Genomic DNA, 288,358 nt, shown 5'->3' with positions numbered 1-288,358 from the left:
TCCCAGGCAGTCACTAATCTGCCCTTTCTGGACATTTCACATAAATTAAATCCTACTGTATGTAGTCATTCAGTTTGACTTCTTTCACTTAGAGTAATGTTTTCAAGATGCATCCATCTGGAGCCTATATCAGTATTTCATTTTTTATTGCCCAGTAATATTCCCTTATATGGATGGACCACACTATTGTTCAACCATTCACCATTTAATGGACATTTGGATCATTTCCAATGTTTGTCTATTATGAATAATGCAGCTTAAACATTTGCATACATACCTTTGTGCAGATACATGTTTTCACTTCTCTTGAGTAGACACTTAGCGGTAGAATCACTGGGCCATATGGTAAATTTATGTTTAACTTCTTAAGAAACTGCCAAACTGCTTTCCATATTCTTACTGGCAATAGATGAGGCTTCTAGCACTCTAATATCCCTGTCAGGACTTGTTACTGTCAGTCTTTTTCGTTATAGCCAACCAACCACAGTTTCAATATGTGTTTCTGCAATGATTGATGATGGTAAGACTCTTTCCTTGTGCTTCTTTGCCATTCCCACATCTTCTCTGGTGAAGTTTGTTCAAATATTTTGTCCATTTTTATTGGATTGTTTGTTCTCTTAGAAATGAGTTGTAAGAGTTCCTTATATGTACTGGATATAAAATCCTTCATAAGATATATGATTTGCCAAAAAGACAGTCTGGTCTTGTCTTTTCATTTCCCTAATGGTGTCTTTTGAAGGAAAATAGTTTTTAATTTGCAGAAGTCCAATTCATCAAACTTCTATTTCTGGATCACTCTTTTCACATCACAGGTAAAAACTTTTTGCCAAACAAAATGTCATGAAGATTTTCTCCTCTGTTTTCTTCTAAAAGTTTTATACTTTTAACTCTTACATTTTGTCTATGACTCCTTTTGAATTGTTTTATTAATCCATATTGTGATGTAATGATCTAAACTCATTTTTTAACATGTGGATTTTTAATTTTCCCAAAACAATTTGTTAAGAAGACTATTCTTTCCCCATTGTCAAAAATCAGTAGACCGTGAATGTAGCGCTTTAGTTTTGAACTCTCGAATCTGTTCCATTGATCTATACATCTATCCTCATATCAGTTTCACACTGTCTAGATTATCTTACCTTTATAAAAAGTTTTGAAATGGAGAACTTTAAGTCCTCCAATTTTATTTATCTTCTAAAAATTGTTTTGGCTGTGTTGGGTCCTCTGCATTTCTTTATACATTTTAGGATCATCTTGTCAATTTCTGCAAAAACCTGCTGGGATTTTTAAAGCAATTATATTGAATCTTGAATTGCTCAATTAGATAAAAATTGTCATCTTAACAATATGGAGTCATCCCATGCACAAACATGGAATGTATCTCGATTTATTTAGAGATTTTTAATTTTTTCTTAATAATATTTTATAGTTTCCTATACAAATCCTGTACTTTTTTGTTAAATATATTTCTACCTATTTTATTACTTTGTTGCAATTGTGAATAGAGTTGTTTACATAATTTCATTTTGGATTGTTCATGGCTAGTATACAGAAACACAATTGAATTGTGTATATTTATCTTGTATCCTGAAAACTTGCTAAACTCATTTATTGGTTCTAGTCCGGTTTTTTAATGTGTGTGGATTCCTTAGAATTTTCTCTATGCATGTGATCATCTTAGCTGCAGATAAAGACAGTTTCACCTCTTTTCATTCTGTATCCCCTTTGTTTCTTTTTCTATTTTTTGTTTATCTTGCTTTTTTCTTCCCTGGTTGCACTGTCTTGGACCTCCAATATAATGTTGAGAAACGTGCTGAGAGTGGATATCTTTGTCTTGTCCCTGATCATAAGAGGAAAGTTAACAAGATTAAGTATCATGTTAATTGCAGGGTTTTTATAGATGTCCTCTATTCAATTGAGAAAATTCCCTTCTGTGTTTTCCTTGTTCATTTTAATCATAAAATTATTGTTTGCTTTTTTATCTTTTTATAACAAAATTTATATAAAGTGTACCAAAAATTGCAGTGTCTATTTTTTTTTTCTTGTTTCTTTTTCTTGTTTTGAGACAGAGTCTTGCTCTGTTGCCTGGGCGATCTCGGCTCACTACAACCTTCCCCTCCCCAGTTCAAATGATTCTCGTGTCTCAGCCATCTGAGTAGCTGGGATTACAGGTGCGCACCACCACATCTGGTTAATATTTTTGTATTTTTAGTAGAGATGGCATTTCACTATATTGGCCAGGGTGGTCCCAAACTCCTGGCCTCAAGTGATCAGCCTGCCTCAGGCTCCCAAAGTGCTGGGATAACAGGCGTGAGCCACTGCTCCAGGTCATGTCTATGTATTTATTCTTGTTCCTATGTCCCTTTTTAAGTATTGAGTTTGATTTTTCTCTTTCTAGAGGTCTTTTAGTGATTTTTAAAAATTTTTTTTCTTTTAAAGAGGCCTTTTAAAGCAGTCTTTCAAAGGGGTGATATATTTTCTGAGTTTTTTATTTTTAAAAAAATATATGTATTTAACCCTTAGAAAAAAGGCCTTATCTGGCTACAGAATTTCAGGTTAACAGTCTTCTCTTTTTTTCTACAACAGACAACATTTGAATATATGTTTCCATCATTTCCTTGTCAATGAGAAGGATCCTGCTGTCAGCTGGATTCTCATTCATTCGTCTCCTTACCAGCAGCCCACCTGGAAACTCTTAGGATGTCACTCCCTTCTTAGTTTTCTAAAGTCCTTTCCACTGGATCTTATTTCATGTCCCACCACAGCAGCCAGTGGGCGTTTCTGATCTAATGAGTCATACTTCGCTTAGCTCTGCAAGTGTGTATTTACTTTTGAACATCCACCTTCCTCTCTTTGTCCTCTCCCTGTGGTCTCCTATGTGATTATTTAATGTGCCTTTGCAGCACGGTGACAGCATGAAGAACCTTTCAGAACCCTCGGCCACAAGAATCGACAAGAAGACTCTAAGTCTCCATCAATTCAATCCAATAGGCATCAACTCTATTTTCACAGAAGAAAGTCACACGATAATTACATTTTCCATTATAAATTGGCATGAAGATGATTAAACCTTGAGGAGCAACATGAAATTAATAAATAATCGTCCATGAGAAACATGAGATTTTTCTTCCTGATTTTTATCAACCCCACCATGCCTCCCTGGGTTGCTGTGCAGAGGAGCCAGCAACAGGGTGTGTGTGAGGTGCCTCCCAAGTCTTGCAAATGTCTGACACTAGTGCCTCTTTCTATTTGTGGTGAGTTTGCTTTCTTTTCCTTTGTATGATATGTCCACTGATGTGTGGAAATATATTATGAATGTAATTCAATAACCAAGCTTTGGTGGCAAAAACCATTCATTCATTTTATGGGACATTTGAAGTTTCACACAAGAGGCAGCTAGAGGTTTATTAAGCACATAAATTATTAATTCATCACAGTTATGAGCCTGATTTGCTTATTTTCCATATTATCTCTGTCTAGTAGTTGAACTGAGTTGCTTTTTATTGCATTGGTTTTCATTGTGATAATAAAATGTAATAACAGTGAGAGTTTTCATTTCCCTCTCATCACTTCTCCCTGCAGATCAGCTGAGGACTGAAGCTTGGGTGGGGAAAGAGATTGACAGAGAGAAACAGAGACAGGAAGTGAGAGAGAAAAAGAGAGCAAGAGGCTGAGATCTTTGAACTCCTTGGAGGTGAGTCACGAGTATGCGTGATGGGGTGAAAGCAGGGGACACTGTACCCCTGGATGGAACCACATCCCTGCCACTCCACAGGACAGGTCTCGCCCCAAGCGGAGACCACCTTGAGGTCTGCAGAACACATGATCTCCCTCGGATGTCTGCCTGCCAGTCCTGTCCAGCCCAGTCTCTCTACTCATCTGGATCTGACTCCTCTTCTAAAGAACCTCAGGTCCCTGTTGGTCAAGAACTCTTCCCTGGAGCTTATTTCTCTGACATTTCTCTTATCTGAACTTGTATTACAGGCTGTAAACAATTTTTAAAGAAGATTTTACAATACACTATATCCTTCCTGTTCACAGATCTCTATCTAGAGATCCTTGCAAAGAAGTAAACAATCTATTGTGTGCCCTCTACGCAAAACATGTTGGACAGCTTCCCCATCCAGCATGTTTATGTTGGAGGGCACACAAAACAAGCTGTCCAACAGCTGACTTTTTGCTTGTTTTTAATGGAAAGAAGTTTAAATCTTTGCTTGTACAGCATGAGTCCCCGTCCTCTTCCACCCCTTACTAGCTGGGGCTTTTCTGAACGTCAGTTTTCTCATCAGTTTAATGAGAAAATAATCACAACAACCTCACAGACCAAAGAAGGCAATGCCTCTAAGCTTCATGAGTTACATTGTGTAACATAAATATGATAGCCATGAAATATTCTAATTACATTGCAAAGAAAGGGTCAAATCTGGTGGCCTTACATAACATCTGTAGAACATCTCCTAATCTCATTTGTAGCAGGTTCGCTGAGTGATGAATTTATGTCTTTCTCCACACAGCAATGGAGAGCTGAGAGGAGGGGAAAAGGAGGGAGTGTGGAAGGTAAATGTGTCATGATAACCACTCAGGGCTGGGGTCACACAGAACATGGTTCATATCCTAAATCTGCCACTTCTCTTTGTTTGATCATGCACAAATCATTTGACTTATCTGACCCTCAGTTTATTCATCTATGAAACAGATGTGGCAGTGGTAGTACCACAATTCAGAGCCCAGTTCCACCTTCCTCATAGGCTCGTGATAAAGTTCCGTTTCCTACCCTTCCTCGCAGTTGTGTTGGAGCCACAGCAGGTGATATAGGACACTTCCAGCCCTGACCATAGGATACTTCTGGGAGGTGATATAGGGTACTTCCAGCCCTGGCCATCTCCTCTCCTTTAAGATATCTACACTTGTTCTTTCCCACCCACAACTGTATCAATCAGCTTTTATGGAATAACAAAGCACCCTTAACCTCAGTGCTGCAAAGCAGCACACATTCATGTTTGCTTATGTGTCCATGGGTCCACTGGCGTTTTTACTGATGTGGGCCAAGTTTCTGGAGTCAGCTAGCGACCAGCTAAGGGCTGGCTGGTCTAGGATGGTGTCATTTTCATGACTGGTGGCTGTCTTGCTGCCAGCTGAGGTGACAGAGGTGATCGGCCAGGTGTCACTGACCATTCAGCAGGTGAGCCTGTGCCCTTTCACACAGCAGTGACAGGGCTTGCAGAGTGATAGCAGAAATTTCCAAGGTCCTCTAAGGCTCCATCTCAGAATTCCCTAAAGCTCCATGTCACAATTCCAGGAGCATTCCTTCCACACCATGTGCTGGCCAAAGCAAGTACCAAGCCCAGCCCACATTCCAGAGGTGGAGAAATCATTTCTATCTGCCAGTGGAACAGGTTGCAAAGAATTGTGTCTGTTTTTGCATTCTAGCACAACTTTGTGAACCATAGATTGAGAGAGACAGTGTTGCAAGACAGCAGTGTCACAAGCCTCCCTACTAATGCCATTGCATTCAAACGTGACCTGTGTGGCAGCAAACACCCCTCGAGCTCTGTCCCTGAGGGGGACTGTCTGTCACAGCAGTCTGCATGTCATGGCTAATAAAATGCGGGTAAGAACTCTGCTCAGGGAGCTCTTATGAGGATTGATAAGGCGAGGTACGGAAAGTTGTTAGCACAGTATCTCACATGTGCTCAATGCACATTTGCCATTATAGTACTTTGTGTATTATGATTATCATTCTGCTTATTATTAGTATTTGCTTTACTGTTAAAGATTTATGATGAACAGGATCCTAACAGCACTGTGATGGTCACGTGATTCTGGAGTCCTGCAGCCAGCAGTTCACACAAGAAGTACTTGGTAAATGCTCACTGAGGACCTGCTGGCCCTAACATCCCAGCAAGAAACATAGAGTCTGTGAAGCAACCCCCCAAACCTGCATCAGGCATCCCTCCTTTCCTGCCAATAGAAATAGCCAGTCCAGACCTCCACAGGGAGCTTCCTTGATGCTGCCCACCTAAAGAGGAAGGCCCAGTTTACCCTCCTTCACCCTGTGATTCCAGGGTGTGGAGAAGAGGGCCCCACCCAACTTGTTAAGAATGAGTAGGATTTGGGGGCAGTAAATGCCTTTTCTAAACCAGAAAATACTGAACACTCAGTAAAATAAGCTGAATAAAAATGAGTACACATTGTAAGATTGTCGAGTACATACTGTATGATTCCATTTATATAAAAATGAATTTGCGCTAAGTCAGGAGACTGGCTGGGAGCAGGGAAGAGTCTGGGAGAAGAGACAAAGGGGGCTCCTGGGTCCTGTTTCTCGATTGGAGTGCTCACCACACAGCTGTGTTCTCTTCGTGAAAATTCATCAGGCCATCCATGCATGATCTGTTCATTCTCTGCATATATTTGAATGTATATATAACATATAGCACATCAATAAAAAGTTTTAAAAGAACATGTGTTTGGGTCAAATTAGTAGAGATATTAGTAAATATGTGGATATTATATTAGTGATGTATGAAATGCATGCATTAGTAAAACAATTGTGAAGTTATATCAGTTAAATCACATTTAATCATGATTTTAATAATCAATTTTGTAACTGAGAGATCTGCGACCTGTCCCAGAAAATCCAGACAGAGTGTGTTCTGCACAGGACACAATGCGCGGTCTTCTACTTTGCCAGAAGTGGGCTCCTGGAGTCCTCACTCTGTTCTTGCCCAGGATGAACCATTGGTGCACACAGACGGACACCTCCTTTTTGGCATAGACAGACACCATGCTTAATTCTCCTGAGCTTTACAAATTACAGTGAGTTTTAAGGTCACAAATGCTCCCAAATTGGCCAGGCGCGGTGGCTCATGCCTGTAATCCCAGCACTTTGGGAGGCCAAGGCAGGCGAATCACGAGGTCAAGAGATCAAGACCATCTTGGTCAACATGATGAAACCCCGTCTCTACTAAAAATACAAAAATTAGCTGGGTGTGGTGGTGTGTGCCGGTAGTCCCAGCTACTCAGGAGGCTGAGGCAGGAGAATCTGTGGCAGGGGAATTGCTTGAACCCAGGAGTTGGAGGTTGCAGTGAGCCGAGATCGAGCCACTGCACTCCAGCCTGGCAACAAAGAGAGACTCCGTCTCAAAAAATAAAAAAAGAAAAAGAAAAAAAAAAGCTCCCAAATCCCAGCTCCTGCTCTTTGCCTGGACTTCACTGACTTTTCCTAAGGAGCATCTCTCTTTCTTTCCTTGGTCCATTTCATAATATTAGCATTGCCGTCAAAGATCTATAACAAACAGGATCCTAACAGCACCGTGATGGTCACATGGTTCTGGAGTCCTGCAGCCAGCAGTTTACACAGGAAGCACTTGATAAATGCATCTAAGGAGCAGCTCTCTCCCTTTCCTCAGTCCATTTCATAATGTGAGAAAAGTCATCCAAAAGGCCAGCAAGTGTCTGAGATGTGACAGCATCAATGTTCTGTACCCAGTGACTGCAGGAGAAGATCAGGTGCACTCCTCGGAGGGAGCTTCCTGAAGAATTACAGGCATTAAATACATCCAATACCTTGGAACCAGTCCTCTAGAACACATGTGCAGGTTTCAGAATACATCATGAACTGATGTTAAACCTGAAAACTTTTCTTTTTAGCAACAAGTGGGGGTCCTGCAGCCCACTCCCCAGCGCCGCCTGTGAGAGAGGCAGTGCGTGAGAAGCACTTTGCAGCACTAGCCGTTTCCAGACCACATCATGCATTGCTTTTTGCCTGTGAGGCCCAGCTCCATTGAGTCTTTCACAAAAACCGAGAATCCCTGATTCATCTTTTAATCAACCACAAGGAGAGAGCAGCTCTTACTTCTTCACTGTTGGTTCTTTACTAGAGATGAGGGGGATTTAACCAATTTTCTCCACTTTCAACAATAAGGCAGTTGGATCACAAATTCCATTCTGAGCGTGGCCTTCAAATACCCACCTTTCCAATTGGCCCTCACATAACAGTTATCCAGTTTTCTCGTTTTTTCCTCAGTTCCAGGTCAAGCTCATTCTTAGTTGAAGGCTCCCTTCAAAAACAGATGCTGCATAGTTTATTTGGGAAGGGATCCCAGACAGTCCGACAAGGGGGGAGGCAAAGTGAGGGAGAGGGAAGGTTTGAAAGCTGATGAAGGGGCTAATAACGAGTTACAGTGCAGGCAACTGAGGCTCCGTCCTGCCAGGGGCCCTGGATAAAATCCTCAGAATTGCCTTTCTGGGGGAAGGGGTACCTGGGGTATTTATGAAATGCCTCTGTCCTTCATTAGTTAGGAGGGCCCCCGGGTTATTAAATCCTTGGCATTTCTAGGATGTCCTACCAGTGGCTGAGCAATCTGCCACGATGCTACAGAAATCCCTCATGCGGAGAGTGCAGACGACGGAATATGAAGTTAGCTACTCAGCCATACCTGTGTACATCAGACCATTTAAATATGGTTTTGTTTGTTTTCTCAGAAAGATATTATATTCATGAAACTTGGAAACATAATTCCAAGTGAAAGAAGCCAGTCAGAGAGGATCACATATAGTACAATCCTATTTATATGAAATATCCAGTACTGGCAAATCCACAGAGACAGAAAATAGATTAGAGGTTTTCTGGGTCTGAGGGAAGGGGCAATGGAGGTGACTCCTTAGTAGGCACAGGGTTTCCTTTGGTGGGATGACGAAAATGTTCTAGAATTAGATGGTGGTGGTGATTGCAAAGCATTGTGAATGTACTTAAAGCTGCTTAATGGTGTACCTTAAAAAGCCTAAAATGATATATCATTTTAATACATTTTAATAAATAAAATGATGTATCATTTGTATATATATCTACAAAATATATTATGCTCCCCCCCCCAACAAAAAAGAAATTCCTCAGGCGGGATGCAGGCAAAGGTGAGGTGCTGTCCACCCCTGCAGCTACAGGTAGACTCAGAGATGAGACAATGGACGTGGGACGGGCTCGCTGCGTCTACCACCAGCCTCTCACCTGAATACCGCCAGTGCTAACAGGCACACACATTCCCACCCAAAGCACGCACACAGCTTGGACTGGAAACGCCCATTGATGCTGCTGAAGCCATACGGTGAAGAAAATGCACCCACGCTCGCGCATCCCACCGCATGGACCAAATCACTCCGGAACAAATAAAGCAAGCTGGCACCGTGCTTCCTGAGCCTTTACTCAGCGTGTATATATTTGTTCAGAAAGCATCTGTAGCCCCAGACAGCACCCAAGTCTACTCCTCACTTTAGTTACCACACCAGAAAAAATACCAGCTTGCAACTCTGTGCCAGGAAGCGAGAGCCTTCCTCACGTTTACATGTGACAGGTGACAGAAGAGTTCTGCCCTGAGCTATACTCTCCAAGCTGAAAAATAATTTTCATGCCAAAAAATTAAATTTGAGTCCCTTTGCTGTGCATGCAGTAAGGGATTTTCCTGCTAGTCTTCAAACCAGAATATTCATTATTTTTGGCAACTCTACTTAGCTGTTCTAATTTTTAAAACTGAAACGTTAACTATCTATTTTGGGGAATAGGCTCATGTACAAGGAACTCAAGCTCTTTCTGTTGAAATATACTTCTTCAGATATGGTTGACCAAAACTGACCTTTGAGTCAAAAGTGACAGGCAAAACTAAAATTGTATGCAGCAATGGAAGAATAAACAGCACTCGGGGACTCCAAGACCCCTGGCCGGGTTCCCAGCTACCAGGATACCTGTGGTGGTTTTGTCTTGGGTCAACAGAGCAGGGAGACCACGGCGGGCCTGGGTGCGAGGCGAGCTCAACCCCAGAACTCCCTGCAAAGTTAAAGGCTCCATCAGATGAGATGTCTCAAGGCGGGCAGGCAGGACAGCTGGGAGCTACACCCAACAGTGCAGCTCGGTTTCTCCTGCTCATGTCAAGGAACTGCCCTCGACACATCTGGGCTTCAGAATCTGGCCCTAAACCACTGCACGAGTTCCCTGGGCCCTGCTCTGAATGCACTGACCTGGACCTGCATTGGCCTGTGTGTGTTCCTCTCGCACAACGGTCTCACTTTGGCCAAAAATGTCACCCTGCCATACTGCTTGTCTTTTTGCCTGAACCCTACCCTCCAGTCTAGCTTGGCTGACATTCTCGTGCCCTGCCAATGCCTAGACAGGATAAAAAGGCCACCCAGAGTCTGCAGTATAGCACCAAAGTGGACATCCATCTCCCGTCACACTGACATCACATCGAGATGGAATGGAAAGGCGAATCCTGCAAGGGCTGGTGATTTCAGCCCTGGTGGCTGATTGGAACCACCTGGAGAGCTTTAAAAACTCCCGATGCCTGGACCTCACTGCCAGAGATCCTCAGGTCATGGTCCTGGGGAGTGGTCTGGGTTTGGGAGTTTAAAAACTCCCCAGCAGATTTTAATATGGTGTCAAGGTTGAGAATCATGGCCCAAGGGAAACGTAAGAGTCAAGATGTGGGGACATCTCCCTCTTTTTCCTCTATTTTCTCATTTTGAAGCACATCAAGTTCACATTCCAGGATGCAGTGTGATGACCTCATGTGCTTCCAAGGGCACTTCTTACTAACACCAGTAGCACCACAGCCTAGGGCTGAGTCCATGGGGTCGTCTTTTAGGGACTATTTGATGCCCTGGGAGGCTCATGGGGTTAGGAGTCAGAAGACCTGAGTTCAAGTCCAGCTCTGCCACTGGAAAGCTTGGGTCTTAGGTGTGTTCTCATCACTGTGCCCTCTCTACACTCACCTCCAAAAAGCAAGGATTAGTACAAACCCTTCTGCCTCTGCCTCTGCCACTGGCTCCCACCCAAGGATAAGCTGCTTGTGACTCCTGTGGAGCAGAGACATATGAACCTATCTCCAGCTGGAGCAAGGGCTCCTGAGGGACCTCAAAGCTCAGGCTGAGCTCTGCACCAACATTGCTGCTTGTGGTGAACAGTTCTTAAAATTCTGTCTTTTACCTAATCACAAGTTCTTTGGGGATTTTGGAAGGTTCTCCACAGCCTGACTCAGGCTGGTTGCCAAACCCGTCCTGTGGTCATTACTGGTCCAGGTCCACCCACACCCTGCCCAGAGGACATCATCTCTTCTCACCATTGAGTTCCCTCCTGGGGATAGTGATGGAGCTTGATTCTGAGGTTCCTTCATCATCTGCCTCAAACCAATGCAAGTCTCTGGAATTTCTCCAACTCAGAATCTATTCATAGCACACGAACAGAGTACCCCTGCAACACTCCTGCCCCATAAATGCCTATTTCACATTCTAGGTATTTAAGCTGAGCATAGTGATTCACATCAGTAGTCCCAGCCACTTGGGAGGCTGAGGCAAGAGGACCATTTGAACCTAGGAGTTGGAGGCTACAGTGAACTCTGATCACTCCACTGTACTCCAATCTGGGCAGCAGAGCGAGACTCCATGTATAAAAAAGTATAACAATTTAAAGCTTTTTTAATTTAAAAAAATAAGATTTAGGTCTTTGAACGTGTCTAGGTCTAAATCATCCAGAAGCTGGTTTTGAGCCTGGGCTCTGAAGTCAGACTTAAGTTTGAAGTTTCCTCTGGCTTGCATGGGCTGTACAACCCTGGGCAGGTGACCTACCCTCTCCAAGCAGCGGTGTCTTCATTGGTAAATGGAGAGCATGACAGAGTTTATCTGCAGTGGTTGTGATGATTAAATCAGAAGCATCCCGTAATGCCCATGACAGAGTGTCAGGCACCTCTGAAATGTAATTCTGTGATTCACAGAGCACCCGTCACACTCAGGATCAGCTTCTCGTCTTCACCACAGTGAAGAGCTCCCCGCTGGGACGCTGCACACCAACTAACCAATGGGGAAGAGCTGGGCTTGCTTCCTTATGTCTTTTAGCTGAAGTCCAGCTCCATTCTAGGTAAGGCTGACCTCAGGAGGACAAAGCCAAGTTCAGTAGTTTTCTTGGTAGCTCCAAAGACCAATTCTGATGAAAATGGTCTCCATGAAGTCTGGCTTTATGTCCAGTCTGCTAGCACTGCTATCAACACTGAGGACTGAATAGCAGTCATAGGGTGCTCTGACAATTCCAGAGAAATAAAACCAAACCTACTGGAATTCAGTGTCCCACTGAGATTCTGCAGGGGCCTCTCCATGTCCCTGTGAAACAAGAGGGGATGCACTCCTACCAAGGCATCTCTACTTTCATCTACCCTACATATTCACCTTGCACTCTGAGGTTCTATTTCAAGAAAATGCTGTGTGGCCAAATATATTCATCAGTAAAGAAAACGGAAAACCTGACACAGGGCAGAGTTTCTAAAGGTGGATGAGCATGTGACTCTCCTAGGCGTCTGGCTCAAGGGCAGGTTGAGATGCAGGTCTGGGTGGAGCTGAGATTCTGTGTTCTTGGAGAGCTTCTGGGTGTTGCTGATGTTACAAGGCTTAACAGGGAGGCTCCAGGGGCCCCAGAATCCAATGCTGGTGAGCCCTTATCATGGATGCAGACCTATTCGGGAGCTTTACGGAAGAAAGGTCCTCAAATGACCATACAAATGGAAGAGCAATTAGGGTATCTTAAAAATCTTAACTGAATTTGGGCATTGACTAATAAAGATTGGTTGGAACTGCATCCAGCCCTTGGCAACACCTGTGTTCCTCAGGATTTACTGCACTTCTGCCAACTCGGATGTCAGGGTCATGCTGGGTCCTGGGCACTGGGACTCTCATGGCAAAGATTGTGGGACCAGGCTTGGGAGGGAAGATTTCATTCCTTGAATTTCTCTACCATATCTCTGGATGGCATCAGTCTGCTCGGCTGAGGATGCAGAGTCAACAAAGACCTGCCACTTTGCACCTGCAGTTTATTTTTAAAAGCTGGGCAAGACAGAGAGTTCATGGCCAAATAGAGCGGACCACTCCAGGCTACAGCTGTGCACAGAGACTCGGGTGAGATGGCTAAACTCAGCTGGGGCCACTGGAAAGACCTTATAAGTGAGGTGACAAAAGTCAGGCCTTGAAGGATGGGGAGAGTCTGGCCAAGGAGCCAGAAAAGAGACTCAGGGAATCATAACCCCTTCATCTTTCCAGTTTGAGTTCCTTCCCTTCAGCCTTCCTCAGGTTCACATTTCTCAGAAAAAAAAATTGTATGATGCGCTATGCTTTGCTGTCCTAATAAATGAGCTTTAAAAAGTACTTCATCAACTTTGAAGCATGACACAAATGCAAGAGGACTATTTTTATTCACCTGCAGGTAACTTAAGCTGTTTGTATTCATCAGCAGGTAACTCAAATTGAAATGCATTTGGAAAAATTTGCTAATACCGTTCTCGCTAATATGCTAACTTAGGACCTGCGACCATCTCAGCCTCCTGGCTCAACCATTCTTTGGTGGTGTTGTTCCCATTTTTAATCTCATGGTTATTAAACCTTGCCTTTATACCACTGACTGTTTTAGCAGATGTCACTGGGGAATTTTACTGGGCTCAAGCACCCCTGTCGAGCTGTTGCAGGGTAGGCAAACTTCCCTGCAGGGCTGCCCTTGCTAACCTGAACCCCTTCTCCTAGAGATGCAGGAAAGTTATCCTCCCCAGGAGGGAGCCATAGCCAACAACAGACTGACACAGGGGTTGATAACTCAGCCCCCTTTGCTTCTGGATGGACAACTACTGTGGGATCATTCACAGCCCGGAGCACCCATGGACATGGGATGAAACTGACATTCCACATCTTCACTCCGCTGCTCCCCTTCCCTGACATGTGTCCCTCACTCCCCTGTGGCTCTCTCCTGAGAGCTCTGCCTCCATAAATCATGACTTAGGCTCTACTTCCAGGGAACCTAACCTAGGACGATTGTTAAACACTTCACTGAAATGCCTCATTTTATCATCGCAATAAGATGGATGCATAGACATATGGTGCTAATTATTATCATTATGACAGATTAGGCAATTTGCCCAAATTCTTACAGTGAAGACTTGAATTCAGCTCACCACACGATGCCTTGTCTCCCAGTTTGAACTGTTAGGTCTTTGGAAGGAAGCTGGTTATGCATCAGAGTGGATCGTGTTTTAAAGTCTCCGTTGCTCACAACTCCTTTTGATATTAACAGAAGTACAAAAATCATACTTCTGCATATTAAATATTAGAGTAACAAGCTCTCACTAAAATAATTCAAGTGTCCCAGGGGCAGAGAGAGAAACATTGAGACTTCTATAACGCCCTGGGAGTCAGATGAACAGAGAAGGTAGTCATTCAGCAAGCAAGACTGCAAATGTGGACTCCGAAGACACAGGTGCAGGGCGTGAATTTTTTTCTATGTGTGAAACACTGATGTGTAGCATGCTCTGAGAACTATCAGGAACCAAGCTCTGAGGGCTTCCATCCTTTATTGTCTGTCCCAGGCATCAGAACCCAAGCACATTTATCTCCAGAGCCAGGGACATTCGCGTCCAATGTTTCTGGAGTGGCACTCCACGCTGATTTATGTGTTCGGGCGACAGAGGAGCAGCGCACCATCAGCTTCTAATGGAAACTCACTCAGTTCATCATAAATATCTCATCTGCATGCAGGCCCACCACCAACCAGTTTCTGAGATGAGGCCTAGGAAGCTGCATTGCTATCCAGCTCTTTGGGGCCCCTTGTCCACCCTAAATTAGAGCATCACTTTTCTAGAGGAGAGTTCATTGATACCTAAAATAGGGTAGAATTTTTTAAGACCATTGAAAAAAATATTTTAAGAGCAAGAGAATGAGTGAGAAGAAGAGTAGAATTCATTCCACAAAACTATGTAAAGAATAATTTTTGCTGTCTATTTTTGAAAAGTATTTAAGGGTATTGGAAAATGCTTGCTCTAAACCAAATATTGACAAACTTTATTTAAAGGGCCCAGTAGTCAATATTTGAGGCTTTAGAGTGCTACAGTCTCTGCCACAGCTACTCAGTTCTACCACTCTGGCACAAAACCAGCCGTAGACAATACGTAAGGGAATGCATATGACTGTGTTCCAACAAAACTTTATTTACAAACAGTGATTTGAATCTTATGTAATTTTCACATGTCATGAAACGTTATCTTTTTGATTTTTCAACCATTTAAAAATGTAAAACCATTCTTAGCTTGCAGGCAATACAGGCGCACAGGATGTGACCTGGATTTGCCCTACAAGCCGTATTTTGCCAACCTCTACTCAATACTATCTGAAAACCCCTACCTTATTACAAATATGATGGCAAAGTATAGATTTAACTTCCTTCCACCAAGTACTGGGAGGAGTTAAACCAAACTGTGAATAATGGTTATCTATTATATGAATAATGAGTGGGGTTATAGGTGATTTTTATTTTCTTCATTATATTTTTTTGGCATTTATCAAAAATTTTACAATAAGCATATTTTCTGGTTAATAAATAAATTTTTAAAAATGATAGAAATGGTGCCTGATAGAGATTAAAATCTTGCAATTTAGACTTAAAAAATACCATCTCCTCTCCTTCATGTGCAACATGGGGTATTGCCTGAAAATTGTCTGACAGACATAAGCAATGTGCACAGAGACAGGGGCCTGGGCCTTCACGACCTCCTCCTTTGACTGTGTTATTTTAGGAAACTCCTTAACCTTCTCAGCCTCCATTGGGCTGTTAGTCACATGAATATCATGATGCCTGACTGGGGGAGAATCAAATCAGATAAAGCACATTCTTTCAAAGTTCTGAAACCCTTTGTTTTAGGCTTTGCAAGAGTGAAAAATATTGTTCTATCTGTCAGGGAATTAGAATTCTGTAATCTCCATTTAAGTGAATTTTTTTATGGAGTCACCATTTGCTTTTTTGGGGGTTCCTGAACTAAGACCCAATCTGGGATTCAGTTAACAGTTTTCTTCCTCTTTTTCCTGAATTCCTGGGCCAGAGCATCAAGCTTTGCCCTCAATTTTCCTGTCCTCACTCATCAGAGTGTCCCTAGATACTCCGAAAGTGATTCCAGGGATTGGATGGAGCTGCACTTTGTCAATGGGACGGGGGCAGCAGGAGCTGGGCCAGGCTGACATCAAGGCTACTGCCCCAGGACCCCAGCAACCTCCCCTGTTCCCTCCCACCTGGAGAAACCAGAGCCCCACATGCTGGGGCCTCAATCCAAGTGTGGTTCTCTTGTGAGTTTAAGGCTGTCCTCCAGGCACAGATCCTAACCTGGCTCGGAAGTTGGTCTGTGGCTGTTATAATGCCATGGAGAGTGGCCGCAAGTGACCATCACAGTGCTCTGGTGAGGACTCTGCCCTAAAAGAAGGAACCTGGGAACTAGGGTACCCAGTTTACATTCAGTCCTCAGAATCGACAGCTGTGTGGATCTTTCATTTGCTATGGATTAATTAAGCCTCTTCAGCGGGTTGTGACTCTGTCAGGTACTGGGATGCAGGGTGAAGACAAACACGGCCCTGGCCTCATGGAGTTTATAATCCAGTGGGGAAGCTAGACACTAATCAAGAAGCCAGAGAAATTTTATGATGACTGCCAAGCAAAAACACATGTGAAGGGTAAGACATATGAGCCAGACCTAGTTGAAGGAGGCAGGGATAGAGACAGAGGAACCTTCCTATGGTGTCCTGTCTGTGACATGGAACTCAGCAAAAGGTTCCAAGTGAGGTGGGGGAGAGGAACAGCAGGGATGATGATGCATGCAAAGGCCCTGAGTCAGGACAGAGAGAGGGACCACCCAGAGTGTGGGCAAAGGCGTGTCCTGTGACAGCAGGGGATAGGCAGGGCAGGCAGGTCTAGGTCTAGGCCCCATTGGCCATTTGGCCCATAACTGATCAACTTCAGGGAGCCCCTGAGCGATTGCAGATAAGGAAAGGTAGCAGGACCTGCATGTAAGCCAGGACTCCTGTGACATTGCCAGCTGTGCTCCAGGGACTCGCAGATGAAGGCCAGGGAAGCATGTGACGGGATCTGCGTTCAACAGCGGCTGAACTGTGCTGCCAGTGACAGGATCCTCTGGACTTTTTGGGGTCAGGAGTGGCAGAGAGGGCCAGGCAGTTGTCTGGGCCACATCTCAGGTATGTTATTGGCCCAGTAATGCCCAGCAGGCTAGGGGCAGGATGTCCCCAAGGGTAACTTGGGGAAGACACTTTCTGGTAGTGTCACAGGGCCACATTCCCTCCCCTCACACCCAGTGGTGGACAGAAGCTTTGGCAGAAGAGGTCATGCCTGGGCCGGGCGCGGTGGCTCAAGCCTGTAATCCCAGCACTTTGGGAGGCCGAGACGGGCGGATCACGAGGTCAGGAGATCGAGACCATCCTGGCTAACACGGTGAAGCCCCGTCTCTACTAAAAAAATACAAAAAAACTAGCCAGGCAAGGTGGCGGCGCCTGTAGTCCCAGCTACTCGGGAGGCTGAGGCAGGAGAATGGCCGGAACCCGGGAGGCGGAGCTTGCAGTGAGCTGAGATCCGGCCACTGCACTCCAGCCTGGGCGACAGAGCGAGACTCTGTCTCAAAAAAAAAAAAAAAAAAAGAGGTCATGCCTGCAGGCAAACCTCCCGCCCGTCCAGAGTCACTGAGCCCCGGAGTCTCACACTTTGACTTCTCTTCTCAGGTGGGCTCCCAGTACCTAGCAGACCCATGGAGTCCTGGCTTCCAGCAGCATTCAATCCCATTGTGCAGGGTGCTGACAATGGCTTCACAAACTTCATGAAGGGAAGGCCCCCCCAGCAGCAGTACTATCCTGAGAGAGCAGAAGCGTTGCTAGACAAGCCCCAGCCCATGCACCTGGGCCACAATGGAGATGCCAACTGCAGAAACGCAGCACAGGCCCAGGCCAGGACTGGCCACGAATTCAAACTGGCCTGTGCCCGGATGTTGGCTCCATGCCCAATCATCCCAGCTCTCCAACTCAATTAGGATGGAACTGAGCAGGGAAGAGCTATGGGGAAGTTGGGCCATCATCCATCAAAAAACCATCCAGCAAAAGGAAAGAGATCTGGTGGACTGGGTTTGGGGGACATGTCTAAGACCCCTTCTATGCATGCGGGGTCTCCATTGATTTTCCTGGAAATTACTTTAAACAAGGGGAAAGCCTGCTTCCTATTGATGACAGCCTATCTGGGGATTCTGCGTGTGTTTACTGGCGTCACCCACGTCTGGTGGGCAGCTCTGCCTGGCTTCCATCGCCAGAGGACAGTCAACACATCTTCCATAACCAGGGAACCTCAGTCTCTGCTGAGACCAGACCAAGGAGGCAGTCAAGCTGGTAAATGATCCTGCTTAGGAGAGACGCTGTGTCCTCATCTAGTATTGCACCTGACCCCACAGAGTGGCAGATTCTTCGTTGTTTGTCACTGTGACACATGTGAGGCTGGCTTGCAAGGAGCACTCTCCTTCACCACAGGACACTGCCCCGAGCCTGCGCCGTGAAGTGGGGAGCCTCCCCCAGCGCTGGCCAGGCGGGGCAGGAACCGGGCTCTGCTGCCCAAGGCGGGATGCAGTTTCTGCCCTACTGGACCTTTACTTTTCTGCCTCAAAATATAAATTAATAAATAAAAATTATATTTCTGACATAAAGTTTGAAAGTAGATGGGGCCGTAAGTGTGACTAAAGTGCGGAATGCAGGCATCACATAAATTGAAGATATATTTTCCTCCTTGGGAACTTTAGCTAGCCTGCCTGCCTTCCTTCCTTCCTTCCTTCCTTTCTTCCTTCCTTCCTTCCTTTTCTTCCTTTTTTTCTTTATTTCATCCCTTTTTCCTCCATTTTGTCTTTCCTTCCTCATTCCTTTTCCTCCTTTTTTCTTAATTTTTTTTCTTTTTGCAAAATAAAAAAATTAAGAATTTTGGCTTCCACCTGCAGAGGATGACACAAGCATTTCATCAGCGTACCTGCTGTGGGCTCTCATCGTGTAGGGCTCTGGAGATGCAGCATTAAAACAAAACTCAGAAGTTCGTCTTCTGTTGTGCTTAGGGACTCCCAGACACAGTAGGAAGAATGGAATCAGGATTAGAAACTGGGGCTCAAGATGGGATGGTCATTGGTGATTCTTCAGGGATCCCCTCAGTTTTTTGGCTTGAATTAATTTTTATTGTTATTTTTCATAAACATCACATTTACAGACAGGCTGGGATGGTGGATGAGGGACTGGGGAGAGGCTACAGGAAGGAAGAGATGGAGAGGAGGGATGTTTATATACTTAGCATTTGCTGTGTGTCTTAAATATACTCTCGGATTTGGAGCAAAAGTTCTGACAGAAAGACAGTGCAGTGAATTCTTACAGTTGTGCGTTGCCTCAGCATCCATTTTGAATCTAATTTGGACCTTCTCCTACCAGAAGCAGGGCTTAGTCACGCTTGACATGGTGTCCAGGGCTCCACCCACTCCCAGTTCCTCACTGTGGCTGACCCAGATATCTGCCTTGTACACTCACCTCCTGTGACCACCTCCCTGTGGGACAGGCAGATACAGCCCACTCGATGGCCTCAGTGACTCCACATCCCACAGGGACTTCCCAGACATGCCGCCATGCCCACCTCTCAGCCACAGGGACCACACGGAGCCCGTGTCTGGTTGCTCTAAACCCACCAGTGAGAAGTCCCCGTGGGAAACCTATTTGGGAAACGCCCTGGACCCCAAAAAGGGCTTAGGCCTCAGGTCCCTCTCTTTCCCTTCACCCCCTCCAGGTGAGCATTCATGATCCAGATGGCTCCCCACTTTCTGCTGGCACCATGGGGCGTGCTGCCCTCTCCCTGGGATCTGTAAGTGACACAGTGCTTCTGTTGCTTCCTGTGTCTTCTTGTGCTGCCTCCTGTGTCTCCCCCAACCCACACCCCAACCCAACTCTCCTCCTGTTTGGGCCCTCCTAGGGAGTGGCTGTCTGGGTAGGAATAAACTGGACATGTGTCAGACAAGAGCCACAAGGGTGTCTGCCAGTTTAAACACATTTCCTTGTGAGAAGGACACTTGGTGACAGGTCCTTCATTTGGGCATTAGGCAGTTTACCAGGATAACAAGTATCCCACGCAAGGCAAATGCTGCAAATGTCCACACTCAAATCCCTTGGGTTCCCATCAGGGCAGGGTTAGAATTTATAGACATTCTCCAGAAAAACACCTCAAGATCAAATCAAAGGAAAAGCACAACAGTCAGGAATCAAAATAAATCAATCTAATTGATGAAGATTATTTTCCACAATATGACATGCATGGGTGGCTGGGCATGGTGGCTTTGGGAGGCCGAGGTGGGAGGATCGCTTGAGGCTAGAAGTCCCAGACCAGCCTGGAAAACATAGGAAGACCCTGTCCCTACAAAACGTTTTTTATAAAATTTCCTAGAGAATTGTGGCATGCATCTGTAGTCCCAGCTGCTTTGGAGGCTAAGGTAGGAGAATCACTTGAGCTCAAGGGCTGGAGGCTGCAGTGAGCTATGATCACACCACTGTACTTCAGCCTGGGCAAGAAAAAAGACATACATGATGACTGCAGAATCTCAAAAGCAACCCCTTACCAATGTCATTCTGCAGTTGGAGCCTGAGCTGAGAGGTTGGTGAAGGGACAGAGGAAACCACAGGCTTGAGCGCTAGTGAGCACTTGGCACTGGGCATTTCTCTCTGATGTTCGGATTTTAAACACTCTTGCAATGCCTCCACCTCACGAACGCTGTGACTGCTCTTGAGGAAATGCGTCCTGATGTGCCTAGAGAAAGAAGCTGTCATGCTGAGGCCCTCCCAGAGGCCCTGCAGACACCGTTCATTATTTAGGCTTTGTCAGCAAGGGAGAAAAGCTGTGCGTATATGAAGCCCTTAGACCAGACTGCACTTTCCTTTGCTTTGCTTTGCAATGCTTTCTCCCACTTCCTCATGTTCACATCCTCACAGCACTGTGCGTTTTTGCTATGCAAATTTAAATCATGCAACCCTGAAATAATATGGAAATCACTCATGTTTTTGTGCAAAATGTAGAAGAATGTAAATGATGGAAATTAACATTTCATTCAGGATCACCAGATTTCAATGCTGGCCAATTGCAAGCTGTATTTTGATTGGGGATCCCCTAAAAAGTCCCATTAGCTTTAAATCAAAGCCCTGCTGTTCATGTCAGGAATGGTCTTAGGTCAGGTGAGGGCAGAGGCTGCAAGACTCCTCCCAAGACAGCCCTAGCATGGAATTTGCATGCAACATGCTCCTTCAGTCTGACCCGAATCTCAGGGTAAGTGGGCAGAGTTGCAAAGGTCTCTTGACTGAGTGTCTTACTCCCATAGTTAAAATTCAAACTCAGATTCACTGGGTGTGGTGGCGTATGCCTGTAGTTCCAGCTACTCAGGATGCTGAGGTGGTGAGGTGGGAGAATAGTATGAGCCAGGAAAGTCAAGGCTGTAGTGAACTGTGATTGTGCCAATGCACTTCAATCTGGGCAACAGAGCAAGACCCTGTCTCAAAAATCACAACCAAAAACAAAGACAAAAACAAACTCACCTTAGGGAATGAATGGAACCATCCTCTGTAAGAGTCTTTGTTATTATTTTGAATTTTTAAATTGACAAATAACAATTGTAGGTATTTATCATGTATCCCATGATGTTCTGAAGAGCTTATTGACAGGACATTTTGGACTTGCTAAATTGAGCTAATTAACATACGTATTACCTCACATACTTAGCATGTTTTGTAGTGAGAACACTTCAGATCTCCTGCAGCAATTTTCAAGAACACAATACCTTGCTATTAACTATAGTCATTGTGCTGTACAATAGATCTCTTGAACTTATTCTATCTAACTGAAACGTTGGAAGATTCCTGAAGGAAGGTTAATAGGTAAATGGCACATGCCCTCCTTCCCCACAACAAATGTGTTTTCCAGGCAAGGTCAGGCAAAGCCTATGAAAACTGTCAATACTCCAGGGAGTTATAAAGAGTTATAATCAAAATCACAATGCTTTATGATGAATTTTTGGTTGTGCTTTGAAATATTTATAGATATTCATGACACTGAGTATCTAGGTAGCAACAACCAATTGTGCTTTCAATGAAAAGTTCCCATGGGACATCTTTTACCTATGCTGTGCTAAGCTGGATTTTCCAAATCAAAGGGAATGCCCTCCATGGGAATATAAATTAACGTAAATATATTGATTTTATCACTTTATTTTTTAACAGTGCTGGACAGTTTCCAAATGGCTTTCAAATGCATTGTTTCTTTTAATTCTCAGAATAACTTATAAGATCATTACATTAAGGCAGGGTAGGATAGGCTTTACTGTGGGAACCAGTAAACACCGGTCTTTCAATGGTTTAGCCATATTGCAGTCTGGTGCGGTCTGTGTTGTCAAGTCCATCTGGTAGCTACACAATCCAGAGACTGTGACCCCAAGGACAGCACAGCAAGGGAGAAGCTGGAGGATCACAGTGGAGATGGCTTTAGGGGCCAGTTCTAGAAGGTTTTCTTTGCTGTTGCTCACACCCTCTGGGTCAGAAGTCAGTCACGTGTCCTCTACCCAAACAACCTGATGATAAAAAGGCACCAAAGCTTAGCATATACCTCACCAAAGAAGATATATAGATGGCACAAAGCATATGAAAAGATGGTCCACATCATATATCTTCAGGGAAATGTGAAGTAAAACAGAACTGAGATACCGCAACACAATGAATAACCAAAATATAGCACACTAACAAACTAAGTTCTGACCAAGAGGAGGCAACAAGGCAAAGCCCTCCTCTGTACCCAGAAAGAGAAAATGTGTGCAGGTAAAATAGCATTGCTATGGTTTATATACAGTTTGTTTGTCCCCACCAAATCTCACGCTGAAATTGGATCCCCTATGGGTCAGTGTTGTGGGGGTGGGGCCTGGTGGGGTGTTTGGGTCATTGGTGGATCCCTCATGAATAGATGAATGCCCTCCCTTGGGGTGAGTGAGTGCTTGCTCTGTTAGTTCCCTGGATACCTGGTTGTTAGAAAGAGCCTGGCTCTCTGTCTTGCTTCCTCTCTCTTTCCTCTCTCTCACCATGTGGTCTCTATAAACTAACTCTCCTTCACTCTCTGCCATGAGTGGAAATAGCCTGAAACCCTAAACAAATGCAGATGCAGATGGAAATCGGGAACTTTTCCAGAGATAAGAATCATGAGCCGGATAAATCCGTTTTCTTTATGAATTACCCAGCCTCAGGCATTTCTTTAAAATAGACTAAGGCAAGCATTGAGTGTGTCTTAATCAATATTTACTTCAGCAAACTTTTATTGAGCACCTGCTATATTCCAGGCCACATGCTGGGTCTTAAGGGTATTATTCTTGTTCTTTTTAAACATTTAGAAAAGTGAGGCTCAAAATTGTTAAATGACTCTCCTAAAGCTGCACTATTAATACATTCGAGATTTGTACCTCAAATTAAGTTTTTGTTTTTGTTCTCCAATTAACCATCCTCTTTTAGTTTCACTTGGTATCTTGACATAAGTAAATAGATTTTCTGAAAAGTTATTCTGATCAAAGAGTTTTTAATCCTGTGATGAAAAGTATTCATGATAAATAGTTCCCTTTGTTTTCATGCCAACTACTGCTGACAGCAAAGGGACTTCTAAATGTGGTTTTGGCCTCTCTAGAAATCAGGTGACAGAGAGAGTATTAATTTGATTTCTTCATTTGTGATGTGACTCTAATATATAGAATAAATGCCATGCCATTGAATAATTCCATGGGATTCCTTCTTGTAAAGTGATGCCTTTTCAGTCCATGATCTTTCTAGCCATCAAGATTCCTCCTTAACATGAGCTAGAAGATTCAATTTGATTTGTAGATATTGCTCCTTCTAGTATATTGGTAGCATTTGCAGGTTCAATTTTCTGCATTTCTGTTGCTTTCATCTGCAGACTTTAAGGCAAGTATATTGACTTTTCATTTGAAAATATTATTTAATTTCTTACTGGTTGTCTGGCATTGAGTTCCTTGGGATACTTTTTAAGCTAAAACCAAATATTTTAATTTATTGAAAAGAAAATCATTTTCATTTGAAAACCATCAGGAATTTATGATATTGCATGTAGCATACTTAGTAAAAGAATATAACACATTAAATAGTGTAATTATTACATAGAATTAACTATACAATTTTCGTGTGTTTTTAGATTATATTCACATGGTTAAAACATACCCAAAAAGTAATAAATTAAAAATAATCTCTCAAGCTAGCACCCACAGCCAGTCCAAATATTTGCCTTTGGTAAAAATTAATTTAGGTCAAAATCTAGAAAAGACATTCCTTATTAATAGAACCATGTCCCAGATAAAGGTTCATGCTCTAAGTCTGAGGAAAATACTGAACAGGGAGGACAAAAAACACTAAAACCAAGGTCATCAGATTCCATAGGCTATGTCAATAATTTAACTCCTTGTCAGAACAAAGCCCAGCATCTTTCAAAGTAAGAGCTATAACCCAGATTCCCTGTAATATATAATCCACAATATCTACAATGTGATTAAAAATTACTAGACATATAAAAAACCAGAAAGTTATTACATATAATCTAGGGAAAAGAACATAGGCAAGAAAAAAACTAAAAAACACTTGTAAAGTTCACAGTCCAGGGGCACAGGCTCCCAGAAAGGATGATACCTGATTATGTGGCTACAGAGTACTTTCCCTCCCAGATGCCCTACCACTATGGTACCAAAGGCCTAGTTACAGCAGTTCCTTTTACCCAGCACATCATATCCATCTTTTTGAAATAACAACAAAAAATTTACAAGGCATACTGAAAGGCAAAAAAGTACAGTTTGAAGTGACAGAACAAGAATCAGACATAGCAGGGATATTGAGATTATCTGACAGGGAATTAAAACAACTATGATCAATATGCTAAGAGCTCTAATGGATAAAATAGATAGAAGAGAAATGTAAACAGAGAGATGGAAAATCTGCACAGATCATTAAAGCAACTTTATTCAAAATTGCCAAAACTCAGAAGCAATCAAGATGTTCTTTAGTAGATAAGCAGATAAATAAGCTGTGATACATCCTGCCAATATTATTCAGCACTAAAAAGAAATAAGCTACCAAGCCATTAAAAGACATGAAGGAAACTTAAGTACATACTACTAAGTGAAAGAAGCCAATCTGAAAAAGACTACATTCTGTATGTAGCTTTTATTCCAAATATATGACATTCTGGAAAAGGTTAGGGGTTAAGAAGGTACCATGGGCTAGGGGTCAGGGAGGGATGAATACTCAGAGCACAGAGGATTTTTAGGGTAGTAAAAATACTCTGTATGATACTATAATGGTAGATATATATCCACATATGTTTGTCCAAACTCAGAATATACAGTGTCAAGACTGAACCCTAACATAAACTATGGGCTTTAGGTGGTAATGATATGTCAATGTAAGCTCATTGATTGTAAAAATCCACCACTGTGGTGTGGGGTATTAACAATGGGGGAAGCTGGGCATGTGTGGGTCATGGATTATATGGGTATTCCTGTACTTTTCTCTCAACTTTGCCATGAACCTAAAACTGCCCTAAAACAATACAGTATTTCTTTGTTTGTTTGTTTGTTTTTTAAGTAGTCAATAGAAACATACTCAAAGCTGATTCAGATATAGAAATTAGCGTTTACTTGGCACGTATAATTGTGTTCAAAGACTTAAAGGAAAAGTTGAATGTAATGAATGAATAGATGGAGAATCTCGGGAGGAAAAAAAATGAAAATTATGAAAGAACCAAATGAGAAATCTAGAACTGAAAATTACAGTACATAAAAAGTCCCTCTCAATCACAGACCAATAGAAATTATGCAGCCTGGAGGTTAGAGAAAAAAAAAAAGTTTGGAAAATGTAAAAAGAGCATAAATCACCCATGGCATAATGTCATCTGGGTAACTGGAATTTCAGTAGACAAGGATAATGAGAATTGGGTAACAAAATATGTGAAGAAATAATGTCTGAATTTTTTTCATAAATGGAGAAAAACATCAACTTACAGATAAAGGAATATTAACAAATCTCAATCAGAATAAACACAATGAAATCACCAAACTCAGACACATTGTGAAAGTATCTAGAGGAAAAAAGACGCGTGCTCTCTGGGGAGCAACCATACAAATAACAGTGTACTTCTCATAATCAATGGATCAAAAGACAGGCAGATGGCAGCTTCTAGGTGTTAGAAGGAAAAAGGTGTTATTCCATAGCCTATGTATTGCAAAAAATCCTTATAATATGAGGATAAAATAAAAACATTTACAGATCAATTAAAGTTGAGAAAAGTTGTCACCCACAGACCTCCATAACAATAAATGCTAAAAGAATTCCTTCAGGCTGAAGGGAACTGATAGCCAGATGGATAAATGAATCTACAGGAAGGAAAAGAAGCACAGGAAATGTCAAGTGAGTGGGTAAAGATAAAAGATTATATTTATTTTTCTTATAGCATCCTTAAAAGATAGCTTAATGTTTAAAAAAATATATAATAGCATGATGTTGAGGTTATATCATATTTACAAGAATATATATTGTAAAAGCATGAATTATGTGAGATAAGAGAAATTCTCCTATAATGTTTGAACATTTTATATGAAGTGATACAGTGTTCATTATTCATAAACTATAGGAAATTAAAATGCATATTGAAATTCCTAGAACAACCACATAAAAATAAAATGATAGTAGACAACACTAATTGCTTCAAAAGAAGCTGACTAGGAAAAAAGAAAGAGAAATTAAAAATATAGAAGCCAATAATAAAATGAACAAATTAGTATAATTGGTTATGATAGATAAGTATAATATAGTAATATATTTAAAGCCATATATACTTATATATTTATATTTATAAATATGTTATAAATTCCTATAAACATAATAGTACATATCATATAGTTATATATGCATATATACGTATATATAATTATAATCTGTATTATACATAAAAGAATGTATGAAACATAAGACCTAGTTTCTCAAAGAGAGGAATCAACCTGAAGCAAACAGACCCGCTGAAATTACATTAAATGTAGGGACAGGTCAGCTTAATTCATCTGTTCTGGAGGTTGCACATTTTTTCTGTGAAAAATCAGACCTTGGCGATGACCTTGAGCAGTAGGATATAAATAACTCCCATAAGCTTACTGTTCCAATAAGGGAACACCAGGCATAAATGGGTTAAAACACATCTCATTGGTAATTAGCAGTGAGAATAATAAAGACATTGCATCCGTGAAACAAGAACAGGCTGATAAGGAAAGAAAGCATCCAGAGAACAAGAAAGAGGATGGGAGAACCTAAAACATCATTGCTGAGGTTATACACATGCATGTGCAGGCACATGCATGCCTGGAAGAGCAGAATGCATAGAGATTGAGCCACGCAGACACAAACAGGAAGCTCTTCTGGAAAGAAGAGCTAAATGAGAGATGTGTTTCCATGGTCAATAGATGAGTGTGTCTGATTCAGACCACAGATCTTGCCCCGTATGTATATCCAGGTAACTCCTGAGAAAGTATGTCTTACTCCTTCCTCTCAAGGCCATTTGGCTGACTTTTCTTCTCTACAGGTTTGCTGAGTGCAAACATCACAATGCTGACCACTTGACCCTAAGACACCTAACAGCACCATGGTTTACATGATGGATACAGGGAGGCCACCACATGGGGACATACAGATGAACTTGGAATACATGGGTTCTTGGTATGATGTTACAATACACAGTACAATAATGGTCTCCATATTTTTCATAGTTATCCAGGAAGAGGGAGGAGAGCACAAAGATGTGGAAAGACAATGAGAGGAGAACCGCACCCTGTGAGGGTGGATATTCTCCAAGCACCCCAAGCTGGGACAAATGTTCTAGGCTCCTAAGAAGAGGACGAGGACACCTGGGGAGACAACAACTGTGGACAAATCGCCCCACAGAAGGGCTCTTTCCTGGAATGTCCCCTTAGAAGTCCCTGAGTAACAGGAGCATCCAATGCCTAGTAGCACCAGCACTTGCTCAAACTCATTGTGGGCTTCCAGCCCAAACTCTCCCACAGCCTTCCAGCCCAAACTCCCAGACAGCCTTCCAGACAAACCCCCAGACAGCCTTCCAGACAAACTCCCCCTACAACCTTCCAGCCCAAACTCCCCCGACAGCCTCCCAGACAAACTCCCCCCAGAACCTTCTAGTCCAAACTCCCCCCGCAACCTCCCAGACAAACTCCCCCCACAGCCTCGCAGACAAATTCCCTCCACAGCCTTCCAGCTAAATTTCCCCCACAACTTTCTAATCCAAACCGCCCCCACAATGTCCCAGATAAATTTCCTCCACAGCTGCCAGACAAACTCCCCCCACAGCCTCCCAGATAAATTTCCTCCACAGCCTTCCAAACTCCCCCCACAGCCACCCAGATAAAACTCCCCCCACAGCCTCCCAGACAAACTCCCCCCACAGCCAGCCAGACAAAATCCCCCAACAACCTTCCAGCCCAAACTCCCCCCACAACCTCCCAGACTAAACTCCCCCCACAACTTTCCAGTCCAAACTCCCCCAACAGCCTTCCAGACAAAATCCCCCAACAGCCTTCCAGTCCAAATTCCCCCAACAGCCTTCCAGACAAACTCCCCCTACAACCTTCCAGAGGAACTCCTCCACAGCCTTCCAGACAAACTCCAGCCCACAGTCTTCCAGACAAACTCCCCCTACAGCCTTCCAGATGAACTACCCCACAGCCTTCCAGACAAACTCCTCCCCAGCCCACAGCCTCCCAGACAAACTCCCCCAACAGCCTTCCAGACAAACTCCCCCCACAGCCTCCCAAACTCCCTCCACAGCCTTCCAGACAAACTCCCCAACAGCCTCCCAAACTCCCTCCACAGCCTTCCAGACAAACTCCCCCACAACCTCCCAAACTCCCCCCACAGCCTCCCAGACAAAATTTCCCCACAACCTTCCAGACCAAACTGCCCCCACGGCTTCCCAGGTAAAACTTCCCCACAACCTTCCAGACCAAACTCCCCCAACAGCTTCCCAGACAAAACTCCCCCACAACCTTCCAGACAAACTCCCCCGACAGCCTCCCAGACAAACTCCCCCAACAGCTTTCCAAACTTCCCCCACAACCTTCCAAACTCCCCCCACAGACTCCCAGACAAAACTGCCCCACAACCTCCCAAACTCCCCCCACAGTCTCCCAGACAAAACTTCCCCACAACCTTCCAGACCAAACTCACCCCACAGCTTCCCAGACAAAACTCCCCCACAACCTTCCAGACCAAATTCCCCCCACAGCCTCCCAGACAGAACTCCCCCCACAACCTTCCAGACCATACTCCCCCACAAACTTCCAGACAAACTTCCCCCAACAGCCTCCCAAACATAATTGCTCCCACAGCCTTCCAGCCAAAACTCCCCCAACAGCCTTCCAGCCAAAACTATCCCACAACTTTCCAAACCAAACTACCCCCTCAGCCTCCCACACCAAACTCCCCACAGCCTCCCAAACTCCTCCCAACAACCTTCCAGACCAAACTCCTCCCACAGGCTCCCAGGCAAACTCCCCCGACAGCCTTCTAGCCCAAACTCCCGCACAGCCTTCCAGTCCAAAGTCCCTTCCCAACCTGCCAGCTAAAACTCCCCAACAGCCTTCCAGTCAAAACTCCCCCTACAACCTTCCAGACCAAACTCCCTCCACAGCCTTCCAAACAAACTACAGCCTCCCAGTCCAAAGTCCCCTTCCCAGCCGCCTGCCAGCCAAACTCTGCACCCTTTCTTGTTTCATTTTTTTGATAAATTGGCAACAGGATAAATACACATTCCTTCAAAAAAATTATTTAACTTTGCTTCTCCAACTCACTGTGAAAGAGCCTTAGGAAAAAACTGTTTAATGGAAAGGAAATGATTAACAACCTTAACTTGTGTTTCTGAAATTCTAACTCCAAATATTTATCTACTTAAAAACTCCAGTAGAATCTACCAACCAAGTACTAGAACTAATAAGGGAATGGAGCAGGGCGCTTGATAACAACTCAGTCTGTAAGAATTGGTTGTTCTTCTATTCACCAGCAATGATCAGGAAAAAGGAAATCTCAGTCAAAAGAGTAACAACGTGATGAAATGAACACCCAGGAACAAATAAATTAGGAAACGCACAGCCTGAAGGTTTAGACGTCCATACCCACACAGAGCTATTACACAAACGCCTTTACAGAATGCCCTAGAACAAACGAAGAGATACGGAATGTGTCTTGTTCCCAAAAGGGAGGTCCTGGTACCAGAAAAATGTAAATGCTCATGAATTAATTCATACATGCAAATAATCTATAACATAATCCTGTGATAATTTGTGATAAACTTCAGCAAGGTATCTATAAAGTTGATATGGGAGATAAAATGTAAAATAATAGTAAGGAGTTTTTAAAAAAATAGTAGTACTAATGAGATACTTGCCCTACCAGATATGAAAGCAAACTATGAAAATATAGTAATTAAATCTGTATGGTATCAATATAAAGTGAGGCAGACTCCTGGGAGAGAACAGACAGTTCAGGAACAGATTCACATGTAATGACACGTGATATTTGGAAACAGTGAGGGAAAGATGCATTATTCAACAAGTTTATTCAGAAAATCCCACTCTATTTTGTGGTATGCACCTTAGTAGACTCCAAAGATGTGCACACTCAATCCCTATAATATATTCCTTCAAATGGCAAAAGGTACTTTGCAGATGCGATTAAGGTTATGGATCTTCATATAGTGAGATTATTCCAGAAGACCAGGGGGGCCCAAACTAATCACAGGAGTTCTTAAAAGCAGAGAGGCTTTCCTGGCCATAGTCAGTGATAGGGACTTTGAGGAAGGGTCAGTGGAAGATGTGTTGCTGGTATTGAGGGTGGACAGCGAGATAGGGAACACAGGAGGCCTCCAGAAATCAGGAAACACAACAATACAGACCCTTGCCTAATAGCCTCCGACACCTCAAGCTTAGTCCGGTGAGACCTTGTTGGACTTGTGATGCACAGAACTGTGATAGAATAACTGCGTTGATTTAAGCTACAAAGTTGTTGGTAATTGGTGACAGCAGCAATAGGAAAGTGATACAACTCTGAAGAAGAAAAAGTAGGATTTTACCTTAAAAATACCTTTAAAATACCTTTAAAAATATATTTTTAAATTTCAGATTATTCAGCCAAATACAATGAAACACTGGGTTAGACAGCAACACACACACACACACACACACACACACATACACACACACCATTTGTAAGAGGGGTAGGGGAGACAGAAGAAGCTTGAGTAGAATGGATATATACATTTAAAGTGCAGAAAGCCCTGTAGGCAACACATACAATCCAGAAACAAAGAAAAAAAAAGATGGATAAATGTGACCTCCAAAATATTAACATTTTCTGAAAGACAATAAAAGCATAAACAAAATAAAAAATAAAAACAGACTGAGGAAGAATATTTTGAACTTATGTAATTGACACAATGATACTATTGTTACCATATAAAACAGGTACTAAAGCAAGAAAAATAACAATAACTGGAGAGAAAAAAGGTATACGGCATAAGGGCAGGAAATTTTCAGAATAAGCAATTTGAATGGCTGGGAAACATGTGAAAAAAAAAGAAATCTGGGCAGTGGCAGTGAAGCTAATATGAGGCTTCCCTCATCAGATAGGCAAACCTTTCAAACATTGACAACAGTCATTGACTGAACATAACATACAAACTTTTCTCTTTTCATACATGGTATGCAAATTTATGAAAATCAAATCAAATAAAGCAAAACCTTCCTGTATGTAACTTACACCACGATTGACTCCACACTAACATTTTTTTTTTCTTTTTCTTTTATTACACAAGATAAACATGTACGCACACACGCGTATGTATCAGAACAACTGAGCTGACGGCCGGAGAAACTCAAACCCAGAGACAGGAAGTCAGGTGTCCCTTGCTTCATTCTGCTATTTCTGGAAATCAGTGCCAACCTGCCCACCTTTACAGACTCAAGCCCATCTGAGAGGCGAGATCTTCGCATTCTCGCCAAAGCCTTCCTGCCTTGGCCTCCATCACTGGCGAATCCTCCCTGCTGCTGGTGGTAACACTCTGCTTTTGCCCTTTTTCTTTCCTTGGGGAGATCTGAAGGGACTTTAAGGGTGGGAGAAAATCACGCCTAAATTTTATTAATTTGAGGCATTGCTTATGATATTCTTTTTCCAGGAGTGCAGAGTCTTAGTGCTATAAAAGAACTCAAGTAAACATTGGAGCTGAGCCTGTCTTCTATCATCTACACCCTCAATAAAGAGAAACATTCTCCCAAGCAGTATAAATGGGGCTGACATTTTGGAGGGTGCTTGGGCCCTAGGCACTCCACAAGGAAAGAAAGATATATGCACAAGAATGTTACTGCAGCTTGGTTTATAACAAAAACTCAGAAATTGGAAATGATTAAATGATCACTGGCACGGTGCTGGCTGAATACATTATAACTCAGTCCATCTCATTAGATGTGAATGGTGTGTGTGTGTGTGTGTGCTTCCTGTGGGCACCATGCATTATTATTCAGCCTATCCCATCAGATACTATGGTGTGTGTGTGGGGGGGGTTGTTGGTGTGTATACGTGTGTGTGTGGGTGTGCATGCTTCCTGTGGGCACCATGCATTATTACTCAGCCCACCCCATTAGACACTATGGGGGGTGTGTGTGTGTGCGTGTGCATGCTTCCTGTGGGCAGGATGCATTATTACTTTCAACCCATCCCATTAGATACTATGGGGTGTATGTATGTGTGTGTGTGCATGCTTCCTGTGGGCACCATGAATTATTACCTAACCCATCCCATTAGATACTGTGGCATGTATGTGTGTGTGCACATGTGCTTGTGCATGCTTTCTTTGGGCACCATGCAGGGGCTGATGGAGAATGCCTCCACTATGCCTTGAACCACACTCAGGTGCAAAATTGCAGGTGCTTATAGCAGATGCTAGGTGTGCAGTTCCCTACACCCACTAACAAGTATTCCTTCCTGCGTAGCACAAAAGAACTCCCTTCAAACCAAGCAATTGTTTTAGCAGGTATGTGGGAGGAAGACAAACATCAAAGTCCATCTTAAAATAAATTATGAAGCATAATAGTTTTTAGGTTTCTGCCCTAAATATTTTATTGGTCGTATTTTATCACTTCTGGAGTTGAGGAGGGAGTACATGGATTCTCCAAAATGAGCACAAAATGTGCTGTATATATAGCTTTGGGTTTGAATTGCAGCTCTGCAGTTGCTAAGCAAGTAGCCTTGGACAGTTTGTTTAATTCCTTGAACCTTGGTTATCTATTTCTTGGAGTTGCTGGGATGACTAAGAGAAATATATGTAAAACTTTATATGATGCCTAACCCTTGACAAAGGTCTGTTGTCTTCTCTTTCCTAGAATCTATCTCTGGAATTAGCAAACTACAGCCTGAGGGTTAAATTCAGCACACCACCTGTTTTTGTAAATAAAATGTCATTGGAACACAGCCAGACTAACTTGTTTATGTATTGTCTGTGGCTGTTTTTCTCCTCAATGGCAGCAGAGCTGAATATTTGTAACAAAGACCGTCCAGCCCACAAAAGCCTGAAATCTTTTCTCTCTGGTCCTTTACGGAAAAAATTCCTGGACTATGTAGTGGGTTACCATCTCTACCACCTGCTCTCCTGTGAGCGTTGCAAAATGATTAGACATGTAAAGAAGGAATATTGTTACTAATTACACATGTTCATTTGTGAAGAAGGGCCTTCTTTATACTTCTGTTACTAATTATACTTTTAACTTCATTTAAATCTTTTTCCATAAGAGCTTATCCATATGTGATAATAAGCTGAATTTCCATATGTTTTATATTTCATGCATCTTTTATTAGAAGACCCAGATTCTTTTAACATAATCTTAAAAGGGAAGCTTTAGTTAAGGCATATCCTATCAAATGGAATTTGTTGGTTGCAAGGAATAGAATTCATAACTAAACGTGGTTCAAATGGCACCTTCATGATTCACCTCACTTTATAAGGCATCAGGTGGCTCGGTTGTCTGATGGTTATATGGTGTCACCAATGATCCTAGTTCTTTTCATCCTTCTGCTAAGCCATCCTTGGGTCTGGGATGTCATTCCAATACCTTTGTGTCTCCTGGTCAGCTCCAGACAGCCATGTCTGGGGACAGGACTTGTATTAGAGGTGTTGGGAGGGGAGTGGCGGCAAGAAAAATAAATGCTCCTCATCCTGAATTCTCTCCATTTACTGGGGAGGATTATTTTTTCCCCAGAAATTCTGCAGCTGACTTTCACATTACTTTTTCTTGGCCCAGATTGACTCATGGCGATGCCTCTGAGCTGCCATAGATGCTGGGAAATGAGTCTAGGTTGTTTGCTGGCTTGCTTGCTTGTTTTCAGTCTCATGGCAGATAAGAAAGCTGAGAAGGGGTTTGGGAGGCCAACCAGTGCTCTCCACCAGATTAACCGACCTGGGTCTAGACATCACCATCCAGGTGGAAACAGGGCCCCGGATAAGGAACCTGGGAATCCTCCTTCTAAGTTGGGTCTTTGATGTCTGCCTTTGTGGTGTCATTGACATAGAAACTCTGTTCAGAGTGTTTTCAAGGTGGTTTTCTAGTTGCTGGGGTGCAGACAAATGCAGTGATCATAGGAAGTGGCCAATCACATCCTTGCAGGTGGAGCCCATGGAGCCTCTTCAGTGTGTTTTGTGTCATCTCTGTCCATTTCCCTGAAAGGACAGGGCTCCTTGCCAGATGATGGGGTCCCAAGTCCAGGCTCCCACCCAGCATGGATGCACGGATGCTCTGTCCCACCCTAGCCCAAGCCTCACTTATTCCTTTTCATCCAACTTCTTCTAATGATTGTAGTAAAAATAAGGATCCTCTTCCCTCTGAATGTTGGTTACTTTTTTATGTGAGACTTTTATTGCTTTTGGCCAAAGTCCTGCTGCAAGATTTACAAATCAACTGCTGATTATGTGGGTTACGTATAATCTCCAGAGCTAGAGGGAATTTCAGAGCCTGGAAGTGGCTCTTGTTGCAGAGGTGAGCTCATTTCATAAGAAGAGACCATGAGGTCACAAGACAAGCACTTCACCATGGAAGCCTCGTGGAGTCATCTCTCACCCCTCCAGTCCTGCCGTTTGAAGCAGTCACTGTTAGGTTGAGAGTAACATGTTCTCTAGCAATGAAGAAATGTCTGTGACATATCCAGACATCAAGAGCTAAGGCAAAACCAGCACAGGCGATTGTGGGATGTAGCCATTCCCCAGTATAAGTTTAAGAGTGTGAGCAGCCTGATGTAACATGAGAGAAATCTGACTTCTGCTCAGATAAGGAAAGCAACAACAAACATGACAACACACAAACAAAGTAAGAAAATAGATTTAGCCGCCAGTGTCTCACGATCCAAAACAACCAGTTACGTACTGATCCACTTTCAATCTTCCTGTTACCTTCCTGGCCATTTGTTTTTTTCCAGGCATCATTTGCATATATATTGCATATGTCTTTTGTACTCCTTTTCACTCAACATTTGAACCAAAGGACTTTTCCATCATATATAAGAGGAGTTTTGACTCAAATTGCTGCAGAGGTCATTTGGTGTTGCACATCGTAAGTTGCCAATTCCCAAATCTCTTCTCTATTTGGAATTGAGGCCACTGATTTGGCATACTCTCAGAAGAGAGTCAATCCTTGGCATGAATGCACAAGTCTTAGTCCATCAGCTGAGGCTTTCAATATTCTGAGACAGGATGTACTCACCATCACCACACCTTGAAAACCAACCATCCAAGATTATTGAGTTGGCCATTTTTCCTGTTTGTTTTTATTTTCAAAACAACTCTTTACTTTGAATACATAATAATGATATTTGATAAAGCGATGCCAGCAGAATATATCAACAAGAGACTCTTTAGCAACCCCAAGTTAGACAGGAGCGAGCAGGTCAGAACTTATAAATAAGTATTGCCCACACGCAGGAAGAAAATGCTGTTTGGGAGCCAATTAGTGGACAGAAAGATTCTGAGCCACACACATTTGGGATGAAATCACCATAAGAACAGAGAGCACTGGTTTACCCCCATGATCCAACAGAAACAATTTCTGTCAGACAGCAGAAAGCCTCTGGTGCTTCTTGGGCAATGGTATCACAAGAGAACTGCTGAGGTGAAAATGCTGTCTCTATCTGTCCTTATTATCATCAAGAATGTGAGCTACAGTCAGTTCTCACTGAAAACACCTATACTACAAAAAATAGTCTCTACCATTTGCTGAGAATTTATCTTAAGCCAGAGCTATGCTCAAACCTTCACCCACATCCCTCTGTGTTATATAGAGAAGGAGGCTAGAAGGACAGAGGTGAAGCAGCTGACCACCAGCTTTCACTCCCTCTCTAGTTATTCCCAAAACCCACATTTTTTTTCTGCAAACCTACAAAGTGTGTCTTTAAAAAGCAGCACAGTAATGTCTTCTAAGGTGTCACAGTTTTTAGGTTAGATAACAATGTGTTTAGTAATAGTCCATCATTATTCTTTGCCCTGTAAGCCAACTTACTTGGAATAGCTACTCCCTGTTCTCTCTGAACCACAGCCATTGCTACAAGCTGGGGGAAGTCTGGGAGACAGGATGTAATAAGTATGTGTGTGCCTGTGGCTAGGATGGGCAGCTGCCATGCATAAGTTTATTTGTCCATTCATTCAACAAATAGTAAGTGGGCATCTTCTGCATACCTAGTGTGTCCTCCGAAGATCAGTGAAGGCTGATGTCTGTGTGGTTCATAATTGGCAGTACCTTATCAAGGGCAGGTGTCCCAGCCATGTTGCTGAAGAACACACCTCCTCAAAACTTAGCAGAGGTTAACACATTCATGTTGTTCATCAATCTGCAACTTGCACAGGGTGTGATGAGTCTGTTTGCCTCCACACTATATCAGCCGAGACAGCTCGAAGGTTGGGGATGAAATCACCTGACAGCTGGGCCCCTCACCCGATGGCTGGCCCCCTCACCCATCTGGTGGTTGAAGCAAGCTGGACACTGGCTGAGACTGTGGCTGGAGCACCTGCACGTGACCTCTCCATGTGGCTGCTCGGCCTCCTCAATGCACAGTGGCTGCTCCATGATTGAGTATGCAAGTGTCCAGGCAGATGCTGCACCACCTCTTAGGATTTTGCCTTCGGTTCCACAGTCTCACCTCCTGGGATTCATGGTCCCACCCAGATTCAAAGGGAGGAGTGTGAGCATCATGCTGTGCACAGAGCAGGGCGTGGGATAAAAGCTGGTGCAGCCAGCTTAGGAGAATCCAATCTGCCACAGCAGCTCAGAGGCTTTCCTGCAGGCCCCATGGTACAGAGTTGGCTTCTCCTCAGCTGTGCTGTTGAAAGATGTCAGAGTAGTTTAATAAGAGGAGAGCTGACATGTGGTTCTGGTCTTAGCTGGGGAGACAAGGAATGCTGGTGTCACATAACAGTTAGGGCAACTTGTCCTTTATGCCTGGGGTATGTGTGGCTGTTGGGGACCAAGAGGCTTCACACCCCTTTCTCTCAAGCCTTTAAGCACCTCAGGCGGGAGGCTAGGACCTCAGACTCTGGAGAAAGACCAGGTCATTTGCTAGTTAGTGGGTGTGGGTCCCTGACCTTAGCCCCAAAAAACATCTGCAGAGGCTGAACCTCTTCACTGATGCTTTGGACACAATGTCATTAATTAAAACTGATTCATAGTGATTTTTCTTTCTCTATTCAACCAAAAAGAGTGTAGTGTGACCATAAAGTCTGAAAACAGAGATACTATTATTACATCACCTACTATAATATAGTATCAATAAACCATGCGTTGTGTGGTTCCAGGCTTGGTGGCTACCCTGATTATTCTCATAACAACCTTTAAATTAGTGCCCCTGCTTTGTGGATGTAGGAACTAAGAAAGGAAAAGATTAGCCATTTCCCAGGGTCATGTACAGACCACCAGGATTCAACCTCACTTCCGTTAAGTGTTAAACTTGTAGTCTGTTCAATGAGCTAGCTGACAAGAGAAAGAACATTACAAAAAAAGAAAATGCATTGTCTCTCCCCATCAGGAAAGGCTCCCATGCCCCCAGTGCGGGAACCATTTGGCCGGTGCGGTGCTCACTACTGAGTAATTGTTTAAATCGCTCAAAGTTTCCACACTTCACTGAGGAGGGACTCGGTGACAGCTTTGATATCACTTATGCTGTTTGGGGTCCCCAGAGATGAATTTAACTGTGAATCCCAGAAGATATCTCACCAATCTCTTCCTATTGCACCCGCTATTGGCATTCTTCTCCCCAGACTGCATAGTATCCCTCACTGGAAACACTCAGGGCTCCTCATCTAATAGAAGACCCACTATTGCCACCCACCTATTTCCAAACTGGGACCAAAGTGTTACCCTGAAAATTCACAGGTGCTAGTAACGTGGTCATTGAAAGCTGTTTTCTATGAAAGTTTAGAGACATGGTAAACAGCATTCATTTTGAAGGCAAGGACTCAATAGTTGAAAATTCCCATCTGGGTAGCAAAAGCTCTGCTTTTAAGATACCCAATCACGAGTATTCTGAAGCTCATTACCATCCTTGAAGGAAGAGGGTATGGAAAATAACTAAGTTCTAAATGTCTATTCTTCCTGTTGTCACTCTAGCATTGCAAACACCCTCTCATTGGCTGCCTATCTCCTCCACCCACGCCCATGTTTTAGGTCAAAGAGTCCCTTCTGTGAATCAAAGCAGTATCTTTCTCATATTTTCTCTTTTTCTTGCCAATCTTGAGCAAGTCACAGAGCTGACTTTGTGAGACCAGGTGGCAATTGTTTGCCACGAAAACCAATCATACACTAATGCTGAGTGCCTCAATTGCAGTGAACGTGGCAGGGCGCACCCGTAATCAGGCCCTGCATCAGTGCGCCTGGTGCCTGTGGGCAGCTCTTGCTCTGTGTGGGAAGGTGGGGGCCTCTTCCATCTGCTAGGAGCTAAAGCAATGACTGTGTGCACTGACACAGCCTCGGCTGCCTCTGTGTCCATATGCTGTGTATTCATGGCACATTAATGAAGAAATCTTCTGTCTTGGCTGGACTAATGGGGGCTGGTGAGAGCGTGGAACACCAAGGGAGCTGGGGAAGGTATTCTATCCCAAAGAAGGTACCAAGGTATCTTCTTTGGTACTGGCTGACCAAAGAAGAGAGCATTAGGGGGTGATGCCAGGGTCACTACACTTGAACCCATTTCTCTACCAGAGCAGCTGTGCAATCTTGGGTGAGTGAATTGAGCTGATCCTCCAGTCCACAACTACAAATGCAGTTTTCAATAGTCACTTCCTCTCAAGGAATTTATAAACACGAAAGGGACCACATGTATGTGGGATGGTTTGGGAAAGCAGTTGTAATTAGAAGTGTGATGCAAACATAACGTCAATAACGACTGGCTTACCGTTTTGCCAACCAGGTACATTTGGGAGCCATTTTTACTGCTGTATGGCAGGTGAACTGCTTCTTTACTTGGAGGAGCAAAGCTATACTTGCTCAACATAGAGCAATCTTTCTAGAGCATGAGTCCCGGTTGTGATAGAACTTCCTAGAAAGTTCCATCTGTTTCCTTTGTCACATACTGAAGTCTATGCTTGTAAGAAGAGCAAGTGCATGAACCTAAATTCCACACTGCAGTATGGGTGCTACACTGGGCAGCTAAGTGCTGTATTAAGCTGCCAAAATGTTCATCAGTGGCCTTGGCTGTTTCCTTTTGATTCCGTTTTCTAAGCACCTAATTCACTCCTCAATCCCATTGCTCTGTCTCTGTTACAGCAATTTCCACAAAACCTTGAAATCATTTTTTGCTGGTCTCTCTTTTCCCCTAGACTTTCCAGGCCTTTCAGGTAGAATAAACTGTTGATTGCCAGCGGGTCAGAACCCTGTGAGTGACACTTGCAACCGTTTACCTTTGCTGCGTAACAAACTACCACAAATCAAGTAACTCAAAACAGCATGCATTTTATGGTTCCTATTTCTGTTGATCAGAGGTTGGGCAGGTGGCTGGATTTTTCTGCTTGGGGTCTTGCAAGGCTGAAAACAAAGTGTCAGTCAGCCTCCAGGGTCATTGGGTTCTTGGCTGAATTCAGTCTTGTAGCTCCAGGACTGAAGTCCTGTTTTCCAGCTGATCCCAGTGACCACTCTTGGCCTCTAGAGGCCACACCCCAGCTTCCTGCCATGTGGCCCATCCATCTCCAGTGGAGAACCCCACCCCTGCTGAATTCACTTCAAGCTATGACCTGACCTTCCTGGCTATGACTTGCAGACAGATTGAAAGGGCTCCTGTGGCTGAGTCAGGCCTGCTGGATAATCTCCCCATCTTACAACCAACTCACCTGAGAACTTCATTACTTCTGCAGGATTCCTTGATGGCCCAACTTCAATTCATGTTTCATTGAGTGACTGAGGGAAGATGAGCAGGCCTCTTGGTGCCAACTTAGAATTCCATCAGTCACAGCACACAAAGTCACTTCAAGAAGTATTTGTAAAGTGAAGGAAAGGCATCAAGTCACATTTTTCCCTATGAGAAACTTAGATTGTAAAGTATGTCTTTGCAGTAGCCCAGGATTTCCAAATGCACCCCAGCCTAAGCCTGCCTCCAATGAAACCACAGGTCCCCTTTCAAATGCAGATATCTAGACCCAGGGGATTCTAGTGGCAAGCAGGCTATCTGCCTTCTAGCAGGCTACTCCTTGGGGGCGTGTTTCCCTCTACACCTCATCTGGAAATGACTGGAAGCAGCCTTTGCACCTGGAGACCTTGCTAGATGGGCAATGAAAAGCAGCACTCAGCAAGGAGGCTCTCAGGAGGGATCTTTGAGCCCCCATCAGGCAGCCTGGGCCTGGGGCTACCACGGATTAAGGATGCCACCCAAGGAAACAAAGGATCCAGGGAGAGAAATGTAGAAATTAGTACTCATCCAGAAGATGAGTAACAACAGCTGATACTTACATAATACCTTGCTAATAAGCATGAGCAACTACTCGTGGAAATGGCAGCACGTTCCATCTGTATCATAGCATTGAGAGTTAACAGAAGGGGGTCCTAGAGTTACCAGTGGACACAGCATTTAGCCAGTCAGCAAACATTGCTGAGCCAGGTTCGGAGAGATGCCCCTGTCCTCAATAGTCCATGACTCCCCACAGAGACAGGCAGATACACAAATGACAGGGGCTAAGAGTCCATACATCCTGTCACCAAACCGAACTTGGGTCCTCCTGCCCTGTGCAGCAAAACCAAACACTGACATCAAGACTGCAGCAACAGAAAGCCAGGCATTTATGGCAGAACACTATGCAAGGAGAATCAGGCAGCTCAGGCTTGATACCAAAGCTGCCCTTGCAGGTAAGGGTTTTTAAAGACGGGGAGGCAGACGTCACAGGCCAAGTCATCAATCACTGACCCAAAAAGGGCAGAACATCTCCAAGTGGGGATCCACAGGTCATAGGTGGAGTCAAAGATATTCTGATTTGCAATAGGTTAAGGAAGGAAAGTTTGTCTAGACTGGGGGTCAGCAGAAAAGAGTGTTAGCTCTGGCCTGTGGGCATGACCTCCAGGCTTCTCAAGAGGAAACTGAGAGCAAGGAAAGGCAGGCAGAGCTCACTCCTCAGTCCCCCTTATCTGGGGTCCATGTGCCAGCAGGTCCATTTGTTGGGGGGTGTGGGTTCCTGAAAAACAACTCAGGGTCATATGTTAGCGTGGTATCTTTAGTTTCTATACGGAAGCAAACACCCTGTGACTTTAACTTCCTTGGCTACTGTTTTAAGTTACTATTACCTTCTTGCTTATCAAGTTGCTCATTTACTTCTCAGAGCTAGCTGGGTGTTTGGAATTTTCCTTGAAGGCACTCAAGATTTTCCTTTATTTCCACACTTAGGAGCTGGGGGATGGCCCCCCACTAAGAGCGGTCCCTGCTGTGTCTCCGCACTAATGGCAATACATACAAAGCAACAAGTAGTTCTGCTGCATCCAAAGGAAACCTAGAAAAGTGTAAAGGCCAGGTTACATTTGAGCCCAGGTTTTCCATTTCTTTAGCCACGTTGGCCACATCTTCACTGGGTGGCCAGAGTTTCAACAGCCAAAGTGGACACCACCGCCCACATCTGAGACCACTGCCCCCAGAGGGGCTGGTCCGTACTCAGCTACCTAACAGGACTGGAGACTGGGCTTCCTGGGGCCGAGTGACACAAGGTTATTATTAACAATTCTACCCACTCAAAGGACTTGATATACACCTAGGGAGCTGAAATGTTACTGACACAAACTCATATCTTACTCTGATTGCTAGTAGCCCCCTTCCCTCTTCCTACCCGCTCCCAAGAAGGTAGCCGGACTGGGTGTTCCTCATCTGGGCTGGGTGTGAAAGGGGGAGGATTTCTGCTACTGAGCTGAAACAGCAGTTTCTAGGCACCCAAAAGACAACCACCCCTTCTTTTTGTTTTCTAGAAGGCCACTGCAGTGTAGACCAGACAGGAGGGAAGTTTAGAGCTCCCCAAGACTGGAAAGGTGACTGTGGCATGTGGGGCTCAGATTGGGCACCTGCTACCCAGGGCTGCTTCCAGTACTGACAAAGTGGATAGTAGAGCTATCAAGGACCCCGGCATTGACTTTAACTACATGGTCTGCATGCTCTAGTGCAGTCCTACCAAGGCAAGTTCAAGAGCTCCTTCAAACAGAGGGCAGGAAGCCTGTGATCAAGGACCTGTCTCCGTCCTCTGTGAGCAGCCCCACTCCCAATGCTCCTCCCCTGCCTGCAGCATGCAACGGTGATGAGAAGCGGAGACCACCAGAGCTGTCAGTGCCTTAGAGAAGCTGGGCTCCCTTAAATGGTGGAGCCCCAAGGTCTGTGTGTTTGCCACTTCTTTGAAGTCTGTGTTTGTCATTGGAGTTAGGAATGAGAGCAGAGCTGCCCCCAGACTCAGCAACACCTCCTGCACCATGAGTCACTTGTCCCCCCTGCCCTCAAGCAACTTTAGCAATGTTGGCATCACGGAGAGACTTGGGACCACAGTCTACACCATCGTGCCCTCCAGAAGACTCTGTGGCTAACTGTGGCAAGGTGGACATGGAGCTGCTCAAATGCCAAGGCAGCAGGCAAGGCCATCCCTGAACTGAATGGGATGCTCACTGGCACAGCCTTCTGTGCCTCCATACCCACTGTGCCTGCCACTGAGCTGATCCACTTGTCTGGAGAAATGTAGCAAACACAATGGCACCCACAGTGACCCAGTGGGTGTCAGAGACCCCTACTGAGACTCTTGCTTCCCTAAGAACAGGTTGTCTTCTGGGACTTGAACAGTAGCACACACCCACTCCCCCAGCCTTGGTCTTGGGCTGGCACTGCTCTCAGTGATCCCTTTATGTAGCCCATTCCCTGGCATGATAATGCATTTGGCCACAGCAGCCTCTTTGTGGACCTCACAGTCCTCATGGCCTCCAGGACACAAGAGCCCTGGACCACCAGCTCCAGTAGTGACATGAGAGGAAGAGAGAGGCCCTCAGCCAATGAGAGTCCTGGCCTCTAGCGACTCCACCTCCCAACAACTGATGGTCTCCTATTCTGCAGTAGGCTCTCGCATCAGGCCCTTGAGGCGGTAGGGCTTCCAGAGCCCTGTTGTGCCCTGCACTGTTGGTGCTGTCTGTGCTGACCTCTCTATCCTGCGCAGTGGGAAGCAGTGCAGCAGCATGCTCTGATGGCGAGGAGGGAGTGGGCACATACCTGAGAGTAACTGCGAGCTGCCCCTGGCGTCACATCACATTGTCAAGTTCATGTTTTCAGCTGCAGTGAAAAAGAAGGAACTTCTTGTAGGGAACTCAACTAAATTGTCTTTAAATGACTAAACCCTAGGGATGACAAATGCTATTTGGTCATGCATTTTCCATGTGGATTCCCATACACTGCTACTCCCAAGAGGGGATTTTCTGCCACATGTATTGATGGTCTTTTTATTTGGGATTTTGCTCTATCTGGAAGGATTAACAAGAACGACATTAAATCCCACATGAATCCCTTTGCCCTTGTAGTGAGAATGACCTTGAGAAGGCCAGCCCTTCCTAGCTCAGAGAGCAGCTTTGTGGGAGATGAGTCTCAATTGCCAGGACCCCCAAGGCCAGGCGTCCTCCACTTAGGCGGGCTGCTTCCCCTTCTTGTCCCAGCAGCCCTCACATTCACTTCCTGTCTTTCTGTCCAAGCTGCTGCCCTTGACTTCAGCCCTCCTCTCATCTGTTACCCCAAACCTCTCAGCTCCACTCTTCTCATTCAAGTCAAATATTACCTAATTAACATCACTCTCTTCAGAAACTTGGCTCCTTCTTGCCTGGAAGGTAGTTTAGGGTACGACCCACCTTGGGCTATGTGAACACACTCCTTCCCCACTGAACTCAACCTGTGTTTGACACAGCAAAGGTTACACCACTGCCCTACCCACAGCGCTCCTTCCTTTCCTGCCAGGTGAACTCAACAGGAACTTCAGAGCTGGAAGTTGCTCCCTAAATAGTGGGCCACCTCCACCTGCCATGAGGTGGGAGACTCCGGGCTGGCTTCTGTGATGAGGCTGGAAGGTGTCATGCACTCTTCACCCAGCAGCAGAGCCCCTTGGGCTGCCTGTTTGCCCTGAGCCCCCTGCCTTCACAGGCACACACTCCGATGCGGATCACTGTTGTAATGGGGAAAATGAGTTGTTTTCCACCTGGGTGGGTCTGAAGGGAGGAGAGGAGTCGTCCTTGTCTCCAAGTTCTCCTGTCACTCATGCTGCTTCAGAAGCCTATTAGGGTCGCCATACCTAGAGCAGTGGATTGCGAGGGGCTTGGAATGAATGCAGGGCCTGCTGCTCACTGCTTGTATCCAATTAACAAGAGTGAGGTCAGATAGAGAGAAGGTGACCATTCTAGAGCTTGGCTAAGGGGAAGAAGATACAGGCTTCTGCCTTAAGGGAACAGCTTCACCTGTATAAGCAGAAAGCAGGAGCTTTAAAGGGGAACTTGGCATGAAAGGCATGCAGGGGACTGGGGAGGAGATGGTGGGGGTCGCATGACTTATTTCAACATCTTATCCATTGGGTGGTCTGGCTGGTGCTATCATGGGCAGAGCTAGGTCGTAAGTTGACCATTGTCTCGAGGCAATCTCCTGGTGGGGCTGAAACCCACAGGGTGCCTGGTTTGGTTCAACATTTGGTCCCCTGAATTTCCAAACAAGCATACAGTGAGATAAGCTTGCAGTGCAGGGAGTGCCTGGTGGAGAGAAAGGAATGGTTATAGTTGCATTCCTAAAGAGCTAAGTAAAAAGTGAAGACACAGGGCAAAAGAGAAAAGGTAAAGATGATTCTTAGGAAAATGGGGTACTTGGTTACAGTCTGAGGCCTTAGGCTGTGGCATCAGGTCTGATGAGCCGTAAGCTTTAATAAACATGGAAGCAGTGGGCACAGAGCAAAGTCAAAGCCTGGAGAGAGGGTGACAGCTGGAACTGCCCCACCTCAAGATGGGGATAGAGATAAGACAGTGGGCTGGAGGCTGCACCTGAGCTCATAGGGTGGGTATCGGGGTGTGCAGAGGGTAACAAAACAAGGGTAAAAGCCAGAGGTGTCTCCAGAGCAAGAGGTCACTCCTGGGGCCGAGAGGCTTCCAGCTGGCACCCAGAACATGCCTCCAACCTCTGGCCTCTGACAGTCCTGTGGGGCTGAGGGGCAGTTCCTGTTGGTGACCACTCATAGTCAGCAAGGGAGTCTTCCCCCAGCTTGTTCATTTTCATTTTTCTTTGTGCTAATTTAAAACATAACTGCCCCAGGGAAGGACTGCACATGGAGTCAGTCATGATTCAGTGTGGACTGGCAGCTGGGACCCCGAGCACCCAGGAAAGCGGGGTGGCGTGGGGACTTGTTCATCTCCCAGCTGTGACTGCAACTACAAAAGGGAAAACACATCACATTCACAAGGAAAAGAACCTCCTCTACATCACATTTTTTCACACATTTGAAGTTCTGCAGCTTCTATGCTGTTTTTTATTGTGGTGAAATACACATAACATAAACTTTACCATTCTAATCACTTTTAAGTGCACAGCTGAGTGACATTAAGTACATTTACATTATTGTGCAGCCATCACCAATGTCCATCTCAAGAACCTTTTCAGTTTCCCAAACTGAAGCTTCATACCAATTAAACAGTCACTCCCTATCTCCATGCTCCCCCGAGCTCCTGCACTCACCCTTCTGCTTTCTCTCTCCGTGAATTTGAAAACTCCAGGGACCTCACATAAGTGGAACCACACAGTATTTGACCTTTTTTGTCTCGCTTATTTCACTTAGCATAATGTCTTCCCAGTTCACCATGCGTCCTAGCACGTCAGTACTTTACCCGTTTGTAAGGCGGAATATATTCTATTTGATGTATTCACCACATTTTGCATATCTGTTCAGCTGCTGATGAGCAGTTGGTTTGCTCCTACCTTTTGCTACTGTGAATAATGCTGCTGATTACGGGTGTGCAAATATCTGTTAAAGTCTCAGATTTCAGTTATTTTGGGGGAGATACCCAGGAGTGGAATTGCTGGATCATATGGTGATTCTATTTTTAATTCTTTGAGGGATGGCCATACCATTTACCACAGCGGTTTGACATACCCTCCAGCACTGCACAAGGGTTCCAGTTTCAACTTCACATCCTCAGTCACACGTGTGATTTTCTGTTTTGTTTTGTTTGTAATAGCCATCCTAGTGACCGTATTGTGGTTTTGTTTGCATTTTCCTGATTATTAATGATGTTAAGCACACAAGCTTATTGGTCATTTGGTTATCATCAATGACAAAATGTCTATATTTGCCATTTTTAAATCAGGTTATTCGTTGTCTTGTTGTTGAGTCATAAGAGCCCTTTATATATTTTAAATGTGTGTGTGTGTGTATATATATGTGTGTGTGTCTTGCTCTGTTGCCCAGGCTGGAGAGCAATGGCGCAATCTCAGCTCACTGCAAACTCCACCTCCAGGGTTCAAGCAATTCTCCTGCCTCAGCCTCCTGAGTAGCTGGGATTACAGGCACACACCACCATGCCTGGCTAATTTTTGTATTTTTAGTAGAGACAGGATTTCACCATGTTGGTCAGGCTGGTCTCAAGTGCTTGACCTCAGGTGATCCACCTGCCTCGGCCTCCCAAAGTGCTGGGATTACAGGCATGAGCCACTGCGCCCGGCCTATTTTAAATATTAACCCTTTATCAGATATATAATTTGCAAATATTGTTTCCCATTTCATGGCTTGGCTGCCTTGTCACTTTGTCAATAGTGTCCTTTGATGCACAAAAGTATTTAATTCTGGTGAAGTTTTATTTCCCTGGTTTTTCTCTTGTTGCCTACACTTTTCGGTGTCCTGTTATTCTCTATGCTTTTGAGACCTTTGAAATCTAGTACATTCCCATACCCGCTACCGGGCTTAGGAAAGCCCTGCCCGTTCGCTGTTTCTGCAGCACACACACTTGGGCCTTTGGAATTCCATAACCACCTTGTTTAGTGACATGTTAGCATTTCTTAGTCATTTGGTATTCCTCTTATTACCCATCTTACTTGCCCTTTCAACACTGGGGTGTGTCGGATAGGAAGTAGTAAGCTTTCATCTTTCTATGACGTTTCCTGGGAGATTCCCCAGATCTCAGTATGTTTTTAATTGGACAAATCAGACTTTTTATTTATTTTCATTGTGGTTTGTGATGCTTTTAATGGGAATTAACTAGACAGAAATGACAGTTGCACTGTTATGAGGCTGATATTCCTCAGAGGAAGATGGGCAACAGTCCAACTCGTCAGCTGCTGAAAATGTCCCCCTTGAGCTCCCGGTGGTGCTCTAAGGCCATGTAGCTTCTGCTGCAGCAAAAGTAATGAGATCCTTGGCAGAATGCACTTGAACATGCTGTAGAGAGCTTTCTGTATGCATTAGGCACTGCCAACGACATGCATGTCCAACCCAAAGGGGCACAGTGGATGTAGAGCATGGCAGGTCTCAGTCTCTGAGCGGAAAGGGCCCAAGTGCAGATGGTAACCCAGCACCAGGGCAGCTGTTCTGGCTGCTGAGGACTGGTCCCGCAGCCTTTCTGGGCACTCGTGGGGCTTCCCCGGGAGCTCTGGGCTCTTCCCCACAGACACCAGCAGTTCCATTTCCGCCAGGGGCTCCTGGGACTTATCTGCACCCCGAATGCTCGCATGTGTGAATGCCTAGTCCTGCTCTCCTTACTGCCTCCCTATTTGGGGCTGAACCTCCAGGTTGTGCTCCACTCCCCACAGTACACAGCCAGGCATCCTTCCTGTGTCCGCTGTCCTCTTCACAGGCGCTCTCCTTTTCATGTCCCTTTCAAAAGAGCAGCCAGGCTTCTGCTGGTCAATTTCTTCTTCTCAATTTGGTGCTGACTCCTGGCTTCTCAATAGCATTTTTATTTTTGCAAGTTTATAGTAAAAATCAGCAATGCATTCTGGTTCCTCCATGCCAAGAATTTGTGCTCGTGCCTAAATATGAGAATCTTGACTCATGTCAGTAAAAATGATGGCCTCAGTAGATCCATGGCAGAGCCTGCAGCCTGGTGCCAAAGAGCACCTTCCTGCCGGCTCAGCCATTCACCACTGCCACTGCCGGCACACACAGACACACACACATACATGTACACACTCCTACATGCACTGACAGGCACTCACATGCTTGCAAGCACTTACATGCATACACTCACACATACACACTCTCACACACACTAGCACACACACGCTTGCATGCACTCACATACACTCTCTCACACACTCACATACTTATATGCACTCACATGCATACACTCACACATACACACTCACTCTGTTACTCATACACACTCCCACCCCTCCTGACGGGCAACAGGCACTGCTCGACAGGCACTCCCTTGGGCCCCTCACTCATGTTCTCATTCTCAACTTTCTCTGCTACCTGCCCTTTATCCGGTGATGCAAATCCTCTCTGCCAAGCCTCACTCCTGACTTACCTTGAAAAGAGTCCAATGCCTAACCCACTTTCCAAGGGCAGTCAAGGTGGGAATCATTGCTTTTATATAGGGCATGGCTCTGGCTACACTTGAGAGATGCCCTCATTTCATTTCAGAGAGAGGCTGTTCTCGGCTCACTCACTCCACTTGTCCTCCAGCCATACCCCTGCACAGAACCCGCTGTAGCCCAGGCCCCCAGGGACTTCTTTGAAGCCCTCAGGGTAGCTCTGTCACTAGGGAGATATGACCTTGAGGTGTGATGGCAGCTGGTGGGACTGGGCGAGGCCGGAACTGGCTATATCCCTGTAGTGCAGGGCCTCCTGTCTGCCTTAGGGTGTTCAGGTGTCCCACATGTCTGGCCCCTGGTTGTGAGGATGGCACCCCCTCCATATCTGCTCCATGGCCACTGGCTTTGCAGATCTCTACTTCACTGTCTCCCAAGGGACATGTGGCTGTGTTCCAGCACCTGGCCAGGCCCTTTTCTATTCTCTCATTGCTCCTAACCCAAGCAATGTCATCACGCTGTACATCTGTCAGTGGGTCCAAATGTCAAAGACTTCCAGACCGCCCAGATCCCAATCTCTGGCTCCAACTCCTGCCTCATTCTCCTGCCATGGAACAGCCACTGGAACTCCTGCTCCACCTCCAGTGATCTCCACCCACCATACCACAGTTCCCTCTGCCCCAGGACTGATGGCCATGGCCACAGGTGGAAACAGGCAGCTTCTGCCACACACCAAGGAGCCACTCTTGGTGGCCCCCTTTCCCTCCAGCCCTTCTTCACCTACCAGAAAGTTCTCCTGACTCTGCCTCTGACCCATGTCAGATGTGTCCTGTTCCCCCTGCCCTCAGTCTGTTACCATCACCTCACTCTTGGACTGTGCAGTCTTCTCTGGACTGCTTGCCCAGGTCCTGCCCTGCTCCCTGCGGGACATTCTCTCAGCAGCAGCCCAGCCCAAGGTGGTATTGTTGGATAGGTAAGATCAGCCTGCCTTCCCTGTTGAGGGCCCTCCCTGAGCCCGCACCCCAGCCAAGGCTCCCTGTGTGCTCGCAGGAGCACCCAAATGCTAATCATGTCCTGCAAAGCTCAACACCAGCCACCAGCACGCACTCTCCAGCTGCATTTGAGGCCACTCTCCTCTGGTCCCAGTGCAGTCTGGCTGCACTGACCTGCTTTCTGTTCTTCAAATAATCCCAGGCCACTCGGACTTAGGGCCTGAGCCCCTGCCCTTCCCTCTACCTGGTGTGTTGTCTCCAGTACGCTCCCACGGCTACTCCTCCCCATCCTCGGGTCTCAGGTGGCGGGTCCCCCATGCAGTGGGACACTGCCCCACACTCCTTCCCATCCTGGGGTCTCAGATGGCGGGTCCCCCATGCAGTGGGACACTCCCCCACACTCCCAGGAACTGCACCTGCCCATCACCCTGTCTCTATTGTCTCACAACACTTGGCATCATCTCAGGATTCCTTTCTTTCTTCCCCCAATGGAACATGAGTTCCCCGAGTACAGGGACCAAGCCAATCTTGTACATATCTTACTTCCAGTGCCAAGAAGTGCCTGCCATGGATAAGGCAGTCAAAAAACATTTGTTAAAAGTGAGTGATTACATAACTGAGTGACAAATGCCCACCTTCTCCATCTGTGGTTCTCAACCTTGGAGGCACATAAGATTCACAAATGAGCTTTAAAAATACAAATGCCAAGGTCCCCCTCAAACCTTGAATTTCTGACTAAATGGTTCTGGGGAAGAGCCTGGTTAAAACTACTAATGTGAATCAGATGTGGATCCAAGGCTGGGAATCAACTGGAATGTAGGTTTCAACCTGCAGAAAAGTTGTCATGATCCAGATACTGTCCACTCCACTCCTTGAAAGGACCCCAGAAAAAGACCTACTGCAAAAAGAAAAACCTCCATCTTGATGGTATTAGTTCTCAAAAGGGCAAAGTCAGGGGACCCGATGCATTGGTTTCAGGGCCTGAGCTCAGTGATTGTTAAGGCAAATCCTGAAAAGTGAGGAATTGGTTGGAACTGGCAGAGTCTGACAACACAGTTTGGGATTAAAGGGCACAGCAAAGGGAAGGTCTTAAATGAGGTGTTGGTGAACAGACTCTTGAGTTGAGCTTTATGTTCCAAGAAGATGGATTCTGTGGAGCAGTCTCCCAACTTCTTGCTATGTTTGCTTCTTTGGAGGTTTGTTTTTGCTTCGTCCCAATACTGTTTAACACATGAACAGGAATTCCTGTTGGTTTCTGCTCTCAATATTAATCAGAAGGAAAGCTTAGAAGCAAGTTTGAATCCACACAAACAGAAGTATATTCAGAAAGAGTAAATGAAAATCCATATGGTCAAGAGGAAAGAAAAAAATCAAGCACTATGCCGTTGCCTCCACAGTCAATGGGGAAGCAGAGTCTGAACGTTTTCTGAATTAACTACTAATTTTTATTTTAACATGAAACTATTGCATGATTAATAATATAACCCAATCTATTAAGCACAGTTTAATAAATCAACCTAATGTTTTTGCAAGGAGTGAAAGATTAAGAATATGAATGTATTAGTGAAACAAATGATTTATTCTTAAAAAATGCAACATAACGATGCTGCATCCAATTTGAAATTAAAATCAGGAACCTAATTAGAGACCATCACAAAAAATATATTGATTTTGTTAAACATGTAGAAGATGGTTGGCTAGGAAAGCACATAGCAAGTTGTTTAGATGACTGCTTCACCAAGATACAAAGAGAGGTGCACTTGAGGAGGGACCATCAGCAACCACCTGTGCTCCATCCACAAAGATCTGGCTGTGACGGCATGGCTCAGGAGCTGATCAGAAAATTTCTGGTAGACACTGTCTCCACTGCAAGCCACAAAGACAACTAACTAACCACTTCATTGGATCTAGATGCCAAAGCAAGCCATCTTGATTTAGATCCTTAATTTCCCTATTCACGAGGTAATAAAATAGAATTTTCTTTCTGGGAAGATGTTTTAAATCATGAAAATATTTAAACTGATCACAAAGCTAAGTGAAATACAATAAAACACAATGTCTGCAAGTATATATCATTTTAACGTTTTTTTAGACCAAATTCTTCATGACAAGATTCTTGTTGGGAGACCAGTGGGATGACCCCAGGACCCCACCCCAGCTGGCTGGGCTGGCGGCTCAGTCCCACGGAGTGGAGGCTGTGCCTGGCCCTCACCCTGGGCTCCAGACACAATTTCCCTTCTTTGACCCCCAGTCCCTCATTTTACATTCCTTCACAGCAGTTCCTCCCTTTGCTTTGGATATTCTTGGCTTCATCTTTTCCCCACTCCTAGACCACAAGCCCTTGTCAGGCAGAAGCTGTGTTTGAATCATCTTCTACCGTAACATCTAAGACGACACCCTGAAGTTACTGAGTGTTTGCTGAGTGAACTGTGTCTCTTGACTGCCTGCTTATCTGAGGGTGAGCTGTTCCCCGTAAACTCAGATCTCCCTTTTCCAGGACCTCTCAGGAGTGTCTGCTCATGAACAGCCAAGCTCAGCCAGCCCTGGAAAAGTATGGTCTGCATGCAGGCAAAGAAAGAAGAATATAGTAGAAAAAACAGCAGTTGTCCTCGGTCCATTGAAATTCAAAGGATTCCCTGGGGATTTATTTTCTAAATGGCTTCTTATTTCCCTAAGTGTTTTGTCCTTTTTCCTCTGATGTGTGGGCATCCAATAAGCAGGCACTGGCGCCATCAACTCCTTACATTCCCTCCCTGGAAAAATCCTCTAATTATAAAGCATCACTTGCTTCATGAGCCAAAGGGAAGAGTAAATTATTCCACTTTTGTTTGTACCATTGACTCCAGAGACGAATGTCTTCTTGTCCCCTGGGGAGCCAAAGCCATCCACGTTGACCTTTTGCAGAGGCGGGTGTGGATTCTTGTGCTCACCACTCTGTGAACCCCACAGCCCGTGAATTCGGGTGCCTGCCTCCCTTCTCCTCAGCAGCAGTCTGTGTGTATTCCAGCTTCCACTGTCCTCTTTTCAGAATGTCAAGGACACTATCTCCTACTGTTTGAGTCCCTCTGCCTGTTCCCATCTCCCAAGCAACAGGAGAAGGGCCTCTTAAATCCCTGATTGGGATACAATTCTCCTAACAACATTCCCAATTGCCTTTAGGGCTACATTGTACACAGAAAAAGCGTAGACAGCAGAGAGTATTTAATGCATGGTGACAATTAGTGTATACCGAATGCAAATGTCGCCTCCATACCAAGACATTATATGCATGGTGTCATGGAACCCCCTGCAGCTGATCCATGATGAAGAGATGATGACTCTATTTCAGTTTCAGACTAAGTGACCTGCCCAGGGTTCCTCTCTCTCTCTCTCTCTCTCTCTCTCTCTCTCTCTCTCTCTCGCACACACACACACACAGTCACACACATGCACACTCTTGTAAGTGTCAGAGCAACATTTTGGCCCCAAGCACTCTGACCCCTCAGCAGGATGTCCTGCTGTCTCCCTAGAGCATCTTCCCTTTATGTGTCTTAGCTGTAGTCTCAGGAAGTTAGAACTGGCAGAGGCACTAGCTTAAGTGAGAAACCCAAGCACAAGGGTGGGTGAACAACAAGCTTGGGCCACAGGGAGATTATCCAGATAGCCTCTGAGACCTTGAGCAAGTCACGAGATCCAAGTGTCCTAGGTAGGTTCTTCCAGAATCAGACTTCCGATGAGAATCCACAGGCAAGTGACTGATGACAGGAGAGGCGCCAAGGGAGGTCAGGGAGGGAGCAAGAAAGGAGGGTGGGGAGGGGGAAAGTCAAGCCAGACACAATCTCAAGAACAGTCTTGTAGGGGAATCTTCAGCCTGATCTTGAAGAGGCCTCTGGAGGGCAAGCAAGGCCTCTGAATTTGTCCTGCCTTGAAGCAGGGAAGCTGGACTTTCCCACTCCTGCCTGTCAGTCATGAGTTACTGACCACTAGGAAAGACATGCAGCCACAGGCCCTTGCAGTTCTCTGAACAGCGAAGCTAAGCAGCTCCCATGGCCCAAGTCCCCAAAGAAAGAGCATGGGCTGCAGTTAGAAGAAAAGCATGCAGAAACTGCAGAGTTGGCATACAGATCAGACACGGGCATCGCAGGGCATCTGAGTGGAGACCACCAGGATCCAGGATACTCGGCCCCAGTCACTAGTACAATGCCCCACGTGGGGCCAGAGCTGTGTCTGTGACTGGGGCCCCCATGACCTCATTAGAAGGTCTGGGGATTTGGGAGGTGAAATCGATTAAGGGGATTAGAAAGTAGGTTTTGAAGGAAAATTGACACAATTAGAGTATTTCACCTCCAGAGAAGACTAAATAGTAAGCCAGTAACTACACAAGTACATAAAGACTTCTTACCAAAAAATGATGGCTGATTCAAGGACTGCAGAAGTAGAATAATTGACATACTGCACATACAGAAAGGCTCCTACTGCACAAAGGAAACCCCAGCCTGACAAGGAAGGGAAGCCCCAGAAGACTGTAAGGAAGGGTACATGGTCCACGTGCCCAGCATCTGTTTTGCAGGATTACACAGGGTCCCTCTGAAGTAATTTGCTCTGAACAGATAAAGCACGATAGCCAGGAACATTTCCTGCGTGTCTCTTATGTGGGAGGGTTTGGAAGCAGAAGTTAATAAAGTACATGAAAATGAGGATGAGAAGACCAGGATGAGCAGATCTTCAACACTGCCCTTGACCCTATGTTGGGAGAGTTGAGGCAGGTCAACCCTTAGAAGCCTGAACCTAGCATCAGAATGCTGCAGGGAGGGCCCTCTCCAGCCCAGAAGCTCCATACTGACTCCTAGGAAGTATGGAACCTCTTAAAGAATCCATCCCTCATGTGAACAACGGCAGTGATACTGTCTCTGCCTCACTAGGCTGTGATCAATGGGTGCAGACACACTCAGAGCTCTTGCTACAGAGCTGGGAACAAAATAATGAAGTGTTAACTAGAATGGGTCTCCACATGTGAAATGTATGCCCAAGCCTGGTGGAAAGGTGGCATTCACTGCTGCTTCAAAGGATTCAAAACACTCCTCTGCTCAAGCAGAATGTGAGTCAACATAGAACCATCAAGGGACACCCAATGTGTCCCACATATCCAGCTCATATTATTTCTGTTTCTTCCAGTTATTGACACAGAACCTTCTAGCACACGTACTCTGCAGAAACACAAGCTCATTCATTCTCCCCATGTCCTTCCATGTTAGGTAAAATCTAGAAATTAGAATCTCCATTTTGCAAATACAAAATAACTGAGAAACAGATCAAGCTGTGACTCACTGAATCTGGAGCAAAAGCAGTTTCTATCTCCTGTCTCCTTCCTTGCAAGCTCAAGTTCCTGCTCCACTAGCCTAGATGTCAAGGTGCTTTATCCTTCTCCCTGCTCTGATATTTCTTTCTTTCCTTTTTGTAAAAAATGAATGAATCTTTCTTTGATAGGAGTGACAAAGGAGCGTACAGAAGAGGTATGGAAATTTCAGAAGGGATGGGGTTCCTTCCCGCAGAATCTGACAATGGATCCCTGATTTACACAACCCGGGCACTGCCCCAGGAGCAGAGAAGGAAAAGCGCAAAGCAGGCTGTGCACATCCCCATCCATCTGATCAGCTCACTGGATCCAAGCCTGCGAGATGCCTGCCGGGGAATTGTCATCTGTTCACTCTTATGCACCGCCCACAGATGGAGCCCTCCAAGGTCAGTGGATGAGGGACAGGCTGTGGACAGGAAGAAAACAGGGAATCAGGGGGCCTAGATGCAGGAAGTATTTCTTCCAGTTTCCAAATGTGACTTTGGGTGCCTGGCTCTGGGTTCCAAAGGTCGTGGTGAGCCCTGAGTGCTGCTCCTCCTCCTGCTTATACTAAACAAGGTCCTATTCTCAACTGAGAGGGGAGGCTGTCCAAAGCAGGACAGTGAGGATCATGCTCCAGACTGTTGTTGGGAGACGCTGTGTCTGACACAGGAGAATGATGTGAAGTCCAAAGACCAAGGAAGGGGAAGCAGAGGGCTAGATAGCAGCTGGGGAAGTCAATGCCAAAGGAATTAGGGGCAACATCAAGTTTCACACTGTGCTCCAGAGTGAGCCCCCATCTGTGAGTGTGAGCTAGTGCCTCTCTGGAACACCAGCACCACTCCAGGAGCCTTGCGGCCTCATCTGCAAAAGGGGTCATCGTACCTGTGGAAGAGGCATCTCCTTAGGAGTAGAAGAGAATTTATGTGAAGGAGCCTCTGGTCAGTGCTGAGTCCAGATCACAGGTGGCTCCGTGATGACCTCAGGTGGATCCCAAATGTCAGACACTCCCCTATTCATTCCACAGTTAGCCGAGGGCCTCTTCCTCACCATCAACAGCAAATGGGCACACACTGAAAACCTTGGCTGTGCCACAATTCTTACCTATGTTGATTCTTTTAATCTTTGCAATGATGCCATGCCTGGGGCCCAAGAGGGAAGGGATCCACCCAGGGTCGCTCCACCGCAGACCTTGCAGCCAAAGGGAGCCGCAGCCTGGCCACACCCTCACTCCTGGTCCCCATGCTGCCGTCTTGCCACCATCCCGGTCCTGTCCTGATCTAGGAGGAAAGTGAAGGCTGCCAAGGGATCTCCAGCAGAACCTTCTTTTACAATTACAGTAGAAATTGGATCCTTCTTATTTCACTGCTCTGGTTTTAACAGGCTATTTCTGTGTCAGTAACTGCCCATGGGTGTCAACTCCCCAGTGGGCTAGAATAAAGGGAAGATGTGACGTCCTTTCTTCTTCAGCAAAAAAGGATTGCCGGTATTGCTCCTTTAAACTTCCAGACCACTCATCTGGGAGGTTCAGCCTGCCCTGTCACCTCAGAGCGCTCAAGCTGCTGGGCATGTCCTGACTTTTCCCTTTTCACATTTCCTTTGACTCTGCAGGAGGGAAGTGGGTCCAGTTGATCTGGAGAGGCTGAAAGGAGAAAGAACTGAGGCAGAAGTAATCAGTGGAAATTCCAGAGGGAAACAGATCAGAACCCACTGTCTAAGCACAAAGGGCTGCCGGCTTAGTAAAGTGAGGCTAAGGTGGGGAGGTCAGTGAGCCAGGGAGCCTGCCCACCTGCAGAGTGGCTCTGCAGCTTTGTCCCTGCAGGATGAGGCCCTGAACTCTGCACCCACCCTTGTGGGCTGCACATTATGTGCTGGGAGACCACTGCAGGTGCAGGCTCAAAGCCCTGTCCCTGCAACTCTCTCCACCAATGTGCCTCCCGAGAGGCAGGTAAGGCAGAGGTAGGCCTCAAGGAGCCACCCCCACGAAGTTGCGGGCGCCTTGTTTACTTCTCTGGACTCTGCCTTTGCCTTGATAACTAGGGGACAGTTAGGTGGTTTGCAGGAAAAAAGACATGTTGCTGTTGAAAATTCTGTTTTCAGGCTGGGCACGGTGGCTCATAACTATAATTCCAGCATTTTGAGAGACTGAAGTAAGAGGATTGCTTGAGGCCAGGATTTTGAGACCAGTCTGGGCAGCATAGCAAGACTTCTCTACAAAAATAAATAAAATTTTCAGTGCAGCAATTGGGGGTTTTTTTTGTTTGTTTTTTTTGGTGTTTTTTTTTTTTTTTTTTTTTTTTTTTTTTTTTTTTTTTTTTTTGGAGATGAGATCTTGCTATGTAGTCCAGGCTGGACTTGAACTCTTGGGCTCAAGAGATTCTCCCACTTCAGCGTCCTGAGTAGCTGGGACTACAAGTGTGTGCCACGGCGCATGGCTAGCAGTTGTTATTTGTTTACGTTATGTTATGAACAGAATGTCTGTGTCTCCCCTCAAAATGTATACGCTGTAGCCCTAAACCCCAAAGTGATGGTATTAGGAGTTGGGGCCTGTGGGAGGTCCTTAGGGCTAGAGGAGGTCATAAGGATGGGCGTCCATGATGACGTTAGTGTGCTTGTAAGATGAGGAAGAGATTGACCTCTTCTGGCTCCGAGTGAGTGCAGTGACACGGCAGCCGCCCTCCACCAGGAGGAGGGTCCTTGTCTATCAGCATGCTGAGCATGGACTTCCCAGCCTCCAGAATTATGAGAAATAAATGTGTACTGTTTTTTAGGAGTGTATTTTTCTATTTGTTTGCTTTTAGGGAGCCTAAACAGAGTTTCTTGACGGGACAAAGTATATTATTATTAGAGGTAATGCAAATTATTAATTACCAAATATATTTGTATAGAAAGGGAAAAAGCCACAAAATATATATGAATTGTAAGAAATAAGCACTGTTGCAGTGCAAATATCCTGAAACATTTATGTGGTGCCATGTTCAGCTCTCCGAAGCTCTTTAGCTCTTACCCGGAGCAGCCGTGCTCAGGGTGATGCTGCTGGGAGTCTGGAGACAGATGAAGATACTCCCCCCACACCCGCCTTCATACTTATACATGCACCTGTACACTGGGACACACACTTGTGCAACACATACCCTGGAAAGGCCTCCAGTCCAGTAAGTGAAGCACAAAAGGTAAAAAAATAACAAAGCTCCAGACAGGAGAGGGTGCGGTCCACAGAGACGGGGGCAGGCCCGCTGCCATGTTCCCAGGAAGTAGGATGTAGTCAATGGACCTTCCTTCCAGGGTGGTTTGGCCGTGCAGCCAGGAGAGGTGGATAGGAAATGGGAATTCAAAGGGCCACCCTAACAGGGAGTCATGGCACATGCCTTCAGATGTTTGTCTAAGGAAAACGCATTGCAAAGAGTGTGAGAAACATCAGTGTGACTATTTCAAAGTGACGTGAAGAATCAAGGTTCATCAGCATTCTCTGCTGTCTGGGGAAGATCACTCACAGCTTACCTACACCAATCCAATCCGATTCTATCACTCTATTCACAGGTTGCTCACAGCCCAGGATGAGGCCCAATCCCCTAAAACCTGGTATGAGGCCTTTAGTGATGAGACCACTACCCACCTTTCCGGTCTTATCTTACGCATCCTACACTCGTGCTCCATGCTTCTTCAAACTCAAAAACCAGAAAGAGCAAAACTGCCCCAGGAGCACTGCCTTCCCCCACCCCCAGGGTTACAAGCACCCACACACAGGCAGCCCCTGCTCCTCGTCCAGGTCTCAGCTCTCTTGATTACTCCCTGTCTTCATGGGCCCCCCTCCCACTCTGCTCCCCCAGGACCCCTTCCTCGCCCCTTTGGAGCAGTCATCGCTCTGCACAGTCACTGCTGTTTACTTGTCCTTTTGGGCAGGGCCATACCTGCCAGGCTCACCTGCTCCTGTGCCCCCAACAGCTGCTTTGTACCTGTCCAGTAGCAGACACCAACCAACACTCACTGAGCCAATTGACAAACACACAGGCAAGGAAAGAATACACCTGGGGACTGGGCCTCCCCAAGCAGTGTGACTCTACTACTGTGGATACAACAGCTTCTTTGTTCTTGGTTAAATCACTTTGTTTTGCTATTTTTTCACCATGGCTGAGGGTGAGAAAAGCTTTATGTATATTCGGCAAGGTCTATCTTAGCTGGTGAGTCCTCTTTCAATCAATTCTGTATTTTCAGGTGGCTCTTGAACAGAAGGAGCTCTTCTTTCTGCTGCTGGCCAGGGCAAATGTATCCTGTACCCCCAAATTGGATAGATTCTGTGAGGACATGCTTAATACGTGCTATGGCAGGAGACCCTTGTGGGACCCGGGTGCCTAATAGCAAGCAAACTGCATCAAAGGAATGCCCCTAAGGACCAGCTGCCCGGCCAGTTGTGCAGAAGCAGAGTAAGGGCTCTTTGTGGGCTGGTGCTGATCTGCATGACAACTGCCCAGGGAACACAAGCCAGGGTGCAGCAGAGAGCTGCCTTTGGTTCAGGCACTTGCCTGAGTGAGTTTCTTTGTTTAAAAGGCATTCTTTTCTTAAAATATGAGTGATAAACCGAGAATCACAAAAATGAAATTGCTTACCTTTGTGTTTCCTCCCTTCGGTTCTACACGCTGCAGAATTACAGAAGTGGTTATTTTTGCAAAAGAACTTTTTTTCGCTCACAGAAAAAAAGCAAACGCAGCAAGAAATATGTTTTCTTGAGCCAAAAACGAGTTCTTAGGCCTTTTAGAAAGTGCCAGCAACCATGCTAATAATTAATGACATGTTTAAATGCTTAGTGCTGCACCAGCAATGTTTTCAAGAATCCCAACCTCTTAGTTTTTCTTGACGTTAGAGTTACACTTGTACAGCAAGAAAAATACAGTCTTCCTTTATCTTAGCGAGGAGGTGCATTGCACTGTTCACTTGGTGCCTGGATTGAAGTCAATGTCTGTGTCCATTTTTGGAAGCTCGAGTTTTTGAGCATATGCTACAAATTCTGGCCTCACAGGTCATCCTGTAGCAAAGCTTTGTAAAGCTTTTTCTTCTTCTTTTTTCTTTGTTTAATCTCTAATGGTCCTGAGAACAATCATGTTTTCCAGCTTTCAGCTGAACTACAATTTTCTTAAAAATACTGAAGCTTCTGATACCACATTCAGTCATAATAATAGGTATGTATTATGGAACAATTAATTGGATCATAGAAATTATTAACTAGATAAAATTCAAAGAGAAACCATCTGCTCAGGCAGGACAGGGGTGAGGCAGGTTTCTGGGGGACATGAGGACAGCCAAGTTGGTGACACAATGAGGATGCAGGCTCTGGTGTGCACAGGCTGGGTCATTACCCATGGTAGCCGGAAATGCACAGGAGAATGTAAGGCCAAGTGTGTGTTCAGGTCAAGTGACAATCTAAGAACAAGAAGTGGAAGACAGAGGTCAGGAGACAGCAGAACAACTGCAGGCCAGCCATACAGGACAACAAAAGAAAGAGCCACCATGTCCTTATGGGTACATGGGGGGCTTGAACTTTGTTCTGTCTTACCTGATTTCTGGCTGTCTGGTGTGTGAATGGGCTGCTCGCTGGTGATGGTTTACGATCTCTCCCAACTGGACAGGATAAACAAAACCTACCTGTGCGACTATCTGCTATAAGCAGCCTTATGGCCCAGGCTTCACACAGGCTCATATTTAGAAAAAAGATCAACTGGACACCTAAAGTCTCAAATTGAAATCTAGATCTCTAATGTAGGCTTGGGTGATGCAGGAATTCCACATCTTAAACGACACAGCAAGATTTCCCAGGATCCTATTTTGACATCTCTTTTCTGCTAGAGGGAACGCACTTCACACACTCAGGTACCACTCAGCAATACGGGTGATGCCTCCTCCTCCCTGGAGGGCAGAGGCTGATGGAGGTGCATCTCCTCTTCATCCCCTGACTGGGTGATTCTGAGAAACACTCTCTTCCTTCCAAAGGGATGGAGAGTGACTGCTGCCTGCAGTGGTGACCAGCTCAGGGATTCCTCTGCCATCTGACTCCCCTCCCACCCTGCTGACCACCCACTGGCCCCTTACCCCTTTCTCCTGGGATTATTTTCCAAATAAACGTCCTGACTGAGCTCTCCAGCCCTGGTTTTGGGAAGGGAGACACAGGCCAAATGTCACATTCTTTCTGGGTATTTTAGCACCTCTGGTTTACTGAGGTGTGACAAATCTTATCTAATTTATCCAATTAAGGTTTGAGAAATTGTGAACTTGACTGAGGGAAACTATTCCAGCAAAGGATGGGCATAAGAACACCAGATAATAGGTAGTAAAAGCTGCTATTTTGGCTTCCATGGGATATTGAGGAAAGAAGACGGGTCTTAGAAGGGTCTGCTGATAAGTGCAGTGCTGCGCTGTGCCCACGGCGACCACCGTTCCTCTTCTGTGTGCTCATGGCTGTCAGTGCCCTGGACATGCCCATGGCGACCACAGTTCCTCTTCTTTGTGCTCACGGCTGTCAGTGCCCCGGACATGCCCATGGCGACCACAGTTCCTCTTCTGTGTGCCCACAACTGTCAGTGCCCCAGACACGCCTTCCATGCTCAATGCCAGTGTGCCCACTTTCTAGATGGAGAAACTGGCATTTCAAGAAGATGAGGAGCGGCCGGCCACGGTGGCTCAAGCCTGTAGTCCCAGCACTTTGGGAGGCCGAGATGGGCTCATCACGAGGTCAGGAGATCGAGACCATCCTGACTATCACGGTGAAACCCCGTCTCTACTAAAAAATACAAAAAAACTAGCTGGGTGAGGTGGCGGGCACCTGTAGTCCCAGCTACTCCGGAGGCTGAGGCAGGAGAATGGCATAAATCCAGGAGGCGGAGCTTGCAGTGAGCTGAGATCCGGTCACTGCACTCCAGCCTGAGCGACAGAGCCAGACTCCATCTCAAAAAAAAAAAGAAGATGAGGAGCTTGTTGAATGTAAGCAAGTAAAGGTCGGATGTGAGGGAGTTAAACTCACCTGGCCTGCCTCTGAGGCTGGCATCCTCTCCACCATATCATGCTGCACTGCCCACCCTCCTAGATAGGCCTGGGTGGCTCTTCAGGAGCCCACATTTTCATACTCTCAGAAGAGAAACTAAAGCTGTCCAAGGACTAAGCATAATACTCAAGACATTTTTGGCGTGAGCCATTGAGCAACAGAGTCCACAGGAGCTAGGGGCAGCCAGATGGAATCAGCCACTGAGATCTGGGGCATCTCATCCAGACACAACAGTGTCTGCGGCACTCAGCCTCTGCCCCCTTGAAACAAGAAGGTCCCCAGCTGAGGGAGAGACATCAGTCATGGCCTTAGGTTCTGAGGATCTTCACACCAGCATCAGCTTTGTGCCAAGGATCTAGACTTTGCCATTTCTCTCAACTTCTCAGAAAAAGCACCAGCAGCTCTTGTCTTGCCAACCATCTTTAAGAACGGTGACCAGCCAGCTCCACTCAGGAAGGCGCTGCCAGCACTCTGAGCCCGCCCTTGCCTCCTACAATGCTAGGCAGCACATAGAATAAGCTCATTTCAGAGGTGAGGAAATCCAGGTGCTGTTAATCAGGATAGAGTGTGAGAGAGAGCAGCAGACACTTGCCTCTAGCCCAGGCTTGGCTGGCTCTGAGGTGTGAGCTTCTACTCTCGCAGGGAAGCATTCAGCTGATGCCTGAAAGACAACCCCTATTAATGTTGGCTACTGGGGACCCCACCCCACTTCTCACAAGCAATGTGAAGACAGGAGAGCCACTCTGTTCTCAAAATTAGGTTCTTCGTCTTCCTGGGATCATTCCGAATGGCCCCATGGAGCTTAAGATTCAATGAGGTTATATTTATAAAGAACTTATCTCAATTCTAGACATGGTAATTGAAAAAAAAGGCCACAGATTCTTCCTGTCACTCACTGCAAGCCCACTTCCAATGTGACTTTATAGCCACAGTACAGGATATCTCCCCAACTCCTGAATCTGGCCTGGGCCACTTGATCTGCTTTGGTCAATGAGATGATGTGACGTCACCCTGAAGAGTAATGCACATTGAGGCTTGCCTTCCCTCATTGCTATCGGGCACCCCGAAGTCACCACTGGGTGAAGAACTCTGAGCCAGCCTACAGGAAAAGGAGAGACATGGCCCATAGCCAGCCTACTCCCAGAAATGTAAGGTCTTTGGCTGCCAGCTGACCGCAGATGCCTGAGTGAGGCCAGACAGCGCTGTGTGAGGCAGAGGCAATCCATCCCAGATGGCTCAGCCCATATCATCAACCCACAGCACTGTGAGCAAATCAATGATTATCATTTTAAGCCACTGAGTTTTGGAGTAGTTTGTTCAGCAGCAACAGATAACTGCTACACCAGCACTATAGAAGTTGCTTAAAACATAGTATCTTTCTCTCCTCCTTGTTTCTTTCCAAAGTGCTGTAATGAATGCATGGGCAACACTGCTGATGCTGGAACTGAGCAGACCCAGACATGCACTTGACCCTCTACTTTGGGAGGCTGAGGCAAGTTCTCAGACACTTGAGAAGTCTGAAACCAGCTTGGGTAACATGGCAAAACCCATGTCTCCACACAAAAAGAGAAAAAATACAAAAATTTGTGGGGCATGGTGCTGTCTGTAGTCCCAACTACTCAGGAGGCTGAGGTGAAAGGATCACTTGAGTCCAGGAAGTTGAGGCTGCAGTGAGCCACGACTGTGTCAGTGCACTGCAGCCTGGGCCACAGCGCAACACTCTGTCTCAAAAAACACATTTACCTACGTAACAAAACTGCGCATCCTGCACATGTACCCCTGAACTTAAAAGTTGAGAGTTAAAAAAAAAATGTTGGCTGGAAGGTGTGGCAGCTTGCTCGGTGCCTGAGTGACAGTTCTTCCCAGCACAGGAGGTGGTCCACAGACCTCTCTTAACTCTGAAAGTTCTGTAACCTCTTCTGAGATAAGCATTGTTGAGGTTCCCCCAATTTCCAAGAGACTTGGCAATTTCTACTGTGTCCCATTGCCTAATATGTGACAGCTCCTCACTGACTTTCTTGAAAGTCTCTATTTTAATGCTATATCACAGCATACTAGATAATATTTCAAGCCACAATAAGGGAATCACAGGTAAGAGAAACTGCCCATCGTGTGCTGGGCCACTGAGGTTCCCACCAGGAACCCTTTTGAGCTGCTGCATCTGCCAGGAGTGGGTGACATCCGTCTCTTTACATCCACGTCCCGGCCCTGTGAGTTTCTTTTGCAATGAAATGTAAGGCCCATTTGAATTGTAGAAACACTAAGGAGTGTGTGTGTGTGTGTGTGTGTGTGTGTGTGTGTGTGTGTGTGTGTTGGGGGGAGTGTCAAGAAAAGACAACAGACAGCTGGGGATCTTGCAGCTAAGTGAGCAGCATGGGACAAATAAAAAAATAGTATATTTTTAAATCCACTACATTGATTTCATGAATTTTCTTCCTTTCTCTCTCAAACTACTGTCTTTCTTCAACAGACATCAATTTCTTGACACCACAATCCAATGTGGTTTGTTTTCAGTAACCATCAGCTGCTAGGTATTTGTTCAGCACTTGGGATGTATCCAGGCAAAGAGATGTGCAAGTATAAAACAAGGGAGCACACCCTGCAACTGGGAAAGAGGAGTTACATGTTCATTCGAAAACAGAGAAACAATGTAAAAACAGGAAAAAAAAAAAAAAAAAGTATCCATGCTCAACACATCAGCTGGGAAAGCCTGTGTGTAAAGTTCTGAAGCCTGAAAACTTTCAAAGAATCGAGGGTATAAAGGGTCCAGAAGAACTCAATACAGGATACAACTGCAAAATTATTTTCTTCCTTTACTTTCTGCAACCCTCACTTTTGGAGGGAACACAGCCAGCGGTGACCTGGGGCCCCACGGGTTAGGCTGCACTCAACAAGGTGCCTGCTTGCTACATTAGGAAGAGTCCACTTTCAAATTCAAACTGCACCCAGGAGACAAAGGCGAGTCCTGGCTGCAGCCCAGGCAGGTGTTCTCTTGTCAAAACAAAACCTGCCTCAAAAGTCAATTCAGAGACTGGGCAAGTGAAAGAGCAGTGACTTAGAGGCAGGGAACGGAGCTTGAGGCTACTCCTGCACATTGGGTCACTACGGAATCGTAATTACCCTTTTAGAACTTCAATTCCTTTATCTGATAAATGGGATCAATGACGCTCCACCTCAAATGGGTCTAACAGTATCTGCTCAACCTAATGGCTTAGATGGGAAACTGCTTTATTCAGGAAAGGGCTCCGGAACAGTAAGCTGCTTTACTAAGGTGTGGTGGCATGTTCTTCCAAGTTGAGAAGTTCTGCTAGATGGGAGAAATGAACAGTGCCCGTTTCTGAGTGTTCCAGGCTACAGCCTTGCAGCTCCGGGGACCTAAGGGAAGAAACATCAGGCATGTCTCGCGGGGCTGCAGACATGAAGATGGGGATGGAATTCAGGTGATGGTACTGGTTGCACTCACCTGCTCCTCCTTCAAATGCCTCCTTCTGGCACTCTGCATTTCAGCATTCTCTTTGGGCTGTGGAGGCTCCCCAGAAGCCACGTCCCCTGAAAGGAACATAGGAAGGACCTCTTGTTCCCGGCACCACCTTTAACTCCTGCCCCTGCCCACCAGGACACCTGGGCAAGACGCATCGCAATGGTGGGTTACCAGGCAGGAGGGAGGGCTCCAGGAGGGTTGGGAGCCCTGGAACCCTGGAGCTTAACCTTTTCTGACCACCAGAGGAGGAGACTGCGGTGGCAGGACTGGGGCCTCTGCCTAGTGTTGAGACGGGAGCGCACAGATGCTTTTCTAAATAACTTTTGACCCCCTTTCTGGTAAATCTTTTTTTCATAGTTGATTCGCTATGAAATCCAGACTGCAAACACCACCTCCTCCCCTCCTAGAACGCAGACTGGCTTACCACCGCCCTAGTTTCCTTCCAATTCCAACTGGGGCGGGCCCGCCATGGGCCAACAGCAGGCTAGCTCAGGGCTGAGGGGGTCTCTGGAGTCTGAACTCCGCGCCCGCTTGCTCCTCCATGGCTTAGCTGGTCAGGACTTGAACATTCGCCGAACCCATAAATTGGGTCATTTTGAACCTCAAAACCGAACCGGAGCCTGGGTAGGCCTTTAGGACCGAGGGGAGCCATCCCTTCCTCTAGTCGGGCAGCAAATTCCTGTCCTCCTAGTCCCCCGCAGTTATCCCCCGCCCCCAGTCTCTGTGGCCCTCACATTGTCAGACACCGGCCCCGGGCCACCCTCTGGACGGGATCCCCCGCTAGGGCCTCCCTGGTCTGGGGCAAAGTTGGTGGCCACCTTCGCGCGGGCTGCGCCTTCCTCCTCTTCGCTGCCCTCCTCCCCCGGAGCCCGCGCCCGCCGCCTCTAGCACGCGCGTTGCCAGGCTCCGCAAGCTAAGCTGAGCGGCTCGCCCCAGGGCGCCCCTAGCCCAGCCTGCCGGCCAGGCGCGTGCGACGATAGTCTCCCAGCACCCTTTCCTCTCCCGAGAGGACTGGGCTCCGCCCCGGCGCCGCAGCTCCCGACTCCCCGCCGCTCGGGCTGCAGCCGCTGCCCCGCGCCCGGCGCTCGGGGCAGCCGGGGGCGCTGGCGGCTAGCGCAGGGCGGGGAGCGGCGGGGGGAGCGGCGGGGGGAGCGGAGCGGCGCGGAAGTGAGGGCAGAGGAGGAGAGAGCCTGGGAGCGGAGGAGCAGAGGCGGGCGCCGCACCGCCCCGCATGCTCGCTCGCTGGATAGACTCGCGGGCGGCCGCTTGGGCGCACTTGCCGGGTCACCTTGTCCGGGAGGTAAGTCCCGACCTCCAGGCCGCGGGGGCGGGCGGAGGGGCCCGCAGTGGGCGGGGTCGCGGCGGGGGCAGCGAGCTGGCGGCGGGAGCGGGAGGCTGCCAGGCGCTGGCGGGTGTCCTAGTCCTGGCTCCGCCTCGGAGCGCGCAGACCCGGCGGCGGCGTGGCGCCCGCGGTAAGTCCGGGTGGTCGCCGGGACGAGACTTAGGAGACAGAGGGTCGGCGGGCGGGAGGAAGAGCTGAGCCGGCGGAGAAGATGCTGAGGAAAGGGTCGGTGCTGTCCCGGGCTGCACCTTGGTGCCTTACCACCCCGGGAGACGCGAAGGGGCTGCTGTGCGAAGAGGATGGGAGCTGCTGAGACCGAGAACTGGGAGCGTAGTGGAGCCAGGCTGCCCAGCAGGGCCATGGGGGCGCGCGGCGGGCCAAGGCTCTGCGGGTTCGCGCTACCCCTCGGAGTGACCCGAAGGAGACCAGCCGGGGCTGGTGAGCCAGGCGGCCGCGGAGCTGGGGACCTAGGTCTGTTTGGGAGTAGGAAGGGAAACAGACTAATCCTCCGAGCGGAGCGGCAGGCAAGGTGCAAGCGCGCTTGGGATGGGGAATCCCGACGGGCGACCGGGGCGGAAGCAGGGACTCCGGGAGCCTCTTTCCTCTAGCCAGGGCAAGACCTGCCTTCGAAAGCTGTCTGGCCCCTGGCAGCCGCGACAGCCTGCAGCCCTGGGAGCCACAGCCCCGGCGCCAAGATGGGAGCGAGCACATACGCTCTTTTGGTTCCAGTTTGAATCTCGCTTTTTCCTAGTCGTGATTTCTGCCTCTTCGTGTGCGCTCTCTGGGCAGTGGGGAGGAAGGAATGGCTCACTAGATGAGTTGGGCACTTTTCTTAGGGAAGGGGCTTTGGTCCCTTTGCGCTTTTTGCAAGACCCTAGTAGAGTGGCTCTGGCAGCCGAGCTTTGAGGAGGCGGCCAGAGGGGCCGTTTGGCATCTCTGAAAGACGAGAGCAAGGATTCTTCTGGTAGTCCTGTTTTCCCTTGGGGGTTTCCTTGCTCGCAGAGGTTTGGGCGCTTGGCACCCCGACTTCAGGTGCGCACAGTCCTCCTGCGACATCAGATGCGCTGGCGCCGCGGCGCTCCTGGCTCGGACCGATGCCTGCGACTTCCCTGGCCATGTCCTGGTGTTTAGTGCAGCGGACACCGGCCGAAGGCTTGGCTGATCAGGGGTGTCGTGGAGGGGAGGGCTGGGCATTACACAGTGGCTCCGTTTTCTGGTTGGAATCAGTTGGTGGGGCGTGCTCGCGCGCGTCTGTGTATCTGTCCGTTCCCCTCCTACAGCCCAGCGTGTTTGGTCTGAGTCCAAAGAAGGAGGTGGTGTGTGTGCTGCGTAGACCTGCGCCTGTGGGGTAAGCAGCCTCATAACAGCCCCTAGAGCCGGCCAACTTTTCAGTGCCAGGCTGCGACCTCAGGGGCCGCCGCGTCGGGGATCGGAAGTGGTCTTCAAAGAGGGGTCTGGGTCTCAAAGTCCTGGCAGCAGCCGAAGTGAAAAGGAGCTGCCAGGAGGCGGGCGGTGGGCAGTCTGATGTCCGTTCTGGCGCGGAAAGGAAGAAACTGAAGTCGAATTTTTAGATGAATTGCGTGCTGTGTTTGGCGGTGGTGTGGCCTGTTCTTTTGGAGGTCCACACCACAGGTGTGAGGCCTGTGGGCCCTGAGGAAGCGCCCTCCCCTTGTTTTCTCCCTCCGCTCTCTCTCCATCTCTCCACCGCCAGCCCCTTTCTTTGCGAGGAGCAAGCCTGACTTAGTAGCTGATCGGCGCCCTCTCTCACCCTGCCCCCGTATCCTGCATGAAAACGGAATCCTCATAATCAAGAGGGCCTTGTTAAAAAAAAGATGGAGAAATCTATTTTTAAACTTTTTTATTATGGAAAATTTCAGTGGTACACAGTGGCAGACAGAGAATAGTGCCCTGAAGCTTTGTGTACCCCCCACCCAGTCACCACCTGCAGTTACCTTTTGTGGAGTTTTGGAGGCCTTATTTGATGAAGTATTTCAAAACTCATTCCAAAATGCTAAGTATTGGATAGTATGTTAATTAGCTCCATTCAGCCATGACACATTGTATACACATATCACAGCATCGCTTTTTACCCCATAAACATATACAATTATAATTTGTTAATGTCTGATAAAATAAACTAATTCATTAAAAATACAAAATTAGGCCGGGCGCGGTGGCTCACGCCTGTAATCCCAGCACTTTGGGAGGCCGAGGTGGGTGGATCACAAGGTCAGGAGATCGAGACCATGGTGAAACCCCGTCTCTACTAAAAAATAGAAAAAAATTAGCCGGGCGCAGTGGCGGGCGCCTATAGTCCCAGCTACTCGGGAGGCTGAGGCAGGAGAATGGCGTGAACCCGGAAGGCGGAGCTTGCAGTGAGCCGAGATTGAGCCACTGCACTCCAGCCTGGGCGACAGAGCGAGACTCCGTCTCAAAAAAAAAAAAAAAAAAAAATACAAAATTACTTTGATATAAACTTCAAAAAAAAAAAAACATTCGAAACTCACCTCACCTCTAAACACATCCCTCTGTATCTCCAGCTGATGACATTTCATTTTATGTTACCTAACTATCAGAAATGTCAGTTTTTAATAACCCCATTAGAGTATAGGTGATATTAAAATAAAAATGAAGACCCCCTCCATTCCCATTTTAGGGTAGAAAAGGAAAACCTGCTAACTCTCCTTAAGGCGTACAGGGGCGAGATAATGAAGGAAAGACAAGTCCATATCTCTGGAAGAGAGACATGTTAGCAATAGGACCAGACTTATCCTAATTCATGCAGGGTGTAAACATGATTCTGGTTGAGTCATGATAGGCAAGATAATTTTTTTTGATAAAAACTTTAAAACTCCGTTCAAAAATTAAAAGCAATTAATTTCTTCCACATTTAACATTGAGATAAAGGTGCTCTACCAGACTTGACTTATTTTTCTCATTATTTTTCTCATAAATCATATTTTCTAGGGAGTTATTACTATTATCAGAGAATAGAAAGTTATTTTCTTATGTAAGATTTCTATCTGAGGCACTAGTCGGTGCTATTCTGAGGTTCATGGAGCGTACTGAACATTTCATTGTTTAATTAGAAAATGTTTGGTCGTCCTCCAGGTCACACCTGCTCTGCCCTCTGAAGAGGCTCTGGGCTTGCTGAGATGTGATGTCCAGTGTGACTTTTACTGGCTGGAGAGGTGTGGCACACAGGGAGGCACTGGAGGCAGTGGGAGGGGGTGCCCTCCCTCCACCAGCCCCCTCCCATCCTGCACACCTCTGTGCTTTCCTTTATATAAAAGCAGTTCCTAAAAATTGTCAATGACGTTCTTAGAGGAGTCAGTCAGACTTTTGAGTACCTTTATAAAGTGCACTATTTAAAGGCGTCCTTAGTTAACCTCTTGTAAGATGAATAACCATCTTGTAGGTGAGCAGTTTTATGTCCTGTCACCCCATCCCCAAATAAAACCTTGTCTTTTCATGACTCCAGCTTGGCCTGTGCCCCTTACATTGGCCTTTCAGATCCTTATGCACATTGGAAAATGCAGGTTCCATATCAGAGTGAATGTACTGCTGTGGCCTATAGTTTGAACAGATGTCACATTATCAGCAAAGTTCTTTGAATAAGTGGGTAAAGTGACAAGGACTGAAGTATGGGGTGTTAATTTGACAACACCAGCAAAGCACGGGGGGTAAGTGACTAGCAGAACAGCCTGTTGTATCAGTGGAAAGTTGCATAAGGTCATTTTGGGGCAGTGCCTTGATAGAAGTTTTTGGAGCCATAGCTCTTGATGCAGCATCACTACACTAGAGGCATGGTGTCAAAATCTCTACAAAGCAGTACTGAAAACATTAGATAGGCTGACCAGGTCTCTAACCACATCACTGGAATTAGAATAATGAAGTTGGCAGTGGGAGGTTTGAAAAATGTGGTTTCTCAGCATTCTGTATGCAAGATGCCCATTTTGAATGATTCCTAAGTGATCCTAAACTTGTGTTCAGAGAGCAGCTGAAGTAACCCGGGCACCAGCTATGATTCAGTACCCTCGTGACTGCTTTGCTTACATCCAGGCAGCATATTGGATTATGCGGAGAGTGGAGGAGGGATGCGCTGGGGAGACAGGTGTGCAGAGTGTCTCCTGTCCCCAGGCTGCTCCCTCTTTCCCCTTGGGCCTTCCCCGAGTGCCATGAGCAGACGTAGGCTCCAGAATCTGGAAGGTCCCATTTGTTTTCTCAGAATGCCATGTGAATACAAACTTTACCCAGAGAAACTTTGAGACAATGAAATGTCCTCAATCCAGTGTCTTTTTCATTTAACAAACTATGACAACATTAACGCTTGGTTTTCAAAATTCTGGAAAGAATATGGTTGAAAAGAAATGATCTCAGAAAAGTGACGTGGTTTGTCTAAGATCATTCAGCTAGCAAGCAGCAGAGCCCAGAGTCTGGAGCCTACAACCTGTCATTGGTAAGAGTGAGGATTGGGACAGTGCGTTTGCACTCACTTGGGGTGGACGGACACATGCACAGGAATGTGCCCAGGGTGCATACATAGCCATGTGGGTTAAAGATTTATGAGAATGTATAGGAAAGGCATGTGAGCAATAGTTTATGAAATTTATCCTTAACATAACTAAATTTAGATTCATATTACCTTATAAACTTACATGATGCATTCTCTATGATGGAAACATTTTTAAAACAGATTACCAACAAACCACCACCCTCCATTTGTAATATGTGATGATTCAAGATGCAAGCATGATTCAGATAACAAAATGTAAATCTTCTTAAACTATTGTGTGATAAATGACCTGTTAAATTACCAAAAACAAAGAAAAATAGAAATTCTAAAGAACAACAACAGATAATGGTTAGAACCAAAAATAACAGAACCAGGAAACATTATACACAGGTAGAAAATAATAAAAATAAAAGCTGCTTCCAAAGGCACAACCCAGGGGATAACTTCGCCTGTGTAGTTACGTAAAAATAATTTAAGAGTTCAGTTAGCATTATTTCAGAAGCATGGGCCTTTTGCTCCTGAAGTTGCAATCAGTGTTCAGTGTGAAAACACTTTTTGCTTGGTTTTTAGTTCTTAACTGAATTTTGTGTCAATAAAATTCATTTTTAAATACTGAGGTGGCATTTAGAGAATGAGTCTGAAGGAGAGAGTACTTGTATGGATTTTATACTGGGTGTTTCAAAAAGGGCTCACTTGGGGTAAATTTCTATTTTGAACAATTCTTAGGTCTCCAACAAGTTCAACTGTTATCTATCACTTGACCTCACTGGGCAGGCACTTTCAGATGTTACCTCCATCTGTTACTTCCTTAGGTTTCCTCTCTTTCAGAAAACTTCAGTGCCCAAAACAAAACCAGAAAGCAAACACATTTCAGATAATTCTAACTACAAAAGTTTTATTCCATTGCCTCAACTTTAAACCACAGATCTTTCTGAAACGGAGATACAGTAATCTTACCTCAAATACATTTGGAACCACCCCCCACGCCCCTGCTTAGAAAAGCAAATAAATGAAGTGTTATAGAAACTCACTCTTCTGTCATGCGTACAATAGTCAGTTTTTAACTTCCTCCTATAATCTTGGTCCTTACATGTTGGTACAGACCTCAGCTGGCATGGGTCTGAGACACAGGAGTTTATCCCTGAAGATCCTAATGGGATTAAGTCCTGGGACAGTTTCCCTGTGGAAACCCAGTAGCCATGCTCGGGGGTGGCCTGAGGCATTAGCTTTAGGGTAGACCCTGGGGAAGCCCAATTCATCCTACAAAAGATTGGTACCAATTCCACTGTTAATTATTTGCAGTTTCTAAAAGTGCATTTAATAAAGCCTATGTGTTTCTGTAGCCAACCTTCATGTCTGACATCTCAGCCTCAACCCATCACCCATGTGTCTCCTTTATAAGAAACCTTGTTGTTCCGTTGAGTGCCCCATGGGATAATGGCACAGCACAAGTAGGGCAGTCGAAAGAGTTGAGATGTGATAGGTGGTGTGCGTGGTTTCTGAGATGCTGTCTAAGCGCAGGGACTGGCCTGGGCTGGTAGGCATTGATGATTGACTGTCACAGATTGACTGTAAGAGGCACTCATCTGCTGCGGATCTCCCGTGGAAACCCTGTATTTATGAGGACCTTGGAGAGGACCCTGCACCGGGCAGTCCCACCAATCCTAACCCAGTCTTGGAATGCTTTCAGATACCTCTTGCCTCTTTTGGCTTTACTTTTCTCTCCCAATTCCTCACCGTTTCCATAGTGCCTTTGTGACAAGTGGCTCCACAACAAAGAACTATGAGCTGATTAATGTGCATAGTGTCTTTTTTTTTTTTTTTTTTAATGGCGTCTCACTCTGTCACCCAGGCTGGAGTGCAGTGGCACGATCTCAGCTTACTGCAACCTCCACCTCCTGGGTTCAAGCGATTCTTCTGCCTCAACCTCCCAAGTATCTGGTACTACAGGTGCACTCCACCACACCTGGCTAATTTTTCTATTTTTAGTAGAGACAGGGTTTTCACCATGTTGGCCAGGCTAGTCTCGAACTCCTGACCTCAAGTGATCTGCCCTCTTAGCCTCCCAAAGAGCTGGAATTACAGGCATGAACCACTGTGCCCAGCTTAATGTGCATAGTATCTTAACAGTTTTTTCTTATATACTAAACCTAGAGATACAGCTCATTCATTTCAGTACTCTAATAATAGTTTAGTGCTCTAAATTCCCTCACAAAAACAGGTTTTTGTTGAAAGCTAACTTTGAGTCAAGGGAAATAATCTTCTTTGTTATTTCTAAGTTTATTCTCTGCCCTTCATTCTTATCCTGACCTTTAAAAGCTGTGGATATTGGCCGGGTGCGGTGTCTCACGCCTGTAATCCCAGCACTTTGGGAGGCTAAGGTGGGCAGATCACTTGAGGTCAGGAGTTCAAGACCAATCTGACTAACACGGTGAAACCCCATCTCTACTAAAAATAACAAAAAATTAGCTGGGCTTGGTGGTGGGCACCCCTAGTCCCAGGTACTCAGGAGGCTGAGGCAGGAGAATGGCGTGAACCCGGGAAGCGGAGTTTGCAGTGAGCCGAGATCCGAGATTGTGCCACTACACTCCAGCCTGGGTGACAGAGCGAGACTCCATATCAAAAAAAAAAAAAAAACCTGTGGATATTATATTAAGTATCACACCTTCACACAATCCATTGTTTTCACTTTGTTCACAATGGGATCACTAACTGGAAGCCTCTCCTAACTGGTCTGGACTTGGCAAGGACCCTACAGCCTGCAGCACAGCTGTCTATCCCACTCAAGTGGCCTGGAGCAAGGAGGGTCATTTGTCCAGCTGCATTTCTGTCCTTCTGCCATCCGCTCATCCGCTGTGGCCCTGCTCGTGTGGGTCCTCTTGTGTAAGATTCATTGGTACACTTGCTAATCTGAATGTTCTGGGTGTAGCTGTATTAGCTGTGAATCGGAGCCCTGGATGTATTTGAGGACATCACAGTCTATTTTAGAACCATAGAAATGAAATGTATCTGTTGACTCAATATGTGCAGAATTCTGTAGCTTCCTTCCTTGCCTATTGCTAGACCTCGATTTGCCACATACCTTTCCGGGAAAAACATGCGTCACACTCTTGGGACACAAAAATGAGTTTGCATCCCTAATCCCAGCAACGGTTCTATCTGTTGCTCTTCACATGCCTACAGGGCAAAGTGGCACAGGGCTGCTCAGTAAGTGCAGGGGTGACCAGGTGGCCCTACCGTCTCACCATTGGTGTTGGGCCATAGCCTGTCCTCAAACACTTTTTTTTTTTTTTTAACTAGAGCAGGGCCACATGAGCACCTCCCTCCTCCCTAAGCTCTCCTGAATCCCACTGATAGTCTGCAGTCACCCATCTCTCCCACCCAGAGTCTGGCACTGCAGTCACCAGCTAGTCTGTTCTACTACTTCAGCCTTGCCCCAGGTGCACCTGGGACTGTAGCACCCAGACTCATAGACAGTGGGAGCAAAAGGCTTCCTGATGGTCTCTGGATTGGAGAGCCAAGCTGTAAACCATCTGTGACTGCCCTGCCTCCCCATCATCTTGTCCTCCAGCGATTGCAATGCCCTGGATACCTGCAGAGGTTACTGAGGGGATGGGGTACACTGCACCCCACTGCCCCTGGCTCCAGTGTGTCCTGGACATTATGCAGAGGGCCAGGTCAGTGCATGGAAGTGGGGTAGGGAGAGCCATGGCTCTGGGAGATATTTGCCCTTCAGGGGAGACTGAGGCTGGGGTGTGATGGAGTGTGATGGAGGGGCTGATGGAGAGCCCAGCATTGGTCAAAGGATGGATCTCAGTCACTAGCACTTCTACACAGTTATAGATATTCCAAACTCCAGGCGTTTCTGACCTGTCTGGACCTAAGAAACAGACATGGGCTTCCAGCATTACTGACCTCAGGATTTGGCTCTGGGCTGGACAAGAACTCCACCCTGCCAGTGGCCAAGCATCCTTTCTTGGTAGAACCAGGTAAGCCCTATGCCTCACCACGGAGCTGCCTGGCTGCTCTAAAAGGGTGGCCCTGCTCTTCAGATCTGGATGAAATAGAGGTGAGCTAAACAATTGTGGGGAAATAAAGGGAGCTCAAACCCAAAGGGTCAGATTAAAGCTGGCAGGGCCTGTTTGGATGTTTTCATGAAGGTGATTCAGGAAGACCACCAGCTTCAACTATTGGTGCCTTGTTGCCTCAGTGTCTCTCTCAAGGACCAGAGTGGCAGCGCCAGGCAGGGCAGGGAGGAACACTAGGAGGGAAGGGTGGAGACTGAGCTTTGTCTGCTATTCCGTGTGACTCCCTCAGCAAGCTCCCCAGATGCCTGTTTGACATTTGGTGGAAAGAAGGGACCCAGAGGGCTTCCCCAACGTGCCATCCAGCCTCTGCATCTGCCAGATGCAGAGCCAGGGCACAGGGACCCAAGTTTTTAGGGCTTGTTTACTTTTGTATTTGTCTCTAAAGTGCATTTTTTTTTCTCACCCACCGTGCTCAGTTTTCTTGGCATTGCTGGAACCCAGAATACTGTTTGGGACAATGACAGACCCCGTGCACTGCAGACAAATAGATGCAGACAGCACTGGCTTCCAGCAAGCCCCAAGTAGGACACAACATGATGAGGACATTTCTCCATCTGTGCTTTTCGGTGGTTTCCTGGGAGGAGAGCACCACAGCCAGTCAGGGGCACCACGGGCGAGGGGAGGCGCAGGTCCTAGGCCAGGCCAGGAGTCATGCACCTAGAAAAGTCTAGGAGAACCGAAGCCTCCCACAGAACTCCCAGGCAGGCAGAGGGGAAGCCGCATTCCTGTAATGCCAGAGGCCCAGACATTTAGAGAGAACGTCGCATTGAACTCTGCAGGACAGCAGGTCAACTTTTAGACCTCGTGGGCACTGTGTTCTTGTCTTGCTCTCAGCATAAGGCTTTTCCCGGAAGATGAAAATGTTCTTTCTCCTTAGACACTGCCCAGAAATGCTGATCTTCCTGGAATTTCTATTCAGAGTTTGAAATATTACAGAAATGTATATTTGGTGAGTTGGGCTCTGCCAACTGTTTCAGTTGCTCCTTAAGGCTAAGTTGGTGCCTAATTAGAGTAAAAACAAGGATGCAAATTGTTTCTTGGGGACCCAAATCAGAGGGTCTCTGTCTCCACCAGAGCCTGGCCCAGCCCTGGAGAGTGACTTGGGAGCCCTGTCTTGACAGGTTCTTCCCTCTCTTCTGAGACCTTCTCCCCAAGCCCTCAGCCTCCTTGGATTCCACCCACCAGACCTTCTCTGTCAGAATGGAGTGGACCCAGGGGCAGGACTCACCGCTACCAACTGAGCTTTCCTGTGTTCACAACTGGCTGCCCTGTATATTTTCCTGTTCCTACCCCTTACCCAACATCATCTCTGGGATGTTCTCTGGGGCAGCAGCCTCAGTGAACCCATTCTCTGTCTGCTCCCTCCAGTCCCTCGGGCTTCCCTTTCCATGCCCTTTCCTCTGATAATGATACTTAGTAACCCAGGAATCCACACCAGAAACTCCCTCAGCCCCTGTGCTCCTTCCTCTTCCTCATCACTAGATCTAAGTATTTCCTGCCTCTCTCTTGCATGTTTTCCACCCTTGGCCCTGTATGCACACTCCTCTCTTGCTGGATCATCTCAGTAGCTTCCTGCAAGCTCTCCCTGCCTGCTGCATTGTGCCTCTTGCCTCCAGGACTGCCAGGAGAGTGAGCTGTCTCAAGTGCAGATCCGCCTCTGGGGCCCTCCTCTCGAAGCCTACTACTGGCACAGAACAGGCTGCTTGGGAAAGATACAAGGCAAGGCTGTCCTGTCAGTCCCTGTTCACCCTCCAGCCTCATCCCCATTTCTCTAGGTGCCTAGAACACCAAGTTACTCCTGCCCCTGCCGTGCACAAGTACATGTGCACACACAAATGCCTGCACACACACACACTCCATGGTCCCACATGTGCACATGCACACACACACATTACATAGTCCCACACCTCCCCCACCTGCAGTTGGCTGCCTCTTGCCTCTTGCTAATCTCCTCTGAGGTTCAAAGGCTTAGCTTGATCATCACCTCTTCCCAACATCCTTCCTCCAAGTTCCGCATCCCCGCTTCTAGGTGTCCTTGGCACCTGGGCCCACACCAACACTGGTGTGGCGTTAGCAGAACAACCAAAGATGAAATACCTACAAAAAACTGTCAAGAAATGTGTAAGACCTATATAATGCTGTTTCAATCAGAATGCCAATATTATACTGCCTTTTGAGCTTAACAGAATTATTCAAAAGTTCATGAAAGAATAATCAGGCTATAGTACTAAATTTTTTTCAGTGAAGAAATGTCCTACCAGATAATAAAACGAAGTATTCACATTACATTAATTGACCTCAAATCCATTAGTATGGCTACTGTCAAAAAATCACAGAAAATAACAAGGGTTGGTAAGGATGTTTAGAAATTGGAACCCATGTGCACTACTTGGGGAATGTGAGAGGATGTAGTTGCTAGGGAAAATAGTGTGGAGGTTCCTCAAAAACACTAAACATAGATTTGCCATATGATCCAGCAGTCCCACTTCTGGGTATATATCCAAAATAATTGAAAGCAGAGTCTTGAAGAGATGTGCACATGCCCATTTTGATAGTAACATTATTCACCATAGCTCAAATGTGGAAGCAAGCCAAGTGTCTATCAGCAAATGAGTAGATAAGCAAAGTGTGCTAAACACATACAGTGAAATATTGTTCAGCCTTAAAAAGAAAAGAAATTCTGTCATAGGCTACAACATGATGAACCTTGAGGACACTAAGCTTAGTGAAATAAGCCAGAGACAAAAAGGCTCATATGATATGATTTCACTTATATGACATACTGAGAGTTCTCAAACACAGAGGCAGAAAGTACAATGGTGGTTGTCAGGGTCTGGGGAAGGGGAGATGGGAGTTATTGTTTAAAGGGTATGGAGTTGCATACGTGCAAAATGAAAAAGTTCTGGAGAACCCTTGCATAGCAATATGAATATACTTAGCACTACTGAACTATATACTAAGAAATGGTTAAGATTATGTAAATTTTATGGTGTGTGTGTGTGTGTGTGTGCTTTGCCACAATAATAATAATAATAATAATAAAACCACATTAATTGGAAATGTAAGATTCTAGTTACTGGCATGTAGTTAACAGGTTATTCTGATTTTCTACTGTTGCATAACAGACTGCCCCCAAACCTTAGAGTTCATGGATCTGTGGGTCAGGAATTTGAAAGGGCACAGTGGGGACGGCTTATCTCTGCTCCGTGGCTCCTGGGGCCTCAGCTGAGAAGACTCACATGGCTGGGACTGTAGTCTTTGCCCAGGCTGGGCTCACTCAAAGCCTGGACCAGGAGCACCCACACGTGACCTCTCCCTGGGTTTCCTCCCAGCATGGCGTCAGGGTGGCCAGACTTCACATGCCGAGGCTTCTGCTCCAAAAGTGAGTGTGAACACGGTCAAGGCTGCATGCTCTCCTGCCCCATCTCCACAGCCACTCTGGGTCAGTGCCGCAGGATTCTGTTGATTATAGGCAAGTTTCTAAGCCAGCCCAGAATCAAGGAGGCAAATTAGACTCCACTTTTGAAGGGAGGTGTATGAAAGAATTTATGAACCATACATTCAATCTGCCATGCAGACAAGTAGGTCAGACAGAGAACTCTGACACGGATGCCAGCCCCAAGAGCCTAGTGAATGTGTGGGAGCCGGTGGGGAGAGCTGAATTAGTCAATGTGGAGCACTTTGGAAGTAGGTAGGTGGGCTATAAAGTCAATTTATACCTCCCCATTTCATAAAAAGTTCTGAATGTATTTTAAAAGCATTGATAAATAAATATTTTTAAAGCGTGAATAAATTCAGCCTGAACATCTTACCAGTAATCCCAAGAGAAAAATAATTGATAAAGATTAAATATATGTACACATTCTGTACAACAGGCACTGTAAACAAAATTGAAAAGCATATAATAATCTGGAAACAAACATTTGCAACAAATTAAATGCTTAATAATCCTCCCAGAGCAAAGAAGAAAACACAAACAACCTTATTAAAAACTGAGTTCATGCAATGGAGAAAAAGGTGGGAAGAAGTGGAAGTAACTAAGAAACAAATATATGGAAAAACATACGTGCATCTTTTCTTGTTTTTTGGTTTTTGTCGTCGTTGTTTTTTCTGAGATGGAGCCTCACTCTGTCACCCAGGCTGGAGTGCAGTGGCGTGATCTCTGCTCACTGCAACCTCTGCCTCCCAGGTTCAAGTGATTCTCCTGCCTCAGCCTCCTGGGTAGCTGAGATTACAGGTGCATGCCACCACACCTGGCTAATTTTTTCATTTTCAGCAGAGATGGGGTTTCACCATGTTGGCCAGGCTAGTCTCAAACGCCTGACCTTGTGATGCACCTGCCTCAGCCTCCCAAACTGCCTGGATTACAGGCGTGAGTCACCATGCCTGGCTGTGCATCTTTACTTGTAATGATGAAAACGTACATTGAAGTTAGGGAAGACACATCTTTCCAAAATGACTGCCCAGCCTCAGAGATTCCAGTTGGTCAGTAAAGGCACCTGAGGCAGCTCTTGGGATCTCTGGGGAGGTTGAATCTCTTGTCTTCAAAGTTTCACTGAAAGGTTCACTGAGGTCCTTCCCTTATATCCTTGACCCCATAACAGAACCATTAAAACATTTCTAAGACACACGCAGAGTATGTGCATCTTGACTTCAAGTAATGAACTGTCAGAAAAAAAACTAAATGTCTGTCAAAAGGGGATGGTTAAATATGATTCAGCTATCATGATGTTCTTAAAATAATGATTCCATTATTTTAAATCCCTGGCCCATTGGCCAGGGCTGTGCTGAGTATGTATTTACATGGATCAATGTCCGTGGTAAACTACTAAGGTTGGAAAACTAGAGGAAAATATGTTAAACATTTGTGTGAATATGTTATTCTCTGGGAGTGAAGTTTAAATATTTATTCAGATAATTCTTGAAAGCTGTTCTCCACATTGTTAATGGTATGTAGTCAGGAGACGTAGAATGGAAATAGGAACTTCCATGGTTTTAATTTTCTATGCATTGGTATGATTTCAATTCATAAACATAAACATGTTGTTTTTGCCATTTAAAAAAAAACCTATTTAAACACATATCTATCCTTCGGAAATAATCAGAGGTCTGGATGTAGTGGTTTGGCTACACGTTGACATTCATACCTGATTTGGGGGAGGTGGAAAGCCTGGAGCCTCCTACAAGTTGAGTGAACGGTGTCTGTGTCAAGCATGCAATGCACGCTGTGGTTGCAGTGTGATGCAGCGGGAATCCAAGCCGTGGGCACTCACACGCATGCAGAGAAAGGTGTGCATGTGTGGGAAGGGACTGCAGGAGACGCCAGTACCACCATGAGTAGCTCCAGGCATGGAGTTACATGTGAATTTCATTTCCTATGTTATGTACTTTCCTGATTTTCAACTTGATCCTTGATTACTGTTTTGATTTGGAAAAAAACCCAGAAGTTTAGAAATTATTTTGTTGCCTCTCTCATTTGACTGAAAATCTGTTTCTTAATCATATTTTATGTTCCCATGTCCTATGCCCAGAGCCTAGCACACATTATGTGCTCAGCCAATGTTTACTCTTCCTGGGCTTCCCCTGGGCACCTCCCTGCCTCTTGAAAGAACGTGCTCTGCATTCCCCCCCAGGACTCCCAGTCTGAGGAGGCCCCTCTCCTCTGAGCATGTGTGTGCATGCTCCTGCCTGTGGCTGGCAGCCTTGGCTCTAAGCCCCACGACAGTGGATATGTTTTCAAGAGTAGTTCATTCACCATGTATTGAGGACTTGCCATTTGCTTGACCTTGTGGCAGACCCCAGAGACAGAGATGAAAGCCTGTGGTCCCTCATGGAAGAAGGGCGTTCAGAGGCCCTGCCTAGTGTGCGAAGCCTCACTTTGCTTGACACGGTGCAAAATGGCGATCCAGGCGCAAAATGGCGATACAGGCAGGCACCGGGGCTGCAGGAGCAGGGGTGCTGCAGCAAGATGCAGCCAAGACTCAGAATGCGAAAGTGACTAGCCTGGAAGAGTAGAAAGAAGGAGTCTTCTCAGCAGAGGGTGCAAGATAGGGCAGAGGTCACAGAGGCCTCTGTGCACCTAGAAGGTGGAAGTTGGATATGGCTTCAGAATTCAGTCTGCACCAGTGGTGTTTGCTGAGATCCAGGTGCCCACACGAGAAACAACAGATGGCGTCAGACGAATTCAAGTGCAGTCCTGGCTACCTGTTGCTGCCCAGGTTGCCCCAGAATGTATAGCATGAAAACTGCTGAGGGTTGGGAATATTGGAGGGGTCAGCTGGGCGCATCCAGCCCCATTCTCTCAGGCAGGTGCTGTCAGAGTGTATCTGGAGCCAGAAAAGTGGGGGCCTGGGGCTACTGGGGGTCAGCCGGGTAACTGTAACCTCTGGTGTGCTGCACGTGGTCTCCCCATGTGAACGACATTGGCCTTCTCACAGCATGGCAGCCTTGAGGTATTAAACTTACTAAGAGGAAGGCCAAGGCTCCGGTTTGAGTGTTCTAGTAAAAGACAGGTTGCGTGATCTTTGCTGACCTAGCCTCAGAGGTCAGGTCACGTCACACTCCTTCTATTCAGGGTGAGTCTCAAATCCACCTGGGTTCAAGGGGAGGGAGCAGAGACCCCACGTTTCACTGAGAGGAGTATCAGGGCCATATCCAGGAATAGATGTGGGATGGGAAGTAGTGTTGTGTCCACCTTTAGAAAAGATGATCTGACACAGATACTGAAAAACAAAATACTCCAATTACTTGCTCTACACACAGTAGGTCTTTAGATCACAAAATAATGAAAAGTAGAGCCTTTTCTTACTAGAAATTCATCTAGATCTATTTGTTTAATACATGGGTTTTCTAGAGTGCTATGGTTTGAGTATGAATTATTTATTCCCACCAAAACTCATGTTGAAATTTGATCCCCAGTGTGGCAGTGTTTGGAGGTGGGGCCTAGTGGGAGGTGTTTGGGTCATGGGGGCAGATTCCTCATGAATGGCTTGGTGCTATTCTTGAAGTGGTAAGTTCTTTCTTCCTTGAGGCTGGATTAGTGCTCCAGCCAGAGCAGGTTGTTATAAAGAGGGTTCCTCCTTCTGTTTGGTTTCTTTCCCTGTGTTTACGCTTCCCTTTTGACCATCTCCGCCATGTTATGATGCAGCACAAAAGCCCTTACCAGAAGCCAGGGCCATGGCCTTGAACTGAGCTAAATAAACCTCTTGCCTTTATAAATTACTCAGTCTCAGGTATTCTGTTACAGCAACACAAAACAGACTAAGACACATAGTCTTAATTATTTTCCATTGTCCGTATAAATTCTTAGTGTGTCAACTTGTTCTTTAAAAGTATATTCTAGAGTGTGGTGCTATACTTGAGTCCATAATGCAGAATCTGGGACATAGATTTATAGCACCAATTTTGTCCATTAGATGGATGCGTTCGTCATTACATAAGGGAATTATAGGTCTTTGGAATTTTGTTCAATTCCATCTCTCTCCAATGTTTTCACTAAAAAGACAGAAAGGAAAAGTGGGAAAAATTTTGAAGTTTCAGGTCCTTGTAGATCAGTGACTTCTCCAGACCTATGCGGAAATCAGTGGCAAAGCTAATTTCGATATAATTTGGATACAGTTTTTTTTTTTATTGCCTTCTTGTTTTCTTTATTTCGTACGGTAATATCTCCTTTAAAGAAAGAGCCCTTTTAGCAAGTGAGTGTATACAACATAGAAATGGTACCACAACAAATGACAGAAGACTGAACATGGCTGAGTGTTATTTAGGAGCTGAACAATGGAGTTTTCCATACCTGGAAGAGTCTGGAAGCAGGAGCTACTGACTCAGCAGCTCAGTGCAGTTGGAGCTGGATCTCTTAGTCCTTGTGGTCTTTCCTGGCTCCCAGATGGCTGCTACTGCCCCCGATAGCACATATGAGGTCAAGGCAAGAAGTGAAAAAGGTGGACAGAGACCCCTCAGGAGACATCTTTGGCCCAAGCTGTGTCTCATGGCCACCCTTGGTAATAAAGTATGGGGTACACGTAAGGATTTAATGAGAACTTAACTCTTCCAGCCTCCAGGTGAAGGTGGGCAGGGTGAAGCACTGACATTCAGCAGTGGGTCCTCCACTCAGCCAGGGAGTGTCACCCCAGCTCTCAGTGACAGGCGTGCCAAGGCCACATCACAGGATAGGTGTGGGAAGGGAAGACTGGGTGTATTTATGAAATCAAAAGAACAGTCAGTGGTTTGCTGGTGGGTGTGAAGTTGGGTGTGGTGTGTGGGCAGGTTGGCACAAGAGAGGGCAGGGTGGGTGCTGGAGAGGCGGCAACCCCCTTGCCTGGGCTGGGTAGCCAGGTGGAGGCCCTGGGCTGATGCCGTTGCTGCTGATCCATAGACTTTGAGTAGCACAGGTCCAGAGTGGTTCTCAAGTTTCACTGCATGTTAGATTCACCTGGGGATATTTAACAATTGGTTTATATACAAATAATGTAAAGACCAAAAATTGAGTTTAGTCCATAATATTAAAGAAGCAGCTGAATCAGTTTTGCTTACTGAAATATTTGTTCAAGCACCATTCCTCAAACTCTAATGCACGCACACAACACCTGGGGATTTGCAGGCATGCGAGCTCTGGTCCAGTGGGTCGCTGGAACCCGAGAGTCTGCATTTCTTTTTTTCTTTCATATATTTATTTATTTATTTAATTTTTTTTTTGAGATGGAGTCTCTCTCTGACACCAGACTGGAGTGCAGTGGCATGATCTCAGTTCCCTGAAACCTCCACCTCCGGGGTTCAAGCGATTCTCCTGCCTCAGCCTCCTGAGTGTCTGGTACTACAGGTGCGTGCCAACACACCCAGCTATTTTTTGTTTTTTTAGTAGAGACCAGGTTTCACCATGTTGGCCAGGATGGTCTCGATCTCCTGACCTCGTGATCCACCTGCCTCGGCCTCCCAAAGTTCTGGGATTACAGGCATAAGCTGCCATGCCCAGCCAAGAGTCTGCATTTCTAACAAGTGCCAGTGATGACAATGCTGCTTTCCCGCAGGACACGCTTTGAGCAGCCAGGGAATCACGGGCCAAGATTAGGGGGCAGGGTCGGTGGGTGTGGGGTGGGGGTTTGAGAGTAGTTGTCCCTGGCTGGGCCACGGGAGGGAAGAAATGGCTTCAGCTGGAGAAGCTAGCAACACAGAGCTTGCAGACTTTCACTTATGGTTTAATTTGCCTTAAGTAAACTTATATAACCTGGATTTTGGGTCAAGAAATATAATGCTTAAAATTTGTCTTATGTAACAATATAATAAAAAACAAATTTTTACCATCCTTTTATTTAAACATTTGGAGGTAGAAAATCAGTGCTGTAGTTGGCAACTGCTGTGCTTCTAGGTTTACTGAGGTGAGTGTTGCAAGAGACACAGCAAGAGCCCAGGCTCACAGGGGATGATGGTCCAGATGCTAGCGCTGTCCCTTACAGCCCCATGGCCATGCTGAGTTATCTGCTCTGGTTCCTCCATCTCTAAGTGAGAGTTGAGTGCTGTTATCTCAAGAATGTGAGTAATGCCTTGCAAAGGGTCCAGCACACTTTTTTCATACAGTGGGACTAAATAAATGAATCCATGTCCACATGGAAATGCACACAGGTGTGTATGTGTACATGTGTATGTGTGTGTATAAGTATGCATCAACGCATGCTAATCTTCCTTCCTTCTGGAATATTTGGCCCCATGTGATGTGTTTGTAACAGGGGCTGCAACACTTCCTCTCATCCTGCTGCACACAGCCCTTGGCACAGTGACATTGCCACAGCTCCCGTCAAGAAGAGGAGGTCCTGGGATCTGGATCTGGACTGAACCCATAACTGTCTTGGAGCACTAGAAGGAAGTGAAAGTGGTGATGGACCCTTTCTGAGGTAGTGCAGCCAGCAGCTGTCACTCACCGCCAGACACGTCGATGAGGCTGTAGTGTCCCGATCTACTCCAGCTGACTGCGGCTTCATCAGTGACCCCAGGAGAGACCAGCCAAGAATCAAGCATCCCAGCGCAGCTTCGCCTGCCAACCCAGAAAATAAGATGACTCCATTTTAAGCCACCAACTCTTAGGGTGGTTGGTTGCACAGCAAGTAATAACACATAGCTAGAAAAAAAAATGAGCTAGAAATATGTCTGCATAATACTCTATATTTACACTCAACTCAACAATATAGCCCTTGAGTAAATGTTGGAAGGGAATTCAGCTGGTCATTTATTGCTCCTGCAGAGAGGAAATGTGAGAAATAATTCAGCCGGGATCCTGGCCCTGGTAAAAGGCAAGGCACCATTCGAGGCACTGCATTCACAATGAACCAGACATGAGAGCCAAACAGACATTTCCCATTTGTGCACGCATACAAAGTGCTTCACACAGTGCCTTGTGGGGTGCCCCCGCTTCTCTTCAGTGCTCCACGTCTGCTCGTAACTCACTTAGCTCTCGCTACCTGGTGATGTGCCGAGAACAGTGGGAGACCAGCTGGACACGCCCCAGAGTGGGGAGCAGAGGGAACAGTTCATCCACTTCAAGCTTTTCTGCAGGCTCCAGGCACAAATCGATGAAGGACAGAATTCTTTTGTCCTGCCGGAGCCCGTGGGTGTGAACACCAGAGGAGCTGATCCCAGGCATCACATTGGCTCCTGCCCAAGAAAGGTGAGTCCCCGTTTGTTCAGCCTTTGCCAAGAACTCTATACCACAGGCAGGCCCACGGTGTCTCACCGATGAGCTAAGTGGGACCACGGTGTGAGTGTTTCACAGGACAGAAGTTAAATATGGAAGACTCTTCCTGCCTGGACTCTCAGCTGAAATACCTCTCCGGTATCTGCTGATGTCTTTAATGCCAGGCCTGGTGCCAGAGCATCCCTGGGTGCTCGGAGGAAAGGGACATGCCTCTCTCCACAGCTCTGGAATGGGGCATCGGTCCCGGGGTCAGGATTTTCCTCCTGTTCTATGTGAAAAGCCTCTTCCCCTGTTAGTCATCATTTCCCCGCTGTGGCTGAGCCCTGTCCCTTGGTCTTGGCAAGTCTAAGCCCCTGTGGAGGCTGAGATTCCCGCGGGTGTCCTGACCCAGAACTGAACATCCAGCTTCTTTTAGAAGGTGGTGTTCTAGAAATGTGGAGGCCACGTTCCCATCTGTATGCATGCACGCACACAGACTCAAGGGGGCACACAGACACATGCACACACCATACTCAGACACACAGACACATACATGCACACATACACTCACATGGACACAGACACTTGTATGCACACTGCCACATAGATACGCACACACAGACACAGACATACATGCACACACATGCTCACAGGGACAAGCACAGTCACATGCAGGCACACACAGACACATGGGCACACAGATATAGATGCATGTGCACACACACAGGTGCATGCATGCATACACAGATATGTGGACACAAGATACAGATACATGCACACACAGACACATGGACACACAGACACATAGACACATGCACACACAGAGACGCATGCACACAGACACATGCAAGTACACATGGATGGATGCATAGACACATAGACACAGATACATGCACACACACAGACACACATGCACACATATGCTCACAGGGACAGGCACAGATACATACGGGCACACGCCATAGTTACATGACCACACAGACACATAGACACACAGACACATAGATACGTGCACACACAGAGACGCATGCACATAGACACATGCATGTACACATGGAAGGACGCACAGACACATGGACACATAGACACAGATACATGCACACAGAGACGCATATGCACACATATGCTCACAGGGACAGGCACAGACACAGGCACACATCATAGTCACATGACCATACACAGACATATATGAATGCACACGCACATGCTTAAACAGACATACATTCACCACACACACATACATGGACACAGAAATGCACACACAGACACACTCATCCCCTGAACAGTAACCGCCCACCTCTGTGACTGTGACTGCAGCATGGAGGGAGGAGGCAGTTGCCACTGGGGAACCAGGGGCCTCAAGTCAAAGGACAGTGTGTGGTTCAAGGACAGACTCGAGCGCCAAGTCAAGAACGAGAAGTTCCGACCACAGCCACTGGAGTGCGTTACGAAGGCCCATGGGCTGTTTTGTGTCGTCACCGAGCGGGCCTGGCTGCCAGTGGCTGCAGTGCATCGGTGCCCGGGTTCATCTGGTGAGGGTGAGGTGTGCCATCTGTGTGTGGCCCCCGAGCTGAATCCACTACATTTGCTCTCACAAATAACAGAAGAGAGAGGCAGGGGGTGCACAGCCAGGAACAGGGATCAGAGAGGCACCCTCCGGGATACCTTTGGGGCCCTGCACCCTTTCCTGTTCCATCCGCACACTCTGGGCAGTGACAGGGGCAGGGCAGAAGGCCCAGGGGAGTGCCTCTGTGGGGTCTGATGTGTTGTGGAGGGATCAGTGTGTGTCCATGCCTGAAAGAGGAACACGTGGATCACAGTTTCCAGACTACTTTATGTAAAGCTTGTCTTTGCGGCTTCTTGATTTTTATTTATAGAGAGCTATTTCACCTAAAATAGCAGTTACGCCTTGCCTATGAGCCCACGAGGATGGGATTTGCTTGTGGAAGTTTGGAAGTGAAGAGAGGCCTAGAGGAGGGGAAACCAAGTCACAGTCCTCATGGGAAAGGTGGTTTGGGGCTGCTGCAGGCAGTGGAAGGAGCTGGGCATAAAGGAGGCTATGCCTGGGACTCTGCTGCCAGTGTGCCCGGGCTTGGATCCTGGCTTGCCCCTAGCCCTTGGGAGATCATTTAACCTCTCTGTGCCTCAGTTTCCTTATGAATGAAGAGAGCACACCAGTTACACCTCCATGGTGTCGTCAGGGCAATTCCCTGGATGAGAGATGTGCAGTGCTCAGCAGAATTGGCACGAAGCAGGGGCGGGCATGACAGCTGTGGCTAGGACTCCTTGTGTGGGGCCTCAGCCAAGGCTAGCACCAGGGAATGAGCTGATTGGAGCCCATTGTATGGCGGGTGAAGCTCTGCTAGGAACCTGGAAGTGCCAGGCTCCAGGGCGGCACAGAGGAGGGCAGGCAGATGCCAATCAGCAATCCAAGCCGCACAGTCTGGAAATTTGCACCAGTCTGAGTGGAGGTGGAGCCAGGGAGGAAGTAAATCCCGGAGGAGAAGGCCTGGGCCAACATTTTAGAGCCCAGCAGCAGTACTGAGCCCATGTATGGAGGTGCCATGGAGTCACGGCCCCTGGAGCTCCTTGTGCATCTGGTCGCTGTGGCAGGTAAGGGTTGGCCATTGAGGTCCAGGGCCAGGAAAGGACAAGCGCCCTGGTGTGCAACAACCCCTATGGGACTGATAGTAAAACATACAGAAAATAATGTTTCAATAGCAAGCGCTGCTGCCTCGGTCCGTAAGATGCTAACCAGTTGGCTCCAGTGAGTGTGAGGTCAGCCGCAATCCATTTTGGGAATTCTTTGAAGGCACAAATGGTGACTCGTGGAATACTTAATAAAGCAAAGTTAAGGGTTGCCCCTGGAGAACGGAGGTCTGTACGGGCTGGGAGAGCAGCCAGGAGGGGACAGGATGCTGGAGTCTTTTTGCAGGGCCAGTCATGTCCGAATAACACCAGTTCACTTGCCGTAGGTTGACAGGTGCAGCAGATGAAAGAGTGGCCAGCCTCAGATGCTATTGCCTTGATGCTATTAGCTCCTGATTCTGACAGCGCAGGGCCTGGCCCAGGGCACGGCCGCGCACAGGGTTAGCAGCATGCCCTGCTGCAGGAGGGAGTTGCCTTGTCACCATCCCCATAGCAGACCCAGGACAAGGTCCGTCACGTTCCTGATGCCAGGGGATGTGACATGTACATCCCTCAGTGGCTTCCAGGTGCAGACCCAACACTGACACTGACCTTATAGTCAAATGGCAAAGTAGAAAATCCAACCATAACATCAGCAAAGGACACTAGCTTGACAGCACTTTGGAGTATCTGGAGGAAATTAAAAGTATGGTTATGCTGGAAGAGATTTCATTGAGTCACAAGTCTCTGGGCTCCTGGGCACATCAAGATTTGTGTCGTGCACTTTCTGGGAAGAAAATATAATGGAAAATGGAGACCTTCCATCAGGAAGTTGATAGTTTCCTTCAATGCAAGTACTCTTTGGAAACAAAAGCAAAACAAAACAAAAACGATAAAAAATACAAGAACAAGAAATGCTGAAGACAGGTGGAAGGAATGAAAATAGGCCTGAAGCAGGCACGTGCCCTAGGAAGAGCAAGGCACACACCTGCTGAGAGGACCCCACCAACAGGTGACACAGCCCAGAGGCTCCCAGCCGGCTCCGTGTGAGCAAATCTTCCCATCCCGTTGTGTCCGTGTCCACAGTGAAACTCCAGGCACCGCAGGGACGCTGGGGAGAACCTTCTCTATCCACGCCCCCTTGGAATGTGCCCACCCCTTTTCGCTGTTCTGGTGGGCTTTTGGGTTCTTGTCAGGGTTGGGACTCCGCCAAGTAGCCACAGTAAACACAGAAAGCAGCCCTTGAGCCTGGCCTTCAAAGAGAGTTGCTAAGGGGTGACTAGGAGATGAGGAGGGTAGGCTCAGCCCCACCGCTTCTGCTGTCTGGTTGGAGATCAGCTGCTGGCCACCACAGGGGACATGTGCATTGTCATCTATCTTGGGAAAGACTTTGGTAAACCTCCAAGTTTCAAAGGAAAAACAAAACCTCACAGTGGCTCCCCTGCAGGATAAAGGACAGCACCGCCTTCTGTTTTCTTCAGAGGCTGGCTTGAGCCAGGTTTGCATAATCCCCCGCCTAGCCCTGAGCTGGAGAGAGAGTGTAAGAGCAGCTTCAGGTCAGATCCTTACATCCTTAGTGCAGTTCCCCCCAACCGTCCCCTCCACCTCTCCTTCCCCGTTACATTGCTGGAGTGTGAGAGGCCTCCATGGCCAAAAGGCTTCCCAGGGGAGGGGCCCAGCACCCAGCTTACCACCTGCACATCCAGCCCCCTTTATTCCTCCTCCTTCCCCTTTACCTTGCCTCTCCTTGCATCCAGCCAAAGTCCCACTCTGCCCTTCTACCTGAAAGCCAAATCCTCTAAGCAAAAGAATGGACACATTTTGCAAAGTGGCAGAAATTCAAGGTGCTGATGCACACCATGCTGGGCATGGCTTTGTGTGAGATTGAAGCATTGGTGGGGATGATCCTGCTGTGCTAATTTCACTAACGACTGGAGAAGAGAAAATCTACAAAGCTTCAGGCAGGTAAGGGATATTGAAATTCAAGGCCATCAAAATATTGAGATGCCCTCGGAAAATTTAGGGAAGCCTTTGAATATTTCTGCATAAGTCATTCTCTTTCCTGTTTCTGTCGAAGTCAGTTTCGTTGGAAAAATTACACAAGCAAAAAACCTAAACGACACTTGATCATTTTTCACTCCAACAATTAGCACATACTTATAATTATAATTCAAGTCATGTTAGAAGCTAAATGAACTCACTTTCCTAGTCGTGGGTTTCCTTTATTGGCGTGAAGCTGAACTGGCCCTCGTGTGCACACACACACATGAATGGGCACACACACGTGCACATGCACACACATCCACACACAGGCATGGACACACACATGCATGCACACACGTGTGGACACACACAGACATGCACTGGCACACACAGGCATAGGCACACACACATCCACATGCACACATGGACACACGCACACATGCAGGTACACACTGGTGAAGTTTGCTTCCTGGTTTAAGTAGATTTGTTTTAACTACATCTTCACCAATATTAAATATCCTTGAGGGTTTTGAGTTGCAGGCTCCATGAGGGAGTTTTTGTCTGGTTTTGTCACTGCTCTGTCAACTGGGCCTGAAATCTAGCACCTAGAAGAAGGTGCTTGAATGCTCAGTGGAGTTGGTGAGCTGTGGAGGGTGGTGGAGGAGAAGCAGAGCTCTGTCTCGACACTGTAGTGTGAGGAGCTTTACCCCCACCCTCAGGGGACCTTTGGGCAGCCGCAGGCTCAGAGGGGAGGTGTGGCCGGGTGCTGGGGGCACCACCAGCATTGGAAGAGCACTGAGCCCCCAGGCTGGCCAAGCTCAGTAGGTAGAGAGAGAAGGAAGAAAAGATGAAGGAAGGGTCTTGGATTCATCCCAACGTGTGGAGGCCTAGAGGAGGAGACCCAGCCCTGAAAGCTGATGACAGAGCTGCGGACACTGGCGTTTTGAGATTCCTGGCTCTGGCAGCTGAGCCGGGTGCATCCCAGCCACACCCCCGCTCGCTGGGTATGAGGTGGGAGGATCTGGGAGAGAACTGGGTTTGAACGCAGCAGAGGCTTCACCAGCAAAGTACAAGGGCAGGGAAGAGGGCTGGGGGCAGTGTGCCCGGCCGAGGACTGGATCACCGAGTGCAGATTGGGCAGCACTGCAGGGCCGCGTGTGTGGGACTCGTGGTGTGGGGGAAGGCAGTGAAGGATGGAGGATTGAGCGCACAGTGTCAGGGAAGCTGCTGGGGGCGTGAGCAGGGAGGGATGCTGAGAAGAGCGGCCTCAGAACCATGCAGCTGGAGGAGCTGGCAGGTCCGAGGGTGACTGTGGGGGTGGACGACTCAGGAGGAGCAGCGGGAGAGATCATAGAAGTGGGGCGTGAGGAGCTCGAGAAGCTAGCACATTGGGTGGGCATTGAAGTCACAGAGAGTGGCGTAGGCAGTGGTGGGTGAAGGGACGGGGCACCTGGTGTTGACAGCACTCATTCCTGGGGGACTGGTGCCACCAAATGTCTGTGAAATTGAGCCCCAAGGGACGAGGAGGAACAGGATATAGGGAACAGGCCCCCGGGAAAGGGTGCAGGCTGGGGAGGGTGGGCAGGACTGGAGGCAGCAGGGACCGGGGCCCTGAGGAGCCACCCTACTCACCCTGCCCCTTTGCCCTGCAGAAGGCTGGCCTGACTGCCCAGAGGAACCCCTACTGTGCTGGCTTCAGGGACCTCAGACGTGACAGACACCTCCAGCCTTCCCCATGTCCCGAGAGAGTACCTGGTGGCCCTCTTCCCCTCTGAGAGAGGCCCAGAAATGCCCTTGGTGCCCTGGCAGGGTACAGGGCTTCCTCAGCCCTCTGAGTTTTTGCATTATTATAGGAGCGTCTGTCAGGAGTGACTCCCGCTGCCTAAGTCCAGGTCCTGGGTTCTCATTCCTTTTATAACCATGCCCTGGTCAGTTAAAGAGGTAGAACCCAATTACAAGAACAGTCACGAATGCATCTGCGGTAGCCATGGTCATTGACAGCTGTATTTATGACGCTTCACACTGTAAATTTAAACTAAGACAAGGATACGACGCGGTACAATGGCCATGTTCCTCTACTAGGGTGGGGTTTACCACTTAAACTTTGTGACCCACTTTTATGACATTCTCAGGGGCACACAAGGGGCATCACAAGGGAGGGTGGATTTCCTGTCAGCTGTTTCAGAAGACAGGACTACCCTCCAGGCCCTCAGCTCACTTCTGACTTGCCCTCCGGTCTGCCCCTGGCTTGCTGGAGGCCAGCCACTTGGCCACTTTTAGAGGGTCACCTCCCCATTCACTGCACATAACACTTATTCTTTATTGCCACCCCCACCCCAGTGTATCCCTCAGGCATCACCACAGTTATGGTCCCAGCCCGCCTCATCCAGTTCCCCGAGCTGGAAGATTCTCTGTCATGCAATGGCAGCGAGGCTGGGAATGTGGCCTGTGGTCTGGGACCAGGAGGATGGCTATGATGCTCCACCTTCCACCTTCCGCTGAGACGCCGACTCACAACCCAGCCTCCAACGGCAGTGGGCATAGCTGGAACGAAGACACCAGAGAACATACCCTTATAAAAGTGCCTCGGGGTTTTATTCGGACAGAACAAGGATCAAGTCCTAGGACTAGGACTTCACTTTCTTCATGCACAAAACAAGAGTAATTGAGTTCTAAAGTTGACAGGACTCACATGCGATCACACTGGTGAGGTGGGCCAACCCCCTGACCAAATGCTGGGCGGAGAGCTGCTGGGAAATGGAGGTAGTTATTATTTCTGTTTTCAAAAACTGAGGTTGACACCATGTTTCAGGAGCAGCAAGAGAGGGAACCCATCCTTCGCTTTTCCCTGTGAATGTTAACGTGAGGATACACTTGTCCATTCTGCCAGCTGTGGCGCTGATGGGACCGCACTGAAGCAATGGTTGAGTTTGAGAAGTGTTGCCATCTAGTGATACTCAGTCTTCCAGTTCATGAACATGGATATCTCTCCATATATTTAGGTCTTCTGTGATTTCTTCCAATGAGATGTCTTGTGGCTCTCAGCATACAAATGTTTCATTTATTTTGTTAAATTTAATTCCTTAATATTTTGTCCTTTTTGATTCTAAAAGCATGGGTTTATATAGTGGAATAAATGGGGATTTTGGCATTGGTCACACCTGGGTGTAACTCTTACTGACCAGGTTTGTAAGGCAGGGCAAGATACTGTTGCGTTTTGTTTTGTTTTTTTCTGGACATCTGTTTCCTCATCTATAAAATGGGCATCATAATTTATTTCTACTTGGCTTAGTGAGATGATCACTTGGGATAATGTATATGAAAATACACAGCACAGGCCAGGCACGATGGCTCACGCCTGTAATCCCAGCACTTTGGGAGGCCGAGGCAGGAGGATCACGAGGTCAGGAGATCGAGACCATACTGGCTAACACGGTGAAACCCCGTCTCTACTAAAAATACAAAAAATTACCCAGGGGTGGTGGTAGGCACCTGTAGTCCCAGCTACTCGGGAGGCTGAGGCAGGAGAACGGCGTGAACCTGGGAGGCAGAGCTTGCAGTGAGCTGAGATCGCACCACTGCACTCCAGCCTGGGCAACAGAGCGAGACTCCGTCAAAAAAAAGAAAGAAAGAGAGAGAAAGAGAGAGGGAGGGAGGGAGGGAAGAAGGCAGGCAGGAAGGAAGAAAGGAAGGAAGGGAGGAAGGAAGGGAGGAAGGAAGGGAGGAAGGGGAAGAAAGAAAATACACAGCACAGCAGCACAGTGTGGTAAATACTAGTTTCCTTTCAGATCTACAGTAAAGCTATTATTTTTCTCACATGTAACACCTTATCCCTATCCCAACACCAAAGCACAATATCCCCTGACACAATATCCCCAGAGTTGGGGGAGAAAAAAAGATCTGTTTGCTTTCACTTTTGTACTTGAAATATTTAAGATTTTTCTTACCCTTATTTTTTCTTTAGTGATGTAATTTTTATCTATTTCTAATTCTCAATTTCTACCCCTTCCCTCCCAAAATCCTCCTGGTACCTTTGAGTTTCTAGATCCAGCCTTAGTAGGCTTATTAGAGCTTTATATCTTCATAGTAGCACTAATACCATTTGCTTAATTTACTCTTTCATTGCTAGCTCATATTTTCTTAGCAGACAGAATTTTATCAGAATTTTATTCTTCTGTTCTTACGTATTTGAAATGATATGACTGATGTCCAGGCCCTGTGAATCAAGTACGTTTCTTCTGCTTCTCTCTTTTTCTTTTCTTTTCTTTCTTTCTCTCTTCTTCTTCTTCTTCTTCTTTTTTTTTTTTTTTTTTTTTTTTGAGACAGGATCTCTCTGTGTTGCCCAGGCTGAGTGTAGTTGTGCGACCTCAGCTCACTACAACCTTCGCCTCCCAGTTCAAGCAATTCTGGTGCCTCAGCTACCTGAGTAGTTGGGACTACAGGTGTGTGCCACTAAGCCTGGCTAATTTTTGTATTTTTAGTAGAGATGGGGTTTCACCGTGCTGGTCAGGCTGGTCTTGAACTCCTGGCCTCAAGTGATGTGCCCACATCAGCCTCCCAAAGGACTGGGATTACAGGTGTGAGCCACTGTGCCTGGCCTCGGTTTCTCTTAATTTAGTATTTGTTTCCTTTTAAATCACAAATGGGCTTCTTAGATTTCAGGACAGTTTGGGTCTCGGAAGAGATTGGACTAGTCTTCCATGTGCACTGCACTGCCCATGCCATACAGAGGGAAGGTAAGAACAGATGGAAAAGCAGCATTTCTTCAGGAACCTGGGGTCTCTGCCTAAAGTTAAATGGATCCAAGGGCTTCTAGGCAACCCTGAGGCCCACTGCTGTTAAAAAGGAAAACCAGGAGCTGGTGAAGAAAGGCAGCTACAGGGGCTGAAGAGCAGTTTAGCTCATGGTCCCAGAGTGTATTTGAAGATCATGCACTATTCTGATTTCATATGTGATCTGTGGATCCATTTCTGCCTGAACAAGATGGAAAACAATGGATAAGTGCTGACAGTAAACAGCTTTTTCTTCTTTTTTGAGACGTAGTCTCGCTCTGTCGCCCAGGCTGGAGTGCAGTGGCCGGATCTTGGCTCACTACAAGCTCCGCCTCCCGGGTTTACCCCATTCTCCTGCCTCAGCCTCCCGAGTAGCTGGGACTGCAGGTGCCCGCCGTCTCGTCTGGCTAGTTTTTTGTATTTTGTATTTTTTAGTAGAGACGGGGTTTCACCGTGTTAGCCAGGATGGTCTCGATCTCCTGAGCTCGTGATCTGCCCGTCTTGGCCTCCCAAAGTGCTGGGATATAGGCTTGAGCCACTGCGCCCGGCCAGTAAACAACTTTTTCAACCTGGATTGTCCAGATCCATGATCTTACACTGGCATCTCAACACAGGCTATCATATAGAGCAGACTTGGCCATCAGCCAAAGGCACTGGCAGGTTATTTAAATAAACACCACAATCTCACAGCCCTCATTCCAGGGCAGTTTTCCACATGCTGATCTCACAACCCGGGCCCTGAAGAGGTGTCCAGTCAGCAGACTCTTTAAACAAAAACAAATCAGCTGACTTTACTGAAGTTTGGTCGACACACAAAAAGCTGTGCATGTTTAATGTATGCAACTCGAGGAGTTTGGACCTCAGTGTACACCCCCTGAAGCCATCAGCATACTCTGTGCCATAAACCTATTCATCACTTCCAAAAGCTTCCTTCCACCCTCTTTATTTATTATTATTAGTAGTAGTATTTGTGATAAGAAAACTTAACATAGGGCCTACCCTCTTAGCAAAATTGTAAGTATATATTATATAGTACTTAAAATCTTGTACTTTAAATGTCTACATTAGCCATAGGTGCTGAGCTGCACAGTAGCGTGCTAGGACTTTGTCATTTTGTATAACCAAAACTGTGCCTCTTGACCAACACCTTCCCATTCCCATCTCCCATTTCTTGGCCCTGGCAGCCACCATTCCACTCTCTGTTGCTGTTAGTTTAACTATGTTAGATTCCTCATATCATACATGTAGATGTGTCCTCGTGTGTCGGCCATGTTCCACTTAGCATAATGTCCTTCAGTCTTGTCCATGTCACAGATGTCAGGAATTCCCTCTTTGGTAAGGTTGACCAGTGTCCCATGGTGTGCACACCACCTTTTTTCCCTTCATTTGTCTATCAGTAAGCCCTTAGGCTGCTTCCATGCCTTGGCTGTTATGAAGAATGCTGCAGGGAACACAGGTGTGTGGCATCCAGATGTACAAGAAGAAGCAGGATTGCCAGGTCATAGGGTAGTCCGGGTTTCCACTTTTTGAGGAACTGTTTTCCCCAAGGGCTACACCAGTCAGTAGACTCTCAGTAGGCACTAGTGTCTCCTGTTTTGTTTGTTTGTTTGTTTGAGACAGAGTCTCGCTCTATCATGAGTGCAGGCTGGAGTGCGGTGGCACGATCTTGGCTCACTGCCACGTCTGCCTCCCATGTTCAAGCAATTCTCCTGCCTCAGCCTCCTGAGTAGCTGGGATTACAGGTAGGCAGCATCATGCCCAGCTAATTTTTGTATTTTTAGTAGTCACGGGATTTCACCATGTTGGCCAGGCTTGTTTCGAACTCCTGATCCCAAGTGATCTGACCGCCTCAGCCTCCCAGAGTGCTGAGATTACAGGCATGAGCCACTGCACCCAGCCTAGTGAAAGATGGGAGTCTTTCCTGATCCAGTTCAGTCACGAGTGGTCAGAAGAGGAACAGGACATGAGGCTTTACGTTCTCGTTCTAGGCCCAGTGGCACAGTTATTTCCAGCAGTGTCTAAGGATAATTAACTCTCATTCATCACCACCCTCCTCTGCTACCCAGGCAAGGCTGCACTGCATACATCCATAAATGACAGGGTGTTTACCTATGAACACGAGAGAACTACCAACATGTACCAACCTGTGATGGCATAAACACTTACAGCAACTAATGTGGACTAGAAGTGACATGTATGGACTGAGTCAGTACCTGTCCAGATTCACTGGCTTTGCCAAGAACCTAACTGTCCAAACAGCAATTCTCTATACCCTTCCTGGGCAGAGGTTGCTCACTGCTGGGCGAGAAAGCAAGAAAGCAGAAGCACTGTTGATAAGGCAAGGTATGAGCACTCTCCCATCACGTAAAAATTCTATACAACACAGTGAAAATCTTTATACAAAGTTGATATCAATATATGTAAAGCTGATTCCTGAGTATCAGCCAAGGGAGTGGGGATAATAGATGCCTTATAAATCATGCCAGTAATTTTCACTATTCTAATGCAAATAGCTGCACTGAGAAATGCCGTCGCCACTCACTCCGTACCCACTCATCTCCCCTGATTTAGTGAGAAGTGAAATGGCCCAAAGGTGGGCATCAGGAGAGGGAACCCAAAAAAGGCCAAATCCAGCTAGCCAGCCACTTCTGGGTTGTGGGTTTGCTGCCAAAGACTCTAGACTCAGTTTCTGTGCATCCTTGTTGACAAAAGCACCAGAACTTGCTAGCATCCCTGGTCCTCTCGGTGATGGTGATGTTTGATTTATGCATGTGTATCCCTCAAATGGCATTTTAAATGATGCCAAATGTGACTCCTATGTTTCTTTAAAAGTGAGTAAATATATTTCACAGATGTCGTTGATAGAAAATGGCAGAAAAAATACAAATACCTTCTATGCTGCCGAAGAAAGAATGGAGTACCTTTCTAACAAGTGCTGTTTTCATCCTTTTTCCACGAGTTTCCACAAAACAATGGGTTGTTCAGGCTTTTCAGTATCAACTTAGAGAGTTGGCTGTTTCTACTTGGATAACAAAAGCAGATTCTTTCTTTCTTTCTTTCTTTCTTTCTTTCTTTCTTTCTTTCTTTCTTTCTTTCTTTCTTTCTTTCTTTCTTTCTTTCTTTCTTTCTTTCTCTTTCTTCTTCCCTCCCTCCCTCCCTCCCCCGCTTGCTTCTTTCTTTCTTTCTTTCTTTCTTTCTTTCTTTCTTTCTTTCTTTCTTTCTTTCTTTCTTTCTTTCTTTCTTTCTTTCTTTCCTTCTTTTCTTTTTCTCTTTCTTTCTTTCTTTCCTTTCTTTCTTTCTTTCTTTCTTTCCTTCTTTTCTTTCTTTCTTTCTTTCCTTCTTTTCTTTCTTTCTTTCTTTCTTTCTTTCTTTCTTTCTTTCTTTCTTTCTTTCCTTTCTTTCTTTCTTTTCTTTCTTTCTTTTCTCTTTCTTTCTCTCCCTCCGTCCCTCCCTCTCTCCCTCCTTCCTTCCTTCCTTTCTTTTTCTTCCTTTCTTTCTTTTTTCTCTTTCTTTCTTTTCTCTCTTTCCCTCCCTCCGTCCCTCCCTCTCTCCCTCCTTTCTTTCTTTTCTTTCTTTGTTTCTTTCTTTCCTTCTTTCTTTCTTTCTCTTTCCCTCCCTCCGTCCCACCCTCTCTCCCTTCCTTCCTTCCTTTTTTTTCTTTCTTTCTTTCTCTTTCTCTCTCTTTCCTTCCTTCCTTCCTTCCTCCCTCCCTTCTTTCTCTCTTTCTTTCTTTCTTTCTTTCTTTCTTTCTTTCTTTCTTTCTTTCTTTCTTTCTTCTTTCTTCTTTCTTTCTTTTCTTTCTTCTTTCTTTCTTTCTTTCTTTCTGTCTTTCTTTCCTTCCCTCTCTCCCTCCCTCCCTCTCCCTTCTTCCTTCCCTCTCTCTCCCTTTCTCTCTTTCTCTCTCTCTTTCTTTCTCTTTCCTTCCTTCCTTCCTTCCTTCCTTCCTTCCTTCCTTCCTTCCTTCCTTCCTTCCTTCCTTCCTTCCTTCCTTCCTTCCTTCCTTCCTTCCTCTGTCTTAATTCAAGTGACGTGTGCCATGCTTGCTACAGATGATAACAAGCAGGCGCACTACTGTGTGCAGACACTACAGATCCTTCTTCAGACTTGGCCTCCTGTCTGGCTCCACAATGTGCTTAGTTAAAGCTCAGCTTTTAAAATGATGGTCCTGTCAGCCATGTCCATTGGAACATCAGCAACCTGCCTGACCAAGGAGGACACTATAGAGTGTGGGATTTATATTTGGAAGCATGTGCTGTGGAAGAGTCATTCCCCGTAAAGCAAAATAAATTGCATTTACGATCTTAGGCTGACAAGGTGTGTGCACAACTCTCGGGGAGCCCTGAGGGAAAGTTTTCTAATTAGTGAAGAAATATTGAAAACAGAAGTGGGGTAGCTGACCAATTCTACCATATAAACACTAAAAAACACAAGAAATGAAACTTGAAAAAGATATTTCCTCAAACTGGCAAGCATACTAAAATAATTTAAAGCTTTTGGGAAAAGAAATCTACCTATCCATCTACTTATCTACCTATGTAGATATCCTCTATCTACCTATGTAGACAGCATATTTACATATTCCATCTATTTTTGTGTATGTAAAGTTTATTTTGTACTTTACATATGTAGTGTGTGCTTTGCTTTGCACATTGTACTTCTGCTTATAATCTACTAAAACTCTTGACAATGGCGATTCCGCTGGGACCTAGATGTTGTACCTGTAGCCTCCATATCCTCTGCAGCATGCATAGGGCAGTAGCCCCGGATGACAGCGAAGATAGCGCGTGTGATGTGCTCTGAGCAGTAGGAGTGTATTCCATGGATCGAATCTGTGAATCCAGTTCACAGATATCGTTGATCACCCTTCAAGCTTATTTCAGGCCCTAAGCTGTGCTGTGCCCAGCAATTTATATGGCTGCATTTCTGATGGGAAGCTGTATAGAGTGGGGACTGGGGACAGAGATCCCAAGGCCACACCAGCTAGGTTCAGATTCCAGCCTTGCCACTTATTAGCTGTGTGACTGTCAGTGACATACTTTGCCTCTCTGTACCTCTGTTCCCTCTTCTGGAAATGGGGGTAGTAATATAATGTCCATGTCACAGGGAGTTGTGACGTATTTCATGGTGAGGTGCTTGGCCCCTGTGCTTCTGATAGTGTTTATCTGTCATGCACTAGCCTCTGTCTTACAGAGTTAAAGAAGCACCCACTTGTGGTGTCTCATCCAGGAGAGATTTATGCATCAGAGCAAGTAAGGCCAGTGCCCCAGGTGTACCCACTGGGCACTCAACTCTGCAGGCCCCAAGCTGCTTCTGGCTGATACCTGTGGGCTTCTTCCTGGGGATTCTTTTCCAGCAAAGGGAGACTGCTCTGCCCATGCCAGGGCAAGCTAAGGGCCAAGAATGAATGGCCCAAGAGCAGTCCTTGCCCAGTGGCGGGCAGGAAGTTGCTGGGCAGATGCCCCTGTCCTGATAGCTCTGAGTGAATGTCCTACACAGTCCCCCAGACGTTCCCACAGGGCTGAGCCCCAGCTGCTGTCAGCAGCAACTGGCTTAACCGCACATACCTCTCTCCTTCTTTCTGCTCCCTACTTTGCCTTTACCCAATGCTTTCTGGAACCACCTCCCAAATGTACTGTGCGCACTCAGATCCTCGTCACAGGGCCAGCTTCTGGGAGGTATTGGGCATCATCCTGGATGCAGGAGTCATAGCCTTGTGGAAGCGGCAGGTCTGTTCTGCGTCATCTGCTTTCTCCCCATCACTAAGTGAATCCTTTCCAGGACAAGTGGTGAGCAGGGCTTGGTGTGTCACGTGGGAGGCAGTGTCTCTTGGGAAGCAGCTCTGCCTGTGCATTGATGCTGCTCTGATTCACAGAGCGTCGTCCTGGCCTCTCCAGGATGAATCATACCCCGGACACAGACAGGAACGAATGTCAGGGAGACAGAATCTCTCAGAATCCTCACCACTGAATCTTCCCTCCAGAGTGCTGGAAAAGAATGTCTTTGAAACAATTATTTATTTGACCCTGGCAGCTATTTCAATGGCTTTTAAGCAAGCTTTTTCAGTGACTTTTAAAAGTTAGTGTCATTCCATGGATGTCCCATTCAAATCTTTGTTAAGAACATGCTAGTTTGCTTTTCTAGATCAAATGCACATCCTCTAAGTGCATTGCCATTTGGCTTCTGGTAGGATGGTGTGAAGGCCTTGGGGCCGTCCTCTCTGTTAAAGGAAATAAAACAGAAAGGTCACTGAAGAAGAGGAGTACCAGCACTGATTCATACAGTGCCTGCTGATGTGTCTGGAGAGCAGAGCGCTGACATGGGAATTTGTTATTTGCATTTATGTTAATTCTGCTTTAAACTCTGGTAAATTAAGTGGATATGAACTTAGCACAGTTATGTTCAGTGATCATTCAAGATGCCATAGCATGAAGCCCATCACACTTCCAAGTTTCAAGGGCCCTTTATCTGGGATGCATGAATGGACAGATTCATGGTCAGGGTCTCAGAAGCTTTGTGATCTTCAGCTGAGCTTGGGAAGCAGACTGTGCCCTCATTCTTTCTTCTCTGTTGCTCCTTCCTGAGGACTGTGGGGAAAGGCAGGCGTCCCCTGCCAGAAGGCGGCTTGTGATGCCTGGAAATATAGCTGGGGATGCATTGCTTCTGCACGGTACTTATCACACGAGGACAGGTGGCAATATAACAAGATTGGCTAACCAGCTAACTAAATGCACAGGTGATCCTAACAAGCTGGAGGAAAAAGATTAGGAAAAATGAGATCACACCAAGAGGGAGGTGAGTACCCCAAATATATTTTGGTGTCTAGAGCTAGCTGTGTGCTCAGCAGCAGTGCTGAGAGGGAGACACAGTCAGCAGCATGACTCACAGTGTCCACGCGGTAAAAATAGACCAGGGGCTCAGGAGAAGCTCATCTACTTTTGCTCTGATATGGGATGCAGAGTTCTCATAGAAGCAATGAGTGTCATCCCCCAAAATCCCCCACTGGGAATGCCTCCCCAGCCCCCCAGCGCTCCAGTGCCCCTGACCCTATGCTAGCTTTCCAACACTCTTATCTGCAGAACTCATTTATTGAGCTCATGATCTCAGTCCCTTGGCACTTCAATCCCCCTGACCCTGTGCTCACTTTTCTACAGCTCTTATCTGCAGAATTCACTCATTGAGCTCATGATCTGCCTCTCATCTTTAGGTCAAGTGTGAGCTTCACAAGAACATAGGCTTCTTCTGACTGCTTCCCTGACACCCCCAGCACTGAGAGCAGTGCCTCCTGCAGGGTGGGTACCTGGGCATGATTTATTGAATGACTGGACTGAAGACATTTCATGGGGATTGCTGCTTACAAAGCAGATCTGTGGGACCCAGGGAGCGCAATTTTGTGCTTTGTGGACGTTCATTGGTGTGGCTCTCTGATGGCTTGTTTCACTGCAGTGTACATTGTGGCATAGGTAGCCCAGGGAGCAATGAAGTCGTACATAATAAAGAGACCCTATGCATAGCAAAAAGGCTTAAAGGAGCCCCTGGAAAGAAAACAGGGAAAGACAGGACAGAGACACAGTGAAAGAAAGCCAAGCCCAAGCAAGCCCGACTGAGCTCCCTCAGCCCTCTCTGGATGCCACCCTCACCCTGGCTCTAGGTCTCCATCTGTGGCTCGGAGGCTGCCTGGGCGCTGGGACCTGGGGCTGTATTGTCCCTGTGGTGGAACATGGGTATTCTTAGTTTTCAGTTTTCTTCAGAATGAATCCGGATACAAACTTTAAAATCTGTAGCTCATGAAGAACAGCTTCTGCTTCAAAGAAGACCAGTGACGCGGGAACATAGAGAGAGTAGGGGGATGTCAGAGTTGAGACGGAGGTCTAAACGGGGATTGGCATATGCTGGCCCTCATGAGCCTTTGGTCTGTGCCCCTGGAGCTGTGTCACTGAAGAATTCCTGCAGAGCCGTCACAGAACCAATTCCCCTTCTGAAAGACCCTGTGATTGCTGCACTAGTCCAGTAAGGATGTGGGGAAGCAACTAGGAGATTGTTGAAGTGGCCTGGGTGAGAGGATGGTAGCTTGGTCCAGGGTGACGAGGGAGAGGAATCAGTAGGACTTGCTGATGCTTTGATTTTCATGGAGGAGGTGGTGAACAGATCCCAGGTGTGGGGCAAGGCCAGGTGAGCAGTGGCAAGGCTGTTCACAGACGTGGTGGGTGAGGAGCCAGCAGAGGGTCTGTGCGTGTCCAGCTTGCTAACCGAGTGGTCATTGGTACAGGGCAGGTGGCACCACGGCCTACAGGGAGATGAGCTGGAAAAGGCTGAACAGAGGACCTGGAAGAGAGCCATTGGGAAGACCTGGTGGGGGAGCAGGAAAACCAGCCGAGGCCACGCAGCCAGGGGAGCCCTGGGGAAATTCTCTCAAGAAGAAGGAAGCTGCCCATGGTGTCATGTTTGTCCGAGGTCGGGCCTGGTAGGGAGAGGTGGCCATTCTGTGTGCTCACTGACGTTTAGGACCCCCTCAGCAGGGAATAGGGGGGCTCAGAGTGGCACCTACATATCCAAACCCCAGATCTGCCCCCTTACTCAACCTGGCAGCTAAATTGGGGTGGATTTTAGGAATCCACATGGATTGTTCTCTTCTGGGGTTTTTGTAAATGGCACTGCAACATTTTTAATAAAATTTAAATTGCAGAGCAGACTGGATCCTCGCTTCTGCCCATATTTGCTGTTTCCATGTTTACTCCACTCACCCGGGTCAGGTGTTTGTGCTGTCTGGATGCCTGTCAGTGTTCTCCTTAGGAGACCAAGTCCTGGACATCAGGACACAGTGGGGCTGGGACTTATTTTAGAAGATCAGAAATCCAAATATAGAAAGTGAGATGCTAGACCTTCCCTTTGCAGCACTTAAAGCAAAGTTGCAAAAAATCCTGAAGCTAGAGACATGCCATTAAAAGAGTTGCAGCATTTTCAGTTGTCTCAGTCTTCCTATTCTGCCAAATTCTGTGGCTTGGTAGTAGCTAGATGCAGTCATGAAAACAGCACTGCTAAGGGGAAATACTTTCTTTGTAACTGATCCAGAACATCAGTGCCAGGATGGCAGGAATCAGAGAGGGGCCATAGCAAATGCTGACCCTCCAGTGCCGACCCCGAAAGTACGACTTAGTTCCCACCAATTCTCAAACCCTGGCCCCAGTTTATCGTAAGTGCTTTAATTTGGCACCACCAGGTCTGGTTCATAAATAACCTCAGAGAGGAATTTCCATGAAGGTGAATGCAGCTGCAGCTGGAACCACACCCATTGCCCAGGTAAAGGTCTGTCTGTCCAGACATCCATATCCTTAGCAAGTTATAAGACAAGGGGCACGTGGAATAAGATGAGGTGGAAACCTCTATCTAGCCATGCCACGTGCCAGGCGGCAGCACACCCACATACCCAAAAAGGGAAAGCGTGACTGTGATGCCACGTCTGAGTTGTCAGGAAACCACTCCAGGTTTTGGAGACAGAAATTCCCCCAAGCGCCAAAGAGAGGGAGAGCATGGCCACAATGCCCCTGGTGCCACCAAGGGCTGAGCTGAGGGTGGCCAGTGCTTTGAGGTATTGGCGCTATTATTTTTTTCTTTGAAAACTGAAGCAATAAAATCTCAGACTCTGAAGTTTCTCTTGAAGTCCTATTAAGGTTCACCAGAAAAAGTCTTTCTCTGGAAGCCCCAGCCTGGCCCTGCTGCTGGGATGGAACTGTGGCCCTGTGGGCCTAATCTGGGATGGGCCACATCTAAAATAAAAGCTCCTGTGGGTTCCCCCTTGTTTATTTCAAATCCGCTGATGCTGTGGTGTCCAGGGCAGTGGCTCCTCCAGGACCTGGCAAGCCATGTTAGTGTGGTCCCAGGCAGTCCCACGTCGGTTCCCAAAGTCAGGCATACCTGAGCCCTGTGGGCCCCAGTTGCATGTGAGGGGCAGGTTTGAGTCTCTCACACGGGCAGAGAAGCTGGGCAGTGGGCAAGGAAGCCCAGGAGCTCATTTAGTCATGAAGGGATTCTAGAATAAAGGAAGGATTTGGCAAGAGGGCCCAGGTATCTTAGATGGGCTCCCCAGAGTCCCCTGAGATAAGAATTTGGGTGCATGTAGCTTGCATGGGAAGTGATGCCAGAAAGCACTGGAAGTCAAGTGGGAAGTTCAGGGAGTCAAGTCAAGTTCAGGGAGGCTGCCCAACACCCAATTCGTCATCAGCAGTTCCCAGCTGGGCAGGGGCCCCAGTCCTGCTGGTGACCATGGCAGGTGGAATAGGACCTCCTCTGAGTTACTGGTGGTCCATTCTCCACCTCTACTTGTCAAGGCTGTGACTGTTCCTGGGCACTGACCTCCCCCTACAGTCTGCCAAGGCTGTGGCCCACAGGAGCTTGCTGCGTGCTGGCTGGAGGATGCTGCCAGGGCTTGCCCAGGGATGAGAGCTGAGACACACAGCCAGGCACCAGGAATGCCTGAACCTTTCTGATTTATCATCTGTATTCCTGCGTGGTTCCTGAAGGAGGAACAAGTAAGACTCAATACCAATTTATCCCTGGCTGGTAAGAACCAGGGCTTTTCTGGAAGGAGCAGTGATGAGCTCAGCACAAAGCCCCTCCTTTGTTGGAAGCCTTGTTCCTAGCCCATCCCTCTCCAGCTCCAGGAACCCAGCCCTTGCCACACTCTGCTACGCCCCGGAGCCGGGAGTGTGGCCCTCAGAAGAGGCCCCTTGCCCGCACCTGCTCAGCAGGAAGGCGGCAGCTTCCTCCTTTGGCTGCTGAAGGTCTATGGGTGTGGGGGAGCCTTCCCTGCTAGAGATAAGAAACTGAGCAGGAGCAAGTGTGAGCAAGACACCTGAGCTAGGCTGAGGCTCCTCCCCCATTTGACCAGAAGAGAAGCAGGCAGCAGGGACCTCCTGAAGCCATCTGTTTCCTCCTGTCCAGGACACGCTAATGGGCATCATTTGCCCAGAATCCATGGGGCCCACCCAAGGAGCTCATCTCCGAGAAGGGCTGGTGGGACAGCCAGGAGGTGAGCTATTCCACAACCCAGGCACCCTCCGCAGGGAAGCTGCCTTCGTGCAGGGAAGCACCCTCAGTGGGTACAACAGTGACCTCTCAGAAGAGCCTGGGGCCCAGGAGGACCACTGCAGGCCAAACTACCAAGTGTTTTGGATCTCCCCAGGTACCTAATGTGATCCAAAAAGCATAAACCAATAAAAAAAGAAATGGAAAGAAAATGCCTGAGGAAAAGAGAAGATAAAACATAGATAAGAAAGGTGAGAAGGTTAAGAGATTAACACAAAAATGTTAACCATGGGGTAAGTGAAAAATTAAAATTAAGGAGGATCTTTTTTTTTTTTTTCTTCCTTGAGACAGAGTCTCACTCTATAGCCCAGGCTGGAGTGCAGTGGCACGATCTCGGTTCACTGCAACCTCTACCTCCCGGGTTCAAGCAATTCTCCTGCTTCAGCCTCCCGAGTAGCTGAGATTACAGGCATGCACCACCACACCCAGCTAATCTTCGTATTTTTTTTTTCTTTTTGAGACGGAGTCTCGCTCTGTCACCCAGGCTGGAGTGCAGTGGCACAATCTTGGCTCACTGCAAGCTCCACCTCCCGGGTTCACGCCATTCTCCTGCCTCAGCCTCCAGAGTAGCTGGGGCTACAGGTGCCCACCACCATGCCAGGCTAATTTTTTGTATTTTAGTAGAGACGGGGTTTCACCGGGTTAGCCAGGATGGTCTTGATCTCCTGACCTTGCGATTGGCCTGCCTAGGCCTCCCAAAGTGCTGGGATTACAGGCATGAACCACCACACCACACATACAAAATACTTTGTATTTTCACTAGAGACAGAGTTTCACCATGTTGGCCAGGTTGGTCTCAAACTCCTGACCTCAAGTGATCTGCCCCCCTCAGCCTCCCAAAGTGCTGGGATTACAGGCGTGAGCCACCATGCCCTGCCCAGGAGGATAATATTTAAATGTCAGATAATTTCAAAGCCCCAATGAAGAAAAAGGTGAAATAAAAGAGATTTTAAAATAAATGTTTAAATGAACAAACAAAAAAAACTAGAGCCAACAAAATTCAGAGGAAAGCCTAGAAGTTGAAGATCAAATTTTAAAGTAAAAATAAAAACAAAATGAGCAGGTAAAAGTTAAAACCAGGCTAGGGGCTGGAAGAGCAATAAAAATAGTTCTTCAAACTGGTAGAAACCATGAATGTGCACCAGCTCCCACTCCATTCCCCTGCAGGCGCAGGCTGGAGTCACATGAGAACTGAAGAAAAGGGGAATAAATAGAGGTGGAAGCGGGAAGCTGAAGACGAAATCGAGGGTGTTACTACCAGGTCAGCAAGAAATAAAAACCCAATTGCCCAGATGCCAGGTCCCACAACCCAACACGTTCATGGTGATTTAAGAAAGTAACAAGGAGTCAAAAGACCATCAGTAAAAAATGCAAAGAATCCCACGGGCTTTAAGCATAAACCTCCCTGCAATGAGCATTGGTTTACTGTTTCACGTCCCTTGGTCCCTGTAATTTTAGCAGAAACCCCTGATGCAGACATCTTAGTGTGAGTTTACAACCTGATGGGTTATGGGCATGTTTTATTTAGCCCCTTGAGGGATTTAGTGTACACACACACATGTATGTATGTATATGTGTGTGTGTATTTCAATTATTTGTGATTATAAAATAATTCTGGAGCTCCAGTTTCTCTGAACTGTTTTTCTTTTCCGTCTACTGGCTTATATTTTATTTCTATCATTAGACGTTACCCTTAAATTTTTAATATGCATTTCTTAATGTGCAAATTCTAGAGTTAATACTGTCCATCTTTCTTCCTAACAATACAAGGAGTTTAGCATCCCCCTGCTTTCTTACATTATTTTTCTGTATTTCAGTTCCTTCTAAATTTTGTTCCAGCAGAATTAACCATCCTGAGTGTGGTTAGTTTTGCTGTTGTTTTCTATGGTCAATGCTCATTAAATATTGCTCGTGTTCTTTACTTACTTCCCACCTTGCATCTCATTTTTACTTTGTCTGATCAGTTTTCTTTTTTCTGGAGAATATGCTTTAGTAGCCTTAATGAAGGGCTGTTAGTAGTCCATTCAGTCTTTGTACAAAGGCCTTATGTTCTCATTTGTGAATGATAGTTTAAATAGGTATAGAATTCTAGGATAAAGTGTTCTTTCTCACAAACACTGAAATTATTTTTGATGCCCTTATGGTTTCTAGTATAGTTTGGATGTGTGTCCCCAGTCCAAATCTCATGTTGAGATGTAATCCCCAATGTTGGAGGTAAGGCCTTGTGGGAAGTGATTGGATCATGGGACTGGTTTCTTTACAAACGGTTTAGCTCTGGCCCCTTGGTGCTGCTCTCACCATAATGAGTGAGTTCTCGTGAGATCTGGTGGTTTAAAGGTGTGTGCCACCTCCCCACTCACTCTTGTTCCTGCTGTGGCCGGGTGAGCTGCCTGCTCCTCTTTTCTTTCCACCATGATTGGAAGCTTCCTGAGGCCTCCCCAGAAGCTGAACAAATTCCAGCACCATGCTTCCTGTACTGCCTGCAAAACCATGAACCAAATACACCTCACTTCTTTATAAATTACCTAGTATTTCTTTATAGCAATGCTAGAATGGCCTAATGCACTTTCTGTTGCTCTTGTTGAGAAACGTACTCTTGGTTTGCTTTTTTTCCTATAGGAATTTGAAATTATTTTCTCTGGGCTGGGCTCAGTGACTCGCGCCTATAATCCCAGCATTTTGGGAGGTCAAGGCAGGTGGATCACCTGAGGTCAAGAGTTCAAGACTAGCCTGGCCAATATGGTGAAACCCCATCTCTACTTAAAATATTGAAAAAATAAAAATAAAATCAGTTGGGCATGGTGGCGAGCACCTGTAATCCCAGGTACTAGGGAGGCTGAGGCAGGAGAATCACTTGAACCCGGGGGGCAGAGGTTGCAGTGAGACGAGATTGTGCCATTGCACTCCAATCTGGGCGACAAGAGCAAAACTCCACCTCAAAAAAAACAAACAAACAAACAAACAAAAAAACCAGACAAGAAAAGAGGTCGATATCATATTTTTGACTTTTGTGTGGTTACTATATTTAGTGTGGGATAGCTTTAATTTACCTTGTATTATATATGTCTGAACCTGCAAATTCACATCTTTTATTAGTTCTGAGAAATTCTCAAATATCTTCAGATATTGCCTCTTCCCCATTCTCAATGTTCTCTCAGTCTGAAATTCCCAGGCTATTCATCTGGATTTTCTGTTAGTAGATTGGGAGACCTTCTCATTTTTATCTTCCTACCTTTTAACGTGTCTCCCATAGTTTCCAGATTATGCTGAAATCTAGGTTGTATCATCAGTTCCATATTCCAGTTCAAGTCCCTCATCAGATATTTCAAGTTTGCTTATTAACTCATCCATCATGTCTTAAATTTAATATTTATTTTTATTTCAGGAAATTCCGATTTGCCTTCTCTCTTTTGATAATGTATTTTTCCCCACGTGGATTTGGTTTCACCTTGTGTGCTAGAATATCTTAAAAGAGACTTTATTTTATCTATCACTTGAAATTCTTGGAAGGCTGCTCTCTCTGCTGACTGAGGCTCAGGGCAGACCATTTCTTGGTAGATTTTAAAATTTTGAATGTTGACCTTTCTCCATGGCACTTTAATTGAAAACTGTCATTATGCATTTCCTGAAGTGAGGATGCAATACCAGGTACCCCTCAGAATCACTGACATGTCACCACTTTTTATGTTAGTTCCTCAGTGTAGGGGTTTCCTAGCTGCACAAATAATATAATCCCAAACCCCTGATCCACATGGTGCTGTGTTTTCAGCATAGAACTTTCCCAGCACCAGTCCAATGGGACGACCCCATGTTTTCCCTCACTGAACTGATGGGAAGAGTGATTCTGGATTCAGAGTTTTTACTGGATACATTATTCTCTGAGCTTCCCATCTTTGTCTGGGGGTCTGGTTTCCACTCCCTTCTTGAGGAGACCCAGGCCCTGTCTCCTCTGCTCCCGCCACTAAACACATGCCCTGTTGCCAGGACTGGCCTGTCTCCCCACAATGAGGCAGCATCAGCTTGGGCTAAGGCTTCATATCCAACTTTCCTCCTTAATTCTAGCCCCTGGAGATTTCCCTTGCTTTCCTATGACCTTAGCTGTGGCTTATTAAAAAATGCTATATTATGCAGTGTACTTATATGCTTTGTTGCAGGAAGTGTTTGAAGTGAATCTGGCACCATGTTTATAACCAGTTTCTGCTGAGAAATTTGAAGATCTGGCAATACGACATCTGTCTTTCAGCAGGACTAAAATTCGTTAGAAACTTGAGTGGCAGGGGGCATGTATTCTCTGTTCAGTCTCTAACTTATCACCTGTAATATTATTTTGACTCCTGTGTAGGCATTTATGATTCAGCATAATATATTCCATCTTTTACCCTTTTCCACGAAATGGATCCTAACAGCATCCAGTTCATATACCAATTCTGTACCGCAAGCCTTTATTATTGATAAAGGAGAATGGCAGTCATGTGGCGCCATTGGTCTTTTGAAAAAAAATATATATATATTTTATATATATATATTTTTAATATATATATATATTTTTTTTTTTTTTGAGAGGGAGTCTTGCTCTGTCACCCAGGCTGGAGTGCAGTGGTACAGTCTCGGCTCACTGCAAGCTCTGCCTCCAGGGTTCACTCCATTCTCCTGCCTCAGTCTCCTAAGTAGCTGGGACTACAGGCGTCCGCCACCACGCCCAGCTAATTTTTTGTATTTTTAGTAGAAACGGGGTTTCACCGTGTTAGCCAGGATGGTCTTGATCTCTTGACCTCGTGATCCACCCTCCTTGGCCTCCCAAAGTGCTATTTTTTAGGACTTCAAAACTGACTTCCATTGAAGCCCACTAGCCAAAGACCAATAGAAGCACAGTTATAGTCAAATGAAATTGGTTGAATTTAGCTGCTGCAGTAAGAAAATGGACTACATGGAATCTTGGGAGCACATTCAGTAGGAGAAGGTTCTTCAAGAATGGGGGCCTGTGCTAAATCATATTCTCAGGTGCAAGCAGGGGAGGGGCCAGCTCTGGACTGGTACTAGGGAGAAGCATCGACACCTAGCAATGGGGAATCTTTGCAGTCTCTGTACAGACAGTGGAGGAGCTGTCAGGACTGGGACTGTCACTGTGAGAAAGGGCATGGCTCAGAAGCAGGGATCGAGGGCAGTTTTGCAGCTGCAGGAGGGTTCTGCTGCAGAAACACAGTTTATGGTCATTGTCCTTGTCCTGTTGGCAACACTGTGTCACCAGCAGGGCTAAATTGCACTTCCTGTCTGGGGGTTCAGCTAATCTTTCAGAAAAGTATTTTTGTCCGAGAGAAATTCCTTGTTCCAAAACAAAGCTCACTTCTTGTAACGCCCTGGGCAGAAGGTGCTGGGAGCAGCTTTCTGGGTGGCCCTGCTCCTGTCCCAGCCTCTGGCTTCCTGCTGGTTCTGACTCACAAGGGCCCTGAGGCTGTCACAGAGGACTCATCTCCATATTCACTGCTTGAGCATGTCTCCCAGCTCCATGTTTTCACTTGTGAAAGCATGGTCTTCAGAACATAAAATAATTTACCAGGAGAAACCAGTTTCTGTCTGTTGGCATCCTAGTGACAACAACGAGGACCATCACCACCTGTCTTCTGGCAACCACAGACACCCCCGAAGAAGCAGCGTGCCCCCGCAGGGTCTCTGGAGTGAGAACACTCTTCCAATTTGGGTTTCTTGACCTTGCTAGGTTCGCACAGCCCACTACTAGCTGGCAGAGAATAACTCAAGAGCAAATGGCCCCAGGAATAAACTTGAGATATTAGCATGGGAATGCTGGATTGAAATGTGACTCATTTTCTCATCAGTCAGCATGCTGATGAACTAATTTCAGCTACTGATATTTTTTATGTTTCCCAGACTGAGCTGTTGCTCTGTTTCTCATACACAGGTCCGGGAGGTAGTGTGAGAATTTATGATGTTAATTAATTGGAAGATGGACCATGACACTGTCCGAGAGACTGTGTAGTCATTTCTGAACCTTTGTAATAAAGAAACTGTGCTTCCATATTGAAGAAGCACTTAGTTAAAGGAAAAATGTGAGAAATAGTCACTTTTTGTTTTTATGCTTTTGGTTTATTTCAGCAAATCTGAGGTTTAGTGAAAACCAATGGCACAGGAAAAAGCGAGTCACTCCACCATTTTGTTTCTGTGGGTACTTAAGATCTCATGTTGCACCCTAAGGATTTTTAAATAGATCATTTATGATGTGAATAATGAGCTGGCCATATTGTCACTTCTGGGTTCACTTCTGTGAGCTTGGGAAGATTAGAAGCACAGTATTCTTCAAGTTTCTTTTTCACCCTCTTCCACAAAATGGATCCTGGCAACAGCCAATCCACATCTCAGTTCTCCACCACATGCCTTTATGGTTGATACAGAGAATGGCAGCCATGTGGCTCTTTTGAGCTTTTGGTAAATTTGTATTACTCATGCAATTCTGGGTCTACTGAAAACCCTCAGTGCATAGGGGATTTTTCTCTTTCTCTTTCTCCCTTCTTCTCCTTCTCCCCCTCTCTCTCTCCTTTAGACAGACAGACACACGCATGCGCATGCACACATATACACACACAAACACACATACCCCACCACCACCACCATCAAAAAACAGAATGTCATCACTGTAGATTAAACTCATTTAGAAACTAACCCATGCTAAGGAATTTTCCAAGTAGTGTTGCAGTCTGTGGTTCTTTCTCTCTTAATTTATTCTCTATTTAATATTACATTTCTCCAATTCTAGGATGCACATTCCTTTCTTTTCACTTGTTCCTATTTCTGAAATTCTGAAACAGTGATGTGCTTCATAGTCAGTGGCTTCTGACCCTTGATGGAGTCCGACAAGGCTTTTCCCCGAGCGTGCTTTCATGTATATAGGTAAATCTAAGTGAATATTGACTGAATAAAAAACACTAACAAAATATTGTGGTGCTTACATATGTTGAACATATATTATTTTATATGTTTTTGTATCTTACATAATAGTATATGTGTATTATATATAATTTAAAATAAAGCCAACAATAGTACTACAGTACTAAATTGGTAGATTGTAATCAGAATTAATATGTTTGAGGTTCTTATATTTTCCAGAAAGTGAAGAACTAACTTACATGAAATTCCAGTAATTTCAGGCCGGGCGCGGTGGCTCACGCCTACAATCCCAGTACTTTGGGAGGCTGAGGCAGGCAGATCACTTGACTTCAAGAGTTTGGGTCAGCCTGGGCAACATGGCGAAACCCTGTCTCTATTAAAAATACAAAACTCAGCTGGACATTGTGGTGTGCGCCTGTAATCCCAGCTGCTCAGGAGGCTGAGGCAGGAGAATTGCTTGAACCAGGGAGCCAGAGGTTGCAGTGAGCTGAGATCACACCAGTGCACTCCAGCCTGGGTAACAAGAGAGAAACTGTCTCAAAAAAAAAAGAAAAAAAAAAAATTCCAGTAAGTTCAAAGATACTATACTTGTGCCTTTGTATACTTGTACCTAACGATGTTGTCTTGTACACCAACATTGTTACTTCTTATTTTTTTGAGAAAAGTGCTTTTTTATTGTAGTAAATACATATAAAATATGCCATTTTTTTCCTTTTTAAATGTACAATTCAGTGGCGTTAAATCCATGCACATTGCTGTGCAGCCATCACCACCGTCCATCTGCAGAACTTACCATCATCCTAAACCGAGACCTTGTCCCCATTAAGCAGTAACTCTACGTTCCCTCCCTTCTGCAGCCCCTGCAGCTGTGTTCTATCTGTGAGTGTGACTACTCTAGGTACCTCATGTAAGTGGAATCATACAGTATTTGACCTTTTGTGACTGGTGTATTTCATTAACATATTGTCTTCAAGGGTCATCCATGCTATAGCAATGAGGAAAATTTCCTTCATTTTGAAGGCTAATAATCCAGGGTAGCATATGCCATATTTTGCATATTCATTCCTCTGTCAATGGGCTTCTTCATTGTTTCCACCTCTGACTACTGCTGCATCATGATGCTGTGCACTTCAGTGTCCTCAAATCTGTGTTGGAGTCACTGCTTTCAATTTTTTTTAAGAGACAGAGCCTTACTCTGTTGCCCAGGCCTGGAGTACAGTGACACAATCACACCTGCTTTCCATTTTGGGGAGTGTATACTCAGCAGTGGAATGGCTGCTGTATAGTAACTCAGTGTTGAATCTTTGAGGAGCCACCATCTTGTCTTCCACAGTGGCTGCTCCATTTGACATTTCCACTGGCAATGCACAGGGTTCCAATTTCTCCACAATAATATGAATTTTAAAGGCTATTTTCATATGATTATTCTGGCTAAGATAATAAAGGCATATTTAAAAATTAAGTAGTACCTTGCCGGGCACGGTGACTTACGCCTGAAATCCTAGCACTTTGGGAGACCGAGGCGGGTGGATCCCCTGAGGTCAGGAATTGGAGACCAGCCTGGCCAACAGGGCAAAATCCTGTTGGGCAAAATCCCTGTAAAAATACAAAAATATTAGCTGGATGTGGTGGTGCATGGCTGTAATCCCAGCTACTCGGGAGGCTGATGCAGGAAAATCACTTGAACCCGGGAGGCGGAGGTTGTAGTGAGCCAAGATCGTGCCACTGCACTCCAGCATGGGCGAAAAAGCGAGACTCCCTCTCAAAATAAATAAATAAATAAATTAAGTAGTACCCCAAAATAGTAATGAAAGTTGCAAACCTTTCCCCGTGGCCCCTAACATATCACTTCATATGCCCAGACACTCCTCAGAGGCAGTTCCTGCCCACCTTCCTGTTTTGACTGTTATTGCCACACCCTGACAACTGTGTTCATCCTGTTCTATCTTTTTTCTTTTTAGAGATGGAGTCTTGCTCTGTTGTCTAGGCTAGAGTGCAGTGGCATGATCACAGCTCACTGCAGCCTCAAACCCCTGGGCTCAAGTGATCCTCCGGCATCAGCCTCAGCTTCCTGCCTTAGTCTCCCACCTGTAGCTAGGACTATAGGTGCATATGCCTGGCCAGTTTTAAAAATTTTTTGTAGAGATGGGGTCTCATTATGTTACCCAGGCTGGTCTCCAACTCCTAGCTCCAAGCGATCCTCCCACCTCTGCCTCCCAGTGTACTGGGATTATAGGCATGAGCCCGTGTACCTGTCCGCATCAAGTTATTTCTTGATCCGTTAGCTTTAAATTCTACCAGTGGACTCCCTACTTTGAAAGGGTAGAGATTAGTTCACTTAAGGTTAGAATTTAGTTCACTTACACTACTGCCCATCTCCTCCCCACTTCTCCCAACTTCTTGGGGATGTATTATTTTGAGTCCTTCCCTTGGTTACTGTCGTATTCATCTCCTCACTCTGTGAGATGAGGCTGTGGTTAGCATGCTTACCCACGCTGCTTCTCTCTTTCTCGTTGGCCTTCTGTGTTAGTCTGTTTTGTGTTGCTATAAGGGAATACCAGAGGCTGGGGCATTTGTAAAGAAAAGAGGCTTATTTGGCTCCTGGTTCTGTAGGCTGTACAAGCATGGTGCCAGCATCTGCTTGGCTTCTGGGGAAGCTTCAGGAAGCTTTTAATCATGGCAGAAGGGGAAGTGGCAGCCAAAGCATCACATGGTGAGAGGGAGCAAGAGAGAGAAGTCAGGGTCTTTTAAACAAGCAGCTCGCATGTAAACTAACAGAGCAAGAACTCACTCGTTGCCACAAGGATGGCACCAAGCCCTTCATGAGGAGTTCACCCCCATGACCCATACACCTCCTGTTAGGCCTGCCTTCAACACTGGTGATCACATTTCAATAAGAGATTTGGAGGGGACACACGTCCAAACTGTATCACCTTCCTATTGAGGTTGGTTGTGTCGTCAATTTTACATGAGAATGAGTCCAGCTTACTGGCTATGAGTCAGACCCTAAAGCCAGGCTTCCTGGCTGTGAAATCCAGCTCTGCGGCTTGTAGGTGAAAGACCTTAAACAGGTTGCTTCAGTTTTTGTTGCCTCAGTTTTCACATCTGCAAAAGCGAGGATAATAACTATACCTACTTAATGGGGTTGTTATAAAAATTAAACAGAATAGTCCTTATTAAAAGTTTAGCACGATGCTTGGGATTTAGGAGAAGCCGAACTCTTGGCCAACATAATAATGTTATGGCTATAAACCCGAGTTTTGGTTATAAGTTAATGTTGCCTCTGGATTCAGCTCCACCACCATAACCCCTGTGCCAGATAAAGGAAAATATAGAGTCCAGGTCAAATGGATTCTGTCATTTTAAATTCCACAGCTGTGTAAAATGACGGGAAATTTTGTTTTGCTTTATATTTGGACCCATGGAGTTCCTGTACACCTTTTCTGGCTGTGTGTGTTTTTCTAGAGTTTCTAAATGACATTCTTTTCACATTGAGGACAGAAACCTGTGCCTTCCTCACAGCATCCGTCTTAACTCCCAGCTGTGCGTGTATGCTGCCATTCTTGCTCACAAAGATGGTCTTTGTGAAGCCCACGGTGTTTATTATAAATGGGACAGATTGCTGCTGGCCAGCTGCCATGCAGAAATTGCTTTTTATTCATTTAAGCTATTCACTGCTTTCTCCTTATCTTCTATTATCCACATCCATGGTTTTCACTGCCATTTGTTTCTGGAGTAAATCTTTTAAGTTACTTATTCAGACAGGTTGCTGTGAGACACATTTTCTGATTCTTGAAAATATTTATTGTCGGCCAGGTGCAGTGGCTCAAGCCTGTAATCCCAGCACTTTGGGAGGCCGAGATGGGCGGATCACGAGGTCAGGAGATCGAGACCATCCTGGCTAACTCGGCGAAACCCCGTCTCTACTAAAAAATACAAAAAACTAGCCGGGTGAGGTGGCGGGCACCTGTAGTCCCAGCTACTCGGGAGGCTGAGGCAGGAGAATGGCGTAAACCGGGAGGCGGAGCTTGCAGTGAGCTGAGATCTGGCCACTGCACTCCAGCCTGGGCGACAGAGCCAGACTCCATGTCAAAAAAAAAAAAAAGAAAAGAAAATATTTATTGTCATCCGTGTTTTGTCTCCTTTTTGTTTTTACTCATCCTTGGAGGAGTGCTTGATGGAGTATATACTTTAAAGGTTTTTCTCTCAACTTCGAAGGTGCTGTCCCATTGCCTGTCCATGTACACGGTTTTGATGAATGATCTTCTGCCAGCCCGTGTTCCTGTGTCCTCTTGGCCACCTGCAGGCTCCAAACACGAATTCCTAGCTGCAGCTTCTGCCCACACTCCTTCTTCTCTCCTTTGGTTAGATACCTCATCTACTGTTATGCTTTAAAATTATTTATCTTGTTAAGGATGATTTTTTTCCATTTTCTCTTCCATTAAGATTCTTTTTGCTCTTTCACTAACATTTTAACGGGGTCTTGGAGAGAGGGGAAGAGTGATGTGTGTCCACTTCTTCGTCTAGCCCAGAAGCAGGCTCCCTGGTTCTCTCTTTGCACAGCCTCATCAGACAGTTGTCTTTGCAGGGAAAAGACTTGGCCTTGTGGATCCTGTGTGGTATCTTTGCTTTCTGATTCACTACCTTCTGCTCTTACCTTGTTACCTCTTCTCATATATTCTTTGCCTTTATTATTATTATTTTGGTGAATTTATTAATTTAGATGGGGGCTCATTAATTTTTAACCTTTTAAAAATAATATATGCATTTAAGGCTACATATTTCCCTCTTCTCCTGCATCCCTAGGTTTCAATAATTTAGTTTTTCAATGATTCTGTCCTAGATATTTTTATATTTTGTTATGATTCTTTTTTGATCAAATGGTTATTAAGAAAGCATTTCTTTTTCTTCATTTCTAAATGAACGTAGTTTTTATTAATTGTATCAACTTTTATATGAATTGCATTGTGGTTAAAGAAAGTGATCTGTAAGATACTAATTTTTTATACATACATCTTCTTATTTTATTTATTTATTTTTTTGACGGAGTCTCACTCTGTCACTCAAGCTGGAGTGTAGTGCATTATCTTGGCTCACTGCAACCTCCACCTCCCGGATTCAAGCAATTCTCCTGTGTCCACCTCCTGAGTAGTTGGAATTACAGGCACATGCCACCATGCCTGGCTGGTTTTTGTATTTTTAGTAGAGACAGGGTTTTGCCCTGTTGACCAGGCTGGTCTCGAACTCCTGACCTCAGGTGATCTACCCACCTCTGCCTCCCAAAGTGCTGGGATTACAGGCGTGAGCCACCATGCCCAGCATACTTCATGGCCTAATACTTGATCAATTTTTGAAAGGAAGAAAGAGAGAGAAGAATGGAGAGAGAGCAAGAGAGACAGAAAATGAGAGAGAAAAAGAACATGTATGCCTAGAAGAATTTGTATTCTTTGTTGGATGCCAAGTTTTATACATGCATTTTTGATCAAAATTATTATTCAAATATTCTATTTTTCTTAATTTGGGCCCATTTATTTCTCAGCATAATTGAGAGCATACTTTGCAGTCTCCTGTTGTGATAGTGAAGATATTACATTATCCCCATAATTCTATACATTTTGCTTTATATAATGTGATATAAATGGATTGTGTACATAGAAGTTGAGAATTATTGTATATGGTTAATTGGACCTCTCTCTGTGTAACTATGTTACTATATAATAATACTTTCTACTCCTTAATGTCCACTTTGTTTTGTATTCATCACACCATGCCAAATTTCTTATTTGCTGCCTAGGATTTTCCATGTATATATGTTTTCCATCCTTTTACTTTTAGCGCTTCCATGTCCGTATGCTTTAGGTCTATCTCTTATGAATAACATATGTCTGGATATTATTTTAAATCCAAACTAACAATTTATTTTAATTGACAACAATTTAAATTAATTTGTACCTATCGTGAATACTGATATCTTTGGATTTGCTATTATCCTCGTTTTGTATTTGGAATTTGGCCTACTTTTTTTCTGTTTCATTTTTTTCTTACCTCTTTCTGTTTGATTGAGGTTTTACTGTTTTTTTCAGTCTTACTCATGTACTTCTCTCCCCTGGTTTAGAATGATTAGAAATGTTTCCATTCATTTGGTAGTTATCCTTGACATTTGCCTATGTATATTTAAGTCTAAAACTGAACATGTTGACACACTTCTGGAATATCAAAAGAATCTTAGAATCACTCACCTCCTGATTTGCATGCTATTGTTTTCCTGTGTTTAGAGTTTTAAGAATAAACCTAATGATTTACGTTTATATATATATATGTATAGAGAGAGAGAGAGTCAATGTTTGTTTGGATTTATAAATATGTTGTGAGTTTGTGTGCTCATAAGTCCTTGCATCTCAGATCATCACCTGGCATTATTTTTCTTCTTCCCAAAGTGCCTCCTTTAGAATTCCTTTTAGTTTAAATCTCTAAGTAGTTTTTTTATTTATTTGCAAATGGATTTTTCACTTGGCTCTTGAAAGATAATTTCATTATGTCCAGTTCAAAGTTGAGAGTTAATATCTGTCAATATATTGAAGATATTAGTCCCTGGTCCTTTGGCTTCCGTTATTGCTTGATATGTGTCTTGCCATTCTAGTTTTTGTTGCTATGTAGATTATCCACTATTTTCCTTTGACTGCTTTTAAGACCTTTCCACTTAATCTCCAGCAGTTACACGTAATGTGTCAATGTGGTATCTCCTGGATCAGTGAATTTGTGTTTCTCATCAGTGCTGAACATTTCTTAGGTAGCGTCCTTTGAAGTGTGGCTTCTCCTCTCCCAGGCATTCTTTCTCCATTTCCGAGACTCCCATTAGAAGAGACTGATCTTTCTCATTCTACCTGCCAGACTCTTTGCTGCTCATTGCTGTTTCCTATCTTTTTTTTTCTATTCGTGAGGTATTTGGGGTTTTTTTTCTCAGATCTGTCTTCCAGATTACATTTTTTTTCTTAGCTGTGTCTATTCTGCTGTTAGATTCCAAATCTTCTGTTGTGCTTTTTACTTCAACAAACATATGTTTTGCTTTTTGAAATTCACGTTTCATTTTTCTGTTTATTCTCATAGTCACTTGTCACTTGCTCCTTCTCGTGTTTTATTTATATAAGTGTTTCATAAACAATTGTTCTGTACTTTCTTCTCACTATAAAAATATGTAAAGTCCTTGATGGTCCAGAGTTTTTCTCTCTTTCTCTACAGATACTCATGGTGGCATGCACTCTTTCGTGCATGATGATCTTTTTCAGCTCGTTGTTTGACCTTATTCTGTGGTTAAATTTGGGGGAAGGCGTTCTCTTAGAGATGTTTGTTTCTATTTCTGCCTGTAGTGAGGGGTCGTCACTGAATTGCTCTATTGCAATCAACAGAACAGTGGTTCTCAGAGTGTGGTCCCTGGATCAGCTGCAGCAGCATCACCTGTGAGCTTCTTAGAAATGGAAACTTGGGTATCCCTTTCCACACTGAGTAAGGAACTCTACAGCCTGGCACTCTGGGCTTTAACATGCCTTTCAGGTGATTCAAATGCATGCTTAAATCTGAGACCGCATCCATAAAGAATCTTAGCTTAGAATAAAGTTCAGCCTCAACTTCTCTATCTTGTCTTTCTACAAGGCTGTAAAACTTACTATTACTGTTACTGTTGAATCCTAAATCAATCCTAAATCCTAAATCAATCAATCCTAATCAATCCTAAATCAATCCTAAATCTGCCCCTTCAAGTAATCTTCTATGGAAGAGTGGTGATATTTGGAGATTTTCCTTCACAATCAATAATGTCTCAAAGTGTGTTCCAATCCTGCATCTAATTTTGTAACAAGGGAATCTCTCACAGCATCTAGTCAATTTTAATGCCAAAAATAACAGTTTGTCCATTGACTTTTAATTTCACTGATGTGTTTTTATTTCTAAAAGTCCTAAATATTTCATTTGTAAAGTATCCTAAGTATGGTTATTTTATAATCTTCATCTGAAAGTGTTAATACCTACATTCACTGTGAACCAGATTTGTGATATTTCTGCTCACCCTTGCTTATTTCTTCCTGTGTTTAGTGCTTGTCTTAGTTCACTTCTGCTCTTACAACAAAATACGACACAGTGTAATTTATCAATAATAGAAATGTATTTCACACAGTTCTGAAGCCTGGGAAGTCCAACATTGAAGTGCTGACAGATTCAGTGTCTGAGAGGGGCTCACTGCCTTCTTCTAAGAGAACACCTTGTTGCGTGTCCTCTGGAGGGGATGAGCACTGTGTGCTCACATGGCAGAAGCGAAAGAAGGGGCTAACTCTTCCCCCTCAAGCCCTTTTATACAGGCACTAATCCTATGGGTGGGGGCTTAATCACCTCCAAGGGCTCCGCCTCTTAATTCCATCACCTCAGGAATTTAGTTCCCACATATTAATTGCAAAGGGACACATGCATCCAAACCATTAGCAGTGCTCATTTCCCTCCCTTAAATCCCAAGCTCAGTTTGCTCTCAGAGACTATCCATGGGCATTTTCTAGGCCTGTCTTTAACATATATTATCCTAGAGGACATTTGCATTTGCTTCTGCCAAGAATCACAGTGGTGGATTCCCAGCCCCAAACACTACAAACTAAGTGTTCAACTGTGTTTTTTAAGGCACATTAAGAGTGTGAAATCTCAGAGAGAGTGTGAGTGCGGGCTCGTGGTTAGAAATTCTCAGAGATGAAGCCCCTCTGGCCCTCCTCCAAAGAAAAAAAAAACAGTTTTACCCAAAATAATTTTAGAGATGAGAATGCTTTCAAGGCTTTCTCTTTCTCTCCTTCAGTGGGTGGGGAGGAAGACGTCTTGGCTGAGGCTGTGTCCACATTCACAATCTTATCACTTAAATCTTTGGTCACATGGGAGCCTCTGCATCTCTAAACCATGGACTGTGTGTGTGTGAGAGGGCATCACTGGTGTTGATGGTAATGATGACAATGGTACTGGTGACATTACTTGTACCAACAGTGATGTTAGTAGTAGTAGTAGTGGTAGTAGTGATATAATGGTGGTTGTGGGTCTGATTTCTGGTAACGATGGTGGTGGTGGTGGTGTGGAAGGAATGATGGCTAGGAATCAGTAAAATTTTTCTGTAAAGAGTCAGATAATATTTTAGGCTTCATGGACAATATGGTCTCTGTCACAACTGCTCAACTCTTCCCTTGTTGTGAAGAAGAAGCCATAGACATATGTGCATGAATGGTTGTGGGTGTAGTCCAATAAAACTTTATTTATGAACACTGACATTTGAATTTCACATAATTTTGGTGTGTCATGGAATATTCCTATTTTCTTCAACCACTTAAAAATGTGAATGCCATTCTTAGCTTGTGGGCTGTACAAATGCAGGTGTTAGATGTGTTTGTCCTGTGGCCTTAGTTCTCAAATCCTGGCAGTAGCGTCAGCAGGGGGGATGATGGTGGCAATGGTGATGGTAATCCTATTGATAGTGTCAGTGGTGGGGATGATGATGGTGATGGTGGTGAGGGTGATGGTAGTACACCTGGTGATGGTATCAATGGTGGGGATAATAATGGTGATGGTGTCAATGTCGGGAATAGTGATGGTGATGGTGGTGGTGATGGTGTCAGTGGTGGGGATAATTATGGTGATGGTGGTGGTGATGGTGGCAATACCCCTGGTAATGGTTTCAGTGGTGGACATGATGACAGTGATGGTGGTGGTGATGGTAGTACTCCCGGTGATGGTGTCAGTGGTGGGGATGGTGATGGTGGTGATGATGCTAGTACTCCCAGTGATGGTGTCAGTGGTGGGGATGGTGATAGTGGTGGTGATGACAGTACTCTCGGTGATGGTGTCAATGGTGGGGATGGTGATGGTAGCATTCCTGGTGATGGTGTCAGTGGTGGGAATGGTGATGGTGGCGGTGTTGGTAGTATTCTGGGTGATGGTTTCAGTGGTGGAGATGATGACAGTGATGGTAGTGGTGATGGCAGTACTCGCGGTGATGGTGTCAGTGGTGGGGATGGTGATGGTGGTGGTGATGGTAGTACTCCCAGTGATGGTGTCAGCAGTAGGGAGAGTGGTGATGATGATGGCAGTACTCCTGGTGGTGGTGATTATGGCAATGGCTGTGGCAGTGATGCTGATTGTTATGGTGATTGAAGTTCTGGAGGTGATGGGGTAGTGAAGGTAGTGATGGTTGTGGTGGTGATGGTGGAGATAATGGAGATGGTGGTCATGGTGAGGGTGGTGGAGTTGGTAATGGTGGACACGGCAGCATCGCAGGGGAAGAAGCTGCCTCCTTCCACATTATCCTTAAAAATGAAGCGGAGACTCACAAAGCTACAGGGAGTTGGCACAACTTTTAAAAGCAGCAATGGCCTGAAAGGTTTCCTTGTTTCCAAAATCACATCATATCTGCTATACATGTCTGAGTTCTTATAAATCAGATTTGGAGATCCTGTGGACTGTGTCCCAGTGGTGCTGTGCTATGACAAAGCATCACTCACCAGCAGAAGTTTGGGTTGGCTTTGTGAACAGGAAGTCCCAGGCCACCAAAAATGATACATAGGATGATATAGCATTTTGCAATTGTAATGTGCCATTTAAATGCTAAATAGTAATAACTGATCTAGTCCCAAATGCTTCATTAACTCTCTCCACCGCCAAATCACAGGCTTTTCTGTGTGTTTGTGCTAAAGGCAAATTTTAATTGTTTCAATGAGGATTTGCAAGCAGCTCTTTTCTCTCTACACTTGGGCCTTGGTGAATTACACATATCATTCGCTTAGCAATAGGGAAGTTTTGCTATTTACACAAACGGCTTCTAACAGTGTTAGGGTTTGGGAAAGACCCAGCCCCTGGTGCCCTCCTAATGCCTTGCCAAATGGAGCTTTATAAGAAGGGTCAAGAGCAGCCGCACCTGTCAAACATGCCAAGCACTCTGGCTAAACGAAACTGCAATTAGTTTTGTGGGGGGTTTTGTTTGTTTCTTGGGTTGTTTTTGTTTCTGGAGACGGAAGTCTTGTTCTGTCGCCCAGGCTGGAGTGCAGTGGTGCAATCTCTGCTCACTGCAACTTCTGCCTCCTGAGTTCAAGCGATTCTCCTGCCTCAGGCTCCGGAGTAGCTGGGACTATGGGCGCGTGCCACCACGCCCAGCTATTCTTTTTGTATTTTAGTAGAGATGGGGTTTCACAGTGTTGTCCAGACTTGTCTTGAACTCCTGAGCTCAGGCAGTCCGCCTGCCTCAGCCTCCCAAAGTGCTAGGATTACAGGTGTGAGCCACCACACCTGGCCTGCAATTAGTTTTATTTTCTCCTTCAGTTGCATAGATAGCCAACTTCATTCTGTTTCTACTTGGAGAGGCTGCTACACAGGTGGTCTTATATGTTAAATGTGACTGATACTGCACAATATAATTGGCATTTGAGGTTTCTAATTAGCAACACAGGGATGGACATGGAATACTATGTTGTGAAGTTCCTTCCGCTCCATACAGTAACAAATCGTAAACCAACAGTGCAGATCTTTAAGTCATTCTGTGAAAGGAGTAGGTATATTTAAGAACGGGAGATGGGTGGGTGGTAGGGTGGGCGAGACATAGACTTTTTAAAAAATCTAGACTTATTCGCAGGTTCAGATAAAAAGGAAAACTAATAAGAGAAAGTTTTGATACTCCAGTTTTTCTGTATTTCTTTATTCATGCATTTGTTTGAAAATAATTGCACTTGCAATACTGGTTCCCAAAACATTCACTGGATTTTTTTCTAGCCAATTCCTCAGAACAAAACCATCTATTAAACATTAGAAACAAGTTTAAAAAAAAAAAATGCTACCTGTAATGAATAATCCTAATTTCTTCATGGATAGGTCCATGTATAACTCTGTCACGTTTCCAATGAGTAATTCCCCCTGGAGCAGGCTGGGCTTCTTCACAGAAGGTGTGTGCGGTGTGTACTGCATGCAGGCTAAGCATGAAATTTCTCAGATCCCATTTCTGGCGGGGAAGGTGGCTTCTGCGTGTGCTGGCTTATTCTGATGGGACACTCGGCATGCAAAAGCATCTGCTGTATTTAGAGGACTGAGTTTTTCTATTTCACAGTGAGTAAGCAGGCCCAGCCTGCAGCGTTTTCTTCCATCAGTGGGTAACAGAGGCTGCCTCCAACGGGATTTGTCTGGTCTATCTAATGTTTCTGAGACCCTGCCTCTGCTTCCAGAACATCTACTATGTTGTCACTTTGTGTTCCGGGCCATACACAAAATGTCATTCCCTCACCCCCGAGGTACCCACTGAGGGCTTTGTTTTTAAGATAGTTTTATTCTCACTATATACCTGCCAGAAAAAGAACACACTGTCTTATCAACCATTGAGCCAAAGAGCTGTAATCATAATTAGTCCCGTATTATACAAGAGTTAAAGGATAGCAACCACCATTTCCCCACAAAATGAAAGCACAGTGAAGGTAAACACAATGCAGTGTTTCCATGCTGTGGAGTATTATCCCGCCATGAGAAGAAATGACCTCAAACACATCATGCCAAGTGAAAGAAGGCAGTCATGAGAGACCACATAGTGTATGATTCCAGTTATATGAAATGTCCAGAGTAGGCAAATCCATGGAGACAGAAGGTAGATCAGTGTTTGCCAGGGGCTGGGGAAAGGAACCACATCATGGGCATGGGGTGACAGGAATGTTCTGGAATCAGACAGTGATGAGGGTTGCACAACTTTGTGAATATACTAAATCTCACTCAATTATACATCTTTAAATTTGCATGAATTTCATGGCAGGCAAATGATATTCCAGTAAAGCAATTATTTTAAAAAATGAATGAAAATACTAATCAAAGTTAAAGAAAGCAACAGAGTTGGGATCTTCCTGCCCTCCCAGCCTTTCAGCCGTGAGCGTCCATGCGCAACTTCGCATCCTGAGCTGTTTCCCCAGCTTTCCAACAGAGACCCGGGGTCTTCTGCTTCATGAGGACTGTAAGGCTTGGAGTCAGAAACGCCTGGGCTCAATCTCCACCTATTTCTCTTTGTGTCTTTTCTATCTGCATTTAGATCAACCACTGTTAGGATTTAGGACCTTGTGGAATCCAAAAGACACCACCAGGGCGCATCCTGGAGGTTCCTGGGGCAGTCATTTTCTTGGGAAGGGGTTGGTGGGTCTGAGTCTTCCTTCTCCTGGGCCTCAGAAGCCAGGAAAGCTAACTGTTCCCCAGCCCATGGGAGAGAATCCGTCTTTTAGGGGCAGGCTTAGATTACTCCACCTTCTGAGACTGCTCTGGAGAACCAGAATGCCAGTGAGTACTGAGGAGTTATTCTCCAGGGAACTGAGGACACCAAGACATGCTCTCCCTGCAATCAGGCAGCTTATACGTTTGCAGAAAGAATTAACTGTCCTGGCCTGTTTCTCATTTTTGTTGTAAGAAGTGTTTGTCCATGTAGGCACATTACCTTCCTCCTTGCAGGCTGGGAGGCCTTCCAGCTCTTTCTGGTGGTTTCTGCTTGGATCTGTGAAGGCAGATATTTACCACCTTCTCCAGTTCTGACCACAGAAACAAATTGCAGTCATCTAGTAATATTTACAGAGCTGTGGGTTTACAGACATACAAGTTGGCCTGCTTGGTTTTCTTGTCCATACAGAAGTTGTGATAACACACAAGCTTGTTGACAATAGTCTGATGCCTTGGGTTTGTCCCCAAGAAACAAGCCTGGGAATGAGAATTTGGGAGAGGGGGGGGAATCCCAGGAAACACCAATCAAGGACCAGGGAGGGAAGGCCTTAGACAAATGCTGTGTTATACAGCAAGCTGATCTCTGGGGGGCGCTGGGGGAGTGTGAAACACCAGCCTCCAAGCCGTCCCACCCCAGGACAAAGGTGCTGGGTGCTGATCCATCAGCTTCTCACTGTCACTGACTGAGGCTGCACTAGGCGCCATAACCCCTTTGGCCTGGCCTGGCCTGACCTGTATGTGAGCCATGATGGCACCATCAGTTCCTGGGATGATGGGAGCCAGGGCACGGGGTGGGGCACCCACGGATTCAGCCCCTATGTTAGTCAATTTTGCATGGCTATAAAGGAATACCCAAGCCTGGATGATTTATTTTTAAAGGAAGTTTGTTTGGGCTCATGGTTCTGCAGGCTGTACAAGGCACAGCACTGGCATCTGCTCAGCTTCTGGTGAGGCCTCAGGAGGTTTTTATTCATATTCATCACACGATGAAGGGGAGCAAGAGAAAGAGGAGGGGGTACCAGTCTCTTCAACAACCAGCTCTTACGGGAGCTCATTACCCTAGGGAGGGCACCTCACTCCCGGCCCCACCTCCAACACAAGGGATCACATTTCAACCTGAGATTTGGAACCCACAGACATTCAAACTGTATCAACCCACTGGTTGATGTAACTTTATCATCATCCCTTTCTCTAAATCCGAGGGCCTAAGCTAGAAGCACGAGGGCTCCCTGCTCAGAGCCTCCAGCCCTCCCCTCCCCTCCCTCGTCAGGCACTCAGGGAAGGCCCTGGAGCCTGTAGATCCCACCTGGACTCCTGAGTATCGGGAGAACCCGCTCCTGATGGTTACATGGATTCTTTGCTGTTTCCTAAGTGCCTCGGCTGGGTTGAGAAATAAAGGGAAAGAGCACAAGAGAGAAATTTAAAGCTGGGTGTCCGGGGGAGATATCACATGTCGGCAGGATCCGTGATGTTCCCTGAGCCGTAAAACTAGCAAGTTTTTATTAGTGATTTTCAAAAGGGGAGGGAGTGCATGAATAGGGTGTGGATCACAGAGATCACATACTTCACAAGGTAATACAGTATCACAAAGCAAATGGAGGCAGGGCGAGATCACAGGACCACCGGATGAGGTGAAATTAAAATTGCTAATGAAGTTTCAGCCCGCATTGTCATTGATAACATCTTATCAGGAAACAGGGTTTGAGAGCAGACAACCTGTCTGACCAAGATTTATTAGGTGGGAATTTTCCTCCTCCTAATAAGCCTGGGAGCGCTATGGGAGACAGGGGCTTATTTCATCCCTTCGGCTTTGACCATAAAAGACGGCACGTCTTAAAAGGGGCCGTCTATAAGCCTACCTTTAGGGCCCATTCTCTTTCTCAGGGATGTTCCTAGCTGAGAAAAAGAATTCAGCGATATTTCTCCTATTCCTATTTGTTTTTGAAAGAGGAGAAATATAGCTCTGTTCCGTCCGGCTCACCGGCGGCCAGTTCAAAGTTACCTCTCTTGTTCTCTGAACATCGCTGTTATCCTGTTCTTTTTTTAAGATGCCCAGATTTCATATTGTTCAAACACACATGCTCTACAAACAATTTGTGCAGCTGACACAATCACAGGGTCCTGAAGCAACATTCATCCTCCTCAGCTTACGGAGAAGATGATGGGATTAAGAGATTAAAGACAGGCATAGGAAATTATTGATTGGGGAAGTGATAAATGTCCATGAAATCTTCACAACTTATGTTCAAAGATTGCAGTAAATACAGGCATAAGAAATGCAGTAAATACAGGCATAGGAAATTATAAAAGTATTAATTTGGGGAACTAATAAATGTCCATGAAACCTTCACAATTTATGTTCTTCTGCCACGGCTTCAGCCGGTCCCTCCGTTCAGGGTCCCTGACTTCCCATAACACCTGAGGTTGTCAGGACAAGCCCCGGGGCTCCCACCTGGGCCTGTGCCCTCCCTCTCCTCTTTCCTGAGCCTCTGCACAGGTACCTCTGCTGGCCTTTGCCTCAAGGCCCAGTGTGCTGGGCGGGGATTTCCCTGGCCGGAACACTGTCCCCTGGTCTGGCCTTGGCTAACTCCTCACCCGTTCAGGGGTTGCCATCAGCGGGTCTTCACAAGTGATTGTGCCCTGTGTTTGTCCCCTCAAGGCAGCTTTGTCTTGCCCACTGGTCACACGTTGGTGCTCTTTCAAAAAATTGTCTTTCTCCTGTGCTGTGTGCAGGGTCCCTGCTGGTGGTCGCCTAGGTCCCCAGCTACACCCTGCACTCAATGCACTACACATTGCCTGCACACGGTAGGTGCCCACTAAGTGCCCATCAGGTGGGTGCGTGGAAGTACCTGCCATATGCTCGTGGTGTGGTAGGGGCTGGACACGGACGGGCTTCCTTTCTTCCCTGGGTTTGAGGGAGGGAGTTCTGTTTTGAAACTTTTATTGGTGACGTTGCATTAGGACTTGAGGCCACCTCTGCTCTGAAGAGCTGGCTTTTGCCCAGCTGGAGTATTTTGTCACCAACCCCTGGATGGTTTTCACTTGCATTGAGAGATGATTGTCACTTGGTGTGCGGGGTGGTGTTTGCTGGTTTAAGTTTAGGAAGCTTCCAACATGCAGAGCCATAAGAAAACAGTGGCTCTTTAGATGTTCTGATCTTGGTTTCAGTAGGCCATTACCTTGGGTTAAGATAGGGATGAGATGGGAACCCTTGCCAGTTCTGAAACAGGACCGTAGTTATTTGCTGATGCTTTCTGCTGGCTTATGTGCAGATACCTCCTGGTGAGAGTATAAGGGTAGCTCTTCATGTCGAAGGGAAGTTCTGGGAAATTGCTTGATGAAAATCCAAACCTCATCACTAAATGTGCAGCAATGTGCTTTCCTCCTAAATGCTACTGAATTTCTGGCTAGAATAGTTCCTTCTTAAATGGAAGATTTATTTATAAATCAAGAAAAGCTACTAGGGTTCAATAACTTAGTCCAAGATCGATGGGTTTTTAAATTACACATCTCTCTAGGTGTCAACCTTAATCATAAACAGAGAGAAGCTCTCTAAAAGAAAAGATGTTTATCTGGGCATAAAGCTTTGCAATGGGAACACACATGCCATAGTAAACCATGTGCACATTCAGGGAGGTAAAGGAAGACAAAGGTTTTTCATGAAAAAAAAAATGATGAAGATTACACAATTGTTTTGAAATAATTATCCTTGGTTATAAAGATTAATAACAAGGAGGACACCACTCTGAGGCTGGGTGGGCAGTTGCTGGGCAGATGTCCTTGCAGAAGTGTTTTTTTGTGTAAAATTCTGTGGGTTTTGTAGTCTTGTTTTGTTATTAAGCATACAAGCATGAGAACCCTCTCTTCATGGCCTCCCCTGGCTCTATTTGTCAGGGTTTTCTTAACGTTACTGACTCCATTTTGATTCTGACAACTTTCACTGGGGTACTGACTTAAACAAGTAATTTTTCTTCATTGATGAAGAGTCATGTTTTGTTTTCATCAATGAAGTTCTTGACACACACATTTTAGGATTCATTTGTGGCTGCTGTTAGCAAAACATCACTTCGTTAGTCATCAAGTGCTAGTGGAACAGGTGAATTGTCCAGGATGCATCGTCAGAACTGCAAGGATGGTTGAGATCATGGCTGTGATGGGAGAGCCTGCAGTGCAGCTGCGATGCCTTGTTCCCAGCAGAACCAGAGGGGCATGGCCGTGCTGTCACCCAGGCCTGAGCTGGGCAGCATGGGAGCCCGGATGACCAACTCTGCTCCAAAAAGAGGCAATGTCTGAGCATGGCCACGAGTGAAATTAGTGGGTAGCCACATCCCTGTGGGTGTCAGCGCACTCAAAGGCCAATTCTGAATGGACATTTGTCTCCAGAGGCAGGGAGGAGTTGGGCAGCCTGAGTCTTGCTGTGTTCCTCAAACACTCTCCAAGCAAGAAAGACCCTGCTGAATGTGTCAGTGCCACCCCACTCAGGAGACCCACCTCCCTGGGCCAGCTCCTTCAAGGCACTAAGAAGCGCCCCGTCTGTCTGGCCGGGAGCTCTCCCTGGGCATATTGGAGATAGCCTCAGGCACTACAGCCACCTCTGTGTTAGAAACCGGGTGTGCCCTTCCTAAATATCCTCCAGGTTTTGAAGGTGCTTACTGCTTACTCAGGTGAGCCAAGCTGAACAGCATTCCACACGCAGCCTGGAGGAGTGGCTGTACCTGAGAGGGTCAAGTGAGAGCCCCAGCACACTTTCATTCGCTACTCCTACTGCCAGCACGGTCGCAGGCCCTCATGTCCCGCAGGGAGGACCCTGTGGTCTGAGCTGCTGAATGTGGAATCCTCCAGCTGCAGGATGAGTGGGATGCCCTTCATGACCCATTTTTCAAATACAATACACAAAGCAGGGAACCATCATTGGGGCTCTCTTGGATCATGGACCCCAAAGTTTCCTGCAGGGCATCACACCCTTCTTATTGCCCAAAAGCCCGTTGAGCAGTAGAGGACCCCGTGTTTGTCAGTTGTCCACATCGCCAATGCTTATTGTGCTTCTCCTTGTACCCATTCTTCATGCTGTTCACACATCCATCTGCCTGAACTGCCTCTCTGATGATCACATCCCACTTAAGCCTTTCTTCCACAAGCCTGTTGCTTACTAAGAGACTCTAAATGAGACCCGCCCTCCTAACTTTATCTCTCTGGTCTCCTCCTCTGCTTCCCAAACACTACCTACGCTGCTGCCTCTGCCTGGAACACCTCCCCTGCACAGCTTAACCTGTTGATTTCTTCAAACCTCTCTATTACAGAAAATTTCAAACACACACGAAAGGAGAGAGGATTGTATAATGGATCATGTATGTGCACCCATCAGCCAACTTTGGTGGTCACCCCACAGCCAGCCTTGTTTTCTCAGTATGATATACACTCCTCCTTCAGTGATCAGCTCACAGCCAGCCTTGTTTTCTCAGTATGATATACACTCCTCCTTCAGTGGTCAGCCCACAGCTAGTCTTGTTTTCCCTAGCTAGTCTTGTTTTCCCTGTATGGTATATACTCCTCCTCCAGTGGTCAACCCACAGACAGTCTTGTTTTCCCTGTATGGTATACACTGCTCCTTCAGTGGTCAACCCACAGCCAGTCTTGTTTTCCCTGTATGGTATACACTCCTCCTTCAGTGGTCAGCCCACAGCCAGTCTTGTTTTCCCTGTATGATACACTCTTCCTTCAGTGGTCAACCCATAGCCAGTCTTGTTTTCCCTGTATGATATACACTCCTCCTTCAGTGGTCAGCCCACAGCCAGTCTTGTTTTCCCTGTATGATACACTCCTCCTTCAGTGGTCAGCCCATAGCTAGTCTTGTTTTCTCAGTATGATATACACTCCTCCTTCAGTGGTCAGCCCACAACCAGTCTTGTTTTCTCAGTATGGTATACATTCCTCCTTCAGTAGTCAGCCCACAGCCAGTCTTGTTTTCCCTGTATGGTATATACTCATCCTTCAGTGGTCAACCCACAGCCAGTCTTGTTTTCCCTGTATGGTATACACTCCTCCTTCAGTGGTCAGCCCACAGCCAGTCTTGTTTTCCCTGTATGGTATATACTCGTCCTTCAGTGGTCAACCCACAGCCAGTCTTGTTTTCCCTGTATGGTATACAACATACCTTCATTCATCACTCCTGCTGCCAGTCTTGTTTTCTCAGTATGGTATACACTCCTCCTTCAGTGATCAAAGATGGTCAGAGATGACCCGAGGTAATGGCTGTCAGATGGGCTCCAGATGGCAGTGCTGGTGGGTTCATCGGGGATCCCTGCTGTCCCGCATCCCATGAGACAGAGAGGTCATTGGCAAGATAAAAGAGGGATGCGTGATCCTAGAGCCACACGAGGCTGGAAATGTACTTGGAGGGGACACTTTGGAAGGTGTTTTAGCCATCACCTGTGGTTCCTTGACTTTCTACTGTCACTGAATTTCAGATGAGAATTCCAACTGAGATGATCAGTGGTCAGCCCACAGTCTTGTTTTCTTGGTATGGTGTGCACTTCTCCTTCCAATCCAGATGATTTTTAAAAAGTCCCAGACTGTGCATCTTTTATTTCATCTTTAAATACTTTAGCATGAATCTCCACATAGATAGCTCTTCTTTTTATGTTTGATTTTAGTTCAGTTTAATTGAGTTTTTCTAATTTTTATTATGTTAGCATAAAATTTACCAACTTAATTTTTAAGTGTACAGTTTGGTGGTATTAAGTACAGTTATAATGTGTAAGCGTCACCACCGTCTATCTCTATATCCCTTTTCCTTCCACACCTATTAAATAATAACTCCTCACACCACTCCCATCCCCTGGAAACCACACTTCTGGTGACTTTTGAGTACTTTTGATGACTCTAAGTACCTCATATTGATGGAATCCTACAGCATATGTCTTTATGTGAGTAGCTTATTTCGCTTAGAATAATGTCCTCAAGGTCCATCCATGCTGTGGCCTATATCAGAATTCCCTTCCCTTTTTAAGGCTGAGCAATACTCCATTGAATGTAGATAGCACATTTTGCTTATCCATTCATCCGCAGACACTTGGGATGCTTTCACATTTCAACTATTATGAATAATACTGCTATGAACATGGCATGCAAATATCTCCTCAAGACCCTGTTTTCAACTCCTTTTGGTATATATCCAGAAGTGGAATTTCTGGACCATATAGTAATTCTATTTTTAATTATTTGAGGAACTGCCATACTGTTTTCCAAAGCGACTGAACCATTTTTCATTCCCACCAGCAGTGCACAAGGATTCCAGTTTTTTCACATCCTCACCAACACTTGTTATTTTCTGTTTTTTTTTTTTTTTAAACAGTAGCCATCCCAGTGAGTATGAGGTCATCTCTCACATGCAGTTTTGATTTTCATTTCCCATTATTAGTGATGTTGAGCATCTTTTCATGGGCTTATTGGCCATCTGTATATCTTCTTTGGAGAAATGTCTATTCTAGTCCTTTGCCAATTTTTGAATCAGATTTTGCTGTTGTTGAGTTTTAGCCATTCTCTATATATCCTGGGTATTAATTCCTTATTAGATACATGATTTGCAAATGTTTTCTCCCATTCTGTGGCTTAATTTCTTACTCTGTTGGTACTGTCTATTGATGCACAAAAATTTCTAAATTGTTGTGAAGTCCAACTTGTTTTTTCTTTTGTTGCCTTTGCTTTTGGTCTCACGTCCAAGAGATCACTGACAAGTCCAATGTCATGAAGCTTTTGCCCTGTTTTCTTCTAAGAGTTTTATGGTTTTAGATTTTACATTTAGGTGACTAATTTATTTGGGATTGGTTTTTGAATATGGTATTAGGTAAGGGTTCAACTTCATTCTTTTTCATGTGGATATCCAATTTTTTAGCACCATTTGTTGGAAAAAAAGTCCTTTCCTTATTTAATGGTGTTGGCACCCTTGTCAAAAATCATTTGATTGTATAAGCAAAGGTTTATTTCTGGGCTCTCTATTTTATTCACTTGGTCCATATATGTGTATTTATGCCATATCACACGTTTGATTCTAGTGCCATTGTAGTAAGTCTTAAAATCAGCAGGTGTCAGTACTCCTACTTTGTTCTAAGTCCAGCCTGTGCTCCTTGAGATTCCATGTGAATGTTAGAATGGGTTTTTCTGTTTCTGCAGACAACATTGTTGGGATTTTGCTACTGATCACACTGAATCTATCGATAACTTTGGGTAGTATTGACATTCTAGCAATATCAATGTTCCCAATGCATGAATATGGAATCTCTTCCCATTTATTCATGTCTTCCTTAATTTCTTTCAGCAGTTTTTTTTTTTTTTTTTTTTGAGATGGAGTCTTGCTCTGTCACCGAGGCTGGAGTGCAGTGGCATGATCTCAGCTCACTGCAACCTCTGCCTCCTGTGTTCAAGAAATTCTTCTGCCTCAGCCTCATCAGTAGCTGGGATTACAGGCGCCCGCCACCACACCCAGCTAATTTTTGTATTTTTAGTAGAGATGGGGTTTCACCATGATGTTGGCCAGGCTGGTTTTGAAATCCTGATCTCAAGTGATCTGCTCACTTCAGCCTCCCAAAGAGCTGGGATTACAGGCATGACCCACCACCCACTGCCTCGGCAATGTTTTGATGACTTCATTGTACCAGTCTTTCACCTCGTTGGTTCAGTTAATTCTGAAGTATTGTGTTCTTTTTGATGCCACTGTAAATGAATTTTTAAAATTTCTTTTCAGATTCTTCATTGTTAGTGTATAGAAATGCAGCTGATTTTTGTGTGTTAACATTTATCCTGCTACTTTGCTCACTTCATTTATTAGTTCTAACAGATTTTTTATGGAATTTTTAGGGTTTTCTATATATGAGATCATACTTCTTCTTTTCCAATTAGGTGCCTTTTATTTTTTGTTCTTGCCTAATTTCTCTGGCTACAACTTTTAGTACAGTGTTCAATAAAAGTGGGAAAAGTGAGCATCTTTGCCTTGTTCTTGATCTTATGGGTGCTTTCACCATTGAGTATGATGTTCACTGTGGATTTCTTCAAATATAGCTTTTATTTTGTTGAGGTAATTTCTTTCTATTCCTAGTTTGTTTCATGTTTTTATCATGAAAGAGAAAAGCATCAATGCTTTTCCAGAAAGCATTTAATGCTTAGTAGAAAAGCATTAAATTCTTTTTCTATGTCAGTTGAGATAATAGTATATCTTTGTCTTCCATTCTGTTAATGTGGAGTATTACAGTGATTGATTTTCATAATTTTAACCCTCCTTGCATTCCAGAAATAAATCTCACTTGATCATGGTATATGATTCCTTTAATATGCCACTTAATTCAGTTTAGTAGTATTTTTGTTGGGCGTTTTACATCAGTGTTCATAAGGGATATGAGTCTGTAATGTTCCTCTGGTGTCTTGTCTGGCTTTGGTATCAGTAATGCTGACCTCATGGAATGACTTAGGAAGTGTTCTCTCCTCTTCAGTTTTTTTGGAAAAGTTTGAGAAGGACTGGTATTAGTTCTTTAAGTGTTTGCTACAATTCACCACTGAAGCCATTTTGTGAAAAATCTCTTATCTATTGCCATAAAACCCTAGAACTCTTGGACTAAGATGTAAAATATCATAGAGCTGAAAGGGACCTGAAAGCTTTTCTTGCTCAAGCAAGAATTCCACTTTCATAAGCCACTTGCCCACAGTCAGATATTTAGTAGCAAAACTAGGGCTGAATCCCCGGCCTCCTGACTCTTAGTAAAGTGTTCTTTATACTGTGACAGTCTCCAAGTAAAAAAAATATATATATATATATATATATATATAAAATAACAAAAAATTTGTATAGAATATGTTGCATACCTACTTTCTGACTTTTATTTTCCTTTCACGATGCCTCAATTTTCCCATTCACCTGATATTCACCCCAACTCATGGTTAGGTGTGCATGTTAGTAACTCCCCAGGAGAGTTCTTACAATGGTGATGAAGAGACTAAGAACTAGGAACTCAAATGCAAGGCCACAGAGGCCCCTCTTCATCTGGTCTCCTCCTCTAGCTGCCTTCCTCGATAAAGAAGCAGGTGGGGCATGATTGGCCAGTGATGCATTTAAAGCTCTGCCAAGCTCAAAACCAGACTCCAAGTCTTATAAGAAGATGACACGGGGAACTCAGTGGTTGATGCAGCCCAGAAAGCATTTGGTCAAGAGAAGGGAGTATCTTAGACATAGCAGAGACTGCTCATGCAGAAATAAAGGGTCAGTCAGGAGGCTTTCATCTCTGTAGCTACTGGTTCTGAATATCATCAACTGAGAAAATTTTTTTTAAAAATCCCACAAAAGTTATAGAGGGAATTGGAGGAACAGTAGCACCGTTCTGGGGCAAGACTCCAGAGTGCATTGGTGCAGAGTCATGTGGATAACCCCAGATGGCAGCCTCATCAGAGGCATTCTCTCTCCTCCCATCAACCCAGTTTCATCTCTGAGTGGATGAACTGAGGCCCAGGGAAACGCTCTAAGCAGGTGGGAGTGGGTACCAGCAAACATGGAAGGAAATGAGTTAATGGGAATTATGAAGCAAAGACAATATATATGACAAACCAGCCTGTGTTGAAAGAGATATCGTAGGATGCGGCAATGACAAAAATAAAATTTCACTAATTTTGATCCCTTTCATGCATATGTATCATAATTTATGATATTCAAAGTTGAAAAAAATTCACTTCAATATGACAAAAGTTGTTCTGTAAAAAATAGTTTGATACAATTTGAGTACATTTTAAAATTTGGTAAATAATTGGTTGTAAAATCAAGCCAACTTGTTCAGCAGGCCAAAACTTGCACTATACACTGTAGCCCAGCACCTCCTCAGCTTTAATGTGCAGACTCATCAGCTGGGGTCATGTTAAAATGCAGATTCTGATTTAGTAGATGCAGGTGCTACTCAAGATTCTGCATTTCCAACAAGCTCCCAGCTGGTGCTGATGCTGCCGGTTCTCAGCAAATTCTGAGTGGCAAACTGTAGAGAGCACCCTAAGAGACCAAGCTGTGCCTATCTCAAGATGCCTCAGTAGCAGATTCGTGTTTGGGACTTGACGCCTCAAGATCATCACTAAGTAGGGATTATTGCAATCACATAATTTCCTGCTTGAATGAATAGCCATGTACCTGGGAAGAGCTAATCCCCATTACAGATTTGCAGTTATGTTTTCCTATGGACTTGTTGGATGCTAATGTGATTGGGTTTACCCGTGGGTTTCAGGATGTCTGCTAGCAATCAAAGGTTCCTCTAGGCTGCAAGGGAGCCAGCTCCTGCAGTCTCCTTCATTTGGAAGCAGAGACTTTATAGAGATTCAGGTAATCAGTTTCTGCTACCTCTGGCTAGCCACCCCGACAGATCCTTTTTAACATTCACTGAATAGGTAGGACTGCATTTTGTCTAACTCTCACAGTTACTATGTGTTTATCAGCTGATTGGTACAGTCTGAAACAATGTGGGTCTGGGTGATTAGCTTGTTTTTAAGTGTGATTCTCTTGTCTCATCGCTGTTTTCTCCTCCTCCAGGAGAAATGGGTTCCCTGAGACAAGTGTGACCTACGTGCCCAGCCCGCCAGCCTGACGCCTAGCCAGAGAAAGAGGACCATGGATGGCATCATTGAACAGAAGAGCATGCTGGTGCACAGTAAAATCAGTGATGCTGGTAAGCGGAATGGCTTAATTAACACCAGAAACTTGATGACTGAGAGCAGAGATGGTCTGGTGTCTGTTTACCCAGCGCCCCAGTACCAGAGCCACCGGGTGGGGGCCAGCACAGTGCCGGCCAGCCTGGACAGCAGCAGGAGTGAGCCGGTGCAGCAGCTGCTGGACCCCAACACCCTGCAGCAGTCGGTGGAATCCCGCTACAGGCCCAACATCATCCTCTATTCAGAGGGCGTGCTGCGTTCCTGGGGGGACGGTGTGACCACCGACTGCTGCGAGACCACCTTCATCGAGGACCGATCGCCCACCAAAGACAGCCTCGAGTATCCTGATGGGAAGTTCATCGACCTCTCAGCTGATGACATAAAAATCCATACCCTGTCCTACGATGTGGAGGAGGAGGAGGAGTTCCAGGAGCTGGAGGTCAGAGGATGTATTTGTCAGAGGCCCTCTAGGAATGTGTGATGGGGATTCTAGGGTGGGCAGGAGCCATGAATGCCTATACACTGTAGCCCAGAAATTAGGGAACGAAACTAGTGTGCAAAAATGCAGAAACCAAAGGCAGTCTTGGTGCCCTTCACTCTTGAATGCTTGTGGAAGATAGAAGGAGAGGAAAGACTTAGATTAACAGAAAACCAGGGACGCTTCAGCAGTGATTCTGGTATGAGATGACCCCAGGTAATGGCTGTCAGATGGGGCTGCAGAAGACAGTGCTGGTGGGTACATCAGTTTTCCCTGCTGTCCCTCATCCCATGAGACAGAGAGGTCATTGACAAGAGGAGGGAGGAATGCTTGATCCCAGAGCCACATGAAGCTGGAAATGTACTGGATGCGGGACACTTTGGGAGGTGTTTCTGCTGTCACCTGTGGGTCCTTGACTTTGCATTCCACAGTTACTACTGAGAGATTGTTGATACAGCTGAACCATCCTAGAAGAAAGTGTAGGTACTGATAGCCTGAAGGGAAGATAAGCTGACTTTTTTAGAGGACCGGAGGGCAGGTGACAGCATTGGAATTACATGCACAGAGATGTGCACATTGCACATTGGATATAGCATGGTAGGCACAGTGGTTGCTGGGTATGTGGCACACTGGCCCCCCAGGGCAGCACTGGGTGACAGGGTGAGAGCAGCTGCTGTAGGCCATGGACTAGCGGTTTGCTGCCCATGCGCTCCAAGACTTTCGGCCACAGTGAGGCCAGGGATGTTTTCCCAGGACTCGATGTCAGGGAGACTTGGGCCAGGCTTTCCGTCAGTTTGGTGGGGGAGGAAACCGCCGAACAGGTCCGACCTTCAGAGGCAGTGTGTGGCCAAAGGGGGAAGGAAGGGATGTCCGGTTTTCCCTAAGGTAGGTGAGAACATTTTCGTAAGTAGAGAGGAAATGTTCAGAATGGAAAATTCAGGATCGCGGCCGGCAGCTGGGGAGTGGTCTTGGGGAGGCAGGAGCTGTACTCCAAGCATGTATGTGTGAAAGCTGGTCTCTCAGAAGAAGTCCGCATGCTGGCCTGGGAGAGAACAGAAGGGTGGGGTAAGGGAAACTTTCAAGCGCTGTGGGTTGAAGAGAAAGGAAAAGAGGGGTTCATGTTGGCTGAGTATCAGCACAGCCAGAGAAGCTCTTGGGGTGTGAGGAGATTGCAGACAGTCTAGAGCAGTGAACTGGGGGAAGTGCCCATTCTAGAAAAGACTCCTGGAGAAACTGCCCAGCTGCAGTATGAGTTCGTGTGAAGATCTGGTCAGACCCAGGGCTCCGTGACTTTCTCCAGCCGTGTGGGACCATCTTTAGCAGGTGAGGCTCTCTTGGCAAGGTGTACTCTGCCTGGAAGGTGGAGGAGGCAGGAGAAAGCAAGAGGGAGGAAGTTTGGAGCCGAATCAGTCCCACAACCATGGGACCCATGCTTGATAGAAAGGCTGGAGAAATTGCAAGGGAGTGACAGGCCAAGGAGCCCAGAGGATCAGGATTGGAGACCTCAGTGAGAACCAGGAGCCAAGAGATCCGGCTTTAGTCAGGAGGGAGGATCAGAAATGGAGAGGGAAACTTCGGTGCAGCCCCAGCCAGTGGAGCCTGGGAAGCCCACTGGCAGGGAGTGGAGAGTCGTAGCATGGAAGAGGACCAAGACGTGATGCCTGGGCATCTGCGGAGGTCCTAATGCCCTCTGGTGACACCTGTGAAGGGAGGGTGCTCACAATGCAGCTGTGGAAAGTTGGGAGCATGCTTGGTTTCTGTTCAGAAGCCTCTGCCCCTGTCTACTGTTTTCCAAGATCTGAGGGCTTTGCTGGCAGCAAAGTATGAATAAATACTGCCCGACCCGCATGGAGTGGAATTAGGGAAGCGAATGCACGAAAACGCAGCTCCAGGAGTTATGGGGACGGAATACCTCATCAGCTCTGAAGAGGGGCTAGGGCCCTGAGCTCAATGCAGGGTTCAGAAGCCATCACACAGGCAGGAGCCCTCCCCTGGCTATATCTTGAGGATGAGTAAGAGGAGGCTTGAGGGGAGCTGGCAGAGAAATTCCAGTCCAAGAGGACCTGGGGAGCACAGAGGCAGCAGCTCCAGAGATCTGCAGGGAAGAGGAACTGGTCAGAAATGCGGAGGCCTATGGGGAGGATGGGGAGGAGACAGGTTGGAGAGGGAGGGGGGTACCATCAGCAAGGACCTTATCAGCCACCTAAGGGAGACTGTATTTATGCAGAGTCACAAACTCAGATGTGTGTGAGACAGAAGGGACCCACCAAAGAGTCAAGAAGAAGCCCTGGGAGGGGTGGGCCTGGAGCCTGGAGAGCCAGGCCCCACCCAGAGCATCTGTCCCCTCTGCTTCAGGGTCACTGCTGTGCCCCACCACACAGGCAGTGTTGCTGGGGAGCCTAAATAGATTTGTTAGAGTAACCAAGAGCCAGAATACGCCAACATTTAATCCACAAGGCAACACAAAGTGAGCAGGATGTCATGTGGAGGACCTGGGCATTGCAGGAGGAGGCCTTGGCACCTGCACATGACCATGCAGGTCCATGGAAGGGTCTCATGCAGAAGGGCTGTGGTCAGATCTTGATCTGTGTTTTCAGGAGCTGCTCTGGCCAGGAGTGGGACAAGGAGGTAGAGGAGATGGAGGCAAGAGGGGAGGCAGCCTGGGGCTAGGACCAAACTGGATGTGCCCCCTGCCTCTTTTGGGGGGCTTGTCAAAAGGGCAGGTGAGAGGATAAGGACAGCATTAGAAATGGTGAAGAAATATCTAAAAGGTGAAATTTGTGGTTAATGGAGATGCGATGGTAGAAAGGAAGGGATCAGAGATGTTCCCAAGCCCCCAGGGGGCCAAACTGGCTGGCAGAGGATTTTCAGCTTTCTTAAGGGTTTTTGGAAAATCCCCTCCAGGACACAATATGCCCCAGTGATAGAAAGCTTGGGATGGTTGATTGAAACCAACTAGATTGGAAAGGACATTTGAATGTCTCCATCATTTCTTTCTCACCCTTGTGCGTTCCCCCCCACCCCAATTGCATTCATGCACTTCTCTTGAATAACTACACTCTGCCAAGGTCAATGGGAGGAGAGAAGGTGGGAGGAGAGCAGGTGGGAGGGGAACAGGTGGGAGAGGAGCAGGTGGGAGGGGAGCAGGTGGGAGGGGAGCAGGTGGGAGGGGAGCAGGTGGGAGGAGAGCAGGTGAGCAGCAAATCTTCTTAGTCCTCAGTTAGCCTCCCTCCTGGTACTTCACAATGGACTGCATTCAAAAGAATTGTTTATCCTTCTTGAAGACTCACGTGGGCTTCTGATGGAGCTTGCACATAAACACAACCAATATTTTAATGCAATTTAAAAAAATTTATAGTATATCTGAATCCATATTTTTGTCAATCCATTACTGAATCCATTTTATTGCAATGATTTTTCACACAGTGGCTTCAGCAGGTAATAGATGTGCTTTTGGAACCCTATAAGGGTCTGAAATCTACTCAGAGACAATGTTTTAAATAAAAACTAGGAAGTGGGTGGAGGCAGACACAGACTTTCTGTCTTAGTAGATTCAAGGCTCTGACAAGTAGTATAGTATACTTCTTGGGAGGTAACTTTCCCACCCAGTCCTGCTCCTCTGATCTAGCAGCAAAAGTGGAAGTCCATCAGAAAGAATTCTTTTAATAATACAGTAATGAGAATCTTTAGTCATAATAACGGTGCCTGCTCTGTATTAATATTTCTAGTGACTTTTGACTATAACGTAAGATGGAGCATGTTGGCATTTATACCTTGGCCACAAAAGGCACTCCTAAAGTAACATCAAAGGAACAGCCAGTTGTTTACAAATCGAGCTGCCTCTTAGGCACTTTAGTGAGACTTTCTGGTCGACATCCAAGGAGCTCACCTGGACCAAGAAATGGCCCTCCCACAGGCTCTGAGCGGAAGGGATGGAGACACATTACAGCTGCTGTTGCTTCTGTATGCGGCTCAGGATGCTGAGGAGGATTTCAGAGCCTCACCACAGTGGTTAACTTGGTCCCTTTTCTCTGAAAACAAAGATATTTTCTCAGAAACATTCTTACAGTATAGCTATGGTGCTTTTTATTCTATTATTCTGTAAATAACAAAATACTAATGACTGTTTGGAAGTGTCATTGAACATGCAGTAGCTGTTCTTTGGTTTACTCTTTTCTCCATTCCATTAAATAATAAAGGGTCATGTATTGGTAAGCATTTGCTGCATAACAAATCACCCCCACAACATAGTGCCTTAACAACTCTTTCTTTAGTTTATGATTTCTGAGGGTAGACAATTGAGCTGGGCTCAGCTGGGTGATTGTTCTGCTAGTCTCACGTGGGCTCACTCACTTTTCCATAGCTAGTTGTGATGGGTTGGGCAGCCAGAGGCTGCTGGCTGCCGTAAGAGAGGTGACTGCATCACCCAGCAGTCACCCATCCTGTCCCAGGCTTCATTGTGTAGCAGCCAGAGAGGTAGAGCCCACTGTGCAAGGGCTTGTCAAGTATGTGCCTGTGTCCTGCATGTTACTATCTCATTGACCAGAGCAAGTCACACAGCCAAGCTCAGTCAGTGTGGAAAGGATTGCTTAAGGTCACGATATAGGGAAGTGATAACAAATTGGGTGCCAGTACTGCAACCACAGAGCCAAAAACCGTAGACTTTTGGCATCATTTTTTTTTTCAGATCATCTAATTGAACAGAATGACAACTACTGAAACAAAAGAACAGTGAATATTGATCTGAGCTCTTTCTAGAAGGCAGTTCTACTCAGAAAAAAAAGAAAAAAATGTGATTTTTAACTTCTTTGAGTATTGCATAGCTTCACTTGGTTTACAGCAAATGGATGCTGTTTCCCAGAGAGTGCCGTTTTCAGAAAGCCACTGCCCTGGTTCGGAGTGGGGCCTTCTCATTGTCCTGGGTCAGAGCAGGGCCCCCTCGTTGCCCTGGTTCTGAGCGGGGCTTCCCTTGCTGGAGCTCCTGGGCACTGGGTGGCTGGCTGTGTTTTCCTCAATCACTTTCCCAAGACAGGTGCATCCCTGGCATTTATGAAGGAGCCTCCCAAGGTCCGAAGAGGTCGGCCTGTCTGACACATGGTTTGCAAGGGCATGTGGAGTGTACTGTTTACCTTCAAGGTTGTGGTAGTACCAGGAACAGGTTCTATGACTAACTGAGAATATTTATGGGAGGTTCTCAACCATTCAGCAAGTGTTTATGATCTGTCCTGCTCCACTTTAAGTCACGAAGTAGAGCATGGCTTGACATTAGACAGGGAGATGTAGGGGCGCCTCTGGGCCTTTGCAGGAGTGCAGAGGTCCCGCTCATTATCTAGTGCCACTGCGCTCAGGGTGACAAGACAGGCATCCTGTGGGGGTGCCCTCAGGACACTCTGGGTAGTGATAATTGGGCCTAATGTCCCACAGCCCAGGCCTCTTCCCAGGTATGTGAACACTGCTTCATTTACTTCCCAGCCAGTAGCTAAAAAGTGCTGTCTCAGGGAACACCAGCAGTGGGAAACGACTTCTCCTTTCACACAGATAAACTCAGAGAGATTTCAGGGACAAGTAATGAAGCAGGGCTACAAAATATACAGTTTGAGTTTACAGCCATGAAATGAAGTGACTGGAGTCCGGGTACAGAGGCCTGACCACCCTCCTTCCTTAGAGATGGTGACCAGATGTTGAATGGCATTTACCTGTGGCAATGCAAAACCTTAAATCTTTCAGACCTGGAGTACATGGCAGTCACCTGCTAGAAGCAGTGCCCACCGGGGCTGTGCCTTTTCTTCACTGAAGGAAGAAGGGAGAAGGGAACGCTCATCAGTGGAGCAACTTTTCTGCCAGGACCTGCGAGTGCACTCGGCCATCGAGTCCTCAAAGTGCTTGGGGATGGGTCATGGTGCTGTCCTCCTCCTACACGTGGGGAGACAGAAACTTGGGGTGTTTCCAAGATCACACACATGGCTCTGCTGTCAATCCTTGGATCTGAGACAGATCTGCTCACTTTAGACTTTGTCTCCTCATGACACTGTTCTTTCTACATTAGGGGGAAAAATGTGTTCCAGTAAACTTCTGTTTCAGCATTATGCCAGAGTCCACAGACAAAGCAGGAAGAGACGGCACCAGGACCTCACGTCTGGGAGCTCGCCATCAAGCTTTCCAAGGCCTTCCAGTCTGTCTTCTCATGTAAAAACTTGAAAGGGTTGGAGGACACAGAATTCTGTAACTGCAATAGAGCACTTACATATACTTCATTCATAAGCATGGAAAGAGGGGCGAGGACTCAGCACGCATTTGAAGAAAACCCAAAAGCATGAATGAGACAGAACAACAACAAATAGAACAGTTGACCCAGAGGAAACAGAAAGAATTCAGAAAATAATAGACAACATTTTGAAAATTATTTTTAGTATCTCCAGAGAGATTTGAGGTGCTGATTTGGGTAGAGGAAAATTTGGGGGTTTTGTTTTGCTCATTTGTTTGTTTACCTCATAGCACTGGCCAGAACCTCAAACACATTGTTGAGTGTAAGTGAACGAACATTTTTGCCTTGCTCCTGATCTTAGGGGAAAGCTGTTAGCTTTCATGATGAAAGATGATGTTTGTTGTAGTTCTTTATCGACACTCTTAATCAGGTATAGGAAGTTCCCTTTGTCACTTCTTTGTTGAAGAAGGTTTTTTATTTTATTTTTATTTTATTTTTTAATTGACAATAAATAGGATATTCATATTTGTGGGATATATAGTGATGTTTTGGTACATATAACTTGGTGAGCAGATCGAGGTAATTAGCATATTCATTAACTCAAACATTGATCATTGCTTTCTGTTAGGAACATTCAATAACCTCCTTTTAACTATTTGCAACTGTATAATATATTTTTAACTGTTTTCATGCTACAGTGCTGTAGAACACAGGAACTTATTCATATCTAGCAGTAATTTTGTATGTTTTAATACATCTCTTCTTATCTCTCCCTTCCTCCTACTCTGCCTACCCTCTACTATTCTTCCTTCTACTTTTACTTCTTTGAAATCAACTCCTTTTAGTTTCCACGGGTGGAACATGCAGTGCTAAACTTTCCCTCCTGACTTACTTCACTTAACATAATGTCCTCCAGTTTCATCCATGTTTGCTGCAAATGACATAATTTCATTATTTTTTTATGGCTGAATAGTATCCTGCGGTGCTGAAATGGGAGAGTTCCCTGATTCCCCTTGCAGGATGTTTGATGGGTGTGGCTCGCCTGTTCTGTTGCTGCTCAAACCCATTGTGGGACTGGAGCATGCAGAAGGGCAGGTGCAGAGGCTGGGGCGAGTGCTTTGTGCTCCGAACCAGTAGTAGTGTCTAGGGGTGGGTGTCTGCAACCCTAGTGTTACAAAGTTCTTTCAACTTTGCTGTCCACAGACGACTTGAATGCTAACAGGCTCAATGGACCCTCTGCCTTTTCGCTAGGACAGAGGGGTAGATCCAGAGCTGTTGCCCAGCATCCTGGAAAAATCAGGTCACACATGGGCTTGAAGGATGAATGCGAGGTTTTATTGAGTGGTAGAGGTGGTTTTCAGTGGGATGGATGTGGAGCTGGGACGGAGACTGGAGTGGGAAGGTGATCCTCCCCTGGACTTGGGCTGTCCAGTGGCTGGACTCCTCTCTGACCACCCCCAGCCAAACTCCTCTCGGCATTCAGATGTTCCTCCTCTTCTCCCTTTCTCTGCCATGTTGTTCTGCCATTCATCTGTTTGCTGGTCTGCTGGCTTGCTGGTCTGCTTCTGGGTCCTGGGGTTCGGGGTTTATATGGATGCAAGCATGCAGGCTAAAAGACAACTTTTTGGGCACAAAAACAGGAATGCCCTTTCTCACTTAGGGTCACAGGTATCCGGGCTTGAGGGTGGGCTTTGCCAGGAAACTGCCCTCTTCTACCCAGTATTTCCGTTTCCTGTCCTATCAGTGTAAAACTACCCCATTTTCTTTATCCATTTATCTGTTTGTTGTTGGACACCTAGGTTAATTCCCTATCTTGGATATTGTGAATAGCACTTCAACAAACAAGTGGTGTAGGTGTCTCTCTAATGTACTGATTTCTTTTCCTTTGGATAAATGCCAAGTAGTGGGGTTGCTGGATGGTATGGTAGTTCTATTTGTAGTTTTTTGAGGGACCTGCATATGGACGTTCAATTTGTCAGGTACTACTTAGGTAATCGTATATGGTGTTTCTTTATTGTCCTTTATTTTTTCATCCTTTAATCATGTGGTATATTGCATTAACTGCTTTGCAGATAATAGACCATCCTTGCATTGGGAGGTAAATCCCACTTTGTCTTTGTTTATAAGCCTCTTTAAGTGTCACTGGATCTTATTTTCTAATCCTTGGATGAGGATTTCTTTGCCTATATTCACGAGGGATGTTGGTCCGCAGTTTTCTCTTCTTGTGCCATCTTTCCCGGACTCTGGTATGAGGGTAATATTGACTGCACAGAATAAGTTGGGAATTGCTCCTCTCTTTATTTTCTGAAAGATTCTGTTTAGTATCGGTATGATTCCTTTTCAAGTGTTTGTTAGAAGTCACCAGTGAAGCCATTTGGGCCTGGCCTTTTCTTTGTGGGAAGTTTCAATTACTGAACTGATTCTATTACCTTACTGGTTTAAGTCTCTTGTTTTTGTTTTCTGGTTTTTTTGAGACAGAGTCTCGCTCCGTCGCCCAGACTGGAGTGCAGTGGCGCGATCTCAGCTCACTGCAAGCTCTGTCTCCTGGGTTCATGCCATTCTCCTGCCTCAGCCTCTGGGGTAGCTAGGACTACAGGTGCCCGCCACCACACCCAGGTAGTTTTTTTGTATTTTTAGTAGAGACAGGGTTTCACCATGTTAGCCAGGATGGTCTCGATCTCCTGACCTCATGATTCGCCCTCCTCGGCCTCCCAAAGTGCTGGGATTACAGGCATGAGCCACCGCACCCGGCCAGTCTCTTGTTTTAAAGAAAATCCGAAGGTTGTCCTTTATTCTTGTCTCAGTTTTAGTATTGTGACATCTAATTTGTTGGCATGAAGTTGTTCATCATATTCCATTTAAATCCTTTTAGATTCTGTATGGTTGGTAACAATATTTACTCTTTCATGCCTCATTTTAGTAATTTAAGTTTCTCTATTTCTTTCTTGGTCCGTCTAGATAGTAATTGATCATTTTTTGGATCTTTTCAAATAGCTGACTTCTGGTTCCATTGATTTTTCTGTCTTTATTTAGTCTTCCATTTTATTAATTTTTACTCAGATATTTATGACATCCTGCCCTCTGTTTCCTTTGGCTTAAATTTGCTCTTTTTTACTTATTTTATTTAGGCATGAACTGGGGTTACTTATTTGACATTTGTTTCTTCTTATAATGTATGTGTTCTAGGCTATAACTTTCTTTCAAACACTGTTTTAACTGTGTCCTAAAAATTTTGATTTGTTGTGTTTTAATTTTTATTTACTTGAAGATACTTCTATAGCCATTGTGATTTTACATTTTTCTAATGAGTTATTTATTAATGTGTTGTTTAATTTCCAAATATTCAGGGATTTTGTTCTTTCCTATTATTTATTCTTAAGTAAATCTCATTAAGGTTGAAGGACATAGTTTGTATAATTTCTCTTTTAAATTGATACTTGAAGTATGGCTTAGTGTCTGATGTGTTCTGTGGAATATTCCATGGAAATAAGGAAAGAATGAGTGTTCTGTTGTGCAAAGTGTTTTATACAGGTTTGCAAGGTCAGGTGGGTTAATTGTGCTGTTCGTGTCTCCTGTTCTTGGTGTTTGTCTGCCTAGTTGTCACAATTAGGAGTGGAGTATCAGAAATACTTACTTTTAGAGAATTGTCTATTTCTTTCTTTTATTTTGTCAGTGTTTACTTCATGTGTTTTGGGGCTCTGTTGTTAAGTGTGCATACCTTTATAATTGTTATATTTTGCTGAACTGAACTGTTGGCCATTTTATTATAAAGCTTCTGTCACTGAAACACCAGGGATTCCATCTAGAACCTGCTGCTACCGTCACAGAAAGCCAATCACTGAGATGGTTATTGCCAAGGAAGAGGGCTTTAATCAGGTGCTGCAGCCAAGGATATGGGAGCTCAGTCTCAAATGCATCTCCCTGCTGACTGAAGTTAGGGGTTTATGTAGTAGGGAAGAAGTGTAACAACGTATAGGAAAACAGGAACTCTGGAGGGACCAGGAAGCAATCATGATGAATGAGGGCCTTGGTGTCTCATTGTCTGGATGCAGTGATTTGATGAGTTTCAGTTCTTTGATACTTTTTGAGAGGCCTGCGGACACTTTTCTGAGGAAGGAACTCAGATAAAACAATTTTAAGTTTCAATCTTTAAGACCAGAAGTGTCAGTTTCTATGTTTATCCAAAAAAATAATCTGCTGGACTATTGAGTCTGTTTCATGTCCCTCTTTGTGTCTAATAATATTTTTTGTCTTAAACTGTCTTGTCTGATATTAACATAGTCATTCAATCTTAACTATTATTGTTTTTGTGATATATCTTCTCCTAACCTTTTGCTTACAATTGATTTTTGTTTCTGAATTTAAAGTTTGTCTCAAATAGAAGGGACATACCTGAATCACGTTTTTGAAATAAACCTTACAATCTCTGTCTTTTGATTGGAGTATTTAGCCCATTGGCATTAACCATAATTTCGATATGATTGGAATAATGTCTGCCATTTTGATTCTTGTTTTCTGCATGTATCCTGGTTTAGTAATTGTTATTGTTTCTCTATTTCTTCTTACTTCTGTTTTTGTATGTTAAGTAAATATGTTTAGAATACCATCTTAGTTTCTGTGTTGCTTTTAAACTGTATTGTCATTTCCTTAGTATTGTCTCTGCAAATTACAATAAGCATCTAAATTTATCCAGGTTACTTCAAGGTAGTGCTAACTTCATTCCGGTAAAATATAGAAACCACACTCCAGTACAGCCCGATTGTCCCCATTTTTTGCTCATACTGTCGTGTATATATTTCATAGGCATGTTATAAATCCAACAGTAGTGTTAAACAACTGTTAATTTATACAATTATGTCTTTTAAAAATTATAACAGGGAAAAACAGTTTGGAGATGTCTCAAAGAACTAAAGATAGAACTACTATTTGATCCAGCAATATCAGAAATCAATATCAAAATGATACTTGCACTCATATGTTTATTGCAGCACTATTCACAATAGCACTGTTGTGAATAGTGACACTTCACAATCAATGTGTCTATTAATGGATAATTGGATTTAAAAATGTGGTATATATATACAATGTAATACTCTTCATCCTTAAAAAAGAATGAAATTATGTCAGTTGCAGCAACATGGATTCAACTTGAGGCCGTTATCTTGAATGAAACAAGCCAGGCACAGGAAGACAAACATCACATGTTCACCTCATAAGTGGGTGCTAAAAAATGTGTTCATATGGATGTAGAGAATGAAATGATAGATAAGGAAACTCAGAAGGGTGAGAAAGTGGGAGTGGGGAGGGTGATGACAAATGGGTTAATGGGTACAAGGTATGTAATTTGGGTGATGGATATTCTAAAAAGCCCTGACCTGACCACTATGCAATTTATGCATGTCATAAAATTGCACATGTACTCCATAAATGTTTACAAATAAAAAGGAAGAAAGAGCTATAATCCTTAAACAAGTAATAAACCAACCTCTCAGAATCACAGGAGAATAAAAATGTATTTATACAGTATTACATAGTTACCCTCACTCATATTTACTGTTCCCAGGGCTCTCCATCTCTTCCTGTGAATTCAAATTGCCATCTACGTCATATACTTCCAGCCTGAAGACTTCTTTCACTGTTTCTTGTAAGACAGGTCTGATAGGAATAAATTCATTCAGCCTTTATTTACCTGGGAATGTCTTTCTTTTGCTCTCATTTTTGGAGAGGTAGTTTTGTTGGATATCGAATTCTTGTTTGGAAGTTTTTTTCACTTGTAACATGTCACTCTGTTGTCTTCTAGCCTCCATTGTTTCATATAAATCAGACATCAGTTGTCTTGATTTCCTGTTCAGGATGAGTGTTCTGTGGTTTTTTTTCTCTTGCTTTCCAGATTTTCCCTGTTTTTCAGTAATGTAATTGTCCTGTCTTGGTGTTGGTCTTTTCCTATTTGAAGTTCACTAAGCTTGAATCTACAACTTTTTTCTTTATATTTGGGAAGTTTTCGGCTATTATTTCTTCAACTTTTTAAAAAAAATTTGTCTCCTCTCCTCCTTTGGTTTTTGTTTGTTTGTTTGTTTTGTTTTGTTTTTGTTTTTGTTTTGTTTTGTTTTTAATGCAGTCTCGCTCTGTCACCCAGGCTAGAGTGCATTTGTGCGATCTCGGCTCACTGCATCCTCCGCCTCCTGCATTCAAGAAATTCTCCTGCCTCAGCCTCCCGAGTAGCTGGGACTACAGGCACATGCCACCATGCTCAGCTAATTTTTGTTTTTTTTTTAGTAGAGACAGGCTTTCACTATGTTGGCCAGGCTGGACTCTCCTCTCCTTTTCAAACTCCCATTGCAAATACATTGTTATGCTTGATATTTTCCCACAGATATTTGAGATTCTGTTCCTTTTCCCTTAACGTTTTTCTTTCTGTTCTTCAGCTTGGATAATTGATCTTTCCAATGTGTAGTTCCCTCAGTCATAACAAATCTGCTGTGGAGCCCCGCTTGTGAATTTTCATTTCATATTGTATGTTCATTTCCATCTAGTGACTTCTTATGGGTTCTATGCCTTTTCTTACATTGAGTCATTGTCATCACCTTTTCCTTTTATTATTAAATATGGATTTCTTTAGTCTGTGAACATATTTGTCACTGTTGCATTGAAGTCTTTTTTTTTTTTACTAAATCCAACAACTGTGCCCCCTACTCCGAGATAGTTTCTATTGACTGATTTTCATCTGTGCCCCCTACTCCAAGATAGTTTCTATTGACTGCTTTTTTAAAAACAAAAACAAAAACAAAAACAAAAGTGGGTATGGGTCATGCTTTCCTGTTTCTATACCTGGCTAGTAATTTTTGTTGTGAATGAAAACTAAACTAGACAACTTGAATGATACAGGATAGCAACACAGGATTCTGATTTTTACCCCTAAGGTTATGATTGTTACTTGGTGTTTCCTAAAAAAACAAAACAAAAACAATAACAAAAAGAAACTGTTGTTTTGGGTGTCTTGTTTTAGTTTTTCTAGTGACTTATCTGGACTAAATATGCAAAGTCTTTCTCCTCTGCAGCGTTCAGTCACTGACGTCTCTCTTCAGCTTTTCTTTTCTTTTCTTTTCTTTTTTTTTTAACTCTTTTTTTTATTGTTAAGCCTGACTTCCTGGGATTCACTCCTGGGTCTGCATCGCTTAGAGGTCAGTCAGGTAATTATTGGGTAGAGGTTGGGCTCAGATAACTCAAGCAGATAAGTTTTCTCCATCTGCTGATAGCTCCATGTGTGGTTTGGACAGTGCATTCAAGGTTTAGGCAATTTTCCAGTCTGCTCCAGCCCCTGCTCCTGTCTGGCTCTCTTCTGCCCCCTCTGTGCATTTCCATTGCCACCAGGTCCACTCGGGATGTGAGGAGAGCTTACCCAGCCCCTCTATGCTTCCCTCATTTCCAGGAGCTCCCCGTTAAATTCCTGGTTGTCCTCTGGTTTGCCATTTGACCCAACCAGAGTTATAGCCTTAGACTAGGAGAGCTGGAAGCACCTCCACTGGCAGCTGGGCATAGTTTTCCACCCTCTGCTCTCAAGCAACTCAACCCTTTCCAGCACTGAAGTTCCTAGTTTCCACGGCTAACCCCATTCTTCTAGTAGAAGCACTTCATGGACCAAGCTGGTGAATGGCTTGGAGCAGCCCAGGGCAAGAACACCACAGACTCCCACTGTTACTACTCAAAATGTAGCAATTTTTAATAAATAACACCTTTCAATATATTGTTGGCTCCTGGTCAGTTTGAGAGCCTGGCTATGGCTGTGTTTGACAGTTTTGTCCACTTGTTTCCTGAGCACGAGATCGGCCTGCCTCCTGACTGCCCTAGCAGAAGCCGTGCCAGGATACTATCTGAAGCACTGGACGTGCATTTCCCAACATGCAGTAAATATGGACAAAGAATGTGTTGATGCCCACACATGGCTTGTGGTTAGGTTGAGAATTTTAATCAAATTAATTATCTTTCAATAATATGATATATATTTAGTTATGGCATTAGAAGATTAAATTACTCATTTCCCTCCCTTGGAGCAGTCCCTAAATAGATAAATGCATTTAAATATTCCACATTCTTCCAGTTCTGTGTGTAGATCACTCACAAAAAGGAATCAGTTTCGCCTCCTTATAGTTGCATCTTGTCTCGTGCTGCCCAAATTGCAGCAACCAACTTATTCTGTGAAGAGCCACCAGCATGAAGAACTTTGGCTGATCCTAGAAATTGAATTTCCTTCATGAAGCAAGTATTTGCCACCATTGAGGGCATGCCAAATACTTAAAATTTTCAAAAATAAAATAAAAAATATGAGCATGATTCAAATAGTAGCATGGCATCTAATGTTTTAATTTTCTATATCAAAAATACTAATAACTCATTTAAATGTGTCACTCAAGGCATGTTTCTCAAAAAATAAAAATCAGTGTCTTTACATTATTATCTTAGATATCTCATCTTATGTGTGTCAATAAAAGGCATTGGGGTGTGAAATGTAGTCATTCTATGAGAAGGAAAGAATCTCCCAGATAATAATCCAAGGGGATCATTCTTCATTTTCCTCTAAAACAACGTGATAAGAAAAGGGGTGCGGGCATCTATCCAAATGTGTGTGCTGAGAAAAGAAAATCTTTTAAAGTTTTCAGACTTGTGCTGATCATATCTCTTGATGTGGCTTCCGTGCCACTAGGGAAAATTGTGGGTGGATAGAGACCTGTTCCATCTGTGGCTGCCTTAATAAAGGGAACAATGGCCAAAGAATCGTCATCTTTTGTTACTGTAAGGCTACAATTATTATAATGAAATCCAGCTTTCTGTATTTACATGGAGCTATGAGGGAAATACCTTCTGACATGGGTCATTGTGACAAATGTAGTTTGAGGAGTAGTTAAGAGGCTGATAATTCATGAACCTCTTCCACACTCGGTTTTGAACAAGTAGTAGTAAAATGTTGATTCTAAATGAAATTGTAGTTTAATAAAGTTGTCCCAAACTTGGCTGAAGGCCCCCTTGTCTCAAGTAGTACTCACTGAAACAAAATCCAGTACCAATAGAAAGTATCCTTCAGAATGCCCTGTAATGTAGATGTGCTCATGGGCTTATTAAAACATCTCTCTTGATGGGCCTGCCTCTGTCTTCAGCACTTTGGTAACTCTCTAATATGTGTCTAAAGTCTATTTCTGCAGTGATTAGCCTTGAGGCTGAAACTGGCCCAATTGTCCCATAGAACTGATATTTATGGTTTCTTTGAATAAACAGAAATTGATCCTCCCAACCCTAAAACTTGAGAAAGTTACATTTGTCTTATCTGAGTTCCTTTCTCAGGAAATCAACCACCAGGCCTCCCAAAGAGCATCAGGAACTGAAACTCACCAAATCACATCTGGAGGATGAGACATGAGACCTCTCACCCATCACAATTGCCTAAATGACCACATGCTGCCTGTTGACCAGCCCCTTGTCCTTATCCCTCCCTAATTCCTGTTTTCCCACATATGGTTAAATTTCTTTTGTGTTATATAAACTCCTAATTAAATTTATTTATTTAGAGACAGGGTCTTGCTCTGTCACCCAGGCTGGAGTGCAGTGGCACAATCTTGGCTCACTTAAGCCTTGACCTCCCAGGCTCAAGCAGTCCTTCCACCACAGCCTTCTGAGTAGCTCAGACTACAGGTGCTCACCACCACGCCCAGTTAATTTTTGTGTTTGTTTTTTGTAGAGACAGGGTCTGTGTTACTCAGGCTGATCTCACACTTTTGGACTCAAGTAATCTTTCTGTCTTGGCCTCCCCCAAGTACTGGGATTACAGGCATGAGCCACTGCACCTGGCGAAATCTGTAATTTTAGTTGGTTGGGGAGACAGATTGGAGGCTGATCTCCCATCTCTGTGGCTACAACACCCAGTTAAAGCCTTCTCCCTGGCAGTTGTCATGTCTCAGTGATGGACTTTCTGTGCAGCCAGCAGCAGGACTGTGTCCAAACCTCTAGCATTTCAGTAACAAGGCCTTGAGAATTCCTTTCAACCTGACCAATGTAGATAAAAACAGCATCTCCTACTTATCATACCATAATATTATAAGGGAAAAAGTGATGATAAACATTAAAATTAAATAGAAGAAACACATTATTTGAATTCAAGGTATTGGTGATGACAATGTGTTGATTTACAAGAGTACAGAGAAACAGTCTCTGTATTACAATACAGTTGAGATATGTATTAATCATGCTACACAGCGGGCAGAGTGCATCATTAACATCCAGAGATGAGCCCAGCCTTTATTTCAACCAATATCTTTCTTCTTTTTACTCTAGCAAACAGTTTCACAGTATTTCCTAAAAACATAAGAACCCACGTCTGAACCATTGGTAGTTTGCGGTACATCACAAGCTCTCATACGTAGAAAGAAACTGTAACAGGTTACAGGCCATGCGGCTGTACTGATTCTCAGCATGCTGTGTTGTTAAAAGGTAGATTTCCAAAATAATACAAAGAGGCATATCGTTTGTTGGAGATGTTGTGGCTGTAAAAATGATTAGAAGGGTGAGGATAGTCTGTCCTTATGGATGAAGAACAAGCACATCGATCTTTGGTGCTCTTGGTACAAACGGTACACGTGGCTGGCACTCTGATTCATCTGGAAGAAGCAGCAGCGGAAGGAGGTGAGAAGGAGGCCCCCACTGTGCAAAGCGTGCTGAATGATTCTTGCCTGGGCTCATCTGTAGCGAAGAATGTGTTCTCATTCACAAGTCAAGGAAAGAGGAAAAGCTGCTACTGTGCTGTCCTGGAACTTGCAGCTGGCTGAAGATCCCAGAAGAAAAGATGTTTTCCTCCTGGATAATGAAGCCTGCATTGTGTCCCATGCACCAGACACTGGAAGAACATGAGACTGTGTTAATGAAAACAGCCTCTGCCCAGCTTAAAGAATAACTCTTTAGAGAAAGAGGTACCTGCTGTTGTTCACCGGTGTTCATTAAAAAACACCCCCTTGATCGGTTCATCTGAATCTTCAGTAAGTTTTCATTGCACCTCAAATTCATGTGTAGACAAAAAGTAAGCCAGCTTCAGTGATGTCATATGTTAGGGGACAAGTAATTAGAAATCCCATTTTTGGAAAGGTGAGAACCACCAGGGATATGGTGGAAGTCTCTGCCACCCTGAAACAAGAATATGTGAAGGAAGGAACACTCATCAGTTACAATACAAGAAGTTTCTTTAGAAATGGAATGTATAGCTTGGAGTCCTATAACCTTACATAAGACATGACACACACAGGCCGAGACTGTAAAATACAGCTTCAGGACTCATTCAGCCAAGATAACAGTGGTGCTTCAAGGAGGCATGGAGGTGGAGGGTGCTGGGACGCCATGGGGGACAGGGGGACGGGGCATCTGTAACTTGAGGTCCCAGCAGACGGCCATTCTCCCAGCAAAGCATGTAGTGTTCTTCTGGCCCAAGCTGGGTGATGTTTGGGTGTTTCTCAGTGTGGTAGATGCTATGGAATGCGTTTCTTCTAGAAAATAGAGGAAAAAGCAAGTCACTGGGACAGATTAGTCCATTGTTGCATCTCTTCCTCTAATACTTTGCTTTAGCCCTTTAAAAATGCCCCTGGGCAGCAGATCACCCAACAGCTCAGTAAACCTAGACTCTCTGCAGGGGACCTCCCGGAGCCCCAGCTCCCACCTCTCCTTCCCCTGCCTCACAGCCCTGAGTCTCAGCCCCTCTTTCAACTTCTCAACCACTCCATGGGTTTTCCTGTCTCGGGGGTCCTTGCAGCCCTTCCTTCTGCCTAGAATGTTCTTTCTCTTGCCCTCCACTTGGCTGGCTTCTTATCACCCTCCCGATTTCCATTTAAATGCCATTATTTGTGTGTGTGTGTGTGTGTGTGTGTGTGTGTGTGTTTATTTTCTGTCTTGTGTGTGTGTGTGTTTATTTTCTGTCTTGCTGGACACAGTTGTCTTAGGTCACATTTCCCAGAAGCAGACACTGATGTGGGAGCCATGAACAAGTGATTTGCAAAGAGATTCCTCCTAGGGAGGAGCAGCGAGTGAGTGGGGAATTCATGCAGGGGAGCCGTCTTAGCCAGAGTCCCACACAGGGAATCTCAGCCTGACCTGCAGGAGACTCTGCCGTGAAGGTGATGGCTGTGATGGTCGAAGGCCAGCTGGCTGCCACCACCAGGGAGCTGTGCAGCGAGCAGCCACAGGCTCCCTGAGGAACAGAGAAGTCAACTCCTATACGGGTCTCCAGATCTTAGCCCAGAGCTCGCACACAGTAGGCACATAATTATAATTAATATTCGGTCGATTCATCTAAGAAATAAGTGAAACTATCAGAGGAGAACTCCAAGATACATTTCCTATGTGTTAAAGATAGGAATGAAGCCAAACTCTGTGTGAGCACCCAAGCCCTTGATAGTCCTCTGAGTGCAAATCTTAGGTGACCTTGAATTTGCTGAATGCTTTAAAAAGTCATCTTGTGTGAAATGCAAGAAGCAGGAATGGAACTCAGGCCTCCTGGTACATAGTTGGCTTCTTAGGCCTGTGCAGTGGCAGGCATCGATCTTCTGTCTCAGGGATGACATGGTTAACACATCTAATGTTGTTCCCAAGCAACATCCAGCATCATGCTGAGACCCAAGAGGAGAATATGTTTTCCACGAACCACAAAATGAAGACAGACTTTAAATAAGGAATAAAAGCATGACATGAGTATTATGAATGGCCTGCCATTACTGTCTTAGTAAAAAAGAAACCCCCCAATCATTCTACAGAGAGTGCTTACTTTGTGAGCCCTAAAGCAATAGAGCAGAAGACAAACAGGGGCAGGTGAAAGGCAGCAAGTGGCCAGGTCCGCACTGCTCTCCTAGGCCCTGCCCGCAGCCAGAGCCCGCATCCTCAGCCTGGTGTTTTTTAAACACATTGCTGCAGAGGTCCCACCTAACACCAATCATATCAAAACTTCTGGGGTCAGTATTTTTCATAAAGTCCTGCGGGTGATCCTGATTGCAGAAGCGTGGATCTGAGGTGCTGGTGTACACCGTGGTCGTAATCACTGAAGCAGTCAGCTTGTTGTATAAAGGGCTGAGCCTGTTCTGAATACATTTGGCTGCAATCACTAATCACTGCACACATCCCTTAAAGTGTATTCCATGGAACACTCATCTCACGGAAAGAAAAATGGTTTGGGAGCACTGAGTACCTGCCCCCATCTCTGAAAACTCATAGCACTCACTAGAAAGTCAGGGCCCCACGAGTCCCACACATTATAGCCAGGCAGAGCCCAGCTCTTTGACTTCAACTCTGTGACTCATGAATTAATCTGGCCTTGCATCTTTTTGTTCCAAAAGACCATCATTTTGACTTTCTGAATGAGTGCGTCACCGTGTGGACTTGGGGAAACACTCCTGGCCTCACTGTGCCCAAGCTGGCAGGTTCTGTGCCGCGGGGGAGAAAGAGAGCAAAGTATCAGATGACAGCTGTGCCAGTGCCACTGAAAAGGACCTGGCCTCAAGTCACAGGAGCAGAGTCAGAGCGTGCTTTCCTTGGACAGGCTCAGGAAGGCTGCTGTCACCTGGAGAAGACTGTCCCATCTGTGGGAAGGCAGCTGACGATCCCAGTGCCCGTGCAGACCAGAAGATGCAGGGACTCTGAACTCAGAACAAAGAACGAAGGAGGCAGCAGACAGTTTGTCATCCTCACTGCTGAGGTGGAGGTTTGACAGTGAGGTCCAGGCTCCTGATGTGCTCTAGGGGAAAGAAGCTGAGTGAAGGAGCCACGCTGAGTGACGCCTGTCCAAAGCCCTCTCCCGAGTCTGTCAAGCTTCAGCCTATGCGTGAATTACCTGGGTCTGGTTAAAGTGCAGGTCCCAGGGCAGGTCGGGGCGGGCCTGAGAGTCTGCATTCCTACAGCTGCTGGGGGCCGCACCCTGAGTGGGAAGGACATAAACTTTCCTGGATGAAGGTCCAAATGCATGTTCTCTGACCACTTCAGGGACAGAGGAGGCACGAGACCGACCTTTCCTGAGAGCATAGCCCTTCTCTAGTCACACAGCCTGACCCCTTGTAGCCCCTTGTGGAAACCCGAAGATCACACCTGCCGTCTTCTTGTTGCAGGACTTTTCCTTAGGTCAGCTAAAGACGGGGTCCTTGTCTGTCTCACAGCCACGAAAATTCAGGCTTGTAGACAGTTTGAAGGGTGAGTAAACGAGGGCTTTATTGAGTGAAAAGGAAGAAAAGGAGGAAACAGGGACTCCCCATAAGCCCAGAGTCCCTGCTAGAGTGCTTCCCGCCTGGCAGTTTGAATCCCAGGTTCCACAAGGCAGAGTAAACAGTGCAAATTTCTGTGGCTCCACGTCAGTGCACACTCCTCCCAGTGCGCAGGCCAGTTGGAGGTTTTCCAGGGACCCTTCCCACCTGGCTGTCTCATTCTAAGGATGGCCCGTCCAGTGAAGACAACTCTCACACCTGCACTTCCTGCCCAAGCGTGCCCTGCTCTGAAGGACACCCCCAGCATCTCCACTCTCCCCAGGACGGTATGCCACTCTCCTGGGTCCCCCGTCACTCCGGGGCCCTCTTGAAAAGAGCTTAGGAACAGAGAGCCCAGAGGTGCTCTGACCTGTGTGGTGTGGAGCAGAGCCTCCAGCCTCCTCCTTTCTGGAGACTTCCCTGCAAGTCTCAGCTTCCAAGCACCACCCCTCTAACTTCTGCACCATGTGAAGTCCATCCAGCAGGGCCTGTGCCCACCTGGTGGCATCTGCCTACTGCCTCCCTGAAATCTCAGAAGGCTCCTTCCAGGATGGGAGGGAGGAAAGGAGAGCCACACTGGGCTTCCCACTCGGCCCATGTGATATGCGTATAATGGGGGCACCATCCTCTCCACTGTGTCTATAGTTGCTAGAAATGCAGCAGCTGGGCCGGGTGCAGTGGCTCACTTCTGTAATCCCAGTAATTTCGGAGGCTGAGGCAGGTGGATCCCCTGAGGTCAGGGGTTTGAGACCAACCTGGCCAACATGGTAAAACCCTGTCTCTACTAAAATACAAAAATTAGCCAGGCGTGATGGCAGGCGCCTGTAATCCCAGCTACTCTGGAGGCTGAGGCAGGAGAATCTCTTGAATCCGGGAGGTGGAGGTTGCAGTGATTTGAGACTGCACCACTGCACTCCAGCCTGGGTGACAGAGGGAGAGTCTGTCTCGAAAAAGCAAAAAAGAAAGAAAGAAAAAGAAATGCAGCAGCTGGTCCAGTTTTGTGGGAGAAGTAGGAGACATCATTGCACTGCAGCTGCTGGAGGCAAGTGCTTTCTTTTGGCTTCAGGTAATGACCGGAAAGGAATAAATGTGCTCATAAAAGGGACTGTTCTTTTCTCTGTCCCTATCCCGTTCCTTGGTTAACAGAATGGACCACTTTGTTTCAGGTAGAGTTGTCCCCTTGTAGCAGCCCCATCTGTCTGTCATGAGTGTGGGCTGAGGAGGGGTGTGAGAATACTGGACTCCTAAGGGCTGGTGACCTCGGGACGTGTCTCTCATCCGGTCATTTCTACTCCCTTCTCATAACACCTGGAGTCTAGTCTGACCACACAGGACTTCAGTGTCTGGGGGATCAGAAACTGAGATAAAAATGATGCTAACTTTGAGGAGAGTTTTGAAAGAGCCAGCGGCCAAACCAATGAGAGGTATGACGCACATTGTCCTGATCACCTCTGTGGATCTGTAAGCAGCCGACAGGATTTCCAAAACATGAGGAATGAGGACTTTATATATTCCCATAAGTACTCAAAATGTGCTATCTGAGGTCAAAGGCAAGAGGTAGTCACAGCATTTGATGTGACAATTCCGGCTGAAGAAAGGCAGCAGGCAGCATTTTCTTGCAGTCCTCTTTTGGAAGATTCACTTCTGCATAAATGTGTTCACCTGAACTGAAGGTGGTCCTGTGCACCCTGTTCGTACATGTCACCACCTCCACTCATCAGCTGGGCTTCTCAGAGATGATGCACGTCCATAACCAATTCTGAAGGCCTGAGGGACTCTGGGGGCATGGCGGAATTCACATCTGCTAGCTCGTCACACTGACCTGAGGAAATTGTCTCACCCTATGTAAGGAGACAGAAAGTGCACGTGTCCCTCGAATACCCGCCCACTGCAAGTGACATGACACCCTTTGGTGTCGGAAATACAAGCTCAATAAATCATCACTCAGGGACTGCTGGAATTTCTGCAAACTGAAAACTATTCCCCCTCCTTAGCCTTTACCATAATTTGACCACAGGAGGAGAATTTCTATATGTGACCAAAAAGGCAAGAAGAAAATATTCACATCCAGGCAGTGTGTGACAGGAGAGTGACTCGTGTGTCCATGTCTAGCGCTTTTCCTAGCTCAAACAGGTTGGCATCCTTGTTTTACATGTGATGAATCTGAGGTTCCAGCTGCTTGTTTTCCATCTTGTCTTATGTTAGAATCACATATGATTAATTCATTTATAAGGTTCCGCATGCCGAGAGAGAGCATCAGGGACCTAGGCCTCAGGAGTGTTGAAGTCCCTGAGTGAGCCCCAGAGGCAGCCCACCCCAAGGATATTGGTGACCTGCCCAAGGGTCTCAGCTAGGAAGAGGTGGATCAAAATTTAACTCCAAATCTCATGCTTTTTCTATTCTATTATACTGACTAACCTGTATCTTAAGGTCAAGTGGATCCAAATTGTCTAAATCAAAACCAAAAATGCCAGCTTTCTATTAAAAAATCAATTTTTGTAAAGTTTACTACAGAAAAAAAGTACAAAAAAATACTGAACCCGTTAATGGTGTGATGCCGAAGTGTTTAGTGGGAGTGTCCTGCTGTGTGTAACTCACTCTGAAACGCATCAAAAAAGATAAGATGAAGCGAGGGGTGGATAGGAGGATGAACAGATGCAGGCATAATGATAAAGCTGGTGCGGTAAAGATGCTAATTGTAGAACCTAAGTGATGAATACGTGAGCATTCACTAGATAGTTCTTTTAAGTTGTTCTTTCGTATCTATTTGAAGTGCAGGTTGATGCAAGGAATAAAAAAGATGTCTTCTCTGCACCATTTGTTGACTAAAATACTTTTAATCTGCTGTTTAAAAATGGTCATACACCAATTTCAGTATTGTATTTTATAACATTATGGAGTTTATTTGGACAGGCAAAATATTCTTCTGGCAGAGTTAATTTACTGAACAAATGTGTAGCAACACTGCTCTGAAAATATATGGGCCATCCCATTTAAATAAAGTACTTAGCTATAAAGCTTTTAAAAGAAAACAGAAAGCCTCTGTAACCCAGGGTAAAGTGAAGAGTTCTTAGCTATGACATCAGAAAAACAATCTATAAAAGAAAGAAAAGACAAATTTTAAAAGCAAAATTAAAAACTTTTGCTCTGCAAAAGACACTGTCAAATGATGAAAAGACAAGCTACACACTGGGGAAAAAATATTTGTAAATTGCATATCTGACAGTTTGTATCCAGAATACAGAAAAATTATCTCTAAATTTAAATGTAAGAAATCAAACCATCTAATTTAAAAATAGGCAAAATATTTGAACAGACACAAGGCAATATGTACATGGCAAAAAAGCACACAGAAAGATACTTGACATCATTAGCCATCAGGGAAATGCAGACTACAACCATGATTATATGCCACTGCACACCTCAGAGTAGCTAAAATCCAAAATATTGAAACTACCGGGTACTGGCAGGGATGCAGAGTAACTGGAACTCTCATACATTGCCGGTGGGAATGCAAACTGGAAGAGCAACTCTGGAAAACACTGTCAGTTTCTTCTAAACTTAAACAAACACCATGTGACCCAGCAATCCTACTCCGAGGTATTTATGCTGAGGAAATAAAACCTTACATTCCCACAAAAACCTGTACATATATGTCTATAACATGTATTTCTAATAACTCATTGGAAGAGCAAATGTTCTTCATTTTTGGATGAATGGATTAAACACATCGTGGTACTTATTATGGAAGTAATTACTCAGGAAAAAAAATGAATGAACTGTGGATACACCCAGCAACCTGGATCTCAAGGGTATTGTGCCAGTAGAAATGGTCAGCCTCAAAAAGTTGTACACTGCATGTTTCCATTCCTATGACTGCTCAAAAAGACGAAACTGTAACAACCAACAGCAGTGCAGTGATTGCAAGGGGTTAAGGATGGGGAAAGGTGAAATATGAAAAGGAAAAATGAGGGAGTTCTTTGGAGATGATGAAACCTTTCTGCATCTTGGGTGTTGGAGTGGTTGCATAAATCTATACATGCAACAAAATCCATAGAACTATACACTGCCAACACACACACACAAGAGTGAGGCAAAGATACACTGGTGAAATCCGCTTAAGGTCTGTGGTTTAATCAGGAGTGTTACACCAATGTCATTTTCTGGGTTTTGATCATTGCATTATGGTTATGTAAGAGGCAAGCAAGGGTATATGGGAACTCTCTGTTCTATCTTTGCAGTTCCTACAGGAACTCTGTTCTATTTTTGAAATTTTTATGTAAGTCCAAAATTATTTCAAAGTGCATATATATATATATACACACACGCACAATATTTCAAAGTGTGTGTATATATATATAACATACATATATACACATATAAATACATTTATATTGTATGAAGTCATGTTTAATGAATTCAAATATTCTTTCTGTAGTCTTCAAACTGTAACTAAAAATATCACTTAAATACATGCTTTTCTTTCAACAAAGCAGAACATTTTAGAACAGTGAAGAAAAAAAGGAAATTAATGATTATTAAAAATGGCTGATATCCAATTACCTAGAACACCCCAGCCCATCCCTTGGTAAATAACCAGAGATTTACTATAATTCTGTTTTACACAGAGGCAACCTTTTGAAATTGACCCATAGACAGTTTTTTTTTTTAGAAACATAGACATTAACCCTTCCCATCTTAAAGCTTGAAACTTACATTTGTTTTATCTGAGTTCCTTCTTCAAGAAAGGACCCTCAGGCCTTTCAACCCTAAAGTATCAAAGAACTGAAACTTACCAGATCACTGCATCCAGAGGAGAGGCCAGACCCCTCATTCATCACGATTGCTTCCTTAAGCTTCCCTGGTTCCTATTTTCTTACACATTGTTACATCTTCTCTGCTGTATAAACCCCTAATTTTAGTGAGTCAGGGAGATGGATTAGAGACTGAGCTCCCGTCACCTCAGCTGTGGCACTGAATTAAAGCCTTCTTCCTTGGCAATACTCCTTGTGTCAGTCATTGGCTTTCTGTGTGGTGAGCAGCAGGACCTAGACCTAACCCCTGGTATTTCAGTAAGACTTTGGTTTAGAAAATACTCAAATCCTTGCAACCTAGGCAGCCCAGCTGAACCACAGGTACTTCCTGGCATGTGGGGCTGTATCCAGGGGGCCAGCCAGGAGGGCTCAGAGAGACTGGGTGGGAGGCTCCTGGAATCACCTGAACTCAGGACTCTCCTAGCCCACGCCTTTTGCAGCTGGCTCTTCTTGTTGCAGAGGTGGGAGATGCAGATTTAAGGCTCTCAAACTGCAGAGGGCTGGTGACTTTGGCCGCTGCCTGGAACTCTTGAGAGCATGGAGGAGACAGCAGACTGATCAGGTGGGAGACCCACATTCTTCCCACTCTGGAGTAAGACAGGTGGTTCTCACTCAAACCGAAGAAGCTTCTGGTGCCCTTGCATGGAGGACACAGTTGGGCAGGATATGGGGAGTAGAGATGGCCACTGGCCTCTTAAAGGAAGGGATACAGTGGTGTTCATCTGCACCCCTCCCAGAGCAAGCTGTATGGATCTCAAGAGTGGAAAAGGCCAGACTCAAAATGTTTTATGCTTTATCTTTCCATTCCCAAGCCATTTTTGAAAAGATGAAACTGTAACAACTGATAGTGCAGTGGTTGCCAGAGGTTAAGGATGGAGGAAGGGTCAGATATACAGAGGGAAAATGGGGGAATCATTCCTGGTGCTCACAAGAAGCTCAGAGACGACTTACTGGGTAGATGGATAGTGTGGATGGATGGATGTCAGGTTCCTCCAAGCTTGCACTTTGTTCCTGGGAGGATTGGCACTCTACCAGCCTCCTCCACCTCCCGGCCCCAGTCCTGACCCTCATCCGTCTGAAATTTTACCCACTACTCTGCTGTAAATTCCTTCCGGATCCTGACGGTGGGTCTGTTCTGCTCTTGAGAGTGGGCATCCTGTGAAGAGCATTCCTGTGGCGCAAGTGAGCCGCTGTCCTCTGCCAGATCTACCCAGGAGCCGGTTGCTCTGAGGGTGCCTGGCAGTGGGCACTGGGCTGCCTCGTCCTCTAAGAAGTCACCTCTGACTATACAGGGTCCCCGTTCTGAGAGGGGAGGCTAGAAGTCATCTTCAACCTGCTGAGCTCCAGCACAGCTATTGGAAGTGTTTGACGTGCTGTGTTTCTGAGGCAGGTGTGTGATACCAGACGCCACTAAGTCGCTTCTCTGTGAGAATGTGAAAAGGACAAACACGATGAGACACCAAATTGCAATGCTAAATGAATTATTCATGTGTCACAAAAAAGTGAATTCAATGTGGGTTTTTTGCTTTTTCCAGTAATGCCCATATTATTTCCATTAAAGCGCAGTCAAAGAAAGGGAAAAAAAATGTGTGCAACACTTAATCCCCAAAGGAAAAATAATCAAAGTATAATTTTTTCACTAAAATGCTACACTTTATGAGGGGTTTCTCGACTTTTTGTTTATTTATTTTTGTTGTCTGCTTAACACAAGTAATTTATTAATTAACACAAGTAATAGACAGATGGCAATTTTTTATTTCAGATTAAGATATAGCCATGACTTTAGCAAATGTTTATAGTCAAGACTTTTAAATATATAAGTGGACACTAGTATCTTTTCTTTTTTTCTGAAATAATTTCATACTGACAGAAAAGTTGCAAAAATCGTCCAAAGAACTCCCAGGTACCCTTTGCCCAGCTTACCAATACTGAATATTTTGCCAAATGAGGGTTTTTATTTTTGAAATAATTTCAGACTTACACAAAAGTTGCAAGATAGTGCAGAGAATTCCTGTATACTTGCCTCCAGTTCCCCTCAATCTTAAGAGTTTACAATACTTGCTTTACACATCTCTCTATACGCCTATCATTTTTTCTGAGAAATTTGCAAGTATGTTACAGGCATAATGTTCTTTTATGCCTAAATGAACTACGTGTATTTTCTAATAACAAGTTCAACTATGAAAGTCAAGAAATTAACATGGTCATTGTTGCAATATTATCTTCTATAGACCTTACTCAAATTTTGCCTGTTCTTTCTTTTTTTTTCCTTTTTTTTTTTTTCTTTTTTGAGACAGAGTCTTGCTCTGTTGGCCAGGCTGGAGTTCAGTGGTGCAATCTCAGCTCACTGCAACCTCCGCCTCCCCGGCTCAAGCAATTTTCCTGCCTCAGCCTCCCAAGAAGCTGGGATTACAGGCTTATGCCACCACGCCTGACTAATTTTTGTATTTTTAGTAGAAACGGGGTTTCACCATGTTGGCTGGGGTTGGCCTGACCTCAGATAATTTGCCCACCTCGGCCTCCCAAATTGCTGGGATTACAGCCACCGTGCCCAGCCTCCCTGTTCTTTCAATGTTGTCCTTTAAACCCAAAGAAAAAGACATTCAAATCCAAGATTTTAAGATTCCACATTGCATTTTCTTGTCATGCCTCTTTAGTCTTCTTTGGTCTGAAACAATCTCTCTGTCTCTCCTTGTTTTTCATGACTGGTGTCTTTGCAGAGTACAGGGCAATCTGTCAATTTGAATTTGTTGGATAATTCCTTATGATTGGGTTCCAGTTATGCATTTTTCTGGAAACACCCAGAAGTATCTCTGTGCTTTTTTAGTACATTGGGTCAGGGGGCCCACGGTATCCATTACTGGTGACAGTAGCTTTGATCATTTGATTTGGTGTCTGGAAAGTTTCTCACTGCCCAAGTGACAATGTTGCTTTGTAATTAATGAGCATCTTGTAGGGAAGTAGAGTGAGACCATGTGAAAATCTTGCTTTTCATTAGTCATTCACCAACTCATTTTAGCATTCTTTGACAGTTGTCACCCATAGTTCCCTCTATGTTTATTAGTTAACATTCCACTATGAGGAAGAGTTTTTCCTTCTCCTGTATTTATTTATTTTTATCATGTATTACTTTATTTCAGGTTGGACCGTTGCTTTTTATTTATTCAGGGAGTAACTGACAGTATTTATTGAGTGTTTATGATGCTTACCCTGTTCCAGATTTGACTGCAAAAGTCCCTTCAAGTTGGCTTCGGTGTCTTTTGGACATAGCACATCTTTCTTCAGCTGCCTTTTATTGCATTTTCTGGCACAGCTGTTCCAGGTGCATCTTGTTCATTGCCAGCCCCAGCCTTGAAATCAGCTGTTTCTCCAAGGATCCTTGGTTTCTTTCATTGGACAATGGTATTTAGAAAACACAAACTGGGTGCTAGGTGTGCTCATTGCTACTTGGGATTCACTGTTTTTAGGCCTTCTTAGCAGACTGTAAGGGGAAAAGTATGTATGCATAAATATCCATATATATAGAAAACAACACATTTGTATTTTTCTGTCTATAGAAATGATAATCTATCCATATTCAGTTCCAATCCAGTCAGTTCATATTGGTGTCTCTCATTCTTGTTTAAGTTGCATTGCATTCCATTGTGTGGACATACCAGTTTATTTAACCAGTCTCCTTTGAATGAACATTTAGGTTGTTTCCACTATTTCTCAGTTACCTATAATGCTGCAGTGAGTAATAACCTTGTGCGTATGTGTTTTTATATTTTTGGGATGTGAATCTTCAGGATAAATGACTAGAACTAAGATAGCTAAACCAAAAACACATGTCAGTAATGTTGTTATATATTGACAATTTTTTCCCTAGAGACTGCACCAGTTTGCATTCCCATCAGCTTGTTTCCCTGAAGTCTCACTTAATAGTATCATTAATTTTGACTTGATCAGTGAGAAATGGTGACTTAGTGTAGTTTTCATTTTCCTCGCTCTAAGGATATGTGAAGTCAGGCAGTATTTCCACCTGGACACAGGAGAGACAAGCAGAGCACACGGGACATGAAACGTAAGGGAGTGCCCAGGCTCTGGCACTGGCTGTGTCCCTGCATGGCACTGGGAGTGAGATAGGTGATAATGAAGAGGACTGGATGACAGTAGGTGTCCTTATTCTCATTTTTACCTTTAAGCCAGCCCAAATCCACACTGCTAAAAACTAGCTTGGAGTGTGCATCTGAAAACAGTAAGAGCCATGGTGGGTTATGTGCTGAGTTCTTCATAAAAACAAAGTGGAGATAAGAAGATCTAAAAGGACAACCATTGTCTTAGGCAATAACATGCTGTATGTCGCTCTTCTGGGCAGAGAATTACCCATGCAAACAACGTACATTGTAAGCAGAGGTACTCATTTAGTAACTGGATCAACAGGCAATGATAACTTGACATTCAGCTGTGAAACCAGCCCTTCTGGATGGGTCATAGAAGGCTGCATCCCTGTTTATTTCCCAGTCATGTAGGTTGATGTGGGATAAGCTCGGTTTTGTTCAAGCAGGGAGAAGCGGTCTGGCTGCGGGCACCTCTCTGTCACACGCAAGCCATGCTCTCTTGCTCTCCACAGTCCTGTGTGTGTGTTGCTCACTCCCCAACCCCAGTTTTGCCTGCGCTGCTCTCCCTGCACCCAAGTCCTTTACCGAGTCTGCGGCCGCCAGACCCTTCTTCACAAAATCTGAAGTCCAGTGTACAAGACAAATTATATCCACGCTGTGAAAATAAAAACATATGAGAATGAAAAAACAGTATCATAGCCAGCTTACAATGATGGCCTGCTGCATCTTGGCCACTTTGACCTGAATCACCCAGTGATCTTTCACACCAAGTCTTGGAAAGCTTTGGCCCATCCTGTCATTGAAGGCCAGGGTATGTAACTGTTCATTGCACCCATCTGTTTGGCAGCGGTGATGAGGTTCCTCATCCTGCATGATGTGTTCGTCATGTGTCTTTGTCTTCTCACCCCCTCTCAAGTGTCCCAGAGTCTCATGGTCGTGTTCCACATAGGGCTGCCCCAGGGCAGTACTGGGGGCATCCAGCAACCCCTAGTTCCTCCACAGGCACTGCAGCAGGTTCTCTCAGCTCCCCTTACCCCATACCTTTTCAGGGATGACCCTTGCCTGAGACACCCCTGGGCCTGAACTTTCTCTGAAGACCTGAAGTCTGCCCTGCAAAGGGTGGGAGAATCTCTGCCCTCAGGAGACCAGGGTCAGTTTATTCCAGAGGGATAACTCAGAATGCATCTTACACTGATTTCCTCGAGGTCCCAGCAGGAGCAGCCTCCAGGCTCCCACTTCTCCTCTTCTCCATCATCTTTGCTGAGATCACCTCCCAAGAAAGCAATTGCACCTGAATCCTTTACTCAAGCTCTGCTTCTGGGAGTACCTAAACTAAGACAAGTCCCAAGAGTACATTTGCTAGGCTGGGCACAGTGGCTCACACCTGTAATCCTAGCACCTTGGGAGGCCGAGGCAGGCAGATTGCCTGAGCTCAGGAGTTTGAGACCAGCCTGGGCAACATGGTGAAACCTTGTCTCTACTAAAAAATACAAAAAAAAAAAAAATTATCCAGGCGTGGTGGCATGCACCTGTAGTTCCAGCTACTCAGGAGGCTGAAGCAAGAGAATTGCTTCAACCCTGGAGGTGGCGGTTACAGTGAGCCAAGATCGCACTGCTGCATTCCAGCATGAGCGACAGAGCTAGACTCCGTCTCCAAAATAAAAAATAAATAAATATAGTGCGTTTGCTAAAGTTGCCCTCCCAGGCCACTGAGCACTTCCAGGCCACAGGAAGAACTTAGCCTGATGGGTGAACTCAATGAAGGAACTTCTTATCCTACTCTAACCATTGGATTAAATGCCTATAGCTAGTTAAAAAACAAGTATTTTGTTAATGCAGGAATATAGAAAACCAGTCCTCTAATATAATGATATGTCTTATCACATCATAAAACCTGAAGTCCAGTGTACAACACCATTACCTTCACAAAGACAAACCAGGAGCTACACACAGAGGTGAATCTTAATGAATTTCACTTCATTCGGCTCCTGCTTCCAGAACATTACAGGTCCCTAGGGCCATCGTTAGGTGCTAATCAGAAACTTCTCAGAGAAGAAATACATTTACACTTTACCCAGAACAAATAGCCATTAACAGAGACAGTTCTCTTTTGATAACTTCCCTTTGTGATGAATGAATGCTTGTCTTCCTGGAGCATGGCAGATATTGCCAGGGAAACCCTGGATGTACCTCCCCAGCCTCATCCCATTACTTCTGGTGAGGTTTTTGTCTGACACAAGTGAATGCAGAATGCAGCCTTACAAGGGCCTTCTTGCCAAAGTTTGCCTTCCAGGACCCCATCCCTGCCTCAAAGGGCCGAACGTTTTTGAAAGAGAGTTCGGGTCTCCCACTAAGCAAGTCTATTGATCATGGGAATTGAGTCTTCATGGGGATGTGCCAGGAGCTAAGACCTAAAGCACCCATCCCAAAGGAAGAAAACACAATTTAAAGAAATAGAATGGAGGTGATCCATTAAGGCAGGCCGGCCCAGCTTCAACCGTTCTGCCTATGCACACTGAACGCTCATTTATTTCCAGAGAGTCTGTTTGCAAATAATCTCCTTCAAATATTTGCAAGCATCTACTCTGGACCCAGAATCAAATTGGGGGCCTCCAAAAGAGAAAAGGTCAGTCCCAACCTGTAAGGCTGCAGCGCAGTGCACACCTCATTTACAGCAGACAGGCCCCAAAAGCGCACAATGGAACTTCATATCATTTCTTCTAGGACATGCAAGGCACTTGGGTTTTATTTGATTTCTCTTGCGAGATTAATATATTTTTCTGTACAGAAAAGTTTCATGTTTTATGCACCTAACTGGATTATTTTCTTCTAAAAATACCTCCTTCCTCAAAGAATATAAAATGATTTAGGAATATTGGGCTAGAAACTACTAGGAGGAAAAATCTGTTTACTTCTGAATGATACATTGACTCGCTCATTTTTGAACATTATACATTAATTTATTTATTTTAGCTGAGATCCATTTGTTTTAGAAAAGATTGCCTGGGAAGCCAGCATGCAAAACAGGAAAAGTCTGAGCTGTCTGGGCCTGGGCAGATTCAGGGACTCTAAGGCATCCATGCCACACCCCCCACCACCACTTGCCCCTTCACGGAAGCCCCAGGCCCTAAAGAGCACAGTGAGAAACCACTGCATCGGCGACAGAATGAAAGTCCCTCTCCTTCAGTGACACATGGCATCTCCACCCACATTGTCTTGTGCTCCGTGACATCCCTCAAAAACCAAATGGAGACCAAATGGCTAGACCAGGCCCACCACTGATGGCAGAGGGCATGCTTTCCCCATTTTCAGGGGCACAGAGGGTACATATATCCTTGTGACAACAGCAAAATCAAATATGTTGCAATTCGAAATACATATTTTCTAGAAAATCTGGTGGTTTTGTTGGTTGAATTATCTGGTTAATGAAGCTCTGATTAACAAAGAATAACTGAATTCTCCGATTTTAGGAATTAGAATAAAGAGTGAAGTACAGTTGACATTTTAACGACACTACCCATTATTTCATTTTTTTACTATGATTCCGAGCTCTAGTTTGGGGCTGATGATTGTTGAGCGTTTCTGCTGTACCTGCTTTGGGCTGTTGCGATGTGTGACGGAAGACAGTTGATCGGGGGTCACGTGCCCCTGGCATCACATACCTGGAAGGGGCTGGGTCAAGGCGGGGCTCTGAGATCTGCTTTGCCCCTTGTCATGGTTGACTCCTGAGTTGTGAACTCATAGGCGTCTGAGCACTGGGCGCAGATGGGAAGGGAGTCACAGACATGCACTCTAGCCATGTGCTGAAGAGTAATGACCACCCCAGTCCCTGGACTCTCCAGCCCTGACCCCAAGCTAGGCACTGGCTCTCAACCCATAGCAGTGCCTCAGGCCCTGACACCTCTGTGGCCCCCCATCTCCTCCTCCCCATCCCATCTCTTTCAGCAATCCAGCACAGACGTCCCTAAGGATTCCCAAATCCTCACTTCTGTTGAGAAAGCCATGGATCCCTTCCCAGCCCCTTCCCCAGTTCTCCACCTGACCCATCCAAATGAAACAACCTGCTCAGCAGACATGCTTTGTAAAAGGCAGTTTTAAAGTGGCAGAGTTTTGTTAGTTTGCTCTTGCTTGTTTCACGCCAGTATGTGAAATATCCTCTTTCCTCAAAAAAACTACTATCTAGTAGGAAAAACTAAAAGTGTGACAGCATATACCCAAAATGATTGGTCAGTAATTTAGGGCAATGTGTGTTCAGACATGAAAACATGGCTTCCTAGGGCTCTGCACTCTGAAAGCCCCAGATCTCCATACAGCTGTGTACTTATGAGCCCTGTGTGCATCGCACATCAGGGGTCCTCAGGAGATGTCTGTGGTTTTTCTGTGACCTGACTTCGCGTAAAGGAGAGAACAGGAGACCTCAAGATGTTGAAGAAGGCTGGTGCAGAGAGGATGGTTTGACATGGGCAGAAGGGTCAGTCTTCTACAGCCAGGCAGCCAACGGAAAACCCTTGAGTGGACCCAAATGGACCTCTGGGGCTTGCCCCGATGGTGCAGGTGCAGGAAGATGGCCCCAGCACTGGCCCTGCAAGGTCTCCATGGCTCACATCTCAGACACCAGCCTCACCCATGTGGCTCACGAAGAGTCATTTCCTTCTGTGGGAGTGGAAGCTTTTGCCTGAAGGCCTCAAAGGCAGCCGGGTCCACTTCCACACACCTGTGATGTGGACCGAGGGTGTCTCGCTCCAAGCTGTCTGCCAAGACCAGAGAACATGAGTGCACCTTCCGTAGATTCAGGGGGCTTGAGCTGTGTCATCCGCCTACAGTTTTCCCAGGTGCTGTCCTTGGCTCTGTCCTCAGTTGCCCTGGAGCCACCATAAATAAGACAGCCTTGACCGTAGCCAAGTCATCATTCTCACCCAACCTTGAAACGCTTCTCTGTGGGCACGTGTAAATGATGGTGAAGATGTATGCCCAGGAGAGCGTAGGAAGGCATTTCAGAGGGTGAAGAGAGGATCAGAGGTTAGGCAGCCGGGCTGAATGCAGAGTCTTCTCCGGCAATGATAGGCCCAGGAAGGTGGAGCTGCTGGTGAATCCACTGTCCTCTGTACAAATTGTAGGGGCTTCACCATTTTAGTGAGTGTTGTTCATATTGGGTCAGGCCACAGGCGAATCCCTCATTCATTCAGCAAATGTGCATGAGTCCTACTATGTGCCAGGCACTGTTCTGGGCACTTAGAATACAGCTTTGGATAAAATGTGCAGATTTCTGCCCTTCTGGTGCTTAGAAGGGAGTCAGGGACCGTGTGCGGTGGCTCACAGCTGCAATCCCAACACTTTGGGAGGCCCAGGCAGGCGGATCACTTGAGGTCAGGAGTTTGAGACCAGCCTGGCTAACATGGTGAAACCCCATCTCTACTAAAAATACAAAAATTAGCCAGGCACGATGGGGCACACCTGTAATCCCAGCTACTCCGGAGACTGAGGCAGAAGAATCACTTGAACCAGGGAGGCAGAGGTTGCAGTGAGCCCCAGTCGCACCACTGCACTCCAGCTGGGAGACAGTGCAAGACTCTGTCTCAAAAAATAAAAATAAAAATAAAAAAAGAGGAAAAGGAAGGGAGTCAGAAAGTAGACAAATCAGTATCATGTGAGTGCAGAGAAGCCCCTAGCAGGCTGGGAATAGAGGGACTGGGAAGGTGGTGGCAGCTTTGCAGCTATGTAGGGAAGGCTCTGATGAGAAGTGGCATTTGAGCAAAAGCCCCAAATGAAGTGGGCAAGCTAGGCACATGTGCATCCTGGCTTAGCGGACGGCAAGTGCACAGGCTCTGATGCAGGCAGGGCACACACACACGGGAAGAGCAGCAGGGAGCTCCCTGCAGGTGGAAGACGCCAAGCCCAGAGTAAAAAGGATCAGATCCCATGAGACAGCTGTCGGTGCAAGGTCAGAGATCACCAGATCCTCACGTTTGTGCCTTTCCACAATGTCAGGCATTTTATTGATGCTGCATTCTCCATCATAAAGGCCACGGGCTCTCTGGAGTTCCCAGGAGGCATTCTCCTTAGTGCTTCCCCTTGCCTCGAGAGTGAGAGTGGCAGGCACGCAGGCTTGAGCTGAACCACCTGTCAGTCAGTATTGCAAACCATGTATCACAGTATATTTAATCAACAAATTAATGTTATAGATTAAACATTCCACAACAAACTAAGTAACATTTAACATCAAGGGAAAAGGGATAGGAAAAGGAGTTCGTGTGCCAGTCCAGGGAGAGTGACGAGAATGAAAAGAATATGCTGGCCTGGCCCGGGGGCTCTGTCAGTGGTCAGTGTCTTTCAAGGAAGAGTCTTTGCTGTGGGCGGAGCCTGCAACAGCAGATACTGGGCCCTTATCACAAGTGATGGCAAGTTGGTGTCTGTTAAAATGACTGTTTTTGAGCTGCTGAAGTCTTACTCTTTTTATGGCTGCAGAGTCCTCTGGTGAGGACTAATAGTACAGAATGTGCTTGATTAAATCCTTGTCTGGTTGGGTGCAGCCTTTATTGATCAGGCAAAAAAACTCTGGTCTCTGTTGAACAGGTGCCCTATGAAATATAAGATGGAGTCTTTTTCTAAGATGGAGTCACTAATGTCAAAGGTGCTCTACACAATGGCACGGTCCAATAGGACCTTCTGAGGTGGTGGAAACGTTCTGCATCTGTGCTGTCCCATGTGACAGGCATAGGGCTCACGTGGCTTCTGAGCATGTGGTGTCACCGAGGGACCAGTGTTGGTTGTGTGTACTTGGGAGCACTTTAAGTGGACACAGCTCCACATGGCCAATGGCTGCTGGGCTCCTCAGGGCAGATGTAGCCACTGGGACCGCCACCTTTGGATGGTGCCTGAGATGCTCACCAGAGTCGGTGAGCACAGAGAAGTGGGCCATGGGCGGGATTCAGCTTCCCACTCCTGAAACAGGCGCCTCACACTCTTGCTCACAAAGCTGCCAGGAATGCTGAACATTGTGATATGCAAACATTTGGTGTCATGACCTGTGCTATGATTATTTTGTTAAAATATCCCCAGGAAGAAAACCCCGAGGGGACTGAGCATCCTCTCTCTCCGTGGAGGTAAGGAAAACAGGGCTGGAACAGGCAGGCAACACAGTAGAATTGGTGGCCCTGGAGGGCACCCACCTTTCTCTGCCTTGGCTTTAGCTCAAAAATGTGGGACCTCTGCATGAACTGCAGACTCCTTTGGAATGTTTTCAGTCCGCAGAGGTACCGATTAAATGACCCATGAAGAGAATTCTTTAAAACAGCTGCAGTGCATGATGAGTCTTTCCTGGTGTTAGGGATTGTATGTATTTCTCTGCTTGGCTTGTTGGTATCCATGTGGCCTCTCCTAGGCCAGCCGCATCTCCTCTCCTTTCTCTCGGGTGGCATGATGTCCACGACCACTTATACCCCAGGACACTCCTGGCAGAAGAGGGAACAAAGAAAAGAGCTGGGGTGTTTTTGTCTACCCTATAATTTGTCTGAATTTGGTTGTTTAGTTGTTTGTTTGTTTGTTGAGATGGAGCCTCACTCTCTCGCCCGGACTAGAGTGCAGTGATGCGATCTTGGCTCACTGCAACCTCCACTTCCTGGGTTCAAGCAATCTTCTGCCTTAGCCTGCCGAGTAACTGAGACTACAGGCACGCACCACGAAGCTCTGCTATTTTTTTTTTTTTTTTTTTTTTTTTTAGTAGAGACAGGGTTTCACCATGTTGGCCAGGCGGGTCTCGAACTCCTGACCTCAAGTGATCCTTCCACCTCAGCCTCCCAAAGTGCTGAGATAACAGGTGTGAACCACCATGCCCAGCCCTGAGTTTTTAAAATCTATTTCAATCAAAGTTGACAAATTATTTTGGTGTCATCTAGCCTCAGCTTGGTAATTTACAGAGTGTGATTCTTTTATGCTTCTAAATTAAAATCTGTGAAGATTTTGGGGGAGTGCCCTGAAAGCTAAATCTTTGCTTCTTGGGGTAATGCTAAAGTTATTTCTAAAGATGGAAGGCAATGCTTCCATATGCCTATATGGTCTGGGGCAACGGTTCCCCAAGCATTGACTAAGATCAGGAAAACCTCACTGTTGCCACAGGCCTCTTTCCATCACCACCATGAGACAGACTTAGCAAGAAGCAGAATCATCAGAGTCCCTGGCAGGGAGAGGGGAGGAAGACAACTCATCTTCTCATGAGAAGCAATGGAGGCAAAGTGGGGTTTGTGTGCAGCCAAAGCAGCCATGTGCAAACCCAGCACACAGCTCAGAGCCCTAGGTGAGCAGTTGGCATCAGAGATTCCAGACTCCAGCAGCCACTCACAGGATGATTTGTGAGTGGACGTGTTTTAACCTCTTGGAGTCTCAGCTTTGTCCTTTGTAAAACAGAAATGACAATGACGATAAAGATAGTAATAACACCATTTGTAAACTAAAAATAAAGAAACTAAAAAATAAATAAACACAGACAGACTTTGTGGTTTTGTGCAAGGATACGTCGGGACCCATGACTGCTGCGCTCCCTGAGGTCAAGGGCTGAGCTGCGCACTGGAGAAATGGCCGTTTCCCAGCTTGGCTCTGCCGCTCTCGGGTCTTGGACATGGGTTAGTTTGTCACAGGTTGAACCTCCTGAGCATCTCCTGCAGAGACAGCCCCTTCTGAAGCTCAGCAGTTCCAAAATCAGCTCCCTGACACCCCCAAAGCCACATGTTTTCAGTGAGGGATGGAGAGTGGAGTCGACAGGGCCATGTGTGATGAGGTGCAGCTGGGCAGATACCCAGATTCCATGGGGCATGCCTTCCACACTGCACAGCCTTCATGCTGCATGCAATTCATACTGCACACCCTCCCCACTGCACAGCCTCCATGCTGCATGTCATTCATACTGCACGTGCTTCCCCCCGGACATCCTCCACACTGCACAGCCTCCATGCTGCATGTCCTCCCCCCTGCACATCCTCTCCACTGCATTTCCTCCATGTTGCACGTGCTCCATGTTGTACATCCTCCCACCTGGACATCCTCCCCACTGTACGTCCTTCCCCCTGCACATCCTCCCCACTGCAGGTCCTTACCCCTGTGCACCCTCCCCACTGCAGGTCCTCACCCCTGCAAGTCCTCCCAACTGCATAGCCTCCTCCCTTCACGTCCTCCCCACTGCATGTCCTTCCACCTGTACATCCTCCCCACTGCACGTCCTCCCACCTGCATGTCCTCCCTGCTGTACATCCTCCCTGCTGCACATCCTCCCCACTGCACAGTCTCCATATTGCATGTACATCCTCCCTGCTTCACAGCCTCCCTCCTTCACGTCCTCCCCCCTGCACATCCTCCCCACTGCATGTCCTCCCCCTTCACATCCTCCCTGCTGCACTCCCTTCCCACTGCACTTCCTTCACATTACAAGTCCTCCCTGCTGCACGTCCACCCCCTGCACATCCTCCCCACTGCACGTCCTCCCCACTACACCTCCTCCCCCCTTCACATACTTCCCACTGCATGGCCTCCCCCTTCACATCCTCCCCATTGCACGTCCTCCCCCATGCATGCTCTCTGCACTGCACAACCTCCCCCCTGCATGGCCTCCCCTTGCATGACCTCCCCCCACATGACCTCCCCCCCCATGTCCTCCCCTCTGCATGTCCTCCCCACTGCACATCCTCCTCCCTGCACGTCCTCCCCACTCCACGTCCTCCTGCTGCATGTCCCCCACACGTCCTCCCCACTTCACGTCCTCCCCACTTCATGTCCTCCCCACTGCATGTTCTCCCCGCTACACATCCTTCCCCCTGCACATCCTCACCCCTTTACGTCCCTCCCCCGCACGTCCTCACCCCTGCACATCCTCACCCCTGCACATCCTCTCCTCTGCACATCCTCCACGCGGCACACCCTTCCCACTGCTTATCCTTCCCACCCACCACTCGTCCTTACAGATTCCAGACTCCAGCACCCGAGGCTGGGAAGTGAGCATCTCCACCTGGACAGCCTGGGGCCTCACAACTCCCCCATGAATTATGCATCCCCGTGGGCTGTTCCACTTTTCTTCCCCCTTAGCCATAATGATGGCGATTTTCATATCCCCTTACTGTTCAGAGACCATATGGGGGCCAATGTGCAGAATAAAGAGAAGAGAAATTTCACAAGCATGGCTCTGTGGACAGAGGCTTTGCAGCCCCAGACACATGAAGCAGCCACCACAGTAGATGCAGTGACTCCTCCACCTGTGCCCGGCAGGAGAGGCAAGGCCAGGAGCTGGCCCTGTAGCCTGAGCAAGTCGCTTGCCCTGTTGGTGGAGTGGCACTTCAGATCCCTGCCCTGCAGGCTTGTTGGGGGGCGAGTAAACAGTGAGCCCAAGCTCCACGAGAGGTCACCTGGAAAGTCCCTATTGTTGGGCTGAGCCTATGAAAATGCAGTGTACCAGGGAGCCTCAGGTCTCACTGCAGCACCATGGCTGGCTGCACAGTGATTAGAGGCTCTGACTGGCAGTTTTACCTGTGTTTAACTAACAGAAATAGCAAAGGGGGCTGTGGTCACTTGTGGGCCTTCCCAGAGTCTATTAGTAAGGAGGAATGTCTGGGGGCGCTCAGACACCAGGGGTGAGCAGCGGGCTGGCATCCGCGCAAGTGCAGCACTCACAGGGTGGGCCCACCTGCACTTTTGTCTGGCTTCACAGGGTCTGTCCGGAAGCCCCCTAAAGAAATGGCACTGTCACTGCCTTACACTGCCACTGCATTCTCAAAGCGCTCCAGCTTGCGGCAGGGGGCCTCTGCTCAACAACCTTGGGCAGCTGGCAGAGAGCTAGGAAGCCAGGGCCTCCTCCAAGAGGAAACGAGCCACTACTCTTCTAGGAAACAATATCTGGAGTAAGATGGGCTTCAACTTTGTATAGGACAAATGCTTAGGCAGGGTGGCCCTGGTGTTTGGAGGAGTTGGTGTGAGCACTTCGTATTTTGATGAGGAAAGAGCCCAGCCAGTGGAATGACAGCCAGGAGGCACCCTCTGCACAAACACCAAGGCAGGGCCCAGCCAGTCAGCCTCCTGGGGACCCGTGTGTCCTTTGTGGGGAGGGTGAGGCCATGATTCTCTTTGCTAGGTCAGCATTGGAATCATCTGAGCTGCTTTTTAAAAATTACTGTGGAATTGGCCGGACGCGGTGGCTCACGCTTGTAATCCCAGCACTTTGGGAGGCTGAGGCGGGCGGCTTACAAGATCAGGAGATTGAGACCATCCTAGCTAACTTGGTGAAACCCCGTCTCTACTAAAAACACAAAAAAATTAGCCGGGCGTGGGGGCAGGCGCCTGTAGTCCCAGCTACTTGGGAGGCTGAGGCAAGAGAATGGCGTGAACCCGGGAGGCAGAGCGTGCAGTGAGCCGAGATCGCGCCACTGCACTCCAGCCTGGGTGACAGAGCAAGACTCCATCTCAAAAAAAAAAAATTACTGTGGAATCACAAACCACATGCCCCATGTTCTCACTTGTAAGTGGGAGCTGAATGATGAGGACCCACGGATGCAAAGAGAAGAATAGACACTGTGGTCTACCAGAGGTTGGAGGGTAGAAGGAGGGAAAGGAGCCGAAAGAATAACTACTGCAGACTAGGCTTATACCTGGGTGATGAAATAATCTGTGCACCAAACCCCCATGACATGAGTTTACCTATAAAACAAACCTGCACGCATACCCCTGAACCTAAAAAAAAAGTTTTAAAAAATATAGAATTAAAAAGTAAATTCCTGTACCCAGCTTCACCCTGATTCCCTGCTCCCAGCACACACCTTCTCCATCAGAACCTCTAGGAGAGTCTCACTCAGCCCCTGCCATCAGGCCACAGAGCAGAAGGGCACAGCTGAGCCTCACTAGGCTGTCCTCTGCTCCTCAGGAAGCTGCCCTCATGCTCCAGGTGGAAATCAGGCCCCACCTATGTCTTGACTCAGTTCAGAGTCAAGGGAAACTTAAAAGAGAGATTCAGGGGACAGTGTCCTCTGTTGATCCACATCAGCCTTGCCTCGTCCTTGTCCGCTAGTGAGAAGTCTCGGAATACAAAGAAAAACACGCCCGGGCTATGCCTTCTGAGAGCCTCCAGTCCATCCTCAGAACACACTGACAGTGCATGGTGGCAACAGGGCCAGTTCTGCAGGTGGCTTCCAGGCAGGCAGTCCCTGCGAAGTCCCCAGTCCCATCCTTTGTCCCCACCATCCAGGCACTCACATCCCAGTGATCTTAGAAATACTGCTTTCTGTAGGATTTCTTCTGCAACTGAATGACCCAAGAGGCCCGTACTTGGCATTATTATCTTCCTGTTCTTGGCAAGCATTTCCTTGGCCGGGCTGCCCTTCCTGGGAGGCTGTGTACTTACAGCAGTAACGATGGCTCAAACGACATCAGCAACTGCAGCTGCCTCCTGGGGAGGGCCTGCGCCTGCCAGGCATCATCCCACATCCCTGGACACCCCAGGATGACTCCTTTATTAATCTTTTCTCTTGTCCTGTCCTGCTGGTTCTCTCTTGCAGAGCGACTACTCGAGCGACACAGAGAGTGAGGACAATTTCCTCATGATGCCCCCGCGGGACCATTTGGGCCTCAGTGTCTTCTCCATGCTCTGCTGCTTCTGGCCTCTGGGCATCGCAGCCTTCTACTTGTCCCATGAGGTAAGGCCTCCTTGGTCTGTTGCACCTGATGTGCAAGTGTTGACAGGGCAGGGGTGAGGGCGACAATCCCAGCTGAGGAAGAGGAGAAGCGAGGAAGCCCAGACAGCTCCTGCTACAGCTGGGTCAGCCGTTGCCCAGTTGGAGGATAGGCTGGGAGAAGTCAGAGTCAGGGGACCCTGGGGGCCGGGTGGAGGCATTCGGGCTGCCTCACCCCAGATGCATCTGTGTCCTCGCAGAGGCGGGACTGCCTTCTGAAGAGGCTTCATGACCGAAGCGAGTGTCTGCTGGGTAGAAGGCACATGGCCTTTGGGAGGCTGTCCTTCATTTAGGTGCTGGGGTTGTGTGCATGGGGTGACCCTAGTGCCGGGAAACACCAGGCCCAGGTGGGCTACTTTTAACTTAATGAGAGAGGAGGAAAGAAGGGTTTTGATTTCCTTGCTAAAGAATCCTTCCTATAAAATAGATTCCAGTTCCACAGCAGCCCCCGTGTACCTGCCCCAGTTGAACACCCTGCTTGTGGAAATGGCACATCTCAGCATGACATCTGCCGTTCCTCCCCAACATAAGGCTTCTAAAGGTTTCGATTCCCAGCCTTTTTCACTACAGAGCATCCTGTTGGTTGCCCCTTATGCAACCCAGATTTTGAAAATATTGGAAATATTTTTCTCTAGCAAGTGCAGAGTATTCATTCAGAAATCAGCTATCTTCACATTTTTATTAATCAGAGAAAGACATTTCTACTTGCCAATTACAGAGTGAGCTGACGGCATTACCATGGCCCGCTGCTATCTGCCCAACCAAAACAGGGAGAAAGGGCACTCCTCTGCTGGCCCGGGGTGAGGGTGGTGCCGGGCGCCCATGGGGTGTTTTCAGGGAGGGCTGAAGATGCCTCGAAGGTACAGAGGGTCCCTCTCCAGCTTCTAGGGTTCGGGACCAGGGCTGCACACAACTGAGCCTGGCAGGTGCTTCTTCTGAAACAGATTGCCTAGCTGAGCCCAGCAGTTGCTTCTTGATGGCTTCTGTATTGGTTGGGTTTGTTGGACGAGTGAGAGGAGAATCCGCCCTGGCCTTATGGGGTTTCTGTTTTCCCCTGCACATCTTGAGTGGTGACTGGCCCCTCTTTCTGACATCCAAGGAGGAGCAGGGGAGAGTGGTGGGTGGCCTGTGGTCCTCCTGAGGGCAAGTGCTTCCTGACAGGGCACGAGAAGTTGGGCAGCCTTTGCAGGCAGGGGTGTAGCCGGAGGGGCACAGTGGGGAAATCTTTATCTGCTGGGGCTAGGCTGAACGGTTGTTCCAGACCCAGCTTTGATCTTGAGGGTCTGTCCGAGCTTCTCTTGTGACTTCGTCCCACGAATGCCACAGAACCCCTTCTCCATCAGCACAAGCATAGGGTGGGGAGCCTGACTCCTGGGTCTGGCAGGGCCTGGTGGCTGTGGAGTGGAGGCAGACGTGAGTGAACCCTGCTGCAGGATGAGGTCCCAGAGTGGGACACACAGGAGCTGGAGAAATGGGTGTGGGCACAGGCCCATGGTGGGCAGAGCCTGCCGTGCCACATAAACTGCACCCTGATGCTGCCAATAGACAAGAGCAGTCTTGCAAGGGAAGGATAGATTGGGCCCAGGAGCTGGACAGGTGACATCAAACGCGTCCCCGAAGCCTCCTTTGTACACCCCAGCCCTGCGTCATCTCCATATGGGGAAGAATAGGGACACACCCACCTTCATGGGGCCCAGCCACTGAGACATCCATGTAAAAGTGCCACAGAGTGCTGGGTGGAGGGAACCCTGGAGAGATGGCAAGGGGCCGCAGGGAGAGGCTGCCTACATGGCCAAAGGAGAGACCAGTCCTTTGTGGTGTCCATGGTCTCCGCTGCTCCGTGTGCTTGGATTGAAGCCCCAGTCTCTGGTGCAGGGCAAGGTATGGACAGCGTCTCTATTCCAAAAATCATCATTATAATGAAGAGCAAGGCTACAACTGCAGAGACTGTGTCTAGAGTCTTTCTCAGAAAGTAATTTTATGCTGAACACAGTAAGAGCCTCTCAGGCTTGGGTCTAAGAACTCATGGTGTTTGATGCGTTAGACAGTGTAGAGGATTTCTATTACTTGGTTAGCTGCAAATGGGAAATGTAGTTTCTATAGCGGCTTCTGATCACTTTTTTGAAGATGAAGTGGAAACATTTTGGGGGGTGGGTGTAGGTGTTGCCTTCACTATGGGCGTAGAGAGGAGCTTTCAGGGCCACTGACTGCAGCCTCCCTTTTCATTGCGCTTTGAGAATGGATTTCCCTGTGGTAGAACCACAACAGAGAAGAGGGGCTGACACTTTTATAAATATACCTGTGGAGGTGAGTCCCGTTTGCAGGGCCTGCTTCCGCATCCCTTTCCAATCAGAACTCCCTTCCCAGGCAGCTCCCCTTAGTCTGCAGTGGTGGTTCCGGGTGCTGCTGCAGATCCTGGAAACAAGCAGCCCTGCACAGGATGCCTCAGCCGGCTACCAGGCTGCTGAGCATTCCGTTTGCAGCCCACACTGCAGATGTGTGGTCTCCAGCAGGCCATCGTGGGGAAGCCGGCAGCTGCCAAGGAGAGAGAGTGCGGCACAGAATAGAACAGATGCAATCTGAGAATCCTTGCACTAAATTAAATCAGTACTTTCCTAAGCGAGGCCACCTGGGAGTGCAAAGCCCAGGACTGGAGAGGGGGAAGCCCGTAACCCTCTCTGCCGCAGTGGCCAGCACCTCCTGCCGCCTTGTTGGGTCAAGGGGATGATGCACCTGGGCGAAGAGCATGTTGGTGGAACCGAGGCTCTCCAGGCCCACAGTGCCATTCACGAGGAAATCTTTGACATCTAAGTGTGACTTTGGGTTTTCTTTCCCTTTTATCTCAGATCATATCACAGTATACTCTGACAGTCAGGCCGTGTCTGCTCATTGTCAAAATAACTGTTCAGTGAAGTCAAAGGAACATGCCAAGCCATTACAGAAAAACAAAACAGCATCTTATGATAGTTTGATTAAATTGGGCAGTAGAGAAAATGAGGGCAGCCATCTCTAGAATTATGCGCCTCCGATATGTTGTTCTGTCCTGTTGTAGTCTGGTCCCATTTAGCAGGCAGCTCTCCCATGCCTCTGTTTCCTGACGCGTGCAATGATGTTAACATGATTTCCAGGCTGTGCGGTTAGCTGAGGGTTAGAGATGTAAGGCCAGTGAAAGTCCCCAGGAGGCACCTGCAGAGCAACTGCTGCTGGTCGTGCCCGCTGGAAACCTGAGTTCCCCAGGTGCTGGGGGTCCAGAGGCCAAGGGATACCCGGAAAGACACAGACACCCCTTTTCCAGCAGATGTTGCTAATTCTAAAAGTATGTTTATGAACTAGCATAACAGTAGTAATTAAAGTGTTAGTGAGGTGGGTAACATTGGCTGACCTCCTACTGTGCGCCAGCTTCAGCGTTGGGGCCATGCACCCTTGCTTCCGGGGTGTGGTCCTGGACCCCCTACGCACTTGCTAGAAATGCACACTGTCTGTTCCACCACAGGCCTGCTCAGTCAGAGTCTCTTGGGCAAAGCCCAGGAATCTGCATTTTGAGGAGGCCTCCAGCTCCTCGTGGATGCGGCTGCCGTCACCTGGGAGGGGCGCTGCAGTCATGGCTGGGAATCTAATAAGCAGTGGGAAGCTGCAGGATGTCTTTTGGAAGAAATGACCCCCAGGCTTTGGTTGTGGTGTGAAAGGAAGACGGAAGGGAGGGATGCCCTGGGTTCTGATGTTGTTTGGGTGTGAGTAGTGCTGTCCTACATGCATGATCTCATAGGAGCTCCATGGCATGGGTACTGAAATCAGGGTTCAGTGAGGTTGAGTGGTGAGCCTAAAGCCGACATTGGTGAGCAGTAAGCCGGAGCTAGCAGGATGTGTGGGCTTGGAGGCACCTGCCTTCTCTGGGGGAGGCATCTGGCTTGTCCCTGAGCTGTGGGGTGGGGGTGGGTGGGCAGATGAGGGCAGCATGTTGTCTACAACTTCGTTTTGCTCAACAATGTTCCATCTGGTCCCCATTGCAAGCATGCTTTGTAAACCGGTTCATACAGAGGACGGTGTGGGTGTGTGTGATTATGGTGGTGTGGCTTCATCTAGGAACTGACATTTGTGAATGATACTGAGGATAGACATGAATCCCATAATTGGCTGAGTGGCTGCTGTCAGCTAGTTAATGCACACACTTTATCTTATTTAATCTTTGCAGTGAGTCCGGAAGGTGGAAAATTATTACCTCCAGTTTACAGATGAACAAAACTGAAGTTTCAAGGGATTTAATAAGTAACAGATATCACAGAGGTAGCAAGTATGGGCACATGAGGGAAATATTAATATTTCTAACCCTTAAAGCCATATTTTTTGCAATATAGCTTTGACTTTTATCTGTTTGCAAACAAAAATAGAACCACAGTCCTTGCTTTTAAATTCACCATCCCCCCACCCTGTTTGGAAAGGCTGGCAGGGGAGGAAAGCCTGTCTGAGCATGGTATGGCATTGGTCCTCATGGCACTTCACTCCATCCCATGTGATGGGGGCAGCCAGGGACTGAAGCCAGAGCCCTGCCCCAAAGGGTGCTCTGGGCCTGGACCTGCACCGGGCGGGCCCCAGGGTTCGTGTGTTGACTCTGCTGGCAGACGTCTTTGCATCCAAGCATTTATTATGTCTTGATCTAATTTCATTTCATAAAATGTTTCTTTCCTTTACTAACTGCAACATTATAACAATAATTAAATGAGAAAAGGGTATTAGGAAGCAGATTATGAATTTTATGAATAGTATCAGCAAAGGGAATTGGGCAAATTAGGGGAAAAAAGAGAATCTTTTTATGGTACTGAAAATCTAGAACAAGAGTACAACCTAGCTAATAGCAAAGCCCCTTGGAATCCATTCATTTACCCACTGATTAGTGAACACCTCCCACGTGTTCAGTAAGTGCCGCGCATGCAGCAGTGAACAGAGCAAACCAAATCCCTCTTCTCAGAGCTGACGTGCTCGTCGCCTGCCTCTCTTCCTTGCAACGTCAGCTTTACTTTTCTCCGTTTTACTCACTGGCTATTAGCTGCGGATAGACATGGGGAGTGTGGAGCTGGGAGAACCATTTTAAACAGGGTGGTCCTGGAGGGGCTCGCAGAAAGGATGGTGTCTTATGATGCAGCCTTGGGCTGAGCCAGGGGGAGCCCTTAGGGAGGAGCTTCCAGACAGAGAGGCCGGCAGTGCTGAGACCCTGTGGGGCACACGTGGGGCAGGTGGGGCCGGCGTGGCCGAGCGGGGGGCCGAGGGTGTGGAGCTAGGAATGGGGGTAGGGGGTAAATAACAAGGTGGGACCAACATGGGCAGACCCCGAGGCTGTGACTGGGCGGGGCTTCCACTTTGAGATAAGAAGCCTCCGGGGCTTGAGTGGAGGAGAAGCCCCTATGGTCATATGCTCCCGGGAGCCTTCAGAGGACAGGGCAGAGTGGGAGGCACAGCGCGTCGGCAGCTGTCACCCGGAGACCTGCGCTACAGGGGTGGCTGGGAATTTCATAAGCAGTGGGGAGCTGCGGGGTGTCTTCTGGATGAATGACCCCTGGGCTTAGGTTGCAGTGTGAAAGGAAGAGGGAAGGGAGGGATGCCCTGGACCAGGGGTTTCCTGCAGACGGGTAGGCAGCACCTGCAGCGGGGCCTCTCAAGTCCCAGAGCTGTCGGCCTCTGTGTGGAGGCGCTGAACCGCGGGCTCCAGGGAGACGTCGGGGTCAAGCGCCGGCACAGTGATGAGGGGCCCGTGGGAGCATTGACCACTGATGAGCAGCTTCAGGCATGCAAGGAGGGACAGCCCCGAGGAGCAGACTCCACAGCTAGAGGAAGGGAACCATCCAGCGAGGCAAAGCTGCACTGCTGGGACTTGGATCAGCAGACACATCAGAGGGGCGCGGAGGGACTTGTGGGTGCTGGGGACATTCCCTTTCCTGACCTGGGTGCTGGCCGTATGCTTGTGGAAACTCTTTGAGCTTTATTTACACTTTGTGTGTGTGTGTGTACACGTTTCCGTTTTCCGTAAGAATACTATACTTCAATTAAAACATTTAGAAAATTCACGTATTTGGGAGGCCTAGGGAGAGGAACTGCTTGAGGCCAGTGGGTTCAAAGCCAGCCTGTGCAACAGAACCCATGTATACAAAAATTTAAAAATTAACTGAGCATGGTGGCTTGTGCCTGTGGTCACAGCTACTCATGAGGCTGAGGCGGGAAGATCACTCGAGCCCAGGAGTTCAAGGCTGCTGTGATCTATGATCCCACCACTGCACTCAAGCCTGAGTGACAGAATGGGACCTTGTTTGTAAATATACATATGGATATGCAAAGAGAGAAATTGGACATAGTATATCTAGTTATCTTTTTTTGAAGAGTTTTGCAGTAAACAGAGAGTGAGAAATGGGGTGCTATTCAATGAGGTCAAGAGTGTTCTTTTTTTGTTTTTGTTTTTGTTTTTGCTTTTAAGTGGGAGAAATGATAGCATATTTGTTCATGATGAAAATGACCCAAAAGAGAGAAAAATAGATGTTGTGAAATACGGTGGGAAGGAGAATGAGGGGACAGTTAGGGGAGCAACAAAAAACCCCCTTTTGCACCAAGCACCTTGTGCATACATGACATCACACACCTCTTGGGGCAGATACACATGAGGCGTTAGGCTATGAGAGTCATATACCTGTTCCCAGGTCACGCTTCCAAGGATAGAGCCAGGATTCGGTGCCCCCACCATCATTGCCCGCTTCTGGGTCAGTGATCAGTGATTACTGTACTTAGTGACAGATTCCACCCAATACTGCCCAAGTGTTAGAGGAAATCAGTCTTGCTTTTAACATTGCAAATACCCACATAGGGAAGAGTTATAGAAGTCTGATATCCTTGCCTCTTGTCTTCAGTAAAATAGCAGCCCTGCTTATAGGTCCCGGGGATATGTCTGTCCTTCTCCCTCTGACTCCATTAAAACTGGATTATATTAAATTATGGGAGAGAACCAAGCAATCTTGGGTAATGATATGTACTAAATGTACTTATTTTTTCTCTTGAATTTGATGCTCTCCAGCAGAGTAGAAATATAAGTCAAGTACAGGCTGTTCTTTCTCCTCTGAATAAGATGCTCTGCAAATTCTGCAAAGGTGGAGGGAACAATTGCGGGATTTGGGTATGAAAACTTATCACTCAAGTAAGCCTTGTAGGACATTAAGGGACACGACACCATCATCGTTCCAACAGGAATTAAGTGTTTCCCTTCTCAATCTTACTCTGGATATTAATTCTAATTATTCATGGCTGGTGTGTAGGATGCAATGTTTTCTGTCAATTTCCCAGAAAGAGCCTAAACCTTCCTGTAACCACCGTCAAGACATTGCTTAGAGAGTGTGGGGACATGTGTTCCTCCCAGAGATCCAAACAATGCCAGTAGTTGCAATTTGCTTTCTTAGTTGTGTTCTTGAGCTGCCGGGTTGTTGATGAACTAATCAACAGGGCCATCATAATCAGACTTGGAAGATTTGTCCCCACTTACTAGGTTTTTTAAATCAATTATTTAATTTTTGAGACAGGGTATCACTCTGCTGGCCAGGCTGGAGTGCAGTGGTACGATCATGGCTCACTGCATTCTCAGCCTCCTGAACTCAAGCTATCCTCACACCTCAGCCTCCCAAGTAGCTGGGAATACAGGTGCCTTCCACCACACCAGGCTAATTTTAGTGTTTTGTAGAGATGGGGATCTCTCTTTGTTTTCCAGGCTGGTCTCAAACTCCTGGGCTCAAATGATTCTCCTGCTTCAGCCTCCCAAAGTGCTGAGATTACAGGTGTGAGCCACCACTCGGTGGCCCCCAGTTTTTTAATATGGAAAGAACAAGCTGATTTGCCCAGGGAAAAAGTTGAGGTCAGTAAGATCATCTGAAAGTAGGGAGAAATCAGGAAATCCTGAGGACTTCAGCTCCTTGTCCACACCTCTGGCCCCCTGCTGCTGCTGGAAAAACTCGGTTTGTCTTTCTTTAAAGTTAAAGGGTACATATGGAGGTTTGTTACATAGGTCAATTGCGTGTCATGGGAGTTTGATGTACAGATTATTTCATCACCCAGGTAATAAACATCACCCAGGTAAATACCTGATAGGTAATTTTTGGATCCTCTCCCTCCTCCTACCCTCCTTCCTCAAGTCGGCCCCATTGTCTGTTGTTCCTTTTCTTTGTGTTCATGTGTTCTCAATGTTTAGGTTCCACTTGTAAATCAGAACATGCAATATCTGGTTTTCTGTTTCTGTGTCAGTTCATTTAGGATTATGGCCTCCAGCTCCATCCATGTTGCTGCAAAGGACATGATCTCCTTTTGTTTGTAGCTATGTAGTATTTCATGGTATATATGTACCACATTTTCTTTATCCAGTCTACCACTCACAGGCATTTAGTTGGTTCCATGTCTTTGCTATTGGGAATAGTGCTATGATGAACATATGCACACATATGTCTTTATAGTAGAATGATTTATATTCCTTTGGGTATATACCCAGTGATGGGATTGCTGAGTCAAATGGTAATTCTCTTTTAAGTTATTTGAGAAATTGCCACATTGCTTTCCAAAATGGCTGAACTACTTTACACTACCACCAGCAATGTAAAAGCCTTCCGTTTTCTCCACAACCTTGCTAGCATCTGTTATTTTTTGACATTTTAATAATAGCCGTTTTGACTGTATGAGAGTTTCTCATTGTGCTTTTGATTCGTATTTCTCTAATGATTAGTGATGTTGAACATTTTTTTCCTATGGTTGTTGGCTGCGTGTATGTTTTCTTTTGAAAAAAATCTGTCGTGTTCTTTTCCCAGTTTTTAATGGGGTTCTTCCTTGCTTGTTAATTTGTTTAAGTTCTTTATGGATTCTGGATATTAGACCTTTGTTGGATGAATAGTTTGCAAATATTTTCTCCTATTCCATAGGTTTTTTGTTTACTCTGTTGAACATTTCTTTTGCTGTGCAGAAGCTCTTTAGTTTAATCGGTACAGTTTATCAGTTTTTGGTTTTGTTTCTATTGCTTTTCATGTCTGCACTGTGAAATCTTTGCCAAGGCCTATGTACAGGATACTATTTCCTAGGTTATCTTCCAGGGTTTTTATAATTGTAGATTTCACATTTCAGTCTTTACTCCATCTTGAATTCATTTGTGTATACAGTGTAAGGAAGGGATACAGCTTCAACTTTCTGCATATGGCTAGCCAGTTATCCTATCACCATTTATTGAATAGCGAGTTCTTCTTCCATTGCTTGTTGTTGTTGACTTTGTCAAAGATCAGGTGTATGGCTTTATTTCTGGGTTCTCTATTCTGTTTCATTGGTCTATATGGCTGTTTTTGTGCTAGTACCATGCTGTTTTGGTTATTATAGCCTTCTAATATGGTTTGAAGTCAGGTAACATGATGCCTCCAGCTTTATTCTTTCCACTTAGGATTGCCTTGGCTATTTGAGCTCTTTTTTGGTTCCACATGAGTTATAAAATAACTTTTTTCTGATTCTGTGAAAAATGTCATTGGTAACTTGACAGGAATAGCACTAGATCTTCAAGTGCTTTAGGGAGTATAGCCATTTTAACAGTATTGATTCTTCCTATCCATGAGCAGGAAATATTTTTGTGGTTGATTGTGTCATCTCTGATTTCTTTGAGCAGCATTTTATAATTCTCATTGTAGAGATCTTTCACCTCCCTGTTAGCTGTATTGCTAAGTATTTTATTCCATTTGTGGCTATTGTGAATGGAATTGCTTTCGTGAATCTTGGGTGTTGTTGATATATAGGAATGCTACTGATTTTTGCACAACTTTGCTGAAGTTGTTTATCAGATCTAGGAGCTTTTGGGTAGAAACTATGGGGTTTTCTAGGTATAGAATCATATGATCTGCCAACAGAGATAGTTTCACTTCTCTTTATATTTGGATGCCTTTTATTTCTTTCTCTTGACTGATTGTTCTGGCTAGGACGTCCAGTACTTTGTTGAACAGGAGTGGTGAGAGTGGACGTCCTTGTCTTGTTCCAGTTCTCAAAGGGATTGCTTCCAACTTTTGCCATTCAGTATGAAATTGGCTTTGGGTTTGTGATAAATGGCTCTTATTATTTTGAGTATACTCCTTCAATGCCTAGTTTATTAATGGTTTTTAACATGAAAGGATGCTGAATTTTATCAAAAGCCTTTTCTGCATCTATTGAGATGATCATGTGGTTTTGGTTTTTATTTCTCTTTATGTAATGAATTACATTTATTTGTTTGCATATGTTGAACCAACCTTGCATCCCAGGGATAAAACCCACTTGATTGTGGTGGATTAGCTTTTTGATGTGCTTCTGGTTTTTGCTGAAAATTTTTACATCTATGTTTGTTTAGTATATTGATCTGAAGTTTTCTTTTTCTGTTAAGTCTTTGCCAGGTTTTGGTATCAGGATGATACTGATCTCATAGGATGTGTTAAGTAGAAGTCCCTCCTCCTCAACTTTTTTGAAATAGTTTCAGTAGGAATGATACCAGCTCTTCTTTATACATCTGGTGGAATTCGGCCGTGAAGCCATGTGGTCCTGGGCTTTTTCTGGTTGGTAGGCTTTCTATTTCTGATTCAATTTTGGAACTTATTATTGGCCTTTTCAGGTGTTCAATTTCTTCCTGGTTCAATCTTGGGAGATGTTGTGTTTCCAGAAATGTATCCATTTCTTCTAAGTGTTGCAGATGGTGTGCATAGAAGTGTTCGTGGTAGTCTCTGAGGGTTTTTGTATTTATGATTGTGTTTATTTGGATCTTCTCTCTTTTCTTCTTCATTAGTCTAGCTAGTTGTCTATCAAGCTTATTTATTCTTTCAAAGAACGAACTTCTGGATTTGTTCATCTCTTGTATGGTTTTTCACTCCTCAGTTTTCTTCAGTTCACCTCTGATTCTGCTTACTTCTTGTCTTCTGTTAGCTTTGGGGTTGGTGTGCTCTTGTTTCTCTAGTTCTTCTAGGTGTAATGTTAAGTTGTTAACTTGAGATCTAACTTTTTGATGTGGGCATTTATCACTATAAGCTTCCCTCTTTAGGTGGGGGAAGCCTCCCACTGCTTTAGCTGTGTCGCAGAGATTCCAATATATTGTATCTTTGTTCTCATTAGTTTCAAAGAATTCCTTGATTTCTGCCCTAATTTTATTGTTTACCCAAAAGTCATTCAGGAGCAGATTGCTTAATTTCCATATAAGTGTATGGTTTTGAGTGATTTTCTTTAGATTGATTTTTTAAAAACAATTCCGATTTTTAATGTGTATTTATGTGTTTATTTTGCCAATTACTCATTTAAGAGATAATTAAATGTGAAATCTCTAAACTTTTTTTTCTTTTGAGATGGAGTCTCACTCTGTCACCCAGGCTGGAATACAGTGGCACAATCTCGGCTCACTGCAACCTCCATCTCCCGGGTTCAAGCAATTCTATTGTCTCGGCCTCCCAAGTAGCTGGGACTACAGGCGCCCGCCACCATGCCTGGCTAATTTTTGTATTTTTAGTAGAGAGAGAGTTTCGCTATGTTGGCTAGGCTAGTCTCGAACTCCTGACCTCAAGTGATCTGACCGCCTCGGCCTCCCAAACTGCTGGAATTACAGGTGTGAGCCACCGGGCCTGGCCTCCAAACCTTTTCTTACACTCCTCACTCATGGTGTTTTACCAACAGGTTGTTTCTCATCCTCACCCCACTTGGAGCCCTTCCCCTGCACTCAGAATTCTTGAGCAGTCAGTGCCGGGACATATAAGCTCTGCATCCTCAATCTCCCCCAGTCTTTTTCAGATTGATTCATTGGCCATCGACTGGACACCTGCCATGTTCACATGTTTAGTCTCATTGGATTCAATGGATATCACTGGTCACAAAGCATCCTCCTTGCTCAGGCATTTGCAGCCTGTGCAGATGGTAAAAGGGGGCACAACCCTTGCTGCTGGGACACAAAGAGCCTCTGAGTGCTGAGGAGTGGGAAATGCAGTACCCTGGGTGTGCTGGAGGCCGTCTGACCCTGTCCTCCACTGGGAGTCCATGAACAGATTTCTCTTTGAATTCCCTCCTCCTTCTTTCACCTCGTGTCCTTTTCCATGGTCCTCTTCCAGAACACATTTGGAAGAACTGTCCCAGCACCTCTTCCCAGGAGACAGATAACGGATGTCCATTGTCCATTTGTCTGCACATAAAAGTGCAGTTTGGGAGGGAAGAAATAGAGAGTGCAGAAGAGATTCTGGCTTTGTGCTATGGAAATGGCTGTGTGTACTTTCCCTTGTTCCTGCTCTAATTAATTTCAGGACACAGTTTGTTTCCCCATTGGCTGCCTTATCCCATCTTGTGTCTCTTTTCCAAAGAGTTAAAGATGTTAAAGAGTACAGCATTTCTTCCACTTGTTTCCTTGTTCTGGAAGGGATGCTAAGGCTGGGAGGTAGCTGCATTTACACAGACCCACTGGGTGAGTCTGTGGTGGATCAGGGCTGGAATTCTGGCCACTGTGTTTCCTGGAGGCTCTGAGATCCCTAACATGACAGCTATGTGATGCACTCAGTGTGGTGAGCCTTGGACAGAAATAGCTGAGTCCATCAACTCAACTGGGCTCCCTAGAACACAGAACCTGCAGCAAGGTTGGAGTTCTGTGGCCTTATCTGGAAGTGCAATTCCAGACCAGTGAACATGAGGGAAATGGAAAGGAGGTGTGGAAGGAGGTGGGGCAACATAGGGTAGTGCCTTCCCCTCTGGCCTCTGCTTCTTAGCAGATCTCTGGGTAGGCTTTACTGAGACAGCAGAGGGCAACTGGAGAGGGAAGTAGCAGTGTAGCTCCCAGTGTTAAAGTCTGCCCCACTGGGAATGAACCTCCCTACACTAACAAGTTCCAGACCGTGCTTCCTCCAGAGTTGCTGTGGAGGCCAGAATCTGGGAGCCTGGGCTGGAGTTCATCAAGCTGGTGGTGGTGGGAAGAGCCAGAGACCCCAGGCAGTGGACTGATGTGGCCTGCATAAAGTTAGCCATTGGAAAGGCCAGGGTATAGCAAGCAATTTGTGAGCCTGAGAGACAGCAAGGCTGAGGGACACTGAGACACAGGAGGTGAGTCTGATATTTCTCCCTCTGGAAGCAAAATACCAACTGAGAGTCACCTCAGCATGCAAGAATCAGAGGAGCACCTTAGCCCCTCCACAGCTTTTGGTGCCCAGCACACCCAGGGTACTACATTTCCCCCTCCTCAGCATTCAGAGGCTCTTTGTGTCCCAGCAGCAAAAGTTGTGCCCCCCTTTACCATCTGCACAGGCTGCAAATGCCTGAGCAAGGCGAATGCTTTGTGACCAGTGATATCCATTGAATCCAATGAGACTTAACATGCGAACATGGCAGGTGTCCAGTCGATGGCCAATGAATCAATCTGAAAGGGACTGAGGGAGATTGAGGATGCAGAAAGCATAGAAGACTGCCTTTCCTCCTAGGACTCAAGGAGGTCAAAACTGCAGCATAGAGGTGCATTCTGGTCCACACCACCTCACATCAAATGACAATTTGGGTTATGTAATAAGCTGACATCAATCCGTTTTTCAGAGTGCAACCTGTGTTAGCCAAATTCAAACCCACATTAAAGAGGGTAATTCTCACCAGGATAGCCCTGTTTTGAGTACAGCAGGGACCTCCTTGGGTGTCAACAGCAAATCTTCCCTGGCCATAGTTCCAGTTCTCTGTTGAGCCAAGAACTGTGCTGCTGCAGACAGGCACTGTGCAGGGTATGGAGTGGAGGGCTTGCTGCCACGCACTCACGAAACAAGAATGGCAGCAAGGGCAAAGTGCTTTAGATGCACAATTGCACCTAATTCCCACAGCAGCCCCATAAAATTAATACTAGTATTATCACCATTTTACAGATGATAAATTTTACACATTGGAATCTAGGTCTGTACAAATCAGGGTCTGTACTGTTTTAAAATCTTTCCGATATACCCAGAGCCACTGTTTCACAGCAAGTTTACAGTGACTTTTATTTCATCTTCAAGAGAATCCTGAAATAGGCACATTCTATTGTACCTAGCAAGTGAGGAAGTTAGCGCCCAGCAAGGTTGTTTAAGGTGTTCAGGATCACACAGCAGGTTGGCTGCACGACAGGACTGGGGCCCACAGTGGGTGAAACTGTGAGGAAATCCACAAGCACCTCTAGGTGCTCAGGATTGGCTCCTACAGATTCTAGTCCAATCTCATTCATGACCTCATTTGCTTTTCAGTTTAACACTGCTTGGTTTTGGTTTACTACTTTTCCCATGGAAACATTTTTTAATTATGTCTTATCAGTTATTCTCCACTTATCCCATCAACAAAGGGTTAGTTTTGTGATTTTAAAGTATACACTATGTAGACCTTTATCTTTCATCATATGCTAAAATCAACTCACAATGAGTTTAATACTTAAACATAAGACCAAAAACTATAAAACTACTAACGAAAACCTAGGGAAATCTCTCCTAGATGTTGGTCTAGGCGAAAATTTAATAGCTAAGACCTCAAATGCACTGGCAACCAAAACAAAAATAGACAAACAGGACTTAATTAAACAAAAAAGCTTCTGCACAGCAAAAGAAATAATCGATAGCTTGCAAAATGGAAGAAATATTTGCAAACTGTACATCTCACAAGGGATAATATCCAGAATATACAAAAAATTCAAACAACAGGAAGAAAATGCTACAAATAATCCCATTAAAAAGTGGGCAAAGGATTTGTATAGATTTCTCAAAATAAGGCAAACGGCTAACAGATGTATGAAAAAATGCTGAACACCACTAATCATCAGAAAAATGCAAATAAAAATCACAATGAGATGTCATCATCTTACCCCAGTCAGAATGGCTATTATTAAAAAGGCAAAATAACAGATGTTGCTAAGTATGCAGAGAAATGGGAACTCTTACACACTGTTGGTAAGAATGCAAACTAGTACAACCACTATAGAAAGCAGTATGGAGATTTCTCAAAAAATTAAAAATAGAATACCTTTGACCTAGCAATCCCACTACTGGGTATCTACCCAAAGAAAAAGAAATAATTATATCAAATAAATACCTACACTCTCATAGTTATTGAAGCACTGTTCACAATGGCAAAAATATGGAATCAACTCAAGTGCCCATCAGTGGACAAACGGATAAAGAAAATGTGGTATAGATACACAATGGAATATGATTTGGCCATAACAAAGAATGGAATAATGCCATTTTCAGCATCATGGATGGAACTGGAGATTATTTGGGCACAAAAAGGCAAATACTACCTGCTCTCACTTATAAACATAACTAAAAAGTCTGATCACAAGGAGGCAGAGAGTGGAAAGATAGATAACAGAGACTGGGAAGGGTGAGTAGCTGGAGGAGGATGAAGAGAGGTGGGTTACAGGGTACAAATGTACAGTTAGGTGAAAGGAATGCATTCAGTGGTTGATAACAGTGTAGGGTGACTATAGTTAAACAAAACTGTATTATATTCAGAAGATGACACCTTAAATACCCTGACTTGATCACTACACATTGTATACATCTAACACAATTTCACAGGTATCTCATACATTTGTACAATTTTTTTTTAAAGTTACACTACAGTATACAGTCATTTGTCAGAAGAATCAAGTGATTTATTTCATATGTCTTCATCACAAAAAAATTGAGCTTTCCACATAGGCAATATATTATTACACATTTTTGAAAGTTAGGAAAAAGAAAAAGCGACTGGAAGAAAATCACTCCATCTGTAGGCAATGGTTGGTTTTTCTCTTCCTTCCTGCTGTGTCTTTGTGTTTATTTATTTTTTTGTTTTAGCACCGTTAATGTGAATGGGATTGTCAAACCTTTCCTCGTTTGAAAATAACAGTCAGAATGGAAGCATAATTGTATAGCTTAACAAATTATTTTAAAGCAAGTGGCCAAGTCACCATCACCCAGGTCAGGAATGTCCCTGGGACCCCCAGGGTAGAAGGACTGGCACCTTCCAGCCATCCTTCCTCCTTACCACTCTCCTTCCTCCCCTCCCAGTGACCACTGGAATAACCTCCACAGGACACACTTTTCTTACACATTTTTATTATTTTACCACCTAAGATTGAGTTCCTCAACCTTCATGTCTTCATCTTTCTTTCTTTTTTTTATTTTTTATTTTTTACTTTTTTTGAGATGGAGTTTTGCTCTTGTCACCTAGACCAGAGTGCAATGGTGCAATGGCATGATCTCGGCTCACTGCAACCTCCGCCTCCCAGGTTCAAGCAATTCTCCTATCTCAGCCTCCTGAGTAGCTGGGATTACAGGTGCCCGCCACCACAACCAACTAATTTTTATATTCTTAGAGACAGGGTTTCACCATGTTGGCCAGGCTAGTCTTGAACTCCTGACCTCAGGCTATCTGCCTGCCTTGGCCTCCCAAAGTACTGGGATTACAGATGTGAGCCTCCACGCCCAGCCCATGTCTTCATCTTTCCTTACTGTACTTGCAAAAGCCACATTGCATCTGAGTGGCACTCTTATCTTGTCTCTGGTCTCAACAGAAAAATTTCCAACATTTCACTGTTAAGTAAGATCTTTAGATAACTCATTTTTAAATCATTAATGGATGTTGGATTTACCAAAAGCATTTTGTGCAAATGAAAAACAATTATGTGAATATTTTCCTTTAATCTATTAATATAAATTACATTGACTGATTTGAAATGTTAAACCAACCTTGCATTCCTAAAATAAACCCTAATTGATCATAATTTGTATATGTTGCTGAATTTTTTGCTTCTGTTTTGCTTAACGTTTTTGTGTTTCTGTTCATGAGAGAGATTGATGTGTATTATCCTTTGTGGTAATTTCATTAAGTTTTGATATCAATGTTACTCCAGTTGTGAAGAGTTCCCTTTTTCTGTTCTCTGAACATTTATTTAAAACTGAAATTAACTATTTTTCAAATCTTTAGTGGCAGTCATTGGTGAAGCTCTTTGAGCCTGGACTTCTCATCATAGGAAGATTTTAAATTAGTGATTTACTTTCTTTAATATTGATATCTCTGATTAGGCTTTCTGTTGTTTCTCGTATCAGTTATGGCAAGTTATATTTTTCTAGGATTTTGTCAGTTTCATCAAAAAAATCAATTTTAATAATATTTTTAAAATATGAATTTGGACTTTAAGAACTAAAGAGAAGATTATCTTTTCTAGGGATGGATGGACAGACAGAAAGAAATACTTGAAAATGACAATGTTATTGTTTTACACTGGTGATGTTTAACTGTAGAAATCCTTATATTCCACTACTTTGCTCCTCATTTCTTCCTAAATTTTTTATTGTCCAGCTTGAGTGATACCCTTCTGCCTAGAGAACATCCTTTAGAATTACCTTTAGAATGACTTTTCTTCTGGTAAACACTCTCTGTTTTATGTCGTTGGAAATGTCTTTTTACCACATTTATTCTTGCAGGTATGTTCATTGGGTATAGAATTCTGCTCCACAGTTTCCTCTGTAGTTGTGTCTCAACTCCTACCAAACCCATTTGCTGAGTTATAATACTTTTTTTTTTTTATTATTTTCCAGTTCTATAATTCCCATGTGTCTTCTTTTTCAGGTCACCTACAACCCTTCTTGTATGTTTCAGTCACCTGCCAACACTTCCAAGTTTTGTTTTATTTCCTGGAACATAGTAAGCAGAGGTATTTTAGTCTATGCCTGATCATTATGATACCTGTGAGTCTGGATGTTTGTTGTTTTTCCTTGTTCTTCACTCATGGTATATTTTCTCAGATGTTACTGATTTTATGCTGCTCATTATTTTTGACAAAGTATTCATAGTAATATTTTGAAGATTAGGAAGATGACACCTTTCTTCAGATAGGTTATTTCTTTGCTTTTTTCCAGGACATAGGGCACAAAAAATTCAAGACCATCTTAGTCCACACTCAAGCTCTGAGGTGAAGCAGAGCTGGGCTGTAGCCCATGAGGTGCTGGTGTACTTTCATTTCACTTTGTCTCCCACAGCTTAGCTCTTTGGTGCTCCATCCTATGACTGGTTTACAGGATCTCCCTCTTTGCTGGGCTCTGAACCCCAACTTGGATTCCCACCATCTCACAAAGTAACCCAAAACTCACCCTCTCAGACACCTCTTATGGTCAGCAAACATCCCTAGGGCATATGTGTCCTCATATGACTGGTCCACCATTCTGAATTATTGTCCTCTTTCTGGTCTTGACCGGATAATCCCTCATCTTATCTCTTTAATGCTTTACAAAATATTTTCTTTGATGTTTCTTTAATGTTTTTTAGCTGTCTTCTGTAGAAGGGTTACCAGTCTGGCATTATTAGAAGCAGAAATCTACATTTCTGCTGCCTTAGTTGTTTGTACAGATAATATATTATTTTTTATAACAGCAATATTGTTGATTACAAAATTGGAAGCTTGGTTTATGGACCTAGATTATCTGTCACTTGAATTCCCATTTCTTCTGGTGCTAACTGAAATTCGAACTGGCTCTTTGCACTGCATGAGTAACCAACACAATGCTATCAAGGCTAATGAGGAGTGTAAGGACATGGGAAGAAGCCCATACAGCTCACTCCAATGCAAATGAAGAAACAATCTTTATTTAAATGCTACAAAGAGCCACTGGTGGCTAAGATCAAATCATGCTGCCAAATCCTATGAGCACATGCCTTTGGCAGGACTGTAGACAAGTTTCCCTAACTCCTGGGGACTTCTTGGGGAAGCTTCATTCCTAGTCTTCCAAGCTCTGCCACTGAGCAGGGAGGTGAGGGCTGGAGGTGCCCATAGATGAGAGCTGTTCACAAGAGGTGTTAATTCCCTGGTCGTTCTGGCTTGTTCCGGCATGGTAGATGGACACAATAATGACAGAGGTGCCCTGAGTAGGACACGGCCTCAGGGAGGAAGTAAATCACAGGACTTCAGCTGTATGCAGCAGAAGGGAGATCTGGACACAGGCCTGGGATGGCAGTGGAGGGCCAAAAGCCCTAAGTGCAAAGCAGGGTCTGTCCACTGACAGGGCATTCTCAGCGAGGAAGCATTGCATTGAGAATGGAGTAGACCATCAGGAGGAGTTGTCAGAAAGCAGCGTATAGAAACGGTGTGTTTGGGCCGGGCGCGGTGGCTCACGCCTGTAATTCCAGCACTTTGGGAGGCCGAGATGGGCGGATCAAGAGGTCAGGAGATCGAGACCATCCTGACTAACACGGTGAAACCCCGTCTCTACTAAAAATACAAAAATTAGCCAGGCGCGGTGGCAGGCGCCTGTAGTCCCAGCCACACGAGAGGCTGAGGCAGGAGAATGGCATGAACCCGGGAGGCGGAGCTTGCAGTGAGTAGAGATCCCGCCACTGCACTCCAGCCTGGGCGACAGAGCGAGACTCTGTCTCAAAAAAAAAAAAAAAAAAAAAAAGAAACGGTGTGTTTGGAAAACAACCCATCCTTAGGCCAGAAGAATTTTCTTCACAAGGAAATGAGCAGAGATATTCGTCAGGCACTGTGGGGTCACAGTGGATACCTGCTCCTACAGACAGATGGGGAGAAGAATATCTGGAGGAAGGCCAGGGGAGTTCGTTCTCCTCCCTTCAATTGCCCCCAACCAGGAGCACAGTCGCAGTCAACCTTTGCCTGACACAATAAATGAACTGGGACTTCCCCAAACGTCTGAAACAAAATGCCCCGGGTGTTCTCAGAAGCTGTCACCTATCCATCTTTCTAATCATTTATCTTACCAAAGTGAACAACATTTTCATGTTCTCTCTAAACCCTGTCACAAAGGCAGACCTCTTTTGAAATGTCTATTCTTCTTCTTTTTTTTTTTTTTTCAAAGTTGTATGCTTAGAACATGTGCATTGTGTGGAACTGGAGCTCCACGGATTCCACACCTCGATGGTGCTGTTCATAATCATGCATAAGTGTGGGTGTCAGAGGCATTTGAACCAGAGTGATTCCATCTTGAACAGGGGCTGGTTAAGGTATCGCTGAGACCTGCTGGGCTGCATTCCCAGGTTAGGCATTCTAAGTCACAGGATGAGACAGGAGGTTGGCACAAGATACAGGTCATAAAGACCTTGCTGATAAATGGATGCAGTAAAGAACCCAGCCAAAACCCACCAAAACCAAGATAGCAATGAAAGTGACCTCTGGTCTTCCTCATTGCTCATTATATGCTAAAAGACACTCCCACTGGCACCATGACAGTTTACAATGCCATGGCAATGTCAGGAAGTTACCCTATGTAGTCCAAAAAGGTGGGGGGACCCTCAGTTCTGGGAATTGCTCACCCTTTTCCCAGAAAAATCATGAAAAATCCACCCTTTGTTTAGCATATAACCAAGAAATAAGCATAAAAAGAGCCAACCAGCAGCCCTCCCTTGGGGCTGCTCTGCCTGTGGAGTAGCCATTCTTTTATTCCTTTACTTTCTTAATAAACTTGCTTTCACTTTACTCTGTGGACCCACCTCGAATTCTTTCTGGCATGAGGTCCAAGAATCCTCTCTTGAGGTCTGGATCGGGACTCCTTTCCAGTGACTCTGGGATAATGTTCCATGCACCCCGCCAGATTCCACTTTTATCCTTAAGTTCCTTATTTTTTAACGTCCCCAAATTTAAAGTAAATTGAATCCCATCTAATGAATGTGTCTGTTAGGCTCTGGTAGATTCAGAATCAGCACAAGAGCCAAGTTTTCCCTTGAGAGTCGCAGGGCATCCAAGGTCATGGGCAGGTAGTCGGGGGGCAGCTGGGTAAAGACATGAAACCTGTGCTGGGGTCCAGGAGAAAGTCCTGACAAAGGGCGTCTCAACCAAGCAGAAGTGATGGAGCCACACAGAAAGAAAATGCTACCCAGGGACAGATGGGTGGGAAGAGTTTGCAGTGGGCCCACATCTGCTTCCCTGGGTGAGTGACATGTAAACGAAGGTTGCAATGAGGGCTATAAGAGCCCAGCCAGACACAAGTATAACATTGGCTTTGCAGACAAATGCATTGAAAAACATTGCTAGAGGATGGCTCCAATATTACTGCATGGGTTTATTTTAACTTGTATCAGGGAAATGTGTGAGGGCAGTTAAGCAGTCAAGTGGCATCTTTCCTCTCTCTCTCCCTCCCCCAGTCTGTATCTCTGTCTCAGTATGCGTATTTAATATGCTGATTGTAGCTTCTGAGAGCTGTTTTGCAACTTCTGGATTTAAAGAATTCCATATAAATATTAATGATCTGGTGCAGCCAAGACAAATCGGGTTTCTTATCTATTTTTTTCCTCTGGAATCCATGCTGCAGTTAGTTACTGATTTTAACTTGTTTTGATGTACAAATGAACAAATACATCATGTCTGCTTTGCTCCTTGTAGTGGATTGGATAGATGTTTTTTTCCACTGATAGGTGATGCATTGTCTTGGTAATTAGCATCTTGATTTTGTGATTATTTGTCTGTAGCAGAGAAAATATGCATGCTGATTGTCCAAGGGCAGAGTCTGCAAACCTGTGATGTGTGGGATCCAGGGTTGACATCACAATGCATTACAATGCAAGCTGTGCACTCTTCCTTTTGGACTCAGGGCTTATCTCCAATTACATTTCCCACATGTGATCATTTTTCTTTAAATGATGTACCTGAAGCTTTTAGAATTTAGCATGCCTCCAACAGCAAAGCTGTTCACACGTTTCTTTTGCATCTCTTTTAAGATTGAGGTCTTCTGTGCAGGTCCTACAGAATTATGGTTTTGTGTGGTGTCCCTTGGCTTCTGGTCACTATCTGTGGCCATTTCTGTGACTGCCAGGCCAACCTGGACAGAGGCTGGGACAATCCAACAATGTGCTGGCTGATCTCAGAGGTACTGGAGCATCATTACAAGTGTCTCCAGCACAGCCATGTGGGCAGCCAGTGCTGTCCTCAGATGGCCTCAAGCCAGGTCTCGGAGCTCCACCTGTGTCAGGGGATGTGGCTATGAGGCTGTGGTTACTGGAATGTCCCTGCCTCCTAAATAGCTGATGGTTGAGGACTGACCCCTCTTGCCGTGAGTGACAACTCATGAACAATTGTCTCTGGGAAACTATTTCACTGAATTCTAATAGATATCTAGCAGACAACTACCCCAGATTTCACTTTGTCCTCAAATCTTAGGTTCTGTTGCCCTCATGCTAAATCAAAAGCACGAATTGCATTTTAAGGTAAAACCTTGGGTTATTATATAATTGACTATTATATTATTGAAAAAGTTACTAGAAAAAGAGAACAAATCTGAATAAGAAATGTCCATCTGGATACTACCTTGAGTAGATTTAGGAAACTTACTGTAGCCCAGTTAATCCTTACTGTAAGGGTTTTCTGAAAGTAGAGATCCGGAGTTTAGCCCCTGTGCTACAGGTAGGCAGAGCACAGCACACATGCCCACCCCTGGGGTGACGTAGGGGAGCATGCAGGATCAGCGGGTGCCAGGGGCTGCCAAGCAAGAGGATTGTAGTCAGCAGAAGACCGTGTACTCCTGTGTTCGTCAGAATGCTTTCCCCTGGATGCTGACTCGGAAAGTGGACACAGACGAGCAGGAGAAGAAGCAGTGTTTGGAGGATGATTCTGGGATCTTTGTTTTGAAGCTGCCCTGGGCAGTGTAGGCAGTACTGTCAATAGGGAGTTTGAAATAAGGACTTTGCAAGAATCATGTGTTATATGAACGAACCTCTTTCTTTCCACTCATTTGGGCTTTGTCTGCCACTGATGACCTGGTGAAAGTTCTTTTTGAAAACTCCACCTTGGCTGGGCACTGTGGCTCATGCCTGTAATCCCAGCACTCCGGGAGACTGAGGCAGTTGAATCACCTGAGGTCAGAAGTTTGAGACCAGCCTGGCCAACATGGCGAAACCCTATCTCTACCAAAAATATAAAAATTAGCTGGGTGTGGTGGCATGCACCTGTAATTGCAGCTACTAGTGGGGGCTGAGGCAGGAGAATTGCTTGAACTCAGGAGGCAGAGGTTGCAATAAGCCACGATCACGCCACTGCACTCCATCCTGAGCAACAGAGCAAGACTCTGTCTCAAAAAAAAAAAAAAAACCAAGGCCGGGCACGGTGGCTCACGCCTGTAATCCCAGCACTTTGGGAGGCCGAGGCAGGTGGATCACAAGGTCAGGAGATCGAGACCATCCTGGCTAACAAAGTGAAACCCCGTCTCTACTAAAAATACAAAAAAAATAAAAATTACCCATGCATGGTGGCAGGCGCCTATAGTCCCAGCTACTCGGGAGGCTGAGGCAGGAGAATGGCATGAACCCGGGAGGCAGAGCTTGGAGTGAGCTGAGATTGTGCCACTGCACTCCAGCCTGGGAGATAGCCAGACTCCATCTAAAAAAAAAAAAAAGGAAAAGAAAAGAAAGAAAACTCCACTTCTTTCGGGCTGATGAGAGTCCCAGTTGGGCACCATGGTTCTGGCCAAAGGGTTGTCCTCAATGCCTGATTCACCCGGGCTGCTGGAGTGGAAAGTAGGGCTAGGAAGAGCCTTGGCCCATGATGAATGTTCGCCCCTCTTGCTGCCTGGCTGTGACTTTTTCTCCTCAAGAGCGAGACAGTCACCATGGGCCACATTCACAGTAGAGATGGCCTCGGGCTCCACCTCTCCCTGCTTCAAGGGCCGAAATTCACAGGCAGCTGTGGGGGCAGGGAAGCCCAACTGCTCTCTCACTGGCACACTGGGACTTGAGTTGGCCACAGCTGGAGAACCTTCTATTAATTACTTTCTTCCCTTTTTGTAGACTTTTTAGGTGTACTCCATTTGATGAAAACCTAATCTTTTAAAACTCCCAATATTTACAATGGGTAAGTCAAGGGCAGTTATGTGCATCACAAGTACCGGAAGGTAACATTAATGCATTAACATAATGTCTTGCAATTTACTTCAAGTATATTTAAAATACAGGTTTATACAGAAATCTATTTTAGAGACTTTTCCAGGATGAGATCTTCTTATGAAACAAGATGTTAGAGCACATTCAAAACATCTTTGGCAGCTAAACCCCCTAGTCTCCAGTGCTGAATTTTAGTGTGTCCTTCCAGTTGCATACCTAAGAAAAGATATTTTAATTGTAAAGATATGATCTATCAATGCTTTCTAGAGTATAAATCCACAACAAATAATGCAGAAATTATTTTAAATTTTGGTAATATTATCTTCTAAGTATTTTTTTTTCTTTGAGACAGTCTCGCTCTGTCACCCAGGCTGGAGTGTAGTAGCGTGATCTCAGTTCACTCGCCTCCTGTGTTCAAGCGATTCTCCTGCCTCAGCCTCCTGAGTAGTTGGGACTATAGGCACCTGCCATCGTGCCCGGCTAATTTTAGTACTTTCAGTAGAGATGCGTTTCACCATGTTGACCAGGCTGTTCTCAAACTCCTGAGCTCAGGTGATTTGCCCACCTCGGCCTCCCAAAGTGCTGGGATTACAGGCGTGAGTCACCGCACCCCGCCAATAAAATCTTAAAGGTGACAATCCATCACCCGCCAACTGACCCACTTCAAGTGATAGCACCGCAGGACCCCTGTGTCCAGACCTCTGCACACAGGAACATGAAACATGCACATAGCAAAATACTCGGTAGGAATACACAAGGTATTATGTATGCTGATCTCATAGATGAGACAATAATTAAAAAGTGACTGAAACTACCTTTCCTGTTGGTAAGGGAAAGCTTTCAGCCACAAATAAGGCAATAAGTACCTCTCAGACCGCCCGATGCCCATCAGTAAGGATGGGGCAGAGAAATGTAGATGGAGGGAATCATGTGAATGATATTGATAATATAAGCTCAGTTCTCTTGGCCAACCCTTGCATTCTAGAATTAAAGCTAAGCTTAGATGATGTTCAGAAAAACAGCATACAGTAGTGCTTTGTGTGGAGGACAGTAATTTTGTGTGTCTGGACTCATATGTATGTTGGTGCAAGCCAAACCTCTAGATTCAAATGAGGGGTGACAAATGAGTCATTGGTTGATCAGCACATTATAGATTCTGATGGGAATTCAGGGCTATTTTAGGTTCATCTCAGTGTCATGGGCATTTTAAAGGTGCTCATCACATTACCATCTGCACCTCTGCTGTAAAAGAATGGCATAGCAAGAGGACAGGACCCATGCTTCATGACTCTGGAGGTAGCAGTTCTCGGCATTGTCCCCCTTTCCTTGCCTCTTTCCTTAGCTTTAGCATTTTCTGGTGCTTAGGGAGTTATAAGAATCCCAGACAGAGAGCATAGCAAATGCCCAATTTAGAGCTGAAAAAATTACCTCGATCTTGTGCTTTGACGTGGAAGGCGGATGTGGGATGCCCTTTGCTTTTCTTTTTCTGTCCTTCCTTTTAGATGGGGCACTCTTTATTTTTAACCTGTCTAGACTGTGTATAAAGTAGTAAAGGGTCTCTGAAGCACAGCTGCAGCATTCACTTGTATCAGTCTATATGTATGTCCCTGGAAGCTTTGCATTGTGGCAGCACTCAAGCACACGCAGGAGCAGAGGATGGTGAGCCCCTGGACTCTGCTGGGAACTGGAAGGGATGGATGCCTCGGTGAATTCGGAAATAAGTGATGATGCAACAGGACTGCAGACTGCTCAGGGGACTTGGAAATAGCAAAATAGACAGGCCAAGAGAGGTGCCTTTGAGAGCCGGCCCTGCACTAGAGTGTAGGAAATTGGAAGAATGAGTTTATAACCAAGTCACCAGCACAACTGACTCTCCAGAAGCTCCATGGTTTGGGGCCACTTGAACATTCGTATCTCAGCTCACCGTGCAAGGCCCGACCTCTATCTGGACAGTATCACCCCTCAAGAGCCCATTCCACCCAGTCTGAGCTTGTGTTTTCCACACATGTCTGCACCCTGAGGCTTCCCCATTTCCCCCGTTCTGCCATTATCCTCCTTGCCCCTTCCCTATGCTCCCAGGTCCATCCCACGTGCAACACTACCCACCACTACCACCACGTGGGGCCTCTGATCATCTCTTTTTGATCAAAAGGAAAAGCACAGGAGCTTCCAGGCCACCCTGGAAAGGTTTTCAGGCACAGAAAACACAAAGAGCAGGTGGGCAATACTTTGTGGTGCTGCCTGCCAGGAATCCTAAACACAGGTGAAAACATGGAAATTGCAGCTCTCACTCAGCTAATTTTAGACTGACACTGGTGGGTGGACAGACAGGGTATCTTGAGGCTCTCCAAGCTCAGTTTTAAAATGATTCTCTGCATTCCTGTGATAATTTTGAAAAATTTTGCCCTGCTCTTCATAGGTGTTTAGAATGCTTTGCATTCCTTTGGGGATGTCATACGGGGTGTGAGAACCAAAAAGGATATTGTAAGTGGTGATTCTTCGTTCCAGAGCCACCTGTGTCCATGCAACGATTCCGAATCACCCACCATGGGCACTCGGAAGCATGTTTATGCATGAAGCTGTGCACACAGTGGGGCCGAGTGCTAACCAGCCAGAATGAATGTACTATCCCCATCTCTGATTCCACAGCAGGGCTCCTGAGTCACGCACACCACCCACAAAGGAAGCTCAGATTTATGCATTGCCTGATTGTTCTGGTCCTTAAGCTGGATTTTAGGTAATTGGAAAGGTATCTTGCAAGTAACACTCTCAGCAGGGCACAATTTATTATGCATGAAAGTTGAATCTCGAGAAAGGGACTTGCCCCAAATTGGCTGATGAGCTGATGAGTCTGGAGGGAGGCAGAGCCCTTCACGAAGCCACCTGACCTTCTCCCTGCCTGGCCCAGGCACTGTGTATTTGCCCAGGTGCATGTAAGTGTTCTTTGCCCAGAGCTGTGCTTTGGTGCTACCCAGAGAGAGGGAGATGGGTCCACAGGAGGAAGCCAGGCCACTCTCGGCGCCTTTGCCTTGTCAAGAAGGGCTGCGTCTTCTTTGAGGGCTTTGCCCTGCTGCAATGACAGGAAATGAGTTGAACTGGCATCTTATTTCCTTAGTCAGAGGGGCATCTTCTGTCTTCAGCCAGCTCCCAGGCACGCTTCCTGGCAGATTCTCTCAAATCTGCTCCCGTAGCTGAACCGCGCGATGCTCAGGATATTGCCTCTGAGTGTTCGCCTTATTTCTGCTGCTGGAACTACTGTCTGCCGACATCCAGGGCTCCAAACCACAGCCCACAGCTCCCTCCCCTCGCCTCACCACATTCTCCAGGTTGTGAATCCCAAGCATTCTCTCTCTACGAAGGCTTCCGGCCTCTCCATTCCTGTCTGCTGTCCCTTTACTCTAGTCTGATTCTCATGGCCTGCCACTTTTTGGAACCGTTAGATTGTTCTTCCAGTTCACCACCCTGTTTTCGTACCTCCCTTTTCTCTTGTGTCAGCCAAAGTCCCCATGTTAATGCTTCTAAGGCGGGTAAGCTGGTGCCTGTCTCCAGCCCAGGCTTCAGCGGTTCCTGATGCTCTGCAGAGCTCACTCAGAGCACCTTTGCTGGAGGTTGGTGGCTCTCACAACTCAGCTTAGGGCTCTACTTCCAGCAACCCCCCCCTACCCACAGCAGGACCATCCTGCCCACAGGGTCTCGGCAGGGCCACACCCTCCCTCTCCCACTCTCTCCTGCCTTCCGTACCCTGGTGTGCACTTGCCACCCCAACCTTTCATGGCCTGTCCTCCCATGCCACCTCTCCAGGAGCCCTTCCTCAGCCTCTACCTGGAGGCCTTCTACCCACAAGCTTCCACTTCCTCCACAGGAAATGGGCCAGGTGCCTCTCCCAGGCCCCTCTTCATGCAGCGTGGCTCTGCTGTTCGGTTTTAGCCCATGGTGCTGGTCTCCCTTGAGCATTCTAAGTTCAAGAATCATAGCGAATCTGGCCAGAGCCCTCTTGTTACTGTCACGTGTGATCCCCAAGAATGGGATAATACTGTAATTCAGGTGTTCTAAAATAAAATACAGGGAGCACCAAACCCTGCACTGCTTCCTGTAATTGCATGTCTTAATGAGAGTGTTCTTGACATATCCAGTTCCATTGCATAGCTGTGCTGACAGGGACATAGCCACTTAATGGCAAGAGCAAGAAAAATATTGCCCCAGGGAATATCACATAGTTTATGTATCAGGTTCTCTAAGGGTCTGCATGGTTAGAGGCAAAAAATTCAACCTGCCACCACTGTGTGCCTTTCATGAGAAAGGCCGATTCTTTCTGCAAATTCTTCATTAATCCTCGTCACCACTTAGGAGACGGAGGCCACCCAAGACTTTTCTTTTCTCCAAATAATTCATCTTTTTTATTTAGATAGGAACAGTCTGACCTTAGCTGAAAGGGCTGGGAAGGTGCCTTTAATTTTTGGACAGGGCTTAACCCTTTGGTGCCAGGACAGACATCAAGTGCCCCTGAGTCCTGAGTCTACTTGGGAATATTTGTGATGATCCCTTGTTGACATAAACATCCTTGTGCCTTTGTCTTAAAGCAGGAGAAGAAAGCAGCCTGCACTATTATTCATGACACATGGCATCCCAAGCCATCAGACTAAAGAATGGCTTTAGCAGCAGGACTTAAAACTGATCTTGGCACAACCTTTCATTAACCTGCAAAAGATTAATTTTATTTCCCAGTAACTTAACAGAATTCAAAAGCTAGGAGAAAAGGCTTAAAGGAAAGTCAACCTTAGACATGTTTCTAAATACATCTTAACTCAGAAATATTCCCCCTCGGTCCCAGCATAGAATTATAACAGCTCTTCATCTTCAAAAAGTGTGCATGAAGGGTTTTGGCTCTTGGTGGTCCATAAACAAATGGTTGCAGGAGTCAAGAACTCAAGGTCTGGGAGGCTCCTGGATCTAGACACATCACTGCCAGCCACTCAGGAGCAGGGACAAACTCCAGAGGGTATCCACCCCAACAACGGGACACATGCTGCGTGCCCATCTCAACCATAGGCTGTCACATCCTGAGCTTTTCCATGTGCCAGGCACCATGCTGAGTGCTTCATGAGCTCTGTCACATGCGTGCCTCCACAACAGTGATGAAACAAGAAGGAATGCTTTATGGATGAGGAGATTGCGTCTCTGGGAGATGGCACCATGGGTTGGGGTGAAGGCAGGGTGTCAGAGCAGACCCTCCCAATGCTTGGCTAGACTGCCCACCTCCAAGGCAACCTGGAAGATATCAGACCTCCCTGTTACTTAGATAAAGGGTCCGGGTGCTTGGGGTTGGAAGTTTGGAAAGCATTCCGGTGATGGCCAGTCCCAGCTATGCGACCCTGGCCAAGTTACTCCCTAAACCAGGTCCTCTGAGATAAGATAAGACAAGATGTGGTGAGGCTGACAGCTGCTGTGTGTGCCGTATGGGAGCAAGCAAGCTTACTCTGCAAATCAGAGAGACAGCACCATCCGCACCTGGACAGCCGCTCCCTGTCCTACCATCTCCCTGGACAGAGCTGCATGGCCAGGCCTGGTGCAGTCTCCTTGCTGGCCTCACCATCAGCCTTCCATGACACAGACCTGCCCGTGGACCCCAGCATGGAGCTAGGACTGGGGGAGAATTTGCCCTCAGTGTACCCATTGTGCCTAGCCAGACCCCGAGCTTCCTGTGTCCCCCATTGAGGATCCTAAAGCCACCGGCACCCCCTGCCTCGACACCTCCACACAGAGGCTCTCCCTTCATGGTTGCCCTCCTGACCTTGTGCCAGGAACTGCTGCTCAACCCACACAGAGCCAGCTCCTGCAGCGTCTCCCAGAGCCCTTCTAGACTGACAGATGTGCCCCTGCAGCTCTTCTCCAGCTACAGTTGGGACTTTAAGGAACATTCCCAGCTTAAATCATGACACCCAAAGGACAAGGGCATAAATGGCATAAATAGGATTTGGAACCTGAATTCTTAGTGTCTGGAGACAGAAGAGGATGGTAATCTAGGGCTTTGGGGGATAACGTGAATGGAGAGGCCATGCTGCCTCCCGGGTAGGGGGGAGAGGCTGTTACCAGTGCTGGGTGAGGCAGACCATGGAGAGCACCCTGATCGCCAGCAGGGTTGGGCATTGCTCTCAGATCTTTTCTTTTTTTTTGACAGTATCTTTCTCTGTTGCCCAGGTTAGAGTGCAATGGCACTATCACGGCTCATAGCAACCTTGACCTCCGGGGCTCAATTGATCCTCCTGCCTCAGCCTCCCAAGTAGCTGGGACTATAGGCACACACCACCATGCCCACCACACCTGGCTAATTTTTAAATTTTTTTGTAGAGATGGGGCCTCTCTATGTTGCTCAGGCTGGTCTTGAACTCTTGGGCTTAAATGATCCTCCCACCTCAGCCTCCCAAAGTGCTGGGATTATAGGCATGAGCCACTGCACCCAGCCTCACTCTGAGATATTAATGTGCATGATTAGACTTTTTAGTATTCATGTAATCTGTGGTTTGGTAAAGGAATGTAATAAATATACTTTTTTGTTTGTTTGTTTGAATGGTTGTTGTAAAGAGTGAAGTAGGGAGGCAACAACCAAGAATAAAGGGAACTGGTTCATCAGAGCACTTTCCCCAAACCTCCCACTCTCTAGTGAAAACAGAATCTGAGGGGAACTAACCTAAAGTTGCTAATTTAAGACTCTGGAGTGATCACAGCAATATATTAAATTAGATCTTAGAAACTGGGGCTAGGAAAATCAAAAGAAGGAAGGAAGGAAGGGAGGGAGGCAGTGAGAGAGGGAGGGAGAGAGGGGGAGGGAAGGAGGGGGAAAGGGAGTCACATGGGAGGAATGAGCTAACCCTCCACACAGATCCTTTTTGGAAGTTGTCAGGGTATAAATAAAACACAAATACTATTAAAGTGCTAATTATTGACAAATTGTTGTCAAGGAGAAGTCCTGCTTCGCCTATTTAAATGCTTAGGCTATACTTAGAATGTTTATATGCATAAATTAATGTAATTGGTGAGTGGAGAATGAAATGAACAGAACTTAACAATGCCTTGTAGTTTGGACCAGGTGTGGGGAAATGTTCTCAAACGTCTGACTTGTCAAATATTTTAAAGCAGCATTATTGCTTTCAAGCACTTCTGTTACCTTGCAATTAACAAGTTTATGTTTCAAAGGAGTTATTTCAGGGGCCTACTTTAATAAGTGAAAGCTAATATTTGAAATTAACAACCAATTTGTACATGTTTATTGAAATTCTTAAAGGCGTTAGTATCTTAAGTAGGTTAGGTAGCTTCCTTGCTAATATTTGAACATCCATGTAATTGGTCCACACAGCGTTTTGTCCACCCTAATAGCTTGCCTTTCCTTGTGTGATGGTCTTCTAAAGATCCTCACACCCTAACACTCGTGTGAAATGAAATGGACCCAGGGAGGGGTGTTGCTCCAATGTTGCAGGAAACAGGGACTCTGATAATCAGAGAACCCCACCACCCACCTGAAATCCCTAACGGGGTGATGGGCAAGACCTGGGTTCAGCCTGGATCTTCTGACCCCAGGTTCTGCTCTCTTACAGCTCCTTCAGCACCCTTCCAGAACCAAGCTCCTGACCCAGCAGGAGAGGCCACCTCTCTCTAACTGCTGGGCCCCTCAGTGAAGACTGTCGAGCTTTGTGGGAGCCTGGGAGCACAAGGAGCCCATGCTGCACCCACTTCATCCTCCCCATGGCCCCAGGGCTAGGCAGGCTTTTTCGGGGTCAAGAACTCACCCAGTTTCCCCTCCAGGTGGCCTCTCCTCACAGGCACATTTTCAGAGCGGACACAGGTACTCAGTTTACCCCACACTGCTGTCCCTGAAACAGGCGCCCAGTGGAAAGTCTGCAGAGTCTTTCATCTTCCACCTCCTCTCAGTTCTCAATGTGAACTCAGTTCTCAGTTCTCAGCTGCCCAAAGTTCTCAATGTCCTTCTGCAGCTCAGAGAACATGGGATTCTTCCCCTCTCCCCTCTAGAGGAAGGACCGCTAAGAGGGCCAAGGAAGTCATTTAGCACATCCATGAGCCTGGGTGGAAAATGAGTTACCTCATTATTTTCATCAACCTCTAGCTAAAATTTAGCACTTCCTCCAATTAGGAGTGTAAGCAACACACGGCAGAGTTTGTTGTGACTTTGTACCAGGAGAAACCACAGATGTCTTCACATCACATAACAGCTGTTGATGGTATCTTAAAATATTGTTTATGCTCATCACTACTTTAAAAATGCAAACCCAAATGTTAGGTACTATTTAATGTCTTAAAGTAGCCCATATATTTCTATATTATGACTTTTAATATTTCCAAAGCTCTATTTCAATATATTTGGTTCATCTTTTAAGCCTCTGTATTTTATTGTATACATTTAAGAACACTATTCCGAGACAGGGGCTGTGGCTCTAAGAAGGTGAGGTTCCCTACCTGGCGTTGTGACATGTTGTCCATCTGGCCAGCACCTCCTTCCCACCCAGCTCAAGGCCTTTCACCAAAGCCTTTCCAGGGGCTTGCACCCCTCCTCCACCAACATCCCCCCAGCTCCACCTTTGGGGATTTTAATTCAAAGGAAACTGAAGCTCCCATTCCAGACAGGGCCGAGATCATGTTGCCAGTACAAGGGTGGGCCAACCTGCCTTCCCTCAGGCAGTGAAAAGCCTGCCTTCTGCACTCTCAGCCACCTCAGGGCCCAGGTTTCTGGGTTCAGCAGGAGAAAGCACAGAATCTGATTTGTGGAGAGCAGCAGCAGCTCCCAGGAGAAGGTGCAAGGAGGCCCCGGCAAGACGGAGCAGAAAGGAGCAGGTGCAGGGGGTGAGGCAGCTGCACAGGGCTGAGGCAGCTGGACGGGGCTTCAGCCTTCACACCTGGACAGCAACTGGCTGAGCCTGGAGGAGAGAAAATCGCCTGCTAGCTTCGCTGTTTGCTGTTGCTGTGATGCCCAGCTGCTGCTCGTAGGGTATGCACTTCCCAACCCTTCACTGAGCTACTGTCGCCACACAGAGTGCCGGCACTGGGGACACAGCACAGAGCAGGACCAAGGCCCTGTCCTTGTAGGGTTTGAAATACCAGGTCAAGTAGCAGAGCCCTGGCCTGCTACCTTCAGGGTGCTGACCTTCAGAGTGTGGGCCAAAGAGGTGGCTTCAGCGGCTTCTGGAGGTATCTGTCCCCTTCCACAGCCCTCCGTGGCATCCGTGTACTCTCAGGCCTCCCCCTTCTCCTGTAGCTGCTTAGGTCACTCAGGAGGTTTACATAACAGACACAGAAAATTTACCCGATGTGATAGGTGGGCTGAGAAGAGGTGGCCGCCTGGATGCTGTCCCCAGGGTTCTCCCACAGCACAGGGCCTGCACCCCATCGCGTGGCTCTGCAAGGGGCTGCTCACCCTCCAGCCATCCCTACCGAACCTCCGTGCTCCTGGCCCGCATCCTTCCTCTCCCTCACCTCCTAAACTCAGTCACCGACTCTGCTCCATCAGGACACCCTCCTCTCTGCTGCCCTGTCACCTCCCAACCGGTTGACTGGGGCACAAAAGGGGACCCGGCACTACTCTGAACCCAGGAAAGCTGGGAGTGGACTTGCGTGCCTTCCTCACAGTCACAGCTGCACCCTTTGGAGGTGCAGCAGCAATGCCTGTAAGACCAGACCTTTAATGAGCTTCTAGACACTGCCCGCCTGGTGCTCCTGAGAACTGGACTTTATAAGAGCCACCTCCTTCTCCAAAAGGATCCCAGACATAGGCAACCCACTTCACCCTCAGACTCCCCGGCCAACACGGCAAGGCCCAGGGGTGCATTTTGCCCTCTGAGATTTACCACAAGGAAGCCCCCCAAAAGGGCGGGCAAACCCAAGACCTTCCCCACTGGGCTCCTGGCCAAGGAGCGCCCAGGGGAAGCTGAGGGAGAGCTCAGGAAAGGGGATCCTGGGGGGAGGGTCTGGGAGAGGAGAGACACTGGGAAGGGGGTCCTGAGGGAGGGTCTGGGAGTGGGGAGAGCCCAGGAAGGGGGGTCCTGGGGGAGGGCCTGGGAGGGGAGAGAGGCTGGGGAGGGGTTAGAACCCGGGAGCAGGGAGAACCTGGAGAAGAGGGAGACCCCAGGGATGGGGGAGAGCCTGGGGAGGGGCAGACCCCTGGCGTGGTGGAGCGGGAATCCCAGGGAGTGGGGAGAGCCTGGGGAAGGGGGATGCTGAGAGAGAGCCTGGGGAGAGGGGAGAGCCTGGGAAGCAGGAAGAGCCCAGGGAGGGGAGTCCTGAAGCAGAGCCTGGGGAGTGGGGAGTGCCCAGGAAAGAGGGAGACCCTGGGGAAGGGGAAGAGCCTGGAGAGGGGTAAGAGCCCGGGAAAGGGGGAGAGTCTGGGGGGGGGGAGGGCCCAGGGAGTGGGGAGAGTCCAAGGAGGGGAGTCCTGAGAGAGCCCGGGGAGGGGGGAGAGACCGGAGGTGGGGAGAGTCCGGGGAGGGGTGTCCTGAGGGAGAGCCTGGGGAAGGCGGAGAGCCCCGGGAAGGGGGAGAGCCCCGGGAAGGGGGAGAGCCCCGGGAGGGGGGAGAGCCTGGGGAAGGGGGTCCCTGGGAAGGGCTCAGGGAGGGGGATTCTTTACCATCTCTGGGAGGCAGAACACCTGTCCTCCTGGGCACCATGGGGCTCAGCCTCTCCTTCTCTTGCGGGGTCATTTCTGACCAGGCAAATTGTGTCCCGACGAGCCTCCTATTCTGCCAACCCAGAGGAGTATTCTCCTCTATACTCCGAGGAGAAAAAGACATCATCCCAACAGCAGCTTCATTCGCTTTATATTTTCCTCTCATCTTTTGAAGCTGGAAGAAGAGGTTCTGTGTTAAAAATGTTCCTTCCCACTGTGCATAATGCTAATGTCCTCCACATATTAAAGCTAATGGAATATTTTACACCCTGAGAATAGCCGCTGTGACCTTTTCTTCTTTTGGATGAGTCTCTTATTTTTTTTCTCTCTTACCTCTTCCCCTCCATGTGACTCTTTTTCCTTTTTCCTTTCTTTGTTTTTTATTTTATTTATTTTGTGGTGGTGGTTGTTATTTCAGACATGTAACTACTGTAGCCAAGTGACCAGGGCATTAGGGCTTGTATTTCCTTAATTGCAACAACAAATAATATTATCAAATAATATACAGGGAGACAAAATGCACCTGTTTTATTCCAGGTATGGTCTCTGCAGAACCTCCCGCTCTTATATGTGAAGACTGAGGTTTACAGTCTCCTTTGCAGGACGAGAGTGCTAAAGCCTCCTGGAATTTAAAACTGCCAAAAGGGTTAAAGAGAAGCTGTGGTCTTGGGTCTATCTCACTGTTTTAAATGCTGGAAAAATGAAAATGCCTATGATAAGCCTGTGAGTCTGACTTAGTGGAACCCTCAGCTCTCAGCCAAACTTGGCTGGTGTTACACCTCAAGGATCCTTTAATCGGATGCGTAACGAGGATCTGGACTGGCTGTGCAGTGTGTACACATAAGCTCCTAAGGCCTTCGCTGCAGCTGCTCTGAAGAGTGGGGACCCAGGGCCATTCCTCCTGGGCCCAGTGGTCATTGTCATCATCAAGTCTGTTCTCTTTAAATGTTGCTGTTATGAAAGGAGCTGGAGGGTAGCCAATCATTTGGACAACACTAATTCAGTCTTGTTTCACTTCTCAATATTTGCGAAGTGATAAGAGAGACAAGTCTGCCATCTTCGTGTTCCTGTTCGTAGATGATTGTCAGGGGTGCTGGTATTTATGTGCCATAAACAAGAGCATGCATTTGCAAGTGCACGCACACACATAATTCAAGAACTTTGCTTCTACATTGTATTTATTTTTAACGTTTATAAGTAAGATAAATGTAGTGTTGCCACTATATAATAGCATAGCCCAGACTGACTACATTATCTTCATGATATTATTAGTCAACAAAGCTCCAGCCATTAAAGAAAAGTCATCTTTTAGTAACCAGAACATACTGTATCACAGACCCCATGTGGCATGACCCAGTCTAACTTTCATGTGCAAAATCAGGATTCAGTGTCTTCCATTTGAGTGGCATTGAGGGAGAGAAAGGGTGACGCAGAGGCTTCCAGGTTCAGACCCTGCATGAGGCAAAGCATGTTGTGGAGTTCTGCACGTGAGGAAACTGAGGCCCTGGTAATTTAAATATGGACTCAACTGAAGAGGTTCAAAATCCTGGCCGCCCTGGAGAGCTTCCCTAAGACTCTACAGGAGAAGGTAAATTCTTCTTCAGGATAACCTTGTATCAGTTGCCGCAACCTTCAAGCCACAGTCTATGTGATTCTTATCGGTTTCAAAGGAAAGTATTTCATACACAACTCCAGCTCCCCGTTTTCTGAAAAATCTCAAAATTTTATTTACGACACTGATCTATTTATTGCTGCTACCCATACATGGTGGCATAAACAACTTTTTCATTATGCTCGTGATTTCTGTGATTGAGAGTTCAAGAGTCACCATGAGGATGGTTTGTCTTTGCAACATGATGTCTGAGACCTCAACTAGGAAGACCCAAAGCTGGGGATGACCAGACAGTATGGTCTGGAAACACCTGGAGATGTCTTTACTCCCACATTTGATCATCAGTGCTGGCTGCTGGCTCGTACTTTAAACCAGCTATCCATAGGAGGCCCATCTCAGTGCCTTTCCATGTGGTCTCTGCACATGGGCTAATTTGAGCTTTCTCACAACACAGTAGCTGGGTTCCTCAAGCAAACATCCTACATCAGGGTGGAACACAAGATCTGGTTATGATCCAACCTTCAAAGCCAGGCAGCATCACTTCTGCTGGACTCTACTGGTCAAGGCATTCATGGGAGAAGACATAGATGTCAATGCTCCAGAAGATTATAAAGGATGGGGAAAATTGCAGCTGCTATTTTGGGACTATATAGTCTGCCACAGCTGTATTTCCAAGCATGAAAGAAAATTATACACATAACGTATTTGTATTAATAGGTTCACAGGAAAATGAATAATGACAGAACAATTATTTTCCTAAATACTTTATTCAAAAACAATATATCAAATTAACAAAATATCTTTGACTAAAAATGCCTTCTGTCAGTTCTTATAAGTTCATGGCATTATTTCAGTAAAAGGTAAAAGGCATTTTGACTGAGATGCTATTATACATGGCAGATGCCCGTTGGCATACATAGCAATGATGATAAACACATTACCTGATGGAGATAAAAGGGCTAAGAATCTTGTGAATCTTCAATGAGCAAAGCAAACAGCATTATGTTGATAACGCTAAATGATAGCATTAAATATTTTGAGAGTGTTAAAAAATAAGCTAAGTTAGCATATTCCATCAAATATGTGCAGCCTGATGTTTTGTATGTGTACAAGAAAGGAATAGAAACTGTCTCAACAAAAGAGAGCAACCTTAAAGCATTTGCTGATCTTCCACATGCATCTCACTTGTTATTCTAAAAACAAAGTGTTGGGAAAGCTTCTCTATTTACTTTTGCTACTTAAGTAAATAATTTATCACATCATAAGTGCATAGCACTTTGAAAGTTTCAGTTGGTTGGCTTAGCACAATTTGGCATTCTCTCTTGTTAAGTGGCCATTTGCAAAATGTCTTATTTCAGATTTGCTGAAATACTGCATTTCTAAGTTTACACTCTGCTTATTCATGTTTTTAAATAACTCTTTTGCCATTTCGTCCCAAACCCATGTGCTGATATGTCTGCCAGGTCTAATTTCTTCCCCTGTATTAGTATCTGAAGCAATGGTATGCTTTTGTTATGGGGGAAACTCTACCCTGGGAAGAAACAGAAAGATTTTAAAGTCATGCCTTTTTCTGGAGTGCACCCCAAGCCAACTATGCACTCCAAAGAATGATACTTGATCAAATCAGAGAACATTTCCTTCCCTATGCCCTACCACCATGTGAATGAGCATAAAAGGTTGGCAACCACTAGTGTAACATATGAAAATAACCATGAGTTGAGCTTGAGAAACCACAAGACATATATTCTGACTTAGGTGCCACATATACAGGAGCCCAAATGCCAAGAGAGGAGGCAAAAATAAGGACATTAGAAGTTTCTGACACATAAATCTACACCAAACATCTAATACACTTCAACTCCTGGCCAAATTAACATCAATTCTCACTTGAAAGTCGTATTTAACTCAGTATCTTCTGTCCTATACTATATGTCTATATTTCAACAAAATATTACAAGGCAGGCCAAAAGTCAGGAAAACACTTAATAAACAAAATAATCATCAGAACCAAACTCAAATATGACTCAGATGTTGGAATTGTCAGACATATAATTTAAAATAATTATGATCAATATGTGAAAGACTTTGATGGAAGAGGTAGACAACACATAAAAAAATGGATGTCAGCAGAAATATGAAAAGAAATGCCAGTAATACAAAAAAGACAAACAAATAATTTTTTATTGGGCTCATACATAGATTTGACATGGCTGAAGAAAGAATCAGTGATCTTGAGGGTAGGTGAAAAGAAATGACCCAAACTGAAACACATTGAGAAAAAAGAATGGAAAATGAAACAGAGCAGGACAGAAAGTCCAAGAATGTGGAACCATATGAAATGGTGTAACACAGGGGTCTCCAACCCCCAGGCCGTGGACCAGTACTGGTTTGTGGCCTATTAGAAACTGGGCCGCACAGCAGGAGGTGAGTGACTGGTGAGCAAGCATTACCAGCTGAGCTCTGCCTCCTGTCAGATCACTGGTGGCATTAGATTCTCATAGGAGTACAAATGGTATTATGAACTGCACATGTGAGGGATCTAGGTTGCATGCTCCTTATGAGAATCTAATGCCTGATGACCTGAGATGGAACGGTTTCATCCCGAAACCATCCCCTCTGCACTGATCTGTGGAAAAATAGTTTTCCACGAAACTGGTCCCTGGTGCCAAAAAGGTTGGCAGCCACTAGTGTAACATATGAAAATTGGAATACCAGAAAAAGACACAAGAAATATTTTTTAAAATCGTGGCCAAGAATATTCCAATATTAGTCATAGACACCAAGCCGCAGTCCTAAGAAGCTGAGAAAACATCAAGCAGAATTAGAACAAAAAACAAAAACAAACCAACAACAACCAAAAGTAACTGAGATATATCCTGTTAAAACCATGGAAAATTGAAACCAAAGAGAAAATCTTGAATACATCTGAAAAGAATGAAGATGTTCTCTTTAGAGAAACAAAGATTAAAACTACAGCAGACTCATCAGAAACTGTGCGACTCTGTAATCCCAGCTACTCGGGAGGCTGAGGCAGGAGAACCACTTGAACCCGGGAGGCGGAGGCTATGGTGGGCTGAGATCACGCCCCTGCACTCCAGCTTGGGCAACAGAGCAAGACTCCCTCAAAAAAAAAGAAAAGAAAAAAGAGACTGTGCAACTAAGAATGCAGCTTACTGTAATCTTTAAAAATTTGAAGAAACAAATAAAAAATACTGGCAAGTTAGAATTGCATATCCAGTAAGAGTATCCCTCAAAAGTCAAGGATAAAGTAAAAACTATCTCAGATAAACAGCTGAGGGAATTCATTGCCAGCAGGGCTGAAGTCTATAAGAAATAGCAAGGAAATTCTTCAAACAGAAGGAAAATGTTACAGGTCAGAAATTTGGATCTACATAAAGAAAAAAAGTACAGCAAAAAAGGAATGACTAGAAGTGAAATAAAATATTTTGTTTTTCTTGATCATAATTTATCTAAATGATCCATTTAAAGCAAAAAAGTGGCACTGCCTTTGGTGATTATAGCACATGTTCAAGTGAAAAATGAAAACAGCATCCCAAGAAATGAGAAGGGCATCCGAAAAACTCTGTTGTGAGGTACTCGCATGACACATGGAGCAGTAAGGTATTATTCAAGGGTAAATTTAGATTAGTTTAAGATGTATACTGTAAACCCTGGGCACTAAACTATACATTAAAAAAGAAGTATAAATAATAAGTTAATAGAGGATAATATAAGTCAATAATAAGTCAATAGATTCCATCTTACATGGAATCATGTAAAGTGTTCAGTTGAAACTACAGGAGGCTGAAAAAGAGGGAAAAACAAAACAAAACAAAAAAAAAACAGAACAAATGCAACAACCATGTAAAGATGCAGCCATTAACCTGACTGTATTATCAGTTATATATGACAGTTAAAAGACAGATTGTCAAACTGGAGTTTTAAAAATGAGACCCAACTGGCAGGGTGCGGTGGTTCACACCTGTAATCCCAGCACTTGGGAGGCCAAGGCAGGCGGATCACGAAGTCAGGAGATCAAGACCATCCTGGCGAACACGGTAAAATCTCGTCTCTACTAAAAATGCAAAAAAAAAATTAGCTGTGTGTAGTGGCGGGCGCCTGTAGTCCCAGCTACTCGGGAGGCTGAGGCAGGAGAATGGCGTGAACCCGGGAGGTGGAGCTTGTAGTGAGCCGAGATCCCACCACTGCACTCCAGCCTGGGTGTCAGAGCGAGACTCGTCTCGAAAAAAAAAAAAAGAGACCCAACTGAATGCTGTTTATAAGAAACCTACTTTAAATATAAAGATACAGATGTATTAAAACTAAGGAATGGGGCCGGGCGTGGTGGCTCAAGCCTGTAATTCCAGCACTTTGGGAGGCCGAGACGGGCGGATCACGAGGTCAAGAGATCAAGACCATCCTGGCTAACACGGTGAAACCCCGTCTCTACTAAAAAAAAAAATACAAAAAACTAGCCAGACGAGGTGGCAGCACCTGTAGTGCCAGCTACTCAGGAGGCTGAAGCAGGAGAATGGCGTGAACCCTAAAGGCGGAGCTTGCAGTGAGCCGAGATCCGGCCACTGCACTCCAGCCTGGATGACAGAGCGAGACTCCGTCTCAAAAAAAAAAAAAATTAAGGAATGGAAAAAGATGTACTATACTAACACTAATCAAAATAAAGCTGAAGTGGCTATATTAATTTCAGACAAAGCTGACTTCAGAAAACAAAGATCATCATAGATAAAGAGGCTCATTGGATATGATGAAAGGTTCAAATATTCAAGAAGATACAACAATCCTAAACATGTGTGCTCCTAACCACAGAGAGTCAAAATATGAGAGGCAAAAACTGATAGAAATGGAAGAAGATACAATGGTAGTTAGAGATTTTCATGCCCATTTGTCAGTAATTGATAGATCAAGCAGAGAGAAAATTAGTGAAGATATAAATCATAAACGATGACCTGAATAGCACTATCAATCTACTTGACCTTATTAACATTAAAAGAAAATTTCATTCAACAACAGTGTAATATACATTCTTCTCAGGGGCACACAAAGCGGTCACAATATAGGCCATATTCTGGGTCACAAAACAATCCTCAAAAGATTGAAAACAGTAGAAAAAATAAAAAGTATGTGACAGACAACAAAATAATTAAGATAGAACTAAATAACAGAAAGATACAGGTTATTTCTCAAATATTTGGAACTTAGAAAAAAACCCTTCTCAATAACACATGGTCAAAGAATAAATCTCAAGGAAAACTTAAGAATATTTCAACTAAGTGTACATGGAAATATAATTTAAAATTTGGGAGATGTAGTCAAAGCAATGATTAAAGGGAAATTTATAGCATTAAATGCACATCTTAGAAAAAATGAAAGATTTAATATCTGTAATCTAAACTTCTATCTTAGGGCACTAGAGAAATAACAAATTAAACAAAAGGAAGGAAATAACTACAATTAGAGAAGAAATGAATAACATTATAAACGGGAAAAATGTAGAGAAAACAACAATACCAAATGTCAGTTCTTTGAAAAGAAAACATAAAATTTGCGGAGATCAACACAATTAAACCTCTAGCTAGGCTAACCAGGAGATAAAGACAACACAAATTATCAACATCAGGAATGAAAAAGGGGCCATCACTCCTGATGCCTGGGACATTGAAAGGAGAATAAGAGAATGCTGTGAACAACTCTGTACCTGTAAATCCAGTAACTTAGATGAAAGTGACCAGTCCCTTGAAAATACAAATGACAAAGCTCACTTGAGGAGCAAGGGATAACCTGATTGCTCTACCGCAATGAAAGCAATGGTTCTCAGTCTTATCTACCTATGGAATCTGGAAAACTTGAAGGACGGTTGATGCCTGGGCCCTTCTGCTGGTGAATTTTATGTGATTGGTCTGGGGTGAGGCCTGGGTGCTCTGGTTTTGAGAACTCCTCCCCTGATTCTGATGATCTACCAAAGGGATCATGCTGCAGTCTCCGCATTCGGATGTCCTTTGAACAAAAGGATATTTTTCCTACACTTCAGAAAACATTCTCCATAGTGCCTCTTTCAAGGGCTAAAAGACATGAAGCCTTCTCCAGTTCCCGGGACTGGAACTGGCGCTGGTTTGATTCCCAGTCTCAGAAATGCCCATCAATCAATTCTCAGCAACAACAAAATGCTTTACTACCGAACTAAAAGGGAACGCTCTTCTGAGCTTGTTTGACGACAGCGTCCCACTGTCAAGTGGAGAACAAGGCTGGGGGAACCCTAAGAATAAGCCCCCCTCTTCAGCACTTCTTAGCGCTGCCCTGGAGCAGGGTCGCCTCTGGAGGTTGGAGAATCAAGTGCTCAGTCACTCCGCGGAGATCCTCCGGCCGGAGAGTAGCGTGGTGATGAAAACTTGAAGAGTAAGCTCTCTGAGCTGTGGCAGTATCTTTCCATCTTTTATTCATGTCGTTGGTGTGCAGCGTGGATGTTAAATCATTTCTGATTGTTCGTAATTAGGGCACTTAGAGGAGAGCAGGATGATCCCCCGCTAGGACAGAGGAAGGCGGAAGCTGGCGAGCTGTCGGCACAGCTCGCTCTCCGGGGCATGCCCAGCGTGCTCAGCCCCCTACTTCCTTATGTAAAAATTATCTGGGAAGAAAAGAAAAGAATTGGCAACCATTGCCAGGAAGCAGGTCGAAAGCTTCCTGGCACTGCCAGAGCCCGTGTCCGTTAAGTCTACACTCTTCTGAAGCCAGTACCAGGGGAGCCCTGCAAACTTGGACATCTGCAGCAAAGCACTCCTCTGCAGTCAGTAGCTCTGACACCTTCCATTGTGCAGCTCTGTGCTCCCCACCCTGCCAGCCTCTCTGCTTATGCTTATTCATCCTCTGATGTATTTATTGGTGTGTGGACCATCAATTGAGGTAGCCTCACTAAGGGCTTCATAGCAGAGAAAATGAAAAGATTTCCAAGTGAAGAAGGTCATTATTACTGACTGGAGGAAGGCCTGGCATGGACCCTGAGCAGAATTTCCACTTCAAGAAAGGCAGTATCAGTGCATAATGATATACGTTTGTCCTCTAAGGGATGGACCTTGAAATTTCTTTTGTATTTTCTGCTCCCCATCCAATCAAAACACATTGAGAATGGCAGTGGGGCCAGCAGGACCCGTGGGAAGGGGAGTCTGGCTGCAGCCAAGCTGGCAGTCCCCAGGAAGCACACACCCTTGCTCCACCCTTTCCCTTCTGCCAAACACACTGTGCTAGGGCTCTGTCACCATTATCCGGAGTTGCATCCTCTGCCTGTCCTTGATCCTTCCAGAACAGGAAGTGAAGGTCAGCCTTGCTTTTCAGTCTCCACGCTTTGCAGATTGGGTGGGAGAGAAGGCAAGCAAGTCTGTAGGCTTTCCAAAGCCCCCATATGGATTCTAAGATCTAGACCCTGAAAGGCAGGAAGATGATGATTTTGAGGGCATAGTGGTCTTCATGAGAAAGGCAGCCACAGCTACTCTGTATCTGTCCACGTTAGCCCCATGCAAATGGCTTTGTTTCAGGCAGAATGAATGCAGAGCTTGGACAGTGGAGATAGATGCTCAGCTGAGAGGCTGCAGATAGAACATGTGAGCCAGAAAGGCCGGCTCTGGCCTGCTACACATAAGACACGCCAAGGGCAGGCCCAGGAGCCCACACACTCCTCTGTGACAGACGTGGACATGTCGGCTCCCCGCTTATGCTGAAGTGGCCTCCCAACAGTGAGGCGAGTGTGCCTCTGGGGTTCTCGGATTGGTCTTGCTACTGCCCTTGGGGAGACTTCCTCGGCAGTGTCTTGGAGGAAGGTCCTAGGTGGAAATTCTTAGGCAAAAGAATCGAAAGTGACTGCTTTGACTTCAGGGCCTTTCAAAAGTCATGGCAATTAAATAAACAATATGCCAAAGAGAAATCAAGACAGGAAGAAGAGGAAAGGAGGGAGGCAGAGGAGGAAGGAAACTGACAGGAAGCCAAATGAGGACCACAGAGAAAGGCACTGGTAGCCACCTGAGCCCACGCAGCAGTCAGCAGCTCTGTTGTGTCAAGAGCATATAAATAAACCAAGGAAAAGAAGCCCACCACTGCCTGTGCCATGCTGTGCTGTAGGAACACGGAGAATTGGGGCCCTTCCACGTATTTATACACCACCGAGGCTTCAAAGCTGAAAGTGATTTACAAAGCTAGCCATGGTTTACCACCAGCAAGGAGAAGTAAATGTAATGCAGGTTTTGTGAAATCATTTTACAGCACCATTGCCAGGGAGGGTGGACCAGAGTGAGGAGCCCAGGCAGCTTCCGGAACTGAGATAGTATCAGCTGCCGAGATAACTGCTTGAAGACAGGCAAGTGGTCGTGTGTCTCTGCCTCCTGCTGCCAAGTGGCCTTTCTGCTGCCACTCAGGATATTCTATACTTTGAGGTCGTGCACAAGTGCCTGGAGTCAGGAGCCGAGTCCAAGCCCAACCCTGCAAGGACCACATGAGTGACTGCACAGGAGATGCATCATCTATAAAGTGAGAGATTCTGCCGGTGGTGGTGAAGAATGCCAGAACTCTATGATAAAAAGACAAAGACCTGAATAGTTAATTCACAAAGCAGATATGCAAAAATCAAGAAAGCACAGAGAAGGTGCCCATGATCGTGTATCATCAGAGGAGTGCAAACGGAAACCTCATGAGCTGCCTCTGCACACACCCACTGGAGTGGTCCATATTCAACGTGCTGAGACCCCTGGGGATTGGCTGGGACCTAGAGGACTGGGACACTCACCCACTGCTGGTGTGAGGGTAAAATGCTCCAAACACTGTGGAAATGATCTGAAGTTTCCTTAGAAACATAAACACATATATCTCCCTTATTCCCACCTAGATATTTTCCCAAGAGAAACTAACTCAGAAATGTCCACAAAAAGAGATATACAGGATTGTTCATGATACTTTATTCATCAGGGCCCCAAACTGAAAACAACCCAGGAGAGCAGAGAAACAGCCAGAGTCTATCTCAAGGGTCCTTTGAATCCAGGATGGTTCACCAGGCAGCTCCATGTGGTGGGGTGGGCCTGAGTCCCTCTGTTTCAAAGGCAGCAGAATCCCTTACATGGTTGCAGCGACATCCACACTCCTGAGGTCCTGGGTCCTGGGAGCCCTCATGCTGCATCCTCAGGGCTCATCAGACCTTGGTCCACTGTCACCTGGCTGCCCTTGGGCTGCCCCTGCTGGGAACCCTGCCTCTCTGCCATTGCCACTCTACAAGAACCCCGAGTTATAGAATGTCCCGTCCAGAGGGAAGGTGACACTGAAGTAGTCAGTGGTGAGATTAATACCGCACAAAGAGAAGTGAAGGCAAATGCCTTCGGAGCAATAAAGAACACTCTCTAAAGAAAGGAGGACAACAGGATCACGTGATGATTTGGGTCTGGAAGATGAGCTGGCTTGGCTGCTGATGGGAAGTGAGGGGAAGGTATTTAACTGAGGTGGTCATAGACGCCCTTGGATTGTCCACAGGGCGTGTTGTTATGGAGGGCAATGACAGGAAATCAACACTGCCTCAAAAGTCCCAGCTGGGGAGCCTCTACTTTGTGACGTACAAGGGAGACCGTGGAAATCAAGGAAGAGGCTGTGGCCTAGAAAGCTTCAAAGTGAAGTCTGAGGAAATTAGAGAACAGGCTCATAGAATGTCCTGGGAGCTGTGGGCCCAGACAAGGTTGGAAACCATGGCCTGGCATCTTCCCTGCCCAGCTGTAGAAGTAGAAGATGAAATGGTGGCTCCTGCGGCGGGCATCACCGTGCATGGGGGTGAGCTCCGGGACAGGTGGAGGCAGCAGAGGCCTCTGAGGACTGTGGAAGGGCCTCGTCAGCCACCACATCCCCACCTGCGAGCACAACAGCCTCATCATCTCCTCCAGAAAGCAATACTGTCAGTCACACATCAGGAACTGTCATCCTCAAATTCAACGTTCCTCATTCTTGAACCAATTTACCAAAACTTTTATCTTCACAAAAAGGTGAGATTTTTGTATTTGGAATCAGGAGGACCTTTGTAGTTTATTGGGGTACACTGGGAAGGACTTCCAGAGCAGAGCTTTATCACATCAAATCTGCTGAGGCATCTGAGCATTGAGGAATCTCTCCTGGAAACACACACATTGGAAAAATTTCAAAAATTCCTCCTGCTGAGAGCACCCTTCTTGGTATGTGTGTGTGTATCTAATCAGTATATACACGTATATGCAGAACCATATCCTGTGAAGCTAGCTTCATTTTCAAAGAGTTGCAATAAAATAAGTTTCTGTGGCTAGTTCTATACTCTACTATCACCTAGCTTTGTTTTAAATGGTAGATTTTCAGTGTTGGTGACTTTTGAAACCAAGGATCCAACATTTTGATAAAAGCTTAGATTGCTTATAGTTACATCAACCAAGACTCAAAAACGTGAGCAAAGCATCACTGCTGTCCAGTTAGGCATGTCCCTGTAGCCTCATCCTCTGCTCCATCCTCTGCTCCTGTCTTCAGAGGGTGGCACAGACTAGACCAGAACTAGATTCATTCATCTCCCAGATGTCTTTCTGTGTAAGTGGGGGCTGTGGGCCAAGGCGGTGGCAGGGGAGGGCAAGGAGGAATTTGGAAGTTAGCCTATCTGAGACCTTTCTAGTTCTGTGAATTCCCTGCTGCTTACATTTCACACCTAATTCACTTATTTATTTTATTTTATTTGAAACAGTTTCACTCTGTTGCGCAGGCTGGAGTGCAGTGGTGTGATCATGGCTCACTTCAAACTCTGCCTCTCAGGTTCAAGTGATTCTCACGCCTCAGCCTCCTGAGTAGCTGGGATTACAGGTGTGTGCCACCACGCCTGGCTAAATTTTGTATTTTTAGTAGAGACGGAGTTTCACCATGTTGGCCAGGCTGGTCTCAAACTCCTGACCTTAGGTGATCAGCCCGTCTTGGCCTCCCAAATTGCTGGGATTACAGGCGTGAGCCACCACACCTGGCCAGATCTCACACATAATAATAACACCAGTGAAAATAAGCAGGCTGCCTCATTTCAATGAGATTTTTTCAAAACTCCTGGTCCCAGGACCACAGGGCTCCCTTTTCTTGTTCTTTGTCAGGAGTCCAGGTAACAAGATGATAACATGGCCCTGCTGCCATGAGCAGGGAAACAGCAGGAAGCCTTGCTTCCCTTCAGGTGTTTAGTGCCAGCTGGAGGGACAAAGAGACCTGTAAACAACTGTGGCTTTGCAAGGAAACAAGGGAAAGTCATAGGGGCTTCCAGACACAGGGATGACAAGCTGTTTTCCTCCCTTCTGGAATAAATTTGCAAGAAGCTGTAACAGAACTTGAAATGAACTTATTTTATGAAGGCCCTGGAGGGATACTGTCATGGATTATGTGAAGTTTTGTTTTGTTTTGTTTCGTTTTGGTCAATAAAGTTACCACAGGCTTTCATATCACTGAATAACCTTTCCCATAGTTTCCAGTGGTTCTTTATGCTCCATTCTGTACCTCCTTCCCTGAGGAAAATCAGAGGCGATGGGCAGACCGTGTCGAATCTGAATATGATGTGCTTGCTGCGGCAAGCTTACTGCCATGCTCAACACTGAGTGAGGAGGCTTGCCTGGAAACTGTCCCACCGGTCAGAGTGCCTCCAGACCCAGAATGGCCTGGCCCAGATCATTCAGGCTCATGTTACTGTCCTGAGTACAGATGTAGGGTCTGAGCCCTCGCTGGTTGCAGGGCCACACTGCCCACCTCTCTGGCACGTGTCTTCCTCCCCGACACCACCCAGCTGGAAGGCCCACAGTGGAGTGTGTGACGCCCCTGATGCGCCCCTCCTGGTTTCTACGTGCCTGGCAGAGTCCCAGCACCCAGCACGGGAGCGGGTGCAGGGGAAGCTCAGAAATAAACACAGATCAATATGAACGGTAACGTTCACGGAGGTGAATGCGCCAAAGAACCCCTCTAAGTTGGCCCCCTTTTGATTCTAGTTGATCACCCTGGAAGGAATGACAGCATTCAATTCTTCCATCCTTTTCTCCAGTTCTCAAGGGCTGGTTCCCTGGACCAGTGGCATGAGGGTCATCTGGGAACGTTTTAAGATCCTGAACTCCCCTCAGCTCCCCAGAGCTGCTGGCTCAGAAGCTCTGGGGGTGGGGCTGGCAGTCTGGGTGTGAATACCCCTCTGAAGTTGCTGTGGAGACTCCTGGGCTAGCACATGCTGAAATCAGCCTGTCCTGATGTTCCTCTTGGTTAGGAACCCCAGCACCTAGAGGAGGCCATGGTTCAGGGTTGTTGGGGTGTGGGCACAGCACAGGACACCCTCACCAGCCACTCTCACCTTTTCACTCCTGCCCTCCCGGGTCACCTGCATCCGCCAAACTCCGCCTGGGTTCCCTTCATTATCAGCAGAGCACATAGGCACACGTCTGGATTTGTTCATTCGTTGTCTTTTCAAATATAGTGTACTCAATGTGGAAAACAGAAGGAGGAGGAAGAGAATGGAGAAAGAAAGCATAAAAAATGAACCTCTCCTCCATGCCCCTTTCTCAAAGCCACCCCTCCAGGAGGACCCCGTCTTTCTGTGCCTTTATCAATGCGTGTGTGGCCAGTTTTGATTTACACATAGAAAAGGATCAAAGTGCATTGCAGCTTGCTTTTTCACATAATGTAAATACTTCTGATATCTGCATATAAACACCAGCATTGACATTTTTAGTGATTCTGTAGCATTTTGATGTAGGAATTGCAATAATTTCATTACAGGAATGTTTTCCCTAAAAAATGGACATATTAATTGTTTTCAACTTCTCCTTTTGCAAATATAGAATATCCACAAGTGAAATTCGGGCAAGTCAAAGGTTATTCACATGTAAATGTAGCTACATACTGTAACTTCTCCTCCAGAAGTCTGTACCAATTTTCATTCCCATTAACAAAATGCAAATGCCTGTCTTTCCCACTTGGGCTCAGTGTTCCATTTTCAACAATCTGATAGATAAAAGATATTGTCAGTTTCAGTTTGTATGTCATTGGTTACTATAATGCTGAGCCTCTTTATATGTGTTATTTTTTTCCTGTTTTTATTATTTCCTGTAAAAATTTCTAGTTCTACGTTTATCATTTTGTACTGGGCTTTCACATTTTATTAATTTGTAGACCTTATTTTTCTGACACAGTTTTTAGTCTGCTGCTTGTGAGCTTTATTGCAAACATGTCCTCCTGCCAGAGTTGGCTGTCAGTGGTGCCATTTGTTGTAGAAAGGAGTCCTGGAGTACCTTCAGTGGTTGCTGGGGGGAAGCTTCCAGGGCACTACAGTTCTTTACAGCTGCTGAGCATTGGTCTTGTGGCGTCTAACGGTGACTCAGCAGAAGACAGAGCCTGTGCTGGTGTCTCCCAGGCACCATCGGATCCTGTAGCTCCCACGCGGCAGTCCCAGGAGCAGCCTGGCTGTGTGACTCAGCAGCTTTCCTCCCCTGTTCTGAGGGGGCGCAGCTGGGGACAGCACGGGCTTCTGCCCACTCCTCACCCCGCCAGCGGGAAGCCTCCAAGACTTGGGAAGGAAAGGCAGTGAAGACCTCACTTGTCTCCTGCTGGGCTGTGGGCCCGGGTGCTGGCTTCACCGTGGTGACTCATGAACACAAGAAGAATTGGGTGTGCAGAGGAGGAGAAATCGTGCAGTGAAGAGCTCCATCGTCCTGTCACAAAATCCACTGCTCACCTTTTATTTCTACACCTATCTCCTCGTGCTTCACAGAGCCTCTGACCAAGGCAGCTTCCTCTTATCATTGGCAGATTTTATAACTTTCTGCCTTTCTGAACAGGCTCTTCATTCCTGGTCATCTTGCATAATTTCCCACCTGTGATTCTAAAGAAGAGAAGCTGTCACTATGATAAAAGCTCTGCAAATTCAGGGACATTGTGCCTTATCCCACAGACACCAAGGGTCTCTGTGCTGGTTGGGTCTTGCCCCCAGTTCTCCTCTTTCTTATTAAATACTTAAGTTTCTAAACTAGAGACTTTTCTTGATGAGGAGGCCAACTAAAGGAGTACCTTTCCATAACCTTTTTTTTATTATTACATTCACATCACAAAACACATAGTTTTACAGCAGCGCAGTTATTCACACATGCCTCTTGTTTTTCAGAGCACCGTGTTCTCCCCCTCTGTGTTAAGGGTGGATCTCACGGCCACACAGGTAACCTACGTTAACCACCTCGACTGCCCTTCCAGGTTCCTCTACACTCAACCATTTGTATATGCACACACATCTAGCACCTGGTGACCAAGCCACCTACCACTGTGGGGACCCTCTCTCTGGTTTATTCTCATGAGATTAAACACATTTTCTGTATCTCACTGTTTTCACTGACAATACTTTCCAATATTCTGGAAATTTTGTAGTTATTGTCTTTAGCATTCATGAAATACCTGCATAACGATGACTGTCGTTGACCCAGCTGTCTTTCCAACACTGCTTGTTCACTGTTGTCTGGGCTTTGGGGGGTTCTATGAACAATGTTCTAATCAATTGTAGGTTTTGGTGAAAGTTTATATCCATATTTGCTGGTATATAAGACTGGGCTGCAAATAGGATACTTCAGTTTTCATGAGAAAGCTTAACTTATTTTCATCATACATCAGTTGAAAGTTATTTTCATCTATTATTGAAGCTGCGTCGTTGTTTCAGGTAAATACCCGAGGATCATTGTCTCATGCGAAGGGAATCCAGGAAATGGACACACAAGAAGTGTGTTTAAGAGTGGAGGTTTAATAGGCAAAAGAAAGAGAAAAGAGAATAGCTCTGTCTCCTGCCGAGAGAGAGGGGCACCTGAGTGGGTCTTCTGGTCCATGGCAGAGTACATGGGATTTTACAGACTGGCTTGAGGAAGCGGTGTCTGATTTACATAGGGCCCAAAGATTGGTCGGACCAGGTGCCAGGTGTGCCATTTACATAGCACACAAAGAAGCTGGACACCTCTCCCTAATGTTCTACTATGCAGATGGGGTCTCTACCTGGCCAGTACCATGTTGTCTGCTCCTTACTGTGCACGTGGTTGACAAGGAAAGGAGATGATGGAGTGCCATGTTGAACCTGCCTGGCTGCCAGGTAGCCTTTTCCTGTTGGCACAGCTACTGGCATTCACTCATGCAAACTTCCAGCTTATCTATGTCTGCAGCTCAATTTTACAGGCTGCTGTTTGTTAGAAAAGAAGTGATTTGGGGGCTGCTTTTCATTAAAAGGAAAACCTTACCAAGGACTCTCTTACCCTCACTATCTGCCTAAAGAATTTCTTTTTAACTGCTATATCATTATTATAAGATAAAATCTATATTGATCATGTAAACAAACCTAGGTTGTGCCTGGGGTGCAGTAGGAAATCACAAGTTGCAAGTGAGGCATTGCAGACCATCCAAGGGGTGAGAATTTTCCCCTGCACATGGGAAGTCACTGCTTGGCCCTTTCCCTGTAGGGGATCCTGCAAGGCAGTTCCCTGCAGACACAGGCAGGGCCCGGGGAGGGCGGGCTGCTGCATCCTCAGCAGCCTGCCCTCCCGGCAGCTGAGGAGGGGACACTGGCTAGGAAGAGGGGTCTTAGTACAGCTCATACAGAATCCCACATGGAGCTACATGCAGCATAGATGCCAATTACATAGTGAACAGACAAGTGAACGATGAACAAGAAACCCAATACTCTGTGGTGTGTCTCATGTGGTAATTACAAGCCACGTGGTAATTTACGATTCCTTCCCTTCAGAGCAACATTTTTCTCAAGTCCCTTCTGCGTCCCCTCCCTCCACTCTAACAGCCTCTTCCCTGTGAAAAGCAGTGGCATCGGAGAGACAAAAGGAATAGGCCCATAAAGACAACCCTCTCATTCAGAGACGTCAGCCCTCAGAGGTCCCACCTGGGCATCGGATCTTCTTCATAAAGCCTCTTGCTAACCTAGAAAACTCCAGCAAAATGTGGGCTCTCCAGACTTCTGCCACAGAGAAGACCCTTTTAAAACGCTGATATTCCTAGATGTGATACAGGGCAAGTCACTAAAGTCCTAAATTCAAATCAAGGAAAGAAGGGGGCAGGTGGTGCCAGAAACAGAACAGGCGAAGAGCAGAGCAGGTGCTCTGCCAGCAGGCACCGGTCAAGGGTCCAGCAGCAAAAGGTGTGTAGGTGTCACCAAGAGCCGCAGGCACCACAGCAGGGTAGAGGCAGTGGGCTGCACCCACCTAGCTGGCTGGTGTAGACCACCCTGGCTCCCTTTGAGGCTCCCCAGCCCCAGAACACCCCTCAACTACCTGTAGACTCCTCTGTGTAGTTGAGACTTCTTGGAAGAAATCCAGGACTATCCTAGAAGCATCTTAGAAACTGCTGTGACCTGGAGGGGTTAAATGCCTTGACCGAGACCACAGCTAGTTAATGGCCAAGCTGGCACTAACATCCAGTCATCCAGTGTCCAAGAGAGTGTTCCTTCCAAACATTGCATCACTTAGCCTCAAGCAGTCCTAAAAAGTGGAGGTGAGTGAGTCGCCCAAGCAAAGCAGGCACTGATCACCTCTCACTCACAGAGGAAAAGCAGTCAGCACAAAGCTGCACTGTCAACTTCTACCAAAGCTGGGCACCCCAGTGACAGTGCAGGGCTGAGAAGGACAGAAAAACTAAGACGGATGCTGCAGGTGCAAAATTGGATTTTTGAAAGAAGAGACTATAACTGACAAGTTTGCATATATATTAAGAACAGCAATATGGTGGCAGGTAAAAATAGAAATTGTTTTATTTATTATTTATTTAGAGACTCTGTTTCCAGAGGGTCTCACTCTGTCACCCAGGCTGGACGGCAGCGGCACCATCAGGACTAACTGCGTCCTCCACCTCCTGAGCTCAAGCGATCCCCCCATCCCAGCCCCTTCCCGAGCAGCTGGAACTACAAGCATGTACCACCATGTCCGGTGAATTGTTTGTATTTTTAAAATAGAGACAGGGTTTCACAACATTGCCTAGGCTGGTCTCAAACTCTTGGACTCAAGCAATCCCCCCACTTTGACCTCCCAAAGGACTGAGATTACATGAACCACCATACTCAGCCTGGAATTTGTATGTTTTTAAATGTGTCACTGGATGAATATATGTGAATGTGATTGCTACTGAAAACAAAAGGGAATGGCCGTTGGCACGATAAATGGCATATTAAATGTGGAAGCAGAGGCTCGGGCTCTGATTTGAAAGTCTGTGCATGACTCAGCTTGGGCATGTGACGGCGTCTGATTCTAGGCTCAGAGAGTGAGCACGCTGCGCTGTTTAAGATATAAACACAGGGGCAGCCCAGGGGTGCCAAAGGTCATAGGCCTGGCATGCAGGACTTGTGGTGAGATGGCAGCCTGGACTGGAAGGCAGCATGCTTGGCCTCCCTGCCAGCATGGTGGGTGCAGTTGACATCAGCAGCAGGTGACAGACATGGGGGCCCAGGAAGCAGAGCTGAGAAGGTGCCGTCCCTACGACAAGACTCACAAAGGCCACACACATTATCATAATACAAAGCACTGCGTGCAGCCTAAAATGTGGAGACTGGAGGGGTGCACACAGAGGGCATGAAATGCACCCAGGGTGAGGTAAGACACAGGCAGGGAGAACGTGACAGGCTCAGGGGAGGGTTGTCAGATGGCCAATAGGGGAAGCACATCTCAACAGGGCATGAACCAGACGCATGTGCCCACTGGCTCCAGTGCTACTGGGGGCTTCGTATGTGACAGTGATGATGAAGGTTTATCAGCCTGCAGAGACAGCAGTCCCTGGCACTGCAGATCAGAGCCCAGTGAGGACAGTAGGGTAAGGCATGTTCCCCACACAGGAGGGCTTTGTCAGCAGCGCCCCAGAATTCTAAAAGGCATCTCAGCATCTCTGGGGCTGGGAGACAGCCTGCTGTCCCTGCCCTTCAGCTCCCTAGTCTGAGTGACGGGAACACTGCCACCACCCTAGCTGCTCACACTTGGAGGAATAAATTGAGTTGTCAGTGTGATGCTGACCAGGACAGAATGGCATCCTGCCGTATCAGTATGTTTTGCTTGTTGTTATTGTTGTTGTTGTTAACATTAACACAATGGAAATTTTGGACATTGTGATAAACTATGAAAAAACAGGGGGAAAACATCAGAAGAAATTACACTGACGAGTTTAGCCTGTTTCTTTCCGGCCCTGTTTTCTAAACATTATTCTCTATATAGGTAAGATTAAATTTTAAAGTCTGCCTTTTTGTAACCAATACCATGAGCATTTTCCATGTGATTAGCACTGTCTCATAAGCATAATTGTCTGTGAGTACCAGATATCTCACCATATGGACAAAACATGATTATTTAACTATTCACAAATACATTTTAAGGCATTTAGATTGCCCCCCAAATTTTCATTCTAATAAACAACACTACATGTTTTTTTCAGTTTTTTGCTTAAATCTTTATTCTTGTTTCTTAAGAAATAGACTTTTCTGGCCAGGTGCAATGGCTCATGCCTGTAATCCCAGCACTTTGGAAGGCCAAGGTTGGTGGATCACTTGAGGTCAGGAGACTAGCCTGTCAACACAGTAAAACCCCATCTCTACTGAAAATACAAAAATTAGCTGGGTGTGGTGGGGAGCGCCTGTAATACCAGCTACTCAGGAGGCTGAGGCAGGAGAATCTGGGAGGCAGAGTTTGCAGTGAGCCAAGATCATGCCGCTGCTCTGCAGCCTAGGTGACAGAGTGAAGCTGTCTCAAAAAGAAAGAAAAGAAAGAAGGAATGAAGGAAAGGAAAGGAAAGGAAAGGAAAGGAAAGGAAAGGAAAGGAAAGGAAAGGAAGGAAAGGAAGGAAAAGAAAGAGGGAGGGAGAAAAAAAGGAAGGAAGGAAGGAAGGAAGGAAGGAAGGAAGGAAGGAAGGAAGGAAGGAAGGAAGGAAGGAAGGAGTTTTTCTTCAAATAATTAAAGGGTTAGATTTCATGGTTATCTAGTGGCCCCAATGTGGGAAGACCTTGTAAACAAATGTGTTTTGTTTTACTATGTAATTGCTTTTCTATGAAATTGACTGGAAAGAGGAGATTTCAGACGAGAACAAGAGGACTAGTATGTCACCCATAATACAGCAAAACTTGCAGAAGCTCGCTGGACACAAAAACACAGGAGTCCTAGGGGTGCTTCTGCAGATAGCATGGGATGGATCCACACAGCCTCTAGAGGCACCAAACTAGCAACCCAATAGCATTTCGCAGGCACAAAACAGCCACCACCCACATATCAGGGAGAGGGTGCACACAGAGGGCACATGGGCAGGTGCCTGCCAGCCTGCATGCACACAGCTGGTCACTCCACAATGTCCATGCATTTTGGTTGCTAAAAATTGCTCTTCATCCCCAATGGGTGTTTAACAAGAAAGATCTGCCCTTCCTCTCATAACTCTTAAAACCTTAGACCTCCTCATTTGTTCCCAGGAACTTTTGCTTAGAGAATGAAATTGATGATAGTAGTTTCTATTCATGAGCACTTACTACAATCCGAGAGTTAGAAGCTGTTACTCACTAGCTATGTGATCTTGGATAAAGTTCACCTTCCTGAACCTTAATTCCTCATTTTTAAAGTAGCATTAATGGTTTCACATGCAGACATGTTTAGGAGAACTTATGTTGAAATACATTTTTGAAAAAGATGATAATGGATGGATGGATTGATGGATGGATGGATGGATGAATGGATGGATGGATGGATGGATGGAGAGTTGGGTAGATACATAAACATAGCAAAATGATAATGGTACACCAAAGTGGTGAGTATATGGGTGTTGACTGTAGTTTCTTTCAACTTTTCCATATCTTAACATAAAACATTGCTTAGGAAAACAGTATTGATAATGGTACCTACTAGATGGTGTTGTGCAGTGGAAGAAACGAGATGAGGCAAGTAAAGTGCTGTCCGTATGGTGTTCGACATAAAGCTGTAAGTCAGTGTGTTATTGTTGTTAATATTTGTCACAACCAGCAAAATAGGTATTATAACTCTATTTTAGGGAGAAAAATGAAACTAGACACTCAGATAAAATGGTAACAGGATGTAAACTAGTTAACATTCATGCTAGACTTGAGCTGGGCCAGCCTATCCCAAAGCTGTGCCCTGCCCACCTCGCCACCAAGCAGCCAAGGATGGAGCATGGGGTGTGCAGCAGGGTCTGCAGACCCACAGCTCCTGGTCTCTCACCTTGTCCCATGCCATGCCCTGATGTTTTTAAAGTCAGCTTTTTATTTTAGAATAGTTTTAGGTTGACAAAAAATTTACTAAGATAGTACACAGAGTTCCCATGTATTCCTTACCTGGTTTCTCCTTTCCCTAACATCTTACGGTGTGACATATTTGTCACAATTCATCAGCCACTATTAACACATTATCAAAAACTACACTCCGTGGACTATCTAGGCTCTATGGTTGAACAACAAACAAAAACAAAATACAAGAGAACCATAGTCCATAATGGATTCTTTCAGGATTTACCTAATGTCCTTTTTCTGTTCTGAGGTCCCATCCAAGAAACCATATGGCATTTAGTAGTTATGTCTCCTCAAGTTCTTCTTGGCTGTGACAGTTTCTTGAATAAGTTTCCTTGTTTTTGATGGCCTTGGCAATTTTGCAGAGCTCTGGTCAGATACATTATGAGAGGCCCCACTGTTGGGATTGGTCTGATGTCTTTACCATGATTAGACTGAGGTTATAGACTTGGGGTCACATCAGGGGCACCTGCTATCGGTATGACTTGTTGCCGTTGATGTTAAACTTGCACCTGGTGAGAGAGCGATTCTCAGGGCCTCCACTGCAGAGTCACTCTTTCCCCCTTCTCATGCTGTCCTCTGTCATAGGAAGTCACTGCACAGCCCACACTTGAAGGGTAGGGGGAAAAATGCTTTATCACCTTAAGGGCGGAGCACTTAGGTAAATTTTTTGGAATTTGTCTATGTGGGAGATTTGTCCATTCTCCATTAATTCGTTCACCCATTTATTTGTGTCAGTATGGGCCCTTGGATATTTATGTTATACTTTGGTTTCTAATCCAAAACTACATAATTTATTTGCTGCTTTGACCCTTGGGAGCTCTTTCAGATTGGTTTCTGTGTCCACTTGACATCCTTTTGTTTTTTGAAGCACTTCCTTACTTTTTTGCACTGCAAGATGCTGCTTCAGGTTTATCTTGCATGTTTCTTGTCCACGTCCTAGAATCAACTATTTTCCTACGGAGCTCTGGTTCCTTCATTAGAGAATGATGTTTGAAACCAAGATCTGGGCACTAGATGTGCTTGTGGCTTCTGGGGTGTCATTGAATCTAGGCTATCTCAGTAACAAAGCTAGGAAATAAATATGTGTATCCTCATGCCATTACTATTAGGTTAGTTGCATTTTAATGGCAAAACTGCAATTACTTTTGTACCAATCTAATTAGTTCTATATGTAGAGTGTTTCTACTTGTTTATATATGTAGAAATATTTATATATGTATAATTATTTATGTACATATATATATATCCATCTGTTTCTGTATTAAGCTAAATGTGAGTTCATACTGATGCCTCCAACTCTAACTCGTTGTCACACATCACTGCAGCCTTCTTCCCTTACTTCTCTGTACCCTCCTACTCCAACAATGAGAAACCCAGCTCCAACCATCCACTATTCACTTACTTAATTGTTCATTTCCAGTCTAAGTGTATAGCGTCAGATTTGTCAACCTGTATCTTCATGGGAAGTAACTTTATCAGCTAGAGTGCCTTGCTTATGTGCAGTTCTTGCTGCCTTTAGTCCTATAGTCTCATTTGCAGAGTTACTTCAGTCAACACCCACCTCACCCCCTTCAGTGAGGTTGTTGCATAAATTTGTGATACAGTTAGATTCATCCATCATGATCTGCATTCCTTCGTGGCATCCCCTGACTTCCTAATCAATTTTTGAATTTGAATACAATAAGGTTTCATCTTTGTGTTGTAAAGTCCTGTGGGTTTTGACAAATGCACAGTGCCACATATTTTCCATGACAGTGTCATACAGAATAGTTTCAGACATGCTCTAAGAAGAAACACAGCTTTGTGGAAAGAGCTTTAAATATGTGATTTCCAACCCACTTATGTGATGCTGACTTCTCCCTCTTGCCCCACAACTAGGCCCCAGATTTCTCAATAGAAAAACAGGCACATCATCAAAAAGAGAAAACTGAGCCCTAGCAATAATTAGCTTGCAGCTTCATATATTTTGAAATGCAAGAAGTAGACTTTCTATGTCAAAGAAGAAAAAGTGAATCATGTAGACTAGCTAAAGCAAACACCCACACCTTATTCCCAGGGAAGGAGGAAAATCAATGGATTCCAGGATACGACAGCTTCCAAACACACTTTGATTTATTGATTATGAGCCTGATTATAAGCAAACTGGTCTGCTCTACTGAATCTCCACGTGCTCATCCATGGAGCAAGGCTACTGTTAATCTTCAGCCCTCTGTTGCTCACATAGATGATGAGGCAGAGGCTAATTAAAATGACAGTTAAAACGTTTTGTTCACTGTGGCAAATTTTACCTCCCAAAGATGGCCACAACATTTCCCAGCACACATGCTCTTCTGCAATGTGGCCTTGCCCCTGCTCCATTAAGGCATAGAATTTCATTCACCTCTTGACTCAGTGCTTTGCACAGCACTGGGATGCACTGAGTGCCTTGCTTGTCGCAGTGGAGTGCAGGAAGAGGGCTCTGTGTGGCCTCAGAAGCCAGGAATCACCAAAGCCTTGCTGCTTCTGCCTCACTCACTGGGACACTTGCTCTTGGAGCCCTGAGCTACAATGTAAAAAGTCTTCCTGCCTGAGACCGCCATGCTTTGGGGAAGCCCAAGTCACATGGAAAGGCCACTTGTAGGTGTTCTGGTCAACAGGCTTAGTCTCTGAGTTATCTCAGCCTAAGAACCAGATATCTGAGAGAAGTTACATTGGACCTCCAGACCAGTGCATTATCCAGCTGAGTGCTGCCTGAATTCTTGACCCCAGGATTCATAAGCACCCAGTGGTGGTTGTCTTAAGCCACTGGGGTACTTAGCCACAGAGCAGTAGATCACCAGAACACTCACTACCGTGTCCTAGGTACTGTTCTAAAGACTGGTGTATATTAACACCCTAGTACTCTCAAAGACCGCATGACACAGTGACTCATTATCTTCAGCTTACAGACGAGGAAACTGAAGCACAGAGAAGGAAAGAAACTTGTAGAAAGTCACAGTACAGTGAAGCAATGGGTTTGAAACCAGTCAGTCTGACCCTGAAAAAATGCTCTTACATGAGCAAAAATGCTTGAGAGGCACTTCGGGAAGGAACTGTTAGAGAAATTAAAGTTACCAAGCGTGCCTTCTGGGATCCGTCTGCAGCCAGATGAATGATGTGGAGGTGTGCAGCTCTCTCCTGGTGGTGAAATGAGCCTCCTGTTAGAATGAGGAAGCCAAACTGTCTTCAAGAATCTTGCCACATTCCAGGCAAAACACCCACGTTAATTAATTTTTTCATAATTATTTCAATGGGAAGCATCTGCACCCAGTTGGGCATAGATAATCTGAGAAGGAACGCGGCTCGTTTACCCACAACTCGAGATGAGCAAACCAAATAGCTGGTTTTCCAACCATTAGACGAGAGCCCACACTGCCAGGTAGGATGCGGATGGCCACATTGGTGCCATCTGTTCCTGTGGCTGTGGCTCCCACTGAAACAGCTCAGCAGAGAGAACCGGCACAGGGCTCCAGAGAAAAGAGGGAGAGAGGGCAATGGAGAGGGAAAGAGGGAAGTGAGGGGGAGACTGCCTCGGTGTGTGCCAAGAGCTCACAGCCTTGAACCCTCTGGGCGAATACACTGTCTGGACCAGCAGATGATCCTGCTGTCCTCTCTTCACCAGCTGCAGGTCTGCACCCAGGCTACACCTGGGCTGAGAGAGGCAGAGGCTGGGCTAGGGGGAACCTCATGCCACCAGTATATGTGGCTACCATCGGATTAATCTTGTATTCAGAGGCTGAAAATGCTCAGCAAATCTTCATTTGATATCATCTCAACAGTCCTAAGAACCAAAATATTTGAATCTTGGTTCTCTCCTCCCTAATATAGTGGACTCTAGAGAGAACACCTGGTGCTGACCAGCTCCAGCAATGGCTTGCAGGAGTCAAGGCACCCTTCTCACCTGGATAGAAGCCAAGCTTGTGCTTCCCGTGGGAGTGTGGTCATGTAACCTTGTCCCACACAGAGCCGCCTCCATCCACCTGGAGAGAGGAGAGCTGGAGCATGCACTTGCCCAGGAAGCCCTCAGTTCACATACGAGCCCCTCTTCAGTCAGATTTTATGTCAGGGTAGAGACCTGCCCTTTCAAGTCCAGCATCTCATTTTGAAGCCCCACATGCAGCTCTGAGGAAGCCGTGCATGTTCCTCTAATACCTAGAGGACTGTGGACAGACCAGGGAACGTGCACACATTGCAGTAAGCAACACTGCCTATACACAACGGTAATTTCCCAGTGACTGCTCCAGGGACTGCTGTGGCTTAGGTGTTTGTCACCTCCAAACCTCATGCTAAAATTTGATCTCCAGTGTGGCAATACTGGGAGATGGGACCTGGTGGAAAGTGTTTGGGTCCAAGGGGCAGATCTCTCATGAGTAGATGAATTCCCTCCCCTGGGTGTGAGGGAGTTCTTAGCTCCTTCGATAGCTGCCTGTTAGAAAGAGTCTGGCACACCCCACTTCCTCTCTCACCACATGATCTCTGTGTGTGCATACCGCTTTCAAGGCTCTCCTTCCACTTTTTGCAGTGAGTTGAAGCAGCCTGATGTCCTCCTCACCATATGCAGATGCTTAGTCTTTTTTTTTTTTTTTTGAGACACACTCTCACTCTGTTGCCGAGGCTGGAGTGCAGTTGCATGATCTCGGCTCTCCACAATGTCCGCCTCCTGAGTTTAAGTGATTCTCCTGCCTCAGCCTCCTGAGTAGCTGGGACTACAGGTGTGCACCAACACTCCAGGCTAATTTTTGTATTTTTGGTAGAGATGGAATTTCACCATGTTGGCCAGGTTGGCCTCAAACTCCTGACCTCAGGTGATCCACCCACCTCAGTCTCCCAGACTGCTGAGATTACAGACATGAGCTACCACGCCTGGCTGATGCTCAGTCTTGAATTTTCCAGCCTACATAGTTATGAGCCAAATAAACCTGTTTTCTTGATAAACTATCCATGCTCAGGTATTCTGTGATAGCAACACAAAATGGACTAAGACAGCGACCCTCATATAGTCTTTTGAATCTTTTTCTTTTGAGTTCAGTACAAGAGAATTTCCTATCTTTCCTTTGGAATTCATTCCAAAGAAGCAGATTCTTGTTAGCTTGCACCTGACAGTTGACACTTCATTAGAAGGTCTAAGTAAAGAAGTCGATGTAGATATACTTTTAATTTTGCATCTTGCTCCCAATCAGAGAACCCAGGAACTAAACAGTTGAGAGCCATATGAACACACAGGCAGGGCAGGGTAAACGGCAGCACTTTCTCGATGACTTGAAACTTGCTTCCCTGGAGTTGACACAGGGCAGTGCATGCGGCAGAATCAGGGGAATCTGTTTTGGGTATATATGCCATCAATTCACGCTTCAGAGGCAAGTTTCTTATCACTAGAGAAAGAAAAAGCGGTATGATATGAACATCCTCTTTGAGCCAAACACTTTCTTTGGGAAGGGGAATGATGGATATCCCAAAGTGCAGCGCAGGGTATGTGGGCTCACAGGCATCTGTGGAAAAGGAGAGGCACTTGTCAATTTCATATGGAAATACCAGGATAGCCCTGAAATGGCAGCTTGCAAGGAACCAGATGGAGCAGGCGATACCATGACACAATTCCGAGAATAATCCCAGTTAAGAAGGCCCAGCAAGCTGGAACCTGTTTTCCAAAGGAAAGTGCCCTTTTTCATTTGAGATAAAAAACTCAGGAAATGGGTGGATTTTTTTTCTAGCAATTAGATACATGCAAGGGAGTATTGTGAAAAGCTGGGGATAGACTGAGCAGCACATCAGTCAGACTGGGCTGCTGTCACAAGTTACTGTGGACTAGGTGGTTTAAACAGCAGCCATCTGTTTCTCACAGTTCTAGAGGCTGGACATCTGAGATCAGGGTACTAGCATGGTCAGGTTCTGGGAGGGCTGTCTTCCAGGCTGCAGATGGCCACCTTCTCCCTGTGTCCTCACCGGTTTGCAGAGAGAGAACTCTCATGTCTTCTCTTCTTAGAAAGGCACCCATCCCATCCTAAGGGTTTCAGCCTCATGACGTCATCCAAACCCAGTCACCTCCCAATGGCTCCACCTTCTAATACCATCTCATTGGAATTAGGGCTTCAGTATATGAAGTTGGGGGATGGGGTGGTACACACACATGCAGCCCATAGCAGTTTGGCTAGCAGACATGCCTCTGGGCAATGAAGAAACAAACTCAGCTTCACTGAAGGCCCTCTCTTGAAGTGGGCACTTTTCCTTTTAAGAGAGGAGGTTTGTGGAGGTTTACGATCTGCTGCCATTGCCCCGCAGTGTGTGTCTTGGTGTCACCAAGGATCTGAGGACATACAGAGCATGTGGCACCTTCCCAGTGTGTCCACTCCAACTACCAAATCTTCACTTCAGTTGACTATAGAATAATTGCGAGGTCTCATTTCCTTTGTCTCACTATATTATCACACATTTGGGGTTAGTAGATGTCAGAAACTCTTGCAGCAGGAAAATAAAATCCTGAAGGAGTAGAACTAGGAAGTGCACATTCCTGGTTGCTAGCATCCAGTCTGAAAGCAGGGAGGCTCCCCAGGGAGAGGTCAGAAGGGCCAGCAGTGAGACCAGCACCAGCCTGGCAAGGGCTGCTTCTCTGCTGCAGAGGCAAACAGTTTTCAGAAGTTCAGATCCAACTGTGCTAAGCAAGTCGTCTTCCTAGTAAGAGCTGAGTGTTAGAAATGAGTACCCAAGCCAAGTGCAGCAACATAGAGGCCAAGACACAGCAGCCAGATTCCATCTCAGCAGTCAACATTGGGATGCTAACAGCTGGTGGAGGCCAGCGTCTGCAGAGGACACTATTGCTGTATTCATGTTACCAGCATGCTGCTTGAATTTCTGTTGGAAAAGGTACTGATTCTTATTATTCTCTTATATCCTGGATATATCCTTCATTCATGTCATCCATGTGCAAGGTGCTATGTTAAGTGTTGAAAAAAGGTGAGCTAAAAGGTGACCTATGCTCCCTTGGAGCTTACGGTCTAGTGGGCAAATGAACATTCACTTAGTAAGTGTCATGAATGCAAAGTTGTATGAAAGCATGGTGCGGGGAAGCATGACCTGAGCCAGGGACCAAGGAAGCCTCCTCCAGGGACTCCATGTTTGTGTGAGATCTGGAGACATCCTGGTGAGGTGTTGGGCAGGGGGCCCTACAGCTGAAGGTGAGCCACCTGGAAGTAATAGTTCTGCTTTGGGTGGACAATCAGCTGACCATCATTTTTATGTTACCCCCCCTCATTCAGTTTATAATTTTCTTTGGTGGTTCCATTGAGATCTAGGATTTGTTTTCCCCTGCTGGAAATCTATGAGCTCTAATTTATGAAATTGTCATCATCCTTAGAGACAATCTTTGTGTTTTATTGGGCTTGAGTGCTGGATCCATTTATATTTTAACTTCTCAGCAGGGCTCTTGCACACGTGTATCTATAAATTCAGGGCCCATGCCTATGGTTATCCTGACTTGAGGTCTGGATTGCTCACTTATGGTCCAGGACAGACACAAAGCTTACTCGCTGTTTTATTAACATGGGGTGAAGACTGGGGAATTTCTAGTCCTCTGTCATGGAGAGAATTCTTTGAGGCTATGGGATTTATGCATGAGTTCTCCCTGGACCAAACACCATGTCCTGTCTCCCCTCAAGGCATTAGAAACTCAGCCACACACCCCCAGTCCTGTCTCCTGGAAATGAATCACCCATTGGCTACATAGTTTCTGTGCCTTCTCAGTGAAAGGGGTCACCCATGTCATCCCAGCTGGCCATCTTGCTGGAATGCAAGACCTATCATACTTCACAGATAAACACCAGTGACAGTACCAAATGTAAAAGACTTTATTTAAAACAGGAAAATATTAAAATAGAAAATGCAAATAAAATGAATTAAAATGCAGGAAGCCATTGCTCCCTGTGGCATGCACTCATCTTTAATATATTTTGTGCAACAAACAGATGGATCCCATAGGCATGGGAGGGCCGACAAACACAGCTCCCCTGTGTTAGCCAGGCCCTGGATCACAGTTACCCACTAACCTAAAATAGGGGTAGCTTGCAGGCAGCAGGGCACTGGGTGTGGCTCAGAAAGCAAGTTCGACTCTGTGAGCGTGCATCTGTCGCTTACACTTTCTCAGTCTTCATTGTCTCATCTGTAACGTGTCATCTAGACCAGTCCCCAAGGCTGTTGTGAAAGCAAACTCATTAAGAGTTGAACCAGCTAGAAAGTAGCATTTGTACAATGCTGTGTCTGCCTTCCAGGAGGTACCATGTTTATAAACAGAAATCTGCAAGTTTGCCAACTGTGCTCGAAATAAATGGCCCATCCAGTTTGTGCTGAGCCCTCCGACCATAGTGAGCAGTCCATCCTCAGTTCACATGGTGCGTATCTGCCTGTGTGCTCCCACTCAGCATCACGTACATGGGCAGCACCATGGAGTCAAATGAAACAAATCGATTGTGGAAACCTTTCCATCCTTTTTTTCCCACTTGAACTAAAGAAGATTCAACCTTATATGTTGTACAAATTCTCCAGGTGAGAAAAACGTCCCTCTCTTTACCGTAAGCACCGGGTCTCAGAATTCAGTGCACCAGCCCAGCCTCCCAGTTGGGACAGTGATTCCTGTGTGCTCTTGCCAGCTGTAATGGTTCTGCAGTATGTATGGAAACGGATTGTTGCATCGTATGAAAACAAACGTGTGTTTCTTGAAAATGCAATGTATCTTGTACTTCTTACAGCTCACTTCTGGCTCCCAAGGGCTCCCAAGGACCACGCAATGACTCTTCTTGTTTCTTTCTTTTTTTTTTTTTTTTTTTGAGACAGAGTCTCACTCTGTAGCCCAGGCTGGAGTGCAGTGATGTGATCTCAGCTCACTGCAACCCCCATCTCCGGGCTCAAGCAATTCTGCTGAGTCAGCTTCCCAAGTAGCTGGGATTACAGGTGTACACCACCATGTCCGGCTAATTTTTTTGTATTTTCAGTAGAGATGGGGTTTTCACCATGTCGTCCTGGGTAGTCTCAAACTCCTGAGCTCAGGCAAACCATCTGCCTCGGCCTCCTTATATTCATATGTGTGTTTGTTTTTATTGTGTTTTCTTATCACTTCAGCTTGTTTGTGTTTGTTCACATGTGTTTACTCTTAAGGCCAACACTCTTGAATTTATCTATTTTGCTTCCCTGCAAAGAGGCTGACTATAAGCATAGATCCTTACCAGGGCCATTCCCCAAATATCGCCTTAGAACCATGGCCATAGACTGCATTCACTGCCGATAAAGGCCACAAAAATGTCACAAATATATCTCTTGGTCAAAAAGGGGATAAGGCAAGAGACTGTGGGTTAATCACCATAAACTTCCCCACCAAGGGCCTATCCAAATTTCCTAAAGTTGCAGTCAGTCCTGCTACAGAAGGAGTGGCAAAGGCAGATAAATGACCACACATGAGCCAAGTTTGTGATTGAATCAGTAAAGCACACATAGGAGTTGTTTTGACGTATATTTAAAACAAAGGAAATTTTCTCAGCTGTGCAGATTAGAAGTCTAATACATAATGAGCTAAGGGCACTTCTTCATAAGCAAAGCCTCCCGTCCTGGGCCACCAGGTGAAAGGGGAGTCACTGGAGGAGAGTGGCTGTCACTGCAGTACACTAAAGATGACCACGCATTTCTTGACCTGCTTCCTGTATCCTTTTCCCTTGAATCTGGGCTGGCCCCACTGAGTCACTCGTAACCAGTAGGACACAGCAGAAGTGATGTTCTGAGTCTCCTGTGGCTGATAACCAGGAGAAATTTGCAGCTTCCCCCTGCAAAACTCACCCAGAGCCCTGAGCTGCCACACAGGAAGTTCAACTAGTGGTGGCCACCGTGCTGGAGAGGCTCAGGCACCAGGTGTGAGTGCAGCCATCTCAGGCACCCCAGGGCAGTCCAGACACCGGTGACCCCACATCAGGTGACCCAGTTAATGCCCTATGGAGTAGAAGAGTCACCCAGCTGGTCTGATCTGAATTCCTGACCCACAAATTATCAGACAGAAGAAAATGGTGTTGTTCAAGCCACCAGGCTTTGGAACCATTTGTTACCAGCAGTAGATAATTTAGAACAGTCGCCGCTCCCCACAGAGGGGTCATCTTTGCGGAATGATGCATGAGCCCTCGGGTTGCATCCAGGAAATGGGATTGATGGGAAAGCCAGGCAGAGGCATTGAAAGGGAAGCATTAACAGGCTGAGGCTCCTCCCTGCAAGTGAGATGCAAGGTGCAGCCAAAGACACACCTGTCTCTAGCCTCTGCTCAAAATTCTGTTCCTCCTGGAACCTCCTAATTTTGTTTTCAGCTACCAGGATTCACCCCTTATCCCAGGATGCCTTACTGAGGAACATTCACAAAACTTACATGAGCTCCTCCACTGTAACCTACAAGTCAGAAGGGCCATCAGAAGAGGCTTCTGCCTGTCCTACCCTGGGCTCTGGTCTAGCCCTAGGCCTGTTCGTGGTTGGCTGTGATTCCAGTGAGTTTAACAGCTTCCTAGTGGCCTAATGTGATTCTTCATTCAGCTGATTGTGATATGGGAGAAATGGAAACATGACAAAGCAATTGGTTGAGACACAGCAGATGACGCCAGCGCTGCACCCGTATTCCCTTTGCACTCATGGCTCTAACTGCAAATACCCGCCATGACTCTGTTGGAGGCTTTCTCCACTCACGGCAAGGTGCCCGGTCATGTGCAGGGGAGGGCCAGAAATGTGGGGAGGTGAACACACGGGAGCAGCCCTCAAGCAACGGTGGAGGAGACTGGGGCTACATATTCCAGACTCCTTGCTCCTGGAGGGGAGCCCCTGGGAATATTTTTCCAGATGTCTGCAGTGGGGCTGACACAGCCACCCCCTGCTCATTCACCCACCCTGCACCAGCTCCTCTGCCTCCCTATCTCACCTCTCTACCTTCTTAATGGCACTTCCTGGGATCACCTCCAAGGAAGCTGCTTGCCCTCCTACCCTTGTCTCAGAGTCACCTCTGGACCCCGCCTAAGCTGGAAAGACGTTAAGAACAAAGGGATCAGTTTCTAGTGGCACTTGAACATGTGTGTTATGTCAGCTCCTTCATAAAATCTTTACTTAAGTTATGGTAAAAGAATAAGGTGTGAAACCATGAAGGAAAAGAAAAAGGATGTGGAGCAACAGGAAACAAAGATGTCAGCACATTTTGGAAGACGAAAGTTCACAAAGGAGTGGTGATTGTGCAGTGTGGCTGAGTCTGCAAGCCCCTGTGACAACAGCAGCAGGAATCAGCCAGTCCACTCCACCATCACCGGGAGGAGGCAGGGCTGGGGAGCTCCAGGTGTGAGGCAAGACGTGGTGAAGACATCCACCTGAAAGCAGTGCGTTTCTAAGTTGTAATAGGTAAAGCACCCAGTCCTGTCTCCCATCTTCAGGGCTCAGTGGCAGACATTTCTTCATCCCAGCAGGAGACCAGTCAGAATGCCTCCAGCCTTGGTGACTTGGGGCACGAGGGGGGCAAAGGCAGACCAAAGTCCACAGTGTGGTGAGCAGTGGGGCCCAGCCCCTCCAATGCCCAGGCCACAGTGCTCCTTAGCCCCCCTGGCTCTTTCCCCAAGGCAAGAGGCTGGGGGATTTGTCCCTAGAGAAAGTGAAGGTCTCTATGTTAGTCTTCTAGGGTCGCCATAACAAAATGCCAGACTGAGTGACTAAACAACAGAAATTTAACTCTGTCAGCTCTGGAGGCTAGAAGCCTAAGGTTGGCAGGGCTGGATTATCCTGAGGCCAGTCTTCTTCACGTGGCCGCCTTCTTGCCACGGCTTCACGGGGTCATCCCTCTGTGTCCGCGTCATCTCTTCCTGTAAGGACACCACGCATGTCAGATGAGGGCCTGTCCTAACAATGCCGTTTCCTAACAATGTCATTTACACTTAATCACCTCTTTAAAGACCCTGTCTCCAAATACAGTCACATTCTGAGGTACTGGGGGCCAGGATTTCACCATATAATTTTGGGGGAACAAAATTCAGCCTATAACCGTCCCCAGAGAAAAGACCAGTGTACAATGTATGCTGTTGTACAGAAGCTAAAGAAATCTAAGAGACAGCCTGCAGCCTAATCAATACTATGGAAAATCTCACCAGTTAATCAGAGCCATATATGCAGAGCATCTGATTAGCCTGTTGGTGATCCTCAATGTTAAATAACAGCCAGTGATTTCCTGACACTTGAGAACACCTGTACCATGAAAAAAAAAAAAAGAGAGAGAGAGAGAGACCTGAACAAATGGGCGAGGGTCAGGGGAAGGATTCTGATTGATAGAGAGACAATGCAGGAAGTAGAAAGTGTCTTTCAAAAAATCTATACGGTTAATATTTTCAGAGAGATAAGGAATGAAATCAACTTCCTGAAACTAAAAAGGAAAGTTGTGTAAAAGCAAAAGCAAGAGAACAAAAAGAGCAAACAAACAAAAAGAGTAAACAAAAGGAAATTAAGGAATATGATACTCAAATACTATCCCATAGAAGGCTTGGAAAACGATTGAGGAAATGTCCCATAAAGTACAACAAAAAGAAAGAGGTAGACAATGACAAAAGCAAGCAAGAGAAGGGAAGACAGAGAGAAAGAAAGAAGGGAAGGAAGAGAGGGAGGGAGGGAGGAAGAAAGAAAGAAAGGAAAGAAGAAAGGAAGGAAGGAAGGAAGGAAGGAAGGAAGGAAGGAAGGAAGGAAGGAAGGAAGGAAGGAAGGAAGGAAGGAGGCAAGCAAGCGTGGGTTAGAGAATTCATTGAACATCAAAGCCCTTCAAATCAACATTTTAGAACACCTAGGTGGCAGGGGACTCCATCAGAGCTTCTAGAGAGAAGGAGCAGCTGCAGCAGTGAAGGGATATAAAGATAATGCTAGATCTGTTGAAGTGAAGGGGTATAAAGATGATGCTAGACCTGTTGATAGTATTGGAAGTGAGAAGAGTATGGGGCAAGGCTTTCAGAAGTCCAAGGAAAAATCATTTCCAAAGTGGAATTCTATGCTTTTCCAAACTGTCAGTCAAATGTGGCAGTAGAATATGGCCATTCCAGGCATGCAGAGACTGCCTCCCACGCACTGATGTTCTGAAAGCTTCCGCGGTGTGTGTTGCAGGGACAAGTTTTCCTGAGACAAGACCTGAGATCTAGGAAACGAAAACTGTAACGTCAAAGGGAAGCAAAAGGAATTTCCAAGGTGAGGCATCAAAAAGCAATCAGCTTAAATGGAGCAGAATGCCAGGAGTGTGGTCCCAGGAAATAAGAAGGAATTAATAAGTCATCTGATATGTTTGATTATAGCCTGAAAAATTGTATTGAGAGGGTATTAATGGGTGTGGTAAAAACTATAGCAACTGAAGCCAGAAGAAAAAAGGCATAAACCACTGCACTTGGCTTAGCAGTGAACACAACATACGTAGTCAAAATAATGACCATATTAGGGGATGAAGGAAAGGAGAGGTGAAAAGGGGGTGGGGACAGAGGTTTCCAAGAAAGTGAACTCTTCATCCACCACAATAGTCGGTCAGTGATAGGTAGCTGACAAATTGATAAATCAAGAAAGTAAATATGCTTAACTCCTTAAGAAAGAAGTAAATACCAGATGGATCCACTAACAAAGTTCAAAATGTGTCTTTGGGAAAGAGCCTCAGAGGTAGAGAAGTATCCAAAGACATTGCTGCTGGTGTTTTATTTTATACATCTTTTGGTGTCATGTATTTTACCAAACACTGTGAACATACTCCTTTGATGATAAAAATTATTTTAGAAACTAAATATATACATATACTTATCAGCAATTCTACTCCTAGCTATATAGCCAGCAGAAATACATCTATATACTCATCAAAAAAAAAAAAAAGACTAGAATATTCATAGCAGAGCTATCCATAATAGCCCAAAACTAGAAACTGTTCAGATGCTTTTCCACAGGGGAATGGACGAATAGACTGCAGTGCATTCCTGCAACAAGAGCCTAGCGAACGGATGGTCCATCACTGCACACACAGGGGTGAGTCTCACACCCAGAGCAGAGGAGTCAGACACCATCATGCATGTACTATGGAACCTATAGGGCATATCAAAGCAGGCAAACAGAATCTGGGCTGTTGTAATTCAGCAAAGTGGGCACCGCTAAGGATGAGGGACAATGAGGAGGCACAGGAAGGCCTTGGGGGTTATATGGTGCTGTTCTTAGTGCCAATGCTGGTTACATATGTGGTGGGCCTTCCCCAAGCTGTGTACTGATGCACAGAACACTTCTCTGTGAGTGTTCCCCATGGTATGCAGTCATATGGGAGATATATATCACATTTTAAAGAAGAATGAAGGGCACAGGAAAAGCCAGTATAAAGTGTGTGACCATTTACTGCTATTTGGATCCGACGAATGAGGAGAATGACAATTGTCAGTCCCACTGATTCTAGCCGTAGTTCTGATGTAATAATAGAATATCTCACAATTTTAGAATCCTTCCTATTCCTAAACGGCCTGCATGCTGGACCCCGTGGCGCCCTGAGGAAAGCAGGCGTGCTGAGGGGCACTGGTGAGGAGGGCCGGGAGGCGTTTGCAGAGGGTGGGCTGCTGGGGTGGATCCAGCTACTCACCTGGAGGAAGGTGAAGCATCATGGGCAGCCCCATTAGTATTCACAGGGCACCAGGACACAGGACCGAGCTGAAGCCACCCAGACACGGAAATCTACTTCTTGGACCAGATCACGAGTGCCCCTCGCCCTCCTCAGGGGCTCCCGTCTCTGCTTCGCTTCCTCCTGAGCTCTGTGTGCTCACACTCGAGCAGTGCCAGCCCTGCGGCCCCCTCCCTCTCAGGCAAGCTAAGCCTGAATCTGTGAGAAACCAAGGCCAGCTTCTCCCTGGCCAGGGCCAGAGGCCAGTGACACTGTTTGGCTGTTTATCCCCTCCGAATTTCATATTGAGATGTACCCCCCAGTGTTAGAGGTGGGGCCTGGTGGGGGCTGTTTGGGTCACGGGGACAGATCCCTCGTGGCTTGGTGCTGTCCTCAAGACACTGAGTGCTCTGAGATCTGGTTGAGTAAAAGTGTGGCCCCTCCTATCCCTTGCTGTCATGCTCCTGCTGTGGCCCTGTCACAGGATTGCTCCTGGTTTTCCTTCCTCCATGAGTGAAAAGTCCCTGAGGCCTCCCTGGAAGCGGAGTAGATGCTGGCGCCATGCTTCCTGTACAGCCTCCAGAAGGATGAGCTACTTAAATCTCTTTTCTTTATAAGTTATCATCCTCAGGTATTCCTTTATAGCATTGCAAGGAGGGCTGAATACAGTCAGCAAATGGAGTAAATGATAGCAGCTCCCCCGTCCAGCAGCAACCTGGCGCAGCAGCCGCAGTTCCTGTTTATGTTTATGATGTTGTTATATGGTGATCTCTTTAAATTGAGATCCACAGAAGGGGCTGGCCTTGAGGACAAAGACACTCAAGACGCCTCCCTGTGAGGAAGTCCCCTCCCTTGGATGTAGTGATTCAGTCGAGCAGGAGGTGGAGAGGATCAGTGCCAGCACCCAGGTGGTGACGCAGCCATCTTCTGGTGTTTGAGTTGGGTTGTAACCAACAGTCGGTACATTTGGTTTCACAGTCCATTGCCTCCCTGCCATTTAGACCTAACTAACATCAGAAGATTTATTTTTTTACGGCCTACAATATAAGGGTTGCTAAAAAGGCAGGGGTGAGAGGTCATAAAAATAGACCTGGGCCTAAACACATGCAGGAAACAAACGTGTGTTGGGAGGTCTGCGTGCAAGACCCTTTGCCTGAGAAGCCTCTCGCTCCTGTAGTTGCTGTTCAGCTTCTCTTTCTGTCCGCATTAAGAATATTGAATCTGCCTCTTTGTCGAGTACAGCTCTCAGTACTTTGTCATTGCACGGCGAACGTTAGATGATGATAAATAATGGAAATAACCTTTACAATAATGCAAAGAAATGTAATCCAGCCAGACAGGTATCAGTACTGGAAAGAAAATGAACCATAAAACACCCGTGATGCTGTACATTTCCAGAGAAATAGTTCGGGAGGCAGCCAGTGTCTTGCAGAAGCCCGTCCCAGATCTCGGGAGGCAGGTGTCTGGCGAGGGCGTAACTGCTGAGGACCCCCAGCTGTGCTGGCCCTGGTCCATGGAGGACGCAGACTGTGGAAACATCGACCTTGCTCCTAAAAACTGACTGCAGGAGAAACAACGCAGCCGGGGTAGCCCTCAGAAAACATGATTTTTCCAAAACCTCAAACAACAGTGGATAATTTCCAGCCAAAGGACAAGCAAAAGCTCATCAGAAACTCCATGAAGAGGGAAGAGAAATGCCAGCCAGTGGGTCCTGGCCTGTCTGAGACAGCCCAGAGTCCAGCACTTCAGACATCTCCAGGGTGTCTCAGGGAAAGGCAGGTAGTGACATGGCAGGGGACTGGAACTTGGAGGAGTGGACTCTGTCACGGGGTCACTGAGAACTGGGTCCCTGATGGCCGGTGCCCCTTCCCGTGACAGATTCCACACAGGAGCTGCAGACCGTGGACCCCTGAAGTGGACAGGCACTCCAGCCATGCCCTGCGAGGACGAAAGCCCTCCCCCAGTGACCTGCAGGTTTCAAGGGGCTTCCCCCTCCCACGGTCACCCCCATGTCCTTCATCTTGCAGCTGTTTCATTATCTCCACCCTGACATTGAACCGTGTGGAGTATGACCCCCCGGCCCCACCCCAGCGACTCACTGAAGGTGAAAGAGATTCCCACGAGGCATGCAGGTGTGGAGCCTGTTTCCCAGGGGCCTGGGAAGGCCCGCGCAGCACACAGCCCGGAAACGCCCGGAGCTTCACTTCGGGCATCACCACAGGCTCTTCTCCTGGCGGGGTCATCTGCCTTGCTTTCTCCCAGATCCATGCTGTCCAGTGTGGGACCCCCAGCCATGGACGATTGTTTACTTTTAAATTAGTTAAAATTAAATAATATTAAAATTCAGTTCTGCAGTAACATGAGCCAAGCCCCAAGTGCCCTGTAGACTCAGCAGGTGGCACGGTCAAGCAGCATCTCCGTCCCCCAGGAGCCTCTGCACAGCTCCGATGTGGACCTTCCCTCCCCAGCTGCTGCCTGGTCTCCAGCTCCTCTCGCCCGCTCCTTTCCTGGGTTACCCAAGAAGCTGCCAGTCCCTCCCACTCTGCCCTGCTGAGCGTGACACACTGCCAGAACTGGAGCCAAGTCCTCCCCATGCCCTGTTGAGCCCACAGGGCTTCCCTTTAATAGGTGTCACCGGCCACAGAAAGAAACATTGGGCATAACTCATTCCTTTCTGGATTCACCTATTTTTATCTTCCTTAGTAACCTGTAGATTGCATAAAGCCAGTGAGTGACTACCAGCCATGATTTGGGGCCTGCCTGCATGGGATTCTGCACATCGTGGAAATGTTTCTGGAGAGCATGAGTTACCTTTGGGAACACGGTAGGGGGAAAGTCTGCCGTCCTCATCATCGTGTGGTCATGAATGACACTCCCTGGGCCTTCTGAGCACTGCCAGGTGTGGGTGATGTGTCCTGCATTCAGCAAAGAGGCTAGCATCAACGCTGCAGTGCCTGAGTGCTGGGTGGAGACACGAGGGCCCAGACCTAAGGCAGCTGGGAAGATACCATGGAGAAGCTGTGGCCCGGAAGATGAATAGTGTTGAAACAGTGACAGGTGATGAAAAGGCCACTGCAAATACAACCAGAGCAAAGGGAAAATCAGGGAGAGGTGGGGAGAGGCCTGGAGAGGGAGCCGGGCAGCACCTACCCTTGACAATTACGTTTGTATCCGTGTTCGGAGATGAAGTCAGCCTCTCGTTTCCCTTTCTCTGACTTTTCTTCTCTGGTTTTGGCATCAAGATTTTATCAGTTTTATAAAATGAGTTTCTCTGTTCTCTGTAGGTGGTTCTTATCTGTTCATTTAATTATTGATAGAATTCATTTCTAAAGTAAGGTAGATTTTTTCAACTATGCTTTCTTCCGGTTACTGTTCTTTTCCAGAAGTATCCATGAACCTGTTTCCACACCAACAACAGATGCGACTTGGGCCTGTTTTGTGCTGTAGATAATAGGATGCCGAGTCCGGCTTCTTTTGTTCATCACTGTGCCTCTGAGATTTATTCCATGACCATTTGGGTGCCATGACGGCTTGCCCTTCTATCACTGGCACTCATTGGGCTTCCAGGTCAGGGCAACCATGAGTCAGACTCCCTTGAACATTCTTACAGATGCATTTTGTGAACACATTAATAATTGTTGTTGGATATTTACACAAATAAATGTCCACTCATTTACGGGAGTGGAATTGTTGTGTGATGTATCTATATGTTCAGCTGTAAGAAATGCTCACCATTTCCCCAAGTGATGGCATGAATTTACATCTCGCCAGGAGTGCAGGGGAATTTTAGTTTTCCCACATTCTCCGTGTCACTTCCTATTGCCTCTTGGCCGTGTCTTGGCCTTGTTGGAGGGTCCATGAATGTTCTAAGCATCCTGGGTTGGGCATGTGTGCACACACAGTAGGCCTGGCCTCAAGAGGAGGGGCCTCCTCTCTTCCCCTCCTCCTTCCCACTTGTCAGCCACAGTGTCTGCCCCTGTGGACAAGGTGTGGTTGGCAGGAGCAGATAGGGGACAGAGATGTCACAGTCGCCCCCAACTCAGATTGTCACAGGAGGCTCGTGCCCTCGTACATGGCTTGCTTTCTCATCTGGGCATTTGGCAGGTTCTTCTCAGGCCCACACTCACCTTCACATGCCCAGCTTCAGCCTGCTGCACAGGCCCTGTGTGTCCGTCCACTTGCCCCTCAGTTGGGCTCTACTGGACGGGACCTAAGACCATGTCTGGTCCCTGGGGACCGCGTCAGCCTTTGTTCCTGGCCCAGCCAGGGCCTGGCCATCTCCACAGAGCTGCACCCTCCTGGCCCCACCCCTGAGACTGCTGGCCAGCCGTTCGCCTTGCAGACTCTCCAGGCAGGAACCGGCTGGCCTTCCGCCCGCGGTGCTGGACATGCATGGAGCCCACAGTGTCCCGTGGCAGCTGCGCCCCCACAGCCTGAGTGAAAAACAAATGCCTGCCTTCTGTGGACGGAACCCAGGCTGAGCAACTGTCAGTCCTTCCAAATGCTTCTCAGCCTCTAAACCCTTTGTGAAGGCACAGGCTTTGAGGCATCTAAGTTGGTTCCACCCTCTTATTTAGAAAACAGGCAAAGGCTGCTGGGGATGGGGCCGGGGAGGTCCCTGTCACCATCCTAGGGTGTGTCTCTTTTGAGGTAGAGCCTGGGGTGGAGCTTCCAGCTGGACCTCCTGTTACAGAGCAAGTGAGCAGAAGAAAGAAGGAGGGAGGGAGGAAGGGGGAGGGAGGGAAGAAAAGGGGAGGAAGGAGGGAGAGAGGAGGGAGAGAAGACCGAGTGAGGAGGGAGGGAGGAAAGAGGGAGGAGGTAGGAAGGAGGGAGAGAAGAAGAAGGAAGAAGGGAGGAAAGAGGGAGGAAGTAGGAAGGAGAGAGGGCAGATGGAGGAAGGATGGAGGGAGGAAAGAGGGAAGAGGTAGGAAGGAGGGAGGGAAGAGGTAGGAAGGAGGGAGGGAAGAGGTAGGAAGGAAGGAGGGAGGAGGGAGAAAAGAAGGAAGAGTTAGGAAGGAGGGAGGGAAGAGGGAGGAGGTAGGAGGAAAGAGGGAGAAAGTAGGAAGGAGTGAGGGAAGAGGGAGGAAGGAGGGAAGAAAGATGGAGGAAGGAGGGAGGGAAGAGGGAGAGAAGAGGGAGGAAAGAGGAGGTAGGAAAGAGGGAGGGAAGAGGGAGGGAGGAGGGAGGAAAGAGAAAGGAGGTAGGAAGGAGGGAGGAAAGAGTGAAGAAGGAGAGAGGAAAGGGAGGAGGTAGAAAGGAGGGAGGGAGGAAGGAGGAAAGAGGAAGGAAGGAGGAAGGGAGAAAAAAGGGAGGAAGGAGAAGGGAGGAAAAAAGGGAGGAAGCAGGGAGAGATGAAAGAGGGAGAGGAGGAAAAAGGAAGGAAGGGAGGAGGGAGGGAGGGAGGGACAGGCCTTCAGCATGCCAGCATGTGCTAAGATACATTCTTGGATAAACCAGGGACCTCAGGTGGGCATGAGAAGGGGAGACATGAGGGAACTTGGCCACTCCCCCAACTAGAGCAAGACCTGGATCCACCAGGTGCATCAGAAGGAAGCAGGGCCTAGAACCCACTCCCAGACCTCTGCCACCTCCACAAGAAGCCACTCCCTTCAGATAAAACCATTCCCCAAAATGTGGCCAATCTGAAGGGCAGGGGTTCCACCAGAGAGAATTGCTGGGGGGTTTCAGCACTAAACACTAACACCCATGGAACGTAAATTGACTTTGTCCCTCCACAAACTGGTCATTTCTCATCACGAAACCATGAGCAGCATGACCTTTACATGTGGATCAACAGCTCTCGGTCCTTTGACAACCAGTTCCTTTGACTTGGCCACTTGGTAGTGACCATTCTACCTAAGGATGTGTGACCCAGCAGTGGTACAAGGTGGATGGACCTCAGTTCGGATGGTGACAACTTCAGCCAAAGCACATTCGTTCTAGCTGTCTGTCCTCTGCTTCTGTAACTTTTATTTCCTCAGTGTGAACAGCACTGCACTTGAGGGACTGGAAGGGGGTGCTTCTGTAACTGTCATTGCTATAGCGCACGTTTACTTTTGCTCTTCAACTTAAAATTCAAGTCTTCTACATATCTTTGCAACTAGGGAAGAGAAAGCAGGTCTTTTAATTGCAGAACCGCAGTGCACACATCACGCTCCAGTGTGGGCTGTGCAGGAGCTCAGCGCCTGGAAGGTTTCAGGTTGCAGGACATCTCCCTTGGGGACTGTGTCTGATGCCCTGCAGCCAGCCCTGCCGATGGAGCCTGGCTGCTTCCTGCATTCCCAACGATGAGCCCTTGTGCCCTGGGCTGTTAAGGCTCTGCCTCTGCTGTGAGCTGAAACGCTTTCTCTGAAGAGCCCTCATGGTGCAGAAATAGTGTCTTTGGGTCCTGCTGAGCCCCTACCCCTAGCCCACCGCTGGCACAGGTGCAGGCACCAGGCACTACTTGGGGCTTCCCCAACCACCTGCATTTTCTAACCACCTGCACTTATTTTCCAACGAAAGGCCAATAAACAAAGTCACAAACTTCACTTGCAACCTGTTGGCAAAAGGGCAGGGAAGGAAAAGCCCAGCCACAAGAAATAACAATCTTGACAAACTTTTTGCACCTACACACAAAGCCTTGCCTTCAGCTCAGAGACTCTTGGACTCAGGTCAAGTTGCCCTGCCCTCGTGCACAGCAAAAAACCTTGTCAAAGAGCCGGGAGCTTTCATCCAGCAGCTGTCAGGATGGAAACATGTCTTCCCATTTGCACCCTGTCAAAGGAATGAGCAAGCTGTTTCGCAGCCACAGTTATCCATTTTCTGAAACAAAAGGTTCACGTCAGGTAATCACCTTCATTAGACCATGTTGTGTGTTTTGTGTATGTAAATGACGTCTCTGCCTTGTGGGAGTGGGCACCCCAGGAACTCTGGCTTCTATGACACGCAGATGCCGAGTGACATTGCCGAAGGCAGCCTGCTTGCTAAGGTTGCATCTGTTTGCTGTTTCTGACATCTCCAGCGATCAGGCCCCTAACACACCACATTCCCTAGGTTTCTTGTTAGAGCCAAACATATAAACCTGCGGATCGAGTTCCCCCAGCATGGAGAATGAGAATAAAGAACAAATGTGATTCTCAAGCAGATACACCAGCTTGGGCATGAAATCTCTGATGCATGTGTGTGCAGAGCCTGCAGAGTTGGGCCAGAACTGAGGTCAAGAGGCAGCCCCATGCCGCTGCCTTTCTCCTCAACACCACCAGAGAGACTGGGACTGTGCCCCAGTTACAGAAGTATCATATTCCTCCTATCCCCCCAGAGCCCAGAGAGACCACAACACACAAGAGAGACATGGGTTCTACCCCGGGGAGCTTACCAGTGAGCAGGAAGGCAACTATTCCACATGTGGGTACTCAGATATGTGAGCCCTCATGAGCTCAGGAAGCCCAGCATGGGTGTTCCCACAGGGGTCAGGGAATGCTGCTGGCACATGCCCGGGCAGCTGTAGTGACTCCACCTTCCTCTCCGCACCCCTTTGCGTAGCCATGGAGATAGCAGTAAGGCTGGTGATTATGGCGGGGACACAAAGCCATGACCCTAATGAGCGATGGCTCTTTGAGTTAGCGCTAAGGAAAGGCAGTTAGAGGAAATTGTGTTCTAAGATGTGGGCCTGTGTGGGAGCGCTGCTGCATGAAACAGACTGGGCTCATCACAACTTCATTCGTTCATTCATTTATTCATTCCTTGTCCTAAGAGGCTTCCATTTTGCATCCCTTTACCTCTGCTCCCTCCAGAATTGTCCACAGTGAGCTCTCAAGCTCAGTTCCAAGACAAAAAGTTGGGGAGGAAAAAAACAAAAACTAGCTTTTAGGATTCAAAAGCAAGGGGAGTGAGAAGGAAGCCAGGCAGTGGTGGGCATCCCTTCCCCACGCGGCACAGACTTCCAGAGCTCAGAGACCACGGAAGACACAGGTTCACATCATGAGTCGTCTCTGAGCGTGAGCCTTTCTGGTCCACTGAAGAGGTGTTGGTATGTTTCAGCTGGTGTGTTTGAACGAACGACATGCCGACTCCCATACTCACCTATAAAACCTAGGAATGTCACTGACCTTAGGTGGAAATGGGACCCGGTAGAAATCTGCCTTTGTGGAGACGGCCATGAGAGTGAGCTAGGACATTCTGCCAGGGTAGTCCTGACCACACGGGGCCCGCCGGTGGCTTGGGGTCAACCCTCCTCAGCATCACGTGGGCTCCCGGGGCTCAGTGCCTTGGTAGCTTCCCACCCCATCTGCTAAATGAGCCATTTTACTCCGGTGGTGCCTCCATGGTGGCCTCCAAAACCTCCGTGTTTCTATCTCCTCATGACCTCAAGAATCATGAATTTGATTACACCAACACCTAGTTATGTCATTGAGCACTAAGGAATATAGCTGTTAGTTTTATATCAAACGATTTTATTGATGGATGAATTTTACTAACACCAGCCATGTCCAGGGTGGGGACGGTCAGGAAGTGAATGACTCATGGCCACAGCAGGCAAGGCAGCTGAGGAGGAAGGTCTCAGGCGTCCTCCAGTGGGTTTCATGATCTTATGAAAGTTTCTCTCGGGGAAATGAGAGCTGTCATTGCCTTCTGCACACCTCCAGTGGGTAGCAGAGATTCAACAAGATAGGTAGAAATACGCTTTAGAAAATTATGAGTTATTCAAATAAATGAGCACACCGTTCTTGGGTAGAAAGAGCAGCACTGGAGGAGTCATATCTAGCCCATCCCTCAATACTGGTGCTGGAGATCCCAGACCCCACACTGGTGGAACTCAGTTGAGCTACTCTCAGTTTTCTTTTATTCCCTTGGGGCCAAGTAGAAAAGAAGTCTGTCTTCCCTGCGGTGTGGGGGAACAGCAGCAGATCCCAGCCCCACATTCGTTTCTTGCAGTTAGAGAACTGCCCTTGTCATAGCAGGTGTGAGCACAGTTTCCCCCTCAGCCTTCTCTGCATCGACAATGCCTTTTTCTGAATCAGCAGCCATAGATGAGCCCTCCATTCACTGCTTGTTCCAACTTGCTTACCATGACTTCCTTTTTCTTCTCCAACTCTGCAGACCAACAAAGCCGTGGCCAAGGGGGACTTGCACCAGGCCAGCACCAGCTCCCGGCGGGCCCTGTTCCTGGCAGTGCTGTCCATCACCATTGGGACTGGCGTCTATGTGGGCGTGGCCGTGGCCCTCATCGCCTACCTCTCCAAGAACAACCACCTGTGAGCTTCCTGCGAACGGAAGGGGAGCGCCCGGGGCCAGGTCTGTGTAGACGTGGAGGAAGCAGACATACCGCATGATGCTGTACAGAACAAATGATTGCCAAAAGACGCCACGAAGCCCTGGGATTTCCTACCCATGAATTTCTTTTGTTTTTATCCTTTAATTTCATGTTCACAGCACTGTGTAGAGCACCAGACAGACGGGCACTGCTAATCCTTCCAAAGGAAAGCTCCAAAGATCCCAGCCCGCAAGGCTGTCTCTGGATGGATTCTGGTGGATGAATGGCAACGCGGCTCTCTGCAGCCTGCCAGTGCCCAGAGTGCCACCGCATGAGCAATATACAAACAGTCCAAAAAAGTGTTTATTTTTTATGGAACACAGTGCAATAGGCAGAGGACAAGGGACACATCACTCTTATGTCTGTGGCCCTGCTGGAGTCCTTTGTGCCCCTCCTGAGTCCACACGCCTTCCCTGCAAGATGAGAATGGGGCTGGGAAGAAAGAGGTGACACCATGGCTGGCAGGAGCCCTGCCGCACTGCTCTGCAGACCCATTGGCCTGACCCTGGAAGCAGAGCCAGCCCGGGGCCTGCCCCTGTTCCTTTCCCTTCACACCACCCTAGCCTCAAGATGTCGAGCCACTCCGGAACGTGTCTATACTCCACAGCTACCCCGCAGCAATACGCACTCTTGGGACCTCACTGATCTAGGATGGGGAGGCAGGCCACCGCCCCTCCCAAGACTCCTCAAGAAAGAGCCCCGTGGTTGCTCCAGAAACTCGAGGCACTGCAGCCGTGGGCACTGCCTCAGCGTAAAGACACAGGGGCGCCTCCCAATCACCGCGCTGGCGGATGCTCACCCCGTCATAAGCAGAAACTAGTGATCCTGGAAACGAGATGGGCCTTACTCTGTCGACTAAATGAATAGCTATTTTCTTGTCATTTTTTAAAGTGCAACTCTTGCTTCATGCTGCTTAAGTTACCAGACGAATGCTGAGAAATAAGTAATCACAGACATTTTAATACCATTTCATTGCTGTTTTACGAGTGTTCATTACTTAACAAAAAATTATCTTTTAGCTTTTTCGCTTAAGACTTTTCTTTCTGATGAATAGCTGTCGTTGGGTTTCATTTATACTTTCCCCTGTGGTTTAAGGAACTGCAGAGCCACCCAGGCCTCCACCTATGAAATAGTAGGGGTGTCTCCAGGAGAACCGAAGTCCCTGCCGCTTCAGTTTCCACCAATAAATATGATCGTCCTAATCCCCTCAGTGGACGCAGAGACCCCCCTCTCCAGGACAGTGGCTCCGCCTGCAGCACTTGGCAAATTCCTGAGGCCTGGTTCAGCCCCAGGCTGACTTGATTGGTCAAGATGTGGCCTAGTAACTACAACGTGAAGCCAAGGTTGAGAACCGCTGCCCTGGAATAAGGACTACGGGTTTGATCCTTCTTCCTGACACTGTCCTCCTTGACCTTGAACATTTAATATTCTGAAAATTATTAGCACTGTCTTCCCGGGTCAAATTTGAGATCCATCTAGCATGTGTCTCTACTGGATGGTTCACAGGGACTATAGGATTTTAACCCTAAGAAGTAGATAGGGAAGCCAGCCAACACCCCTGTAGGAGTTAGAGTCACCAGCCATGGAGGGCATAGGTTTAGGTTCAAACCAACCTGGATTTGAATCCAGCTGTGCTACTTTCTAGCTCTGTGATCTTGGGTAAAGGTTTACACCTCAGTCGGGCACAGTGGCTCACACCTGTAATCCCAGCACTTTGGGAGGCCAAGGTGGGTGAGTCACGAGGTCAGGAGTTCAAGACCAGCCTGACCAGCATGGTGAAACCCCTGTTTCTACTAAATATACAAAAAATTAGCTGGGCATGGTGGTGTGTGCCTGTAATCCCAGCTACTCAGGAGGCTGAGGCAGGAGAATTGCTTGAACCTGGGAGGTGGAGGTTACAGTAAGCCGAGATTGCACCACTGCACTCCAGCCTGGGAGACAGAGCAAGACTTCGTAAAAAAAAAAAAAAAAAAAAAAAAAAAAAAAATGTCTACACCTCTCTGAGCTTCGTCTCTAGGTCTCTAGGAGAGGATAATCAATAAGGCCCATTTTGTGGGGTTGCTGGGGAAGGCGCTAGGCACAGACCATGGCTCCTGGCAGGAGCAGGTGGTCATAGTTACTATCATGCCCTTGATGGGCTATCCCATGGCTGGTCTGTGTCCCTCCATCTCTCAGGGTTCATTTATCACAAGCCATTGTGTCAAATGGTCACCATGCCATCTGCAGCTGCCACAGACAGACCACACAGCTAACCAGGAACCAGGCCCCCTGACACCAGGACCAGCCCCTCCAGAGCTGTATTTGTCCTGAAATGATCCATTTCAAGTTCAAAGACTCCCCAAAGGCGCATATCTTTGGATGTGGTAAAGAAGTAGAACCTGTCTGTACATCCACACCCATCATTTCTGTCTATACTGTCACAGTCACCCTAAGCCAGGCCCTTAGCGCCAGGTACTTTACCTCTGCTAGACCAACTGCCCATCTTATTCCACCCTCTGTATTTCCAGGTGGAAAAGCCTCAGTTCCCAGGGGTTTGGCCCTATCTAAGTTGTCAAGCTCTTCCGAGTCTTTCTCAAGGGCTTTACCTATGGGTGTAAATGGTCATAGTGGGCACAGGGGACAGGGCCAGCTGAAGGCAGCCATGGGGCCCAGCAGCTCACTTGACAGCTAGGCATAGTGTGTGACAACCCTGTGACTGGCTTGGCCTTGGTGGCAGGGAAAGTGACTGAAGGTCATCGTCAGTGGCTGTGTTAGTGACTGCTGTCAGGTGAGCCATCTTCCAAGTGTGTCGGAGCGACCTGCACCTCCCTAAACCTGCATCATTGTTGTTAGGCCCACGTGGAATCCACTAAGCACAGCTATGCCAGGCACACATGACCTCAGCTCATCCTCCCAATAGTCCCAGCAGGGAGGTGTCCCCACCTCCTCCCCAGGTGTTCCTGCCTTCCCAGGCATCCCCCCACCTCCCAAGGCATCCCTATATCCCAGGTACTCCCAGCTCTCCAGGTAGCCACACCTCCCCAGGCATCCCCACCTCCCCAGGTAACCCTGCCTCCCCAGGCATCCCCCGCCTCCCAGATACCCCCACCTTCCCCAGGCATCCCCAGCTCCCCAGTTACCCCCACCTCCCCAGGTACCCCTGCCTCCCCAGGCATCCCCCGCCTCCCAGGTACCCCCACCTTCCCCAGGCATCCCCGCCTCCCCTGGTACCCCTGCCTCCCCAGGCATCCCCCGCCTCCCAGATACCCTCACCTTCCTCAGGCATCCCCACCACCCCAGGTACCCCCACCTCCCCAGGTACTCCTGCCTCCCCAAGTACCCCCAACTCCCCAGGTACCCCCACCTTCCTGGGCGTTTCCACCTCCCCAGGTACCTCCACCTCCCCAGGCATCCCCACCTCCCCAGCTACCCCCACCCCCCCAGGTACCCCCACCTCCCCAGGCGTCCCCACTTCCCCAGGTACCCCCACCTCCCCAGGCATCCCCAGCTTCAGCAAGTGTCCCAACTGACTTGACCAGGTATCATACCCCAACTATTCCCAGGGAACTACATTGAGTTCTGAGGAGAACATGGTAGGGGAGGACCCATCATTGGTTACCATGCCATCTGCAGCTGCCACAGACAGACCACACAGCTAACCAGGAACCAGGCCCCCTGACACCAGGACCAGCCCCTCCAGAGCTGTAACAGGGCTTCCCTCAAACTCAGCCAGCTCTACAGGTGGCCCTGCCCTCTGCAGTAGCCTATGGATTTAAAATGACCAGTGGAACAATCTTCCTGCTTACCAATTGCCGATCCCATGCCCTGGATACCAATGTCAAGTGGAGCCTGCACTGAGATCATGGCCAAAGCCGCCCTCCAGAGTCGTGGCCTGAGTTCAGGATCTGACCCCTGAGGTTTATAGCATCCCTCAGAGGCTCCTAGTGGACCGGCTGAAATGCCTGTCCTTATGAGGACATTTTTGTGCTTCCCTCTTCCCCTCAAAGTGTACCTGCATTAGTTGCCATCGGTGCTGACATCTGTTGATCCAATTTGCCAATAGGCCATTAACTGTCCCTCCATAGCCTGAGCTGAGGCCAAACCCTCGGAAATCACGGCCACCCCACCTCCGATCTAGGGATGCCTCCCTGCCTCTGCTTTGTGCTGATAACACTGGGATCAATGGCATCAGGCTGTGGCTGTGCTGTCCCCACCCCGATGACCTCCTGGAAGTTCTTCCCTGCTGTTCAGAGTGAGCTTGGCTGTCCAAGGGGTGGGGGCTTCGCTCCCCTGACGCTCTTGTCTGTATAGTCTGCTCATCTTTGAAAGTAACAGTGGATGCTAGACCAAGACACAGGAGGTCTTCAGACTGTGGGCTCCCTGCCAAACAAGCATGTTCACTGAGTAATGAATTCGTCAACTGCCTGAGCCTCACAGGAAAGAGTCAAAGTTCCCTGTGGGGAGAGGGCAGAAGGGGCAGGATCTGCTGACCCTGCATTTAAGGCGCAGCAGGACTCAGGACCACAGAGGCGACTTCACCTTCCCACAGGAGTGAGGGATGGGCATGGCCTGGGACCTCAGAACAGGGCCCTCAGAACAAGGTCCCCAGAACAGGGTCCCGGGAAATGAGAAGCTTGCGTACAGCTGCCCCATACACGAGGGGATGGGGATGGCTGGGATGGAGTTCCAGGCAGGTATGCACAATGTGATGACCCCCCTGGGCAGGGGAAGACCCTGAGGCCTCTAAGGATTTGCCCAAATCTACCAGGTGGAAAAGCAGCAGATGCGTGTGAATGTGGGTGACTCCACGCAGAAGCACCAGACTGGAGACATTCCCAGTGGGTGGGGCTGGGCTTGGCTTTCCAAACCCAAACAACGGGAGAGGGCCTGCTCATGCTGCAGGGAAACCTGTATTTGCTTGAGCGGAAACCAGCCTCTACTCCAGAAGAAAGGTCAAGGGCTCATTCCTTTGGATTTTGTTTCTGGTCCTGCTGCTGCTGTTTGGTTTGGTTTTGAAAGCCCATAGGGTAGGACAGCTTTCTTCAGGAAAGCTTTCAAGGCCCAAGGACAACAGCGTGCAGGCAGGGCTGAGTCCTGGCCTTCACACTGAGGACACTGACCCCCACCCGCTCCAGGATGCCCACTGTGAGCCTCTCACGCTGGCCCAAGGGTGGCCTGAAGGGCCTCTAGGCCCTGTTGACAGCTGCCTCTGGTCGCTCCTGTCCAGCAGAGGCCACAGACCCACCGCAGTGCCTACAGCTGCACATGCTGGAGGCTCCACAGGAGAGAACAAGGAATGCCAAGGGCTGAATTCACGAGAGCTTCGCTGGGCTCCCAGGGCAGGCTCATACCCGGAGTTCCCAGGGCAGGCTCATGCACAGGACTCCCAGGGTGGGGTCCCAGGGTGGGCTCCTGCGCAGGGCTTCCGCCAGGGCGGGCTCGTGCGCAGAGCTCCCAGGGTGGGGTCCCAGGACGGGCTGGTGTGCAGGGATCCCAAGGCGGGCTGGTTCCCAGGGCTCTTGGGGCAGGCTCGTGTGCTCCTCACATACTCCAGCACAGCTGGAGCATCCACTTCCAGGCCTTCCCATCACAGCACTAAAGCCATTAGGAGTGACAAGGACAATGTCTTTGTCCTGATTCTGACCGAGGCCCTCTCTGACTTGCATTGCAGGCAACTCCATTGCCTAATGTGTGTCTACAGTCGCCATGCTGTGTCCAAATAGCACAACGAGGAGCCACAAGCACACAGTTCCCAGATTAGATCTGAATATTTGCCTTGACCTATTCTTGAGATTTCTGCCTCTGCTCCAATCCAGGACAAGTGCTGTGGCTGCCCTGGCATCAGACCTGGCTTCTCAGTGCCACTGCACCCATCCCATCAATGCAGGGGCCAACGTGGCGGATCTGGGCTCCAGACTGCTAGACAAGTGTCCCCTCAGCTGAGCATATTGTCAGTCTCCTCCGTCACCCTCATGTCCTTTGCTCTAGTGTAGAATAAGCCCAGGGCTGCGCTTGCCCCAGACAGAGAGAATTCAGCCCCTGGGCCTACACTCAGTTAGTCAAGGCTAAGTGAAAACGAGGTGCTCTGGGAGGTGCCAGATAGGTCCTGGAGGGCATATCCCCTGCACCTCCTACTACATCTAGGGGACTGCGCTTTGCTTTTTACTGAAACCAGGTCATTCGGGGGCAAATATGAATACACATAGACAGAGATAGCAATAAGACATTTAAGAGAGAGAGGTGACACAAAATCACGGTATGTGAACCATCTGCTCCAGCTCTAAGCCAGCGCTCTCCATTCTCATCGGCCTTTGCTTATGACACCTTAGGACACCTGAGTCCAACTCATGACTCAGCCAAAAAATGGACAATGATTTGGATCTGTCGCCTATATATGCCAGAGCATCCATATTTGGGTTCCAACTATTTTATTAAACCATTCGTGATTTGCAGGTGGAACAAGATGGTCTCAGTTCCCCTAACTCACCTGAGCTAGTGTCTTCATTCCCTGGATAGAGTTGGCACATTTTAAGCAGCATCTATTTTTCTACTGAATTGACTGATGAAGTGTTCCTGCTAAGTAGAAAGAATCTGCTAAGGTGGGCTCCGACTTGCTGAGGGCTGAATTGGTGGAAGGGCCGATGAGGAGCTGGGAGACCTCTCCTGCTTAGCACAGTGAGTGAGTCTTCCATTATTCTCTCAAGACATTCTTCTGTCATTAGCGACGAGGGATGGTCACTGTCCCGCCACAATCTTTAACGTAGAAAAGAGACTAGGCTCACTTGCCCTTCCTTTTAGTTCACAATGGAATAATGGGAAGGAATTAAATGTAAAACTTTGTTATTACTCCAAGAGAAGAATCCAGCTGTTCAGGTGTTCTAAACCAACTCTCCATCTGGTGTGTGTGGATTCTCAAACAATAGGTGCTTTAAAAATAATACATACCTTAAATTTGAAGAGTGCATTGCAAAGTGGTCTGCTTCATATTCTCAGCAGTCCTGTGCCACATCTGAAATGGAACTCAAAAGGTTGTTTTCCTCAACACCCCTGGGTGACAAACCCTGCCTTGGGCTCAGCCAAGGAGCAGTGAGTCAGGTGCCCCACAATCACGGTTGCAAGATGGCCACAGCACTCCCTGAGTCTCACCCCGCTGAGACCCCAGCACAGAGGGTGCCTGGCTTTGTTCCCCCTTGCACTGAGCATCCCCTTTGGGGAATACGTAGCACCAGGATGATTTGTACCAGGAAAGAAGCTGGGGATATCAGGCTTCTTCCAAATGCCCTCCCCTAATGTGTGGCTTCCCCTGGAGCAGGTGCAGCCTTTCAGGCATGAAAGGAACCTCCCGGCGACCCCCACCCCAAGGCCTCATCTGAGTCCAGTTCACGAGAAAGTGGTGATTGCAGTGGTTGATGTGGAAGGCACAGGCTAGGAGAACATGAAGCCGGGGGCCTGGGTGAGCCGCCTGTGCTCAGGGATAACCGAGGTCTGACAGCAAATGGAATCAGCAACCGGTGTCAACTTTGTACCCACTCACCAGGGATACTTGTGAAGGTTTGGGGAGACATGTTTGGTTATCACAACTACCCCTCTTATGGAGAGAGTCAGGGATGCTGCTCAACATCCTGCAATGCCCAGGACAACCCCCACAACAGAGAGCTAGATGACCCCAAACATCAGCAATGCTAAGAAACCCTGCACTATGCCACCTGGCTTGGTTACTCACAACACAAACATTCACATTTTGAAAAGTGGCTCTGAATCAGGTACCACCCAGGCAGAGCCTGCCAAGTGCGCTTGGAATCCACTGACAGACCTATGAAAGGGCTTCCCTGAACACCCCCATCACAGTTTAGCTGAAGAGAGGAAGGGGAAGCGGAGAGAGGGAACGAGGGAGCCACCCCTCCTCTGAGCCCTGCAAGAAGCCTGTGGAGTCGAACATCGCTTCAGCTGCCCTGTGCACACCTCCACCTGCCTTCACCAGCAGTGGGCTGATTCCAGTCAAACAGGAGCAGTGAAATAGCCAGAACTTCCCACTGGAGGTGGCCTGGGGCTTTGTAGAGAAAGCTTTCAGGGTCGCTCAATCACTGACTCCCAGAAATCCTCTGATCCAGAAAGGGCTGTGGGTTTCATCCACAGAGGACAGAGACAGGGCTCCATAGGAAGGGCATGAGCCCAAGTCAGCCAGGTCATGGTAGGTGGGGACTCAAGTCTGCTGGGTGGTGGCCGAGCCTCCTTCCCCAGCTACTCCACTGTGGGTGAGGATCAGGGTCTAACTGGGTGGGGCACAGGCATCACCAGCAGCCTTGCCATCCTTTCCGGGACGGTGGTCTAGATGAGGCTGGGGACCACGTGCTCTCCACTGTGTAAGCTGTGGGCAAGAAATCAGACCCACAAGGCAGGGCTGCTCACAGAAAAAGTATGGTTCCTTCCACTCCTTCCCCGTGAATTAGGAGAGGACTGCATTTGAAAAGAGGTTGGACAAGGCCTATCAGAGTCTGCAGGGGAGGTTTGGGCTTTAATTTAGTGATCTGCAGGTTTATTCATTCTCGGTCACTCAGCATCACTGTGGAATAAAGCCAGAGGTGCAATGCATGGGGCAGGCATTCCATGCCCCCTCGCAAATGCCAGGGAAGTTTGACAAGCACAGCTGAGCGCCTACTGTGTACAAGGGCTAGAGTGGGCCCTTGGGAAACAAAGACGAGGAAAGGGGCAGAGCTGGAGAAGTGCACAGCCTCACTGGAGACAGTGCAGGGGCAGAACCAAGGCCACGGGCCAGGGGCCTAGGGAAGGGACCAAGGCCATAGACCACCCAAGTCCAACAGCATGCGTTTGTGGTGGGAGAGGCTGCTCGGGCTGGAGCAGCAACCTCGAGGGAGACTCGGTTTCCGCTCCAACTCTCCTGGGAGCTTCATTCATTCTTCCAGCTTCTTGGGACACTCTTCCAGTTCTTAGGCTTCCATCAACCCTTCGCAAAAGCTGCATCTGGCCCCATGTGCACATATCCCTGGTGCTTGTGTGGGTGGCAGGTTCCTGCCTGCGCAGCTCTGTCAGCTTTGGGAGAGACGGAGGTGGTGCTCCCCAGGACCCTCACACCTGGGTGATGGTCTCCCTTCCTAAAGGGGATCAGTGAGCGGCCACAGCGCTCTCCTTCAGTCACTCAGATGGCCACTGCTGAGTATTGCCTGTGGCGAGGTATGTAAGGCAGGGCCTTGTTTCTAATGGGCCGAGAAGTTCATCTTGACCATAGGGTGCTGGCAGCAGAAGATTCAGTCTGGGGTTCTCCCTTTTCAGTCCCCAGTTATGCCCCTTCCTCACATTGAGGATGGGGGGCACTGATAGAGCCGTGTGGCACGGAGGGAGGCTTCTGCCAGTCATGGAGCATTCTATGATGTCATCTTCATCCATACCATGGTCTCAGGGGTCTGTATCCTTGTGATCCCCGTGTCCCAGAGGGAAGGCCAAGGCTCAAAGAGGTTAGGAAACAAATCATCCCAGGTCACACAGCTGCTACAAATCTCAGTTATGCTCCAGCTCCGCCCAAACCCCAGGTTGGTGGTCTCAACTGCTACACACTCCACTCTCAACACGTGCCTTCTGGCATAATTAGCTTTGCTGGCTGCTAGTCTGAAAAGGAAATGGAGGTGTAGCCTTCCCAGTTTTCCAGGTGTGAGGTTCTGGGACTGAGAAGGCCTTGTCTGCCCTCTCCACTGCCCTTGATTGGGATTCCTGGTACCCACCACTCACCTGGGTAGCATCAATCAGATTGTATTTTGGTCTTGGGAAAATGAAACTCAGGTCTTCTCTCTGGAGGGGAAGGTGATTGGTCCTAGAAAAGAACGGGAGGGCAGCCCGTGTGTCTGGAGGCCCCTACACTGCCAGTATGTAGCAGATACTGTCACAAGCCCTCCCTCTGAAGCCCCACCACAATCCTCAAGGGGGATATGGGCTCTAACCTTCCCATTCTACACATGGGGAAACTGAGGCTAGGAGAATCAGTACTTTGCCTGATGACAGAGCTGGTCCACAACAGGCCAGAGTCAAAGTTCAGGTCTGAGTGGCTCCCCAAGAGGCCAAACGCCCAAAGCACACCCATCTAGAGAATGGCCTCTTGAGGAGTTGCCTGTATTTTTTTGCCCGGGCTGCCATAACAAACATCACATACTGGGTGGCTTAAGCAACAGAAATGTACTTCCCACTGTTCTGGAGCCTGGAAGTCCCAAATCAGACGTCAGCAGGACGGGTTCTTCCGAGGTATCTCCTTGGTTTGCGGGCAGCTGCCTTCTTCCTGAGTTTCCCACGTACATGTCCCAATCTTCTAATAAGGACATAGCCGTCTAGGATCAGGCCCACCCCTAGTGACCTCATTTTAACTTAACTACCTCTTTAAGGATTCTATCTCCAAATAGTCACATTCTGAGGCCTGGGGATTAGGACTCCAACATATGAGTTTTGAGGGGACACAACGATGCCCAAGTCACTGTCCAAGCTAGTGCATCTCCCATCCCTGTGGCCTCACACCCCCTTGTGCAGATACGCTGCCAAGCCCCTTACCACCACCCAGCAGAGCTGCCCTCAGCCACGCCCACATCTGTCTGTCTGTCTGCCCGCATCTGTGGGCCCCACATCAGTGCTGTGTTTGATCCATGAAGGGTTCAAGCTGCGCATACATGGGCAGTGGGTGTTCAGTATGTGGACCCCTTCTTCCCAAGGCTACAGAGAGCCCAGCTGGCATCTGCACAGAATTCAGACTTGGCAGTGTCAGCTGAGCTGGGGATGCTGCCCACCGCCAGGATCCTGCAGGCAGAGGGCAAGAGGACCTCTACGATGAGGAGCTCCCCAGCTGGGGGCTGTGTGCCCCCCATCCTGCCTGTCTGCAGCCCAGCCATGACTGAGTTGTGAGAGAGACCCAGAGAGGCTTCGCCACTCAGTCCCAGGGCTCTTCCCCTGTGTCGAGGAACTCCTTGGGAACCGGCCGGTCAAGTGGGAGTCAGTGGGGCCTGCCAGGACAAGGACCTTAGACCAGGTGAAGATGCCTGAGTGGACACGGGGGACCCCAAGGTGGGAGCAGAGAGGATCATTGGAAAGGATGGCATTGGTGAATGTGCTCACACACACTGGGGGGGGGTGCCCCTAGGGAACTGCTAGGGATATTTGACAGGCAGATTTTCAGACTGATGAAGTCCTGCCTGAACCTACCTGAGGGTAAGAGTCAACCAAGTGTGTGCAGCTTCTGCTACCACAGCCCCGTGTCCCACAAGCAGCCCACTTAGACTGACTGCCCCACTGTGAGGAGCATGGCCACTGACAGCTTTTGGTGCTAGAGCCACAGCCTGCTCTCCCTGGGGTGGCCCTAGCTAGTAACTAGGCCAGTCAGAGGCACAGGCCTGGCCTTTACACCCAGACCAGTTCTTCCCACCAGCAACCTGGGCTTAGAGGTGCCCAGAGGTTGCCCTGCATCCTGAAGGCTCCTCCTGCCCAAGCCCACAGTCTCCACGGCTGGTTCACAGGCATCACTCCCACCACAAGCCTCTCCGCTGCACACCTTGGGGCTACTCCCTGGAGAGCCTGCCTGCACCTGCCTCCCCGGGTGAGGTCCAGGGAGATTAGGACTCAGGTGTTAGGAAGGTGAAGCCCAAACTTGAAAAGGTGAAAAGATAACCATGAGCAGCTGCAGCCTAACCCATGTGACTCCCGCACCATTGAAACCAACAATCCATCTTCCAATTGGAGAAGCCCCTTGCCACACAGCTCACTTTGAGCCCTTCTCACAGATGACGAATTCAGCCTCTTTCAGTGACTGGGCTCTGTGGCTCGGGGCCCTTGCGTTCCCTTAGGCTCCTGCCTGCTGGACCCACCATATTCTTCCACAGCATCCACCTATCCTCTTCATCCTTCCCGACATAGAGGCCCCTGCGCTCATGAAGCAGGGTGCAAGGAAAGAAGCACACTTTGCTATGTGGCAGCTGCAGCTCTGTTTTCAGCCCACACGGACTCATTTTGATGGAGACAAGTCTGACAGGCTTAGAAAATTTACTCGGAATCCTCAGCACAGTGCAAACTTTTATCTCCTTCTCTGCAAAAAAGAGGAGGCCTGTGTTTGTCTATAGAAGGCGCCTGTTAGCAGAGCCTCCAAGGAAGGTCATAGTGAATGTTTGGGGTAAATGTTTGCAGAACCATGATTTGAACAGCGCCAAGGTAGGTGATACTGTTTTTCATTCTGTGATTTCCTGTGCAATTAAACTCTCTTAATCTTCACTTGCCTCTCACCTGTGAAACAGAGCTCCTCTGAACTAAGACTCATCTCAGTTGTTCTAGGAGCAGAACTGAACTGTGATAGTGCAGCTAGAAAATACTTGCTGCTTCTAAGTTATGCAGCAAAGAGAAAAATAAACACTTCTTAGCTTGAATATTACAGAAACAAATTTAACTTCTTGGAAGACTAACCAGGCCAGAACTCCCACTCACAGTGAAGCCACAGCTCCTGAAGAATGGCCCTGGAGAATATGAAATGACAAAGAGGTCTCAAGCAATTGGACTGCTCTGGGGGTCAGCTTCTGCTCTCTCCACAGCCCAGGGGTGTTTTTGGTGCCCTCCTGCCGTGATCCCAGGTGCAGAGAAGGCCGCAGCGGTGCAGCTCCCATAGTCTCTGCCCACCCAGCCCCGCAAGCTGAGGCTTTTCTAGCATTCATTCAGGGCCTTCCAGACTCAACTTTCCAGTAGAGAGCTCACATTCTTCTGGCTCGTATCTGATAAGACTAAGGTTTTCTATCCCTGAGGAGCACCCTGGGTACCGCTGCCCTGGAATGCCAAAGGTCAACTCTGAATCCTCCCAACAGCACCCTGCCAGGAGATGGGCATCTGACAGACCAAGCACCTTGGCCTCTGATGCAGTGGGAGCCCCTTCTCAGCCCACACATGACCCATGACCACACCCTGCCTATCTTTCAAGGCCAGCTGATACCCACCTGCTCCAGAAAGCCTTCTTTGACACTTCCCCAGCCTGCAGGAACCAGGACCAATCCAAATTCCAGAGCCCCTAGCATCAGGCCCCACTTGACACTCAGTCCCAGCAGAGGGCCATGTAGGGCTGACTCCTAACCACTTACCACATGCATTGTGGTTGCAGACCTGTCCAGTGATTCAGCTGCTCTGAGCTCAGAGGTTACGGTGTCAGTAAGGGAAAGGCTCCTTCCATGGGGGAAGACAACGACCAGGCAAACCAACAGACAGGCCAGCAACCACAGAGAATGGGAGGACTCAAAGAGACAGGCGGCAAGGGAAGGGGTGCCACCAGGCTTGGAGGTGCCACTGGAGATGGTCAGGGGGTGACTTTAGATGTCCCTAAGCCAACTCAGTTGCCACTGACACAAAAGCCCTGGAAAGATGAGAGGCTTAGGCCCTGGTCTATCACCCAGATGTGCCTGAAGCCAGCCCAGGTTTGCTACTCAGGACACTCGCGTGCTGGCTGGCACCCCCCCAGGTGCCTGGCAAAGTCATGGCCAGAACCCATCACCCACATTCCTCTTTTGGAGACTGCCAGCAGAGGCCGCATGGGCCTTGTGGAGATGAGACGTGGAATTTAGGATGACTGGGCTGATGGCTGACCGTGAGTTCAGGTCACCACACCAGCACAGTGACAGATGCCCGAGCTGATAGCATTAACTGACCATGCAGGTGAGGAAGAAGATCATATCTGCGTGTCATAAGGTCTCGGGTCATGCTCTGGAGATGCATCTCAGCCAGGAAGTAGTTTCCAATGAGCACAAAGTGAAAACGGCATAGGGTCAGTATTCGGTTTGTAATTTTGTAATGTGGAATATAAAAAAGCTATAACAATGTAATATGGAAGAATTATATCTTTTAATTGATATCAAAAACTATGTTGGGTTTGCAACCCTACACATGATACACCCACTGCCATCTGTACAACAATGGCACAGTCTCTCTCAGTGCACCAGGGGACCCCATTCCACAAGGGGGTTCTCAGGGTGCTTCGCAGCAGGCCACACTGCAACCTGTGCACGAGGGTTCCAGCTTGCTGGCTTTTCTATCGGTTGTTATTATTTTCATCTTCTGGAGACCAGTGCATCAAGTTTTCCAATTGTTCCTCAGTCAATCTTTGTGTAGGGCCGCCAGTTCCTTCTCTGATTCTTCCTTCAAGAATATTGAAGAAATCATCACCAGGCAGGGGCGGCTCATCCCCCTCAGGAACCCTTTACTCCCGAGTCATTGGCAGGAAAATATTAAAATCATTCATGCATGCTTCCCAAGGCTTTGCTTAAAATGCATTGATTTCTTTCAGGCTTGATTGCATTTGTTACCTCGGGATAAATGCTCATTGATTGAAGCACCTGTTTAAATCGCACCCTACTTCTAGCCCTGCCCCCAGACCTGTCTCTGCATTCGGGGAGCACAGGTCAATTAGATATCTTTATGATGGAACTCTGCTGTAATGTCTAGAATGAAGTGGAGGAAAGGCCTTCATTAAATGTTTGTTGAATTTAATTAAATTGAATTTGCGATTTTATGCATAGCCCGTCCTCTCCAGGTGAGTAATGTGCTAAGCTTGTCCAAACCAAAATGAGAGGCCTATCTCAGCGTGAGTAAGAACTGGGAGCTGGGAATGAAGGTCAGGGCCTTGGTAATGAAGAACTGAGTGAGATGTTCTTGGATTATCAATCATGGAGTCTGCTGTCTCAGTGACCCTTTCCATCATCTGATGATGACACTGGCTGCCTAGGCCAGCATTCAGGATGTTGGAGTAGCTTGAGATCACCCGTGTTCTGGGGTTGAGATGGAGCAGGGACCCTTCTTGGAGCCTGCTGGGCCTGCCAGTTACCCCTTCCCCCAAGCATGGAAATAGAGGAAAATCCTGAGTTCCTTCGAGGGACATTCCAGGCACCCAGTAACCCTGAGAAGTAAAAGAGCAATGTGATAAGCAAGAAGGTTATAGTGGGTTAAAACAGTAGCCAACGATGTTAGAGTCAAGAGAGTCTTTGGTTTCCTACAGAAACTAAAGATAACATCTTAGCATATGTCCTTGCGTTGTTTTTCAGAAATGTGGAACTGCATCCAATGGGTTCGCTGGCACACAGACCTCAGACAAGGGGGAGCTGAGGACTGGACTCTGACCACCGTTCTTCGTTCTAAATTTCTTCCTGAGGGCCAAGAGGAGGTCACGTCCACCAGCTAAACCTAGCATTCTCTTCTGCTGTTTACAAAATTTTTAGACAAGGCTTTGCTTCCTTAAACAATTGCAAGTTTAAAAATCTTTGAATCCAGCCATCTGTGACCTGTGGGCCCCCGCTTGGAGATGTTCCACTTTTTTAGGTCAAGCCAATGTACAGCCTCCACCTATTGATTTGTGTCTTTGCCTGTGACCTCTGCCTCCCTCCCTTTAAAAACTCCTACCTGTAAGCCACTGAGGCCAGGTCTCAAGCATGAGCTGCCCTGCAATCATTGCCTCACTTTCTCTCACCATAGCCCAGAGGTTGGCCTTGGCTTTGCTCTGCTGCACTGGTGGACCCAAGCTCTGTTCACTAATGGTCAGCCTAGGGTCTTGCCTCCAGGCCTGATTTCTCAGAGGTTGGACTTGGACCATCCAAGCCCCCTGAAAGGAAGTGAGCTTGTTCCAAGACTGCCGGGAAGGGATTTCCATTTTGAGCTCCACAGGCGGTTCCTTCAGCTATCTCTGTGGCTCGCAGACAAAAGCCGGCCCAGGGTGAAAGTGATCCTGCCAAGCTGAGACACTCGGAGAACAAAGGACATCTTGAAGGTGAGCGCCTCCCACTTCTCCTTGTGATGTGCACACATTAGGGGAGAATACTAAATGCAGTGACAGAAAAGGATGGAGACGAGGTGACCACGGCAATGAGATCAGCAGCCTGCTACCCTATGTGGAGGCTGCCGCGACCTCTGAGGCACACCCCTGTACCCCTACCTGTGAATACTGGACTCATGGGGATACTCAACACCCGAACGCCCTCCTCACTGTACAGCAGGAATCTACCCGGGTGCCGCTCGCGTTCTCCAGGGGCTGATTTTGCATGGCTCTCTCCACTCTGTTCCGCTCGAACCGGGCCATGAGGAAGGCGGCTCTGACCTCCTCCCCTGCTCTTCAGTGGATCCATCCCTGCACCCAGCTGGCACAGCAGATATTTCTTCCTTAACTTTACTCTGTGGGGTTTTCACCCTTTTTTTTTCAATAAATGACTCAGAAGTGAATGTTTCCCACTGGCGTATTTTCTCTCTCTCTCTGTTTCTGTGTGTGCCTGTCTCTGTCTCAGTCTCTCTCTCTCTGTCTCTGTCCCTCTCTTATACAGGCACACACACACGATCACACACACACGATCACAAAATTACACATATGACTATCAAAATTCTGCATACAAAGCTTCCACAGGTCCTGCAGAATAGAGCCCTGCATCAGCCTGTGGGCAAGCCCGTCGCACTGACCCAGGCCAGCCTCAGGGCCAGCCCTCTCTCGGATGCATCCTAACTTCAGAAACAGCATGCTGGCTCCTGCGGTGTCAGACGCTCGCAGGGCCCTCAAGCAGTAGCCATCCCACAGGATAATCAGAGACTCCAGAGGTGGGAACACAGGGCTCAGGGGGCTGCGTCCCCAAAACTCTGCTGCTGGGTGTACTCAATGTCCTGGCTCGACTGACATAGTCCTTGCTCAGCTGTGTTTTCAAACTTCATGCCCTGGGCTCACTGGTGTTCAGCACCCAGATTCCCCTGGGCCGGACCATGACAGCAGGTTTGCCATGACTACTATTGATGGATGAATGGATGAAGACCACCACAGTCCTGGGCACAGAGGAAGGAGGGGAGTTCTGAGTTTGGAGGCAGCTTCGTGAGGGGTCTGCATTTACCTGAACCTGTGTTCTAGCATGGATAGGCACGAGGCTAAGAAGGTCAGCATGTAGCAGGAAGCAAACTGTGAGGTACCTCTCTGGCCTTTGTGAATTACCACAGTTAGGGGTCCACCCAGAAAACTGTGAAGTACCTCTCTGGACTTTGTGAATTACCACAATGAGGGGTCTACGCAGGAGTACTGGTCATCCAGAGTTTCAGCTCAACCGCAGGCCTTAGCAGTGTGCACCTCAGAGTGAAGCAGAAAGGCCCCAGGAGAAACCATTGCCAGCTCTCAGCCTCCTGCTCCAAGGAGGAGATGTGTGGCTTCAAGGGGTGCTCAAGGCCTGGACTTATCCCCTCAGGGCATGAGTCTGGGGCCTCCTCAGGGCATCGGTCGGGGGCGGTGTCCACACATGGAACTGAAATCCTAATTTAGGCTCCCCAGGAAGCCCCTCTTGCCACATGTCTTCCCTCCCAACCTGGGTCTTACAAACTCTCCAGTGTGGCACACCCTGTTCTGCCCTATTTCCCAGCTACCCTCACAGATGTGTTAGAGACAGGTGTGTCCCCAAAGGCCCAGGCAAATGCAGACCCCTCACGAAGCTGTCTCCAAACTCAGAACTCCCTCCTTCCTCTGTGCCCAGGACTGTGGTGGTCTTCATCCATTCATTTCATCAATAGCGTTCATGGCAAACCCGTTGTCATCATCCAGCCCAGGGGAATCTGGGTGCTGAACGCCAGTGAGCCCAGGGCATGAAGCTTGAAAACGCAACTGTGAGAAGGGACACAAGCACAGAAGGTGCATGCTGTGACCCATTTAGATCTGGTTCAAAGGAAGAAAAGCTAGACTGTAATGAAGCATAGGCAGGTAACAAGAGCTGATGCAGTGCTGGAGAGTAACACGCAATTCAAGGCAGGGCTTCTCTCTGCAGAAGGCGGTTCAGAGATTTCCCAAAGAGCTGAAACAATCCCACAACTGGGCAACTACCCGAAGCAAGAGAAATGATTTTATCAAAAGGACATCTGCTCTTGCACTGTTCACAACAGCAAAGACATGGAGTCAACCTGAGTGCCCATCGATGGCTAAATAGATAAAGAAAATGTGGTGTGTCTACACAATGGAATACTACTCAGCCATAAAAAAGAACGAAGTCATGTCTTTTGCAACACCATGGATGGAACTGGTGGCCATTATCTTAAGTGAAATAGTTCAGACAGAAAGTCAAATACCACATATTCTCACTTATAAGTGGGGGCTAAATAGTGTGTACACATGGACAAAGAGTGTGCAGTGATAGACACTGGAGACTCAGAACGGTGGGGGGCAGATGGGGGAGGGGGATGAGAAATTACTTAACTGGTATGATGTACACTATCCGGGTGACAGATACGCTAAAAGCCAAGACTTCACCACTATACAACATATGCGTGTAACAAAATTGCGCTTGTACCCCTTAAATTTATACAAATTAAAATTAAAACCAAAAAGACAGCAGTTCTTCCGCAGGAGGGGAAGGGACAGGGTGGCAGTCAGCAGAGGGGTCCGGGGTGCTGGCAAGGCTCCCTTTCTGAGGCCAGGACGGCACAGGTGCCTCCTATTTTTCTTAAACTGTGTATTCCTTATACACATTGCTTCTATGTAGGATGTGGCTCATGCTTTTAAAAAATCAAGCCATAGATTTAGTGTGTGCCAGGCACTCTGCTGGGCTTGAGGATTAAAAATATTAAGAAGGCATAGCCCTGTGCCCAAGGACTCATACGTCCACGTCCTTTTATCTGTGTTGTGCCGCTGCTCCAATCACAGGCTCTGGGGTTAGAGGACGTGGGCTGGGATCCCTGCTACCCCACTCACTAGCATCTCTGGGCCTGACTTCCCTCATCTTTCAAGTCTCCAGGCACAGATCTGCTCTGAGGAGTAAATAAGAGGATGCAGGTTCCGGCTCAGCACAGGGCTCTCCAGGAAGGCTGCAATCTCCACCGTGGGTGTCCTTAGGGTTTCTAATTCAGTCCTGCATCATGGTCGTGGACTTAACTGCAGCTCCCTCTGTATTTTAGGATTTTTTTTTAAAACAGACCTTGTATTTTATGCATTATTTTGCTCAGCATTAGCTATTTGGAAAGCAGGGTAAGTGTTATACATGTATATTTAAATATGATTAAATTTGATCCTCTCAAAAAAATGACCCTGTGAAGCAGGCAGGTGGGGCACTATTTTTTACACTTATAAGCAGGGAAACTGATGTGTAGGGAGACTAAATGGAGGCTCCTCTCAGCAGACAGGGTGTTCCTCTTTTTACAAAGGCACAATGCGGAGACCAGAGGCTGCTGTCTGCATCTGAAAATTTAACTGCAAGGTTAAAAAGAAGCAGGTTCAAAGGTTCAGCGAAGGAAGCCCAGCCATTGCATCCATTGGCCTTGAATGCTGGCCTGTCAGCAACGTGTGGATCTCAGAGTCTCCAAACAGGGGAACTGGAAACCCCAGCTTCACTTAGAAAACAGGGTTTTTTTCACTGAAAAGAAAAATCTCCTTGGAAGTACTTTTTTGTGTGACATTGCTGTAACAAACTTCTTCCTTTAATCTCTGAGGAAGAGAAAAGTGTGCTCATTGCAGCTGCAGCAGAAGCCAGCACACTTCTCAGCAATGTCTGTCCCCACAGGGAAGCATCATGTTTGATTCGATTGTGCCAAGAAGAAATGGGGAAGGGAGCCAGCAGGAGTGGCTGGGGCCTGGCTCCTGCTTGGCATTCATGCCACATGTGGCTTCCTCAGGGGGCCAGACCACTCTGAGATGGCTTGACCTCAAGAGCAACTGTGGTCCTGAGGGTGATGGTGGAGACACAAAATGGCATCTTCCGCTCCTCTTTCACGTGGATGTTAGTGAGATAAAACCAGAAAACCAAAGAATACATTCAACAATTTCCATTTCCTGATAACAAGATTTCTCCAAGTGCAGGTGGCCAGTGTTGGCACCAATGGTAGTGGCCATCAACGCCCAGCCCACGATCCTCAGGCTCCTGTTTCCGGGGGGATGAGGAGTAATGCCCTCGGCTATGCCCCAGGGGCTCCCCTTCACCTCTGCAGGGCTCAGGGCAGGCACAGCACCAGGGAGTTGCCATCGGGAGTAGCCTCAGCCAGTGGTGCTGGGAGTCGTGGGTAGTCACCAGCTTCCCAGTAGGACAGAGCCTCAACTGTCCTCATCTGTCACTGGCTCTTTCATGCAGCCTCTGCTGGCATCTTCCCCTTCGGCTACTAGTGCTTCCTGGGATCACCTCCCAAATAAATCCCTGGCATGTGCGTCCCTGCCTGGGGCTTGCCAGGTGGGCAGCGCAGGCCCCTCCCTCCCCCTGCTCTCCACTGGGAGGCCCCTGTCAATGCGCCCTAGGCCATCTTTGTTCACACTCCTGCCCTGGGGCTTGGTGAGATCTAACCTTGAAACCCTGCTGATGCTCCTGTCTCTTCATGCTGTGCCAGCTTCCCTCAGTGGGCAGTGGGGCCCCTACATCGGAGTTTACACCGTGGCCGCTGTAGACCTGAAGTCCCTTGGCTCAGGTTTCCTGGGGCTCCCGCTGGCTCCGCCTCTGGCAGCCTCCTGGCTTCCAGTCCTCACGGAGGCAGCTGGGGTAACGTCTGCTTCTGCTGATTTCTTGTGGACCTAAAATTCACCCTCTTTAGTGCGCAGTGCTAAGAGTTTTGATAAATATGCACTGACATGGAACCACCTTGACAGTCAAGATACGAAGCTTCATCACTCCCCAAATCCCCACATGCCCAATGCAGTCAACCCCTGCCCCACCTGTAAGCGGCAGCACTGCCCTGCCCTCTGCCCCCACCGTGTGGGTTTCCAGAGTGTCCTGTGAATGGAGCTGCACAGAATGCAGCCTTCCAGCCTGCTTCTTACCCTCAACCTGCAGCCACTCATCCGGCTTGTGGCGTGCATCAACAGCTCACCCTTTTGTATTGCTAAGTAGCGTTGCACAGGGCGGGTGCAGTGGTGTGTCCATGCCCTAGTGGGAGGACATTTGGGTTGTGTATTCGAACTTGGGGCAACTTTGAATAAAGCTACTATAAACAAGAGTATGCATGCTTTTGCGGGAACATAAGTTTCCATTCCTTTAGGTGAAATACCGGGAGTGGGATTATTAACACCTTTTTAACTGACTCCCATCTTGCCCTGTGCCACTTCCCAGTTCCTCACGTGTGCCTCCTGGAACCACTATTTCCCAGCCCTTGTCTGAGATCTGCTTCCAAGGAACACCAAGCTAAGACAGCAAGTGACCATCACGGCCTTGAGGCTGCGCTACAGCTGGGGCTCAGGAGCGGATAAATACCAGATGAGGCCCAGACTTATGATTCCCCAGGAAAAAGAAGTTCCTGAGTCCCAGAAGCCGATAGCTGTCTGTAGCAAACCGGCCATTATGCACAGAGAAATTCACACCAAACTCTGAAATATTTATTTTTATTTTGTTTTATTTCAATAGGTTTTTGGGGAACAGGTGGTGTTTGGTTACATGAATAATTTCTTTAGTGGTGATTTCTGGGATTTTGGAGCACCCATCACTCGAGCAGTGTACACCGTACCCAGTGTGTAGCCTTTTATCCCTCACCCCCCTCCCACCCTTTCTCCCAAGTCCCTGAAGTCCATTGTATCATTCTTATTCTTTTGCATCCTCATAGCTTAGCTCCCACTTATGAGTGAGAACATACGATGTTTGGTTTTCCATTCCTGAGTTACTTCACTTGGAATAATGGTCTCCAACTCTCTCCAGGTTGCTGTGAACCCCATTATTTCATTCCTTCTTGTTGCTGAATAGTATTCATATATATATATATATACACACACACACACACACACACACACACACAACACATTTTCTTTATCCACTTATTGATGGGCATTTGGGTTTGTTCTAAATTTTTGCAATTGCAAATTGTGCTGCTGTAAACATGCGTAGGCAAGTATCCTTTTTTGTATAATGACTTCTTTTCCTCTGGGAAGATTACCCAGTGGTGGGATTGCTGGATCAAATGGTAGATCTGGTTTTAGTTCTTTAAGCAATCTCCACATTGTTTTCCATATTGGTTATACTCATTTACATTCCCACCAGCAGTGTAAAAGTGTTCCCTTTCCACCACATCCTCACCAACATCTATTTCTTTATAATGGCCATTCTTGCAGGAATAAGGTGGTGTCACATTGCGATTTTGATTTGCATTACCCTGATAATTAGTGATGTTGAGCTTTTTTCATATGCTGGTTGGCCATTTGCATATCTTCTTTTAAGAATTGTCTATTCATGTCCTTAGCCCACTTTTTGATGGGATTGCTTTTTTTTTTTTTTTTTCTTGCTGATTTGTTTAAGTTCCTTGTAGATTCTGGATATTTGTCCTTTGTTGGATGCATAGTTTTCAAAGATTTTCTCCCACTCTATGAGTTGTTTGTTTACTCTGCTGATTACTGCTTTTGCTGTGCAGAAGCTTTTTAGTTTAGTTAAGTCCCAACTATTTTTCTTTGTTTTTGTTGCATTTGCTTTAAGATTCTTGGTCATGAAGTATTTGCCTAAGCCAATGTCTAGAAGGATTTTTCAGATGTTATCTTCTGGGATTTTTATGATTTCAGGCCATAGCTTTAAGTCTCTGATCCATCCTGAGTCGGTTTTTGTATAAGGTGAGAGATGAAGAACCAGTTTCATTCTCCTACATGTGGCTTGCCAATTATCCCAGCACCATTTGTTGACTAGGGTGTCCTTTCCCCACTTTATGTTTTTGTTTGCTTTGTCGAAGATCAGTTGACTGTACGTATTAGGCTTTATTTCTGGGTTCTCCATTCTGTTCCATTGGTCTATACACCTGTTTTTATACCCGTGCCATGCTGGTTTGGTGACTATGGCCTTACGGTGTAGTTTGAAGTCAAGTAATGTGATGCCTATAGATTTGTTGGTTTTGCTTAGTCTTGCTTTGGCTATGGGGGCTATTTTTTGGTTCCATATGAATTTTAGGATTGTTTGTTCTAGTTCTATGAAGAATTATGGTGGCAATTGATGGGAATTGCATTAAACCTGTAGATTGCTTTTGGCAGTATGGTCATTTTCACAATATTGATTCTACTCATCCACGAGCATAGGATGTGTTTCATTTGTTTGTGTCATCTATGATTTCTTTCAGCAGTGTTTTGTAGTTTTCCTTGTAGAGGTCTTTCACCTTCTTAGTTAGGTATACTCCTAAGGGTTTTCTTTGTTTTTTTTGTTTTTTTTTTTTTTTTTTTTGTGTGTGTGTGTGTGTGTTTTTGCAGCTATTGTAAAAGGAATTGAGTTCTTGATTTGAAGCTGTTTGTGTATAGCAGTGCTACTGATTTGTGTACATTAATTTTGTATCCTGAAACTTTGCTTAATTTATTTACCAGTTCTAGGAGCTTTTTGGATGAGTCTTTAGAATTTTCTAGGTGTATGATCATATCAGCTGCAAACAGCGACAGTTTAACTTCCTCTTTACGATTTGGATGCCCTTTACTTCTTTCTTCTTGTCTGATTACTGTGGCTAGAACTTCTAGTAGTATGCTGAGTAGAAGTGGTGAAAGTGGGCATCCTTTTCTTGTTCCAGTTCTCAGGGGGAATGATGTCAACTTTTCCCCATTCTGTATAATGTTGACTGTGGATTTGTCATAGATGGCTTTTATTACCTTAAGGTGTGCCCCTTCTATGCCAATTTTGCTGGGGGATTTAATCATAAAAAGATGTTGGATTTTGTCAAATGCTTTTTCTGCATCTATTGAGATGATTATGTGATTTTTGCTTTTAATTCTGTTTATGTGCATATCACATTTATTGACTTGTATATGTTAAAACCATCCCGGTATCCCTGGTTTAAAAAACTAGTTCATGGTGGATTATCTTTTTGATATGCTGTTGAATTCAGTTCACTATTATTTTGTTGAGGATTTTTTCATCTGTGTTCATCAGGGATATTTGTCTCTAGTTTTCTAGTTTTGGTATTAGGGTGATACTAGCTTCATAGAATGATTTAGGGAGGAGCTCCTCTTTCTGTATCTTTTGGAATAGAGTCAATAGAACTGGTACCGATTCCTAATTCTTCCTTGTTTTGTTTTTGTTTTGGTTTTTGTTTTGAGACAGGATCTCCCTCTGTCACCAAGGCTGGAGAACAGTGGTGCAATCTCAGCTCACTGTAGCCTTGATCCCCCAGGCTCAAGCAATTCTCCCACCTCAGCTTCCCAGGTAGCTAAGACCACAGGCACATGCCACCACACCAGCTAATTTTTGTATTTTTTGTAGAGATGGGGTTTTACCATGTTTCCCAGGCTGAGCTCAGGTGATCCGCCTGGCTGGGCCTCCCAAAGTGCTGGGATTATAGGAGTGAGCCACCATGCCCAGCCCCAATTCTTCTTTGAATGGCTGATAGAATTTAGCTCTGAATCCACATGGTTGTGGACTTTTTTGTTGTTGTTGGCAATTTTTTAATTACCATTTTAATCTCGCTGCTTGTTATTGGTCTGTTCAGAGTTTCTGTTTCTTCCTGGTTTAACCTAGGAGGGTTGTATATTTCCAGGAATTTATTCATCTCCTTAAGGTTTTCTAGTTTGTGCATGTCAAAGTGTTCATAGTAACCTTAAATAGTCTTTTGTATTTCTATGGTATTGGTTGTAATATCTCCCGTTTCATTTCTAATTGAGCTTATTTGGATCTTCTCTCTTCTTTTCTTGGTTAATCTCACTAATGGTCTGTCAATTTTTTATGTATTTCAAAGAACCAACTTTTTGTTTCATTTGTCTTTTGTATTTTTTGATTCAGTTTCATTTAGTTCTGCTCTGATCTTTGTTATTTCTTTTCTTCCATTGGGTTTGGATTTGATTTGTTCGTTTCTCTAGTTTCCTGAAGTGTGACCTTAGATTGGTTATTTGTGTTCTTTCAGACTTTTTGATATAAGCATGTTAGGCTATGAACTTTCTTCTTAGCAATGCATTTGCTGTATCCCAGAGATTTTGGAAGGTTTTGTCACTGCTATCATTCAGTTCAAAGAATTTTTAAATTTCCAACTTGATTTTATTGTCGACCCAACAATCATAGCAAAGCAGGTTATTTAATTTCCATGTATTTGCATGGTTTTGAGTGTTCCTTTTGGAGTTGATTTCCAATTTTATTCCACTGTGGTCTGAGAGAGTACTTCATATAATTTCAGTTTTCTTGAATTTGTTGAGACTTGTTTTATGGCCTATCATATGGTCTATCTTGGAGAATGTTCCATGTGCTTTTGAATAGAATGGATATTCTGCTATTGTTGGGTAGAATGATCTGTAAATATCTGCTAAATCCATTTGTTCTAGGGTATGGTTGAAGTACATTGTTTCTTTGTTGACTTTCTGTCTTGATGACCTGTCTAGTGCTGTCAGTGGAGTATTGAAGTCCCCCACTATTATCGTGTTGCTGTCCTCAACCAGCTTCCACACAGCCCACAGCTCAAAAGGCTGGTCTCACTCCCACCATGCCCCCAACAACAGTACCAAGTTGTTCCAGATGGCTGGTGAGCAGGGTTGAAAACTTGCCCCAGGCTAGAAGCCTCCCCACTGAGAAAGCAAGCTGTCCCATGGAGCCTGCAGTAGCAATTCACCTCCTTCAAATGGTCTGTGGATTCTCTTGGCTTTCCTGGTATATTCCTGCAGTAGTTATTGGAGCAAAAGTTCATGATGTGATTCTTCACAGGCTACTCTGTCTGTCTGAGCAGGAACTACAAGTTCTCCAGGCCTCCTCTCTGCCATTTTTTTCTGGTCTCCAAAAAAAAATTTTTTTAATCTACAAATAGAATTGAGACTAATAAGCCTTTTGGATGTAGGTTCTTAAGGACCTGGGGAAACCAAAAATCGCTAAGTCCAAACCCTGACTATCTAATGAAGACCGAGTGGCCCCATCCCTCATATGCTGCAATTCCTTTTTTTATTTTTTATTTTTTTTTTTATGTATTTGGACAATTTGGACAATGCATGCTTGCTGTTTTTAACATTCTGTAATTTAGAGAATGTGAAAACTCCTCACAATCTCACTCTCAAAGACAACATCCATGAACAGCTGTGCACAGGCAAGCTCCAGCATTTTCTATGCATACCTACCGATTTTTCACTTTAAAATAGTAAATAAATGACAGACATTTTCTCCTTATACATATGTAGAGCCCTCCCTATCAAGGCAAATGGATGAAGGTATTTTTGTTGCCTGCATCTCATCCCTCTGCACTTTCCAAGATTGCCTTGTTCCATTAGAAAGGAGGAAAGGGGTACAAAGAGAAACAGGAATGTCTTTTATTTCTCAGCATTATTCAAATAGATTACTTCCCTCACCTATAATCCTAGGGGGAAATTGCCAATTTCTGTGTTTGTGGAAAATCCATTTTTACAGGCTAACCTTTTCCAGCAGATGTGGGCTGCTGCTGGCTCCAGGCCATCTCTGTCTTCCACCTCCCCGAGTTTTCCAAGTAACCAAGCCCCACCCTATGCCTTGGCTAGGAACTGGCCCATTCTCTTCCTGCCACCAGCCCTCTAGGAAACTTCGACAGGTGCCCAGGTCTCCTGGGTGTAGAGAGCACAGCCTTGCTCCACAACCACCAGTTCATGCTGAGAGGAGATGCTCAGGTGGGATGGAGCTCTCTGAGCTGGTTCTGCAGGAGCTGAGCTGGCTGCCACTGTGGAGCCCAGAGTCTAGCTGGTGTGAATCCAGCAGACCCACCTGCAACATGCCCCTGAACCTTGTTCCCCTCTCCTCCCTGTAGCTTTGTTCATCACGTGCAGATGGATGTCTTCAGACTAGAGTATCTGCTCCATCAGGGCCTTCTGCCACCAGGGGATATTCTGCTCCTGCCCATGCACCACAGCAGCCACCAGCCACACCTGGCT

The 288,358-nt window shown here is 46.4% G+C and overlaps 1 protein-coding gene and 1 long non-coding RNA gene across 5 annotated transcripts; one reads left to right on the top strand and one right to left on the bottom strand.

The window, feature by feature from the left end:
• Window positions 1-64,655: 64,655 nt before the first annotated feature.
• Window positions 64,656-66,852, bottom strand: LOC103215590 (uncharacterized). Its single transcript, XR_490210.3, has 3 exons — window positions 66,632-66,852; window positions 65,796-65,881; window positions 64,656-65,707 (listed from the first exon to the last, which is right to left on the bottom strand). It is a non-coding gene; the product is annotated as an uncharacterized lncRNA (long non-coding RNA).
• A 128-nt stretch (window positions 66,853-66,980) lies between these two features.
• SYNDIG1 (synapse differentiation inducing 1) lies at window positions 66,981-262,645 on the top strand. 4 transcript variants are annotated; one of them, XM_073009114.1, is made up of 4 exons: window positions 66,981-67,113; window positions 138,587-139,144; window positions 181,085-181,222; window positions 212,692-213,399. In XM_073009114.1, the coding sequence occupies exons 2-4, from the start codon at window positions 138,665-138,667 to the stop codon at window positions 212,770-212,772; spliced, it is 699 nt and encodes a 232-aa protein (XP_072865215.1). In that variant the 5' UTR covers window positions 66,981-67,113; window positions 138,587-138,664; the 3' UTR covers window positions 212,773-213,399. The 4 variants fall into 4 exon arrangements, with proteins under 4 accessions (XP_072865215.1, XP_072865206.1, XP_072865212.1 ...); XM_073009105.1 differs by lacking the exon at window positions 212,692-213,399 and adding an exon at window positions 261,414-262,645 and having other exon boundaries at window positions 66,988-67,113; XM_073009111.1 differs by lacking the exons at window positions 66,981-67,113; window positions 212,692-213,399 and adding exons at window positions 67,233-67,593; window positions 261,414-262,645.
• The last annotated feature ends 25,713 nt before the right edge of the window (window positions 262,646-288,358 follow it).

This window comes from Chlorocebus sabaeus, chromosome 2, assembly GCF_047675955.1.
Source record: "Chlorocebus sabaeus isolate Y175 chromosome 2, mChlSab1.0.hap1, whole genome shotgun sequence".
In the NCBI taxonomy this organism is placed as follows: Eukaryota; Metazoa; Chordata; class Mammalia; order Primates; family Cercopithecidae; genus Chlorocebus; species Chlorocebus sabaeus.
The sequence above is the reverse complement of the archived record's forward strand: the minus strand, read 5'-3'. Positions and strand labels throughout refer to the sequence as shown.

What these genes read in the sequence shown, in the direction of transcription:
- SYNDIG1 (XM_073009105.1), top strand. Translation starts at nt 138,665, where the DNA reads ATGGATGGCATCATTGAACAGAAGAGCATGCTGGTGCACAGTAAAATC. An exon ending in AGGAGTTCCAGGAGCTGGAG is followed by an intron (nt 139,145 to 181,084) that starts GTCAGAGGATGT and finishes TCTCTCTTGCAG; the next exon opens with AGCGACTACTCGAGCGACAC. An exon ending in CCTTCTACTTGTCCCATGAG is followed by an intron (nt 181,223 to 261,413) that starts GTAAGGCCTCCT and finishes CCAACTCTGCAG; the next exon opens with ACCAACAAAGCCGTGGCCAA.